The 241,522-nt window shown below is 42.1% G+C and overlaps 5 protein-coding genes and 4 long non-coding RNA genes across 23 annotated transcripts; 4 read left to right on the top strand and 5 right to left on the bottom strand.

The window, feature by feature from the left end:
- Positions 1-444: 444 nt before the first annotated feature.
- LOC309630144 lies at positions 445-18,890 on the bottom strand. 2 transcript variants are annotated; one of them, XR_014245446.1, is made up of 5 exons: positions 18,788-18,890; positions 5,519-5,652; positions 3,050-3,137; positions 1,579-1,744; positions 445-905 (listed from the first exon to the last, which is right to left on the bottom strand). It is a non-coding gene; the product is annotated as an uncharacterized lncRNA (long non-coding RNA). The 2 variants fall into 2 exon arrangements; XR_014245445.1 differs by having other exon boundaries at positions 445-1,744.
- CD80 (CD80 molecule) lies at positions 3,151-30,147 on the top strand. 6 transcript variants are annotated; one of them, XM_082394986.1, is made up of 6 exons: positions 3,151-4,201; positions 5,466-5,570; positions 14,154-14,471; positions 18,807-19,088; positions 23,236-23,349; positions 24,583-30,147. In XM_082394986.1, exons 2-6 carry the CDS (start codon positions 5,471-5,473, stop codon positions 24,657-24,659), a joined length of 891 nt encoding a protein of 296 aa, XP_082251112.1. In that variant the 5' UTR covers positions 3,151-4,201; positions 5,466-5,470; the 3' UTR covers positions 24,660-30,147. The 6 variants fall into 6 exon arrangements, with proteins under 6 accessions (XP_082251112.1, XP_082251111.1, XP_082251110.1 ...); XM_082394985.1 differs by having other exon boundaries at positions 5,463-5,570; XM_082394984.1 differs by having other exon boundaries at positions 3,151-5,570; positions 24,583-24,697; positions 26,525-30,147.
- On the bottom strand, positions 28,670-53,834 carry TIMMDC1 (translocase of inner mitochondrial membrane domain containing 1). Of its 2 annotated transcripts, none has more exons than XM_082394990.1 (7): positions 53,375-53,834; positions 50,797-50,962; positions 48,100-48,188; positions 47,599-47,666; positions 36,056-36,134; positions 32,677-32,787; positions 28,670-30,424 (listed from the first exon to the last, which is right to left on the bottom strand). In XM_082394990.1, the coding sequence occupies exons 1-7, from the start codon at positions 53,566-53,568 to the stop codon at positions 30,274-30,276; spliced, it is 858 nt and encodes a 285-aa protein (XP_082251116.1). In that variant the 5' UTR covers positions 53,569-53,834; the 3' UTR covers positions 28,670-30,273. The 2 variants fall into 2 exon arrangements, with proteins under 2 accessions (XP_082251116.1, XP_082251117.1); XM_082394991.1 differs by having other exon boundaries at positions 53,334-53,553.
- Positions 36,940-47,592, bottom strand: LOC309630150. The gene is made up of 2 exons (XR_014245456.1): positions 37,551-47,592; positions 36,940-37,177 (listed from the first exon to the last, which is right to left on the bottom strand). It is a non-coding gene; the product is annotated as an uncharacterized lncRNA (long non-coding RNA).
- A 2,954-nt stretch (positions 53,835-56,788) lies between the features above and the next one.
- POGLUT1 (protein O-glucosyltransferase 1) lies at positions 56,789-81,625 on the bottom strand. Of its 5 annotated transcripts, XR_014245361.1 has the most exons (13): positions 79,919-81,625; positions 79,073-79,163; positions 77,820-77,963; positions 72,444-72,579; positions 71,406-71,479; positions 70,098-70,214; positions 65,538-65,597; positions 64,006-64,105; positions 62,243-62,301; positions 61,015-61,182; positions 60,218-60,274; positions 59,541-59,766; positions 56,994-57,136 (listed from the first exon to the last, which is right to left on the bottom strand). XR_014245361.1 is itself a non-coding variant. In XM_082394745.1 (12 exons), exons 1-12 carry the CDS (start codon positions 79,995-79,997, stop codon positions 59,610-59,612), a joined length of 1,242 nt encoding a protein of 413 aa, XP_082250871.1. In that variant the 5' UTR covers positions 79,998-81,625; the 3' UTR covers positions 58,410-59,609. The 5 variants fall into 5 exon arrangements, 4 of the variants coding, with proteins under 4 accessions (XP_082250873.1, XP_082250871.1, XP_082250872.1 ...); XM_082394745.1 differs by lacking the exon at positions 56,994-57,136 and having other exon boundaries at positions 58,410-59,766; XM_082394746.1 differs by lacking the exons at positions 56,994-57,136; positions 71,406-71,479 and having other exon boundaries at positions 58,410-59,766; positions 70,093-70,214; positions 79,919-80,092.
- A 72-nt stretch (positions 81,626-81,697) lies between these two features.
- On the top strand, positions 81,698-109,410 carry TMEM39A (transmembrane protein 39A). 3 transcript variants are annotated; one of them, XM_082394723.1, is made up of 10 exons: positions 81,766-82,051; positions 83,188-83,374; positions 89,913-90,135; positions 94,595-94,678; positions 96,708-96,862; positions 102,916-103,264; positions 103,369-103,413; positions 104,042-104,229; positions 106,223-106,343; positions 108,932-109,410. In XM_082394723.1, exons 2-10 carry the CDS (start codon positions 83,262-83,264, stop codon positions 109,163-109,165), a joined length of 1,512 nt encoding a protein of 503 aa, XP_082250849.1. In that variant the 5' UTR covers positions 81,766-82,051; positions 83,188-83,261; the 3' UTR covers positions 109,166-109,410. The 3 variants fall into 3 exon arrangements, with proteins under 3 accessions (XP_082250850.1, XP_082250851.1, XP_082250849.1); XM_082394724.1 differs by lacking the exon at positions 103,369-103,413 and having other exon boundaries at positions 81,698-82,051; XM_082394725.1 differs by lacking the exons at positions 106,223-106,343; positions 108,932-109,410 and adding an exon at positions 105,173-105,352 and having other exon boundaries at positions 81,763-82,051.
- A 5,927-nt stretch (positions 109,411-115,337) lies between these two features.
- Positions 115,338-230,421, bottom strand: ARHGAP31 (Rho GTPase activating protein 31). 2 transcript variants are annotated; one of them, XM_082394613.1, is made up of 12 exons: positions 229,067-230,421; positions 164,830-164,932; positions 162,401-162,545; positions 151,454-151,536; positions 150,382-150,489; positions 149,229-149,371; positions 143,770-143,968; positions 141,592-141,716; positions 135,048-135,110; positions 132,609-133,184; positions 125,544-125,821; positions 115,338-122,352 (listed from the first exon to the last, which is right to left on the bottom strand). In XM_082394613.1, the coding sequence occupies exons 1-12, from the start codon at positions 229,170-229,172 to the stop codon at positions 119,911-119,913; spliced, it is 4,371 nt and encodes a 1,456-aa protein (XP_082250739.1). In that variant the 5' UTR covers positions 229,173-230,421; the 3' UTR covers positions 115,338-119,910. The 2 variants fall into 2 exon arrangements, with proteins under 2 accessions (XP_082250739.1, XP_082250740.1); XM_082394614.1 differs by lacking the exon at positions 229,067-230,421 and adding an exon at positions 226,973-227,687.
- Positions 165,761-177,456, top strand: LOC309630075. The gene is made up of 2 exons (XR_014245410.1): positions 165,761-176,514; positions 177,197-177,456. It is a non-coding gene; the product is annotated as an uncharacterized lncRNA (long non-coding RNA).
- LOC309630066 lies at positions 227,989-239,834 on the top strand. Its single transcript, XR_014245401.1, has 3 exons — positions 227,989-228,180; positions 230,418-230,557; positions 231,554-239,834. It is a non-coding gene; the product is annotated as an uncharacterized lncRNA (long non-coding RNA).
- The last annotated feature ends 1,688 nt before the right edge of the window (positions 239,835-241,522 follow it).

Below are 241,522 nucleotides of genomic sequence, written 5' to 3'. Positions count from 1 at the left end.
CTGCAAATGGCCAGATTTCTTCTCCTATTCAAATAGCAGCTAAATGTGTCTGTGCAACGTATACTTTAAATGTTGCCCTTTCTGGGAAGAGTTGATGAGAGATAAATTCCCCCTTTCCACTAAAGCCATGCAATTTCTCTTTAATTTTATGCATGGAATTAGACTACTCCTCTACCCCCCTTTTTTTGAAATATGGAGACCATGACCTTTTGTTAAAGATTGTTTTTCCCCTAGATTACTTTGTCACTAAGAAACAAAGGGCAGCTATCTATTTCACTTTTCAGGAAAATATGCAAGAAAGAAGAAAGAGGAGGAGAGGGAGGAGAAGGGGAAGAGGAAGGGGAAGAAGAAAGAAGGAGGAGAGTAAAGGAAGGTGGTTACTTCATCTAAGGGGTGGTTAAATAGTTTAGTGTGTTTAAGCAGTAAACACCCTACTGTTCAATCTTTTTTTTTTTTTTTAAGGAACTCCTTTATTTATTTATTTATTTATTTTTGGCTGTGTTGGGTCTTCGTTTCTGTGCGAGGGCTTTCTCTAGCTGTGGCAAGTGGGGGCCACTCTTCATCGCGGTGCGCGGGCCTCTCACTATCCCGACCTCTCTTGTTGCGGAGCACAGGCTCCAGACACGCAGGCTCAGTAGTTGTGGCTCACGGGCTTAATTGCTCCGCGGCATGTGGGATCTTCCCAGACCAGGGCTCGAACCCATGTCCCCTGCATTGGCAGGCAGATTCTCAACCACTGCGCCACCAGGGAAGCCCCCTGTTCAATCTTTAATGGGCTGTTCACTTGTCTCTTCAGCTTTCATTTATTCAAGATTGATTTCATGACAGCTACACTGTCCCATTATGAAAGCACCAAAATCATCTCTGTATTCTTCTACTGCCAGATGGTTGGCTCCTTACTGTTCCTTGGGGAACAAGGAAAACGAAATACAAACTGAAAAAAGTATGACTTTTGTAACTTTGCCAGCAGCCCTAATGGACAGTGTGGGTAGGGGGATAGCAGGCAATGTCTGTGGTAACTCAATCCCCAGAATCCTAGAATCACAAACTGCCAGGATTCCAGGGCAGGCCCCTACCCTCAGGCAGAGAAGCCCAAATGCTGATGGATACAGGGTTTGTCTCTTCTCTTAAAGGATCAAGTAATAAAACACTGCAACTTCCTCTGAAATTTGCCCTTTCCAGTTTCATCACAAAAAAACAAAAACAAAAACAAATAAAACTTCCTTAAACACAACCAAAATATCACCGGCTTCAATTTAAGATTATTTTCTCTAGTTTGGTCATCCACAGAAGTAAAGGGCATTTACATCCATTAAAAGCTCAAGGCAGTGAAAGATCATTATCAAGAACCTCAAAACCCCTTGGCCAGTCTTAAAAATATCTCAGCTCTCCTTTGATTGCTCTTTTCTCTGAATTACCCAGTTTAACATCTGTTTTATTATTGCTTGTTACTTTTTTCTGGATCCATTTCTACATTTAGTTTGAAATCGAATGTTATATTTCAGTAAGGATCTGGGCTCATGTTGAAAGATAACAAAGATAATTCCCGGCCATGGTATGTCTTATTTCCACTCATACCTCCCAATATTTTGTTGCCATTTTCACCATCCTGCAGCCTCAGATTTGGCCGGTTGCCCTGATCTTTTCCTGCGATTGCTTGTTTCTTTTTCTTAGGGTCTGTCCATCTTGTTCTTCTCTCTCTCCCATTCTGTTCACCTTTGCATCCATAGTGCTTGATACAGTTCTAGGCACACAGTAGGCACTCAGTAAATTAGGGGGGATTGGCTAGATGTGACAAAGGAGTGGTACAGACATTAGGAGCTCAGAGAAGGGGAAGAGCAGATGGGGATTAGAAGAGTCAAAGAGAGCTTATTGAGGAAGTGACATTTGGTATGCTCCTTTATGGAAGGAAGATGTTTGGATGGGCAGAGAGGATGGGGAAAGGCGGTGTAGGAATTATGGTAGAGTCAAGGTTTTCAGGCAGAGTAGAGTGCCAAATGCAGGAGGGAGAGAGGCAGTGGGCAATAGGGAAAGAGCCCTCCGTTTAGATCAGGGTTAGCTCTGAATGTCCACTTCTCTTTTCGTTTTAAGAATTCTGGTGATTTCCATCTCAGAGAACCAGAAAGAATGTGAGAGCGTACAAAGAAGAGGTGACCGCTCTCACACTGGTGGCTTTTTCCACCAGCTTTAACAGACTGTGGCACCACACGGGAGCACCGTGGTCTTAAAGCCCAGGTCTGGCCACCCCATTCTGGGTGCAGGCTATATAGATGGGTTTGAATGAAGCTGAGAAAGGAGTCACAGGGGCTCCACTGAGAGGCTGAAAGTCACTGCAACAACACTCCAGCTCCATAGCAGAAATCAGGGTGTTTGTTGCCAGGTGGGTGCCCTGGGGGACTGACCTGAAACAGAGGTCAGAAAGCTTCTTGTGACTCTTCACTGCTGGGATTGCAGCCAGTCTTGTTAGAAAAAACAAAAACACAACTTCCTGAAAATTTTTGTTAATGCAAAAATGGGTTTGTTTCTTTGGCAACAGAGAGTCCACTGTGGGAAAGGGGTTTTCTCAGCACCTAAGCTGTCCTAGCACCTTGGACCCTGAGTATGCAATATGCAAAGACTTTGCAGTAGCCCTGGGGTCCAGCCTGACCCTGCCCCGTGGCACAGTTTTAGCTCAGCCTGGCTTTTATCAGCTTGAGGAGAGTGAAACAGCTCTAAGGTCGAGAGAGGAAAGATTGAATCACCATTTTACAAAGATCACCCTGTTCAGGGCCAAAACCAAGTGTATTGTATTTACCATATTCATATACCATGTCTCCTATCGTTTTCTTTTTTTCCTCTAAATTGACTCACCTTTTTACTTCTACACATTTATTTTAGATGGGAAACCATTGTATCTCTACCATATAAGTATCCCTCCTGCCTTAGCCTAGATTCTCCAGAAAGCAAAGTTAGTTACAAAGCCCTAGATTGTTGGGAATGTAAGTCCAGTGGTGCAGGACAGGGGAATTGAAACAGGGAAGGAAGAAAAGCCAGTCCAATGGTGTCTTACCACGTTGGCCTCTGCTGCAGGCAACTGGTACTCCATCCCACCGGGACCTTCTGGAAAGCCTCATGAAATGTGTCTCTCAACTCTCCATCTGGGTGACAAAAGTAATAAGCAGTCATCCATCATCTTCCAGCCCCTTTTGGTCAAGAGTAGCCCCATGGGTTTTAAGCCCCTCATATTTCCAAGTTGCACATGCTTTAGTACAGAATTTCCAAGGGGATCCCATGCCAAGGCAACAGAGAAGCCCCAGTGCCAGAAGCAGACTGAGAATGGTGCAGGCTCAGACAAGGTGCTATCAAGTTCCACGGGTGCAAAGGAGATCCACTGGACCAACATGGGTTGGCTGCTCACCCATGGAATGCTCCAGAATTCTACACAGAGGTAGCAGGCTGGTTGGAAATTGTCAGGGGAGGACTAAAGTCTTCCTCACCCCACCCCTTGGTTCTGTCGCTGTGTTCACCTGAGGGTTACTCTACTGGGGCTGGGGTGATACAATGTCCAACTTGGCTAGCAGGCGCCCACTCCGTGAAGATGGTGGGGGTGGAGGGGTGGGAGTGTAGGTAAGGGTGGCCTTGTAAGCTAAGCACTCTCCCAAAGTGTCCACTACACATGAGACGGGTGGTCCACTGCTGCAGTGGCATGACTGTGACTAGGGAGGGGGTACTTCTGGGTGCTAAAACAAAACTTGAGACCAGCACAGAAACAGCCAGCCCATGAGGCTCGTAGACGATCTACCACCAAAGTCGATGGGTCGGCCCCTCCCACGGTGGGGCACCTCTCTACCCCCTCCCCCAGGCGGCCCAGTGCAGCTTCCTCTCCCCTTGACACTGAGGCAGTGCTGACACTAGGTGAGGGAGGGTGGCTGTGTGGTTTGTGACACCATCTGGAGGGGACAGTAGGACAGCAGAGGGAGCTTCCTCAAACTGCACATAAATAACACTGCTCGTCCCCTGATTTGACTTAAGTGTTTCTGAACACCAGCGTTCTCTACCAAGTAAAAGGACGTTGGGAGGGGAAATGCCGCCTCTGTTAAATATCACGCAAAGGTAACTGAGTGACTTGCCAGTAGTTTGGAGACAGCAAGAAAAGAACAGAAGTGGGGCCTCATCCTTCGATTTTCAACACAAGAGAAAAAGAGGAATTGTTCTTCAGCAAGTAAGTACATTTACTATTATCTTAATATGGGATAGCTTGGTAGACCTAGTGACCAACAACCTGACTGCTTTTTAAACAAATGTACCATCACTCTTACCTCCAAGATGCATACTTTCCCCCCAAAGGGCCTTCAGGGGGTCTCTTATTCCAACATACTTGGAGAATCATCATCAGAGTTATGGCCCGTTATTTTAAGTTTCCTAGGTGGTAGAAAATATTAATTTTGGAGGCTGAATTTGAGTTTTCCAAAACCAGTAAAATTCTGATGAATAAGTGAATCCAAGCTAATCCTGACTAAAAATGGAGTGTGGCTGATAAAACAATCCAGTTTGGCTGAAAAACTGCCTCAAAGAGGGGTCCCAAACATTTCCCGGGTAGCACTAGACTATGTCTCTGGTGGCAATCTGAGAGGATCACATAGGAGCACAGCTTTCATTTTTATTCCTAAAGTTTAATATATTTACTAAAAAAAAAAAAATCAGCTTCCTCACATTATAGTATATAATATAAATAAGTAATGTTTTCAGCATGTCTTTTCTCTTCCCTTTTTACTGACACTTTCCCATTGATTGAGATCCTCTACCCGTTTAAGACATACACTTTGTGTAGAAGTATTTAAAAATGGAAACACTTGTTTTTCTCTGTTAATACATTAAGAAAGAAGTAGTTTCGTGACTTAAGTACTGCCTTGGACAAAATATGCCCTCCCTGGTGCTCTGTGTTTTCGGTATGTTCTGAAGAGGGTCCAAGCTTTCATGGGTGGGCTTGCTGATATCCAGGGCCCTTAGAGTTCTCTGTGTTTCTAACAGTCTTCATCATCCCTTCTGGCATTGGGAGAGCTGTGGTTGGTTCTTGGAACATGCATGCACAGGCAGGGTCACCTCCGCAGAGGTCCGCCAGTTTTTGCTTTTCCCTCGAGATTGTGCCATGATTTAGAGGTTGCTCAGATTACGATCCCTGACTCATTTCAGGCGGGCAACTAACAGGTTTTACAACCCATGGTGGGCCAGTCTTCCTTCCTGGGTGACTTTTAGTTTTTCCTTTTCAGGTTGTGAAAATAAATCCATAATATTTTATATTTAGGAGTTTGGACACCCAGGTACACCATCCAGCCTCTCCTCAGTGTGTTTTGCAAACATTGCGAGAGAACCCTCTGTGTGGGGGCAATTGAATTGTCTTCTGCCTTGCCTGGTGTAAGCTGTGAGGTGCCCGAGTCTCATTTGGCTTGAAATTGTTTGCTTTTGTTTTCCATCCTCATCAGCAGAAGCCATGGATCACACACTGAAGTGGGGGACACTCCCACCCAAGCGCCCATACCTCAAGCCCTTTCAGTTCTTGGTGCTGGCCGGTCTTTTTTACTTCTGTTCAGGTAAGCAACCTCCAGGAACTTGACTGAGTCCACTGCTTCAGGGTTTAGAGAGAGGAAATGGTGTTCTCTGTGCTGCCTCCTTCTGTGAGAGAGAAGGGACCTTCAGGGTATTTCAGTTCATTTTAGGGATGAGAAAACAGGTCCAGAGAGGTTAAAGGACCTGCCCTTGATCACACAGCAAGCCAGTGGCCAAGTTAGCTCAAGAACACAGACCTTAAAGGAAAGGTGGGGCAGTGTTATTTTAAGAAAGCCAAAAGCTGATTCAGAAGGACAGCTCAGAGTTGTGATCTCTTCCACTAGGTGCTTGTTTACATTTTGTGAAACGCTAAGGCACTGGCCTTGGGCTCTGGATCCCAAACTACATTTCTATGAGACAACACAGCTAAAGTCTTCTGCTTCTAAAACTAAACAATGATGATCTTCTTTCCAAGTTGAAGGGGGAAAAGAAAGTATTGATAGTTGTAACATACAATCTTCTTAATATTAAAATTTTCTCAATATTTATTTGTATGCTTTAGGTGCTGATGCCCTTTGTCAACACAGGCATCTGACGTTAAGTAGTATCAGATTTAGCACAAATCATATTTTGAGTTATTTTTAACTTACTATATAGGTATTTCAGGTGTGTCCTACAAAGGATATTTGGACTTCTGGAGGCTTTTGTTCCATCTCAGGTGCTGAACTTGGGGGGCTGTTGGGAAGGGTGGTGCTGATCCTGCTGACAGGGTGGCTCTGACTTTTTTTTTAAAAGCCAGAACAAATAAAAGATCTGCTTTGTGCTGAGCAGCATGCTACCTGGTTTCATCAAAATAAAGAGGAGGCTTTGCCTCCTGCAGCGTTTCCTAATCTGCAAAGAGCCGAATATCAAAGGGCCTTGTCTTAAGCGACGGTTACTTAAAACTGCAGCCATCACCCAGAATGACTAAGGTGTGAGGGAGGGCACTGGAGGGAAGGGATTACTGTGACTCTGGTATTTGTACATTGTCTGTCCTGAGCTGTAAAACTTGCTATTTTACACTGTTGCTGAACCAAGAGAACCATGAGTCAAGTTTCACATCAGATTTTGTATATCTGATGGACAGTAATATTTCCAACAGTTACAATTTTCTTTTGGGTAGTCCGGGGCAGCACTCCCAATCTAGAGTCTTCTGGGGAATCTTAATGAGTTTTAAAAGATTCAGAAGGAAATTTACAGGCTTGCTAGAAATGTGGTATGTGTGCATGCATGCGTGCAAGCGTGTCTGTGTGTGTGTGTGTGTGTGTGTGTGAGAGAGAGAGAGAGAGAGAGAGAGAGAGACAGATGGAAAGGGGATGAGGAGAGAGAAAGAAACAATAAAAAAGAGAGAAAGTATAAAAAGAATATTAAAACCAAGGCTATAGAAATTATACCAGAAAAATTAGTCAGGGGCAAATGGAAGGAAATGAACTTTGAGCTAAAGAAAGATATTTAGGAAAGTACCTTGTTCTACAGCTACATCCAGATTTTATTGTTGCTATACTGAGTCAACAAAGGAATCCATGAGTTTCTTTTGTCTGAACACCTACTGTGTATCAGATGGGCCTTAAAAACTGAGGCTGGGATTCCTGCCCTTGAAGAGATGTGAGTATGTTAGTTGGAGAAGGCAAAACAAACCCACAAGCAAGTGAAGAGCAGTGAAGTGACTGGCCCTGACTGTAAGCGCCCCAGACCTGGGAAAGCTGGGACCAGGGTGGGCTGCAGCAGCGGGGCAGGCTTTACGGTGGAGGACGCGGGTGGCAACAGCATTCTGGCCGAGCAGTAGCATGAACAAAGGCACAAAGGTGAGGATGAGCCAGGGGGAAAAGGTTTATTCTTTTGTTTAATCATTTATGAATTCAACAAACACCGAGCATCTCTCATGTACAAGACACTTTTCTTGGTCCTGGGGACAAGTTGTGAGCAAAATTGACTTGGCTTTTGCCTTCATGGAATTTACAGTCATTAGGAAGAAGATGAAGATTAATCAATCATTCAGATGAATGTATGACCGAGAAACTCTCTGTTTCTCTGCCAGAGGGGACAGTGGTGAGAGTGATCTGGGTGAAGGCGGAAGGAGCAGCATGTGAGGGACACGGAGCAAGGAAGTGAAGGTGGGCAGTGCTGGGGCGGCAGGGACCCAGGGACCAGACTCCACAGGGCTGGAAGGCCAGGGATCTGAATGTTATTTGGAGGCACTGGGAAGCCATAGAAGGATTTTAAGCAGGGGAGTGACACGGTCTATACCAGCGCTGCTCACACTTTAATACATGCCAATCACCTGGGGGTCTTGTTAAAAAGCAGTTTCTAGCACAGGGTTTTTTTTTTTTTTTTATATTGGAGTATAGTTGCTTAACAACGTTGTGTTAGTTTCAGATGTACATCAAAGTGATTCAGTTATACATATCTACTCTTTTTCAACTTCTTTTCCCATTTAGTTTATTACACAATGTTGAGCAGAGTTTCATGTAGCACAGGGGATTTTTAGAGCAAAGAAAATACTCAGTATGATACTGTAATGGTAGATGCCTGTCGTTACACATTTGTCAAAACCCATAAGACGTACAGCGCCAAGAGTGACCTCTAGTGTAAACTGGACTTTGGGTGATAGTGGTGTGTCAGTGTAGCTTCATCGACTGTCACAAACGTACCACTCTGGCGCCGGATATCGGTGGTGGGGAGGCTGTGCCCATGGAGGGGCGGCGGTATACGGGTACGCTCTGTACTTTACGTTTGTTTTGCCACGAACCTAAAACTGCTCTAAAAGATAAAGTCTGTATGTATTTTTTTAAATGCAGTTTCTGCTTAGGTGGGCCTGGGGAGGGGCCTGCATTTCTGTATTTCTTTTTTTTTTTAATGTAATTCTTAGGGAGGGCTAACTCTTTTTTTTTTTTTTTAATTTATTTTTTTATTTTTATTTATGGCTGTGTTGGGTCTTCGTTTCTGTGCGAGGGTTCTCTGCACTTGTGGCAAGCGGGGGCCACTCTTCATCGCGGTGCGCGGGCCTCTCACTGTCGTGGCCTCTCTTGTTGCGGAGCACAGGCTCCAGACGCGCAGGCTCAGTAGTTGTGGCTCACGGGCCTAGTTGCTCCGCGGCATGTGGGATCTTCCCAGACCAGGGCTCAAACCGTGTCCCCTGCATTGGCAGGCGGAGTCTCAACCACTGCACCACCAGGGAAGCCCCATTTCTGTATTTCTAACAAGCAGTCAGGGGATGCTGATGCCGCTGGTCCACAGACCTTTAGCTTTAGTAGTAAAGCTCTAAATGATATATTTTTTTAAAAAATGGTGTTGCTGAAGCATAAAGAACGGCTTGTAGGGCAGCCATAGTGCCTGCCAAAACCATTTAGTAGCTTATAGTACTTGATGAGAGCTTCGATGAAAAGAATGGGATTGGAGGGAGATGGAGGGATTGGAGAAGGTGTCTGATGTAGAACTGGTGAGGATTTGCCAGACTGAAGTGCAGGTGTGGATTGTGCATGGCCTGTGGGAGACAAGACTGGACAAAGAGAGTGGAGTACAATCACGGAGGACTTTGCTCAGGGCAGGGGATTTGCACACTACCCCCTCCTTTCCTCTCCTGTGTAGGAGAGCTGCACTTCCCCCGACACCCCATCCATTTCTGCCCGCGACAAGGGACCTCTCTTTCCTGCACAGGGTGGGACCAGCAGGGCTCCTCTCCACTTCTAGTGTGGTTTGTGGAGGCAGAAACACTGGACTCATGTGCTCCAGAAACTGGTGGTTGTCTAACATGGGCAGCTTTTCCTCAGAGCTGCGGTCCTCTCAGGGAGACACAGCTCTCAGGGGAGGGGAGAGCCCTCGGGTAGGAGTAGGCCAGGGATGCAGGAGAGGTGTTGGCCTGCAATTCTGTGGCATGAGGAACACCGAGCTAGAGGAAAAGAGTGCCCTCAGAGTGCCGCTGTAAACAAAGCCTCTCCCCTCCCACCATGTTCTGTCTGCATGCTGCTGGCCAAGGCGTCCTGAAAGCCACGCTTCTTGCTGTGACTACTGTGATATCAGCTGCTGAAGTCCCCGAGGATTTTAGACATATACTGTTTAGGGAGACACACAAAAGTAAGGATCAGATTTATAACGAGTATATGGGCTGGGTCTATAGAGGAGAGAAAGTTGGGAGCAATGTAAAAATCAGGTGACAAGTCTAAATCTGTCAGCTGCTGGAGAGCAGTTACCTTTTAGCCTCCTTGTGTGCCCAGCACCCAGCCTGGGGCCCACACAAGCCCCGAGGATGCTGGTTCACTTAATCAAAAGCACTTAGAAGGGTCCAAAAAGGTCACTTCCTTTGTGTTAAAGGTCACACAGACCATTAACAGTAAATCACCAGGTGGTGGGATTACAGGTGACTTTTATGCTTTTCTGTATTTTTCATTCTTTGCAAATTTAATGTGTGTTTCTTCTAGAGTCAGGGAAAACCTTTATTTAAAAAGCACACCAAAGTCCTCAGTGAGATACATTACGGTACACGGTGATATAAGCTGCTGTGCGCACCTGATTCTTTCTCCTTTAGGAGAAGTGGTGGTGCAGCCCTGCTGACCATTGCTGGGGTTCACCTCCGAGGAAAGGGCATTGTGGCCAGCCCAGTGTCCACACTGCCTCACTCTAGTTTGGAGGGACTAGGGGAGACTCATGGCTTCCTAGATTGGGTTCTTATTTTTTTAAAGCTATAAATTAAATTTTATTATTGTATCTCCCAATTGTCCTGTATGTTTTTTTTCCCCCTGCAGTGACATAAAATTCACTGTTTTAAAATGTACGATTCAGTGGTTTTTAGTATAATCACAATGTTGTGAAACCATCACCACTATCTAATTTCAGAACATTTCTATCACTCTAAAAAGAAACTCCATACCCATTAGCTGTCCCTCTCCATTCCCTCTGCCCTGTTTCCTGGTAGCCACTAATCTAATTTCTGTCTCCATGAATTTGCCTATTCTGGACATTTCTTCTAAATGGAGTTATATTATATGTGGCCTTTGTGTATGGTTTCTTTCACTTAGCATAATGTTTTCAAGGTTCATCTATGTTGTAGTAAGTATCAGTACTTCATGCCTTTTTTGGTTGAATAATATTCCATTGTAGATTGAGTTTTGAGAGGTACGTTATTTGTCTAAAACTAGTGACCTCTACACTTGTTGGCAAAAAGCTCCCTCTCTTGGGGGTTTATCGGTGGAGAGTTGAAGTGGTCAGGAAGGGCAGGGGTTGGGGACTTGACTCAGTGCAAGTGTCAGCCGGTTACCACAGTGATTCTGGCCACATCCTGGGTGTGATTCAACACATGAGGTGCTGTGTCTGAGAGAAATAGCCCCATGAAAAAAATCTGTATAGCTTTTACAGTTAATAAAACACTTTACATCTGGGTGTCATATGACCCCCATGGTAATTATGTGAAGTCGGGGAGATAGTATTATGCCCATTTTGCAGAAATTATACCTTGGCCCAAGGAGTTTAATCACCTTGTTAAAGGTTATGATTCTAATGCACAGCGGTGGAACCAGATTTCATCTCCTAATGCTTAGCCAGGCATTCAGCAAATATTTATGGAGCACCTACTATGGGCCAGGCCCCGTTCTAGGTTCTGCAGATATGGCAACAAGCAAAACAGATAAAGCCCCTGCTCTCATGGCCCCCAAAGTAACTCCAGCTGATATATAGCAGCTGGAGACAAGCTCGAAGAGAAATAAATCAGGGCAAGGGGCTAACAAGTGGCAGGATGGGTGGGGTCAGGGAGGAAGGTGCTGGTTAGGGAGAGTCAGAGAAGGCCTCACCACAAGGGGACACCTTCCCTGAAGGAAGCAAGGGACAGGGCTGTGTGGATGTCTGGGGAAGCCAATGGTCCGGGTCGTGTGCCTGGCACCATGTAAGGTTTTACTTGCATTCCCTCACAGAAACCTCAACCCATGTTGTTAGGTAGGTGTTGCTAGGCCAGTTTGTAAAATGGCAAAGCAAGCTCAAAATCCAACTATTTAGGCAGTGATGCTGAGACCTGACTTTCCCCTCCAGAACCACTGAAGCGGACAAAACCCTTCAGAAATCTTTCGACCGTTTTCTTGTAAACGCGTGTAGCAGTCCCTGAGTATGGAAGCCAGGTCCTGGTGGGAATTGCCCAGAAGATTTTTGGTTCCTCTTTTCAGTCTGGTTCTTCCTCACCACCAGCGTCTGGTGAGGGGATCTCACATAGGAACATCGAAGAGCCCATTGATGGTTTGCTGTTGACCTTTAGACAAACACCCACACTTCTCCTCAGATGGCTGGACAAAAACTCCTTAAGAACTATGATTGAAATTAGCTCACTTTCAGTTAGGATTTCTTTTTGCTAATGTCACCACATGTCAAAATCATTTAGAAATCCTGGATTCTTTTTGGGTGGGAATAAACAGGGCACAGGAAAGACACAGTTATTTAGGACCCCGGATGAGTGAGTTGCTTTCTATCATGGGGTCTGTCTGGTCCATAGCAAGACCAGGGTTCCATGTGTCTGACATAACCCCTGAGTGAGATGAAAGAGACCAGAAAGTACGAGTTGGGGGTGAGAGGAGGGAGAGAGAGGAAAGGAAACTCTTAACGGAAGACCTGCTATGTACTAGGGACTTTTCCATTTATATCATTTTATTTGAATTTAAGTTTACAGTGATCCTGAGAGGTAGGCATCATAACATTTTTACAGATGAGGAAACAGGTTAATCAGAAAATGGCTGAGCTGGGACGAGACCCCAAATCAACAGGAATCCATAGTCCATGCACCTTCTACATATCATTTTGCTTTCGTTGTATCTCTTTTTAAAGAGAGTTTGGGTTATTTAGCTATTCTTTGCTCCCCTCAAGTATACCTTTTCATTTATTTCCCCCTTTTCAGTTATATTCCCTAAATCGAGGGCTGGCAATGTTCAGCACGATTGCCAGAAGAAGTGCCTTCGATCATTCTGAGGTACTTCACACTGCTGTGAAAATACCTACCATCACAATGCTCTCTTCCTAAATGCTGCGGTAGGGCCACATCCAGTCTGATGGAGGCAGGTAGAATAGCTGGTGAGATGGAGAGGTGCTAGTGTCCCATGATCCTACTGCCCAAGGAGAGTGGGCCTGGAGATGAGATCCCTATCCTAGTGAGACATGGGCCTGCCCAGGGGTTCTGTGTGGCTCTGGAGGATACCGAAGGGAGGATGTAACATGGTAGCACTGGGGGGTTTGGGGGGGTGGTCAGTTGTGAAAGCGCCAGGGCTTTAGAGGAACTCTGCTTTTAGGTCAAGCACAGCATAGGAAAAGTTACTATGCCTTCTAAACCAAAAAACCAGAAAATATAGTCTGACAGGGATTTTGGTGCTACTGATGAGTGCTTAGGAAATAACAAAAAGATGGAGTTTGGATGCTGAAATATTGATATTTCTGAGATATGCTGATGGGAAATGGGCAAATGTTTTAAATGGGGACCCTCTAGCAAACCTAGGTTGTAGGGCACCTGTTGTGTGGATGGCAGATAGCCAAGGGAGATAAAGACAAGATATCCATCTGTTTAGGGTAGCTAGAGAGGGCAGAAACAGTCCAGAGGAGTAACCGAAGCCTTGTCAGGTGGGGATGAGGAGAGTCATTTCAGAATGACGTCATGGGTCAAGCCGGGCCTGGAAGGAAATGGACTGTTTCTCAAAGCAAAAGAGCCCAGTGATGGAGCCCAGCTGGGAGTGGGCAGTGCTGGCTTACTTATCCTAGAACTGGGCCTCAAATTGGGGAAACCAGTAAACAAGGAGAGTGGCCCAAAAAGTTCTCTGCAAAACTGGGGCAGTTTCCTTTCCTGGGCTTAGTTTCCTCACCTGTAAAATAAGACCACCAAAATGATCAGGGAAATTCCTTCAAAATCTCACATTCCTTAACTATGGCTTTGCTATCCCTGTGGGACTGATAACGTTAACTGGTAGTTGGCACTCATATGCTTGGTCTCCTAAAGTCCTTCTTCTTTTGGGACTAGTGTGCCTTCTCTCTCATTGTCCGTGGACAGACAAATGGGTAAAGAAAATGTGGTATATACATACAACGGAATATTAGTCATTATCATCATATCCTTAAAAAGGAAGGGAATTCTGACACATGTAAAACATGGAGGAACCTTGAGGGCATTATGCTGAGTGGAATAAACCAGTCATAAAAAGACAAATACTGTATAATTCCACTTATATTAGGTATCTAAAGTAGTAAAATTCATAGAAACATAAAGTTGAGTGGTGGTTACCAGGGGCTGGAGGGAGGGAGAAAGGGGAGTGGTTTAATGCATACAGAGTTCCAGATTTGCAAGATGGAAAAGTTCTGTTTCACAACAATGTGAATATACTTGATGCTACTGAGCTGTACATTTAAAAATGGTTAAGATGGTAAAATTTATGTTATTTTTTAATCACAATTTTTTAAATGGAGAAAAAAAGCACTGGAGACCAAAGAAACCAAAATCAAACTGAACACTCCAATCCTGCTTGGTCACTGGATACGACACTCAATTCTGTTACTGCCAACTCCAAATTCTTGCTTGTGCAGGCATCTATATTTAATAGATATAAGATCTTGTTCTGTTTGCCTCTCCATAGGCATCATCCAGGTGACCAAAACAGTGAAAGAAGCAGCAATGCTATCCTGTGATTACAACATATCCACTGAAGAACTGAAGAGAGTTCGCATCTACTGGCAAAAGGATAATGAAATGGTGCTGGCTGTCATGTCTGGAAAAGTGAAGGTGTGGCCCAAGTACGAGAACCGCACCATCACTGATGTCACCAATAACCTCTGCATTGTGATCCTGGCTCTGCGCCTGTCGGACGATGGCACCTACACCTGTGTTATTCAGAAGGCTGAGAAAGGGTCTTACAAACTGAAGCACCTGACTTCGGTGAAGTTAATGGTCAGAGGTCAGTGGAACTTTCTGATTTTCAATAAGCCAGCAGACTCTTGATGCCCTTAAAGACATACTCCTATTGATTTAAGTGGAAATTTTACCAAAGAGGGGTGTATCTCACTTCATTTCTTAGGGTTGAGTCTCTAGTTTTACAGTGAACCCTAACTGTTTTCTCAGGATGTCCTGGAAATATCTATTAGTTGCATTTCTTGCACTTCGACAATCCAAGTTCATGACAATCACCCTGGAGAACTCTAATGACCTGCAGTATCTTCTGAATCATAAAGGGACACATTTGATTTGATGTAGCTATACTATTAACTGGATTTGATCCAGTAATATATTCTTGTAAAGTATGTTGAAAGGTATAAGAGCAATGCAGGCATAAATACTATGGCTATTGTACTATTATATTTATTGTATATTTGAAGCTCTCCTCTAACGGTCATTCCTACAAAGTTAGATGTTAGAGAACTGTGAAGGGCAGGGTAGGAAGAAGCCGTGACTTAACCACAGGTGATACTGCTAGAGGATACTAATATATCCTGAGCCCTCATTGAGAAATGGTAGTCCTGGGCCATTCCCTCATACTTGAAATTCAAACACATTTCTTTTTCTTCCTGGGCACTTGAGGCTTTAGGGGAAAGACTCAAACCCTTTAATAAAGGATAATAATTAACCTTGATATCAGTTAACTTAAGTGGATCCTTAGTGAGTCTTCACTGTTCTTCCCTGCTTTTGGTCTTCAGTTATGTTGAATCTTTAGCTGTAACAACCAGATCATACCTAAAGCTTAGGAGGTAAGCCAAATTTACATTATCTTGAACTTCACTCTGTGTATTCCCTACCCATGGAGAAAGCAAATGATCATATGGTGGTGAGATGTGAGGGGTTCTGAGAAGCCCACCTCCTCCAAAATTCAGACCTGTGTCGATTCCTGGAGTTCCCACTATTATAGCTTCTCCTGCTAATTTCAGCATTTTTTCCCCACAAGATCCCTGTTAAAGATAAAAATGTGTTCCCTGGGGGAGATGCCACCACAGACATATTAGCCTGTATTAATTAATTACATTAGAGACATAGTTAGTTTTCTAACAGAATATCCAGACAGAAGTAGACTCAGAACATGTACATTTTGATAGAAAGATAAAGAAGAAAATCCAAGGAGAAGAGGCAGAGTTTCAGGGAGGGCAGGCCCTAGTAGCAGGTTATCGTAGGAGACCAAGGACAGCTAAAGGGGTAGCATGGGAGTGCTGAGGGCCTCAAAAAGGAAGGTGGGGCACCAAAATCAGGTAAGGGAAGACGAAAATGGAAACTCTGCTTGCTTAATTAGACACAGAACCAATTCTGGTACTTCCAATTGAGTCAGTTAGAACAGTGCTTCCCAAATGATAAGGTGCCTATAACCTGGGGATGTTGTTAAAATGCAGATTCAAATGCAGCAGGTCTGGCGCTTCTAACAAGCTCCCTGGTGAGGCCTGTGCTGCTGCTGAGGATGGCAGTTTGAGAAGCAAGGCCAAGGTGACCAACTGTCCCGTTCTGCCCAGGACTGAGGGATTTCCTTGGACATGAGATTTTCAGTGCTAATACTGAGAAAGTCTCAGGCTAACTGGGACAAGTTGCTTTCTCTATATTTGCTAAATGATGTAATAGCAGCATAGTATCAATGGATGAAAGCCTTCATTAAGCAGCACATTTGAGGAGCTAGCTATACTAGTTAACATATTAATATGTTAATTAACTAGTTAACATATTAACTTTCTAAAACATATGCACCTTTTCCTTTCCTAATAAGATATTCTTACCCTACCTATTAAGAGTGGTGAAAACTTGGGTTAATTGATTAAAATGAGAGACAAAAGAATAATTCTTTGATGGTTCAGTCTTGCAAAGCCTTAGGAGCTGTTACTCTAAACAGATCACCTTATAGAAGGGATAGGAGACAGAGCTTAGGCTGTTCTAAGCCCAGCCAGACCTTGAAAAGATGGTTTTTAATATGATCCTTGGTATTAGTGGCATTCTTGTGGTTAAATGTTTCTTAGAAAAGCGAAGTGCAGAAATGAACATGAATCGAAATTAGGATATGAGTTACTTGGATTTGTTATTCAAAGTTAAAACATGACATACTGATGTTATGAGAAACAAACAGAATATTCTTGTTGTTAGCTACCACTGTAATCATTTGATCTTATAGGATAAATTAAAGGAGTAAAAAATAATAATGTCAACTAAAAATGGTTCGAGAAAATGTCAAACTTAATTTAGGAACAGGATTAATTCAAAAAAGAAAGGTGACTCTATCCCTAACCAGATCCAAGTTTTTCTTTTTCTTGGCATTTATAGTCACTTGTCATAACTTTGTGCCACCAGGCAGTCCTGGAAGCTTTCACCTGGCAACTTGATTTAAATGAGGGAACTCATCTAAAAGAGGACAAATTTAAGACTCACATTAGTCTATTAACTAACTTCCTGTGTGTCAGGCTCTGTTCTATGTGATTTATATTAACGATGTCATTTAATTCTTACAACGCTGGGGGCAGGTATTATCATCCCCATCTTACAAATGAGCAAACTAAGACTAAAAGTGGTTAAGTAATTGGCCCAGTCTTAAAAGGCAAAACTGGTTTTAAAACCTGGTCTTGGGACTTCCCTGGTGGTGCAGTGGTTAAGAATCTGCCTGCCAATGTAGGGGACACCGGTTTGAGCCCTGGTCCGGGAAGATCCCACATGCTGCGGAGCAGCTAAGCCCGTGCGCCACAACTACTGAGCCTGCGCTCTAGAGCCCGCATGCCACAGCTACTGAAGCCTGTGTGCCTAGAGCCCGTGCTCTGCAACAAGAGAAACCACCGCAATGAGAAGCCTGTGCCCGGCAACGAAGAGTAGCCCCTGCTTACCGCAACTAGAGAAAGCCCACGCGCAGCAACGAAGACCCAATGCAACCAAAAATAAATAAATAAATAAAAACAAAACAAAACAAAAAACCTGGTCTTGATGACCACTGTGCTATACTACATCTCTCTGTGAGACTCTGAATTCTGAAAAGAAAACTAATATATGAGATGAAGTATGGGGGGATTGGTTCCCCACATTTATGCTAAGAAGTATAAATTCTTGAAGCCTAACAATAAGTGAGGAAGAGGTGAGGGGAGTTTTTTCCTGTGTTCTCTGCAGTCATATCACTATGCTTTGCTTTACTTTAGTATCTTATTAGGGGGCAAATACACAAATGAAAGAGTGCCTCAAGTATCTTGGAGGAATATTAGGAAGGTCTCTCTGTCCTCATAAGGCATATCAGAAGAGCAAGGGAATCAGTAAAGTACAGTGGTTGAGATTACAGGCTCAATAGTGTAAAACTTACACAGAGGTTTATCTGATTAAAGACTACTTTTGGAAAAGTAAGGTAATGCTAAACAAACTTTAGAGTAGTGTTACCTCAGGTGTGGGAAGTAGGGAGACAGCAAAGTTAAGACCATACAAGTAGATTTACACAAGTTACTGTCAATATTCTGGTTCTCAATTTGGATGGTGGGTTCCCAGGTGTTTAGTATAGTATGAATTAATAAATAGATACATAAAAGAGAGCTACTTTGTATACCTCAAAAATTAGGAAGAAAGAGAAGAAAAAGAAGTAAAAGAAAGGAAGGAAAGGAAAGGAAAAGAAAAGAAGCCAGACATATTTTAATCTGCTTGTTTATATCTCTAATACCATGGCATTAGTATTTTTCTGAGAATATATTTTTCAATATAATCTTATTTTTAATGTTTTAATAAAACAGCAATGTTTGAAGCTCTAAAAAAAAAAAAGAAAGAAAAGAAAAGAAGTCAGGGGAAGGGAAAGGTCTGGTATCTGAAAAACTTGAATTCAAATCCCAGTTCTGCCACTTATTGGTTGTGACTTCTCTAGACCTCAATTTGATTATTTATAAAGTGAAACATTGTATTAGGTTAAATCGTATGAAATTACTGATATTTGACCTTTTTTGATCTACAACCTACCTCCTAGGGTTGTCGTAAAGACGAAATGAGATAATGTCCAGACCTAAGAAACATTAACGTGTTGTCTATTATTTTTTTCTTCACCTCTTGCAAATGCAAGTGTTGATACTATGTCAATATTTATTCACATGAACCTACTTCTTTAATAAGTGCCCTCTTACCTCCTTATGAAGAATTGATATAACCAATTCAAACCAAAGTTAGTCTTTGAATTATACATAAATATTAATGACTTAATGGGAAGTTGCAAATTATATTTTATTATTCTTATTAAAGCTAGGTATTTATTAAAAATATAAACACACACACAAATATGTAATGATATGTACTTACATCCTTGTTCTTTCTTCAGCTGACTTCCCTGTCCCTAGTATAACTGATCTTGGAAATCCATCTCCTAACATCAGAAGGATAATTTGCTCAACCTCTGGAGGTTTTCCAAAGCCTCACCTTTCCTGGTTGGAAAATGGAGAAGAATTAAATGCTACCAATACAACACTTTCCCAGGATCCTGAAACTGAGCTCTACACGATTAGCAGTGAACTGGATTTCAATATGACAAGCAACCACAGCTTCGCGTGTCTTGTCAAGTATGGAGGCTTAACAGTGTCACAGACCTTCAACTGGCAAAAATGTAAGTGATATTGTTCTGGGAAGTTTCTGCTGTGTAGAGTCTAAAAAGAAAATAACTCAGCCAGATGCATTACAGAATTATGTATATTGACTCTGATAGTATTTTTTTTGCAGTATTTTTAGACATGCAAATAAAATGATAATGAAAGTATCGCTATGACTTATTAAGGTCACTGTACAAGGTTTGACTATAATGCTACTAGACTAATTTTATTTTCTTTAATAAGCATTCTAAAATTTAGACATCCAAGTAAGTTCTATCCATCAAGTCAACATCTTAGGAAGTTACTATAACAATATTGTTGTTATTGAAAGCACTAAGAATTGTCCTTCTTTGGAATTGCTCTCTGGGCTTTGGCACTTTCATTTTGGGGGCCCCCTCCCCATGGTCCCATGATGTCAAATCATTGTCTTTTGAGGGTGAATGTACCTTTTAAGAACTACTGGTTCATTCAGAACCAAATCTGGTAAAGAAGGTGAATGACAAACTACTTGAGGACAATGCCTGAAAAAAGTGGTCACTTTTAACCAAAACCATGACCAAATAGTTAACCCTACATGTAGTAAACTTAAAGAATTTTCTTTCCCCAAGAGGTGAAATCATCTGAAAATATAAAATGGAAAAAGTTGGGCTTTTATAAATTCATGCATATTAAACCCATAATGGGTTATTACAGAAGAACTCAGATACTTGAAATACATTTCTAACTTGTTTGGCTGATTATATGGAGCACCACCAGGCCTCTCCCTACCCCCAGCCCCACTTATAACAATATGTTTTGTGGCTGCATAGTAAAAAATTATACATCGAGTATAATATATTATGTGTAGTATGTCTTACATCTTCCTCTTATTTTTGCTTGTAGTAGAGGAGATATTTTAGATGGTCTAGTAGATCATCTTAGTGAATGATTTACTCTAGATCTTTCTATCTTGAGTGGATTCTTTATTTTCCTCAATAGGTAATGAGATAAAATTTGGGGGGAAAATTAATCCAAGTTTTGACATGATTTTATTAATAGTCCAAACTCATCTCTATCATCTTTTATGTATTCTAAAGAATTTATAAAAATGAATTTTGAATCCTATAGTAAAACTAGTTTATTAATTCAGCATTCTTGTCACTTTATTGATATATAATTATTTAACCAATTTTAGATTATCATGACTAAGGTAGACAGTAGTACACAAATTAGTAACAGCAGCTTCAATTATATTTTATTTTGGACATCATTTATATTTGGAATATGAGTACATATGATATTCTAGGGCAAGGGTTGACAAAAATTTTCAGAAAAGGGCCAGATAGTAAATATTTATTCTTTACAGGTCATATGGTCTCTGGCAACAACTCAGTTCTGCTGTTATAGCATGAAAGCAGCCATAGAAAAGACATAAATGAATGACATAGCTGTGTTCCAACAAAATTTTATTTAAAAAAATAGGTGGTAGGCCAGGTTTGGCCTGTGCATGGTAGTTTGTTAACTTATAGGAAATAGAATGTATTCCTTTATATAAAAGGATGGAGCTATTATTTAAAGATGATTTAGACTGCCCAGCTTTATCATCTTTTCCCTAGTTTGCCTTCTCTCAATTCTTCCTTCATGCTAAGGATGAGCAGTATCCCTTTTCACGATAATTCAAAATACTAGTTCTTTGTCCTATTTGGTCCACATTCACAATGACTAATGGAGAGATGATTAACAGTATGTGTTTAATCATTCCTTCTTGCATTCAGTTTTTATTAAGTAGTTATCACATACCAAGCATCCTGCTAGGCACCAGTGTTGTCTCTGTGGTCAGAGAGCTTTAAATACATCAGATCTCATGAACTGGACGGCAAGTATCACTTAGAGTCAAAAGCAAATAATGCATTTGTGGGAGAGGTCAAGGGGTGACTGCATAAACAAACGTAAATTAGGTGTATAGTTGATAGGAATAGTTATAAGTCAATGTGAATAAAGCTTTACTATTTAAATACCTACCCTTTATCCCAAATTTATTAATTAAACAGATTGGGTCTATGGATCTTTTAGCCTGGGCCTGCCCAGTTTGTTAACCCTTGATGTACTGGAAGATATGTGTGTGTGTGGAAGGGGTGAATCAGGGAGTCCCACTCAGGCTGTCTAATGAGCTATATGTACAGATGTCCTCATGCAACTATGCACTTGGGATTTTGGGTCTGCCCTGTGGTGCCTTACCAGGTTCCTAATAGGCATCACAACAGAGCAGGTTTGCTGCTACTGGTTCCCCCTTCTTTCTCTTAAACACATACCTTCTTTCCAGGCTGGGTGAGGCTTGAGGATGGATGAGGAGTGACCTCTGAGAGGAAGTCAGGAGTGAGTTGGAACTTGTGAAACATCTGGACTCCCAGGATAATAGCAAGAGCTTCTTTGTTATTTTGGGTGTCATTCTGGTCTGCAGAGGCCAACCCTGCTAATCACTCGATGTCTCCACCCAATCTGGTGTTTTAGAGAAAAATAAAAAAACGACTTTCCCTAGTCTCTAAGTAGTAGGTGCTCTATGGTCAAATGTGCATTTTATAATGATCACTGTGGCAGAATGTGTAGGAATTATTAGAGCCCAGAAAACCAGAGGCAAAGAGACCAATATAAAGGCGACTAAGTTGGAGTTCAGAAAAACCTGAACGAAGGCGGTTGCTGCAGGAGATTTGGAGAAAAGGAATCAGTTGCAGAGATTTTCTCAATACAGCACAGAAAGTCAGTGGGAGCTACTGGGCAGTGAGCACAAAGGCAAGCCTCCTCTTTTATTTGGGTCACTGATGGTGTTGCCATTCGCTGAAATGGGAGAATGCAGGTGGTAGATATGCTTTGGAAAGAATACATGGATACTGAGTTCAATTTTAGTCAGGTGGAGATGCTGGCATCCAACCATATAGTCAACGGCTGAAAATACAAATTTGGGGCTCAGAAATGAGATCAGAAATATGGTATACAGATTTAGAAATCAGCTGGTGTTTCCAACCTTGGGTGTGGATGAGATCACCCCATGATTACCGGGGCCAGTGAGAGGAGGATGGGACCACAGATGGAACCATGGGGAACAACAGTAGTTAAAGGACAAGAAGAGGAAGAAGAGCCTACAAAGAAAACTGAGTCACAACAAACAGCAACTGAAGAATGTGGTGTCATAGACGTCCCAGGAGGAAGAGTGTCAACTGGGCCGAATGCTGATGAGAAGTCCAATAAGCTAAAGACCGAAATTTATCCCCAAGGCTTGTAATCAGAAAAATGAGAAACGGTACTTTAGTAAATGCTCAATATTTATTTGTAAGCCATTCCAGAGAAATCAGAAGAGGGTGAGCTGCTAATATTCCTTTTGTGTCCCTGCCCTTCTCCAGATGTTGCTAACTCTTCCTCAAAGGGGTTGAAAATAAATGGTGTAGCTGCTGCTCCTGAGCAGGAGGGACTGACAGCAGTACCGCATACACCTTTCTACTCCCACCCGCAGCCTTCCTCGTGTGCCCTGTCTTTTCTCTGTTCCCTGTGTTCTACAGCTGATAGCCAGTTTGTAGAGCTCTCCTTCAGGATGATCCTACCTACTACCAAGCCACATCCACGCTTGGTTCTTTGCTGGGTCTCTTCTATTCTTCCAGAAGCTCTAGGCTGTATGATGAAAAATGTGTATCTGATAATGAATGCAAAGTGGCTTCTGTAGCTTTAGGCAGCTACTGTAAGGGGTGTGTTTGTGTGTGTGTGTGTTAAAGAGGACACCCTAAAAGGGAGAAGTCATGACAGAGCTGGAGAAGGGAAAAAAAAGGTATATCTAGAACACAATATCAACTATTAGTAGCAATACATAGTAATATCAGCTATAGAAATGAGATACGAAGACAAGATAGCTTTTAAAGGCTTTCCTGAGAATCTTTTTTTATGCCAACTTAACTCAGTAAATGCAAAAGTTCAAATTTTCTTTTTCACATTTAATATCTGACATCTGGTATTAGTTGCTCACAAGTATGTGTCTGATTAAAGAGTTATGCAAGAAAAATGCTAGAAGCTGCATTTTGGAGAGCTGACCAGGCAAAAAAGTGAAAAATGCTTTACAGTTGTGTCAATATAAGGGGCACAGAATGGGTATCAGGCAGTTGGAAACACATTAGAGCTGACACTATTCTTTTCCTTCAGCAGCCAAACCAGCCCCTTCTGCTAATCAGCTCCTGCTCTGGGCCATTATTATCCCAGTCTCAGCATGTGGGATTTCTGTGATCATTGCAGTAACACTAACATGCCTGTCCTGCAGTAAGTAATATTGTACTATCACAACGATCTCAATTCCTGGACACCCAAACTCTACCAGTATGGGTCAGCACCTCTCCGAGGTTGTAGCCTATTTTATTCTCATTTTTGGAGCAAATCTATGGAAACTTTAGTGTCTCCTTTACTTGTCTCAGCAAGTTCTGTTCATTCACTGGACAGATATTTCTTGGACACCTACTATGTGCCTGGCACTCTACTAGGCACTGGAGTTACAAAGATGAGAGATCACTGCCCTCAAGACACATTCTAGTTTAGTCCTTTTATTTTTCCCCTAAATGTATAATATTTTCTTGGAGACACTGAGGCTTGCTAACTAAATTGAAAACATATCTGATACAAAGTGATAGTCTAATCTTTGATTTGGAATTGGAGGAAACGCAGAATGACAAGGTTTAGGGGCAAGAATCATTTTCTTGGAGGAGGGTAAGATGCACTAATGAGATGTAGTTGAGCAACTATATGGCTACAGGTGATTTTACCAATTCTCAATTGTTCAGAATTTATTTTTGGATGAAAGATCAGGAGTGAGGAAAGAAGAGATATCTAGGATATTTTTTTCCTATGAATCTAAATTTTTGGCTTTACACATATGCTACCCTCAATCTGTAATTAAATGAAGAGGAACTGCTAGGCCAGCGCTAAGGCTATAGTCATCATGAAGGAACACCAACCTTTCTTGGAGTAGAAATCTTGTACACTGAGCAAAGAAAATTGGAAGACCAACATCTGCTGATTTTCCCAACTTTCAGCACAAAAAAATGTCAAGGCTCGAGGAAGTGACTAGAGACTCTTTGCTATGAACAACCTACCCCATGGGTAGGATAAAGAGGTCTGGTGGGCTCAAGGGTGTTTCTAATACAGACTGTGAACCTCTCTAGTTCAGAGTTTTTCATCCTTAGTACTACTGACTTTGGGAGCTGTATACGTCTTTGTTTCAGGGGGCTGATCTGTGCATTGTAGGATGTTTAGCAGCATCCCTAGCCCCCACTCACTATATGCCAATAGCACCTCTTGCCCCCGTTGTGACAGCCAAAGATGTCTCTAGACATTGCACATGCCCCCAGGGGGTGATGGTGGTGGTGGCTGTGGAAATCACCCCTGGTTGAGAACCACTCCTCTAGTTCTAAGCCAGTTGAAGGTTTGCTGAAATACATGGGCGTGATTTAAGGGAAACTTACCTCCCTAGATTTTTATTGCTTGTGCTTTGTCTTCAAGGACATGCTGCAAGGTGGAGAGAGAGAAGGAGGAATAAGGAGAGCATGGAAATGGAAAGGATGTCCTCATCTACATAGGATCTGTGGAAGGATTGGGCTGACCAGAACACCTCGAGGTATCTTCTCTACCAGTGTGGGATATGTGAGGTCTTGTGCTCGTGAACACAGGGTTTTCTTCCTCTCAGTACCAAATTTAAGATCTTTTACTACTACCACCTTTTCAAAATCCACATTCAACGTACTCTAAACAGATGGTTGGCACCTCTCTCCTTTCTCCCCACATAAAATTTGCTTATTGTAACCTCGTCCTTTGCCGTGCCATTCTGCCATCTTGAAATGTTCCCCTCTTGCCAGTCAACTCAGTGTCTTTCAGTATCCGTCAAACACGTGTACTATTCCTGGGCTATCTCCTTATTTTGATCACTCCTTTTCCCCTGTATCCCTCAGTACTGTTGGACACAGACTGGGGTCACTCTGTACTAATTCAGTAACATCTCATTGATCTGTCTGCCTCTTACTAACAGAGTCATCTCCCACTGACCCAATTACAGAGCCGAATTTCATAAAGAATTACCTCTCCGTGTCATTTTCTCACTTAAAAACACAGAAGAGACCCCAGGGTCTACAGGAAAAGTTTCAGAACTTTTTACTTTCCACATTCCAGTTGATCTCTTCAGTCTAAACATCCTCAGTTGTTTCTATTGTTCTTCACACGGCAGTTTCCAGAAGCTCCAGGTGAACACACTAAATGTCAATAAATGGTGTCCAAAATTTTAGATTTGATCTGATTCTACATAGGATGGGGTAGTTACTATTCATCCAAGGATGTTAAGGAAGCCTAAACACAGCATCAGCTTTTGTGAGTCACACTATTAATTTACATCAATTCTGTGCTATCCTAAAATCCCCAGGTCTTTTCAGGTAAGAGAAACATTGAGACATTAGAATCTAAAAGACCGACATCAGGACCAGGGTAAACCACTATAAATCAGTCTCCATAAACAGTTCAGTTTTGACTTGTGAAGTTTAGGGTAACAGCGGCGTTAAACAATGAGATTCTGCAGAGTTACCTTTAAAAAGAAAGTGAACTATAATACCTGAGACTTACATAACAGGTTATGTTTTACAAAAGCATTATTTCATTTCGCCTTATAAAAATCTCTATGAGCAAGATCTTTCTATCTCCGTTTTATGGGAGAGAAACCCAAAGCTCCCGGAGGTTGAGTGATCTGCCTAAGGTCAGACAAATAAGGAGCAAAACCAGGACCCAAACTCGACATCAAGCTCAGGTTCCTTTCACAGCAGCATAGCAGCCTATGCATATTTTCCCCACAGCAGTTTCTCAGCTTCCTGTCCTGCTTTCTTTTCATTTCAACTTCTTGCTCATTCTCCAGGATGCCCTTCCCAGGATGTTCCCCTCAGTTCTGCAGTTACCTAGCATTTCCCTGACTTTCCTTCCATCGCAAAAGTTTTCTGCTCAGTCAGCTGATCCTTCATAATGAAGCCAGGAACCCAGTCTCCTTCACAAGCATTCTGTGGCCATCTTGCCCAGTTCAAGCAGTTCTGCCTCTGACCACTAGAGCAGTGCTCTCTCTAGCACGTCACTCTCCACCCTGGGTTTATTTTCATGTGCCACGTCTTATATCCTTTACCAAATTGTAGGCTTACTGAGAAGAGCAAGCGTGCCTGATACACCTTTGTTTGCCCCACACATAGGTGAATGAGTGCCTTGATCTATAATGTTTGGTTGGTTGGTGATAGCTGGTGCTTAATATTTGCCTGATATTTCATGTAGTAAAAATTGTCAGACTTGTCCTAAATTCTCCCATAATTTAGACTTGCCTTTATGTTCTTTAGCCATCAAGACTAATATCTACAATGTTACCTCAAGCTGGGAATACCCTTGTGATAAAAAATATAAAAATTTTTAATGTTTTCTTCAGGTCCCACCTCCATCTGAGATCGACCTCTTCTTGGAGCTTCCTCAAATGGCCAGGATTATCCCACCTCGACCTTCATGTATCTGTTCTCTAGGAGCCTCTTCATTCCAGTGGCTTTGCTGAAAGTGACTAGAGGAGTATGATGGGGACAGAAGTAGCTCTGGTGACCCTGACCAAGGATTTGGAAACACAGAATTCTTTAGGCCTGGAAGAGACATTAGTGAATACTAACTACTCTTACTAATGACAAGGACATCGAAGTCCTGGGAGGTGACTTGAATTGTAAAGGCCAGGGCCAGAACCCAGATTTCCTGGCTCTGGTGCTCTTTTCCTTCATCAATCCAGCTTTGTGCTATTAACTGCTATGTGTGTGTACACACACACACACACACACACACACACGCACGCACACACACACACATCAGTCAAAGTGCTTCTGGAAACAGAATTTATCCAGTATCAATCAATCAGGTCAATTTCAGAGACTTGATCTGATGAAGGAATGGAGAAGGATGTTATGTTGTTAAAAGCAATTTAATGTTAATGTGTGGGAAGTATGGTGTATGTACACCTAGATGAGGATAATGGAAATATTGGTGTTTAGCCAGTACTTCATTTTCATTGTGCTCTCCTTTGTTGTTCTCCCACTTCTCTACTAGGTTCAGGAGGAAGTAGATCCATCTAAAAATAATTTCCTCTGACAGGTAGAATGAATGACTTATACAGTAAGTCCCCTACATACGAATGAGTTCCATTCTGAGAGCGTGTTCGTAAGTCCAATTTGTTTGTAAGTCCAACAAAGTTAGCCTAGGTACCCGACTAACACAGCGGCTATATACCGCTGATTTTACGCTTGCTTCCGGACATGCTGGGCTTGAAATAAAGATACTGTTACTACTGTACTCTATACAGTACTGTAAAGTACACAAAAGCATAACGATGCACGCACGTGACAACGTATGCCAGACACTTGAACTAACTTATGTGATTGGACATGCGAACACATGTTCGCATCTTCAAAAGTTCGCAACTTGTTAGTAAGCGCAAACAGAATGACTTTATTTTTTGTTTTGTAAAGTAAATCAAACTTACCAGATCATAGGTCAAACAAGAATAGATTTTATTGAACTGGTTTTTTTCTTTTAATAGGAGCAACTAAAAAATAAATCAATACTATGAAAAGCCCAGATGAATGCTTCTTGATAATTCCTTGGAAAAAATTGGTGAGCCAAAGTAAATACTGTATTAGAGAACAAGGGCATAGCAAAATACTTAATACACACTGCTAACCTCTGTGGTTAAGACTGACGCAACCAATAAACTGTTAAGGAGGAAAATGCAAACTTCTCTAAGAAAAGATTTAGCAAAAGTTGTGCATGTGTACAAAACACACACAAACTTTTTTTCTATTTAAAATTTATGAACTAACCAATAACTTGTTCTAGAAAGTAACCGCAAATGAAAACAGCTTCATAAGTTCATTTTTGTAATAAAAATTGGCATATCTATTTGGTTACTTCAAAGACATATAAAGGAATTAAAATTTATTTTTAGTTAAATTAAAAAAAAAACAGTTCACAACTTGAATGTTGGTATGTAGGGGACTTACTTACACCTCAAAGCAATAGTAAGGTTGGAGAGTGATAATTTGTTTAGTTCACATTGGACTGATACTCTCCTTAAATGGCTTTATGCTAGTTTAATCTCATTTGTAAAATCTTTATGAGAAGGTTCTCATTTAAAATGAGATAGGTTTTATTGTGTATGTACTAAAGAGTAAGCTGTCTTTAGCAGAAATTGATTGAAGTAATGAAAATAGCACTCCATAGGGCTTCCTTAGATCCCTAACGTGGCTTTTCCTCCATGGTATTTCTGGATCCCTCTGACATCAGCAGAGAATTGAAAAGAAAGAAGTGGCCAACTACTGTTCCTACATTACTTAACTCATGACTCCTCTTTCTCTGAAATTGCCTTCCATGCTCATTGGACCAGGAGTGGATGTGACTTAACCTGGGGCAATCAGACATTCTCATTTGAAAATCTGGAGTTGCACAGCAAGTTGACCAAGTTTCTCAAATGGGGCTGGATTTAAAACGTTTAATTTTGGTAGCTGTAAAGGGGCTAGATTACTCTATATAGTCTAAGGAACAGAGGTACACTTTTAAATGGTTGCTCATAGAACAAAATTACAAGAATTTAAACAAACAAACAGCAACCAAAAAAAAAAAACCACACCAGGAATTGCCACATTTAGTTAAGATTCATAATCCTTGGACATGATCAAAAGGAGACCTCTAGAAGTAACCACAAAACAGTACAAACCTAAGAGACAGCTTACTTGTACTTTAAATAAATTATAGTAAATTATTGCTTATTACATTTAATAAATGTGTTACTACTATTTTTTCAAGGAGTAGTATTTTTTACTTTTATTATTCTGATATTTTTGTGATATGAATAAAATTATTTTAAAACCAACCATATAATTTTATAAGTTGAAGGATTTAATCTCAATGTGGTTGTGAATAAAACAATAAACAGATTGACTAAGTGCCAATTTGTCAGCAATTTATGAATTGGATAATTAAGAAAAACATGCTTTTGGGAGTGTGGCAATAGTATGTAAATCATGGTGAAAATGTGCTGGTGCGTATCGTTTTAACTGCTAATACCGGTTGTTAGATAATGCCCTGTGTGCCGCAGCATTGTGCTATGTTTTACAAACATCGTTTCATTTAATACTCATTCTGAAGTGGATACTGTTTCATTTGACAGATGAGAAAACTTGAGACTTAAAGTAAAATGGCTTGGCTGCAGGTCACATGGCTGCGAAGCTCCAGGGCTGAGATTCCAAGCCAGTTGTTCTGCCTCCAGAGCCCACGGCTTTAGCCCCTACTCTAGGCTGCTTCACAAACCCTGCTCACGTGAACAACAGTATTTTCAGAGTAGGAACCAAGAGGTCTAACCCCAAAACAAAGCACTAGCAGTTTTTTCCTCTCAGTACACTCAATTCAGTCATTCTCACCTCTCATTTAGTAAAAGTTATAATCTGCAGGGCGGCTTCCTTCTCAGGCAGCAAGCTCCTGGAGTGTAGAGACAGTGTATCTGTTCTGAGTAACTCTTGTATACTACAGCAGAGATACTTTGTCAGCATTACTGAGAGAGGAAACAAGGTCGGGTTGTTTCTTTAATAATGCTTATCTACTTCCTTTTTGTTAAGTTTTATATTATTTTAAATGGCACAGGAACCATCTTTGATTTTTATTAAGACAGAACCAAACACGACTACACATTTAGGTCCTTACTGTTTCTAGGACTCAAGGGCACAAGGGTTTCACAGACCATCTGCCTTACCTGGTTCCTTCCTCTCCTTCTCCTAGTGATCCCTGCAGTACTCTTTTAAAGGGCTACAAGAATAAATTTACAACCTGTACAATTCAACTTTAATCTTTTGGGAAATCTTAATTTACTATTGTATAATCCAGGGAAAAGAAATCTATATTGATCAATCAATATAGATATAATGTCAAATATATAGATCAATGTAGATACAAGTATGTACTTAAATTTAAGGATGAGTAAAGTAAGAGTACAATAGCCCAATTCTTGGTTAAAAAAAAAAGTAAGAGCAAGTCACTGCCACTACAGATGCCAGTGCTTACATCTGTCAGCAGTCCGATCAACTGGCATTCAATGGACATGGCGACACAGCTCCTTTCAACTCTCCAATGAGTTTTAAGTCCAGAGCATGTTCAGTCTTTGTTTTGTTTACCTGCTGACGAAGGGTTTCTAGGAAGATTTAGCAGTGCTTCAATTTTCTTAGCATCGTCCTTGGATCGATTTTTCTGTAAATTACTTTCAATTTCTTCAGGGAGGAGCTCAGTAAAGTGTAGTCTGGTTTTCCTGTAATCAAAGAACAAGAAGCATATATCAAGTACTGCTCTATTTCTTTGGTTTTTAGAGAGAATTTTTTTTAGAAAGATAGTGTTTGTCTTATACTCCCTTACAACTTGTGAGCAAACATTGCTCCTTGCACTTCAAATACAATGACTTTCTTCTCTCTCCTAACCTGTTCCACTTACAAGCCAGCCAGGAGTCTCACATTACCAACGTGGACATTGCCAGGGCAGTAGCTCTGATCCTTAAGATATTCGAGTTCTCGAAGGGGTGACATGCAGTTGCTGAAGCACCCTGAGCTAAGGTGTGAGCCTCGAAACCAATCTGTCCTCTTGCCCTCAGGGCCCAGGGGGGATGTGAAACCCCCTGCCACTCTGTTAAACTCTCTGTTGACAGACCTTGTGGGACATGCACAAAGGTTATAACATTGGTAATCTCAGTACGGAAAAGTCACATAGGGCAACACTACAGACGTATATTTACTAGGAGTTAAAAAATCTAATTTCCAAATAACAGATCAGTTCTTTCTCCAAGTCAACTATTAGTGTCTTCCTTTCTTTAAGTGATTATCAGGGTCACCTATGACTTTCTTCTCAACTCTTCATAACCAGATTTGACCATATCTTCTTTCATAGCTCTATGGAAAATACAGCCAATGTTCTGTATTTTCTGCTCACTATGTCAATTTTCTAGATTCTCACTTTGTTGATTTCTCTATACTGTAGTTATTTTCAAGCAAAGAAGCAGACATATAAAAGGTTCTTAACTATTTATTAACTGTCCTCAGAAATACCACATATATATTATATATATATATATAAATAACCTATACACTTCTGACACTATTTCCTTTCCAGTTGTTGTTTTTACCCATTCTTGAGGTTTTCCATCTCTAAATAACTGACCAACTTCTCTAGTTTTTTTTTTCTGGTTTCCTTTTTTTCTGATTGGAATACAATTATTATTTGTTCATATTTTTCCAAATGTTAATTCTTCTATAACTTCCTATATCAGATTCAAATAACCAGATATTTTCCTTACTTTTCCAACTCCTTTCTCAAAGATTCCTTTTTAAAAAAGAAGTCTCTTAGGACACCTAAAGGGCTAGAAATAAGCTAATACTTTCATGCTTTTAACTCTCCATAATATCAAATTTTATGTTGGCATTCAGAATTTTAAGTACTTTATCCTAGAACCTAGAGAGCTGCATATCTCACTCACCTTCTTACTATGGAGAAGAAGACCGAACAAAACAAACGTATGTTGAACACTGTGGTGTGATTCTGCCCTTAGAACAGCTGAGAAAACTGAGTGCTTGAAGTTAAGGAAAACATCTACGGTCACAGAATTAATCAATAGTCTAGCTGGGATTTAAGGTTTGTTTTCAAGGTTTCATTGGCTCTAAAATCAATGCTTTTTCTCCTATAGCACCTGTCCTTGGACAACATATCTACAGATATTAAGAATTTACGTGTGTGTGTCTGTGTGTGTGTGTGTGTGTGTGTGTGTGTGTGTGTGTGTGTGTGTGTGTGTGTAGCACAAATGGAAGTTTCAAATAAAACCACGGGTAAAAGAAGACTGCTTATCTACCAAACTACCAAAGTAGCAGCAGCAGATGTCATCTTAGTGGCCAGGAAGCAGAACCATGAGAATCATTTGTACCAAAGTGCTAGATGGCAGCCTATTATGATGATCTTAAAAAGAATTAGCATTTAGTCTGTTATTGCTGGACCCCAAGGAGTGACTAGATAAACAGGTGACAGTCTGTATCGTTCTCAGTGGCATCTAGTCCATGAACAGCCACTATATCTACCTAATGCCTATTGCGTCCACAGCAAGAAGTAGAATCTTTGAATGTGGAGGCCTAACCTGCTCAGTATTGTTCATAGACGTATGTGTAAACAAGGATATCATCTTTTAAATAAAACCAAGTAAAGCTCACTCATTGCTGTTTATTTCCTTTAGGTAATTTCCTATGCAGTGAAAAAGATAGGAAAAGAAAAAATATGCAACCAAATGAGATTTACAACATTTTAACTTAAAAAAAAAAATGTATCTAAGGAAAGATTCTCAATTAGTGTCTTTCAGTTTTCCATTCTCCTTAATTAAAAAGGATTAAAAGACCAGGTAAGGTGCCAGGTGAAGGACTCAGTAAACAGACTCTTTGAACTGAGCGGCAATTTAGAGTACTGATTTCAGAGGGCACCACTGTCCACGGATAGGAAAGCCAGACACCCCAGTCTTAACATGCTCCTTACCGCTCTTCCAGTTTCAGCTCCTGGAGTGCTTTTCGATCCTTCTGTTTTCTCTCCTGAACTGTCTCACCACAGTACTTCTGAAGTGCCATCAACAGGCTTCCTATAGGAGTGCTGAGGGGGAGGCAGAGGGAATGCTTAGGAGAAAGAGCTGTTAACCACGCGAAATATGAGTGTCTCTGCTAAGGTGTGAGCAGCACCAAACGAGCCACTTGGTCACTGACAGGTACAGGAACATTTGATAATTAAAGTGTCCTTGTCAAATAAAAAAATATTAAGATAATTTCCTTCCTGGTCTGAACAATAGGAAAAACAATCATTGCAACTTCCTAAATTTAACTGGTATAAAAACAACAGGTCTATAAATTGGCTCTGATTTTTATCATGAATGATAAATAAACCGGGAAAAAATATATTTATGACAAGTTCTAGTAAATAGCTTTATACTGAAGGTTTCTCAGAAATGAAATTAATACCAGGAATGGTGCCAGAGCCCCTTAAGGGACAAGAAATGTGGAGGGTATTGAGGGAAGGATGCTACTGGCTTTTGGGGCTGAAGCCGCCAAAACATCCTAAAATTCAAGAGTCTGGCACAACTGTCTCGCCCAGAATGCCAACAGTTATCCATTGAGAAACTGATTTAGATAATAATTATTACAGTAATGAAGAGGGTTTGGTTCATGTTTTCAAAGAGAAGTTTTTGACTCTGACACAACTTAAATTCCTTCTGGTTACAACTTAAGTTGTAACCACATTTTAGAAATTATTTTTGCTAGGTGGAAATGTTCATTGATGATGAATGGATAAAGAAAATGTGGTACTGTATATACAATGGAATATTATGCAGTCCTAAAAAGGAAGATCCTGTCACATGCTGCAACATGGATAAACCTTGAGGACATTATGCTAAGCGAAACAGGCCAGTTACAAAAGGACAAATATTATATGATTCCACTAATAAGAAGCACCTAGAGTAGTCAAAATCACAGAAACAGAAAGTACAAAGGTGGTTGCCAGAGGCTGTGGGGTGGGAGAAGGGAGAATTAGTGTTTAATGGGTACAGAGTTTCAGTTTTGCAAGGCGAAAAAGTTCTAGAGATCTGTTGCACAACAATGTGGATACAGTTAACATTACTGAACTGTACACTTAAAAGTGGTTAAGATGGTAATTTTTATGTTATGTGTTTTTTTTTACCTCAATAAAAAAATATTTTTGCGGCTAATTTCAGCAATTTTTCCCTTCAAACCAAGCTGGTATATTAACAATACAACAAAAACATCAGCAATAGATTATAATATGTTGAATTTTAAAACAATTTTTTAATTAAAAAAAAAAGAATCCATAAAGTTACAGTGTTTCCTCCCCAAAGTGGGGTAGAAAAAGGGAGGGTAAGGGAGAAAGAACTCTTCCATTCAGATAAATGCCAACTAATAAAAACAGAAGAAATGACAGAACTAGCAAATCAACACTTTGCAACTTTTACAATAACTGATTACATTAGGGATCATCAATGGATCATTGAAACCACTAGAAGAAAGACATCTGGAGAACGGGCTATTTACACAGTCTCACCCCACAGATTCCTTATTAAGCACAATGGGAAAAAGATACCTTTGCAGTGGAGAAATTTAGTAGATACCAAATGTGGTAGGCAGAATTCTAAAATAGCCCCCCAAAATTTCCTGCCCTAATTTCTCAACTATGAATATATGATGAAATATTATGCCCATGATTAAATTGTTACATGGCAAAATGGATTTTACAGATGTACTTAAGGTTACTGATCAGTTGAATTTGAGTTAATCAAAAAAGAGATTATCTGGGTGAACCCTTTGCAAGGAGAGAGTTTTTTCCAGTTGGTGGCAGAATGGAAGTCAGAGAGATTAAAAGTATGAGAAGGATTCCACATGCTGGTTGCTGGTTTGAACATGGAGGGGGCACGTGAGAAGGAATGTGGATGTCTCTAGGAACAAGGTGGTGCCAGCCAGCCAGCCAGCCAGGAAACGGGGACTTCAGGCCTACAGCCACAGGGTTCTGTCAACAACCTGAATTTTATAGAAACAAATTCTTCCCACAGAGCCTCCAGGTAAGAACCTGCCTGGCCAACACTTTGATTTTGGCCTTCTGAATACTAAGCAGAGAACCCATCTGAGCCTACCCAGACTTCTGACCTACAGAAAAGTGATATTGGGTTGGCCAAAAAGTTCATTTGCATTTTTCTGTAAGATGTTATGGAAAAACCCAAACAAACTTTTTGACCAACCCCATATAATAAATGCGTGGTGTCTGAAGCTTCTGAGTTTGTAGTGATTTGTTACACAGCAACAGAAAACTAATACACCAAGTTAACATCACTTACAATGGGTGACATAATATGTCTCTTGATGTGATACACTGAGAAGGACACAACCTCACCTATGTTGTATTCTTGGTGAAAATATTAAACCTAAATCTAATCATGAGGGGATAATCAAACAAAATTGAGACATATTCTGGGCGAAAAAAAGGCAGTGGAACTGTTTTAGCTTAAAGGAATCTAAAGAGACATAACAACGAAATGTAACAATTAGATCCTGGATTTTAAAAAATTATATATATTTTAAAAATCAAAAAAAAAAGTATATATATATGGCATTATTGTAATAACTGAGGAATTCTGAATATGGACCCTATCTTAAACAGTATTCAATCAATCAATGCTAAATTATTTATTGTGATAATTGTATTGTGATATCATTGGAGAATGTTCTTCATCCTGGGAAATACATGCTGATGTACTTAGGGCTGAAGAATTATGAGGTCTAAAATACTTCAAATGGTTTAACCAAAAGAAAAAAAAATAGAAAAGGAAATATACACATGTCCCACATATACACAGAGAGGTAGAAAACAAATATGGAAAAATGTTAACAACTGGTGAATCTAAGTAAAGGATTATATGGGTTATATGGGTGTTCAGTGTTCAATTCACTCAAGTTTTCTACAGGTTTGAAATGTTTCAAAGTAAAAAGTTGGAGAAGAAAATTCTTAAAGTTTATTAAACTAAACAAACAAAACCTAACCCCAAATTTTTTTATAGAATGTGCTTGTTAACTGTTTCTTATTCCTTTTTCCTGCTGCTTATAAGTACCTTTGCTCAAACCTCAAATAGTTTCAGGTGTTAGAGATATTTAAACAGTTTTTATCCGGTGAAAACTAGAAGTAAAATTAACAACTGGGGTACAATCAGAATTGGACAGTCCAAGCTACTGCTAATACAAGACTAGAGACCTTTTATAGGCTCTAAGTATTAAATTTGTTCTTTAGAAATGATTGCAATTTTTAACAGAGAAGGCATTAATGAAATTATACTAATTTAGAATCAAACCATGTTAACACTTACCCCAGCAAGGCTCCAATTATGCCACCAGCTACCAAGCCATGCAGGCCTAAGTTTATTCTAAAAAGACTTCCAGTGATAGCTATTTTAAAAGAAACAAACAAAGGGCAATATTAAATCATCTTTAAACACCAGAGTTCCATTTAAAAATGTTCCTCCATAAGAAGGACATAAATCTCCAAGTAAGCTTTTTGAACCCAACATAAATATACCACCACAACCTAGATTTCCTGAATCTAAAATGCCAATACAGCCAGCTTCTCATCCACTCTGCAGGTTCAAATGAAGAAACGTTCCTTTTACAAACAGAATTGCTCAGTCGGTTCTATGGACCCAGCCTCTTCTCATTCTGCTTCATTTTTGCCAACCTCGCCTTAAAAATCTGTTATTTCTTCACTTCCACCTCTTTCATTTCTTCCTTCTTTAAGGAAAGTTTTCCCCAAATAAATAACAAAACCTTCACTAGCCCCTGCAGTTCATGTCCTCCCCCAGCCTCTCCTTTCTGTACTGCTACGCTACACCTCTCAAGCAGGCCTGCAAGTGGGCAGTTGGCCTACAACGCCACCTGGTGGCCGGGGCATAGGTCCTCTTTCCTTCCCACTAAGACTGTACACCCAAGATGTCCATTCATTTTCCTCTTTCACTACGTACAACACGATGAATGACACTTCAGGTGGTAACAATTTTAAAATTAACATTTGAGGTTTATAATTCTTATTTAAGTACTACATATTCATTGTTTTAACTTTTCTAAATTAAAAAAAAAATTTCAAATGATGATATGAAGTTGTTTGTAATACCCTATTATTATTTTATAGACTATGCATTTAGAGCATCCAGCATACCCAGTTATCCAATTCTTTAACTTTTTTTTTTTTTTTTTAATATTTTGGCTGTGCTGAGCAGCATGTGGGATCATAGTTCCCCAACCAGGGATCAAAACCCACGCCCCCTACATTGGAAGTGCGGAGTCTTAACTGCTGGACCGCCAGGGAAGTCCCCGTCTTTTCTAAAATTTTAAATTAACAAGAACAAAAATCACCTTTAATTCCATTATCCAGAGACAGCAAAAAATCTGGTCTTTTTTTCTAGGCTTCTTATCCAAACAAAATATTTTTTAAAAACCTATTAGGGGGCTTCCCTGGTGGCGCAGTGGTTGAGAGTCTACCTGCCGATGCAGGGGACACGGGTTCGAGCCCTGGTCTGGGAGGATCCCGCATGCCGCGGAGCGGCTGGGCCCGTGAGCCACAATTGCTGAGCCTGCGCATCTGGAGCCTGTGCTCCGCAGCAGGAGAGGCCGCGATAGTGAGAGGCCCGTGCACCGCGATGAGGAGTGGCCCCCACTTGCCGCAACTGGAGAAAGCCCTCGCACAGAAGCGAAGACCCAACACAGCCATAAAATAAATAAATAAATAAATAAATAAATAAATAAATAAATAAACCCAAAAGTTAAAAAAAAAAAAGTGAGGCAATAAGTTAAAAAAAAAAAAAAAAAAACCTATTAGAATAGCCAAACTCTGGAACACTGACAACATCAAATGCTGGTGAGGATATGAAGCAATAGACACTTGCATTCATTCCTGGTGGGAATGCAGAATGGTAATGTTACTTTGGAAGACTGGTAGTTTCTTATGAAACTAACATACTCTTACTATACCATCCAGCAATGACATAAGAGTTGAAAACTTTTGTCTACAAATACCTGCACACAGGTGTTTATAGCAACTGTGTTCATAATCATCAAAACATGGAAGCAACCAAGATGTCCTCAACAGGTGATGGAAAAATAAACTGTGGTACATCCAGAAAAAGAACCTTATTCAGCGCTAAATAGAAATGAGCTATCAACTCATGAAAAGACATGGAGGAATCTTAAATGCATATTATTAAGTAAAAGAAGCCAATCCGAAAAAGCTACATATTGTATGATTCCAACTATACAACATTTTGGAAAAGGCAAAACTATGGAGATAGTTAAAAAGATCAATGGTTGCCAGGGGTTGAGGGTGGAGCATGGGGATCAACAGGCAGAGCACAGATTTTTAGGGGGGAAAATACTTTTTATGATACCATAATGGTGGACATATGTCATTATACATTTCCCCAAACCCATAGAATGTAAAACACCAAGTGTGAACCCTAAGGTAAAGAGGACTTTGGGTGATAATGTATCAATTTAGGTTCTTCAATTGTAACAAATGTACTGGGATGTTAATAGCCGGAGAGACTATGTGTATGCAGCAGGGAGGAGGTATATGGCAAATCTTTTATCTTCTGCCCAATTTTGCTGTGAACCTAAACTGCTCTAAAAAACTGTTTATTAAAAAGGGGGTCAGGGGCTTCCCTCGTGGCGCAGTGGCTGAGAATCTGCCTGCCAATGCAGGGGACACAGTTTCGAGCTCTGGTCTGGGAAGATCCTACATGCCTCGGAGCAACTAAACCCGTGCGCCACAACTACTGAGCCTGCACTCTGGAGCCCGTGAGCCACAACTACTGACCCCAGACGCCTAGAGCCCGTGCTCCACAAAAGAGAAGCCACAATGAGAAGTCCACGCACTGCAATGAAGAGTAGCCCCTGCTTGCCACAACTAGAGAAGGCCCGCGTGCAGCAATGAAGACTCAACGCAGCCAAAAATAAATAAATAAATAAATAAATAAATAAATTTATTAAAAAAGGGGGGTGGTGGAGGACGAGTGGTGGGGTTTAGAAACTGCCAGAAGCCAAACATAAAAAATGGAGTCACACTCTTTGTTACACAAGACCATATTTCTGTGAACAGTCTTTTTCAATCTGGATTTTTTTCTTTCTTTTTCTTGCCTGAATGCACTGGCTAAAGTCTCCAGTATAATGCTAAATACAAGTGTATTCATCTACTTGTCTTGTTCTCAATCTTAAGGAAATCATTCAGTCTTTCACCATTAAATATGATGTTAGCTGTTGTTCATAGATAATCTTTATCAAGTTAAAGAAGGTCCCTTTTAATCCTAGTTTGTTTTTATCATGAATGTTGGACTTTTGTCAAATGCGTTTTCAAACTAAACTTTAATTCCTTAAATAAGTTCCACTTGGTCATGGTTATAATCTTTATTCGTTGCTGGATTTGGTTACTAATATTTTGTTAAGGATTTTTGTGTATATACTCTTGAGGGATAGTGATCTGTAGTTTAGTTGTCTATCTTCATCTGGCTTTGGTATTAGGAAAATATTAATAGCCAGGGAAGCCATCTGGTCCTGGACTTTGTGAAAAGATTTTAATTAAATATTTAGTTTATCAATTTGTTATAGGGCTATAGGGATTTTCTATTTCTTCTTGAGCAAATTTTGGTAATTTGTATCTTTTTTTTTCCCCTTGGTCAGTCTTGCTAAAGGATTGTCTATTTTGTTGCTCTTTTCAAAGAACCAACTTCTGGTTTCATTGATTTTTCTCTTGATTTCATTGAGTGTCATTCTAATTCTATTATTTCCTTCTGCCTGCTTACTTTAGGTTTATTTTGCTCTTCATTTTCCAGTTTTTAAAGGTGGAAGCTTAGATTATTCATATGAGATCTTTCTTATTTTAATTTGACTACACTTCATAATTTTTTCTTTTTTTTTTTTCCGCACTGTGGCATGCGAGATCTTAGTTCCCTGACCAGGGATCGAACCTGCACCCCCTGCATTGGATGTGCGGAGTCTTAACCACTGGACCACCAGGGAAGTCCCTGCACCTCATAAATTTTAATATAATGTGCTTTCATTTTCATCCAGCTCAAAATATTTTAAATTTACCTTGTGATTACTCCTTGGTTTACTTATGAATGTGTTGTTTAATTTCCAAATATTTGTGATTTTCCCCCAATTTCTTTTTAGTTTAATTCCATTGAGGACAGAGAACATACTTTGTGAGATTTCAATCCTTTTAAATTTATTGAGACTTGTTTTATAGCCTTGCATATGGTCTAGCTTAGAGAATGTCCCCTGTGCACTTGAAAAGAATGAAAATCCTGCTATTGCTGGGTAGAGTGTTCTAGAGATGTTACTGTGTCATGTAGATTGATAAGTGTTCAAGTCTTCTATATCCTTGTTGATTTTCCCTCTAGTTGTTCTATCCATTATTAAAAGTGGAGTATTAAAGTCTCCAGCTACTGTAAAAGTCTCCGGCAACTGACTGAGTTGTCTATTTCTCCTCTCAATTCAAAGTGTTTGCTTCATGTATTTTGGAGCTCTGTTGTTAGATGCGTATGTTTCTAAATGTTGTATCTTCTTGGTGGATTGTCCTTTTTTTTTTTTTTCCTTTTAACATTATAAAATGTCCTTCTTTGTCTTCTAGCACTTTTGTCTTAAAGTCTATTTTGCCTGATACTAGTATAGTCACTAAAGCTCTTTTTCTTACTGTTTGCACAGTATATCTTTGTCCATCTTTTTATGTTCAACTAATTTGTTTCTTTAAACCTAAAATATGTCTCTTGTAGACAGCATATAGTTGGATCCTTTTTAAAATACAGTTGGACAATCCCTACTGATTGGAATGTTTAATCCATTCATGTTTTAATGTTTTTATTGATATGGTTAGATTTAGATCTGCCATTTTGCTATTTGTTTTCTATATTATCTAATTCCTTTTTGACCTTGTTACTATTTTTTAAAGTTACTATCTTATTATTTGCTTTAGGGATTATACTATGCATCTTATCACAGTCTACTTCAGATCAGTACTAATTCCAGTAAAATGTAGAAACATTGTTCTAATACAGTTCCACTCCTCTCCCTTCTTTGTGCTATTATTGTCATTTATGTTATGCATATATGTTTAAAAACAACAATACAATGTTATTATTTTACACAACCATATGTATTTTAATAGGGTTAAATGGTTGTGTAAAATAATAATAAAAACAGTTAAGAAAAGAAAGTGGAAACAACAGATTCACAAACTCTTTCAGATTAACCTATGTATTTACCATTTCTAGTAATTTTCATTTCTTCCTGTGGAGCCAAGTAACTATTTGGTGTCATTTCATTGCTTCAATATAAGTCCATTCCTTCCTCCTCTTTTGTGCTATTAACATAACACATAGCTTTAAATGTTATATGTCCAACACTTCAATTTTATTATTATGTAACTTTTTTAGATCAGTTAAGAGAAGAAAATATGTATTTATACTGCCTTCAAGAATTACTTATATAATTATCTTTATCAATGCTCTTCATGTAGAATCAAGTTACCATATGATATCACTTCCTTTCAGCCTGAAGAACTTCCTTTAATGTTTTTGTAAGGCGGGTCTGCTAGCAATGAATTCTCTTCGTTCATCTGCCAACGTCTTTTGCCTTTAATTTTGTAGGATGGTTTGCTAGATATAGAATTACTGATTGACAGTTTATTCCTTTCAGCACTTAGTCATTCTACTGCCTTCTGGCTTCCACTGTTCTGATGAGAAGTCAGCTGTTAATTTTATTGGGTATTCCAGTATGAGTTGTTTTTTTCTTGTTGCTTTCATGATTTTTCTCTATCTTTCAACAGTGTAACTACTATATGTCTAAGTGTGAATCTGTTCATGTTTATTCTTCTTGGAGTTTGTTGAGATTCTTGCATGTGTAGATTAATGTTTTTCATCAAACTTGGGAAGTCTGTGGCCATAATTTCCTAAAATACTTTTTCTTCCCTTTTCTTTCTTTCCTCTTCATTATCCATGGGTTAGTATTCTTGATTGTGTCCCATAGATCTCTGAGGCTCTGTTCATTTGTCTTCATTTTAAAAAATTCTGTCCTTGATAAAAGATAATCTATATTGATCTTCAAGATTACTGATTCTCTTATGCTCTCTCAAATCAGCTGTTGAGCGCCTCCTCTCCAGTGAATTTTTAATTTCCATTATTGTATTTATCAACTCCAGAATATTCATTTGATTCTTTTTTAAATAATTTCTATCTTTATTGATATTTTCTAGGTGAGTAATTGTCATCACACTTTTAATTCTTCTAAAATGGCTTGAAGTCTTTTGTCTGCTATGTCCAACATATGGCCTCTGTCAGAGACATACCCAATGACTGCTTCTTCTTAAGTCTCCTGTTTTTGTATATCGTGTGACATTTTGTGTGTGTGTGTGTGTGTGTGTGTGTGTGTGTGTGTGTGTGTGACATTTTTGTTGTTTTTGAAAACCAGGCATTTTAGGTAATAAATTATAGCAACACTGGAGTTGGAACATCTCCCTACCCAGGGGCACGGCTGTGGTTCTTTGCTTATGTAGTGATTTGCCTGTACCAATTCTGTGGAGTCTTTGTTTTTTGTTGTTGTTGTTTTTGTAGAGTGCAGCCACAGAAGTCTCTACTCAGTTTTTATTTTTATGTTTGGCTTCCTAGGAATCATACCAGCTTGGTAGTCAGTCAATGATTTGTCAGAGGTTGTGATTACACATCTTAAGCCAGTAAGCCTGCTACCTTTTGCCAGTGGATCTGTCTGTGGCTTGAAGAATGCACTCAAGGTTTAGGCAGTTTATAAATCCTTTCTGGCTTTTACTTTCTGTGTTCATGAGGCCTCACAATTAACCAAAGATAAGTAGTTTGCTAGGGCCCTTACCAGTCTCTCCTGAGTGTGCTTACACATACAGGTAACTTTCTGGAGTTCTGGGGATTAGTAAGATCTTACTAAAGTCCTCTTTGGCTTTCTTGTTCCCTGGACATCCCTGGTAAGATTCTGCCTCATCTGCCAGTCTATTGCTTGCCCCAAACAACATCAAAGCCTCAGGTTAGCTGTGTGATGCTGTCCTTCCTTAACTGTTTGCTATTGTTTTCAGCAACACCCTTAGGCATGGAATTTTCTGTGCTCTGCTCCATATCAAGTCAGTCACCTCAAACAGCAGAAGTGTTGTTCCTCCCAGCCTGCCCTGCCCTGCCCTGGTGGAACTTCTACACCATGGAGCTGGGTGTTAGGAGGTGGAACCAGCCCCAAGCTGAAACACTACAGACTACTCCCACTGTCCTTACTGAGATTCAGTAGAAATTCTTGAATAAATGCTTCTCAATTTGTTGTGTGCCTCTGGTCAATTCTCAGAATCTTTAAATGGTTGCTTTTGATAATTTTGTCCAGTTTTATTATTACTTTTGAGGGAGAGGATTTGCCAAGCTCCTTACTGAGGCATTCTGGATGTTGAATATACTTTTATGAATGTCCAGACCAATGCCAAATAATACTGGTGAGGGAAGACATCCTTACCTGAGTCTGACTTCAGGATAAATTAGTGTTATACCATTAATTTTTTTTAAATTAATTAATTTATTTATTTATTTTTGGCTGTGTTGGGTCTTCGTTTCTGTGTGAGGGCTTTCTCTAGTTGTGGCAAGTGGGGGCCACTCTTCATCGCGGTGCGAGGGCCTCTCACTATCGCGGCCTCTCCTGTTGCGGAGCACAAGCTCCAGACGTGCAGGCTCAGTAGTTGTGGCTCACGGGCTTAGTTGCTCCGCGGCACGTGGGATCTTCCCAGACCAGGGCTCGAACCCGTGTCCCCTGCATTGGCAGGCAGATTCTCAACCACTGCGCCACCAGGGAAGCCCTATACCATTAATTTTAATGTTGGTTGCTGGTTTGAGATAAAAATATATATTGTATCAGATATATTTTTCTATTTTTATTTTACTAATATTTACATTCAATCAAGAAACCTTTATTCTACCCTGCTATATGTTAAACAATTGTGAAATAAAAGGCAAACACTTTCTCTGAATTCAAGTAAGTCGTCTAGTAGGGAAGCAAAACAAGTAAACAGCTACAACATAGTGTTATAAATGTTTTGATAGAACTGTTTACAGTGAACTGTGAGAACACAGGGGAAAGGTACCTAAGATAGGAAAATGTGAGCTAGGAGAACCCTCTAGGGAAGCTGAAGCTGACAGATGAAGTGAAACTTGAAAGACAGGTTAAGTATAGAGCTGAATGAAATTAGTTGTGGGAGTTGGAAGGTGGATTCAAGCAAGAATTCTTGTAAAGCAAGAATATGCTGGGTTTGAGAAATCCAAGTAGATTATAAGTTTTGGGCAAGAGTGGTGCATGGAGGTCAGGTCAAGAATTGACACTAGAGTGATGGGAAACAATGGAAGAATCTGAAGCAGAAAAGTGTTAAAATCTTATTCATATTTCAAAAAAGTCAGATAACAGTAGAGGTGAAGCAAACCAAGATTAGAAACAGGGAAGACCTGTAGTAGCAGTGGGAACAAAGAGCAGGTGAGAGTCCATATATATTTAAGGAATAAGACCGATAGAACTAGGGCTTCCCTGGTGGCACAGTGGTTAAGAATCAGCCTGCCAATGCAGGGGACACAGGTTCAATCCCTGGTCTGGGAAGATCCCACATGACGGGGAGAAACTAAGCCCGTGTGCCACAACTACTGAGCCTGTGCTCTAGAGCCTGCGAGCCACAACTATTGAGCTCACGTGCCACAACTACAGACGCCCACACACCTAGAACCCACGCTCAACAAGAGAAGCCACTGCAATGAAGCCCGCTCACTGCAACTAGAGAAAGCCCGCGCACAGCAACGTAGACCCAACACAGCCAAAAATAAATAAATAAAATAAATAAATTTTTTATAAAAAAAAAAGACTGATAGAACTAGAAGTCTGGAAAGGGGAAATAAAGGGCAGAACCACATCATTAACTGATTTCCAGTTTTGGAATTTAACAGATGACAGAGAACATGTAACAGGAGTAAATTTGCAAGTAGGGGCAGAAAGACAAGAGTTTGGTTCGGATATAGGCACTTGAGCCTACAGAATATCCATGTAAAAATGTTCACAAGTTAAAACAGGGCAAGTTCTAGCTGCTACAATGCTATTAATGCCTATTTCTAGTTTTATATTTTTAAATGTTTTCATTAAAATGTTAAGCTCAAATTACGTATATGTGCGTTTGCCTGTGTGTGTATACATAGAGAAAGAAAGAGTGCACCCAAAATAAAAGAGAGCACAAGTGATAAAGCAAATGGGCTAAAATGTTAACAATAACTGGGAATTCCCTGGTGGTCCAGTGGTTAGGACTCTGTGCTTTCACTGCCGAGGATCCAGGTTCATTCCCTGATCGGGGAACTAAGATCCTGCAAGCCATGCAGCTGGGTGGGGGGGTGGGGGGGTGGGGGGGTGGGGGTGGAGTTAAAAAAAATGTTAATAACTAATATCAGTACTAAAGGGTATTGCTCATGGTGTCCCTTGTATTTTACTTTTGCAACTTTCCATAAGCTTGAAGTTATTTCCAAATAAAAAGTAAAAAACTGTTATGTGCAGTATATGTATGTTTTTGTATGTGAGAGAATGTACATGAATTAGTGAGTGTTTGCATGTATATGCAGTAAACTTCATTTACATTTCTGGAAATGTACTGGATTTGTACTGGAAATGTAACGAAAATGTTCAACACTTCTTTTTTTTTTGAAACATTCATTTTAAAGAGGGCATTATCTACCAGAGGCAGAGAGCTTTAAAATAAAATCCAATCTCTTACCATGAAAAATCTGGCTCCTTTATACTTCACCTTACCAATCTCATCTCAAGCCATTCTTTCCCTTATTCACTATGTTCCAGTCATATCATACTGCATTTGAGAAACCTTAGAGCCTTCACCCTTGACGTTCTCCCTGCCTAGGCTACTCTTCGTTGCAAGCCTTGCTCCTTCCCATTCTTCAGGTATCAGCTTAAATGTCACCTCCTTAGAAAGGTCTTCTCCAGTGTGGTACTGGCACAAAAACAGAAATATAGATAAATGGAACAGGATAGAAAGCCCAGAGATAAACTCACACACATAGAGTCACCTTATCTTTGATAAAGGAGGCAAGAATATACAGTGGAGATAAGACAGCCTCTTCAATAAGTGGTGCTGGGGAAACTGGACAGCTACATGTAAAAGAATGAAATTAGAACACTCCCTAACACCATACACAAAAATAAACTCAAAATGGATTAAAGACCTAAATGTAAGGCCAGACACTATCAAACTCTTTGGGGAAAACATAGGCAGAACACTCCATGACATAAATCACAGCAAGATCCTTTTTGACCTACCTCCTAGAGAAATGGAAATAAAAACAAAAATAAACAAATAGGACCTAATGAAACTTAAAAGCTTTTGCACAGCAAAGGAAACCAAAAACAAGACGAAAAGACAACCCTCAGAATGGGAGAAAATATTTGCAAATGAATCATTGGACAAAGGATTAATCTCCAAAATATACAAGCAGCTCATGCAGCTCAATATCAAAAAAACAAACAACCCAATCCAAAAATGGGCAGAGACCTAAATAGACATCTCTCCAAAGAAGATATACAGATTGCCAACAAACACATGAAAGGATGCTCAACATCACTAATCATTAGAGAAATGCAAATCAAAACTACAATGAGGTATCACCTCACACTGGTCAGAACGGCCATCATCAAAAAATCTACAAACAATAAATGCTGGAGAGGGTGTGGAGAAAAAGGGACCCCTCTTGCACTGTTGGTGGGAATGTAAATTGATACAGCTACTATTGAGAATAGTATGGAGGTTCCTTAAAAAACTGAAAATAGAACAACCATACGACCCAGCAATCCCACTACTGGGCATATACCCTGAGAAAACCATAATTCAAAAAGAGTCATATACCACAATGTTCATTGCAGCTCTATTTACAATAGCCAGGACATGAAAGCAACCTAAGTGTCCATCGACAGATGAATGGATAAAGAAGATGTGGCACATATATACAATGGAATATTACTCAGCCATAAAAAGAAACTAAATTGAGTTATTTGTAGTGAGGTGGATGGACCCAGAGACTATCATACAGAGTGAAGTAAATCAGAAAGAGAAAAACAAATACCATATGCTAACACATATGTATGGAATCTAAAAAAAAAAAAAAGGTTCTGAAGAACCTAGGGGCAGGACAGGAATAAAGACACAGACATAGAGAATGGACTTGAGGACACTGGGAGGGGAAGGGTAAGCTGGGATGAAGTGAGACAGTGGCATGGACATATATACACTATCAAATGTAAAATAGCTAGCTAGTGGGAAGCAGCTGCATAGCACAGGGAGATCAGCTCGGTGCTTTGTGGCCACCTAGAGGGGTGGGATAGGGAGGGTGGGAGGGAGACGCAAGAGGGAGGAGATATGGGGATGTATGTATATGTATAGCTGATTCATTTTGTTATACAGCAGAACTAACACACCATTGTAAAGCAATTATACTCCAATAAAGATGTTTAAAAAAAAAAAAGAAGAAAGGTCTTCTCGATCACCCTGTCCACATTAGATCCCCCTGCCCCACCTATTTGTTACTTTCTATCTTAGCAACGTGTTTTTTCCCATCCACATTAGATGATAAAACTCACTGAAGGCAAAGACCTTATCTGTTTTGTTCAACAAGTACACCAAGGACCAAGCACAACGTTTTCCATACATTTTGCATGAATGTTGAATGAGATGTGATGAGAAGCCAACCAAAGAATTCAGTAGCCATGACTTATAAGTCCTTACATATTTCCTAAACCATATTTGAGATTGAAAAATGTAAACAAAACAAAAATGTCTTACCTCCTGCAATGACAAAATGGCTTAGGGCATTTTTATTTCGGTACACATTTAGACCAGTGTTCACTGTACTGAGAAGAAGGGAGGAGGAGGAAAACATAATTTAAAGCATATCTCATTTACCTTCTTGACTGTAACTTTCACTAAAGTGATACGTATTAGTTTAGAAGAGCCTACTATGTCAATCCCTGGTGCTAGTCTAGGCTCCTTCAGTGTGTTTCAGATTGCTAATATGCCAATAAGCAACAGAACGTAAAGAAGAGTTCTGCAGAATTCCTCTGACTTAGCAACCCTGCATCTATTTTGATATTAGCTGGCAGACCTTCATCCATGCATACAAAAGTACAACTGAACCAATCTTTTAGGTAAATAGATAACAGTTCTTAAGAAAAAGGTATCATGAATCACTTTTATATGGGCGTTCAAATTTTATAATTCCACTGCTCAAAATATGTGCTCCTAAAAGAATACCCAAGACCGTTCATCACAATTCAGAGAACTTACTTGAATATAGTTACAAACATGGCCGTTCTCCAACTCCAGCGCCAGCCGTACCGGATGAAGCCTCGTGTGGCAGCACGATGTGCAGATTGCTAAAGTTAATAAAGAGGCTGTGAGGTTCTGAGACACCTTGACACTTTCCCTACTTTAAAAATGTGGTGGAGGAATGTCAGCTAGGCATTAAGTAGGGAGACCTAAACACATAGAAACAATAGGAAAATGTCTAGAAATATCATTCTTTAAGTACTGAAACTTAAGTGAAAATGCCATGTACATCGTATTCTATCAGGAGGTGTAAAAGGAACTAAGAGATGCAGTGTCAAACAAGTAATCCATCAATTAAGTAGCAACTAAGAATCTATATAACAAACACTATGACAGACCTAAAATCAGTATTAGACATACTTTTTTTCAAGAAATTGTGGGGAAAAGAAAAACACAAAATAAAGAAGCAGCACAGAGTAAACTGTAAAGGGTAAGGATTAAAGTAATACAGATGTGCAGGAAAGGAGGAAAGGAAGAAAAAAAAAACTTAATCTTTACTGACCACCTTCTATGTAAAAATTGTTAACATATTACCTCATTTAATCTTTACATTTTCTTCAAGCAGATGTTTTAGTTTTAACTAAAACATAGAGAGGAAGTTTTTCTCAGCCAATAAGGAATAAAGTCAGAACTGGAAGTTAGGTTGTCTGTTTCCACAACTCATTTTCACTAGACCACAATGAAGCAAGTCTGGCATAATATCATGAGGGTGAAGCCAAGATTTTTAAAGAATGTGACAGAATCCCTAAGTGTACTCTTAACTACTATATGATATTGGGCAAGTCAAAACCTCTCTGAAAGGTATATCAGTGCAAACTCATGGGTTTTAATAAATGGGTAGATAAATATAGAAATAGATATAGAAATGTGCATGAATGTGTATATAAGTCACACACACATACATACACATACACATTTCCTAACTCTGCCTAGAGCCTAGAAGCCATGATACCTCAGTAGCAGTGAGCATACCTAGCACTAGAACTTGGTTTTTAAATACCATTTTCAAAGAAACTATAGCTCCTTGGTGAAATGGGCTTATGCCAGGGCTGGTGCTTAAAAAGTAAAAGATGGACCAGAAACACCCTGCTGTGCCTTTTAGAAAGTAAAGGCGTGCTCAAAGAGTAATGGGGACATATCAAAAGGACACAGGAGCTAGCGTTAAGGTGCTCCAATGGTCCAAATCCAGGCCAATTTGAGTATCAAAATAAATGATGATAATGGATTATAAAACTACAGAATAAAATAAGAATCCATGAGCCCACACTGAATAAATAAATTATAAATAGACAAATAAATAAATAGAGGGAAAGTGAAAGCTCTTCCTTACAGTAGAATACTAACCAATAAATATAAATGGAATGATGGAATTAGAAAATGGCCATTTGGCAACCACCACAGTAATAACTGCTTTAGGCAAAAATCAGCATTGAATACTAAAACTAGAGGCTAGAAATTTGATGAAAAATAGGATGCTGGCATAGTCTCAAAGTAGCTAATAAGTATTCATAAGACACTTATTAATTACAAAGAGAAAAAAACAGTAATTTTACAGCGGATAAACCTGGCAGGGACCATCTTAACCAAGTGACTAAAGTAAGCATAACCAGTTGAGGGACAAATAGATATCTTGTGCTTCTTATCCTTACTTACTGAGGAATACAACATCAGTTCTAGGGTATTCCTGCGAAAACACATAAGTGAAATCTAATCACAAGAAAACATCAAACATCCAAGCTGAGGGACATTCTATAAAATAAATGGACCATGGTCTTAAAAAATACCGAAGTCATGAAAGTCAAAGAACAACAGAAAAATTGTTCCAGATTAAAGGAGACTGACTATAGAGAGGCATGACAGGCAAATGCAACACCTGATCCAGTACTAGATCCCGGACCAGAAAAAAAATTTTTTAATGAATTGTTTACTTTTAAAATAAATTATATTAGTGGGACAACTAGCAAAATTTACATAAAGTTCATAGGTAAGATAACAGTACTCTGTAAGTGTTAATGTCTTGCTCTGCATAATAATATTGTGGTTATGTAAGAAAATGTCTTTGTTTTTAGGAAATGCATGCTGAAGCACTCATTGTGTCTATAATTTACTCCCAAGCAGTTCACAACAATATAATAGTATGCCTTATACAGAGAGAGAATAAGAAAGCAAATGTCGTAAAATTTTAACATTTGGAGAATCTGATTGAAAGGTATACAGGAATTCTTTGTATAGTCAGCCCTCTGTATCCTCAGATTTGGAACCTGAGGATGTGGAATCATGAATATGGGGGGTCTATGGTACTGTGCCTTTTTATACAAAAGACTTGAGCATTTTCAGGTTTTGGTATCCGCAGGAGTCCTTGGATCCCAATCCCCCTTGGATACTGTGGGACACTGGTACTACTTTTGCAACTTCTAAGTCTGACACAATTTCAAAAAAAACCCCTCAAAAAACAAGTGGTGATCAGTTCTGAAGATAAGAAAAGTGGTCTGAGGAGGCTTGTGTATGCACTTTAGCATTAGTACTTCCATTGTTGTCAAGTACAGACTTTGTTTCCTGAACCTTCTCAACCCTACCACCTAACTAGATGACTAAGTGTAAAAGGAACAGCTAAACTGGCGTGCCCTCAAATACTATTAGAACACCAGTACATACCACTGCATCAAGCTGGTTGTGGTAAATTTCTGCTTGGCTCTGCTCAATATAGTGCTGTTTAGCATGAATAAAAGCTGGTATACCCCCATATGCCCAGCCAATGATGCCTGCTGAAATTGCCGCCTTGTAAATATCCTGAAGTTCTTTTGACGTTCTCTGCTGTTCACTAAAACATCAAAAAGACAGTGTTGTTTGGGATTAGTTTATGCACACTGCTCTCTTCAAAAGACAGTATGATCAGAATTATCCTAAATGCTAAAAGGGCTACTTTTCATGATGGGCAGAACCAGTTAAATCTTCTGATGAATTAAATAATTATATTACAAGTAGCTCAAATCTCAGCCAAAACTAATCTCTGTTTTCAGAAATTAAGCTAGTGGTTATTCTTGGGAAGGCAGTGACAGGGAAGGGGCACCAGGGGGAGATTCTGGGATGCTGTTAACAGTCTTGGGGCTGCATACACAGCTACGTTTGGTTTGTGAAAAGTCACTGACTGGTATACTTATGTACATTTTTCTAGGTGCATACTATACTCCAATAAAAAGGTTTTTTTTTAAGGTTATTTTATTTGATGACTATTACAGCTCTACTATATCCCTGTAAACAGAAAGAATTTGTGAACTGGATGTACAGATCAATATTTCCCTTTTTGAATTTTTAGATAACTTTTGGAAATTACACAAGCTTATGAGATTTTAGGACAACATAGGCCAGAATGAATTCCTAGATGTAAAAAAAAAAAACCAAAACTTTATCTTTCTGAGTATTTAATTTTTATGGCTCAGATGGGCCTGTACTATTAAAGACCATTGAATAAGAAAGCTCACTATGCAGTGGGCAACACAGACAAATCTAAAATAACAGGGAAAAACTACCATTTCATCCAATCTATTACTCTCAAAAGCATAAGAAACCAGAACCCATACTGGAGCTTCCAAGATGTCCTCTGGAAATTGCTCTAAGAAATAGCTAAGTTTGTAAGTGTAAGTTTGTAAGTGTTCAGTTACTATAAATAATGGCCCTCGTACATAAGTAAACTACTAAATGTTAATTTTTTACATTACTAACTTGCTTTCTTCAGAGGCTGTACAAGTGTTTAATTCTAATTGCCAATAACAACCACTACATTGTTGAAATCAGAATCAGTAAGTTTTTATAGTTCCTGCATATACAAGAGAGAAACCTAAATAAAATCTCTTAGGAAACTAATTCCTCTTTCAAGAGGAAAAACTGCTATAAGCTGAACTTTATATTTTATCTTTTATAATGAATAAGGACCAAAAACATTTACATAAAAACTGGTAGAACTCAGAAAAGAGTAAATGTAAAAGAGCTTAAGATTTAACAAGCCAGGAAATGCATATGCTTTCCTCTTTCTCATCCTCTGAAAAATTCCATGACATAGGTGATATTTTTCTTCATTTTATCGATAGACGCTCTAAGAAGTTACATGATTGGCCCTAAGAGCTAATGAACGGTGAACAAACAAGGCACAGGACCTGGCCTATAAGTAACAGCAATGGGGTTGTGGTTCTGGTTCTGTCATCCACTGCTAAGTGACCTGCAGCCAGAACACAACCGCTCTGAACCTAGGTTTCCTCACCCATGACATGGAAGGGAGAATGAAAGTCACACTAAATTATCTTCCAAATCTCTTTCAGCTCATCATTCTGTTGTTTATAAAGCTGATCAAAACAACACTTTCCTGTTGTGTACTACACAGGATCGTTCACAGGTATCTCAAATTTTGGAACGACCAATGAGAAGGGCGGCCTCGGTATCTTTAAAATGAGATGATGAAACTAAATAAAGTAATTAAATACAATTCCACCAGCTCCCCTGCCCTACCTCAGCAACATAATAAAACTTAAATGTTAATTTATCCACTTGATAACACAGTGTAGTATATGGTAAAGTACTTCATGAGAGGACTAACTTTTCACCAGTAAGTGATGAATTTTTTAAAAAATGATGAAATTAACTAATTATCCTGAGGTTTCCATTAAAGTTAGTTCAAAGGCTTATTTATTCTTTATTGTGAAACATCCTTATTTGTGAATCCAGCTAATATCTTTTCTTTTATAAACTGATAACAGTTGTTACTATTTTTTATATATTCCTTATTGGCAGAATAAAAATTTTACAACTCTCTGTTATCTCTCCAACCTCCACTTTTATGGCGAGGAGGAGGGCTGCTGTTCATGAAAATTTGGGATCAAGTGAAACATGAAAAAGAATACTGGAGTGGAGTCCTGCAGATGTTGGTTCTAGGATCACTAAGTAGCTTGGTTCAATTCTTCTAATCTGTAAAATCGGGGGATTACGCTAAAACTATAGTCCCTAAAACTCCTAAAAGCTCTGACTTTCAGTTAGTCTCACCCTTACCACCTGAAAACCGGTCTGTCAATCAACAGAACTACCAAACGGCAATGTTAGGATACAAACTTGGAATACAAATATTAGAACCCTAAGTCCCGTAAAAATAAATCCCACCACCCTGGGGTCCTTCGCCCTAGATGACCCAGGCAGCAGGTCACCTCCTTCGCAGCCCCTCCCCACAGACAGTAGGCACTTTTACTCTTTGACAAACAGCTCTCGGAGGCGGTCCCATCCGGATTCCGGGTATTGGGGTTCTGGGACGTGGGAAGGCAGCTTCTGGTCTTCCACAAGAGCCTTGGGATCGGCGGCCACAGCTTCGGCAGCAAAGACCCGAGGGAAAGGACTCAGCGCCCTGCAGAGGAAGCTCCGGGGCGCCGGCGGCCGCACCTCCATGGCCCTCTGCGAACCTGCCGACAGACACTCGCTTGGGCGCTCAGGGAGCCAAGGCCTCCCGGAGGCGCCGTGGGAGAAGAAAGAGGATAACTGCAAGAAGGAGTGGACGAGTACCCGTACACTAGGCCTGAGCTAATTCGCGGCCGTACCCGCCGCCACACCGCTTGACAGACTTCCCTTCAGTGCCGGACCTCACTTTGGAGGACCTTCGACACACGAGACAGGAAGTCCCGCCCCAACGAGGGCAAAAGCCAAAAGAGGAGCAAGGGCGGAGCCGGAGCCGAACACACTTCCGGTTGGAGGCGGGACGGACCTCTGCGGTGCCGGGCCGGTCCGCCGGAAGTGAGGTGGCGGCGAGTAGACACGCTCAGCGCCCTGTGGCCCCGCCTCCGGCGTCCTCTGCCTGGCCTTCCTGCGCCAAGAAAACGGGGGTGTTGGGCAGTTTGCAGGCGGTGAGACGTGTTTGGAAGGTAAAGTAGGTTAGCGTATTTAAAACGGCAGAAACCCCATGTAGGTGAAGAAAGTGCAGTGTTCACTACAAGTGGAGTACGGAAAGGGGAAGGCAAATTTGCGCAAATACAAGCCCAGCTAACCCTGTCACGGACTCCCGGGCTGGGTGGGGTCCATTCTGGTTTTCGGAAAGGACCGAGGCATTGAAGAGGGGTCTTGGTGCCAGTTTCCCCGAGATTTCCAGAACACTTTTTAAAGAAATAGGCCCTGGGCTTCACAAGATGGGTTTTACTCCCCTTAGTTCGTATGCCTACTGTTTCTCGAAAGGCAGGACAATTTCTGGAATTTCTACCAGGCGTTTGCTTGATAGTCCAGCAATAATTTCCCGTCACTCAGTCTCCACTAACATGTGCTTCAAAGTATAGGTTTTATTAAAATGCACGCATTTAAAATATTCTCAAACTGGTTTGTGTAATTCACTTAATCTTTGCTAGCAACCAAATATAGTCACATGTTCTCTTTGCCAATCCCTACCCATCCTTGATTCCTTTCTAGGTGTAATTAGAAATCGTTACACTCTTTAGTAGGATACAGTAAATAGAGTTCTGGAATTTGATAGCTGGAATTCTATAGATAAGGCCCAGGAAGTGACTGATAAGAGTGACTAGCTGAGTCAGTCACGGCGCCAGGAAGATCTCTCTGGTGTCTGGGAGACAGGATTAGATTCAGTTCGCAACGTAACATTTACTATATTGCATCATGATTTCTTATTTGCTATGTGTCTCAGTAGACTAACTTTGAGGTCAGAGACCGTTTATATTCATCTATTTCCAGTACCTATCATGGCTGGCACATAGGTTGTCCAATAAAGAATTCAGATCCCCTGACTCCTGGCTCTGGCTCCAGGTTGCTGCCTACCCCATACAGGCGGAGGTGGGCACCAGGATAAAGTCCCAAGGCCTGAAAGCCCAAGGAAATGGCTGTCCAGTCTGTCTAGTCTACATGTGGAAAATCTAAATGCTTAAGATGACCCCAGAATCATTCTGCGATGAGGAGAACTTTGAATTGGAGGGTGGGAGTGTTGGGCAGTTATTACTGAAATCATTTATATACAACTCAAATGTCCCCCCACTACCTTACAGATACAGATGAGGTTATGTTAACGGGCACATTTTGCTAACTCCGTAGCTGGCTTCTCATTTGGGTAACTAAGCCTCATTTGTAAGGTTCCCTTGCCATCTGGTCGCTCAAGAAGTCCGCAGACCCTAGGCTCCGCTCACACTTTGGCTGCTATTCCATCTCAGCTCCTCAGACGACTGCTCTGTCAACCTCCCACTCTCCTGCTGCTCCAAGCCCCCTGGGGCTTACCTTCCTTTACCACTATGAAAATACTCTCCCTGCTCTGTGGTCTGCCTTTTTGAAGGGTCTCAGAGCAACACTAAGCCAAAAGGTGTCACGTGGTGCACTCAGACCACCCTTTCACATTTAGCTCACTCCTCCTCAGGATGTGCGTTTGCCACCACAGTAGAGGCATCAAGGGAAAATTTCAGTGCAGTCAGCACAGTGTGCCTGGAACCACCACTATTCTACCCTCAGACCTTTTGCTGATTTCTGCTCATAGAACCCAGTAGCTTCTCCCCCCATCATGAATTTTCTCCCAGGCGGCAGAAGGTTCCCTTTCCCTGCTAGGTTCACCAGGTACTGCCCTTGCTACATATATTACATTTTATTATATTATATATGACATAAACTGTTACCACAGGTAAAGAGAATGAATTCTGAGAACTCCAAGGACCACTTCATTTAACCATCCCTCAGTGTAACTCAGTTTTACCTCCAGTAAGTTTCCATCTGCACCAGATAGAAATTTCTTCTCCCTCTAAACTTCAAATCCACATTGTCTTTATGAATAATTGGCCTTATGATTAAGGCCTCATATCACCTTAATCACCTTCTGCCTATGAAGCCTCTCATATTATTTTTACTTTATCATCTCACCTAGAGAGCTCCTTCATGCTAGGGAGCCTGTTGTAAACATTTTCTTACCTCCCACTGCTTGTGCACAGTAAATGCTCAAGAAGTATCTGATAAATATTAAATGAGTGATTTGTAATTGTACCCCTCTGCTTCACCCACAACATCTTACCTTGGGATGCAGTAGGATTACGTTAAGTGAAGGCATCTTTAGATGCATGAGAAGATGGTTTTTTTTTTTTTTTTAGAAGATGGTTTTTTAATGTATCTGTGTGTGCTCTTGTTCATAGTCAGTGCAGGGGTAAAGGGTAGGGAACTATCCTCTTCAGAACGGACCCAAAGGAGCCCATTAAATTTTTTTCTCTTGGGAATTTTGGGCTGAGAGACAGAGCCTGGCAGTCTCTGGAACTGCACACAGCGGCACTCCAGAAACTATCCAAACCCTTGTTGATACTCCTGAAACTGCTCTGCTTTCTACCCTTCCAACTACTCGGAGATGCCCTCATATCCTTCTAAAAAGTTCTTTTGCTTAAACCAGCTAGAGGTGGTTTCTTTTCTTTTCTGTTAGCAAAACCTGATGTAACAGCAGAATAAGGTGGCACATTGACAACATCACACAGATGATACTCCCCAAATAAAGGAAAATCATTACTTGTGTTATCCAAGTATCCTACTTCACTCAAATAAATTCAATTATTTTCTTTCCTTGAAGAAAAGTGTGGCTTCTAGCTCTCTGAGGAAGAAAGGGTAAGTTTGAGACCCAGATAGTATTAACAACAAACAACAACTTCAAAAGTTATGGAGATAAAAATTATTTTCAAAACCATACATTTTACATATCATTACACACCATCTTCATACCATCTACACAGAGGTAAACAAATAACTGTAAAATCTGAGTAACATTTGCTGTACTTAAATACAAAGATGTTCTTATTAACTCTTCAAAGGGCAGGTGAGAATTTGCATTGATCCAATTCTTACAGTCTTGTCCAGTCCCCCTTGAAGTCAACAGCTGGGCAGTCTGTAAATAGGATTTAGTTAAGCCTGCTGTCCCCATCCATCCATCCATCCATCCATCCATCCATCCATCCATCCATCCTTCCAACATTCTTCTGTGCATCGTGCTGTGTGAGACACTGTGCTGGATAATGGAGAAATCAGGTAAGTAAAAAATGATTCCCACCCATGAAGAAGCTCACAGAACAGTAGAAGAAACAGTCAAATAACTACAGTGCAATGTGATACCATATAATACAGGCATGAGCAAAGTATTATGATAGCCTCTAACTGCCTAGAGGAATGAAAACAAGGATTCTGAAAGAAGATGATGCTTGAGCTGAATCTTGAAGCAAAGTAGGAAACACTCCCAGGGAAATGCACCTTCAGCTCCTAATCCAAAGGACGGAAAATTTTGCTCCTAGTTTAGTGAGAAGAAAATTAAAACAGAATAATGTCTACCAGGGCCTCCTATTGATAAGGCAAAACCACAGTACAACTCAGAAATCTGGACTGCTTATCGCCAGACTTATAGCACCTAAGGACACAGTCCTCATGAGTTTTTAATACTCAAAAAAAATACAACTTTAAACACCTGCCTTATTCTATGCAATGATCTTACCAGAAGGTCCTCTAAGAAGGTCCGTAGGCTTATGATTTTGTGAAAGGAGTTTAAAAGGCCAAACACGTTTCACAAGTAGAATAAAGTTCCTGATTTTATATAACTGAATCTCACATTTACTAATTTTGAAACCAGTTAATACCAAACAGTTCTTAAAAGGCAAAGGAAAAGAGTTGATTTCTCTGTGGAAAGTTTGGGCCTAAGGGACAAGGATGGTTCTGTGTCATCGGACTATATGGGTTTTTTTGTTTGTTTCTTTTTGTTTTATAAATTTATTGATTTTTTTTGGCTGCATTGGGTCTTCATTGCTGCTCACGGGCTTCCTCTATTGTGGCGAGCAGGGGCTACTCTTCATTGCGGTGCACAGGCTTCTTATTGTGGTGGCTTCTCTTGTTGCGGAGCACAGGCTCTAGGTGCGCGGGCTTCAGTAGCTGTGGCACACGGGCTCAGTAGCTGTGGCTCACGGGCTCTAGAGCGTGGGCTCAGCAGTTGTGGCGCACGGGCTTAGTTACTCCGCAGCATGTGGGATCTTCCTGGACCAGGGCTTGAACCCGTGTCCCCTGCATTGGCAGGCGGATTCTTTTTTTAATTTAATTTAATTTATTTATTTATTTTATTTATGGCTGTGTTGGGTCTTCGTTTCTGTGCGAGGGCTTTCTCTAGTTGTGGCAAGCGGGGGCCACTCTTCATCGTGGTGCGTGGGCCTCTCACTATCGTGGCCTCTCTTGTTGCGGAGCACAGGCTCCAAACGCGCAGGCTCAGTAATTGTGGCTCACGGGCCCAGCTGCTCCGCGGCATGTGGGATCTTCCCAGACCAGGGCTCAAACCCGTGTCCCCCGCATTAGCAGGCAGATTCTTAATCACTGTGCCACCAGGGAAGCCCCAGCAGGCGGATTCTTAACCACTGTGCCACCAGGGATGGACTATATGGGTTTTAATCTAAAATTTTTTATTCATTTTCAACTATGTTAGGGAGAACAGCCTGAGAGATTAAACTACTATCCAAGTGTCTTTTTCAAAAAGGGAAAAGGAAGCACTCCAACATGGATGTGCACTATAACAAACATCTCCTATATAAGTAAGTGCTAAAGTTGAATGCTCTAAACTCCCAACTTAACACCATTTCACACATGAAGACTCCTTGAGATCCCTGCAAGCATGGACTACTGCCAACTCAAGGAGGAAAAACATTAAGGGCGTGTGAAGAATGAGGAAGAGATGCTGGTTTATGCACAATTCCTCTAAAAAGTAAGGACCATTTCCTAAATTTATTAAGAGGTTTTTATCTCTTTTTTTGGAAAGAGAGCATAAAGAAGGGTGTGAAATTACAAAAAGGGAACTTGAAATCCAATTGCAAAAATTGCTCATGCAATTGGCCCCCTTCTACGTGGCTTTTTAGAAATCTCCTGAGTACCAAAGAGTTTAGGCTTTTACAGAAGAGAGCTCCTACATCACGGCATGGCACACTACTGCTTCCTTAGACCTTTTAGGAAATAATCCCCAAGTATTTTTCACAAACCCTAAAGGGCTTTCTACATTAAAACATAGCGACAGAAATCAAGTGTAGAATAACTGCAGAGCTGTGGTGATGGGTTGTACTAGTTCCAAATGATTGACTTTCTACTCCAAACAGTGAGACAAAGGGCATTACCCCGTGGGCACAGTCGGTTCCAAAGTGAGGGACATACACATGTGGATGATCTGAGGCACAAGCTGTGATTGGTCCTAAGAAAATGAAAGGCGGAATCGGGTTCAAAACCCACATCTCATGATTTCTGGTCCTTATTCAGCCAAAGCGTTGAGCTGCTTCATATCTATATTAAACACATTTTGGATCTTTCTCGAAAGTTGCTCTTGGTGCAGCATGATAAGGAAAACCAGATATTTGGCTTGGTAACAGTATCCAAGGTATAGGTGTCACACTCACAGTGAGCTTCTCACCACAGGATGTCTGAGATCTGCTGCCATAGAGAGGACTATGGCTCGATGATGACTACTAGAGTTCAGTTTTCAAAATTTTGGGAATAATCTGATCATAGCCTTTCCTTCTTGTTACATTATAGGACAGGAATTTAGAGTATTCAGTCAACAGGTTCTCCCAGTAACAGGTGATGTCATCCATCTGCAAGTGGTTCAGAATAAACTGGCTTCCCCTAGAGACAAGATTAACAAGAATATTTAAAGCACACCATTGAATAATACTAGTAGCTTACATTTGAGTGTTTACCTGTGCCAAGCACTGTTCAGAGTACTTTATATAAATTAACTCTGATCTTCAGAACCAACTCTATAGCCATCATATCCACACCCACGCAATTGGAATTAGACATGATTTTTTTTTTTCTTAAAAACAAATATGTAAACAGCCTATCCTCAGAAACAGTACTTGAATGACTTCAAAGATTTCAGTCTAACTCTACAAAGGATGGGCTTGGGACATATGTGAATGTGTGTTTTCCCCCAAGACAGCTTTGATTCTGATCATCTCTGTATAATGAGGTTGAAATTCAGGTATCACCATGGTAACAGCATTCTTATGACATTAGCTCAGGCAAAATGGGGATGATAAAGTAAAGTGGAAAAAGAAAAATGAACAGAACTTACCTTTCAGCAATTTCTTGAGCTACATCATCATTTGCTTTTACAAACTGCAACAGCTCCCTAAAATGGAAAGAATTATTAGGCTCTGAAATACAGACCAAGCTCATTAGTACTAAGTCAGAGAGATCATAGATTGAGGTCTATCGTTAATCTCTAGATATGTGGATGGTGAATTATGTCTTTTTTAAAGCAAAGATATCAGGTCCTCACAGGAACAAAATAACAACAACAACAGCAGCGACAAATATCTCACACATAGGCGAAGGACAATCTCTTGTAGTTCTGGAACATATTTGGAAAAATAGAGAAATGTTCAATGATACACATCAAAAATCAATAGTAAAGAAAAAAATTCCCCTCCTGTTTCTTGCTCTGGCCCCCAGAAGAGGGCACTGAGCTTACATTTCTGGCCCTTCTCCATTCCTCATCCTAGCCCCTCCCATCATGAGAGGAAATTTGCCTCAGTTTCACTGAGGGCAATTTTCATGCTGTATCTGAAAGTCCTTTTGACAATATAACACAACTGAATACCCATATCTCTAGTCTTTGAGAGATTAGAGCTTTTTCACTGCATACTGTCTGAATGTTACATTTTGAATCAGCATTAGAGAACTTTAAAAAATTAAATCCCACTCAGCCTAGTTGGATAATAATGCAATACTATCTTTGAGAACCAAGTAAGAAAAAAAAAAAAGCTTTCAATGGAAAAAGTCATCAGGAGTAAATGTCTTAAATGGCTGGGGACTTAGAGGCAGATTGCGGGAGTCATCGGAAACTCTGCTTGGGGGAGAGCTGCTTACTGAACGTCGGAGAGATCTGTTTTGACTGGGATATAGTGAACCCATGGCTTCAGCTGTGGATAGAAGAATTCCAGCCACTCGTCACCGACATGGAAAACAAGTGAACCACAAAGAAAGAGGTGTTTTAACCGGAAACTTGCAGCTACACCCCGAAAATTAAACAGATACCTGGAAAAGAAAGAGCAAAATATACTTGAAACTATATGCCTACTTGCACAAATATGACCTTTTTTTCTTACTCCTTCTTCCCCTTCTTTCGTTTTATTACCCCCTCTCCTTTCTTTTTCCATTTTCAGTCTTCAAGGACACATCAGCATGTCCCTGTGAAGTTTCTATAAACTCCTTGTTGTTCCAGGGGTTAGAGGTTGTTCCTGGGAATATCAGGGTGAGGGGGAAAAGAGGGATACTTTCTCCAGGGAGAGACAGATAGGGCCAGCAGCTGGGTGCTGGGTACAGCGGATACAAGGCTCAGATGGAAACAGTACCTCACCCTTTGCTACAAGTTTTTCTAGGCCTAAAGTCTGGAACTCATCATGGCCTCCCAAAGCCTTGTTTTTCCCATAGGGTACCCTACCTGGTCAAAGGCATGCCCTGTTCCCTATTCCCTCTTATGAAATCTGGAGAAGACACCAGGCATACCTAATCAGTCTTCAACGAAATGCCCCCTGGAAAAAAGCTAACTTAGAAAAGAACTTTCTTTTCAGCATTTCTCATGCATGTACCCCTGTCTCCAACCAGAGCTGCTTCTACCCTACAGTTCCCACTGTGCAGTATAATCAGCATTCATCTCTCTGAATCCCCCCACTGCCCTCCTCCTGACCTGGTTTTACCGGTGCATATAATCCTTAGTCCTGGCATTTAAATATAATACGTTAGTTACATATGCTTTATTCATGTTGGACCGTAAATTGTTTTTAATAACCTAATAAATACTTGATCTAACTTCAGCTCTTGGCTGGGCGGGGTGTGGAGAGAAGGAATCCCATCCCTTTGATTATAAGCACGCAAGCTCTTTGGAAGCAGGGACCACATTTCATGTCTCCACAGTTCCCACAGAACCTAGTTCAGAGCCTTGTGCACAGCAGACTCTGAGAAAATAATAGCTAAGTGAATTAATGTGACTTTCACAAACCCCGGCTGGACCCTAGTATTAAAACTCTCACCCAAAGTGAAGCTATTCCAAAAGCAATAGGGAAACTAGGAGAGTCAGGAGTTCTGGAAGTCTTACTTGTATTTGCAGTGATCCACAAGATGGACATCCTTAGCAGCTGGCTTTCCCAAGGTATCCTTTCAGTGAAAAGGAAGTTATTAATACTAGGAGTAGGAGCATTTATTGAAGACCACTGTGCAGTAAGCATTGCTAAACATTTCATCAACATGACCTCATTTAAGTCTTATAATAAACAGACTCAGGAGGCATGATTATCCCACTTTATAGATGAAGCAGCCAAGGCTTTGAGAAGTTGGGAGGCTTGCTCAGGGTCGCATGGCCCTAAGTAGAAGAGCTCGGGTTTCAACCTGGTTCTGTCTGATTTTAGAGTTTAAGCTCCCGTGGAACCATGTGAATCCCCTGAACTCAGAGGTCATGGCCTGCAGTACATTTCACTCTGTGTAAATCATACTGCACAGGAGGTTACAAATGGTGGCTGATGGGCTTAGCGGTGTAGCCCACACACAAATTTTGTTGAGCTCACAAAGTACTTAAAAATAAATATTCTAACCACTGCCAACATTTATAGGTGGTAGGATATTTCTTAACAAAAACCCAGATTTCCAACTTTTCTTGGGGAAAAAAAAGGAAGATTTGGTAAAGCGAGCTCCTATTCCCCTGGGCAGCAATGACCGGAACTTCAGCACTCTCTTCTGCTCACCACTGCAGCCCCTGGGGGTATCGGAGTTTGAGACCCCCATCTGTATTCCAGCCACCTTAGCAGAGGGTAAACTTGATGAGGGGAACAAGTCTTGTTTGCTTTTGCAGCCTCCCATAGTAGATGCTGGGCTGAATGGCTACATTTTTCATATTTTTATTTTTTAACAAAGTTTCTTATACTGCATTTGCTCCTGTTTGAATTAAGCAGTCACATAATAAATACATGCAGCTTTACTTAGTATTTCTTAGTTTTTACTTAGTTTTTCTGACAAGAATTTTAAACATTTTTCTCATATCATCCTCATATGGTATATGGAAATTTCAGATGAGGACATTTAGGGCTTTAAGTTCTTTGAATAAGGCAAGAAAGAGTTAAGAGGATAGAGATAGACTTCAAACCAAAGAAGCCAGTCATTGCTTTCACCTTAGAATCACTTGGGGAGTTTTAAACAAATGAAGATGCCTATATGCCATTTCCAGAGATTCTGATTCATTCTATTCATTTTTAAGTTCTCTGGTTGGATTGTATAGTCAGGGTTGGGAACCACTGGTTTAAACCAGGGGTTGGCAAACATACAGCCCACAGGCCAGATCCAGCCCACTGCTTATTTTTGTACACAACCCATAAACTAAGATTATTTTTACCTTGCAAATGGTTAGAAAAAAATCCAAAAGAGAATATTTTATGACACAGGAAAATTACATGAAATTCAAATTTCAGTGCCATAAATAAAGTTTCGTTGGAACACAGCCATGCTCATTCGTTTACATATTGTCTACGGCTGTTTTCACACTGCAATGGCAGAGCTGAGTAACTACAACCCAGACTCTAGAATCTGCAAAGCCTAAAACATTTACCATCTGGTCCTTTACGTAAAAAGTTTGTGACCTCTGTTTAAACCTTCAAAATTGTATAAAATACAAGTCATAATATGGGCCAGAAAAGCAATGTGAGTTTGAAAAAGAATAATTTCCATATATGCTAATTTTAGTCCATGGAACTTTCTCTATATTCATTCCACCACTGAGAGGAAACCTAATCTGAAATTCTACCCAGGTGGCAATGTCCTTTGAGTGAGAATGTTCACTGCTGTAGTTCTAGTCAGATGATGGGTGATTACTTTCATAGATTTCCAGGCCTGGTTTTTGGTGTATTCTGCATCAACAAGTTTTGGACTTTTCCGAGATAGAAGAATGAGAGGATCTCGTTCTGGACTTGTCCTATAAAAGAAACACATGACATAAAACTATGTGTCCTACACCATAATACTGTTCCCAATCTCTGAAAGGTAAGCAGTAATCGGACCCAATGAAAACACTATATACACAGATGGACAATTCATTGGTTACTTTAATAGAAGAGGAGGGGGATACTAGATCCTACAGCAACTAGGAGGTCCTGGGCTGTTCTCCACTTTACCCTTCAGGGAAGGGGAGTATTTGGCCCTTCTTTGCTTGCATTCTAGTCTTTAGGATTATGTTGTTCTGGGCACTATAGCCACATCCCAGGGAATTATTTCCCCTTTAGAAGATTCATGTAACCTCTAATCACTGGTACTCATAGCTGTGTGACTAGGTAATCACCACTCACCAAAATAGCTACGTGACCTTTGTGGGGTGTGCTCTGTAAAATCCAGTATAATATTTAAATTAAAAAGAAAACTGAAGGGCTCAAACACCTGAAAACTGCATGTAGAAAAAGTCCTAGTTATGGTCCTAGTAGCAGATGGTCTTGACATTTGAGGGGTCATGGACCCCCTGAGAATCTGATGAGAACTGTGGACCCCCTCTCTAGAAAAATGCACATATCCCCATATAATTTCAAGGAATCCCTAAAACCCCTGAAGTCCACACATAGGTCCCAAGTTAAGAATCTGTGATCTGAAGATCTGAGAACCAGAGAGGTTGATAAGGAAGCGTAAGCAGTTGTTGTTGGGCCGAAGTCCACTGCGAGTGAAGAGAGGCTGTGACCTCGGACAAGGATGCTCTGAGAAAACTGCAAAACTCTCTCCCTTCACATTCTCTTTTGTATTCATCTGTCCAACAGATACTCATTCTGCATCTGTGTGGTGGGTACTGTTCTTAGCACCGGGGATATGGAGCTGAACAACATGGACAGGGTCCTTCCCCAACCTTTTCTCTTTCCCTCTTCCTCCCTTCCTTCCCTGCTTCCCTCTCCATTTTCACCAGTCTCAGTCTGCGCTTCCACCACTATTTGGCAACCACATGGTCTGATGAAAAAGGCAGTCAGAAGAGCTGGTGATGGTTCCCGCTCTGCCATTAAGTGGCAGAGTGACTGTGGGCATGATCATAAGCTATTCCTAGGAAACTGTAATCTCTCAGGCAAGAGGACAACTCACTGTTCTGTTCAGCATTATATATAGTCAAAGCCCATCACACTCGTGGCACTTTGTAAATGTCTGTTGGATGACTGGACAGATGAACTTTACTTCTTTGGATTTCAGTTCAACTTAGAGTGATTTGGGCAAATAATTTGAGTTCTTCTCTAGTCTAAAATTCTGTGATTCTATGTTTATTTCTTAGTTATCTTAGCTTTCTCTTTAAACTAGGGTTCCTCACACCCTCAAAATTACTTATATTTTGCACATTAACTGGAAGGATATTTTTGTAAAACGTCAGAAAGTATAATCACCTTGATCCTCGGAAATATGCTGTGGAATTTTTCTTTTTCCATGGCCACTGTGCTGCTGACCTAAAAATAGATTTCATTAGTGTCTATGTTTCTTCCTTAACTATATAAGGATGTCTTTGAACCACTTCTGAAGATTAGTTGAGATCTTTACATTTTTAAATCAGTCTGGTCCAGGCTACTCAAAAGGAAAAGCTCGAAATAACATTATGTTCCCTTTTGTTATTACTTCATTCCTATGGAGATGCTAGCAAGCAATATCTGCAAATCTACGGTTTGGTAAATAAGTTAACAACATTGAAAGAAAAGTTCCCCAAACTAAGTGACATGTTTAGGGCTATTTAATTCAGTACAATGAGGGTTTCTTCCCCACTTCAATCAGAGTCTATTGATAAAATTAACAGGCAAAGACAACTGCAGAAAATATCAGAAATTGAATTAAGGGCAAGGAAACAAATCACTTCCTGACTTCATGTTTTAGATGCATAGGAGTTATCATCAGATTTAGTCTGATTTTGCAAAGCACCTGGTATCCCCAAAACTGTACTTAGTGCTCCATAAAGACAAAGTCCCTGAAACTCAGGTCTCAGTGCCCATTACCACAGCCAGCCTTCCTTGCGGAAACTGCTAATCCACAGATGCGTCATTCTTAACTTACTTTGTAGGAACCCTTCACAGAAGTTTGTGTAGCGGCTTCCTCTGAAAAAGGAGGGGCTTGGACTGAACTGGAGTTAATGAGGGATTGGTGAGCTACTTGCTGTAATGGGGAGACTTAGGACATAAACTTTTCAGGCAGAGATACTTTTCAGATTCAAATAGTGTCCAATTACCCATTTTCTCTCAGGTGAGACGACGGCTCCCTATTTTCCTGGCTTATCTTCTATCCTTTCTTGCTGGATCATCTTTACCTGATTCTCCAGTCCAACTATTTCTCTGTCTCATATTCCCTCCCACCAAAATATAAACACTATAGCAATGGGGTTTTTTGTTTTACGATTTTTTCTGTTTTTTTTTTATTTTTAATGAAAAAAATAGTATATACTCATTATATAAAATTCTAATAGTAAAAAAAATCCATCTGGAATCTCCCCACCCACAGATAGCTACTTTTAACAATTTAACGTTTCAGTGAAGAACTTCCTTCCAATCATCTCTCCACATCAGTGGTTCTCAGTTGGGGGTGATTTTGCCCCTCTACCCAAGGGGATATTTGGCCATATATAAAGATATTTTTTGATTGTCACTACTAGGGGATTGCTACTGGCGTCAGTGAGCAAAGGCCAGGGATACTGCTCAACAACCTACAATGCACAGGACAGCCCCCTACAACAAAGAATGATCTAGCCCCAAACATCAAGAGTACCAAGACTGAAAAACCTTGCTCTATATAACAGAGATCATACCATGCATGCTGCTAGCTAACAGTCTTATTAGGACATATTATAGATAATAATAAGAGCCAACACCTATATAGCACTTACCATGTTCCAGGCAGTGTTCTAAGTGCTATATAAATATATAAACTCATTCTCATGAGCTTACAAGGTGGGTTTCATTAACCCTACTTTATAGTTGAGGCCCTTGAGAGGTTAAGCAATTTGTCCAGAGTCACACAGCTAATAAGAGCCAGGGTTTGAACCCAGAGTCCCTGTTTTTAAGTCCTATGCTACCTTTACTTTCCATTCATGCACAGTATTCCATTTTATAACCATGTCGTAATTCACTTCATTCCTTATTAGTGGGCTTTCAGGTAGTTTTAAACTTTTTTCTTTAAGAAACAACACTGAAGTGAATATCCTTGTACCCACATCTTTGCATGCTTGTCTAATTATCTTCTTAGGATAAATTCTTGAAGTAAAATTGCTGGGTCAAAGGATACACACATTTTACATTTTCATATATACTGCCAAACTACCCAACAAAAAATGTATCAATTTATACTGAAATTTTGAGTATAAATTTCCTTGGTCCCTGGGGAAAGCCGCATACACAGACTTGAACCGAGTATCATCTCTGTTTTTTCTCTCCCTCATTCTTCCTGCCCACCTACCCACCCCTCAAATGACCCATGTTAGGACCTTTGTCTCCCGGCAGGCACTAACAGTGGCCACCACAGCTTGGTGCTGCCCCAGCCCTCTTTTATAACCCCACCCCTCCGCTGACCATAGAGTGAATTCTTTAAATCCACAGGGACACTGAATTCTTCCACACAGTGAAAAGTAAGTCAATGGGGATAAACTCCCAAAAGTTTATAAAAATAGGAAAATGCCAGGCAGACATCAGTGCAGATAAGCAAGCAGATTACTAAAGTTTCAAGGTGAGAAACGAAATCATGGGGCTAGAGATTCTGAATGGAGGGCTCTAAAAAATAAAATTGCAATTCTATAATCATGAATAGATTCAATTGAAGAATAAAAGGGGAAGGTATCAAAAGGAAAACAAATTCACTTAAGATTAGATTTTAAAACATATGCTATCTCCCTAAAAATTCCTTATTAGTTTACAAGGGCGGTAACTACACAGTAGAGGAACCTGATAGAACACCTTGACCAGGTGATCAAAATTAACATCTCTAATGAGAGGTGGATGCACACAAAATCACTTATGTAAGTATCTGAGCCAGCAATGCATAAACTGAATCTAATCAGGAGGAAATAGACAAAACCAACCTGAAGAACATTCTATTAAAAATGTTCAGGGTCACTGTATCAAAAATGTTCAGTGGCCTGTATTCTTCAAAATGTCAGAATCACGAAAGACAAAGACAGACTGAAGAGCTACTGCAGATTAAGGATTAAAGAGACGTGAGGACTAAATACAACACATGATGCTGGATTGGTTCCTGTACTGGAGGGGGAATGTGCCTTATGGGACATTATTGGGACAACTAAGTATTAAATTAATATTGTTTTCTGTAATTGACAATTGCAATGTGGTTATAAAAGAGAACACTCTTGCTCTTAGGAAATATGCACAAAAGTATTAAGGGGTACAGGGTCATAAGGTATGCAGCATATTCTCAAATAGTCCAGAAAACAAGAAATTATGTATATATTACACATGCAGCCTACATATCCATCAAAGGACACAATAAATTAAATTACTATCCGATGGAATACCATGCAACTGTTTAAAATAATGAGGTCATTTTATATGTACTGACATGGAAAGATTTCTAAGACACCAATAAGCGGGGAAAAAGTTGCCTAGGTTGGACACATTTATAAATTTTTATGAGCGTGTAAAGGTTTCATATTCAGAAAAAAATTGTTTTTACAATGATTTTAAAAACAAAGTAGATGTACAGCAGGTGGGAAAAGAGCTACAAAAAGACAGAAGAGTGTGAAAAGGGTATTTGCAAGAACCTGAAAAAACAAAAAAAGGATTAGAAAACTAAAGTCAGGAATAACTTGGAGAAAAAAATGTTAAAGACATTTTTACTTTTCCCTCTCTCAAAATTATGTTCAAAATGAAATGCTAAGTAAGAAATGATGGTCTCAATGTCTGGAGAACATAGGAAATATTAACTAGTCAAGTGGAGAGAATAACGCACTTGGAAACCTAGACTTCAGGCCTAAATTGGTTCCTTGACCAAGTCACTTAACCTCTCTGAGCCTGAATTCCCTCCTCCCTGAAATCAGGAGTTGGACAAGAACAATTTCCAGGTCCCGTTCTATGAAGTATGAGACCAAGTTATCTTAAAAAATAACTTCCTAATTATACCTACTGAATAATAAACTTGTTTCTTTACCCAGTGGCTCTAGCTGCCACTGAGGACTGTGGCCTTATATGCTTCTCCAGAGAAGGGACTTTCTCTTCATCTCATTTAAATCTCCAGCCACACTTAGTATAGGTGATAGATATTTGTGAAAATGAAGTTGAATTAAACTATTGCTTTCCCTACATCTGAGAGAATACCTAGAAAGGCTGTGTTTCTAGAATTTTGCTCATTAGGTACCAATGTTGTTAGAATCATTCATGTAAAATGTAGCTAGGTAAGAAACACCTACAGCTTGATGACCTGGACAATCTAAATTCTGAAATAATGGCAGGATACAGTCAACAGGCCAAGGCAGGTTTCAATTGTGAATCAGAGAGTATTTGGAATAAGCTTGTACTTGAGATACCTATGGGACATTTATGCCCACACCATCCCTGCCTGAAGGACTTAGCTCTTAATTATAAAGTACATTTATGTGTTTCCAAGTAATTTTCTATCCTTCCCCACAGTATGGTCATTCATTTTTTCCTACTTATCAAAGTAACTCACTCTTATTTAGAGAACCTTAACAGTACAGAAAACTTTAAAGAAGAAGAGGCTTCTAGAATCCCTCCCACAGAAGCATTGCTGACACTTTAGGGTAGGTTCTTTTGCTCTTTTTCTATGGATACATAAATATTTTTATACTCATACAAAATTGCTTATGCTATAGTTTTTTGTCTTTTATTTTTCGCTTAAAAGTTAGTCCTTTTAAACAAAATTAATTTTTTATACTTTACTGTTTACTTCAAGACGACCCACAAAGAGGGATAAATAAAACCTCTCTAAAGGACCTACTTTACCAGGTCTTCTCTGAAGAGGTCCCACCGTCCAAGACCAGTAGGATATATTGGCCAAACAGCGGGTCCTCCTTCCCAAAATGTCCAAGCAGGATACATGATATCATGGTACTCTGATGTCTTCAACAGAAACAGAGAGGTGATTCTAAGTCAGTCTCAGAGCAATAGAAGAAGCAGCAAACTGCATTCATGCCACGGGATCTGGAAAAGGCCTTGCCCCAGTGTTATATTGTCAAAGATATATTTTCCCTAGTCTGCGAAGTCTAGACTCTAGATGCTAAAAGGCAAAAGTGACCATGGGTTAAAATTCATGGGCTGACTGAATCCCAGAATACGAAATCACACTAAAGGTCAACTTTTCCAGTTCCCCAAAGTTCTGTTTTTCTAGAGGACATACACTGTTGGACATTTAGTTTAAGGAAATAATATACCCAATTCTGAATGATCACATAGCTGTCTCATCTTTTAACTGATACTACACTTGGAGTGTATACTGTCTTACCAGTTCTTAGTTATTTCCTAGATAGGTCTTTTAGGAGCAAGAATTAGGAAATATAGTGCAATGGTTGAGAGTGTGGGCTCTTGAGAAAGATCATCTGACTCCACCTCTTTCCAACTCTAGGCAAGTTACTTAATCTTTCTATGCTTCAGTTTCCTTACCTTTATAACTGGATAAATAATAATATCAATAATATTATCTATCTAATAGGCTTGTTTTGAATATTAAATGAGTTAGTACATGTAAAAAACTTAGAACAGTGTCTGACACAAAGTGAATACTCAATAAGTGTTAGTATTACCTATTACTGTGGCACTGCTGAGCTCACATTGGTTGGTCAATAAATTCTGAGTTATTTTTTGGTTATTTTTCTTTTTTGATCCGGGTCAAAAGTAGTGATGAGCAGAATGGGGGGGAGGGGTGTTATCCCACATCTTTTGAAAAAGTTTGAAACCATTTGTTCCCTTTACATGGTTACTTCTCTTAAAATTCTGGTCACTGATAAGCCTCTAATTCTACTGTTTCTTCCATTGGCACTACATACGCAATATGCTATTTGCCTTCTTTCAAATATTTAAAAAATGGTATGTGATTTATCAAGCACCTCAGGCATAACAGCTGCTCAAAAGAAACTGCACATTTATTATAAAGCTGACAGACTAAAATCCCTCCCTTGCAAACTAAGAGTCACTGGTTCAAAAAAAAAAAGGGAGGGAATTAAAGATGAAAGGAAAGTTAGTATACTGATGGTCATACTTATTATCCACAGAAAAAACAGATAAGTAATAAACACAAAGTCCTTACTGACTTACATGGGAGCCTCTATCTGTTCTTCTGAGAGGGCTTCATGAGAAATAACGGGACCAAGCACTTTTGAGAAATGAGGCTAAACCATGGGAAATGCAACACAAATGTGGCCTCAGCCCACTTGCAACACAGGAAATAAACAAGTCTAGAGAGAAAGTAAACTGTGATAAAGAAAAAGTGGGGATAAAAAGTTCCTCTGCTTTGGAGACACCAAATCAGAAATGGAGTTATTTTCTCAAAGTTCAGAGGGTTTTCCTAAACCCACTCTTCTCCCATAGAATCTCCCATCCACTCTTTTCTAGCCTGCCCCCATCCCTGCCCCCAAATGCTTTCATATTTAGTCTCTAGGGAATGAAGGCCCATTCCTGCTAATACACCATGTACAAGAACCTGAGCACTAAGATATTCACTGTCCCAAGTTCTCCAAGCCCACAAGTGTGTCCTAGTACTCCTATCTCTCCATAACTAGACCCAAAGATCACCCCCTCACATATCCCTCTCGGGTATTGCAGGCATACCCCCTCACTGCATTGGTTGGGTGCAAACTGTGTGAAGTTATCTAGCCCCTTCAGTCTCACTGTTAGCCAGGCTGGGACCCTGGGATACAGTGGCCGGACAGACGATACCTAATACTGTGGTTGATACATACATTGTAGAAGCTCAACAAATATTTTTTTTGAATGCAGGTTTTCCCTAACTCCAAGCCCATGAGTTTTCTTGGGCCACTCTCTCCCACGCTCTGTAGGATCTCTGAATCCCACCTCCAATGTCCTAGAGGTTCCTCAGGCCTCTCTCATTCCCTACCCTCCATCCCTAGCCCTATAGACACAAGCAACCTTACTCACATCACTTGTGGGTCCTCAACCCCATCTGCTCAGTCTTATCGTTCAATGACTGTGAAGCTAACAGGGACACAGACCCACTTTTGGACCTCAGGCCTCATCCTCACCATCACCCATCAGACTCTGCCACAGACAGCCATCTCCTGCTTATATGCTAGAGGACCACCCTCCATCCCCTCATATGGCTCTTCCTATACTTACCTTACTGAAGGAGAAGACTGGAATGGCAGGCTCCATCCATTTAGGAACCTGAGGATAATCTCGTACATTGATCACCATCTCCATGTCAGGGAGGCGCCCAATAACTTCCAAAATAAAGTGTTCAACACCACTGCACCTGTCAACCAGAAATACAACTTCACCAGAGCAGTGCCTGCTCTCGGACAAGGCAGGGTCCTGCTTACACTTTCAAAGCAAGACAAGCCAGTGTTCAGATCATCAGCCTCCTGCAAAGTGTCCTGAGAGCAATGCTCCTGAAGGGACTACTCCACTCTTCCATATGGTGCCAGTTATCTTTCCCGGCTAAGCTGCTCCAGCTTACAATACTTAATAAAATTTTCTAACTAGATCATCCTAAGTTTCAAGGGAGTGTTATTGCTACTCCTACCATTTCCTCTCCTCTTTTCATTCCCAGCATTTCTTTATTTCTCCTACATGGAATCGTTTAATTAGTAAGCAAGATACAAATTTTGATAGGAACTGGAAAAGCTGATTTTCTAATTGTGTCCCTTGGGCTTTGCATCTCACGAAGACATTATTTTTACTTCCACTGTAACTAAGCCTCATAGTTTATGAGGAAGGATAGGAAACCTTTCACTACCTTCAACCTGAATACAGAACACTATCAAAATCAGTTTTGCAAGCCAGAAAGGGTGCCATGTATATAATCACAAAGACTGTAATATTGCTTTCAGAATAGACTTCCTGGGAATTCTCAGAGGATTTCTGGAAAAAAAGTGAGTATACACTGACAGCTAACTTTTCTGCCCCATTCTTTGAGGTCCTGACCAGCACTATACTGGGGGGCAACATTCCAAGGCCTGACCAAAATTTTATGGCAGCATGAAAATGAGTGATTTAAAATATTGATTTATACACAGGGTGATAACTACAAAAAATATCAATAGTTCATAAACATAAGAAAAGATGGTCAACTGTACTACTATAAGGAAATGCCCCTAAAGCCAAACTTATAAAAACAGAGAAAGTGCTTAACAGAGGCTGAGGAATGGGGGGAAAGGACAGATGTTGTTTAAGGGTACAAACTTGCAATGAGCAGTAAATAAGCCCTAGAGATCTAACACACAGTGTACTGACTGTAGACAACAAAATGGTATTATAATGACCAAACTTGCTAAGAGACTAGAACCTAATCATTCCCACTACTATAAAAGAGAATAATTATGTAACATGATAGAGGTGCTAATTATCACTACAATAGCAATCATATGAAAATAAATGTATCAGATTAACATGTTATACATCTTAAATTTATACAATGTTATATGTCAAGTATATTTCAATAAAAAAATTAAGTATCACCATGACAAAAGAAAAAATCTAGTGAAGCTAGATGCCAGTTTTCATCAATCAGATTGTCAAAGATCAAAGAGTCTGATAATACATAGTGAGAGTGTGAGGTCTATTCTGAGCACATGATACAAGGCTGGTGAAAGTGTAAACAGGCACAACCTCTTTGGAGGACAATTTGCTTCTATTTATCAAGATTTTAAAAACACATTAATTGGCCAATTAATTTCACTTTTAGGAGTTTAGCCTGAAGATATATTCACATGAGTGTTCAAAGGTCTAAGTTCAAGGATGTTTACAGCATCATTGTTTACATTAGTCAAAAATTAAAGGGGAGGACCTCCCTGGTGGTGCAGCAGTTAAGAATCCACCTGCCAATGCACGGGACACTGGTTCGAGCCCTGGTCCGGGAAGATCCCACATGCCGTGGAGTAACTAAGCTCATGCACCATGACTACTGAGCCTGAGCTCTAGAGCCTGCGAGCCACAACTACTGAGCCTGCGCACCCCAACTACTGAGGCCAAGCACCACAACTACTGAAGCCCACGTGCTCTAGGGCCCGCGTGTCGCAATCACTGAGCCTGTGTGCTGCAACTACTGAAGCCCGCACACCTAGAGCCTGTGCTCCGCAACAAGAGAAGCCACCGCAGTGAGAAGCCCACGCACCGCAATGAAGAGTAGCCCCCGCTCACTGCAACTAGTGAAAGCCCGTGCACAGCAACGAAGAAGACCCAACACAGTCAAAAAAAAAAAAAAAAAAAAAAATTAAAGGGGAGTGGTGGGGAAAAATTTAAGTGTCCATTGACAGACGACTCAATAAAGAAATCCATACAATGGGTTTTTATGCAGCTAAGAAGAGTTCTCCATGTACTCCTATGGAACAATTTCAAAATCTACTGTTACATGGAAAGGAAAAGAAAGTTGCAGAACAGAAGATATAGCATGTTCTAGTTTGTTGATGAATCTAGATAACTGTATATGCAGAGATTATTTCTGGCAGGATGTAAAAGAAACTGGTAATTGTAGTTGTCTCTTGAGAGGAGGACTCAGGGACTAGTGGTCTGGTGGAGGGGGGTGTAAGGTGGTAGAGAAACTTCCTTTTCATTGTACATACTTTTGAGTTATCCAAATATTTTACCATGTGCATGTAACACTCCTTTTTTTTCTTTTCTTTTGAACACTTTACTGGAAATATGAGCAAATGCAATAAAGCAAGAATATTAAAGATATATAATGGGAAGAGAAAATTTTAAACTGACTTTATTTGTAGATCCATGATCATCTATGTAGAAAATTTTAAGTAATCTAGCCAAAACCTATTACAACTAGTACATGAATTTAGAAATGTAGCATATTTTATATACTAACAATGGTCACATAGAAAATGAAATTAATAAAGTACTATTTACAATAACATCAAAAATATGTAATACCCTGTGATTATTTTGACAAGAGACATTCAAGACCTACATACTAAAATCTATGAAACAATGGAGAGAGTAATTAAAGATGTAAGTAAATGGAAAGATACACCCTATTCATATATCCAAAGACCCAATATTAATTTTTTTTACTGAAGTATAGTTGATTTACAATGCTGTGCCAATCTCTACTGTGCAGCAGCAAAGTGACTCAGTTACACACATATATAAACTGTTTTAATATTCTTTTCCATTATGGTTTATCACAGGATATTGAATATAGTTCCCTGTGCTATACAGTAGGACCTTGTTGTTTATCCATGTAACACTCCTTTGATACTGAAAAAAATTACTCGTTAAAAAGTTTTTAAAAAAATGTATTACTGCAGTACATTTACATGTAACAGCTGAAACATTTATTTTCTTTCCCATTCAGCTTTTAAAATAGCATTCTCTCACATACTGTACAATTCTATTTATATAAAACTCTAGGAAATAATCTATAATGAGAGAAAGTAGATCAGTGGATGCTTGAGGACAGGGGTGGGAGGAAGGCATGGCGGGGAAAGGGGGAGAGAGGGATTGCAAAGAGGCACAAGGCAACTTTTGGTAGTGAGAGATATGTTATTTTGGTTATATATATATACTTATCAAATTGTACACTTTAAATATGTGCAGTTTATGTCAACCATACTTCACTAAAGCTATTATTTAAATAATACCATTATTCTCTACCTTTGAAATGATGTGACTCCAGTGGGTTTTTTTTTGTTTGTTTATTTCCGGTTTTTTTTTTTTTTGCCACGCCACATGGCTTGAGGGATCTCAGTTCTCCGACCAGGAATTGAACCCAGGCCTTGGCAGTGAAAGCCCAGAATCCTAACCACTAGGCCACCAGGGAACTCCCTCCAGTGTTAATTAGATGGTGCTCCAGTTCCTCAGCAAAATCTCTCAGCTCATCCTTGAAATGCTGAGTTTACATTTTCTTTTGTTCAGAACTGAATACTTTAACTGTCATAGATATTTCTCAAACTGGGTGAAGTAAAAGTATCTAGACCTAGAAAGATACTACTTTTGGCCAGATGAGAGTCTGAGATATTACACAACTGTGTCCATTTCATTAAGGACACTGGTTCTGAATATTTCATTTTATTTCTCTTTTGTTTAACTCTATTTTCCTTAGTTGTATATGTATTAATAGTTGGAATAGGGAACTTTCAACACATTAGGACCTTTCATTGTCAGTGAAAGGCCCTGTGCTCTCTTAATATTTCTAAGAGCTCATGATTCTGACCGAAAAGCTCTGGGGTCTGGAATAAGAGCCATGTGCCTTTCAGAAACTTTGAGAGTACTACTTAATTTGATCTGGAGATTGTTCAGCTAACTATTAAACATTGGAAAAGCTTTCAAAGCCCAACAATGTCTATATTCATATTTTCTTTCTCATTTGTAGAAATTACAAATTCCTCTATGCTCATAATTTGTAGTTAAAGTCTCTATTATTGTTCCAAGTAATGAAACAAATCTCTATTTAAAATACCTCAGTGATTTTCCCCACTACCACCTTATTTGCCCCTGACACTTGATAACCAAAATTGTGATTACCTCAGACTGTGGGATATTAAATGATCTTAATTTTTTTGTTGTTGTTATTGTTTTTACATATTTTACATTACAGTGAAAATATACTAATTTATAATAAAGTTGTTATTATGAACAAATAATATAAATCCTTATGACCAAATGGATGCATGTTTTTTACAATACTGCTCATTTATTTTACTTGTAATGACATAACATCATTTAGAAAAAAGATCTTAGTAAGGGAATATCCTGCCTTCTGGGTTTTGTACTTTGTAATTTTATAAAGAGTAGAGGTTTTGCGTGGTTTTTTTTTTTTTAAAGACTCCTGGGAATTCCCTGGTGGACCAGTGGTTAGGACTCTGTGCTCTCACTGCCGAGGCCCCGGGTTTGATCCCTGGTCAGCCGAGCGGCATGGCCGGAAAAAAAAAAAGACTCCTAAGAGGAAGGTTTATCACTTGTTGTACATAATGCTGCCTAAAGCCAACTTGCAGGCTTAGTCTGTGACCCTCCCTCCTCCCCGCCAGCCCTCAGCCCACTGATATGTAACTTCAGCTCTCACATCTAAAGTCCTGGCCAGTGGAGCCTGCGTAATCTGCAGCACCAGTTATTTCTCTTGCTTTTCCACCACCTTCCTTTGAATACTTGGTATCTAGAATAGTAGTTGGCCCCTGACAGACAATCAGTCAACGCTTCTCCTCCTCCTTCAGCCCAGCTCACTCATGCTGGGTCTCATCAGCCTGTGTCCTGAAGCTACTATAACTGGGGAAGGAGAAAGGGCAGAGTCACAGCCAGCACAATCAGTGATGTGCCCCAGCCTTACAAAGAGAGAGGAGACAGGCTTTGATATAGGAGATAGGAGAAGAGAGGTTGGCAAGAAAAATTCCCAGGCAAGCAGAAGAGTTTGTCACTATTTTGTAGTCCTTCTGAAATGTGAGGAAGGGTTTACCTGTAAGTCCCTTTCATTGGACTCTCTGTAAGAGTAGTATCAAGTAAGCCCTTATGCAATAAGATCAGAAGATATATGTACCTCACAGCTCTTACCTTGAGGGGAACATGCAGTCATTTTCTCGGTATAATCTGTTGTTAATGACCTGATAGTGGGTCCCTAGCTTCCGTCTGACTACCTCCGCCATCATCTTCCTGGAGATACCTCCTCGGAAAGGGGTCAGATCCTCTTCTATGACACTGGGAAAGAATGGGAATCATCAAGGAAGGCAGAACAAGAGAATCATACCATTCCACCTACTTCCTATCTGTGGGTCTAGGCTTAGTATTAGAGAACACAGTAAGCTATGGGAAAGAATAGAGGGCAGGAATGAGCAACCTCTTTCCTGGAAGCACCTTAGGTGATCTAAAATATCAACAACGACAAAGCCACAAAAAGGAAAAAGCAAGTCAATATCTCTTCTACCTCCCTCCATCTGGATTGCCCCTCCTTGGCCTGATGCATATTCCTCCTTCACTACTCATGCCACACCCACGTTCTCCCAGTCACCGCAGTCCCACTGACCTCCCCTTCTCTGAATCCCACAGAAGATATGGTTTACGCCTTACAGCCTGACACTGTTTGAGTCCCATGTTCTAGTCTGTTTGGCCCCTACTACCCTGCATACTCTAGCAGTATGTATGACTGACAGGAGTAACCAGAAATTACACTATTTTGAATTCCCTTTCAAGTTCAGTACATAGCAAGTTTTCAGTTAAGTATCACACACATCAGGTGAATTTTTTGAGGAATCACAGCATAACATAATGAGGAGTCTTAAAGGACCCTGTTATTTAGCTGATGAGGAATCTGAAACCTAGAGAAGTGAAGTGTCTTGGATCTGGGACTAGAACCCAAGGCTGATTTCAAAGTAATCTTTCTACCATAACACACTCCAGCCCTAATTTGCATACATTAAAGATAACCAACAAGAAACTTATGATTCGATTCATTTAAATGTATGTTCATTCCTTCAACAGTATTTATTGAGTACTTACGGAGAGCCAGCACCAGGAATATGACAGTGAATATAAGACATAGGTCTTGACCTCAAGAAGCTTTCAGTCCAGGGGAGAAAGCAGACAAGTACATGTACTAATTCCCACAAGGAGCTAACAGGCACCTGGGCCTCTCCTCTCCCAGGGTATTTTTATCCCCCAGAAATAAGAAAACCACCTCAAGGACCCTGTCTGCTCTCAAAACATGCTTGGCTCTCTGACCACTGCAACCAAGGTCTCTTGGGGATTTTAGGGAATTTCCTCCTGACAAGATCTAAATTCTTAAAGACACGTCAAAGAAAAGAACTCACCCATGGTAGCAGCTGCAGTTTTGACTTGAACATGGTTCATAAATCTCCAAAGCCCTGTTAATTTGGTCAATAAATACTTTCCATTTTGAACCTTCAAAAAGTGAAGTAAATGAAGGTTAACAAAATATCCCTGAGCACTCTTATTCACTAGCAGCAGGCAGGCAGAACCAACAGAAGGTCAAAACTTTTAGACACCCTCTTCTCCTCCCACTGGTGGAAATGAACCTCCAGGAAGGATTCATTCTACAGTTCTCCTGCACTCAGATCAAGTCTGCCCCTTTACTCGGGCTGCCAGGTATCCAAGAAATGGGAAAAATTCCACGCTTGACACTCAGAAGGTTATGGATAAACTGGTGACACGGATTCCCAACTTTTACTAATCAAACTGAGCCCCACAAAGAGGATCGATTAAAAGCCCCAGGCATTATTAACCTTCCCTTCATCTCTTCTGGCAATGGACTAAGAACACTACACACACACACACACACACACACACACACACACACACACGAATTATCCCCCAGTGTGTTAGGGAGGCGCAGGGTAGCCGAGCGTGGGCCATACCCTCTGTGGGTAAACAGGGGCATGGCCCTCCCCTCCCCTCTATCACTCAATTCCGGAGGATGGGTTACTCTCCAGGGTCCTGGGCAGGAGAAGCACCGCCAGACACCTAAACGCACTCTCCGCTCCGAGACGCCCCCGTGCCCCCTTCCCAGCTCTGCCCCGCAGCGACCACAGCACAAGCGTGGCGCCGGCCGCAACAGGGAGCGAGGGGCGCGGGAGAGCGCCTCGGGACCGGGCCAGACCCGAGCCCCAGCGGTGGGCTCGGCCCTGTCCGGAGCCCACCTGACTCCTTCTGGCGGCCCGGGGGCAGGAGTAGCAACAGCAGCCACAACCGAAGCTGATCGCGAAACCACCGCTCCATCGCCAGCCCACCCACTGCCGAGTCCCGGCCGCAGCGCGAGCGGGCGGAAGCGCAGCCCCGCACAAAGATGGCCGTGGAGCCGCACCACGTGGGCGGAGGGCCGCCCCGCGCTGAGACTGCCCCGCGCAGCTCTGCCTACGGATCCTGGTCCCGAGCCCGGCCAGCAGCACAGTGTCCCTGGGAAGACGGCGCGGGGAAGCTGGGCACCCACCGCGCAGCTAACCACAATGCGGTGCGGGCAGGCTGCAGCTGATCTGCTCGTTTGTTTAGAGCCGAGCTATCCACATACCCACATATATAGCCACCTCTCTCCCTCTGTCTCGCGCGCGCTCTCAGGTGAAATCGGATCCCAGGAGAGAATGAATAAATGGCGTCCCCAGGGAAAAATATGTGTAATATTTGTCTCTTACATTCTATAACATCTTGAAAACATCTTATTCTCTGCAGCCAGAAAACTGAAGGCCAGAGAGGGTATGTTTTTCGCCCACAGATTGATAGTTACTGGCACAACCTAGGCTAGTAGTTCTTGCCACAACCTCGAACTGCTTCTTACTAAATAGCATAGATTTGTTGAGCACCTGAATGTGTACAGTACTCTTAGACCCCAAAGGGTTGCATATAGTATATAGCGCACATCTCTTTGTAATAGCAGTTTATAACAGTTGGGGTGACTCAGGAAAATAAACAGTGGGCAACACTTTGCTGTTCAGTATAGGTATACAGCTATATATGTTATATAAAGGGAAGTGTAAATGAAACGGCTTATTCGTTCTTGCAGTCTTGTCTTTAAACCCCAAGCTCTCTGTGAAGATTTTCTTGGGATTGACACCACCACCCACGGAGCTTAGTACCGTGTCTTGCATGCTGTCTCTGGACTTTGGGCATACTTTTTTTTTTTTTTTAATAAATTTATTTATTTATTTTTGGCTGCGTTGCGTCTTCGTTGCTGCGCGCGGACTTCCTCTAGTTGCCACGAGCTGGGGCTACTCTTCTTGGGGTGCGCAGGCTTCTCACTGGGGTGGCTTCTCTTGTTTCAGAGCATGGGCTCTAGGTGCACAGACTTCATTAGTTGTGGCACACGGGCTCAGTAGTTGTGGCACACAGGCTTAGCTGCTCCGCGGCATGTGGGATCTTCCCGGACCAGAGATCAAACCCTTGTCTCGTGCATTGGCAGGTGGATTCTTAACCACTGTGCCACCAGGGAAGTCCCCTTGGGCATACTTTTAGTGTTATATTTATTGTAATAAATTGTAATTACTGTGTTTTCCTGGTGTCTTGTTTCTTCCACTAGACTGTGAGCTCTTTGGGGTATTCACTTTTGTAACTCCACCATCTACCTAGTCCTTTTCTTAACATAAAATAAGCGCAACATTTGTTGCTGAAGCACGACTTGGCGGCTCGGTCTCCTTTACCTAGCAGTGACTTCAGCCCAGGTGATGTCTCCCAACCTCCCCCATCTGTAAAAAGGGGGTTGATAACTTGAACACGGTTGTTACTTGGAGTCCATGAGATAACAGGAATGAGCCCTAACATGATTGTCCGCACGTCGTTGGAGCTTGGTGACTGAAGCCCAGGGAGGAAATACGTTGGTTAGTGCTAGCGAGGAAGGCGGGACCGCGAGCCCAGCGGCGAAGGCGAGTTCCACTGCGCAGGTGCACGCAGGAGGGGGTGCGGTGCTCACTCCCTGGCTCTCGTGTAGTTCCGGGGCCCTGTTCGCGGCTGGGGCGGTAGGCCGTCGCGGCGCTGACGTCACCACTGTGCGCTGCCACGTCTGCTCAGCTCCGCGGTAATGGAGGCTGAGGATGAGCGCTGACGGGCCCGGGCTCTGCCTCTAGCTTTAGCTCTGGCTCTGACTCTGGCACTGACTCGGTGTCTGGGTCTGACAGCGCGAAGCCTGGACACCTTTTCTCGACTCTCCGGGAGGGGACGGCCCGCGGGCAAGCAGCTGGTTTGGAGCGTCTCAACCTGGGCAGGGAGTTCTCTTGCCTGGGGTCCAGCCTTTAAAGCCGCCTCCTCCCAGGGATCCCTCCCCACTGGCCTGGCCTCCTCCATGCGTGAGTATTACCGAGCCGCCGCGCTGTCCGATTGTCCCTGGCCTGCTTCGACCCTCCAGGTTGCGCGGCGGGGGCCGCTTTGTCATCCCCTCTTAGGGGCCAGTCTATTGAAGTTTGTGGTCCTCTCGCCGCCCACCTTCCTCCACCCCATCCTCTCGCCCTCTTCCGTCCCAATTTTTTTTGCTCCACACTTTTCTTTCCCTTTGCTCATTAATTGAGCAAGGACCAGCTGCCCCTACATCCAGCGGTTTGAATGCTTTGTCTCACCTGGCGTTTGTTAATCTGCAGCCGAAAGCTGTTAGGAATAGGGAACAGAGGATATCTGCTGTAACGTTTTGAAAACCAGGGTTTTTCCACGGTGTCATTACTCAGTTTTTAAGTTGTATTGTTTCGGAAACAGATTTTTGGTATCCATATTGGCGGATCCGTGATTTTGCCATAGATTGATAAAAACAGTTTCTTTTCAGTGATGGTCTTTATGTATTACTTGTCTTTTAATCCTGCAGTTTCAGTAATTTCTAAATGATTTTACATCAGTTTTCCTGGAGTGGCCATCCACTTGAGCTCTTTCCAGTATTTTCACTCTAACATATGGAGATACCACTTGAACAGTTTTACTTTTAAAGCGTTAAAAGACCTTCTGATGTACTTTCACGCATCTTTGTCAGTCCTGACAACCACCTCTGTAGGACAAGGAACGCTTTTTTTTCTGATGAGGAAACAAACTCAGAGGTTAAATGCCTCAAAGTCAGATCATAAGTGACCCAACTGATCTCAGAATCTAGATTCCCTTGATAACAAAACCTAACATTTTGGACAGTGCTGATTCTTCTGCATTTCAAGTGGCTTACTGTGAAATACTACTTTTGAACTGGAAATGTATATATTCAGTGTTTCTTGTAAATTTCTACCTGATTGTAATATCTTTCAAACAGAGCTTAGATTAGAACTTAGGCTTCTGACCCATTGGAGACTGAGTAGTCCTTTCATTAGAATAAACTAGGTAATAGACATTGGGAGCATTTGTTTGACAATCTGGTTTTACAAGGTCTGCTCACTCAGTTCTTCTGGTTGTTTTGTTAAACTGCCTACTTTAAAAATAGTAAACTGATATTTAAATGTCTCTTTTTGTTCAGTGTTGAAACAGGCTGACAGCCGTTAACCTGGGTTGCAGCTACAGGTGGCACTGGAAGCAGACTGGTTCCTGGACATGCCCGGTGGAAGGAGGGGCCCTAGTCGGCAGCAGCTAAGCCGTTCAGCTTTACCTTCTTTGCAGACTTTGGTTGGTGGGGGCTGTGGCAATGGAACAGGCCTGAGAAACAGGTAAAGAAGAAATAAGACTTTGCGTAATTTGTAATATCCTATGATCAGTAAGACTAATACAGAAGTCATCATGTTATTCAGATATTTGCTTATCAAGATTGTTTTCTGACACTGAAGTAGAAATCCTGACCCTAAAGATTGAAAACCTAGTATTTCAGAATACTTTGGAGATAGAAAGTTGTGATGCCCACAAAGTGAAAACAGGCTGATTCATACTTATGGCTGATAATCCAAATTCTAGTCATCACCTTTTCTTTCAGCTATTAAAAGAAGGGAGAAATTAATTACAGTTCAAGATGAGTGTGATGGTTTAACTACTTACTAGCATTCTTTTTTGCGGAGGGCAAATTAAAATTGACAGTTAACATGAGATTCTAAAATTGTCATATTCTGTCAAGGGTCTTAAAAATTATTTTGTTCAAAATGAAATGAATAAACTATCAGCTGTAGCCTAAACATCTTAAGATTTGTGTCATGTTGTACGAGAATAAAGAATTTGATTTTCTTAATGGAAATTTATCTCTATTCCTAATTTTCAAAAGTTAGAGTGAATTATTTCTAAAATTATCCAGGATAACTCATTTCATCAGGAGTTTCGATCATGTAGCAGTAGAAAGAGATGGCTTTTACTGGATTGTTTGGTCAAGATAATTTTTTTTTTCTGCTTCCTCCCTGAATAGAGTTTTCTCTGGCCTGGATTCTAATTTTCACAGCTAGCAATCAGTACTACTCTTGTCTTTTCAGGCCCTCCTGATGTTATTTGTGCACTTTCTCTTTCTGGCCTGCCCTTCTTTCTTTCTGACCTTCCACTCCAAGCTCTACTCAGTCTTCAGAATCAGTTCTGATGTTGTCATTTCGGTGGGTCTCTCCCTGAAATTCCAGTTTGAAGGGACTTTCCAGGCTCTGATTCTCATTATACTAATTTTCAATCCAAATTTTATATTTACATATGTATACAGAGTACTTATAATTTATCCTAGAGTAATATTTTTACTCTCCTGTTCTTTGGATTTCCTCATTTTAAAAACGGTAATACTTTCTGCTTCATAAATACTTTATGCTTGGAAATAAATGAAGTAGTAAATTGCAGTAACTTTTAAAAACTTTACTCTGAATTTTCCAAAATTTCTACAAATAACATGTGTTGTTTTATTTTTTTAAATAAAGAAAAATGAAAAAATGAGACTATATGAAAATGCTCTTGAGGAAAAGTACTATCCAGCATAGATACTGAGATGAAGGATGTTTCCTATTTGAAGTTCATGCTTTAATTTTACTAATATATACTGACCATCAGTTTAGTGATTCAGTACTTTCAAATTGCAGTAGAAAATCATAGCTGTGCCTAGCTAGGATTCTAGCTAGCTAAAATATTCTAACTCTGCCTCTGTATTAACTCCAGTAGTTCTTTGTTCATTACTTTGACTTTGAGGATTTCCCTAGATTCTTAGATTAGATTCTCATACCGTCCCATGGAAACCCTCCTCAGTGTTTTGGGCTGCTTCTAGGAGCACATAGAAGGGAGAAAAAGTCATTCAGACCTAGTAGTCTAGGCTTCAGTTTTCCCAGTCCTCTCTTAATGAGACTAACTTTTTCTCCTGTGTATTTTAAATATTAGGATACCATGTAAAATATCTTTTGGGGGAGGGAATATGAACTGTTCTGCTATTTAAAAAGAGCTGAAAACCACATTCTCAGATGGTTCTGCATGTACTTGAAGTCTGCAGATAGAATACTGGGAAGAACTAGGAACGTTTAGAAAATACCTCTGCTCTTAAATGAGTTTAGCTCTGAGCATGTGATCTGTCTTCCTTGTAGCTGTTCTATCCTGGCTTTCCAGGATAGAAACTGAGGCTCAGGGATATAAAGTTACTTTCTCAAAAACCACAACTGGTTAGTGGGAAATCTGGGACTGGAACTCTCCCACATTGTATCTCAAACATTTGTGTCACTTTGCTCTTCTTGAATCTATTTTATATTCTTTCAGAGGAACAGTACTTTTTTTTTTTTAATTTATTTTATTTTTGTTTGTGTTGGGTCTTTGTTGCTGCACGTGGGCTTTCTCTAGTTGCAACGAATGGGGGCTACTGTTCGTTGCGGTGCGCAGGCTTCTCATTGCGGTGGCTTCTCTTGTTGTGGAGCATGGGCTCTAGATGCGTGGGCTTCAGTAGTTGTGGCACGTAGGCTCAGTAGTTGTGGCTTGCAGGCTCTAGAGCGCAGGCTCAGTAGTTGCGGCACACGGGCTCAGTTGCTCCGCGGCATGTGGGATCTTCCCGGACCAGGGATCGAACCCATGTCTCCTGCATTGGCAAGCGGATTCTTAACCACTGCGCCACCAGGGAAGCCCTAGGAACAATACTTTTAATTTTTCTTAAATGATACCTCCGTAATTAATTTTCTGAGATGTATTGACCGAGTCTATGTATTTTAGCTCTTTTTTTTTTTTCTTTTTTTGGTTTTAAGATCTTTGATCATATCTCCTCTCAAACGTTTAACATATAGGAATACTTTCCTCTTTCCAACTGATTCTCTGGATCACTATATTTGATGTTTGTCTCTTTGTCTTTTGGCTTGAAGTATAATAGCCAAGGCTGTATAGGCTATCACAAATAACAGATTTTTTTTTTTTAACTGACGAAACAAAAGACTTTATTTGGAAGGGGCACCCGGACAGAGAGCAGCAGGGTAAGGGAACCCAGGAGAACTGCTCTGCCACTTGGCTCGCAGTCTCAGGTTTTGTGGTAATGGGATTAGCTTTCTGGGTTGTCTCTGGCCAGTTATCTTGCTTGTGCCATATTTGGTCTGACTCGGTACTTCCTGGTGACGCACGCATCTCTCAGCCAAGATGGATTCTAGCATGAGGGTTTCTGGGAGGTTGGCGGGACATATTATGGGCTGGCATCTCCTCCCTCCTTTTGGCCCCTCCCGAATTCTCCCAGTTAGTTTTCAGCAGCAGCCCCATGTTCCTTATTGGGATCTCCTGTTACGAGATAACTCATGCAAGCAGTTATTATTGTGTCTGGCCAAGGTGAGTTGTTTTGGTCAGTAGTTCTCTAACATCTTGATTTCTGATTACACGTGGCTTACTGTCTACCAGGGGAGAGAATATTTCAATACTGTATGAAATGATAAGTGTGATAAGGGAACTAGGGACAGAATTTAATGGGCGTACAGAAGAGTGGCGCTTTTACAAATATGGGGGAGGAGGATTGAGGGCATCCTTTTTTTTTTTTTTTTTTAATTTTTATTGGAGGACAGTTGATTTACAATGTTGTGTTAGTTTCTGCTGCACAGCAAAGTGAGTCAGTTATACATACACATATATCCACTCTTTTCCCATATAGGTCATTACAGAGTACTGAGTAGAGTTCCCTGTGTTGCACAGTAGGTCCTTATTAGTTATCTATTTTATATATAGTGTGTATATGTCAATCCCAATCTCCCAATTTATCCCTCCACCTCCTTTCCCCCCGGTAACCATAAGTTTGTTTTCTACATTTGTGACTCTATTTCTGTTTTGTAAATAAGTTCAATTGTACCTTTTTTTAGATTCCACATATAAGCTGTATCATATGATATTTGTCTTTCTGAGTCTGACTTACTTCACTTAGTATGAGAATCTCTAGGTCCATCCATGTTGCTGCAAATGGCATTATTTCATTCTTTTTTATGGCTGAGTAATATTCCATTGTCTATATGTACCACATCTTTTCTATCCATTCATCTGTCAGTGGACGTTTAGGTTGCTTCCATGTCTTGGCTATTGTAAACAGTGCAGCAGTGAACATTGGGATGCAGGTATCCTTTCGGATTATGGTTTTCTCTGGATATATGCCCAGAAGTGGGATTGCTGGATCATATGGTAGTTCCACAAATATAGATCTTTTGTACTTTGTTTTGAATATTTTTCTTGAAGCCCAGAGTGTTATTAACTTTGTTAACAGCAGAATTAGTCTGCTTTACTTAGGAAAATTCTATAAAAACCTTTAAATCATAACAGATATTTTAAGGGATTTTTTTTTTTTTTTAACTTTTGGGGTTTTTAAAATTTATTTATTTATTTATTTATTTATGGCTGTGTTGGGTCTTCGTTTCTGTGCGAGGGCTTTCTCTAGTTGCGGCAAGTGGGGGCCACTCTTCATCGCGGTGCGTGGGCCTCTCATTATCGCGGCCTCTCTTGTTGGCGGAGCACAGGCTCCAGACGCACAGGCTCAGTAATTGTGGCTCACGGACCTAGTTGCTCCGCGGCATGTGGGATCTTCCCAGACCAGGGCTCGAACCCGTGTCCCCTGCATTGGTAGGCAGATTCTCAACCACTGCGCCACCAGGGAAGCCCCATAACAGATATTTTAGCATGTACTTTTGACTGAAGAGGAATAAGAAATTTTATTTGTTCTAGAGAATGTTTAGTTTGTTCTAGAGTAGAGGTTCCTCATCAGAATTTTTTGTTTCCATATTTTATGATTAAATGGAGTGAGGGAATAGAATGGCTGCTGGCATTAATTCTCTCCAAGTCCACCAGCTCAAACAACTCCAGAGGGCACCTTTCATGTTGTATTCTGTGTGAAAAATACCTCCTGGAGTTGTGCAGTGCTGTGGCCCATCTCCCAGAACCGATCAGAGGATAGTGGTGTATTAATGATTGGTTTATGATTGAGCAAGTAAGGTTTTGAGACCTACTGGTAGATCACAACCTACTCCTTGGTAAGCTTGTTCTATTGGAGTGTACTCTTGAGAATGAGGGGAAGAAATTTTTATAATTTTTTCCAACCCTCCCCCCATCCCTGTTCTTCCCTTCTAGCTCTTCTGAGTTTCTGCCTTGGTATTCTTAACTGTTTAGAATGAGCAGAGTTCATATTCCCATGAGTCACTTAAAGTACTGTAAATGTCACATACTACTGGTAGAATTCTATATTTGAAAATTTTAGAGTAGAATGGTAACACTAATATTGTTCCTTCTCTAGAATCTTCTTTGGAAATAACCAAACCAAGCCTGTTTTCCTTGTTCTATTAGCAATAGTAGACCCTTAGATCTCTATTCACAGGCATATAAACAATGGGAAATTTTATTCCTTACCCTCATCTTATCATTTTATTTATTTATTTATTTGGCTGCGCTGGGTCTTAGTTGTGGCACACAGTATCTTCGTTGCGTGTGCGGGATCTTTAGTTGCAGCATGCAGGATCTTTTGGGCGCGTCATGCGGGTTCCAGTTCCCTGACTAGGTATTGAACCCGGGCCCCCTGCATTGGGAGTGTGTAGTCTTTACCACTGGACCACCAGGGAAGTCCCTCATCTTATCATTTTAGATAGCCCAGCTATTTGTGACTTACAAAAGAGCTCAGAAGAAAGAACAAGAAGAAGATAGGGATTAAAATCTCTATATTTTAATTTGTGTTTTAAGAGATCTCCCTCTTTTTCATGACTGTATTGGTCTGCTGTCTCCTCAACCTAAAGATATGTATTTGCAGTGAACTAGGAAAAGTACTGTCTCTGTCCTTAAGATTATGATCTGATAGACAAAAAGATGTATATAAAAAAATTATACAACAGTATGAAAAAAAACTGTAACAGTATGAAAAGTGCAATAAAGGCAGAGTTTAGGTATAATGGTGGCACAGAGGAGAGATGAATCAGTTTTGATTGAGTGAGTCAGAGTAAGCTTTTAGAGGATATGTTTGATCATTTTAGAAGTCTTGAAAGATTTTGTCTGTAAATGTGTATGTGAAGCTTTAAGGAAGGTGATTTTGGAGGGCATTGCTGGTAAAAAGAATGGTGTATACAAAGGAATAGCATGTTTATTCACAGATAGCAAATAGCATGGGTAGTATATAGGGTGCATGTGGAGGAGTGATAAGAGATGAGAGTAGTCTGTTAAGCAGAGGGCCTCATAGGACAGACTGAAGATTTTTGGATATTATGCTATTAGTGGAGAGCCACTAAAGAGTTTTAGGCAAGAGAGTACACTATCAGAGTTTCACTTTAGAAAGATCTTTGAAGGCAGGTTGGAGGATTTGCTCAAAGTAGAGTTGAATTTAGAGGGATTACCTCAGTAGTTCAGGTGAAAAATGGTAACTCCTTGAACTTAGGCAGTGGGTTTAGAGAGGAGAGTGCAGTTTGGAAAAAGATTTATAAAGTGGAGTATATATGATTTAGAGAAGAAAATTCCTAATATGACTCCCAGGTTTCTGATTTGGGCAGCTAGCTGGGTGGGCCGTGGACTAGGGTCAGGATTTTAGGAGGAGAACCACAGAGATGTCCAGTAGACAACTTGATATCATGGATCTAAAATGCAGCAGTGAACTTTTTGGAGAGATTTTAGTTTTCAGCATGTAGGAGATAATGGAAGCCATGACCATGTATTACATTATGGAGAGAGAGTGTACAGAGGGAAAAGAGACAAGCAGAAGGTCCCAGAATAGAGTCTTGAGGAAGCCCAACAGTTAAAATGTAGGTGAAGAAGGAAGCAGAACCCCTTTGTGCTCTTTGACACTGAAAGGTATCACCATTTGAATTAACCATAATTTTCTCTTTTCAGGAATGGTAGTGCTATTGGCCTTCCGGTCCCACCTATCACAGCCTTAATCACCCCAGGTCCTGTTCGTCATTGCCAGATTCCTGATTTGCCTGTGGATGGGAGCCTGCTCTTTGAATTTCTCTTTTTCATCTACTTGCTGGTTGCTTTGTTCATTCAGTACATCAACATCTATAAAACAGTGTGGTGGTATCCTTATAATCATCCTGCCTCTTGTACTTCATTGGTAAGTCTTAACAGGCCTTTAAGTTCTTCATGTTACTTAGCCAAGAAACTAGTAGGAAAACTTATGTGTAGAAATTATTTTTCTTAATTTTTCTTGGAATAAAATGTTTTTATATTAAAGCACAGATTACCTTCAGAATATAATGTCATAAGATTGTTAAATATCTGGCTTTGGTCCATAACCAGAAGTAGTAAAAATATAAATGAAAATGCAGAAAAGATTTAAGTAGTTTTATTATAACCATATCACAGAAGGGTTTTGATATTTAGCTTTCTCTACTCCATGTTAAATTTGTTGAAAGTTTAAGGTGCAAGTATGATTATATTCCAGGAACTTTACCCTTTTGATGGCTATATGAGGATAATGATAGCTTCTGTAACAAATAAACCGCAAATTGTATAATGCCTCAAACATGTAACAGTCTGAGGCAGTTGTCCTGGTTGGCAAGAGTAGCACATTTCCATTGGCAGGGGACCCAGGCTGATGGAGACTCTGCCATCTTCTAGCATGTGGCCTCCAAGGTGGCTGTGGTCTGTCCCTGTTCTCCAGAAAGGGGAAAGAACAGAGGGAAGCATAAAGGAGAATTTCTTATACGCCAGGCTCACGTCATTTTCACATGTACCCACTCCTAACTGTAGGGGAGGTTGGACAATATAGTACCTTAGCTGGGTTCATTGTTACCCTGAGTAAAATTGGGTTCTGTTACAAAAATAAAATGAGATAAGAACTAGCCATCTCTGCTGAAGTACATCAGCAGTTATAACTCTTTCCAGTTATTTAGTGTGCTGTGGTAATCTTGATGCCCAGAGGGTTCTCCACAGATGGGCATATAAAATAACAGTTCAGGATAGTCAGGTGACCTAGTAGGTAAGTGGTCAGCAATGGCAGATTTGGATGGATAATGGAGATATGCTCTAGGAGAAAGAAGATTATTGTCCTGGGTAGATTGTATGTGTCTGACACTTATAAATGATTAGAAAACCTCCCTGGCCTAGTGAACATAGAAAGGAAGTGTGGACCAAAATGTTCAAGATAGTATGAGAAGGGAATAAACATTTTTATTTTAAATCCTTCTTTGGCCATGGTATTGTAAAATGAGGTTGGATTAGATGATCTTTAAGGCTTCTTCCAGCTGTATCGTTTTATAAGTAAATACCTCAGTATCTTAACAGTGACATTGGCAAATACTTGCTAAGATGTTTACTATGTTATTTGCAAGTATTATCTCATTTATTCTTTCTAAAAACAGGTAGGTACCACTCTAAGACTCGCATTTTATAAGTGAGCAATATAAGACCTAGAAGTTATGAAACTGGCTTAAAATCACATGTGACAAAGTGAACACTCAAACTCAGACCTATCTGCTATGCTTTACTCCCTGTATTTATTCTGTGTTTACTCCATGAGTACTGTTGGTTAGTTCTGTTATACTGTTTTCACTTTGACATCCCATGGAAACTTCTCACTTACTGAATTTTAAGGTAATCAAAGAGCTCTTTTCCCAGCCCACCATTTCTGACGGGAGTTCTTGTGAAAGCCCCTTATAAATGTTGCCTTGAAATGGGGGGAGCCAGTGCTGCTATGGCTGCTGACTCCAGAATTAGGCTTCCTTTGCCTGACTCACGCCACCAAATGGGTGCCTTTTACCCTGCCCCTCTCCCCACTTTACTCAGTTTATGTGATTGGCAGACATTAAATCAAATCTAGTAACTTCAGTTACAGGAAAGTTCGGAAATGTAGTCTTTAGCTTTCCAGTCTCTACAGTAGAAGAAGGCACACTTAAAGGAGGTTATCATGTGGACTGGCTAACTTATCTGCCACACATAATCCTTGATCACACAAAGCTTAAAATTTAATTGTGGAGCTTAAGAGTAACATATGTGGAATAGCAAATAAGATTTTAGCCCATGAATCTGAGGGCCTGCATCAGTGAGCTGTTAAAGATGAATGGGCTGCTGCAGACCTAATTGCTTCCCACCACTGAAGGTATTCAAGCATGGCAGGTGGCAGCTTGACTGGGATGGTCGCCAAGGGACTTACGTCTTAACTAGTGGTTTGTCTCTTTTAAGTTTTCTTCTGTTAGGCATGCCTGACTCGGAAATTTGTCAGATTTATATATATGGTTTTTCTTTTTCATTTTCAAGATCTTAATAATTATCAAAAAGAAAATGTGGGCACCTGAATATGTAAAGTTTCATTCTAGCTATCAAATAATTAGCTGAGTGAGTCTTAACCCTAAGAAACATAAAAGCTAAAAGTGGTGTAGTAAGTTATTCAGAATATTCAGGAGTGGAGCGCTTTGATTAATCAAATATTCTGGTTTACAAAGAGTTAATCATAAGTAGATTACTAGTTTTCAGTGATTTAGAATATAACAAAATTTGCTTAACAATGAGGTACATTAGGCACTTAAATTTTTCGATATAAAAAATGTCTTAGATGGATTGGTGATACATAAGACCCCCCCAGACATTAGCTAGGGGGTGTAGTGTATTTGCTTCCATTATTTTGGAGGAGTAGGATGAGCAGGGAGGAGTGTCAAAACTAAGAGGGGATAAATAATTGTTAGAATCCAAACACTTAAAGAGAGACAGGGAAAAGGAAATGGTCTGACGAACGGTAAGCCACTCTCCTGATATTCTGACTGCTTTACCTTTAAAATGTATCCCAAATCTGGCCACTCCATCGCTACTGACCCTGTTCAATCGATCATGTTTTCTCATCTGAATTGAAAGCAATAACTTCTTAACTGATCTTTCCCCAATACAATGTATTTTCCACACAGCAATCAGCGTGATAATTTTAAAATACAAATAGAATCATGGCACCCTTTGCCTAAAACACTCTTATGACTTCCCCATAGGAAAAAATATATAAACTCAATCTTTTATTGCTCATTACCTCATTCCAGCCTTCTTGCTGATTTTCAGACATACCAGGCCTATATTTCCCTGCCTTAGAGCCTGTGTGATTACTTTTTCCTCTGCCTGGAGCTCTCTGCCCCCAGATCTTGTCACGGCTTGTGCTTTTTTGTCATTCAGCTGTCAGCCCAAGTGCCACTTTCTCAGAGATATCCTCCCTAAGCACCAATTTAAATTGGTTCTGCACTTCCCTTCCCAGTCATTATTGTTTTATTTCTTACCAGCAGCATAACTATTTGAAATGCTTTTGCTTGTTAGTTTGTTTATTGTCATTGCCCTCCCCCCTTAAGCAACTTTATTGAAGATGTGGGTTTAACTGCTGTAACAGGGTGTCTAAAATGGAACAGATGCTTATTTCCCTAGTGTATAAAAAGTAGGTAGGTGATATAAGGCCAGTGTGGCAACTCTTCGTATCTGTTGCTCTGCTACCCCCAGTTTGCTTCTTTCAGACACCGTGGTCCAAAGGCTCCAACTCCTGTCATCACATGCAGCTGGCAGGAAGGAGGAAAGGAGAAAGAGACAGCTCTTTCCTTTAAGGGCATGGCTTGGAAGTCACACACATGACTTTCCCTCATATCCCTTAGCCGCAAGTAGTTATTGCAAGGGAGGCTGAGAAATGTACCTTTAGTCAGCTAGGAGTCAGTGTCCAGTTAAATTTTGTGATGGCAGAAGAAACAACTAGTAATCTCTGCCATCCCCTTTCTCTCTCACACTGCAGTAAAAAGTAAGATCCAGGAGAGCAGGAATCTTGTCTATCATTCTTCAGCATTGTATCCTCAGTATCCAGAGGACTACGTGGCACGCTGTGGGTGTCTAGTTCATATTTATTGAATAAGTTGAGAAATTCTGGAAGGAGGACTGTGGAAACTTACAGACCTTTTGACCATCAAAATGAAAATACATCCCAACTTTTTTTGTTGCTAATGACTTTTCATTTTGTTTATTATCACAGTTATATATATACAGACTTAGAACTAGAAGGAACCATACACAGCATCTAGGTAATGCTATCATTTTATAGGAAGAAGAGATCAAATATAAGACATGTTTTTAAATCAAGTTAAGGGGAAAGACTGAATGTATTGATGTATCAGTGAGTAGGGAGTTTAGATTAGTAGATGCCCAATTAGATTAATATAAGCTTTCATAAAGAGAGACCAACAACAGTAACTCTTGAAGCCTGGGAATTTAAATTTGACACTCATTATAAATATGGCATTTTAGATAATTATTCTTGCCATAATTCTGCAGGTTATCACTTGTTAACCCAAAACCGTAATCTTTTCCTTCTAATACAGTAAACTTGCAAAAAAAGAGAAGGTTACATTCCAGATAGTTTAAAATAGTGTTTGAAAAGTTAAAGCAATTTGTCATGAAAGAAATAGAAGGTAGGTAGTCTCTTCAAGGTCCCTCAAATTCCTGTGGTCTGTAAGTGTAAGATGATATAGGACAATCTTTTGAGGGGGCAAACCTCTTCATGTAGTAGTTCCAACTGGATACACATTTCTTTCTGATACAGTTATTTGTTTCTCTTGTAGAATTTTCATCTCATTGATTACCACCTGGCAGCATTCATCACAGTGATGCTTGCGAGGAGGCTTGTATGGGCCCTCATCTCAGAGGTAACAGCTCATTCACTGTATTCTGTCACTTGTAGCTAGAGCTAGTTAGAGGTTGAAAATGTGAAATGTCCAAGTATAATTTGAATGCAATTATAAATTAATTTCTTTACTCTTACATGAATTGTGCTAGTTCTTTTTAAAAGGTTTTCTTACAGTATATTTAAAATTCAAGTGTGATATACTAATTCAACCGTTAGAAATCTCATTTGTCCAATAGGAGCTTAGTTCTAGTTTCTGAGTTCTCCAATACAATCTTTCTAATTTTGATAGTTGCAGTAAAAACAGGATGGATTTTAGGTAACTATTGTTAAGAAGAGTTGTATGTATGTAAATAAAGAGTTGCATCTAAAACATTGTTTCAAGTAACATTCACTTGAAATTATTTATTTACCATTTGTGGAGTTGCTAGCAAGAGACATTTGTTTGAGTTTACTAAAACTTAGAATTTTAAAATGACAGCATCCACACTTGCATAGGACTAATCTTGACCCTCCCTAGGTTAGGATCTCCTGTTATTTACTCTCCAATAGCAACATACTCTTTTCCTCATCACACTCATCCCAGTGTCACCAGGGCAGCAGAGCTTGAATGTATTCATCATTTTTGCCTTATTCCAAACCCCAAGCTCTTAACCACTGTGCTACCTATATGTGACAGATACTACACAAGGTCCTGGGGATACAGTGGCGACCAAGACAAGTAAGACCTCTTTTTGAGGTCCTTATGATGTCTTTATGAGGCTGCCCAACCAAGAAAGACAAATATTAAACTTAAATTTATTACTAATCCTAAACATTTGAGAATGGAGGCAATGGAGTAATTCCAGTGGCTTAAATGCCTTCCCTTGACTTTGGCACATGAGGTACATTGGCATGAGGTATGTATCAGGGGAGTGATATGCAACTGTTTGTCCTGCTGGGCTGAGAACAGCTTGAGCCTGCTCTACAGTTTAAGGCCCAGGCCGTAGTATTAATTCAACTGCTTCTTTGCATTTATAAGTGACTACACAAATAGTATATATTGTGTATATATTATATATGCTATGTAGTATGTTGGGTGAACTAAGAAATGGATATATAGGAGGGACCTGTAAAACTCCTTCTCCTTGCCCATGTGCTGTTGACTCCAGAAAATTGTTTTTCTGAGTTCTGACACTGCTGTTTTAGAGGTTATAAGAATCTGTCATTTTCCCCTGCATTTCACTCATTCCTTCCTAGTTCAGTTTGAAAGAAAATGACATTGCAGAGCTTCATGTTTAGACAAATATGTTTTCTTACTATATTTAATCAGTTTTAAAGATCTGGGATTAAAGAAGAATATTTGAACAGCTGTGATGTAAAGAACTAGAAGTAATGATCATGCATTATTTTCATATTTGCAAAAGTCAAAAAAGAAACATTTATTTATATAGGGATTTGTCAAAGAAGATCTGATTATTTTTTGAAGTTTCAGTAATTTATTAAACATTAATTCAGCAAACAGATTGGGAGGAGGATTCAAGGAAAAATAGAAACACTGTTGCTGCTGTTGAGGCCATTGCAGTCTAGTCCGTAGTCAGATAAATTAGTGGCTCACTATCTTTATGTATATAAAAATCACTTGTTGGTTTGTTAAAGTACAGGTTCCTTGACTTGTGATTTTTGTTCCCTATATCTGGTGATGAAAGTCAGTAGGAATTTGCATGTTCAGTAAGCAGCCCCAGTAATTCTGATGAGTGTGGTTCATGGAACATACTTTGAGAAGCCCCAGTGTAAATAAATTAGACGATATCATAAGAACTTAAAGGAGGTCTTGTGAGGGACTATGGGAATTCAAGGAGGAAACAGCTAACTGTCCCTGGAGAGATCGAATCTTCAGGAATGAGGAAGATAAGGTGGGATGGGCAGTTTTTCTTCCTTCCTTCCTTCCTTTTTTTTTTTTTTTCCCACAGCTTACCTTCCACTAAATCTACTAAGTCCTTACTTGAGTCACATTGCTTTTGAGTAAAGTCACTTATAAGCTTTTCTTTTTGGTGCTTCCAAACTTACAGGCCACTAAGGCAGGTGCAGCATCAATGATTCACTACATGGTTCTCATATCAGCTCGCTTGGTGCTACTTACTTTGTGTGGATGGGTACTTTGTTGGACCCTGGTCAATCTCTTCCGAAGCCATTCAGTCCTCAATCTCCTTTTCCTTGGCTACCCGTGAGTACTCCAGTTTTACTATTTTATTAGTAAGTCTTAAGAAATTATTTGGGTCATGCAAGTGATGGTATTAAAGGGCGGGAAATGAAATTCTTCAATATAAAGCAGGAGTTCAGAAAATTGGAAAAATCAGTGGTTAGAGTGACCATATAATTTATTTTCTAAACTGGGATACAGCTGGGACAGTAGACATAAACTAAGATTATCCCCAAGAGGTATGGCTCTCCTACCAATGAAGAATATTTTCATTAGCTCTGTCCACCAAATAAAATTCATATACAATAAAATTCACAAATCTTGTGTACATATGCTGAGTTTCGATAAATGCATATATCTGTGTAACTCAAAACCTCATCCCAGTATGGAACATCACCATCACTCCAGAAGTTCTTTCATGTCCCTTTCCAGTCAAACCCAACCCCCCTGTCTCCCAGAGGCAACAGTGTTTTGATTTTTTTCCCACCATAGATTAGTTTGCGAATTCTAGAATTTCATATAAATGGAATTGTACAGTATGTATACACTTTCAAGCTGTCTTTGACTCAGCATGTTGTCTTTGAGATTTGTCTGTGTGGTTGCATGTATCAGTAATATTTCATGGTATGAATATACCACAATTTGTTTATTCTCCTATTGTTGGGCACCTGGGTTGTTTCCAGTTTTTGACTACTATTAAAAAGAAACTGTTATGTACATTCTTATACAAGTCTTTTTTTGCAAAGATACCTTTTCATTCTCTTGGAAGAAATATGTAGGAGTGGCACTGCTAGGCCACAAGGTAGGAGTATGTTTAGTTTTATAAGAATCTACCAGACTTTTTCCCAAAGAAGTGATACCATTTTATTCTGTCAGCAATTCTATAAGAGTCTGGTTGCTACACATTTTTGCCAGCATTTGATGTTTTCCATTTTTAAAATTTTAGCCGTTCTGATGGTTGTATAGTGGTATATTATTGTACATATTAGCTTATTAAACTATTTTGCATAGTTTTAACTTGTTTACATTTGGCTAAAACCTTCTTTGTTAGATGTTAACAGATAGCTATCATTTATTAAGCTCTTGTTAAGTGTTAAGTGTCGGGCTAGGTGGTGCTTATAAACATCACCTCATGAAATCATCACAGTGACCCAAGAGGTAGTATATTTAGTCTGCTATAACAGATCCAAAATGCTTGTGGCTTTAAAAAGTTAGAAGCTCATTCCTCTCTCCTGCACAGTGTGTGTTTAAGCTATCTCGGATAGTTGTGATAGCTCCGTGGTGTCAGAACTCAAGCTTCTGCTATCTTTTTGCTCCACCCTCCCTAGCAGGATAGATTGTAAGGGAGGCTGGAAAATTAAGTCTTTAGCAGGGCAGCTGTATCTCAACTAAAAATTCTGTTGCTATGATCCCCATACTGGGCATTAGTCACCTCACTGTGGTCAGGGTAGGTAGACCTTTGTGCTCTCCTATCCCCTGGAGTGAAGCATTAATAGGCTGAGCACTTAGGTGTTGTCATTCTCTTCCATCAGCCGGCTAAGACAGGACCTAACCACCTTTGACCATGGAGATCCAGGCTGGGTTCTGCTGGTGGCTCACAGAGGTTTACATCTTCTTTGGTGGCATTGTCTCATGTCATGCTCGGGATGGATTTTTCTAGCTCCAGGTCACCCTTTTTGGAAACTATCTGCCTCAGTTTGCTCTGCTCTATGCCATAATAAAGACTATTATTTAAGCCCGCTTTCATCTTGGTGTTTGCTCACTGTTGGACTGATGTTGAGAGCCATATTGGACTGTCCGGATGAAGAGGAACAGGTTTTGTGAGTGTTGCAAACTTTGTATACCTCAGTGGGGATAGTATCATGGCAGAGAATAGTGTTCACTCCAGTTGTGGTCTAATTTGCATTGTTGTCCAAGGCCTCCCAGGGTAGACTGCAGGGCTCTGTGGGACTAATGTTGAGTCCTGGATGTCAGAATTTTTGGTGGGTTCAGAGGTCACCCTGAGATGAGGACAGTTGTGAGAACCACCAGTGACTTTGGAGCTGCATGAGAGTGGAAGTCGTGTAGTCCAGGCATGTGATTTTTAGGACCCAGGCAGAGTTCCTGGATAACTCAAGTGGAAACACCTTTCATTGCTCACCAGTCTTCATTGCTACTGCAACAGAATCCCTCCCATGTACAAGGAGAGGTGATGGAGTTAACCTATGGTTGGCAGAGTTCTACTGAAAAGGAGATTCAGAAAAGAGATTCAGATTTTTATGTGAAGCCAATTTCTATTAAAACTTAATTGAGCTGTATAGTTGGTATGCATTGAAATGAACGTACCTAAAATGTACAGCTTGGTAGGTTTTAATACTTGTAAAGCCACGGATCCATCATCATAATAACAAACATACAACACCAATGTCTACCTTCTGACGTGTCTCCCAGGACTCCCAGGCAACTACAGTTGATTTACTTTTTTTCCCACTCAATTAGTGTTTTCTAGACTGTTAATATCATTGGCATCTTAATATTTACTTTTGTATTTGTCTTTTTCTTTCATGATGCATAATTATTTTGAGAATCATCTGAGTTGCAGGTGTGAGTAGTTCATTTTCTTCCTGAAAAATAACAGAAGGGGTTTTGTGGTTTGTTTCCAGTTTGGCCACCACAGATAAACTAACTATGAACACGTGCATAAAAGTCTTCATATGAATATATGGATTCATATTCTAAAATGAATAACGGTTACCTTATGCATTCCCGTCAACAGTATGGAAGCATTCCAGTTCCCCTGTAGTCCTCACCAGTATTTGATTGGTATGGTCAGTAGTAAAAATATTGCCTGTTTTAAAGTGTGTAGAGGTATCTCACTATAGTCCGATTGCATTTCCCTAATGATTCATATTGTTGAACATTTTTATTGTGTTCATTTGCCAGGTGTATGTCTTCTTTGATAAAATGCCTGTTCTTTTAAAATTTATTTATTTATTTATTTATTTTATTTTTGGCTGTGTTGGGTCTTCGTTTCTGTGCGAGGGCTTTCTCCAGTAGCGGCAAGCGGGGACCACTCTTCATCGCGGTGCGCGGGCCTCTCGCTATCGCGGCCTCTCTTGTTGCGGAGCACAGGCTCCAGACGCGCAGGCTCAGTAGTTGTGGCTCACGGGCCTAGCTGCTCCGCGGCATGTGGGATCTTCCCAGACCAGGGCTCGAACCCGTGTCCCCTGCATTGGCAGGCAGATTCTCAACCACTCACCACCAGGGAAGCCCATGTTCTTTTATTTATAACTGAGAAGACAAAAGAAATGTGTTGGAACTTCACTTTTCTTCAGTGACTTTGCTGGGTGGAATAAATGTTTCTGCTATTCACACACACAAAAAATTCTGTTGCTATGGAAGAAACAGGAGAACAGTAGCTATTGGCAGACAATTAGCAATCTTTGCCATAGGTAAAGACTGTGATTAAGTGGTTAAAAAATTTTCCCATGGTTAGACAATTAATGAGAAAGACTCAGGTCTTTTTGATTCAGAGCCCTTGTCTTAACCACTACTCTAAATTCAGTAGTTCTGAAAATGTGGTTCCCAGAACAGCAGCATCAGCACCTCCTGGAAATTTGTTAGAAATAGAAATTCTCAGAATCTACCCCAAACTGAAGCAGAAACTCTAGGAAGTATGGCTCAGGATTTGTCTTTTAACAAGCCTGCTAGATGATTCTGATGCTAGCTCAAGTTTGAGAACCATTGCTCTATACTGTTTATGGTGCTGCAGTGTAAGCATGAATTTATATGGGTAGCGACAGTATAAAATAAAGGCATACTCAGAGATTGTGTGGCCAAGGATGGCAGGAAGAGTCTTTCTATTGGTTGTACTCTGTTTCTAATTAAATTCCTTAAACAATTACTTAAGACACCCATCAACTGAATTCATACAGAGTGAATTTTCTTTGTTATAAACATTATTTTTCATGATTCAGATTTCTTATAAGGTGTATATTTTACATCAGTTGTTTCTGTATTTCTAGATTAATATTTCAGCTGTTTGAGTTGGAAACAAATGATTTAGTTATTCTATTTATCAACAATAGCTGGTTGAATCATTTAGAAGGTTAACCCTATCTAACTTGAAAGGCTTATTATGGATATATTGAGGAATATTTTGGCCAGACTGAAGAGGATTACCATCATCAAATGGCTAGCAAACATTTTCATTTTTTTAGATATGTCAATAAGCTTTCTTATTCTTGGAGGCTCTCCACACCCCTATAAAACAATGAAATAAGCATGTAATTTAAACAAATTTTATGTCTAAATATTTACTAACCCTCTAAAATTCATGAATCATTTTCTTTACCTTACAAAGCTCTCCATGCTCTAAGCCTTTGATGTTACCCTGTATCAGTTATCTGTTGACATATGATGCTGTAACGAACATCCACAGAGCCATGGTAGCATACCACACTATGTATTTACTGTGTATGTGTTGGGATCAGCTGGAAGTCAGGAGACTCTCCTGATCTTAGCTGGGTTCAGTCACATATGTGAGATTGACCGGCTGTCAGTTTAGGCAACTAGGACAGCTAAACTCTGCTCCATGAGTCTCTCATGCTCTGGCAGGCTAGCCTGGACATGGTCACATGAAATTGACAGAGTGGCAAGCTCATTTCAAGCTTATGATCCTAGCATGATACTTCTGCATTTACCCCCTCCCATCCTACTACTCCAGGGCACATTCACAGTGGATCCCAGAGCTACTGCTAACCATCCTCTTAACTTAGCAAGAAGCTCATCCTTTCTCCCTCTATAGAGAACTATGAACAAGTGACGTTTGTTAATTTTTTTAAAATAAAATTTATAACTAAATAAGATGTCTTTTTATTTGCTATTTTTAATATCTAAATTTATGTCAATGAAATGACCATTTTATTTATTGGGTTGGCCCAAAAGTTCATTCTGGTTTTTCACAAGATGGCACAGAAAAATGCGAACGAACTTTCTGCCTAACCCAATACAATACATACCTATACATACCTACGTTACAATGTGGAAGTTACTTAATGAGGACTTGGGGAAGTGTTTAAAATTTTTTTAAGGAACCAAAGTTGGAGCAACTATAAGAAGTTATGAAAAGTCTCACAAATTTTCAGTCCTTTAGCCAAGTAATTTTACCTGTAAAAATTTATTTATTGTACTTTTAGAATTGTTTTCATTAATCCTTCAAGTGTTTATTTAGTGCCTAGTATGTTTCAGCCACTATTCTAAGCATCAAGGATATAGCAGTGAACTAATAAGCAGACTAAAATCTCTGGTTCTTGGAGCTTACATTGTAGTGAGGGGAGGATAGACCAAAGGGAAAAAACCCAAAATAAAAAACATGTAAAATATATGGAGTGGTAAGATCAGTGGAGAAAAATAACCAGGCAAGAGGAACTAGGAGTGCCTGTGGGAGTATGGTGGGTGATGTGGTGGTGGGGGTGCACAGGGGAACCCCCTCACTAAGAAGAGGAAACTTGAAGGGCAAGCCATTCAGAAAATACCAGATGTACACAAAAATCTGTGTGGGAAGTTACTTATCCCAATGGTATTTATGGTAGTGGAAAGTAAGAAACAGGCTGAGTTTCTAACAAGAGAGAAATAAGTAAGTTATGGTATAGCTACATGAGAATACTATAGTACCTTTTAGAATTGTTGCAGAAAAATATTTAACGACATGAGAAAAAGCTCAATATATCCATGCTACATAATCACACACCCAAAGTTAAAACAGCAGTATACAAACCAGTTTATACTGTATGAGGCTAAACATATAAAAGAAAAAGTATAAAGTCTGTGCACCCAACTGTAAAAATTATAAAAATGATTATTTCCGGGTAATTTCTATTGTCATGATTTTTTGTAGTTTCCTGTTCTACAGTGAATATATATTGCCTTTGTGGGAAGAAATTAAAGCGCTTCCCAGATAATGAATTTACCGTCAGCAAAGTCCCCATTATACTACGTTCACTCTGATGAATCATGACTATTTTACTAACACAGTTATATGATCTGATCTTAGGTGGCTTCTGTGGTCTCATTTTCATACTCCCTTTTTTCTACAGGTTTGGTGTTTATGTTCCTCTCTGCTGTTTCCACCAAGATAGTAGAGCTCATCTTCTTCTTGCAGACTATAACTACATGGTTCAGCACCAGGCGGTAGAGGAAGGTGCCTCGACTGTGGGTGGCTTGGCCAAGTCCAAAGACTTCCTCTCCTTATTGCTGGAGTCTCTAAAAGAACAGTTTAATAATGCCACACCCATCCCCAGCCACAGCTGCCCCCTGTCTCCAGACCTCATTCGCAATGAAGTAGAATGTCTGAAAGCAGATTTCAACCACAGAATCAAGGAAGTTCTCTTCAACTCTCTCTTCAGTGCCTACTATGTTGCATTTCTCCCCCTGTGTTTTGTGAAGGTAGGTGGTTACTTGCTTTTATGTGCTTCCTGGATTTGTGTGTGAATGACATAAACTGGGTATTTCTTATTTAATCCCCCTTTTCTCTGTCTCCCCTTTGGCAGCCTGGATGGTGGAGTTCGGCTGCATCTGGAGTGCACCAATACCTGGTTGGTGGATAGATATTTCCATATCTGTGATGCACCCGTGGTGGTCCCCTCTTTTTTTCTTTGCTTTTCTTTCTTATTTTTTTTTTTAAGATTTTTTTTTTCCCCCCAGTTTCTGGGGAGAATAAACTTGTACTTAGAATCCGTATGTGGTAGCTTAAGAGGACTGAGGTTTCAGTAAAATTCAGCCTACCGTGGTTGATCTTAACATGGTTATCAGGAGTTTCCTTGAATTTAATCTAACCTTTAAACTTTACTTTAGTAGAAAAGAAAAATGGTCTGGATGTCACTTGGGCCCAAAATCTTTTGGGTCATTTTAGTGCCCTTCCTTCACCCATTGAGAAGCATATCTGCAGCTGGAGTGGTCATTCACAGAGATCATTCACTTCTAGAAAGGAAGCACTTAAAGTATAATTGCCTCTCCCTCCCAACCCTAACTCATACAGCCAGAAAGTCAGGTTGAAGGATTTTGGAGGACTCTGCTCTTGAACTTTCTGCACAGACAGGAGGACAACAAATGCATGTGCGACTCAGAGTGGCATTTGTCTGCAGGGCGTGTGTACACGCACCCATCCCTGCCTTCTTGCTCACCAGTACGTGGATCATTTCTCTCTCTTCTGATCTCTTCCAGAGTACCCAGTACTATGACATGCGCTGGTCATGTGAGCACCTCATTATGGTGTGGATCAATGCTTTTGTCATGCTCACCACACAACTGCTGCCATCCAAATACTGTGATTTGCTACATAAATCAGCTGCTCACCTGGGCAAGTGGCAGAAGCTTGAACATGGGTCCTACAGCAATGCTCCACAGCACATGTAAGTAGGTTAGAGGATAGAACCATTTAACACCTTTTTACATGCTGCTGATCATGTTTATTTGCTTTGTATGTCATTCTTGTTCTTGGCTTTGAACACTTAATTTTTAGTTTTTGTCTACGTGGGTGCTTATCATCCCTCTAAACTGAACGCAGGGGACATTAACTCATCTCCACCACCATCCCCAGTCCCTCCTTAAATGCCTCCTACCTTTCAACTCCCCAGTCACTCTAGAATGTGTAATTTATTTCCCAAGCTATAATCTTGGAGTTTTCTTTCAGTCCTAACCCTTTGCCCAAATTCAAAGAGTCATGACATATTTTTAATTTTCTTTAGATGACTGTGAGATTCATCTTCTCATCTTCATTGCCACAGCTGAGTAGCTGCAAGCTAATTGTCTTATACTTAGGCAGCTGGAATTTGCTTCTCTCATCTTTTCTTTCTAATAAATGTAAATTTGTTCTAGTGATTTTCCTAGCCCGCATTTTAATTAATTTATTTATTTTTGCTTTTTGGGTTTTTTGTTTGTTTTGTTGTTGTTGTTTTAGCCTGCATCTTTGTGTTTTTCTTTTCTTCCTAAACTCACTAATGAATGTTGCCCTGCTTTTCCTAAATTTAAGTGAAAACTGTCCCTAAGTGAGTTCTTTCTGAGTATTCCTCTCATTGTCTCATTGTGTCCCCCTATTAGTCATTTCTCTGCATGGTCCCTGTGGTCCAGAATGACTGACTTTAGAACCCTTTTATTCACTTGCTTCTGAGCCTTTCATCATGCCTCTCTCTCAGACCTGGACCATCTTCATCTTCCTTTTATAATTTGAACATTTCACAAATTTCGTCACCTAGAAATTCTTTCCTAATTAAGTGGGACAGATTGAGGTGACATTCCCTTCCCCCTCCCCCTCAGAGTGCTCCCTTCAATTATTTGCCTTGATGTCTGATACAGATTAGCACAGGCCTTCAAGCCCAGGAACTGAAAGAGATTGGGCCAGGCTGAAAAGAAACCCGACTGTGGGCAAAGGACAAATTTCAATAAAAATTGAAAATACAATCCACAGTACTAGTACTGTACATCTTCAGGCTCCTGATGGCACATGGCCATGAGGTGTATCATCACTTTAATGCTGGTAAGTGTGAGCAAGGCCGACGGAACATTTTCTGAACTGGGAAAGCTTCAGGGTGCTAGAATTTTTTTTTTCTTTAACATATTTAAAATGCTGTCCCAGTTCTTACCCTAGGAAACTAACCTTTCCAAAATCAGGAAGAGATGAATTAACTTAGATTTTTTTAAAAAAAGCTTAACCTGAAGATCCCCATCCCCACCCCAACTCCATTACGTTGGTGCTGGAAAGAATGAAGCTTCTTCCATAACTTCTTTTTCCTAGAGAAACCTCTATAAAAAAAACCCAAGAAAGTGGTAAAAAGAAAAGTCTGTGTGTCGGTACCTTGTGTGTCTCTGTGTTCTTCTGTATAGCTTCTCACATATATGAAGCATTTGAAGTGTGTGATAAATGAATAGATTTTCTGTAGCTTTTTGGGATGTAATTCTGCAGTAAATGTCGTGCTAGTTTGATAATGTGTGAATTTCTCCACTACTCTTATTACCATCCACTCTCTCTTCTTGTTTGTTCCCTTTAGCATTTCCACCAATAGACTCTGCTCACTTGGGATTGAGGTGACAGTCCACCTGCTTACACCGGATTTTCTGGCTCATAGATGCCTTCCTTACACATTTATTTCTGCTTGTTCTCCTAAGCCTCTTAAGTCCTTCGACACTGAGTTAACTTTGCAGTTTCTCTCTACTGTATAGCAATGAAGTTATAATAAATCCTTTTTGACTGCTTCCAGTTTGACCATGGAATTACTGTATTTTCAGAATTCAGGCAGATGAAGCCTTGAATACTTAATCCTTTCCATAGAAATATAGCTGGCCTGGCCAGGCACTGTCTTATCTGTAATTGCCAATAGGCTAACATTGCATTTCTTTCTCCCTTAGTTGGTCAGAAAATACAATATGGCCTCAAGGGGTGCTGGTGCGACACAGCAGGTGCTTATATAGAGCCATGGGGCCTTACAACGTGGCGGTGCCTTCAGACGTATCCCATGCCCGCTTTTATGCAAGTACCGCTTATATCTTTTCAAACATAAGCTTAGGATAAGTGTTAGGAGGTTACTCTGTGTGTAAGCATCTAGCACAGTGTGTAGCACATACTAGGAAATTAAGACAGGGTAATTATTTTACTACTATAATGGCCTCTGTCCTTTGGAAATATCTTCTGAAAGGCAGATTGAAGGTGAAATACCTATATCTCAACTTTAATAGCTTGACTGGTTTCTCTAGTTACATTGGAATTTGTTGAGTCTAGTATTACTTGAAACAAGTACACAATTATTTAAGACTTCCATTTTTTCATCTTACAACTTTTATTTGTAATAGTTTGGTTTAGTGGTGTCCTTATTATAATATATCTGTGTATCCTTAAGCAATATTTAATATAGTAATAATGTGATGGTTTTATTTTTTGGTATTTGTCATATATATCATCTCCTTAAAATACTTTGACTTCCCCTTTGAAACTCAGGCAAATGCCATGATCTGTGGCCTTTTACCTTCTCTTGGATTAAAAGGAAAAAAGGCTTAAAAGTTTAAAAGGAAAAAGCAGTAGACACCCATTAAATCCAGCTTCTGTTCTATTTGAATTTACACCTTGGATTATGTTCTATTTGATCTTTCACTTTTCCAGAAATTCTGGCTCTAGGAGGCAAATGTATTTACTTATAAGAGAAAGGCCAGCTGATTAATGGGAGTGGGGAAAAGAAGGTATATGCAGGGAACTGTTTTTAGTAAAAATGTACATAGTGCAGTGCATTGCCTTTGAATGGAGATCATATTCTGAAAAAGAATTGGAGATTTTATTTATTTATTTATTTTTTAGATACTTGAATCCCTTTCTCCCTCCCTCCATCCCTCCCATTTCCTTATGAGGGTACTTGGATTTTCTGGTTCTGCGGGTGTTTGCAACTAAGAGCCTTTTAATTAAATACTGGAAACTTGCATCAAGGCAGGATGCTTATAAATAACATGGTAGGGGAGGGTGGGGCAAGGTGAAAGGCCTTTGAATGAGGGAAATACCATAATCTCCTAGACTCCTGTGGGATTGCCTTAAGATGAAGGAGTGGACTTAGGTTACAACTACATAAGCATTTGGTTTCTACACAGAATATTTAATTCAGCCAGCTGAGTTCCACAGGCCATTAAGGACATCTGTTGGCTCTTGCAGTCCCCTGGAAACCTACAGTAACTAGATAGTTTATTAAAATTTTCTGCTTGAAATATAAGTATTTTCCTTGCTAGTGTTGGACAGCTGAAGAATCAGGTGGAATCCATAGAAGAAGATTAAGGAAATTAACTTATTACTGATTTTGCGTGACCAAAGTAAATCAGTGCTTCTCAAAGTGGTGGTTGGGTCACTTAGAGTCAGAATCTCTGAAGGATCCTAGGAATTTGCAGCATTTGCATATTTGGAAATGATTCTTAGCCACACTGTTTAAGAACACTCACTTAAAATGTGCCTATTACCTGCAGCTCTGGCTGTCCTCACATTTTTACTCAGTTTATAGCTTACCTGCACATTTAATTGTAATTGTTATAATTGCCATAGAATCTGAAATTGCCTAATTTTTTTTTTTAGAATGTTAACTCTGAGCCAATTTTATACATGATATTACTGGAGATCATGTAATAAAACCCAGGTTAAACATGTTCTTCCTTCCGCAGAAGGATCCTGAGAACCCAGTTACCTTTCAGAGCTGTCATGATGATTTGGTTTTATTCTCAGATTCGAGTCCTGAGGTCTAAATTATTCTTTTAGATCTGATATACTACCATTACCACAGTTTGCAATCTTTGACCTCTATCTTCCTATTCATAATACATTTTTATTAGTCAACCAGGATTTAGCCTCTTAGACTGAAGAATTTGGTGGGAATGAAAACAGTGAGGTCTGTTTTTAGCCAAACTCTAATTCTGACTAATTTTTCCTTCCTTCCTCATTGTTCTGTCTTTGTTCACCCTACTTTTCAATATCCAGAAAAACTGAACAAAATAAAAGAGACAGCATGGTGGGTAACAGTTTAAGAAAAAAATTAAGAAATTATTGATATTTCAACTTATATTACCACTGCCCCCTGCAGACTTGTCTAGTGTAGGTGTTTATATCTTAGACCAGCCCACAAACTAACAATGATTTTTGTATTTTTAAGCAGTTACATTTTAAGTGGTTATGAGTTACCTACATATAATATCCTCAATTTTTGTCTCTTGACTTGAGAGTCTAAAATATTTCCCATTTGGTCCTTTATCCAGCCCCTGTCTTAGATAAATAAATATACTTTTGGTTATCTCAAATAAAATATATACCTAAGATAAAATCTAGGAAAAATTTTTGAGGCAGAGTTCTTTTGGATATAATCCCTTTTCATGTCTCAGGGGCGTTGAAATAAAATGTATTTCATTATTCCTTGAGCAAAAAAGAAAGGGTTTGGGTCTCTATAGCAAGAAATAGCCTGATTGATATTCAATAAGCAGATCTGCTTGTTGGTGCACATAGGAGCCTGTAAATATGAAATGATTTTAGAAGAAAAATGTGAGAATAACTGCAGTCTTTTCTATGAAATAACATTTTGCTTTTTAACTTCCTTACAGTTCCTGTTTCATCGTCCATTAAGGCTGTTAAATCTGCTTATCCTTATTGAGGGCAGTGTTGTCTTCTACCAGCTCTATTCCTTGCTGCGGTCGGAGAAGTGGAACCATACACTTTCCATGGCTCTCATCCTCTTCTGCAACTACTATGTTTTATTTAAGCTCCTCCGGGACAGAATCGTATTAGGCAGGGCATACTCCTATCCACTCAATAATTATGAACTCAAGGCAAACTAAGCTGCCTCTCAACAATGAGGGAGAACTCAGATAAAAATATTTTCATACGTTCTATTTTTTTCTTGCGATTTTTATAAATATTTAAGATATTTTATATTTTGTATACTATTATGTTTTGAAAGGTGGGAAGGGCAAGGGACATTAAATGTATCCATAAACAAGATGATGTGATCTTTCATGTGTTAGTATATTTGAATAATATACAGAGGAGAGGTGTGCCTCTCCAGTAAAGAGATTGATTTGTTTGTATGACTCTGGAATAACTCATTCCCTTATGAACACATCTCATATATCACTTGACACAGTACCTTTTGTGTGTCTGCTTTCCTTCCAGTCTTTCTCATTATCTTTAGTCCTTAGCTGGCCTTATTGCTACAGAAAGAGAGAGATCAGTGGAGTTGCCTGACAGCACTCATTGTCTTTTTTTTTTTTTTGACTGGCAGATAGTATTGGAATGCATGGGGCAAAAGTGGGTTTTCGTCCTGGTGGGGTTCTCTTTGCTGCTGCCTACTGGGAGGAAGCATTTCTAAGGTAGGAACTGAGCGTTCTATCTGCCGTATGACATTTAAATATACTTTTGTGTAAGCTCTTACCCTGAAACAGGATATTGTTCTCATTTTCCCTGTTCTTTCACTTCTTTTGCTTGTAAAGATTTTCCTTTTATTGTTAGCTGTTTTGAAAGAATACTTTTTAGGACAGAATAGAGTGCCCAAACTTATGAAGGAGCTGGTGTGTGATTAGATGAGTGGGAGAAGATGAGCACAGATCCCCTGGGCTGGGGTCTGGGCAGGTTGAAGACACCAAGTAACTGGAGGAATGGATGCAGTCTAGCAGCAACCCTCCTACAGTGGCATGTTTAGAGTTACGAGCAGAAGTGAAATATGAGAATTTACTTTTTTGTCCTCAGGTAGTTTGATCTGTGTGTGTTTTTAATTTCGTACTCCAGAACCTTCATGTCTGTTTCAGTCCATTTTCTTGAGAGGTGATATACTTAGTCAGTTCATGTCACTAGTCATCTAAATTTCTGAGGCCTTGTCTTGAGAGCCTGAAATACATTCTCATGTGTTTTCTGTGCTCACTTTGGCTTTTTTACACTGAAACACAATATGGCTTATGAAGTAAAAAAAAAAAAAAATCACGTAATTCATAAACTGGCTCTGAAAACAGTTCTTGCAGAAGGGTTCCCAACAGGTTTTCAGCAAAGACAGCATTGTGAGGAGTAGGTGTGTGTACAGCTACCCAAGGTGACTGCTATGTGTAACCATTGTTTCCTTAAATATTTTGATGGATACACTTTTTTTGTTTTTAAGTTACATTATTTGGCAGTCAATCTGAGTGTATTCGGTCATTCAACAAATACGTGTTGACCACCAGGCACTATTTTATGCACTGGGGATATAGCAGTGAGTGAGAAAAGCAAAGGCCCTACCTCACAGAGCTTACCATGCAGGGGTCGGGGGGGGTGCAAAATATGCTGTAAACAAACATATATAATTTAATGTCTCCTGATAGTAGCAATAGGTGTGGTAAAGCAAAAATTAAAAACAGAGCAAGGAAATAGAAAGTGCTAGGAATGGTATTGCTAGAAGACATCTTTTTTTTAAAAATAAATTTATTTATTTATTTATTTATTTTTGGCTGCACTGGGTCTTCGTTGCTGCGCCCGGGTTTTCTCTAGTTGCGGCTAGTGGGGGCTACTCTTCGCTGCGGTGCGTGAGCTTCTCACTGCGGTGGCTTCTCTTGTTGCGGAGCACGGGCTCTAGGCGCACGGGCTTCAGTAGTTGTGGCTCACGGGCTTCAGTAGTTGTGGCGCACGGGCTTAGTTGCTCCGTGGCATGTGGGATCTTCCCAGACCAGGGCTCGAACCCATGTCCCCTGCATTGGCAGGAGGATTCTTAACCACTGTGCCACCAGGGAAGTCCCTAGAAGGCATCTTCGAGGAGATGATTTTTGAGCAAAGATCAGATGAAGCAAGACTGAGGAGAATTCCATGTTACAGTAACAGCAAAGTGAGTGCCCTCAGGTGGGAATAATTTTGGTACATTGGAAAAATAACAAGATAACCAGTGTGTTGGTTGTTTTCGTAAAGTGGTTCAGCCTAAATATGGTGGTTCTTGAGTGGGGGAAGGTGGGAAAGCTGCCATCTCAATATTCTTTCCTTAGGGTCTTGAAGATATGCTTCTTTTGACCAATATTTTAGTGAGATTACTTGACAGCTAGGAGCAAAATGGGTGGCCTGGGCATAAAGATGTCTCATCACGATGGCCCCAGATTGGTTCTGTCATTGAAAAGTAGCCCAGATAACTGGGCTAATAATAGACTAGTCTGTTATTAGAGATAATAGACTAGTCTTGAAAGCTGACATGATTCCCCCTTCTGGTTTGACCTGTCTTGGCCATATTCTAAAGAAGTAGCACAAGAGGACCAGATGCCAACCTGGCCAAACAAATGAGTGAATATAATAAATAAAAATTAATTTTGACTAAAGGAATTGCAAAATGCCCCCCTTCTCCTTCCAGATATGACAGCATCAAGGAGATAAAACCCTTCATTTCATCATGCTTCTACCCATTTTAGCTGACATTTGTAGGTGCCACATTCAGATGGGGGAGAGAAGAATTACTAGTTACCTGTGTATCCTATTACTTAGGGATCATGTGATATAAAGGACACCATCTTTGTTTAGTGATGGGGGGAGACGCATGCCTGTTAAAGAATGGCCTTTTTTTGTAATTGTTAAATATTGGGAAATGATGTGTGGAAAAAATGGCATAGCAAAAGATCAGTTAGGTGAACTTGGGATACTGGAAAAGGAAAGAAGATGCTTGACCAGTTGTCTGGGTGGCTTAAGGTGAGTAAATGTTTCAGAGTAGAGGAGGGTAGTTCACAGGCATTATTAGCATGATGGAAACGTTCCTCAATATCCTGTTTACTCTGATTCCATGTTTTATTCCCTAAGCTGCTGTCCCTCCCCTCCCTGTCAATTACCTCCACACCACCCCTCTCATTTCTATTTACTGAGCAATTACTATGTGCTAGACACTGCTGAGTGCCAGAGATACTCATGTTCAGAGCACATTTACTAGAAGGCAAAAAAGTAAATCGATAATTGTAACACGAATGTGCTCAGTCAAGGAAGTATATGCAAGAGACAGAATTAATGAAGAAAAATGATCAACTTTGCTGGGAAGCTGCAGTGTCAGGGAATGCCTCACTGCGTCAGTAACACACATGATGCATTTTGAAGCAGCACCAGTTTACCACAGAGATGAGAGAGGGAGGGAGGGCTCATGCAGTGTGAACAGAATAGGCAAAAACTCTCATAGATGTGCACTAAGTTTTTGACTAATAGTTCAATAATGCTAAAGAGCTAGGCAAGGAATAGATTACAGAGGGACTCGAGTTCCACATTAAGTAGTTTGGATTTTTATTATCTTGTAGGTCACAGATTGTCAAAGGAGTGATCCATGGGCACTGCATCAGATCTACTAAGTGAGAATCTTGAGGGTGAAGCCCAGTAAAATATACTTTTCACAAGCACTTCAGGTAATTCTTAAGTGGACAGAAGGCTGGGGCCTTTTGTAGACAGAAGCTATCTAATGAGAGATTTTAAGCCGAGGACTTACGATGACCCAAAGAGTTCTCAGGTCAAGGGTTCTGGAAGTGTAATTTTTGGACCGGCAGCATCGGCATCACCTAACTGGGAACTTGTTAGAAATGGGAATTTTCAAGCCCTAACCCAAACCTAAGAGTCAGAAACTCTGGATGAATACAGAGGTCTGTTTGAACACACTCTCCAGGGGATTTTGATGAGAACCACTATCCTGTATTAGATAACTTTGGCAGCAATATGTAGGATAGGTTTGGAGAATGGGGCGATGTGAGACTTAAAGCAGCGAGACCAGTTAGCCAACTACTTAAAAAGTCCATGTAAGAGAAAATGGGAAAAGTGGGGGTGGGGTGTCACCACTGTGTGATAGAAAAAGCCACGGACATGAATAAGATAATGTAGGGGAAGTATGTACAGTGAAAAAGGAAGGACAGAATTCTGATGAATAACAACATTTAAGGGCAGAGGAAGAGGAAGCTTTCAAGTGAACAAGACTAAGGAAATGGAAGTCCAAGAGATGAGGTGAATTAGAGTTTCAAGAAAGGAATGATTACAGTATCAAATATAAAAGGTAAGTCAAGAGACTAAGAATCGACTGTTGGATTTGATTGTGAGACCACTGGTAACTTTAGCAAGAGAAGTTTAATGAAGCAGTGAGGGTGGAGCTCAGGTTGCAGTTGGTTCAGAGTAGTGAATTGGGAAGAAGGAGCCGTTTGGAAGAGGAATAGCACTTCTCCTGAGTTAGAAAGGAGTTTAGGGACATACATATGAATAAGGGAAGTGGCAATGTATCTGATAGCATAAACTTGTGAAGTAAGAAGCAATTATGTTTTCGAAGGAGTGGTCCATCTGGGAGGGGGAATAGCCTTTGTGAATTTTGGGAATGAGGCCACTGCTGAGGTGGTAAGCCATAAATTTACAAAGGCTTTCATCATGGTTTTATGATTTTCTGTAGTCTATCTCAATAGACACAGTAAAAGGGTAGTAAGATGGGTGGTAAGAGTCCTGGTCCTGGTTTGTAGGTTTGCCAAGCAGGTATAGCTGAAGGACTAGTGGCCAAGGGAGTTATGAGAACAGCTGAGCTGATGCACCTTGGGGTCTGGAAAGGCTAGGGAAGAAGAATGAAGTCTGGTGGGGGTGCTGGCCATCAGAAAGAGCAGGGCTGGGTCAGGCATTAGTGATCTTGAGCAAGTGGAAGGAATAAAGGAGCAAAGATAGGAGTTCTGAGAAGAATATTGGGAGTTCAGGATCATAGAGTTCTGGGTTATGAAACAGCCTGATGCGTAACCCTGGAAGCAAATGGTCAAAATTCAGTAGAGGCAAAAGCTGTAAGCAATTGTGGCAAGGGTGCAGGATGAGTTTTCCTCAGGAATGTTGAAGTCATCCAGGATGACGATGGGACAGGAGGTAGAGAGGAAACAGGGAGCCTGGTGCCAGAGACTGGGAAATCTGGCACATGGACTACATCATGGCCACAAAGAACAGAAAAGGTAAAATAGCTGGATGCCATAAATTTCAGTCATGAGATTTTTGCATGAGATGGGAAGAAATGGTGCATAAGCAGGAGTGGGAAACTGGATAAAATTTCTGGGCTTTTTGTAGTCTGTGTAATGTGGGAGAAATGGGCAGGGAAAGAAGTGTCCTCAGGTGAGTGTCAAGTTTTACTGAAGTCTAAGGAGTGGAGGCAACGTTCAGTGAAGAGATTCAAGGAGAGAAGGGCTCTAGAGGAACTGGAGGAAAGATTAGGAGTGAGGGGAACTGTGTGTTTTCAGTTTGGCAGGGGGGAAGGGTGGTAGGCTCACTCAGAGAAACAGAGGAGTGGGGATCTGGGAGTATATAGGATAAAGGGCATTTATGGCAGCAGTGAAGGAACAAGAGCAGGCCTGAGTGGTGTAAAGTTCTAAATAGAATATTGCCGAAATGCTAGAATTTTAATACCCTTGGCAACAATATTTTTCACTGCAAATATCACCAAGTTGTGAGCCTAGGCTGTATGATTGTTTTTTTAAGGGCCTGTCATTTCAACTCACTGAGTGCCTCTCCCCTCCCCCAACCCCCTTCTGTGATAATATATGCCAGGATAGCAAACTTTTGCTTTTTTTCCCTCAGAGCACCATTAATAAAAATCACTGAAAAAAATAGTCCTCCCTGACTAATTCAAGAAATAGAAAAATTGAGTTCACATCTTTGCAGGTAGACCCACATAACTCCTTAAGCTGTGGAGTTTTGAGAAGTAATAGCTTTTTTTCCTTCTCATTTTTCATGACAACATCCATTGATTTATACTGGGTATCTTGGGTGACATGTATGATTGCAACAGTAAGAGAGTGAAGTTGCAAATATTTGACAATTATTAAGATGTAAAATAACAAAGCAAGAAAATTTTACTGAAGCAAACGATCAGGACTTTTGCTGTGAGGAGACCAAACCTTGAAGTAATAAAAAATGACATCAAACAGAACAAAGTAGAACAATGAGCCTGAATGCATAAAGTCCACTTTTCCTATTATTGATTTTGCTGATCCCATGTCCTCTAGTTCATAGTGCCGTCATGAGCATTATGTTTTATATCATTTATTAGAGTACATTTTTAAAGCATAACAATCTGTTTTAATTACACTTAAATGTCTCTAAGGATAGGTTTAATATTTACGCTTTTTTAATCAATAGAAAAACATTTTGATTATATCTTTGGAAACATATTTGTCAAGCTCAACAAACTGCTGAAATCATGTGGCTTTCTAATAGACTCCTTTGAGAAAGTGCTTTACCTTACAGAATTATAAGCCAGGAAGTACTATGGCATTAAGTTAATGCAAAGCATTGTGATTCATCCAGTAAAACACATGGCTCTGTATTTTATAGGTTTCTTATATGTAACTACATCCTCCTTCATCCTCATAGAAGTGATCCCTGCATTGCTTATGAACTTCAACGCTACTAAATGATCTACTGTGTGCCAGTTGATCAGTGGTGGCCCCAATTTTATACTATCTGGACTTACCCTGATCTTAGGCAATCACCCTTCTACCATCTCCCATTCCTCTCCATGCTTGGAAAGGTGCTTGCTCCCTCTTCTGGTCTAACTTTGCTAGGAAAGGTGTTGACGAAGGAGGACACATGCTTTGTCATTCCACATTTTGAACTGACCTTCCTGCTGGAAATGCCTGAAATCATACTCCTGGCAACATTTAACCCCAAGATTCATGTTGTCATCAGATAGGACAGGCCATGGTAGAATGTGGTCCTAATCAATCCTGGTGGGAATTGGACCTACCCTGAACCTCTCCCATTCCAATCCCAGACAAATGAATCTTAGGTTTCCCAGTAGCTCTTCAGGCAGAACACAAGGCCTGTGTAGACAATCGACTGACCCACCCAACTTTAGGCAAATGTGATTATCATGTGCTAAACATTAGACATGAAACTAACAATTTATCTTGGACCTATGACTTCATCATCAACAGGAGTTAACCCATTTTGTGATGATGGAAGTGTCTAAAACCCCCTCTCAAGGAGTATGGAACCCTGATGTTACCTGGCTCATTTGCCAAGATCCAACAAGACTTCACAGCCAAACTAATTAAGACCATGCAAAACCTCAGAACTATTTATTCTTAGTTACCACTCTCTTAAGTTTTTAAGTGATCAAAGCAAAATTCTCAACACCTGAATGTCTTCCTAGTACCTTCTACTGGATTTGTAATTGTGTTTAATTTGATTAAAGTCAGTAGGTAACTTGAACACTATTAGCAATCGTATTAGAAGATGCTAAGTTGCTACCTGTTTTCCCCTGCTGCTTTCATTTGGTAACTTAATGGTTCTAGATCTTGCTCCTGGTTGCTTATAGGCTGTTTCATTTGCTACCATCCCTCTCCTCTTTTTCATTAGACTCTTCAAGAATTTCAGAGTTCTGAGGTACCCAGTGCAATATTACTAAGCTCTTCATAAATATTGTCTGTTGAGGATGATGATGTTTACATTTTAAATCTCCCCAGAATTCAGAATTTTGCCTTGGCCAATATTTTGAATTTTAGGGCTTAGATTAGGCTAACAGTGTCTTAATGGGGTTTTTGATCAGGCCCCTTCGTATTCCATTTGAAGCAGAGAATAAAAACTAAATTCCCTTTACCTGCTACATTTTGGCAAAAAAGAAAAAAAAAAAAAAGGTTGGCCTGGGAGGACCATTTTGCCAATAAATATAGGTTATTATCTTCTTAGGCAACCATTAACACTGAAAGAAACATTAGAATATGCATGCATTTCACTTTAAATTCAGCCACCCCCATTTTGATGACTCATAGTTGATTTGAAGGTGCCTTTTGAGAATTTGTTTCTGTAGCCCTTTCTAGGGCACCATGTAGATCCTCCTATAAATAGCAGCACCTCTTCTCTCCTTCCCCTAGATGGAAGCAGGCAGTCTGATTTCCATCCAGCCATTCTCAGGGGGTTCATTTTTCAGTCCCAAGTGGATGACCAAATAGGTAATCTCAGGAGATTTTGGGGGAACGATTTCAAGGGGAAAATGTAATGAGTTTTCCTTGTCATGGAATGGAATTTCATCAGTGCCAGGCTGGCCCCAGCCCACAGGAAGTTTATGATTAAGGAGAGGTCCATACTTTAGCAGCAGGACACTGACCAAGAAGGTGAGTCAGCTTCCAGGGCCTTCTGGCTGGGAAAGCTCAGAGTAGGGAATATCTCCAGACAGTTGTCACACACACTGTGTGTGTGTGATGACATGTGGATGACATCCACACACTCACACTTCTGAAGATGATGCTACAAATGAAAGATGTCAGAGTCTAAGGAACATGGCAGCCATTTAATCTACATAGGTGCCTCAAGTTGAACTCACTTGTTAATATGTAAATGGTGGCTTCTCAGTCTATCCTCAAATAAAAATATATCCTCTAAGTGTTACAAAAATTTTAAATAATCATAAAATAGTTTAAATATTTCATTACTTGGCTCAGAGTTCTGATGGTGAAGCAAAGTGCAGTTCCCTCCCTCTCTCACATCCTAACTGGAACATGGTCTTTGTCAAAATGTAGACACCACAGTGTACTGATATTGACATAAAGCCTGTCTGCCACATTTTCTGATAAGGCAGAAATGTACTTTTCAAATCTCCTGAACACGGCTTTCCTCATCTGGCACCACTATATTCCTTTACCTTTCTTGCCTAGGGGAAAAATGCTATACCTTAGGACTTTTCTTATGGGTTTACATCTCCTTGGCCGTTGGTCCAATGTCATGCTCACCCAATGCAAAAACCACTGACCAAAGGCCTATTAACTGCTCCCCTTGCTCACTCAGTGCCCTCTGAGAGCAGAACTCGTCAGCTGGCTTGCCATTTATCTCTGTCACAGACACTGGCTTAAAAGGTATAGGACAAGATTTCAAAACTCTCTGTAAGGCGTATCAGGGAAGAAGGGAGAGAGGGGTATGTATCTGTTGCAGGACATCAGCTTCCAATTTCTCACTGCAGGAGGTAACTTCAGTTCAGCCCCTACCCAGCCCATTGCCAGCCTTGGTTGTGAGGCCTGCCCAGAGGTACTGCTAGCTCTTAGAGAAATGTCTGCAGCGCTTGAGCTTCTGGACAGAGTTCAGCCAGCCTTGAACCTGAGAAGAGGTGCATAAAGCTAAAAATAGGTCCGATCTTTCTTTGTTTCTCAAACAAGGTAGTTGTCTTAGAAGGTTTGAAAGTGTGGATACCCTGATGGGTTTTGCATTGAGAAGGGCTCCTGTGAAGCCCTTTTTGGAAGAGCACCAAAAATCTGCCAGCAGGTTATGTTAATTCTCCTTCCTCTCTCCAGCAGAAAAGGAAAGAACCATTTGAAGTTCTAAATAACTGAAGTAAAATCAGATTGGTTTATTGCTTCTGCTTGCATATAGACAGGAGAAGAGCAAATTTGAGTGCCTGGGGTGGGTGCTGGATGAGGGGGATTATGGAAGGGGGAGGGGTGCCTCAAATCTGCTCTTGACCAATGGAGGGGGAGGGAGGAAGGAAGGCACCCACTGGCTAAAATGAAATACATTTTCAAGAAGGGCAGCTCTCACCAAGCGGGAGTGATGGCCACCCTGCAAGCGTTCTTCCCGCTCCTTCTAGGGCTCCCCGCTTATCCTCTCCGGTACTCTGGTCCCAGCCTAGCGTGGAAGGAGAGTGAAACTGAGCTAGAGGTGTTTTCTGCGAAAGTCCCACCGATTTAAACACTTAACGTTTGGAGTGTAGTTCTGCCTACGTGTGAGGCTTTTCTCTATGATGACAATCTGTTCGTGAACTCTGATATTGGAAGGAGAGCAGATCACTATCTCATACTAAATGAAGATTTAGCACATTTCATTGAGGTAACCCTCAGCTCAGCCCCCACCCTGCCCGACTACTGGATTTATAAATCACAGGGCAGGATCGTGGCAGCTGGAGTCCCAAATTAATAAAAAGCCAGAGCCAGAAAGTTTTCTTGGATTGTGCCAGTCTCAGAGTTTGCTCTTGAGTATAGATTCTGATTTTCTATGCTGGTATATGGAGCCATCTGGGATAGATCTGCAGGGATTCCAGGGAAAGCATGGCTATATTCATCCACTTGGATGTCTAAGTGTACATTAGTTTGCATTTCCAAACCTGCTTCTACTCTGGATAGTACACTTTTACAAAGCTTATCAGAAAACTGGTCTAAAAGAACACATGCTTTAAAGAGCATTAAAAAGCATGAAGTAAATAGGAGGCCTTCAAACCTCAATAGCAACATTTTCCAACACAGGCAAAGGATTTCTCTTTCTTTCAAAAGACATTATCACATCCAGCTCTCAACAGTACTAGATAATAGCAATGGGGGAGTGATGCAACTTATAAGCCCCAAATATCACTGGAGGCCAGCATTTCATCCTTTTCCCTAACCTGACTTTTCCCTGCCTGCTCAAATAGGCTTATTTAAATGTCATCTCTTGGTCCTTCCCTTGACCTCTCTTCTGGCAAATGGCCTAATTAATAAATGGTCAAAAGGCTGAAGAAAGAGAAGAGGCCAAAATGAGCCCAAACTTGGATAACCTCTGCCTGGAATAAAGGCAAGTTGCCTCTGTAATAACTTCCAGATGAATCATGACATTTTCTCAGACACCATCAGGTGAACTTATGTCATTCTATTTGCCTCCCACTTCTGCCATCCAGAATCACTGATCTCCGCTGGGGCTGGTAAAAACAGCTTGTTGAGGTCTCCAGTCTCTGGCCATTCTTAGGGATGGTCATTTTATTCCTAAGTGTAACCCCTTCTGGTGTGACCCATGTGTTTTCTGCCAACTCCCCACAAAGAAGGCCAGGGGAAATTGTCTGGGTGGGACTTCTGATAGGGGACAGCAGGACCTTGGAATCTGTCACTGTAGATGAGGGGGGTGGGTGGTCCATAATGGGGAAAGGAGGACTGAATAAGATTAGGCTCTGAGGTCTTCCTGGTCTTGACCTGTGGAAAGGCTTAGAACCCCCTGATGGTCGCTCTATTTTTGAAGAAAGAAGGTTGTCCCCAGATGGCTCTGTCTCTGATGTGCGCTTTCTACATTGCACTACTGCATCCTGAGTGGAGAGCAGGTTAACTAAACCTGGTTCTGGAGAAAGGGTGGATCCCTCGCACATGCGAGATGCAGTGGCATCCATTGGTAAGGACTCAGTGGCTCCTGTATCTTGCTTTGGTTTCTCTTCCTTCGGGCTTTCCAAGGAGGAGAGAGAATCATCTTTGGCAAGTTTCTGAGAGGTCCCACCAGTTGAGCCGGGTTCCTCTTGGCTCCTCTCCAGGGGCTGAGCCCCACTCTCCTCTGAGCTCTGAGAGGGCAGGGGCTGTGGGATCTGGGTATACTGAATCTTGGGTGGGATGACTGGGACTGCCCTGGCCTGGCACATTTTGACCATGAAGGAGGTTCTCACAGCTGACACACTCACAGGAGCTGAGTTACGGCGGCCCGTCAGGGCATGAGCAACAATGTCCAGGTCCTGAGAGTCCTGGGAGTAAACCCTCCAGGGGTCTACTTTACAGTGAGATGAGGTCATCCATGTGATCTTTGGGTCTCCTGGCTCAGAGAGCTGCATTCCAGGTGAACCAAATGAGGCCACATTCTCAAACCGGAAGAGGTCAGTGATGGGAATGGCAGAGTCCAAGTTGAGAGAAGAAGGCCTATTTTTCCCCTTTGGGGGCCCACATTCAGTGCTCTTCAGCTGTAACTTTGGGGGATGCTCTCCAGGTGAGGTGCTGTCCTGCACACCCGGTGAATTCTCCTTGCTGTTTTCTGGCCCAGGATCACTACCTTGCTCAATTTGAGGGTTGTGTGGCCCCAGGTGTGTCCCCAGTTCCTTTCCCTCTGCTAGACTGACAGGGCTGGATTCTGCTGATTTGGGCTGCAAACCACCTGGTCCCTTCTGGTTGTGAGGAACCTCTGTCCTTTTCAGGCCAGAGAACTCTTGAAAGGACCTCATGGCTTTCTCATCCCATCCAGTAATCTCGCTCCTGGGTGCCAAGGGCTGCAGAGGGTTGGAATTCCTCTCTGCTTCAAGATTAGCACAGCTGCTGGAGGAGGAACCCTCAAGAGTCCACTGGCTCTTAACCATGGTTTTGCCATCTAGAGAATGGCTCTGGCGAAGGCTAGGCCTGTGGGAAAGCCTCTTCTCCAATCGGTGGCCCTGGGGGCCCTGCATCTGGGCCTCTTGTACATCTTTAAGGGTGGGTGAGTGCAGGGGACTTGTCACCCACTGGGGCTCCTCCCAGGGCTCCACCATCTCCAGGCCATGCTGGGCAATGTCTGTCACAGTGTCATCTTCATCACAGTCTGAGGGCTCCTGTACTAAGTGGGCTACATCCTCCTCTCCTTGTGGGGAAATCTCAACCTCCCTGGTTGGGCTTGGAAAGCTAGAGCCTTTGCCCTCAGAAGCAGCATTCTTTGAATTTTGCTTTTCACTTTGTTCTGAAGAGGCCTCCTCTCCCTGACGAAGACTGGGGATCCCAGGGCTGCCTTTGGACTTCAGCTGATCTACATATGGATTTGTTCTCAAATTCCCAGATGAGTCTTCTCTCTCAGGGCCACCCTTCAATAGCTGGACTGGAGGCGCCCCCTCCAAAGGAGCTGGAGGAGGAGGAGGAGGAGCAGGCAGGAGCAGAGGAGACAGATTCCCTGGGCCCCCCACCTCCACTGTTGCTTGTGGAGAAGACTTCTCAAATGGAACCATTTCCAGAGGAGTCAGGCTGGCGGGGTCTGGGCGCTGGCCCTTTTCAGGCTCGGATCTATGGAGGATGCTGGTTGTCTCTGACTTTTCTCTATTGGCTGCTGCGGAAGTGCCCTGTGTGCTCTGATTGGTTGGATCCTTAGTCCACTCCTCCAGAGGGGCGGAAACTGGAGCTGGGGCGGAGCCACAAGGCAGGCTCCCAGGAGGCTCCGGCGAAGCAAAAGGCCCTGGACTAGACTCAGGAATAGGCTGAGTCGCGCCGATCTGTAGAGCAGGTGGTGGCAAGGAGGAGAGTTCCTCCTCAGATTCAATAATTTTCAGCTCTTGTTGAATCTCAGGCCAGATCAGGGCGTTGGCCAGATCATCTTCATCCTGAAAAACATCAAGAAACTGATTACTTAGAACCAAAGACCCTCTCGGCGCGCACATCCGCGCTGTTTCCCAGGGAGAGTGTAGGGACTGGAGCAGTGCCTGGCGGCGCTAACCTCAGTACACAAAGGATACAGCGTTAGTGATAACTGTGGATGTTTATTCATGCTTACTGTGTGCCATGACATCATTAACTGTATTTTCTTAATTTCCCCAAGAACCGTAAAAGATAAATACTACTGTAATTACTCCCATTTTAGAGATGAGGAGACCTGTGTTCAAACAGATTAAACATTTTACCGAAGCCACACAGCAGCAGACCAAGATTGAATTCCAGCTCAGTCTGCCCCAGAACATAAGCACTTAATCCCTGTGCACTGTTGCCTAATAAAACAAACCAACCCCTGATCTCATATAACCTCAGGTTGACCCGATGGCTCACAAGAATGAGAGTCTCCCAGTGGAATGAAATGTTAACTCTTGTCCTGACACCTGCTTTCCAAATAAATAAAGATAGCTTTCCCCTCTTATTACCAAAGAAATACATATTCCACATGGAAAAAAAGATTGGATACATATTAAAAGAAAGAAGGATGAAAAAGAGCAAAATGATATCTTCCTACTGCCCACAGATAACCGCTGTTAACTGTGATGGGTGCCTCCTGCTCCGTCTTATTTGTTGTCCTTGTCTCCCCTCAAGCCCAGCTTCTCTTTGCCCTCCTCGGCCCCTCCCTTTCCCTACACAAAGCCCACAGCTGCAGAAAAGAAAGGGATGAAGGGAGGCCTGGTCAGGGCCGGGGAAGCAAACTTCAGTTCCTTTTGTTTCTTATCTCAAAGCCTAATTCTGTCCCGAGGAGAAGCAGTTTGGGGAGGCACTTCTATCCCGAGGGGCAGACGGCCCTTCTGGGAAGTCTGACTTGCTACCCACCTGACATCGCTTCTCCCCTGGCTCTGATCACATGTCATTTCACATTACAGTTAATTGGATGCTTGTCTTGTCTTTCCCAATGGACTGTGAGTTCCTCGATCGGGAGTTGTGTTCATCCATCTTTGATTCCTCAAGGCCAAATGATGCCTGGTATACTGTGAGTAATTGCTCAATAAGGGGTCTGTGAATTTAAATGGATTCATTGTTTTCTTTTATTTCCTTCTGATAACTTTCCAGGAGTAGGATTACTTGGTCGGAAGGCAGGGGTATTTTTGAGATCTAATTCTACTATACTGCATTTATCTGTGTACGTGTCTATTTTGCCTACTAGACTGTGCCCTCCTTCAGGGCAGAGGCATCTCTTTACTCTCTGCAGCTCCTACATTATTGATCTCTTACTAAGAAACAATACATTTAAATGAATAAATGAACATCTAAACTCCCCTCCACCCCCAGTCTGCCATTTCAGTTAAGTGGACCATAGTGCATGTTTTGCTCAGATCAGAAACTCATGGGTTGTCCTTGATTCTTCCTTCTCCCTCACTCCTTATCCAGTCCTTCACCAAGTCCTATTCACTCGACCTTCCAAATAGCTCTGAAAGCCTTCCATTTCTATCCCCAGTTCCCCCACTCTAGTCTAAGCCACCATTTTTTCTCGCCTGGTCTGCCACAGACTAGCCTTCTAATTGCCATCCCTGCCTCCTGTCTTGCCCTTCTCCAAGCCATTCTCCTCACAGAATAGAGTGACCTTTAAAAGATAAAATTCTAAGCAAATCAGAAGAGTTTCCTTTGCCCTTAGGTTAAGCTCCAAATCCCTTCCAAGCAACCCTGCCTGACGTGGCTCCTGCTTTGCTCTGAGCCTCACTTTCTCTAGTCCACGTTCCCGTTCTCCAGCCTTGTTCTTGTTCCTTGAATGCTTCGTGCTCTTTCCCATTTCAAATTCATGGCACATCTTACGCTTTCTGCCTGAGAGTCTCTCCCTTCCTACTCTGCTCCCTACCCCTTTCTCCTAGCTAAGTTCTCAATCTAAATATCTATTCTTCAGAGAAGCCTTCCCTGACCCTTGTGACCCCCCCCCTCCTCCCTCTGACTAGGTTGCATCCCCCTGTTATATGCTCCCACAGAACTCATACTTCCATATCACCCTAGAAAAGACTTGGTTAATGACCTTTCACCTACTAAGCTGTCAGCACCGAGAAGACAGTGATGGTGACCGTCTTGTACACTGCAGTGATCCCAGTGCTCAGCAGAGTGTCTGACACAAAACAGTGTTTAATACATGTTTTTAAATGAATGAATGAATTGTCGCTTTTACTTGTTTCCATGAATCCAGCCTGGTTCTCCTTCTAGCATTAACTTCATCTGCTTCTCAAAGCAATGTCATTCATACTTGATCCCTCCCCAAATTCAATCCCCATGATGCTCTTTGCAACCTTCTCCTTCTGTAAATACGAACACACCTTACAGGAACCCTTATTCAGCCCTCCGGAGGCCACTGTGGTGTGCCTGCACTGCCCTAACTCCCAGCCCACAAGCCTTTTGTGCGTGTCCCAGAAACCAAGTTCCTGGAAGCAAGTTAAAAGGCAAAGTGTTTTCTTTTCCCCTTTGGCACACTCCTCCAGGTCACAGAGCTATTTCCCAAATGCAAGACTCCTCCCTGGATGTCCCTGGTAAACCTCCTCACGACTTCATCTTGAGCAAGAATATCCCCCCCGCAAAAGACCTTGGAAAATCCCACCTCTAAAAAGTGGAAAAGGTTTAGTACGCACTGGCATCATGTTTTAAGTTCTCCAGAGCCATCGGAGGAAGGAATAGATCCTGAAAATCTTACAGAAGATTTTTACAGATAAACATAGACAACTGTCCATCCAGGATGTCTGGAAGAAGAGAGCTGGCCCCCATGAATGGTCATCACGTTTGGGACCAGGACACGAGAAGCAGGTTTTGTGCTGCTTCCGGGATTGAATGTCATTACATTCCCAGGACATGTTACTGGTTTATGGTGACTTCAGGTCAGAAATATTTAAGAGTTGAGTCGGTCCTAGGGAATCTGAGCTGGATGGTTACTTCGTATCATCATAGGATCCCTGACAAGTTCACTGCAAAAAAAATCCCAGACCTGATTAGAAGGCTGTGCCCTAAAGTCCCTTTGGCAGAAACTGGTTCTTCAAAACAAACAACAGCAACAAAAAACTTTAAACTGTACCAAGAGCCCCTGGGAAAAAGAGGACCCTACTGGCTGGACCGGGCAGTGAGTCCACCTTACCATCTCATGGAGAAACACTGCTTCGGCCCTGGCCCCAGGGCTCTCCTGCAGAGCGCTGGATTCCACCTGGCCAGTCTCTCCACCCTCCTCCACCGCCTTCTCTGCATCCAACTTCTTCTCTAATTCACTTGAATGTCGAGAGCCTAGGGAGTGTTCTGAGGTTTTCTTCTGCAGTTGGCCGCCTGGCCCCTGGGGAAGGCCTTTGCTGCATTCCAGTGCTCTCACTGCATCTGGTCCTGGCTTAATATTCTCAAGAGCTGCCTTCTTAGGTACAGATGCTGCAATGAGGATGAGAGTTATCAGTGGAAGGAGACTCCATTCAAGAGAGGCCATTCCCCCCACAGTTTTTGTCCCGGGCTAGTTCTGTGTCACATGGCTGGAGGGAATTCTCCCAGCTCACTGCTCCCTCACATCCTTTACCCTTTCCTCCTACCAATGATCTGTCCTCTGATCCCAGAGTCTCAGACTGTTGGAGATGGGAGGGACCTTGAAGATCATCTAGTCCAGTGGTTTTCTATTGGCAACCATTTGCTCCTCCCCTCTCCAGGGGACATCTGGTGATGTCTGGAGACACTTTTGGTTCTCACAACTGGGTGGTGGGGAGTGGCTACCAGCATCTAGCGGGTAGAAGCCAGGAATGCTTCTAAATATGCTACAAAGCACAAGACCGCCCCCCACAAGGATTACCAAGTCCAAAATGTCAATAGTGCTGAGGTTGAGAAAGCTGGCGCTAATCCAGTCTTTTGCCTGTTGCCTAAGGTCACAGAAACCTGTGATTTACACCAGGCTACAAAGATGTATTATGATTATGATTGCAGCTTCCCGTGTGACTCTTCCCAGGGGTGATCTGCACATCAATTTGGATATATCTTTATATCTAAAGTGATTAAGCTCTGATCTTAAACATCTACCAAGACACTAGAGAGGGAGGCAGACTTCATGTTTGGCCCCTACTGCCTTGCCTGAAGAAGGTCCTATTTCACTGTATAAGGCTGTTTCCACAATGTAGGATTACAGGCTCAGTACTTAGCAGTGCTTGTTACATAGCAGATCCTCAGTGATATTATTATTGTTTACATTGGAATTAAAGAAACTTGAGTTTCTTTAAATGCTAGTTTCTCAATGAATCTTGTAACCTTGATACAATGACATAATAATATATAATAATATATTACAGGGCTGTTGTGAGGATAAAGTAGATTAGAGAGGCAAAGCACTTAGTACAGTGTCAGACAGACAGTAGAAGCTCAGAAAAGTTTACTGATTGAGAATGAACTCTTCTCATTGTCACTAGTTATGCTGGTGACTTAAGGCCTCTGACCACAGTGCTGGCTTTGAAATCAGACCCAGTAGTAGCATTCTGATGTCAGAACTAATAATGCTTCAGAACTGACAAAGTGCTATTTTCCTCTGCCCATCACTTAGCAGGCTTGTTTTTTGAAATTTAACTTAATTTTTGAATATGTAAAACAACTACAGAGTTGAAAAGTTAAAATTATATAAAAAAGTGGTCTCAGAAAAGTTTTGCTTTCATCCCTGTTGCTTCCATTCTGTTCCACACCCCCACTGTCTCCTATGGACAACCATTTTTACTAGTTTCTGGTTTATTCTGCCAGAGTTCATTTTTGCATATATAAGCAGATACTTGTACCATATATATATATATATATATATATATATATATATATATATATATATAATTTTTTTTTTTTTACATATTGCCAGTTTATTTCTTTGTTCCAGTTGGACTTATTCCCCACCTTTATTACACAAATTATAGCCTGTGATTTATACTGTTCCATGATTTGCATTTTTTTCACTTAAGAACATATGTTGAAATCTATGCCATATTAGTAGTATAAGTAGGTTAACTGTTCTTTAGGATGTGGGCTAGTTTGAGTTCCCCTCAAAGTAGAGCCTGAGCCAAGGTCCTGGCAGCAGGTAGCTTATTTGAAAGGTGGTCCCAGGAAGCAGGAGTGAGGAGGTGAGACAGTGATGGAGGAAAAATCAATAAGTGGTTACCACAGTGAGCAACCAGAACTCAGTCCCTGGTGACCCTCTGAAGAACCACGAGGAATGTGCCCCATAGTTATTCCACCAAAGGGTGTACGGCTGGGGCATTAATCCCCTGACTCCCATCTCCTATTGGGTGAGAGCTGCCTCAGTTAACTCTCCATATACTTCTGGGCTTTCCTGAGCAAGGGCTGGGTGAGTTCCTCCCTTCAGAAAAAGCCCCGAGGCAGAAAACCAGAAACACAAGGCAGACACTTCAGATACAACGCCTTCTGTGTGCAAAGAAACTGTCCCCCGCAGATGAACAAGAGTTTGAGGAAATGGTGCCGGGCCCACAAAACTATGGACTCCATGGGACTCAACTGTGAGTGATGCACCTTAGTTATTCAATCCATCTCCTAAAGGTGGACATTTGGATTGTTTCCTGTTTTTTGCTGTTACAAATAATGCCGTGATATGCATACACATTTTGTACTTGTGCAGCTATTTATTTAGAATAAATTTTTGGAAGTGAAACTTCTGGGTAAAAGGGTAATGCGTCAGTGATTTTTTTTTTAATATTTTTTTCTCATTTTCCTAAGAACTCTTAGTTGGATGTTTGCCAGTGTCTCTTTTTGTAAAGCTCAGGGTCTTCCATTCATTGACTGTGGACTCTTGAAGTGAGGAGTGGAGGAAGGGTCTGCATGACATGTGAGCTTGTTCAGATCACTCACTGTCCTGCTCAAAGCCCTCCTCACTCTGGCTCAGCCACACATCCACTCTTCCCCCACTCCCCTGCGTGACACTGAGCAGACCTGCCACCCCTGACAGGCCTTATACTCCCCCACTCTGGTCCTCCCTGAGACTTGACTCTAACCCAGTCTTCAAGACGCTAACCTAATAACACCTCTTTTGGAGCCTCCCCAGACCATGCTCTCCTTCCCTCCACTTCCTGCAGCACTCACTGTAATAACCCGTGCGGTGCCAAGCCATCAGGTTACCATTTTCTTTTCACTTGTATGTGGTGCCCATCCCTGGGTTAAGTTCCTCAGGACAGAGGCAGCATCTATGTCTAGAAACTATCTTCTAAGGGCCTGGGAGTCCAGTACGTGTGGTTGCTGGATACTTGTAAGCTAAAGAGTCTCTGTAGCTCAGAACGGAAGGGCATTGTCAGGTTCCCAGCATGGGATGCTTTATGCATGAAGTGGGTGACCATGGAGACAGAGACTCCTAACGTCCCCTAGTATCCAGTCTCTTCCTCATTTTGAAATAGAACCTTCCCTGCCGCTCAGGTTTCGCTAGGTACCTGGCCATGCAGCCAGCGATGCTTCTCAGCCTCCCTTGAAGGTCAGCATGGCCATGTGAGTTTTGGCAGATGGGATGGAGGTGGAAGTGATGGGTGCAACCTCTGGGTCCACCCTTCAGTGGAAGCTGCTTGGGCACCTCCCCTGACCCCCTTCCCACAGGCAGGAATGTGGTGGTGGGGGGTTGTTGCGCTCACTTGGACCACACAGGCAGGAACAACACCCCTGGGGACGGCTGAAGGAACCTGGGACCCCAGAGCATCTCCCTGAGCGCTTCCACCTACCTCTGATATGCAAGATAGAAATCGACTCCCATCTTGTCTGAGCCACTGTGTTTTGTTCTCTGTGTTACAGCAGCTTGGCCTGTACCTTAACTAACAGAACCTTGGGTTTATGAGATAGGCAAAACATATTTCTGTAGGTAGACTCCTGTTTCAGATGCACTAAAATATAACTATTTAAAAGAATTCTTTTGTACATTCTTCAGTAGAAGAATGAGGCAACTCCTAATATCTCTTAGGGTAATCCTGGAGTTTGATTGATCAGGCCTCCTTAAGTTTATATGGTTACTCTGACCTCCCTCCAATAAGCATTTCTAGAAGGGGACCCAGAGAGTGTTAGTTATAGCTTGTATGTCAGCCCTTTCAGAAGGATCCAGTGTGTGGTCCTTTCCTCCCCCGCCCCACAACCCAAGGATGGAGGTTACCAAGACGTAGCCTTGAATCAGGTAGAAGTCAGACAATTAATTATTATGACTAATTGAATAATCCTTTTTTTTTTTCATTCAAAGTGATCAATAATCTAACTGTCAACACTTTAGTTATAATGCAATACTTACTTGGTATCTCTTACTTTTTGGGTTGCACTGGAGTTTTTCCTAGTTTGGCCAAAAGTAGAAGAACGGGTTTGAGCAGAGTGACTAAAAATTTGAATCAGGTAACCTGGAAAATTGTCTTTAATTCTATTTCTTTTATCTATTGCTACCGTACAAAAGAAAGAAAAAATAATTTATTAAGGAAGGTGAAGTTCTTCATTTGGAATAATTATGGAAGAAAATAAGTAACCTACGTTAACCTAACTCCATCAGAGAGAAAGGTGAGGGGCCCTCCGCTGTCGCTGAAACTTTTGGCATCTCCCTCTGGCCATTGGTCCTAGATCCACGAGGCTGCCTCCTCCAGGGTCCCTTGTTCTGCCCTGGCTGCCACTAATCACAGTCAGGGAAGCAGACTGGAGTCTCCATCAGTGTCTTTCCCAGACCAATTTGATACAGACTGGGTATTCTGAATTACAGAGAGAAGGAAGGAGAGAGAGAAACAAAGTAACAGACTGTCTGCCAAAGACCCCTTGGGGCCTGGGGACCTTCTCTTTTGGAAAGGACAGCCAATCACATAAAAGCCTTTGGAAACACTTTTTTCCTCAAAGGCTGCGCCTCCTCTTCTAACCCTCACTCTGTTCCACCCACAGCAGCCCATGGAGCATTCTCCAGACAGGGCATCACTTAATTCCCCTACATTTTTGCTCCTCTTGTGCCCCATCCTGAAGGGAAGGGGGAGGGGAAAGGGACTGATGTTTACTGAGCATCTTCTGAGGGCCACACCCTGAGCAGGCATTTCATGAATATTTTCCCATGCAGACCTCATCCCAGCCCTTGAGATAGGAGCCATCCCTGCTTTGCAGAAGAGAAACAGGCTCAGAGATACCAACCAGCTGTCACACTGCCCCAAAGTGGTGAAGCTCGGATCTGAATCTGCCCAGCTGGGGTCCAAAATCTATACACTTCTCACAACAGTCAGCACCTCTCAGCCCATTATGCCCTTTTCCATCTTTTCTGCATTTGGAAGTCCTACCCATTTATGAAGGCCCAAATGTCACCACTTCTGAGAAGTGTTCCTGGAATCCTCCTGAGAGGGCTGCTTCTTTTAGATGCCACTGAAGTCCTTTCTGAACACCCCTTTCATGATACTTTGGGTACTTACGCTCTCCCTCATTCAAAAAGCCCAAAGGAGCACATATCCAGACAAAACTCTAATTCAAAAAGATACACGCACCCCTACGTTCATAGCAGCACTATTTACAATAGCCAAGACATGGAAACAACCTAAATGTCCATCGACAGATGAATGGATAAAGATGTGGTACATATATACAATGGAATACTACTCGGCCATAAAAAAACACACAAAATAATGCCATTTGCAGCAACATGGAAGGAACTAGAGATTATCATACTAAGTGAAGTAAGTCAGAAAGAGAAAGACAAACACCATATGATATCACTTATATGTGGAATCTAAAATATGACACAAATGAACTTATCTACAAAACAGAAACAGACTCACAGACACAGAGAACAGACTTGGGGTTGCCAAGGGGGAGGGGTTGGGGCAGGGATGGAGCGGGAGCTTAGGTTTAGTAGATGTAAGCTATGATATATAGGATGAATAACAACAAGGTCCTACTGTATAGCACAGAGAACTATATTCAATTTCCTGTGATAAACCAAATGGAAAAGAATATAAAAAAAGAATGTGTGTGTATATATATGTGTATAACTGAATCACTTTGCTGTACAGCAGAAATGAACACAACATTGTAAATCAACTATACTTCAATTAAAAAAAACAAAAGCCCAAGGAGGGTGTTAGGCTACTTCCACAAGCTGACCCTGTGCTGCAGGTGGGTGCAGAGTTTCAGTTTCCCTTCCTAGTTTGTGAGCTTGCTGGGGGAAGGGATTGCAACTTAACAATTGTTTTAACTCTACAGCCCATAGCAAACACGTGAGGGATCATGGCAGAATGCTTAAAAGCATGGATTTTTAAAAATCTGGATTAAAATCCTGGCTTTTACACTTCCTTGCTATGAGTCCTCGGGCAAGTTAATAGATTCCTCTCTAAGCAAAGGGGGATAATAGTAACTACCTATACCTCATGGAGTTGTGGTGAGAAGAAATGCAATAATACATGTAGAACACTTAGGACAGTGCCTGACACCACGATAGGTGATCAGAAAAAGGTAGCATATATTAATTTTTATTTTTGTGTATGGTGTTAGGGAGTGTTCTAATTTCATTCTATTTTACATGTCAGCTGTCCAGTTTTCCCAGCACCACTTATTGAAGAGACTGTCTTTCTCCATTGTATATTCTTGCCTCCTTTGTCATAGATTAGGTGACTATAGGTGCGTGGGTTTAGCTAATATTAATTGAAATAGAAATATTCTTAAACCACAATGAGCATTTATTGGTTTATCTCTCAGCCATCTTTTCCTCTGAGGCCCTCATTACTTCCCTTTTGTGTGGCTCACAGTTGGTTGTTGGTTCTCACTCCAGAGATGGCCCAGGGACTCTCGCTTGGCCAATCTTAGAATCCTATTAGTCTGGCAACAGTGACTGGTCCAAGGCTGGGCATGTGACCCAAGCATGTGGCCCAAACACAGAGATCTCCCTGTGTTTTTTTTAAAAGGAAATTGGGAGGAGGATACTCTTTCTCACCGCTAGGGCTGCTAGCCAGGTTCTCTGCAGATGTGAGGTAGAAATGTGGGATGGGTGGATTGTGTCTGGAAGAGTTGAATCCCCAGTTCCAGCTCTGCATTCCATTCCGTGAGCTTTCCCTCCTGCCTTACATTGACTGAGTACTTACTGTGTATGAGACCCTGTTCTGATAGCTTTACATCTATTAACTAATTTAATATTCACAACTTAATATTAACATTATCCCTAGTCTGGTTTTTCCTCTCTTGCAATGGAAAGAGACCCTCTCCCTTGCTTTACCTGTAGAAGTCTCAACTCCCAGTGGCTTCTCGTCTTCAGGCCAATCTCCACTCTCTGAGCCCTGGAAAGAAAACTCTTCCAGGCTGGAAAGAGACTGTAGCTCCTTTGGGGGGGTTCTGCATGGGGTGCTGTTGGTGCTGATGACGGCTGACACGCGGAGTGGCACGGACACAGCGAAGGGCTTGGAGATGTTCAGGGCCTTGCGCTGGTGACGGGGAGAGGGCTCCATCTGGAAGAGGCTGCTGGTAAAGACAGATTTGCTGGGGCCATCGTTTGAGGTGTAGAACATGCCCAGCATCTTCGGGGCTGTTTGCTCGCTCTCGGGATCCTCGACGGGTCGGAACACCTTCAGCTGCTCAGGTGGGGCCCGGGCCTGAGCGCCCTGCAGCTGGCTTCGGTCACTGCTCACGTCAAAGCCCCCCTCGGCCCCCGCCGGCATCCCCTCCTGGCCCCATTCGCCCTCTTGCTTGCTGAGGTCACATGAGCTGCCAGTGTTAGTCGAGTGCATTTTCGCTGCTGGGATGAAAAATCCACCAGTGGTGACTGTTCGATTGAAATTTCCTTTGGTTTCTTTCCCTAGTGAAAAAGCAAACGAACGTGGTCAGTAGCCTGAGCACACGTATCACTGAGCAGCCTTCCAGGAAGGGCAGGCACGCAATACTTGCATATTGGAAAGGCATAGCACGGTAATAAGGGCATAGCTATCCTAATAAAGACAGATACATAACACTTGGTTGACAAGAGGAAACATCTCCTTATGTGCACAGAATTTTGTCATAATGCCCTGATAGAACCATTTTGTTGTATCATATGTATCTGTTTTAAACTTCGCAGGTAGAGCAGTTTCCAAAAGAAAGACACGGCTGAAATTGCTATATAGAGCAGTCATCCACCAAGCATTAAATGTGGATCATGAAAAAATAAAAAGAAGATGGGAGATGACAGAATGATGTTTGCTCAGAATGAAGATAAAAAGGCCAAAATAACAGAATCTTGTTTCATTTTAAAACTTTAAAACTTATTGTTTTAAGTCTTCTCTGGCAGATGGACCCAAACAGGGGTTTGATTTCCCAGCAAGGAAACAAATGCTGTTCTCAGCTAGACCTTTCCGCCTTTTCCCAGGCTTCCTCCTGCTGATTCAGAGGATGAGAAACTAGAAATGTAAATTAACTAAATGTTAGAAAGCACAGTTGTGAGGAGTGAGTTCCTGACTGACTTAGAAGTGAAGGCAAAGAAGAGGAAAAAATCTGTGTGGGAAATAAATAAGCTGGGAGACAACAACTGAATTGCCAGGGATCTGGAAAATAATTCCCCACTAGGCACTAAGTGCTACATCTTAGGTAACGTTAGGTTTAAAATTCTTAGGAACCACTCTGTAGGAGAAGTGTAATTGTCTCCCTTAACACATGAGGAAACCGAGACTTGAGAGGTTAGATAACCTGCCCAATGCCCACGGAAGTGGTGACCTAGCTTTTGGTGTTTTTTTTGTTCTGTTTTTTAGCTTTTGAAATATTAAATCCTGCCAAACTGGGCAAGAACTGCCCCCAAGAGGTTTCAAAACCAAGCAAATTGATGAATATAAAGGTGAGAAAATGCTAAAAGGATTGAGCCAGCTTAAAAAGATCTCATTGAATATTTTACAAGTTTAGTATTATTTTTTGAAAGTTGTTCTAAAGATTTTCTGTTTTGTTTCAGGCTTCCTCATTTATCAAAGAGCAACATATCTTGTATTAGAGGGATTCGAAAGTCATGGTACAATCATGGGGGAGTTTAAACAGTCTGCTGCTAGGGAAGCCCTGTGTCTTGCTAGTTGTAGAAGTGCTTGTTGGCTGCTTAACAAAAACAGAGAAGCAAGGGCTACAGGCAAGTCAGTCCTTAAGGCTGGAGCTGTAAGAACTAACATGGTGAGGTGCCGCTTTGGTGATGGGTGTCACCTGGCATGCAACTGTACGTACATCTGCTCCAACCAGCAATGACCAGCTACGTGCCAGGCTGGTGCCTGTCAGTGTTTATTGATGAATGAAGGAATGAATGAATCTACCAACTCAAAATCATGACTTGACAAACACAATGAAGCTAATGCCTATGGAAACACCTAAATTCAAAACTCTTCTTTATGCCCCAGGGGGAGCCTCTTCTGCCTTAGTTTTCAGGTGTTGACCTTTTACCTGGCTCAGGATTGAATGCAAGGAGGCTGCTGTCTCCAGCTGTGGGGAGACAGGCTGGAGAAAGAGGCCTCGTGGAGTAGGGGAGGTTACTGCAAGGGCTGTGTGCGCCCCTTGAGTTCCAGAAGGTCAGGGAGGGATCTGGGCCTGGGGGATTGTGTGTGACCATGACTGGAGATGAGCAGGGTCTGCGGTTTAGGAAGGCAAGTCTGGTGTGGGAGCGCCAGTCTCCCAGTTGTAATCCCCAGTTCCAAATCCAACTGAAAAATCTCACCTTCCACGGGCACTGAGCACAGCGAGTCCATGCTTTTAGCTGGTCGGATAGTAGCCTTTTCCACTAAGGACAAAAGAAAAAATATCCCTGATGAATGCTTGTTCGGAGAAAGTGTTTAGAACAATAGGTCAGGCTGTAAGTACAAAAAAGAAATTTCTTTAGGAAAGTTTTTCAAGTATTTATAATTTTCCCCTTTGGAAAACATTCCCCACTCCACCTTAGATGTTCCTACTTTCTTGGTGGGACTGACCTTATAAAAATAGGGCATTTGTAGATCAAAGGTTTATTAACATTTTACAGATAAAGGTAAATTACAATTTTGTCACATAGCTATAAGCAAATGAGGAGTCCTGAACCCGATTTTATTGTACAGAAAAGACTCAAAGATTCATCCATGGAGTAGAATCCATGGGGCTCCAGGCAACCCCTCCTATTTGACAGGCCAGAGAGCAGAATTCTTGGCTGCAGCCACATCGCTCAACACCCAGGGATTTGGTACAACAGGTGAGAGAGAGCCCAGGGGTACTTTTCTCCCTTTCTCCCGTGTGTCACCTTTCTCCACGTGCAGCTCTGCTCCTTGACGTCTGCAGCCTCGTTGTTCCCCCAATGCTCTCACCCACCAGCCTCACCCTGGAGCAGATCCCAACCACACGAACCTTTTCTGAGCCCCTGCTGTGTGCCTGGTGGACTCTATGCATCTTTGTAAGCCACCTAGGTAGGTTTTCAGAAGAGTATGGTTTAAATAAATCAAAACTTATTATCTCAGGCATAGGCTTAGGCACTTTCACAAACACCATCATGTCTTTTCAGGAAGGCTTCCAGGGCAAACTTGCTAGGAGGGGAGAGAGGGCAATTTAGAAGCTGACCGGGAGCCCCAGGACTTGTGGCTTTAAGGTAACTCTGGATCCAGGCAGATCTGGCTTTGAATCCCAATTCTCCCACTTTTGGGCTGTGTGACCTCAGAGAAGCAACTTACCTTTTGGAAACTTCAGTTTTTTGGCATGAAGAGGAGGAACCGTAGAGCTGTTGTGAGGATGAAATGAGTAGTGCATATAAAATAGGTTGCATTAATCTAGAATAGAGTAAATGCTCAAGAAGGAGTAACTATTGTTTATTGTTGTTGTTGATGTTACTCAAGATAAACTAGGGCTCAGCAACAAGGGTAAACCCAGGACATGGTTCTAAAGGAAGCACTCAGTGTTGGCCCTGACCCAAATCGGGCCCTAACTCACACTTGCTTTGTCCCTCTTTTAAAGTTCTTTTTTTCCTTCTTGCTCCAAACCCTGCTCCTTCTGAGAGGCTCTGAATTAGCCCCTTGGCCTCCCAGGCTCAGGGCTTCTCTCTGCCTGGGTCCCACTGGGCTCTGGAAGGACACAGCAACGTTCACGCAAAGCCTTGGTGACGCCAAGATTGCCTTCCACCTCCTTACTTCCAGAGGTAAGCCAGAATTCTCATTCTTAGAAGATTGACTATTCCCACAAGTTTACAAAATGGCTTCTAAAACTGCCTGGCCAGCCTCCCTTCATTCGTGTATTCTTTTTTTTTTTGGCCACACCACGCGGCTTGTGGGATCTCAGTTCCCTGACCAGGGACTGAACCCAGGCCATGGCAGTGAAAGTGCCGAATCCTAACCACTAGACCACCAGGGAACTCCCCATTCGTGTATTCTGAGACAAGATTTTGCCTTTGTTTTCCAAAAGCTGCATTTCTTGGCCTCCCTCTGGGTTTCATATATCACCCTTCAGGGGTAGTGACCAGGTGTCACTGAGTGTCACGGAGGATGGGTAAGAGTTCTGGTTGCAGGGCCATCAGTGTTCACCTTTCCTGCTGGACCCTCTATCTGACAACACAGCTCCTTCTGGTCCTGGTGGCCACAGTAGCTGCTTTTGGGAACAGTCTCCAAGAATTCCCTGGCTCCTTGTCTAGATAGAAACTAAGCACTCAGGACTCCTTGGCCTATGACTACACAATCGTCCTTGGTATTTTTGGGGGACTGGTTCCAAGACTGCCACGGATACCAAAATCCATGGATGCTCAAGATCCTTATGTAAATGGTGTACTGCAGCTGGCCTTCCCTATCTATAGGTCCTGCATTTGCGGATATGGAGGGCTAACTGTATTTAGATTATATTTTTCTGTCTGGGACCTTGGCCTCATGGAAATGCATCCACCAGTTTTCTTTGGGTCCTTGGGTTCCCCTCTCTTGGTTTATCTCTATGGCTTTATTTCCCTACTCAAAGGAGTTCACTTTGGAGGGTTCCCTGGAATCTTCCTGTTTGATAATATACAAATTCCAGTACACCAGTGTCTGGGAGACTCCAAAGTTTATGCATCTCCATTCAGTCAATACCCAAGTTTTTCTTATCCTTTAGTATTTCCTATTTCTGTTCCATTTTCTAAACATGGTTAAACATCCCTTCATCTGCCCCCGCACCAAAAAAAACCCCCAATACTATATACATGGCTTCCCTGGTGGCGCAGTGGTTGAGAATCTGCCTGCCAATGCAGGGGACAAGGGTTCGAGCCCTGGTCTGGGAAGATCTCACATGCCGCGGAGCAACTAGGCCCGTGAGCCACAACTACTGAGCCTGCGCGTCTGGAGCCTGTGCTCCGCAACAAGAGAGGCCACGATAGTGAGAGGCCCGCGCACCGCGATGAAGAGTGGCCCCCGCTTGCCGCAACTAGAGGAAGCCCTCGCACAGAAACGAAGACCCAACACAGCCAAATAAATAAATAAATAAATAAATAAATAAATAAATAAATAAATAAATAAATAATTTAAAAGGTGCTAATAATTAAAAAAAAAAAAACCCTTCACCTGCCCCCGCACCAAAAAAACCCCCCAATACTATATACATGGTGAATCAATTTTTAAAATGCTCTTAAATATGGAGTTTTAAAAAAAGATTTTAAAAATTATTTATCAATAAATATGTTAATCCACTGATTTCCTTTTTTCACACGCATATTTCAACATAGCAAGCCCACGTGCCATTTACAGTGACCATGCTGGTGGGTTATGACCAGAAGGCTCCCCACTCCCTACCCCCAAGTCTTTAGTTTCTAGGGATCCAGCAACACTCTTCTGGTGAAAAGCAGCCACTCGGGCAGTAGTCAAGGTCACAGAGAGCCACTTATATTGACGCTGATGGTTCTTTAATTTCACCCCCGCATCCCATCAAAATGCAGCCAGTTTGATGAACTATCTCTGATTAGCTTATTCATGAGATAGCAGTGGTATTCAACACCGGCTGCATATCAGAATCACCTGGGGAGCTTTTTAGAAATTACCAATACTCTGACTTCACTGCAGAACCCCTGAGGCAGAGCTGCTGTGGGTATGGACCACACTCTATGGGTGATTCTGAGGTGCGGCCGAGCTGAGAAGCTGGCCAGGGACATCCTGTGCATTCTGTGAGTTTACCGCTGTTTGATCCAGCACCTGGGGCTTCTTCCTTTTGAAAACCACGTGGGGGTGGAAATCTTCATAAGTCAAGATCAAAGAAAATCATTTAATCTATTTTTACTCGATTGTTTTGTTCTACTTTTTTTAACTTTTTGTTACTTGGGGAAACTCTTTCATTGTGTCACTGATTCTGTAACTGAAGGGCTCTCTGATGTGCTTCAGCAAATCTATTATTAGATCAGGGGTTTCCTGCCAGGTACTCCCCCTTAAATTCTCCATTGAGAATCCTAATTTCTGATTTGTATGTGCTCTACCATACCTATAGCAACCTGCCCTCTTCACCTGGCCATCTTGCCATTTTGTGAAAGACATTTTTCCCTATATAATGAATATTGTAGATGCCTACCCAGAATCCATTTCCCTTTCCCCTTCTCACAGAGCCCTGTACATCTTGGGTGCATCTCATTCCTCACACAGGGGTGTAATGCCATTCCTCATGCCAGTGATTGGTTCGGGAACCCAGGCCTAAGCCAATCAGCACAGGGCACTCCCATAGCCATAGGGATTGACCCATGTGACTCAGTGAAGGCTACTATTGTGGGGCGGAGGGAGGGGGGCAGACAGACACTTAACTGGGGCTTTTGGGAAAGAAGGGTCCCTGCCCTTAGGAGCAACCTACTAGAAATGATGTTCTTTCTCCTTCTGGATATAGTGAGAGTCAAAGGTAAAGCCTAGAACTATTGTAGCCACTTTGTGGAGGCAAAGGAAGCCAGTCTGGGGATAAAGCTGACCTACAGAGGAGGGCATAGCTGAGGAAAACACGGAGAAATGGAGACAGAGCCACTGTACTAAACCACCCCTGAAGCCTTCCCTACATCTGGGTGTCCCAATAAATTCCCTCCTTGCAGAAGCCAATTGAGTTGGATTTGTCATTACTTACAGCCTAAACCACTGTACTTACTATACCCTGTGACATCCCTCATTACTCCAATAGGCCAATGTGACAATTTCTAACATCTGTGCTTTATGATCCTTGGAGTACAATTATCACTGGGCTTGAGGAAGGTCCTTAAAAATATTACCTCATTTTTTCCTATTGGCATTAGTTTTTCCTCCTAAATCTTTATTATTAAGAATTTCATACATTCAGAAAAGTTGAAAACCTCTAGACCTATCACCTAGGTTGACATTTTGCCACATGTCTGCTTTATCTATCTCTTTCTATCTATCTATCTACCTACATACATATGTTTTGCTGAATCATTTGAAAGTGAGTTTCAATATTTTGACAATTCATCCTTAAATACTTAAACTTTAGCATATGTCTCCTAAGAACCATCAGCACCCTATGAGAATGTACTATTCTTCAGTATCATCTAAAATCTAATCTATTTGTCCCCCAAATTATCTTTTGTAGTCCTTTTTTTTTTCAAACTAGTATTCAATCAAGTTTGCTCATTACATTTGTACATTTACCTTTTACTACTTGCTTTCATAACAATTGCCCTCATTTTTAAAATATCATGCTTTCAATTTATAACACTAAATGTCTTTGTGGCAAATTTCTTTGGCCTCCGCTTTCTGACACAATATTCAGCCGGACTGGTTATATTCCCCATTATATAGTGGTCCCCTCAGTTCCCTCCTGCATCAATTCCTATTCACTACTCAGATATAATTCCCACAGGGCAGCATTCCTATTTAAAAATCATGACCCTGGGGCTTCCCTGGTGGCACAGTGGTTAAGAACCCGCCTGCCAATGCAGGGGACATGGGTTCGAGCCCTGGTCCAGGAAGATTCCCACATGCCGTGGAGCAACTAAGCCCGTGCGCCACAACTACTGAGCCTGCGCTCTAGAGCCCATGAGCCACAACTACTGAGCCCACGTGCCACAACTACTGAAGCCCACGAGCCACAACTACTGAGCCTGCGCTCTAGAGCCTGCAAGCCACAACTACTGAGCCCGTGTGCCACAGCTACTGAGCCTGCACTCTAGAGCCCATGAGCCACAACTACTGAGCCCACGTGCCACAACTACTGAAGGCCACATGCCACAACTACTGAAGCCCGTGCACCTAGAGCCAGTGCTCTGCAACAAGAGAAGCCACCTCAATGAGAAGCCTGCACACTGCAACAAAGAGTAGCCCCCGCTCGCCGCAACTAGAGAAAGCCTGCGCACAGCAACAAAGACCCAATGCAGCCAAAAATAAATAAAATAAATAAATAATTTAAAAAATAAAAAAATAAAAATCATGACCCTCACCCTGGGGGAAAAGGGACAGATCTTCCTTACAGTAGAGTTAAATTAATAAATGTAGAAGGAATGATGGAAATGGAGAATGACCATTTGGCAAACACCACAGTAATAACTGCTGCAGGCAAGAACCACTGATGGATGTTAAAATGCATGGATGAAAGTATGATGAAAAAAGGCTATTTGCATAGTCTGAAAATATCTCCCACAAGATACTTATTAATTGCAAAGGAAAAAAATAGTAACTTTACAGGGACAAACCTTGTAGATAGCACTTTAACCAAGTGCTCAAAATTGACATCACCAACAATAAAATATTGACTTCATGTGCCCCCTGATATGACACATTGAGACATAACCTCAATCTAACCATGAGAAAACATCAGACAATCCCAATCTGAGGTATATTCTACAAAATAAATGGCCAAAACTCTTCCAGAGTGTCAAGGTCAGGAAGACTGAGGGACTGTCCTAGGTTGGAGGATTAAAGAGGCATGACATCTAAATGCAATGCAGGTTCCTGGACTGGATCCTGGACCAGAAAAAGGACATCAGAGGGACAACTGGCCAAATATGAATAACGTCTGTGAATTATTTAATAGTATTATATTGATATTAATTTTCTGGTTTTGACCATTGTATTACAGTTATCTAATATGTTAACATTTGGGGGAGCTGTGTGAAGGGTCTACAGGTTCTCTGTGTACCATTTTTGCAAATTTTTTGTAAATCTAAAGTTATTTTAAAATACCAAAAAGACTCTTCAGTTAATTTATAAGTTTCTCTTTCAGGGTTAGTGAGTTTGACATAATCAAACCAAAGACTTAAGAAACAGAACTGAAAAAAAAAAAATCTTATAAATGTAACTGCCATTGATTCTTACCTGAGAGCCTCTGTCCTCTCACAAATACACTCCCATTTCTACTCAGCTTTGATTTAGAGTCTGATCCAGAACGTCCCAGGTTAAATATTGATTTCCACTTCTTTGATTTACTGGAGAGCTTTCTTCTAAAGGAGCCAAGCCACAGGGGGTTAGTTTGGTAACTAGCTATTTCAGTGGGACTTTTAAACTAAGAAGGAATACCCCAAACATGTTCTTAGTTATGAACAGCTCTGACATATCAGGAAATTCCTCTCTAAAATCCAAGTTGAGCCTGACTCTCACCCTGTCTGGGGATGCCCATCATGACCAAGTTAGGTTTTCATGAGTCAGAGTGAAGGACCACATTCCCCAGGGGAAGGGACAAAGATGTGTATTACAGGCAGGGGAGGGGGGCAAACAGAGACAGGGGTTGGTGGCAGACTCAGAGGTCTCAAGCAACCACAGCCCTGGGAATTCTGGTAGGAATTCTGGTAAGCACTTCAGTCCTGGGTTATCAAAGATACTTATTTTTTTTTACAGGAGTAAACACTAAAGACCAGAGACCTCAGTCCTGTTATGCTCCTTGCACTGCACCCACACTGCTGGGACATCCACAGGCGAGGAGGGGGCTGGGGTAGACTTTGGTGGACCGGAAAGGGGGTGGATGAGAAAGCAACTTAGAAGAGAGCCTGGTCTGGGAGAGTTGCAGGCTGCTGGGTGTGGTCAGCGGTCACTGCAGAGAAAGGCAGAGGGTAGTCACTGTGTTTCTGGCTTTGTCTCTCATTTCTCTGATGAAGCAGGGAAAGTTGAGTGCTAGACTGGGCCAGAGGGCCTGGTGCCACCAGGGTTCATCACAGAGGCCTTGCCCGGCTCTAGCCGGCCTTGCTATCAGACTTCGTAAAGTTCCAGGATGAAACCCTGCAACCTGTGGGCTCCACAGAGGACCTTTTCTCTGCAGGGTTCTCATAGAACATCGAGGTCTCAAGCGCAGCATGACTTTACAATCCATCAGAGATAGATCTGCAGTGCTTAGTGGTTTCTATTGGATCTGGCCTGATGTTTTCAAGCACTAGGTCTTGGGGTGGATTTGATATAATCACATACCTTGAGGTATGGTATGAAGGCACAGAGAAAGTGAACTTGATTGTCCTTCAGAGGTACTCTTCCTGATCCCTGAGTGGAAGTCTTATTCTCCAGGGATTTAGGGGGAGGGGCAGTGGGGATCAGTCTTTCGAGACAGAGAGAGAGAGAGAACCATCCATGCACTTCAGGAAACAGAGGGGTTTCTCACCAGGTGAGTTCCAGGTGCCCTTCCCAGAGCACACAGTGTGACAGGCGCCCCCTACCCCTGTGCAACGTGGCAGCACTCTTTCTCCCTCCCCAGGGGGAAACAGCCTTGCCATCGTGAAGAAGACGCTGATAAGAGGTCTGAGAGGTCTGTTTTCATACCTCCTTTCACTGACCAAACAGCGAGGCGGACACTCTCCAGTGAAAAGATTGCCTTTCGGCCCCTCCACCTGCTGTCTGCCTAGAATTTTGGACCCCTGCTTCAGTCACTGCCTCCTTTTTACCGTGGGGCATGGGGGTGGGAGAGGGATGTGTGGAGACCAGGGTTACCACAGAATACGTGAGAAGGAGAAGGGAGGGAAGATGTGAATGAGAATGGTGTTTGGTTTTGGAGGGGAGGGAGGGCTCCAACAGGTAAGAGAGGAGGGACAGAAGCCAGGATGCACGTCCCCAGGCGCCATGTTCCCAGAGCTCCCAGTCCAGAGTGGTGCTCTCTGTCAACTTGCCCTCCGCTCATCCCTACGCCTTCCATAGGTCCCGTGGGAGGTGCAGGGTGGGAGGAGGGGGTCAAGTTTTTGTGTTTTGCAACCTTCCTTTTGAAAATGTCAAGCTTATTTTGTCTCAACTAAGGAGTAAAGGGTTTTAGTTCTGATTATTGACACCTATGAGCCCCACCCACACCATGGTACTAGGGATCTCCGGTGGGAGCTCAAGGTCTTGATGACTTTGGGGCAGTGAGTGAAGGCATCAGCCGCTGGTGAATGTTGTGGAGGCAGCTCCCTTCTCTTCCGGAATGCTTCCTTACCCCCCAACCCAGGCCACACCCCCAGCCCATGCTGCCATCACAGCCCTGAGACTCTGTCGCTTCCTCCTCCGTCCCCCTCCACCAGAACTTGGAAGAAGGACACTTACTTGTTGTCTGGTAACTCAAGGACAGTGTGGAAGAGGGTGCCCATGGGAGGGACGATCTCAGGCAGGCTATTCTCTCTCCTTTCCTTCCGGGCAGGGTGATTAGTAGCTAGGCTCCGGGCCTGAGCTTCCTCCAGACTCACCAACTTCATGGGCAGAGAGAGGGCTGGCAACGTCAGGCTCTTCATGATCGGCCGGTTTTCTGTAAAGAGGAGAGAAGAGCTCATAGACCTCCTGGGAGGAGGCCTGGGCGCTGGCTCCAGCCAGAGCCCCCATCCACAGCCCCTCCATTCCTGACCTCCTGACAGGGGCTTCTCCTGGGCGTGGTGGGGTCTATAGGGCAGAGACTACACTCTGGGGGATCTGACAGCTCTCCTGGCTGGACCAACCAGAGGGCACACAGGGGCTTCAGAAGGTAGCCTGCATTCCTGTACTTTTCAGACTATTCATTCATTCATGCACACAACAGATATACTGAGCACTTACTGTGGGCCAGAGTGACAGTGGTGGGTATTTGCCCCTGGGAGCTGCCTAATGCTTTGGTCAGGCAGGAATGTGCGTTCAGCCACAGAGGCAGCCTCGCTCAGCTAGGGTAGGGCAGGATACTGCCGCTCCTCTCCGCAGCTGGAGAACACAGGCTCCAGGGGCACTGAAGGTTGGAGCCTCGACTTTCCTGAAATTACCTAGCCTTGTATCTCTGCAGTAGAAAGACATTTTATGGCTATGCTATTCCCTAAGAGATAAGTGGCTTTTTATTCACTACCTAATCATCTTCAAGTGTATGCAAGCCAGTTCTTTCCTTGTAAGTTTTTTTAAAGAATGGAAGTGATGATGACAGATCAATGGTGTCCACGATTATCTCTTTTCTCCAAGTCAATTTTTTTTTTTTTCAAATTGGGGCAATCTTGTACTGCCTGTCTCCAGCCAGGGACGTTTGGCAATGTCTGGAGACATTTTCAGTTGTCACAGGTGTGTGGGGGAATGCTACTGGCGCCTAATAGGTAGAGCCTAGCGATGCTGCTAAACATCCTACAATACACAGGACAGCCCCTCGACAAGAATTATCCAGCGCTAAATGCCAGCAGGGCCAAGGCTGAGAAACTCTGATCTAAGTAAAAATATATCCTAGATATATAAAAATGTATCTACCTCCAAAATATATCCTGAATCCAGCCACTTTCCTCCTTTCCACTGCTAACATGCACAGAGAGTCCCCAACTTCAACAGTGGTTCAACTTACAATTTTTCGACTTTAGGATGGTGTGAAAGCAATATGCATTCAGTAGAAACCGTACGTAGAATTTTGATCTTTTATCAGGCTAGTGATACTCTGTACAATACTCTCTTGTGATGCTGGGCAGCGGCAGGGAGCCTCAGCTCCCAGTCAATCACGCGATCACAAGGGTAAACAAGCAGTAAACTTACAACCATTCTATTTTTCACTTTCAGTACAGTATTCAAAAATGACATGAGCTCGTCAACACTTTATTATAAAATAGGCTTTGTGTTAGATGATTTTGCCCAACTGTAGGCAAGCGCAAGTGTTCTGAGCACGTTTAAGGTAGGCTAGGCTAAGCTATGATGTTCAGTAGGGTAGGTGTATTCAATGCATTTTTGACTTAACGATATCTTCAACTTATTGAAGATACGTTTATTGGGACGTACGTGGAGGAAGATGTAGTCCAGGCCACCATGATTTCCCTCCTGACTTCTGCCATAGCTCCTTAACTGGTCTCCCTGCTTCTAGCCTTTCTGTCTCTGCTCCACACAGCAACCCAGATGCTCAGATCCTGCACGCCCTGCTCAAACACCTCCAGTGCTTTCCCCAGCACAGAGGACAAACCAAACTCTTAGCATGACCGACCAGGACCTTCCATCTGCTTTCCCTCTGTCCTCTTTGCCCACTGACACAGTGGTCTATAAAAATATACAGTAAAATTTTTTCAATGTATACTCCCATTGTATACACATATATATAGTTGTAAATTATACATATATACCACTGTATTTGTTTTATGTGTAATAGAAAACATACAACATCATAGAAATTACAAAGTATACAATAAAACCAATGGAAAAGAATTCTAATAGTTTCTTCCAACACCCATACTTTGGTACTTTGGTCTTTGGCATCCCCTGGGTGGGGCACCCCACTTTGGAGACTGCATTTCTGTAGCTACACTGGCTGACTTTCTGCCACGCGATGAGCTCCTTTCCACCTCAGAGCTTTTACACTCCCTGTTCTCTGTGTTTGGAACGTTCATCCCCCAGATCCTCACATGACTGGTTTCTTTTGTCATTCAAATCTCAGTTCAAAGATCACTTCCTCAGAGGCCATGTCCACTCTGTACCAAAATTACACCCCCAAGTCATTGACCATCGCATTATCCTGCTGTACTTTCTTCCTGGCATTTATCGTCTTTGAAGTGATAATGTATTTATCTGTAAACTTATTTATTGTTTGTCTTTGCAACCAGACTATAGCTCTATGCAGGGCAGCGGCTTTGCCATTTTGGACACTGTCCCCAGTGTCTGGAACAGTGTCTGGCACATAGGAGGTGCCCAATACTACATATTTATGTTTTAATAAACCTTGGCATATCACAATCTCTCTGGCCTCATTGCTCTCATCTATCAATTAAAGGTGTTGGATTCTATGACTTCTAAAATCTTTCCGATTTGAAGTAGAACCCTATTTCTAAATCTCAAATTCCAGAGTGTATGACTTATTCCATTGTGTAAACATTAAGTATGGTACTGCAGTCAATAAGAATTCATAACAAGAACATTTAAATGAAATGCACTGAATAATAATTATTGGAGGCAATCAAGAGTTAAAGGCTCAAGAGGAAATTGGATTTCAATATGCAGGACAAAAGCTGATTAAGGCAATGGTCATAAAAAGAACAGGCATTTCCAGGTTGGAATTAGGAACATCCTTAACATTAACAGTCATGAATGGAATCTGCTGTCAAGAAGGACATTTCCCAAGAGTCATTAATTCTCCACAATGGTTTATTTATCTGTTTAACTATTTATTCCTCTAAAAGTCAGCACAAGGTAAGGAAAGAGCACAGGCTGGAAGCTTTAGGTTCAGTGTTCAGTCCTACCAGACACTAAGCTTTTCTGGTTCTCTGGTTCTTCATGTATAAAAGAGGGTTGATAACTTTATGATGGTTGTTGTGATAAGACCATGAGATGATATATGTGGAGTGCCCGCCATGGTTCCCGGCACAGAATAAGTCCCCAGTAAATTATTGGTTGACTCAAAAGGATGAATGAATGAAAGCATATTATTTCTCATTTACTTTCAAAAAGGATTTATATGCTTACAATAAAAAATACATCCGTAATGTGTGAGTTAAAATAAAGATAAAAGAAACGTCAGCCACTCCTAAGTATATAGCCAAGAGAATTGAAAACATATGTTCACACGAAAGCTTGTACATGACTTCACAGCAGCATCGTAATAACCAAAAAGTAGAAACAACCCATATGTCCGTCAACTGATGAATGTATAAATAAAACGTGGTATATCCATACAATAGAATATCATTCGGCCATAAAAAACAGAAATACCGATACATGAGAACATATGCTAAGTGAAAGAAATCAGTCACAAAAGACCACATATTGTGTGATTCCACTTATATGAAATGTGCAGAAGAGGCAAAATCCACAGAAACAGAAAGTAGATTAATGGTTGCCAGAGTCTGGTGGGAAGACAAAATGTGGAGTGACTGCTTAATGGGTATGGGGTTTCTTTTTGGAGTGATGAAAATGTTCTGGAATTAGATAGTGGTTATGGTTGCACAATTCTGTGAATACACTAAAAACCACTGAATTGTACACTTTAAAATGATTAAAGTGGTGCATTTTATGGTATGTGAATTTTAAAAGAAAGATCATAAACCACATGGAGGACAGGATGGGGATGGGAACAATTACACCAGAAATCAAAATTTGATATTAATTGCAATTGATTACTTTGATGGTTATACTTGATTTTCCCAAGTATATTAGCCAAAGTAGAAAAGAATGTTTTGATCAGCTAATACAAATATTTTGCAGATACAGCTCTCATACACCACTGGTTTCCAAGTGTGGGCCCTGACCAGCAGCAGCTCCATCACCTGGAAACGTGTTAGAAACACAGATTTTCGGCAGCACTCCAGACATGCTGAATCAGAAATTCTGGGGATGAGATCCAGTAATCTGTGTTTCAATAAGCCCTCCCAGTTATGTGATGTATGCTAATACTGGAAAATCACCTTCACACAAATGGTAGCTACCAGGCTTATTGATCAGCTGGATTTTTGATTTTTACAAATTAGGCTCATATGAGTTCAATCAGCATAAACCAATACCAGTGCATTCCTAGGGTTAATTATGTTAGTATGAGACTACAGGACTGAAACATCATATCTTGCATCTCATCACATCCAGCGTGAAATAGCTATATTTCTCTTGTATATAGTGGGTTTCAATGCTAGCTAGTCTGCATACACGCACCCACACACTCATTGCTGTATGCCTAGTGCCCTATGCAGGGCAGAACAAAGTAAGCACTCAAGAAATGCTTGAGAAAAAGACAAATATTATATGATACCACTTATATGTGGAATCTAAAAAATAGTACAAATGAACTTATTTACAAAACAGAAACAGACTCACAGACATAGAAAACAAACTTATGGTCACCAAAGGGGAAGGAGAGGAGGGATAAATTGGGAATATGGGATTAACAGATACACACTACCGTATGTAAAATAAACAACAAGGATTTACTGTATGGCACACGGAACTATATTCAATATCTTGTAATAAACTATAATGGAAAAGAACCAAAAAAAGAATATAGGTTCATATATGTATATATATATATATATATATATATATATATATATATATACACACACATACACATACACACACTTCGCTGTACACCTGAAACTAACACAATATTGTAAATCAATTATAGTTCAATTATTTTTTATAAAAAGAAATGCTTGCGAAGAGAAGGCATTCTGAATATATATGTGAGTATGAATAGGACGCCTCTTAATTCATTTACTTAAGACTTCTGAAATATCATACTGAAAGTAAAGATGAAATCTAATAGTCGGAGGAATATTGCCAGTGTCTCTAGCTAATAACTAGAAGAGTTTAAGTACTCACTAAAAGCAACAGAAGGTATTCCAGTTCACCACACCACATTCGTGGGATAGGCCATGTATGCAACTGATCAGAAACATGCTAGAGCCACACGCACACATACCACACTTTTGTTGCACAGGCACACATGTATGTACGCACGATCCCCAAACACACACAGTGTAGTCAGCACACACACACAGTTGACACTGAGAGCTAGATCCCAGCCCACCCTAACTTATTCTTGAGCCCCATGCCTAAGGCAAAGAATGGTGATTGGTAGGGTGTATGCCAGAAGGAGCCATTACCATCGTTCTCCAGAGACCCGGGTGCACCGTTGTTAAAGATTTGATCCACATGATTCAGTATAAATTCAATCACCACCTGCTGGACCCGGACTGCAAGGAAGGCTGCATCTCCATTGCAACCAGTGGCTTCAATTTCTTTGGACCTGAACCGTGGAAGAAACACATTCAGTGAATGAGCCTGCCCTACCACTACATTCAGTGAATGAGCCTGCCCTAAGCATAAGGGGGGGCCAGTGGGCCTTTTGTACAAGCCCCCAGTTCCTAAATGTATAGTTTGTTAATTTGTATTACTTTAACTATTTAAGATCAATTAAAGGGACTCTCCAAACAAACTGAACAAATTCGAAACAGTTACCAGGTATTATACATTGCAAAACTGTAAACACTATATTAGTGAATATATAGGAATTGATTTTTTTCTTCATAGGATCTTCTTCCACCTCCACACAATTGTTCTAAGGGCAGGTCATCATTTATGAAGTCATATGAAGCAGTTGATTCAGGTTATAGCCAGCTAGGACCCCATCAAAACCAACAAAAGCAAAGGAAGCCCCAAAGACTCAGAAAGCCCTTTTCAGGAAATTATAACATACAGACCCATAACATTGGCCACATCCTGGTAATAGCCAGAAGATACCTCTGGGTTCCAGAGTTTCCATGGTTAGCAGGCAAAGGCTATTAAAAATCACATTTGGGCTTCCCTGGTGGCACAGTGGTTAAGAATCCTCCTGCCAACGCAGGGGACACAGGTTCGAGCCCTGGTCCGGGAAGATCCCACATGCCGCGGAGCAACTAAGCCCATGCGCCACAACTACTGAGCCCGCGTGCCACAACTACTGAAATCCGTGCAGCTAGGGCCCGTGCTCCGCAACAAAAGAAAACACCGCAACGAGAATCCCGCGCACTGCAACGAAGAGTAGCACCCGCTCGCTGCGACTAGAGAAAGCCCGCGCGCAGCAACGAAGACCCAGTGTGGCCAAAAATAAAATAAATTGAAAATTTAAAAAAAAAATCACCTTTAATTCCCATGTGTGACAACCACTTAGCCAAAGGTTTGTCTACAAGGGGCTTCGGTTTTGAAGAGTCCAGTCTTCGTTTGGATGGGGGGCTGCTTTGAGCTCACTGAGGTAGTGAGGTGAGGGGTGGTGGTTACCTGAGGAGGTTTGGTGCCCACACCAGGGCCAGGTTCCTGGCATGCATGTTTGTCTTGCTGCTGAAGGAGGCGATGTGGGCCAGGTGTCGAATCAGGTATTCCAAGGTCCTGTAACGGTTCATTTTTTAAAAAGCAAAGTAAGAAACTTCGGAGCCTGTGTGAAGCCTGAATCTGGAGATAATTTCTAAAGTTTGAGTTTAAGAGACTCTAAAGTATTTCTATCTCATGAATTTTGGAGGACTATCAGGAAGATATCAAGATAGATGGAAGCAATTTTCTTAGCCTCAGGAATACTGGCTGTGGGTGGGGAAGAGGTGGGTTTGACAGAAGTCAGCTGAGGCCCTTGGCGCACCAGCCAGAGACAGAATAGGGGACTCACATCCCTTGGAGCCTGTGCCTCCTTTCACCCGGGGCAGCACTGCCTCATACTGTCTTGAAATCGGGCCTCATCTCAGCTTTTATTGTAATTCTCGCACCTACGGGTACCCTGGCACTTGTTAGGGAGCTCATTTGATGGATGAATAACATCTGTTACTGCTAGGAAGCCCTTATACCACATCAAAACCTGCCCCCCCTGGTAAAAGCTGGGCAGGCTTAGGGAGCAATGGGAAAGGTGGTAGGATTAGGGGCTACATTGTGAGAATGAAACGAAAGGATGAAATGATGGAAGGGATGGTACTGATGAGCAGACAGAGAGATCAGTCAGCCAAACGCTTAAGAGCAACAGTCAAACCCTGTTTAAAAACCATCTTGGTTTCCATAGATTTGGTTATGCTATGAACCTCAGCGAGAACCTAGACTATCTCTGTGAGGCTGGCTTGTGTGATCAGAATGATTCTTGCGGGACTCTGAGGGGTGCTCTGCAAGTAACTTAGACGTGGGCTGTCCCTTCCCGCCAATGTCTCTGGTCAGGCACCAACTCACTCTGATAAAAGTGACCTGTTCTCTCCCCTCAACTTGCCCCGGGAAAGCCACTGTCCACCGAATTTGTTCCCTTTTATGATGCTAGCCCGCATCTATGGTATTACATCACATTGAGAGGCTGTGAATTTCTTTTACCAAGGATTCTTACCTGTAATGGGATGGGGGGAGCTCCTGGATAACATTCTGGATTCGGGCCAGTTGGCCTTCTTCCGGGCAATGGGACACCGCCTCCTGCAGAGAGGAAATGAAGCAGTCCAGTGAGTGCTCGAGAAGGGGGATGCCCACCTGCGTCTGCGGGTTTTATTTAGGCTTCTGGTACTCCAGCCTCCCAACCATGCCTAGAGATTGTCCTTCCAGGAGGCATGCTTTTCTAGAAAAAACAAACCACCTAAAATCTCTGAGGGTTCATGATGGGAGGTGTCTAACAATGTGGGCACATGGGGTCTCTGTGCCTCCTCAGATGTTTGGTAGGTATCTGGTAAAAAAGGTGTGGAATCTTGGGTGTGTCCCGTGTGGCAGAGAGAGTCACGGGGACTCACCCTGGGAGAGAGAAACAGAGACAGGGAGACAGAGTGAGATGGAGATGAGAGGTTGGCTCCCTGTTTACTCAGCCAGCTATCTTCTGGGGTGCAAAGAGCCACTCCCCACCTAGCCTGAGACTATCCCTTGACCCGGCTGCCTGTCTTTGATGCTGGGAAGCAGGAACGACGTGAAGCCGTGCCTTCTCAGCAGGATAAGAGCTTTGCCCCTGAGACCTGGTGGCCTTGTCCGGACTTGCTCTCTGGTTGTTTCCTGTGTGGGTATTTGGTTCCCCCCTCAGCCCAGGCCCTCAAGGAGAGGCTGGGGCTTCAGTAAAGGCAGTGTGGTCACAGTCCTGCCCGGGGCTCCTGCACAACACAGGTGTCCCTGGGCAGATTCCCCTGTGTCCCGTCCTGAGACTCTGTCCTGCCTGTGCTCAGGCTCAAGGGCCCCTCCCAGTGCAGTGGCCGAGTGCTCAAGACTGCCAGCATGGGAGCCATACCTAAGTTCAAGGTCAATGGTAATTACATCGTTTTTTTTTTTTTTTTACTGAGGTATAGTTTACATATATTAAAAATGTACAAATCTTCTGCTACAGCTCCCTGAGTCCTTTCATATGCATAATAACTATGTAATCCCACTCAGGTCAAGAGATACTTGAAAAGGGGCTCCTAAGCTCTCTTCAGTCCTTGTGATCCTGAATTCATAGGCATATGTGACTTACACAGTTTTGTATTTCCTCACAGTGCTGGAAACTTGCTTTGCATTTATATATAATGAAAAGTATAATCAGAAAATATATTCTCTAATTTGAAGATCCTAACCGTGGTGTGGTTTTCTTATGTTGTTCAGTCATTACTGTCATTTCTTGCTTGAATGCAAAGGCTGAAGTTCAAACCCTCAGTAATGAGAATTTTGAGGCACAGAAAAGTGGAAGGAAATGAACTTTTTGGCGCACCTTTTGTTTGCTGGACCCTATCCTAGGCCACACTTGCTGTGTCTGTTCTGGTCTCACCTGGAGGAGAACTCCAACACGCTCCCCCAACCCAGACCTTCCAACTCCCCTCGCTTGTCTCCATTTTTTCCCACAGCACTTGCCATCATTACTTATACATGTAATGTACTCATTTATTAGGCTTATTGCTTGTTGTCTGTCTCCCTTGCTAGATGTAAGGTCTGTAAGCGCAGGGATGTGATGAGTCTCAGTGCCTAGAACGTGCCTGCCACACAGTAGGAGCTCCTTGTCGATCTGTTGGACTACCCGTGCTCCATTTCCCTAAGTGGGACATCATGCCGGAGCTTTGACCACCAAGTTGTTTTTGTTTGACTTTTCTACTTAATTGAAGTAAAGCATTCACAGAAGCTAACAATTTTCAAAGGCAATCAAAAATTTCTATGTGGGAAAACTAGATTTCATTTCCTAATCAGAAGTGGGGAGAAATTCGGGGCTGGGAGGGTCACAGTCACAGGTGTCTCAATCTTCTGGTGGGTTTGCAAGCCTGTGAACAGAGCCGGCATAAGCATGATCTCTGTGGCAATTCTTGCTTTTTGAGACGTGCAGGATGTAGAGGGTGAGGACAAGCATGGGGCCTGGAGTAAACACCTGATACCTCTGCCCTCTTCCTGGGAGCTGTCATTTAGAAAACAGATTTGTGGAGAAGACCCTGACTCCCAAGACAGGGAGAACCTCATAAAGCAAGTGAAGGGAGAGCTCAGGGGAAGGAGGGGCGGAGGAATGCGGGCGTGGATCCTCCCACATTCTATCCTGAGAACGGGGAGGAGAGGGAGGCCTCTCTTCCTCTCTCGGCAAAGCTGGGATGAGCTTTTCAAAGCTTTGCACACACCCCCTTCCCAAGCCTCCCCCTCTTCCCCCCACTTTCTAAAAATGTGTCTGGGGAAAAAAAGGTGTAGGTCAGTTCAACAGCCCTCATGGAAAGTTCCTTTAATATTTTAGGAAGATGTTAGTTACCTTTGTTCTGAGAGGCTGGGCGGGCTCACCCCTGATGCCTGCAGGTCCCATTTGGGACTGGTGTTCATTTCACTATTTACAGCCTCTCCCCATCGCACCCCAAACCTATTTGGAAGCTCTCTAGATCTTCGTTTTTCTCCCAGAGGGTCTGCTCACTGCAAAGCTATTTTTCGATCTCTTTGTGTTCCCCCATTAGGAGAGCAGAATCCATCAGTGGGGAATTGAGGGAAGGGAGTTGAAATTTTGCCCATCCCAATTTTTTGCCTGAAAGAGAATTTCACTCAACATTAGCCAAGCCAATCTTGCTAATAGCTAAACCTTAAAAGATCTAGGTTGACTCTGTGACTATTTGTTCTCTTCCAATCAGTATCCCTAAGACCAGCTTCCTGCCCTTTGAGGACTCTAGCGAAGGCCGGACTCCAGTCCCCTCTGGCGGGGCCCAGGCCCTACTTTCCTCTGCTTACCTGAATACCACCTCTACCCCTGCCGCCCGGGCAGGCCCATCACCAGGGGGGACAAACAACCCGTGGCTGTCCCTTCCAACTGCGCCCAGCCACAACTCAGTTTTTACCCTTTATTTTGTATTAATTATTTAAAAATTATTATAAAGCCACCTGTATTATTTTTAATTATTTTAAGCTGTTAGGTTAAAAAGTAATTCATGCACATGATTTTAAAAATGCAAAGCATTCAAAGGAGTACACAGAAGAAAGTTAGTCTGCCTTCCAACTGCAGACCCTGAGTCTCCAGAGACAACCACTGTTCTCTTCCAGACAGTCATTATACCTACCTGTCTTTGTCACACCCATGGCAGCAAGCACAACTACGTGACCTGGCCCATCTGCAAATTCCCTGTCTCCCGTCATTTCCTCCTTGCCTGCTCCCTATGGGCCACGCTGGCCTCCATAAATTCCCTCAAGCAAGCTCGGCATGTCCTCGACTAGGGCCTTTGCACCTGCGGTTTCTTCTCGGCACCCTCTTCCACCAGATATTTACACAATTTGTTCCCTCACTTCATCCTTGTCTCTGTTTAAATATCACCTCATAGAGAGACCTTTGATTATCCTACAAAATAGCAGTCCCCATCATTCTCTGCCCTGTACTCTGCATTAACTGGCTTCGTAGTGCTTATCAACAGTTCAGATTATAGAGCTTTGCTTTAAATTCGTTTATCATCTATCTCCTTCATTAAAATGTAAGTTTCATGAGAGCAAGGATTTTATCTGTCTTGCTTACCATTAAACCCCCAGCACCTGGAACTGTGCCTGCTTGGTATACATACCAGGTGTTCAACAGACATTTGTTACATGAAATGAGTCCGTATTTTGCTTTGCATTTGGAAATGCCAGAAAGCCCCATTTTGGCCACACTTCCAGGACACTACCATCGAGCACCAAACCTCCTGAGTGAGGAGCATCAGCTTTGCCAAGACAATTCCCCTCAACTTTTGGCTCCTGGCAGGGTGACCAATCAGCACAGTTTGCCTGAGATTGAGGAGTTTCCTGGGACACAGGACTTTTCAGAGTTAAAAGTAGGGCAGTCCCTGGCAAACCAGGACAGTTGGCTGCTGCCCCATTGGCAGACATCTTGAGCTCACAGCCAGTCAGCCTCTGCCTGATGCCACACACCAGTGGTCCACCCCCGGTGACACTTCAGATGACATGTGTGGGTCAACCAACCTGCCAGCAAATGTTTACTAGGTAATAGTCACAACATTCTCCAGTAGCTGGAGAGCAGGGAAAGGAAGCACAATAATGAATAGAATAAATACCGTTTCTGTCCTCAGGAAGCTTACAGTTTAATGAAGGAGACTGATACACAAAGACATAATTTCAATATAAAATTTAATACCCCTCTAAACTGCCTTCTCTAAAAATCCTAAATCAGCAACTTTTCTCTATCTTGGGTGTAATAATTTTAGCTGAATCAATCTGACCCAAATTGAATTTTTCCTAAAATGAGCTTTTCTTCTGATAAAAATAAAATGTAGTATAGTAGGTTGAATAGTTCTTTCCAAAGATATCAGATCCTAATCTCTAGAACCTGTAAATGTTACCTTATTTGGAAAAAGAGTCTTTGCAGGTGTGATTAAGTTAAGGCTTTCGAGATCAGGAGAGTCTCGTGGATTATCCAGGTGGACCCTAAATCCAATCACAGGTATCCTTAAAAGAGGGAAGCAGAAGGAGATTTGACACAGACAGGAGAAGGCAGTGTGACCATGGAGACGAAGATGGGAGTGATGCAGCCGCAAGCCCAGGCATGCCAGCAGCCAGCAGAAGCTGGAGGAGGCAAGGAACAGGTTTCCCCCTCGAGTCTCTGCAAGGACCATGGCCCCGCTGACACCTTGATTTCAGCCCAGTGAAACTGATTTCAGACTTCTGGACTCTGGAGCTGTGAGAGAATAACTTTCTGTTGTTTAAGCCACCAAGTCTGTGGTAATTTGTTACAGCAGCCTCATGAAACTAATACACGTACTCGAAGGAAATAAAAAGCACCCGCTATCTCACCACCCAGACATAACTACTATTAACCTCCTCACATGTGAAGCATTAAAAGAAGCAATCTGTCCGGGTTCCCCAGCACCAGATGTGAACACTGGCATCATTTCCTATTTAGTTCCTACACTGCTTCTTTCCATTTAACTTTACATCGTGGACAGCAAATAGTCTTCAGAAATATGACTTTTCACAGCTACACAGGATTGAAAACAAGAGATTTATTATCATTTATTTAACCCATCCCTTAGTGTTAGACGTGTAAATACTCCCCAGTTTTGTTATTGTAATATGGCAGTGAAATATTTGTAAATCAATTATTTGTGTGTGCATCTGATTATTATCTTAGAATGGAGTCCTAGAATAGAGTTACTGTCTTAAAAAATATGAGCATTTTAGGACTCTTGATAGTAATTTCAAATGACTTTCTGCCATGTCCAGCCAATTTACGCTTACTTGCAATAGAAAACTATGAAAGAGCCAGTGTCACCACAGGCTAGGCAGCATGAAATACTAACATTTAAAAAATGTTTCTGGGCTTCCCTGGTGGCGCAGTGGTTGAGGGTCTGCCTGCCAATGCAGGGGACACGGGTTCAAGCCCTGGTCTGGGAGGATCCCACAGGCCGCGGAGCAGCTAAGCCTGTGCGCCACAACTACTGAGCCTGAGCGTCTGGAGCCTGTGCTCCGCAACAAGAGAGGCCGCGACAGTGAGAGGCCCGCGCACCACGATGAAGAGTGGCCCCTGCTTGCCACAACTAGAGAAAGCCCTTGCACAGAAACGAAGACCCAACACAGCCAAAAATAAATAAATAAATAAATTAATTAAAAAAAAGTCACTCCATTAAAAAAAATGTTTCTTTAATATGCAAATAAATTTTTCTAATACATTTATATTTTTTAAGTTGGTTTTTATTCATTTTTTTAAGTTAATTAATTAATTAATTTACTGGCTGTGAGGCTTGTGGAATCTTAGTTCCCCGACCAGGGATTGAATCTGGGGCCTCGGCACTGAGAGAGCGGAGTCCTAACCATTGGACTGCCAGGGAATTCCCCATTTATACTTTTTAAATAATTATATTTCTTTTATGAATTGTCTGTCGAGGTTCTTTGCTCATTTGTTTTGCAGGGTGTTATATGCTTTTTATTTTTTATTGATAGGAGTTTTATATAATTAAAAATATTAATCTCCTGTCATCTTTATTGTAAATGTTTTCCATAGTCATTTGTCTTTTAATTTTGTTAATGTATTTTTAAATAGAGAAAACAATAATCTATATGTAGTTTAGTTTGTTAAATTTGTCTTTGGTGATTTTTTTTTTCCTTTGCTTTTATTCTTAGAAAGCCCTTCTCCACCCTGAAATTCGCTAAATGGTAAGAATGTAACTTGACTTCTCCCCTTTCCCAACACTTAGCCAATTTTCCTAACATTGTTTATAGAATTGTTCCTTCACCAGTTTGGGATGTTTTCCTTATTTCATATTAAATTATTTAATACCTGAGCCTATTTAAGAGCTGTTACATCTATTTTGAAAATAGTGTGGTAGTTCTGAGACAGAATGTTAAATCTTTACTTCCATTTACTAGCTGTACAAACCCAGGCAAAAGTCACTCGGAGCCTCAATTTACTCATCTGTAAAAGAGGCAATAAAACCTACTTCACAGAGTTATTTGAGGATTGAATGAAATAATATTTGTAATAAGCTTATCATATAGTAAGCACTCAATAAGTGGCAGATATCATAATTATTATTATTCTATTAATATTTTTCTAATTCTGTTATATTCCATTGAAATGTTATTCTACTTCAGCTGTGCAAGTGAGTTTAAATAAATCATTGTAAGAATGCGTGACAATGTAATAGAGCTGTTCCCATGTCCCTGGAGAAGGTTTGCTTATATTTTCATAATTCGTCACTGTGATCAAAGCAATCTACTCAATGATAAATTTTTCTACATAGTTAACATCACTAGGTCCTACGTATGTAGAGCTCAGTTGTCACAACAGAACATTTTTGTTTTATTTCTTAGTGTCACTAAACTATGTTTAAATACAATGTTAAGTTTTCTTGAGACTTGACGACCAGCGGACAATAACATTGCTTTGGTATTTTTTGTCGCTGTGGGAGATAGAATGATTAGCAATGTCAGGGAACACAAGTGGGGAGAGATCAGCATGGGTTTTCTTCTGAGCCTCTAAACAAGATCTAAGAAGAAACTTGTATTTCTCAACTTTCTAGACAAGAATTCCTATCTACCCCCATCTATCATAAAATGAAATTTAGTTAAATTAGACTCATTCAGTTAGTTAACGTGATGATATTGTAGTCTTATTCAAGGACGAAACTGTATACCGATAAGAAGACTAAAACTATGCAGAAAACAAACACGAAAGTCTTAACGCACAAATTAAAAGAACAGTAAGATATATTTTTGGTTGACTGAGATTGTCAAACAGTTTAACAAATTGAAAATACCCAGTGTTGGCAAGGCTGCAGGAAAAAGAACATTCTTGTCTCTCTACAGAACCATTTGGCAACATGTGACAAAATTTTAAATAAGCACTTTTTACTCAGTAAATCTTCTGTGATTTTTTTCATAAGGATATAAATAGACAAAAGTATAAAGATATATGTACAAAAATGTTCACTATAATGTTGTTTATAAAAAGCAAAGTGTTAAGAAACAAAAAGTCCTGGGACTTCCCTTGCGGTCCAGTGCTTAAGACTTCCACTGCATGGGGCATGGGGCATGGGTTTGATCCCTGGTCGGGGAACTAAAATCCCGCATGCTGCATGGTGCGGCCCAAAAAAAAAAAAGAAGAAAGAAAGAAACAAAAAGTCTAAATGTCCATCAGTAGGAAACTGGTTTAAGAAATCATTGTGTATATGAGAGAATACTCTGTAAAAATACTGCCTCCCTGTATTTGTTACTATGGAAAGATGGTCACATTGTTGAATTAGCACCATTCCAAAACAGCAATATGTAGTATTGAGGAACAAAAGTTGGGAGAGAGAACGGGAGAGACAGAGAGAGAGAGAAAGACAGAGAGAGAGATCTGTAAGGATGTCTCCTGAAATGTTAATAGAAAATATGCCTAGGACGTGAGATTTCAGGTGATTTATACTTTCTCCTTTATATTCTTCTGGATTGCTTTAATTTTTACAATAAAAATTTAGTTTGGTTTAGAAAAACAGAACACAACAAAAACACTATGCAAAGAGTAAAAGAATGAAGGAAATAACCCTGTGTTAATCGTAGTTGTCTTTGGTCTTTAAGAAGAGAGACCAAGGGTTCCTTTCTACTTTCCCCCATTTTCCAAATTGTCTTTTATTGAGGATGATTATTTTTATTGAGTATTGTATATCATGATGATGATGATAATCTGACAGACACATGAGACCCACAACCTTTCCTCCTGGTTCCCGGGAAAGACTCCTCTGTGGTTGGAGGGTCAAAGGCTGCCGTTATTAATGACTTAGCCATGCAGAGTGGAGGCTCATTTGCCTTCTGCCTTAGATCTCAAGGTCCTCTTAGATCTTTAAGAGTCCCCTCAGCTGGTTTACGCTGGCTTTTCAAGTGATCAACATTTATGCCCACTTTTGTTTGTTTGTATGTTTTGACCTAATTTTTTTTATTAAAAAATTAATGGGGGGCTTCCCTGGTGGCGCAGTGGTTAAGAATCTGCCTGCCAACGCAGGGCACACGGGTTCGAGCCCTGGTCCGGGAAGATCCCACATGCTGCGGAGCAACTAAGCCCGTGCACCTCAACTACTGAGCCTGCACTCTAGAGCCCGCGAGCCACAACTACTGAAGCCCGCATGCCTAGAGCCCATGCTCCGCAACAAGAGAAGCCACCGCAATGAGAAGCCCGCGCACCGCAACGAAGAGTAGCCCCTGCTCACCACAACTAAGGAAAGCCCGTGTGCAGCAACAAAGACCCAATGCAGCAATAAATAAATAAATAAATTTATTTATTTATTTATTTTTTAAAAATTAATGTATTTTTAGTGGATAAGATTTTGAAAGTTGGGCTTCCCTGGTGGCGCAGCGGTTGAGAGTCTGCCTGCCAATGCAGGGGACACGGGTTCGAGCCCTGGTCTGGGAAGATCCCACATGCCGCGGAGCAACTAGGCCCGTGAGCCACAACTACTGAGCCTGCGCGTCTGGAGCCTGTGCTCCGCAACAAGAGAGGCCGCAATAATGAGAGGCCCACGCACCGCGATGAAGAGTGGCCCCCGCTTGCCACAACTAGAGAAAGCCCTCGCACAGAAACGAAGACCCAACACAGCCAAAAAATAAATATAAATAATAAAAAATAAAAATAAAAAGATTTTGAAAGTTAAAGTATAAAGAAGCAGGGAAAACTATCTATAATCCCGTCATTGAAATAAATAGCTATTAATCTTGTGAACATCTTTCTTTTTTTTTTTTTTTAAATTTTCATTTATTTATTTTTGGCTGTGTTGGGTCTTCGTTTCTGTGCGAGGGCTTTCTCTAGTTGTGGCAAGTGGGGGCCACTCTTCATCGCGGTGCGCGGGCCTCTCACTGTCGCGACCTCTCTTGCTGCGGAGCACAGGCTCCAGACGCGCAGGCTCAGTAGCTGTGGCTCACGGGCCCAGCTGCTCCGCGGCATGTGGGATCTTCCCAGACCAGGGCTCGAACCCGTGTCACCTGCATGGGCAGGCAGATTCTCAAGCACTGCGCCACCAGGGAAGCCCGAACATCTTTCTTTTTAATCATGTCTTAATATACAACTGTGTACCTGCTTTTTCCAGTTATCATAGTGAGTGTTTCCCGGTATCACTGAAAACTCCTAAATCTATTTTAATGGTCCACACCCAATTTTTAAAAAGCATTCGTTTATCCCTATATAATTTCAAATTGAAGTACAGTTATATGCTCAAAATAAGTTCATTACAAGAGCCATAAGAAAGATTCCTTCCCATGGTTAGAGGCTAGATCTGGTCCTTACCAATAATTGCAACTCCTTCATAACCTTAATTTCAAACATCCCCTCTGACCACCCTACTCCAACAGTCTGCTGACCTCACTGGGATGAATGACCCATTGATCTACTTTTTCACTGTTACTCACCTGCCTTAGGCCTTCATTTCCCTTCTTATCTAGACAAAATTCTATGGTCAATTATTTCAATCACTCCCTTGCACACACTCTCATATCCCTCCTCCTCTTTTTCTAGCTGAGCCTCAACCTTGGTTAAACCCAACTCTTCACCTACTGTGCACCTCCCCACCTGCAGCCAAATGTCCAAGCCCTATTTTTAATGCTGTCTTTAAAGACATGCTCTAAGGGTGGGAGGGAGGGAGACGCAAGAGGGAAGAGACATGGGGACATATGTATATGTATAACTGATTCATTTTGTTATAAAGCAGAAACTAACACACCATTGTATAGCAATTATACTCCAATAAAGATGTTTAAAAAAAAAAAAAAAAGACATGCTCTAAGCATTTATTCTCCTTTCTCATTTTCCTTTGGGGACCCTATTTGGTGACCATACAGCTGCTATATAGGTGTTCTGCTCTTGCCCATCCATCCTCCACCAATCCAACTCACTGGCCTAACCTTCACTCCCTCTCGGCTGCTTTTCCCAGAATCTTTTCTCTTCCCAGCTTTCTGACCTCTCTGTTGACTTCTGTTTGTTCTCTCTCCCTTCTCTACCCACCTACCTCTTTGTGCAACCCCCAAAAGAAACACAGAAGGACTAGCCTGAAATGAATTAGCCATGGGGGTAGCATCTGGAGCCTCAGGTTCCTGTCCTGCTAGGGGGCAGAGTGACCTTGGGCCAGTCACTTCATTCTCTGGTTCTTAGTTTCCTCCCTATATAATGACACGCATTTGGTTACATAAATGTGGAGATGATTTAACCCAGTTCTTACACACAAACAAACATGATTCTGAAAATTTAAGAAAGGAAAAATTTAGCAAACAGTCCCACTACCCTACTTTCCTCACTATACCATCCTACTTCCATCACCAAGATAATGGCAACCATCTGGTGAGTATTATTACTGTAATTTTAGTGCTGAAACTTTCCTTGGCCCATCCATGCATCCCACCCAGTAACCATAACGGAAATCCAAACACTCACCGTGAATTTCTCATAGAGCTCATAAGTCAGGAGGGGGTTGGGCAGCTCCCTAAAGTAGAGCTTGCAGAGGGAGCCCACACAGTGGATGTCCTGGAGGTACACTTCCCTTGTCAGATCTGGACATTGATCTGAGCCAAACTCTTGCCTGAAACAACACAGACAGAGACATAACAATCCCAGGAACATGTGTTCCATGTCAGCAGCTACTTGGCTGCTTAGGGGGGTAAAAAGACCCTAAACTGCTGATTTGACCATATTTTTGACCTTGATTCAAAAAGACCTTCTATTTCAGGCACAAGGAAGCTATAGGAAAGATTTCCGCTTCAGGTCTGGATCTTCCCTGCAGAAGCTGCTGTAATTAGAAAGACATAATCCCATTCACAAATGGATTTCCCATGGCATTCTGTCTGTAGTCTCAATTATGGACAGTGGGGAAATATGAAAACAATTTTCCAAAAACCCTGTTGAGAGTTCAGTTTTTCCAAAATATTGTTTTAAATGAACTTCTCTTTCTTGGAGGAGAGACCAAAACCAGGGTGAGTCAGATTGTTATCGTTCACGTCCACATATTCATGTCAGCAAACTTGTTTTATCTGGAGACTCAAACTCAAGGTTTGAGAACTTCAATCAACTCCTCTCTCTTTGATGCTGAATGGAAACTTCTAGGCTGCTTGATAGTGACTCCCACAGGACAAATGAGCTCATAAATATCTTCTTAAACCATCTATGGTGGGGTGTTTGGGAGCATCATCAGATTCCAGGCCTCATTTCTAATTAAAAAAACATTTACTAACAAGGTTACATGAATATACTGCCTCAAATAGTATATATACTTACAAGTTAAGAACCTATTTAAAAGATGATAAATCTGAGCTTTAATGCAGAAGAGAAGTTAGCTTTCTTGAGAGTATTCATTTGGTCAAACATGTAGTGGTGACAAAGTCAACCGGACTCTCAGAACCAGCATCTTGAAACAGCTTGCTGCCCATTCTCCTGTAGTCGGGTTCTGCCCCTTTAATAAAGGGAAGGGAAATCCCTGATGCTGTCAGAACCTGACAGGAACTGAGTGAGGCCTTGAAAAGAGAACCATGCAATGGCCTCAAATTCATAGGCATGTGTTTTTCTTACGAGGGCAGAACACAAACAATCTAGAGCTTATTCATTTAGTTAGCCAGAAATTTCCCTTGTCAAGGCTAAGGTCAGTCCTTAAGTGAAAAAGAATTGGCCATTGTCCAAATGTCCTTCCACGATACCAGCTACTGTGTGGTATGTTTCAGAGCTAAGAGTAAACCGTTAAAAATACTTGCTGTTGAAACTCTGAAAAATGTCACATGAGTAAATTAGTGAAATGATGTAAGCACATAGATTTAAAAAAAATTTTTTTTTTACAAAATTTTTTTTTTTAACAAAAAACCTTTAGCTGCAATAAACCAGTTCTTTTTTTTAGCAGCTATCACTTCTCTGGGAGTAAAAAGAATGTTTTATTCCTTTGGTATAGTTTCATGACAATTGAGATTTGAGGAGGAGGGGCAGAAAACTAAATAGGAAGAAGGTAAAAAAATGAATTACCTGCACAATGTAAATTTTACATATTAATCTTGTAACAAGAATGTTTTACTTGAAAAGTCTACATTTGTAACTAAAGAATATATAATAAATATATTAAAGTATGTTCTTTTTGTATTAAAGAACAATATTCAAAATACATAAACCTATTCTTTTAGTCATAGAACAGTACATATGTTATATATAATGTATATACTCTATATATACACACTATATACACTCCCTTTATTTTACAGATATAATACATATAAAGAAGATTAGTGTCCTCTTAATTCAGTGTGATAGAAATTTCTTCCAAAAAATTCTAGGATGCATTTTAGAATTGTTTAGGATAAATCCATAGAATTGGAAATAGTTCCTCTATCAATAATTTTAAAAGTACAGGCATCAATTAGAGAAATGCACAATCATGCAGACTTCTGATTTCTCGACCAGATGAAATATCAAATGTTGAGTGTGTGCCAACAGAAAAACTCAGGATGACCTGCAAGTTCTGAATACCATGTAATGGGGATCTGAGCTGTGGGTAGGCAAGTGAGTAATAATAAATAATTTTTTCCAACTTGCAGTTTAAATCATTTGAGTTCAGTTGAATCCACCTAAGAGGGATAAATCTGTTGCAAAACATAGGAACAGATGAAAAGCCCTCAGGAGTTATTGTTGGAAAGAATTATATCAGACTGGAGAGCTTCCTGATTAGATTAAGAAGAGTTAGGCATCTGAAAACATCAGCACTTGATCTTCTGCCCTGCCATCCTTCCCTCAATCCCTTCAGTTTTTAATACCCCCAACACCTGCAGATAGAGGTATGAACAGAGGAAGGATCAAGGAAGAATCCTTTGGGGGGCTGTTCTTTGGCTTACCTTAGCCGTTGTATGTTTGAGGTGACTCCTGAAAGCCGATAAATTCCATCCACAATGCCATGAGTCTCTATAAATTCTGCACAGCTCTTCAATACATATGGAACTATGCAAAGGAAAAGAAAAAATAAAGTATTAGGGATAAGTCTGACTGTCTTTTAAAGATAGCCTTTTAAAAATCCAGGTAACTTCAAAGAGAAGTAAGTATGGAATGCATATGAGCTACAAGTGGAAACAATTAACTTGTAAATGGTAGATGATGTTCTTTGATATTTAAAAAAAATCATAGGGTTTTGTTAAAGTTTGGAAAACCCATGTGTTTTAAGAGTTAAGACTTTTTCTTTTTTTAAGAATTTGTAAAATATGCTAACACTTAGATTTTTGAAACCATCAGTGACCTTGGAAATCCCACAACACAATCTCCTCATGTCACTGGTTCTCCCAGTGTGGTCCCTTGACCAGCAGCACCAGCATCTCCTGGGAACCTGTTGGGAATGCAAATTCTCAGGCCCCACTCACACCCACTGAATCAGAAATTCTGGAGGTGGCGCCCAGCAATCTGTGTCTTAAAAAGCCTTCTAGGTGACTGTTATGTGATAAAATTAGACAACTCTTGCCTAGTCTACACATGAAGAAACCAAGGGGCAGGTAAATTTATTTACCTCACTCAAGAGTACTTGTTGCTTATGAAAAGTAATTAACACCTGGAAAAATGCTTATGATGTAGGTAGGTAAAAGAAGAACAAGGCACAAAATCAAATATACCCTGTGAATTCAGCTATGTTTAAAAAACTGCAAAGGGAAGAAAGATTGGAAGAATATCTGCCAAAATATTAAAGGTGATTTAAAGGTGTAAGTGTTTTTTTTTTAAAGGTGAGAACCTCCCCCCCCCCCCACCCGGCACCACCACCACATGGGTCAAACCAGTCATTGATAGAATGGACCTCATATAAGGGACCAACATGGCCTCTCAAATTCCTGACACTCCGGAAGTCCAGTGCCTGGGTAGAAGGGTCTGGCTATGCTGTTCTCTCCTCAGGGCTGAACCTGATCAGCCCAGCCAGCTCAGTGACCCAGAATGGCAGCCACAGGCCTTCTGGATGGCATGGAGAGAGTGGCAAGTCACTTGTCACTTTGGTCTTTGGACAGATCCACCGGAGGTCCCTCTGTGAGAGTGTTGTAGATGGTCTGGAACCACCAAAGCCTTGGGTGCTGAAGTCCTCAGGCACAGAGGTGGTATGGGAACTCCATGAACCAGGGCTTGGGCTGGCACTGTGCTCACTCCCCCAAAACATACTCAGTCCATTAATGCCTTGGATGAGACTAAAGCCAATCCATTAATGCTTAATGCACATGATCATACCCACACACAATACTAAGCTGGACTGGACCTTTACATGAGTCGATACTAGGTGTTCAGGCTCAACATTCTTCCTGGATTCTCTATTACCATACTTTCTAAACAACTCCCCCATCATTTCCTTCAACCACTAACTATCATTTTAGGTGCTGAGTAAAATTCATCATATTTAAAGTATTCCACCCACCTCGCAAAGGCTGTGCATCCCCAGAGCCTTTCTTCTCCAGGACACATCCATGTTTTGCCCCTGTCATTCATGACCAACTAGTGGGAAGCTTCTTAGTTACCCAAGGTGGAAAGAGGGCAGGAAGTGAACTTGGGATTGGAAATATTGAGGCCAGAGACCACAGAGGTGGAACTATTCCCTGTGAGTGAATACGGGGTAGGAGTGGGTGTGATGGAGGAGGGGCTGTGAGTGTGGGCAGGGGTCCAGAGCCCCTTCCTGGCTTCAGTTAGAAAAGCTATACTTTGATCTATTTTATGAAATAGGGTTCTTGGTGAGAACGCTATTTATGCCTCATGCCTCTAAATAAATTTTATAAATAAATAAATAAGCAAACAGAGTTCCCATGCTTAAAAAGGCTGTATTGTTTTAAAAAAAAAAAATCCCTATTGTGCACAGTAGGTCGACTCTTTCCCAACCCCAACAAGATGTTGTTCTGTAACCTGCCACGCAAGGTCATGGTCAAGAGCACAGGTTTGAATGCCAAACTGCCTTTGTAACCTTGGGCAAAATATGCAATAATTCCATTTCTTAGTTTCTACATCTGTAAAATGAGGATAACAGTGATATTAACCTCATAGCTAGGATTGAAGTAATACTTGTAAATACTTAGCACAGACCCTGGCATATAAGCAGCATTCTACAGTGACAGTTATTTCTATTTGAAGCTTCTATATGATGTAAATTTATCATTTGTGAGATTCAGTCTTGGTGAAAACAGTTTGCTGCCTCCCATCTGACAGGCAGTTGGGGTAGAGCTGACCAACCTCTTACAAGTCAACACTCACCTCCCTATTCAGAATGGCTTTTGCGTCCCTCTCTGGTTGAGGTCACTTTTCTATGCACTGAGGTGTACCTTCATAATACAAAGGCAGCAGTCCTGACCCAACAGTGTACAGATTTCGTTAGCAGTCTTGGAACTGTGCTTGACCTTGATGTGTTTCACAGTGTGAGTCTGTACCAAGGTATATGGCTGTTGCACGGCACAGGTGGCCTTGAGAGCTCGGAGCATTCCCGAAGAGGACTCAGAGACAAAAGCCTCAGCCTCAAAGGGCTTCTATAAGGAACACTCCACAGACGGGCAGTGCAGGGTCACAATCTGTCCTATCCCATCCTCAAAGACCCACCTCCCAGTACCATGGCTCTCAGTTGTATAAACTCAGGCTCCGTTTGTTTTAAAGGTGAGGAAAACACATTCCCGGATGGAGCCTCTGCCATAAATTTGGTACAGAGGCCCCAGAACCTCTAGTCCACAGCTCTGTTTAAACAGGAGGCAATATTAAAACAACCCAAGGGAAAAGGCCATGGTCCTGGTCCCTGAGGCGTGTTAGCTTTCTTGGATTCTTGTCTTGGGCTGAGTTGGAAGACGTAGGAATTCTCCATCGTACTCAGTAAATGAGAAAGGATCCACTTGATCTCTGTAATCATCCAGCTCTAGAGCCAGAGCAGTGGTTCTCAGACTGTGGTCCCTAGATGAGGTCCAGCAGCTGCTTCCCAGGTGATTCTGATGCATGCTGAAGTTGAAGAACGACTGTCTAGACCAGAGCTTCTCATATTTTAATGTGGATACAAACCCCCGGGATCTTGTTAACATGCACATTCCAATGGGAGGGTGGAGGGGGGGAGTCAAGAATTTGCATTTCTAGCAAATTACCAGGTAATTCAGATACAGCCAATCTGCAGCCCATACTTCGGGGAGCAAGGCTCTAAAGGTAATACTGGCTGGTGGTGTTGCAGGGGCTGCCAAGAGTATCGTCTCAAAGTCTCAGAATTCTTTAGACTGTTGTTCCTGGGGCCCAACCAAATTGGGGACACCCTAGGATTCTGGACAGGATAGAAGCTTGATACAAAATGGCTGAGTAGGTATAGATGGAAAGAAAGCCTCCATTGCCTGTTTAGGTTGCTATAGAAGGTTTGAGCCATAGAACTAGTTCTGTGGGATTTATCATGGACCCAAAGAACATTAAGTCTCCTCCTACAGAGGTACACACAGTTGCTGATTATGATATAACATTATGACTTCTTTGAATTTTCGCACTGATGGTTCTCTAAGTCCCTTTTTTGTTTGGTTTGGTTTGGTTTTTCCTGGAGCAGCGATCTTTAACTTTAACTTTTAGTCGGAGCACAAGATAAATCCTGAGGTGGTTTCTGACAGAAAAGAAGGCTTTGCCTTTGATTTATGCTTTACAATTTACAAAACGTTTTAAAGTCCTTTGTTTCATTTGGTCCAACTTGGTACAACTAAAAGTCATTTTATACCATAAATAACGTGGTGGTACTTCTTTCCTCAATTCCAAACTTTTTCAAGGGTTTAGGGCAGAAAAGGCCAGCAATCAAATCATTTCTCTGAATCCCCCCAGAGGCAATGCCTGCTAAGCTGCCCCACTTCCCTGTATGGCTGGAATCTGATCAGATCTGGAGATGGAGATTGGAACAAACACAGTTTTATTTGATCAGTTATGTGATCATGGCAGCCTCATTTTTTCACGGTGCAAATTGCATTTGTGTTTTAGGGAAAAATGGCACGCCTCCCACCCCATTCTGGATTTTTGTTAAGGTCCTGTACTGGTCATATTTCATTCCCTCTCTGGGTCCTGCATCCCTAACCATCAGGGTAAAGTCTAGTGGTACATATATACAATGGACTACTACTCAGCAATAACAAGGGATGATATAGCATATGGGCGATAGAAGCCATTCTATAGAAGAATACATGCTATATGATTCCATCCACATAGAACTCAAGAAAATGCAAACTAATTTATAGTGGGAGAAAGCAGGGAAGAGGCAGGAGGCAGGAGCTGCGGAGGGGCCGAGGAAACTTTTGGGCATGATGGATATATTCATCACCTTGACTGAGGTAATAGAAAGGACCAAGGATCACTGGTGGATGAAGAACTGATACTTGCAGGGGGAGAGTCAGAGAGAGACAAGCCGCTGAACAGGGAAGAAATCTTTGAGAATCTCCTGCTGTGCACAGGGGAGAGAGTGAGGGCTTCAGGCAGCTCTGCTGTGCTGTGAATAAGCCTGCTCTACTACAGCATTTTTTAAGAGATGAAGTAAAGATTTCAATCACTTTTCTATTATTTCTGGTTGTCAGCAGAGAACTTCCCAGCTTTCCATTCCTCAGGAATCTGTCATCACAGTGGCTCCTGTACCTTCTCCCTCTGCCAGCTCCTGCTCTGTATTTCTGTCCCCTCCTTCCTCGATCCTGCAACTCCATGTCTCCTGCACCTCCATGTGTCCTGCGCCTCCATGTCTCCTGCGCCTCCATCTCTCCTGCGCCTCCATGTGTCCTGCGCCTCCATGTCTCCTGCGCCTCCATCTCTCCTGCGCCTCCATCTCTCCTGTGCCTCCATGTCTCCTGCACCTCCATGTGTCCTGCGCCTCCATGTCTCCTGCGCCTCCATGTCTCCTGAGCCTCCATCTCTCCTGCACCTCCATGTCTCCTGCACCTCCATGTGTCCTGCGCCTCCATGTCTCCTGCGCCTCCATGTGTCCTGCGCCTCCATGTCTCCTGTGGCACGCTCCTCCCAGCCTCTGTGGGCCTTGGCTTGCCTGAGGGGTCGCTGTCCTCCTGCAACTCTCCCTCTTTGATTCTTCTTTCTCCTCCCTGTTTTAACCTCTTCTGTCTTCCTCCTGGCCTAACGTAGAATTATAGAAAAGTCTGAAAATTCGTGGTGTTTATTTTTTAAAGTATAATGTTCTCTGTTCTTTACCAAAAGCAAATTAACTGCTTTCCAATTTTCCAAGGAAAATTGTTTTTTAAATATGTCAGGATTTAGCCTGTCCTCCTTGGAGTAAAGTTTCTTTTTCTGTTTCTCTAAACTTTAAAAAAAATTGAGATATAAATCAAATGTCATAAAATTCACCCTTTTAAAGCACATAATTAAGTGGTTTACACTATATTGACAGTTAAGCAACAATCACGTTTCAGAACATTTTCATTATTCCAATTCTAGAACATTTCTATATCTACAAGGTTATTCATTGCAGCAATTTTTGTAATAGCATGAGATTGTTCATCAATAGGAAGCTATTTATATAAATAATGGAATATCCATATAATGGAATACTATATAGTCATCAAAAAGAATGAGGAAACTTTCATGTACTGATATACAGCAGTCTCCAAGATATATTGTTAAGCAGAAAGAATGAGGCACAGACCAGTGTAATGGTATACGAGCATTTGTTTTTTTTAAAAAGAGAGAATAACAGAACAGCTATACAATTCCTTTGTATATGCATTAAATATCTATGGAAGGATGCACAATAAAGTGATAACTTTAGTTGCCTATGGGAAAAGAAACTGGGAAGCTGAGGCCAGGGCTATGAGTAAGAGGGAGACTTCTCATTGTATACTCTTCTATACTTTTGAGTTTTGAACTATAAGAATATATTACGTTTCCCCAAAACTTTTCATTAAAAAATCCAATTCAGCAAATACTTATTGCAAACCTGCTCTTATCCAGCACTAAGTGCTAGGTGTTGCCTGAACCTACGTCATCTCCATCACTAAGTTGTGAGCTCTTTAGGGACAATGAGGATAGTTCTGTCTCATTCATCTAGAATAGCCTTGAAAACACAAGCACTTGAAATGTTTTGCTAAACAAGGGATTGGTCATTACTCTCCAGATGGGTTTTCAGTCCTCCATTGATATCTGGGTCCTTCAAAGAAGACAACACTTTTTATGTGCCAGGCACTACATGAGGTGCTTTTTTTTCTCTCTCTCTCTCTCTCTTAACAGCATTCTCCATTCTATAATCATAGCCAATCCACAAAAGACATAAAATTCTCCATTTTGAAAATGTGAAAGCTGATTCTCAGAGAGGTTAGGCAAGTTGCCCAACATCACACAGCTAGTAAGTGTCAGAGTTGGGATCCAAACCTAGGTTTGTCTGACTCCAAAGCTCATGCTTTTTTCATGGTACCACACTGAGGAGGAAGTTTAGAAAAAGCCCCAAGCTACACCTACCTGACTCAAACCCTCCCCATCAAGAGGGCAGATCCCATGAGTTAGTGGCCAGGTATGGAAGCACCATTTAAGGAGAGCTGTTTGGTTCCTTGCCCTTGACTACCCATATGCCTGAAACTCTACCACTGTGGTCCCTACCTTACTGTGGTGATGTCTTTTAGGTGTTCAACACCTACTGATTAACATCTATTTTTAAGTTCCTTTTGAAAAAGTTACAGAAGCAATATATACTGATAAAAAAATGAAAAACACTTCCTGACTTCAAGCCATACTATAAAGCCATAGTAAACAAAACAGTATGGTACTAGCATAAAAACAGAAAAGAAGATCAGTGGGAAAAAACCGAGAGCCCAGATATAAACCCAAGAATATATGGTCAATTGTATTTCACAAGGAAGCCAAGAATACTCAATGGAGAAAAGACAGTCTGGGAAAATTGGTGCTGGGAAAACTGGATATTCACATGTAAAAGAATGAAACTAGACCTGTATCTTATACCACTCACAAACATTAACTTGAAATGAATTAAAGACTTATATATGTAAGACATGAAACCATGGAATTCCTAGAAGAAGACATAGGAAAAAAGCTCCTTGACATGGGTCCTGGCAATGATTGTTTTGGCTATAACACCTAAAGCACAAGCAACAAAATCAAAAATAAACAGGCAGGACTACGTCAAACTAAAAAGCTTCTGCACAGCAAAAGAAACAATCAACAACATGAAAAGACAACCTATGGAATAGGAAAAATATTTGCAAATCATGTATCTGATAAGGGGTTAATATCCAAAAGATATAAAGAAGTCAAACAACTCGATAGCAAAAAACCAAATAATCCAAATAAAAAATGGGCAAAAGATAGACACTTCTCCAAAGAAGATATACAAAAAGCCAACAGATACATGAAAAGATGCTCAACATCACTAGTCATTAGGAAAATGCAAATCAAAACCACAATGAGATATCACCTCAAGTTAAAATGACCATCATTAAAAAGACAAGAGAGAAATCCTGGCAAGGATATGGAGAAAAGGGAACCCTTGTGCACCGTTAGTGAGATTATAACCTGGTACAGCCACTATGGAAAACAGTATGGATCCTCAAAAAAATTAAAAAGTAAAACTGCTATATGATCCAGCAATCACACTTCTGGGAACATATCCAAAGGAAACAAAACCACTAACTTGAAAAGATATCTGCACCTCCCAGTTCATAGCAGCATTATTTACAATAGTCAAGACATGGAAACATGTGTCCATCAAAAGATGAGTGGATAAAGAAGCTGTGGCAGGGACTTTCCTGGTGGCGCAGTGGTTGGGAGCCCGCCTGCCAATGCAGGGGACACGGGCTCGATCCCTGGTCTGGGAAGATCCCACAGGCCTTGGAGGGACCATAAGCCCGTGCACCACAACTGCTGAGCCTGCGCTCTAGAGCCCGCCAGCCACAACTACTGAGCCCGCGTGCCTGGAGCCCATGCTCCACAACAAGAGAAGTCACTGCAGTGAGAAGCCCGCGCACCGCAGCAAAGAGTAGCCCCTGCTCACCACAGCTAGAGAAAGCCCGCACACAGCAACAAAGACCCAGTGCAGCCAAATAAATAAATAAATCTTAAAAAAGAAAGAAGTTGTGGCATATATATACAACAGAATAATATTCAGCCATAAAAATAAGGAAATCCTGCCATTTGTGACAACATGGATGGACCTTAAGGGTATTATGCTAAGTGAAATAAGGCAGAGAAAGACAAATACTGTATGATCTCACTTATATGCGGAATCTAAAAAAAACATGAAGCTCATAGAAAAAGAGATCAGATTTGTGGTTACCAGAGGAGGGGGTGGGGGAGGTGGGGAGCAGGAATTGGATGAAGGTGGTCAAAAGGTACCAGCTTCCAGTTACAAGATAAATGAGTACTAGAGCTGCAATGTACAGCATGATGATTATAGTTAACATTGCCGTACATTATATACGAAAATTGGTAAGAGAGTAAATCCTAAGTGTTCTCATAACAAGGAAACATTTTTTTCTTTCTTTTCTTTCTCTTTTTTTTTTTTTTTTAAATAAATTTCTTTATTTATTTATTTTTGGCTGTGTTGGGTCTTCGTTTCTGTGTGAGGGCTTTCTCCAGTTGTGGCGAGCGGGGGCCACTCTTCATCGCGGTGCGCGGGCCTCTCACTATCGCGGCCTCTCTTGTTGCGGAGCACAGGCTCCAGACGCGCAGGCCCAGTAATTGTGGCTCACGGGTCTAGTTGCTCCGCGGCATGTGGGATCTTCCCAGAGCAGGGCTCGAACCCGTGTCCCCTGCATTGGCAGGCAGATTCTAAACCACTGCGCCACCAGGGAAGCCCTTCTTTCTCTTTTTATTGTATGTATATGAGATGATGGGTGCTAACTAAACTTACTGCGGTAATCATTTCACAATAGATTTATGTAAGTCAAACCATTATGCTGTACACCTTAAACTTATACAGTTGAGTATATCAATTATATCGCAATAACACTGGGGAAGAGAAGAATAAAAAATGAAAAAGATACACAAATATAAAGAGCAAAGAGTGACTGTCCCGTTTACACAACCCTTCACCATCTCTCAAATGATAAAAGACACACACACTGAAAGGCTAATAGTATGTTTTTGCTTTTCCATATTCTTCATTTTGCTTTTCTGAATTTTCTATAATGAGGGTGAGGTAGAAATAATTTTTTTTAAGAAAAAAATAGGTTTTTAAAAAAACAACTTTCGTTAAAGAAGCCCAAGGGCTTTCTAAAGTTAGGGAGGCAATTTCTATGTGTGTTGAAGTCCTTTCCAATGACCCTGTGAGGTAATTACTCCTTGTTAAATAGAAGTATTTGCCTAACCTGCTGGCCTGGTGTGACCAAGGACCAGCTCTGCTCCACTGCTGGGTGAGGTTCCTGATGGAAGACTGTATCCTGGAGTCCCCTCCCCTCCTCACTTCCAGGGTTTCAGATGCCAAATCAAGTCAGCTCTTTCCCACAGAAGTGCCCAGGCCCTCCCTCTGCTCCACACCCTGACTCATCCCAGCTGAGCTCTCAGGTCTCTGTCATCCGTACACCCACTCCTCCCAATGACAACGATTCTCCTTCTACCAAAGCAGATGTACCGCAGGGCTATCCAGCCCAAGGGACAAAAAGGTGAATAAGATCTTTGCCCTCTAGAAGCCAAGAGGGAACGGACGATTACTGTGTACCTACTACGTGCCGACCCCTGAGCGCTACACTTTCATGCATGATTTGTACCCAGTGCAGTCCTCACAACCACTTTCTGAGGAAGGTATTTATCTTTGCTTTGTAAATGAGGAAATTGAAGCCCACAGGTATTAAGTAACTTGGCCGGTATGAAACGATCAAGCAAAATATGTTAAGGGCCGTTGAGAGGCACAGAAACGTGACAGAAGTTCTTCTAAAAGATTACACAATGGTGGGGGAAGTCAGGCAGGGCTTTTAGGTGTTGAACAAGAACAGGAAATTGTGTACATTATAGAGAGCTGACAGTATGAGAGGGACCTTGTTAGAGAGGGCTGAGGCAGGACCCTCACTCCGGGGCCGCACGACGCTGTGAGATTGATCAGTGGATAAAGGAGGACGTACAAGGCTATGCAATAAGAACTCAGACACTGGTTCCTAGGGGGTGATTTGAGATGCTGTGATGTGATAAGATACAATGTGATGCAATTATATACTGTGATACATGTAGAAAGCTTAAATAAGCTTCCGGCATATAATAAGCACTTTGTAAACATCACTCACTTTCTGATGCAGCTAGAGCAGGGAATGGTATAAACAAGGTGGGAAAACAAGAAATAATGTGGTGAATTCCAGGAATGCTGACTAGACCAGTCTGGTGGAAGAGAAGGTAAATTCAGGTAAATTGGAGTTTTGACAGCCTAGGAAGACTGCATTCTATCTTGAGCTCCACTGCCAAACAAATCTTTCTAAAACACTATGGAAAAGCTCCCCTATTCCAAAACATTCACTGGCTTCCCATTGCCCTTAGAATAATGTCCAATCCATGCAGCTGCCTCAGTAGGGGTAACCCTGGAATTCTTCCCTTCAAGGGAACAGGCTTTTGAGAAAGGTGGGTGGAGGAGGGGATAATATTAAGGAAAAGACTTGCCGCAAACATATCGATCCAACAAGGGAAAATAAGGTGTCCCTTTAGGGTCAGTGCAGAGGACCTCGAATGCTTTGCCGAGGATGAAAGGGGAGGTGAGAAGCCTCACTCTTTTCTAGTTGCTTCCGAAAATTTCTTTAAGAAATGTAAGTGCCTTTGTGACTCAAAGATAAAAGGCTGGTTGAGGGCAGTGAAATATCTGGGACCACACATCATCAGTTAATGAGCGAGTGGAAACAGCCTAGGAGGGACTGTGAAAGGAGCCTCCGGGGTGTTTTGGGTTTGGGGGAGGGGAGGGTTGTGACCACGAGGGAGGGCAGAGCTGACTGGGGAAACCAGGTGGGGTGTGATGAGGTTACACAGAGAACAAACCTGGAGAAGCCCTCACATGGCCTTGGGCTTAGAGCTGGCCCTGTTCACCTGGTACACAGGAACGGTGCAGAAAATGTCCCTTTGCTGAGAATGTCCCTTTTGTCCCTTGCTGAACATGGAGGCTGCTAGGCTTTGTATAATTTATGAAAACTTTTTTTGGCTCGTGCTTCCTACTGTCTGACTTTGCTCTCAGGGGAGTTGTCGGGCAGACATCACTCACTCCATAAGGCTGCTTGCGGATGCCAGAAAGCTCTTTCAGGCATGCCCCAGCACACTCCCAGGCCCAGCTGTGAGCATCAATTCCCTTATCATTGCCAACAAGTCGTTTAACTCCTCAGTAGAACTGCGTTAAGACCACAGTCAGCTTGGATCACCCAATCAAGATTTTATTTCCCGGACTAACAGACCCTCTCTTTCTTGCCACCTACTCCTTGAGATGCCACGGATGGAGGCTCTTCTGCAGTGATGGATAAAGAGGATGGCCACGTCTGCCTCCAGAGAGAGTCCCAGAAGGAGAAGGGATGGAGCTGAGCAGGTTAAAGAGACAAAACAGGGAAAATAAACCAGCTTCTTGAACTGTATGGGTGACTAACACCAATCATCTGAAGAATGAGGACAATGTAAGTTTTTTTCTCGTCTGAGTGTGTCCAGGCCATTTTTTTTTTCTTTTTTTGCATGCCTTAGTAGGTGGTCATGGGATGCACTAACCAAATGCTATGTGGGGTCCCATGCTTAACAATCATTATTTCATTTAATTCTCACAACTCTGAGGTGTAGACATTACTATTCCTATTTTATAGATGGAAAGCTAAGGTTTGGTGTGCTTGGATGGCTTGCCCAAGGTCAAACAGCTAGTGGCAAAGCTGGGGTGCAATTATGAGTCTGTCTGAATTCCAAGTTCATGCACTTTCCAGTATGTTTTATAAGCCTAACCTCCACACCAGGAAAACCCAGGCACAGACCAGGCATGGGGAAGACCAGAAAACCACAGAAAGCTGAGCTGATTTCATGTCTAAGAGCAACTTGATGACAGAGAAGGACTTAACAACAAGGAGTTAAGGAACCTGGGTTCTAGTCCTGACCTCCAGGTACTAGATTTCAGACCTTTGAGGAGAGTAACTGTGTTCCTCTCTGAGTTGCCCGCAGGTGACTCACAGGTACCAGGTGCTGGGTACCTATCAGTGAAAGCAACATGAACCAGCTGTATATCCTTGACCAAAAAAATAGCTACTACCAGCCTCAGATTTTCATCTGCACTAGGTTCAAGTTCTGGATCTAGACGATTGCTAATGTTCCTTCCAGGTCTAACATCCCATGACCTGTGAACTTCCTGGATGAAGCTGGGGAGAAGCTGGGCTAGAAATGAAGAAGGCGGATCTGACTTCTACCTGCAATGTTCAGGTCTTCGCTCCTACTGGTTCTGGTTTTTATCTAGGTCTTCTAGGGCAAAGCATTGGCATTCTTTTTCGTTAGTTTTGGTTTTGTATTGTTAATTGACTCCCCAACTTGTCCCACCCATAAGAACAGAAATTTGTGTTAAATAAATATAAACTTCAATCTCAGGAGGTTTACACGTATCTCCTTTGGTATGGCTGGACTCCTATTAACCCCAGTGCTATTTTGATTATTATGGAGCCTGGAGTCCTCCAGGGACTTGGCTTTAAATGGTGCTGAGTTCATCTGAAGGTACCCACCCCCCCCCCCCCCCGACTGAAGGGACCGTGCCCTGAGAGCAAGAAATACCTTCCCTTGCTTATTGTACCTTCTGGTTTCCTGGGAGGCTTAGCTTCCTAATGGTTTCCAGACCTGTGGCACCATGGGTTCTTTTCATTTCTGTGTTTTCCTAAAATCATCTTTGCTAATGAAAGATGGGGAGCGTTTAGAAAAACAACTTCCTCATTGGCCTGCTAGGCCTAAGTGAAGAACAGACAGGGAGCGCTTATCAGCTCCTCTGGACACCCCCTCCCAGCGTCCTTTCATTTCCTGCCCAATATTCCCGAGCCACAGGCAGCCATTGTTTCGAGAACCGCTCTGCTTGGAAGCCTGGGTACTGCGGCCTCCCAGAGCTTCCTGTTGTTACAAGGCCCCGCTTTCCTGCTGAAAACAACGGCACTTCCCTGGCTGTGTAACCCTTTTGGGGCAACTCATTTCTTCCATGAGCTTGTTCCGTGCTTGCAAATACTGGATGCTCATTAAATTTATCTTATTTAGCGTTTTCTTTTTTCTTAGTATACAAGTACTGCAAGTAGAAAAAAATGTAAATACAGATGAGCAAAAGAAAAAAAAAAATCACCAAATCTCACCCTCTTCTATTAGAACTTGAAACCTCTTTAGTGTTCATGGTTTATGACTATTCATCAACATACACAGAATTTACCCTGGACCCAGGGCCAACCATTCCCAGTGGTTGAAACGGAGGCAGGGAATCCTGCCTAGAAACCAGCCTCCTGGAGGTTCTCATACATTGGTGTGCAAAAGAGGCTCTCAGCAGCTTAAGAAACGTGCAGCTTCCCAGAGATTCCCCTGCAAATTCTCGGGACTACTCTCGGAGAAACTCTGAAAGAGATCCTCTTAAAAAGTTTGTTAAGGGCTTCCCCTGGTGGCACAGTGGTTAAGAATCCGCCTGCCAATGCAGGGGACACGGGTTCGAGCCCTGGTCCGGGAAGATCCCTCATTCCGCGGACCAACTAAGCCCGTGCGCCGCAACTACTGAGCCTGCGCTCTAGAGCCCATGAGCCACAACTACGGAAGCCCGCACGCCTAGAGCCCGTGCTCCGCAACAAGAGAAGCCACCGCAATGAGAAGCCTGCGCACCTCAACGAAGAGTAGCCCCCGCTCGCTGCAACTAGAGAAAGCCTGCGCGCAGCAACGAAGACCCAACACAGCCAAAAATAAATTAATTAATTAATAAAAAAAAACACTGATCTGATTGCGTTTGTCCCTAGCGAAGACCAAGAGCCACATCGGGGCACGCTCGGTTCTTTGTGATCCCTTTGCCCACACTACCCTCTCTAGTCACAGCAAACCCCCCATGGGTCCCTGAAGCCCATGCTTCATGCCTTTGCGTTCTCCTTCTTCTGACTGAGATGCACCCCCCCATGCAGATGCTCCACGGTCCTTCAGAACACTACTCTAGAGCCTTTCCTGTAAACTCAAATAGAGTAAATCGCCAAAAAACAGGACACAAAGCTCTGCTGTATGGTCTAGAATTCTGGACACTAGTTTATGATGCAAATCAAGATAGTCTAATTTCTTTGAGTTTCTGTCTTTTGGCCTCAGGGAACATAGTTGAGGGATATGATGTAGAGTATTTTGGAGACTAACACTCCTCCCTTCCCCACCTTTCTCTCTGAAACTCTGACACATCACAACAAAAAGATATGCTCCTCCAGAGACTGCACCTTTTCCTTTGCAGGGAGTGCATTATTCTTTATGTAAAATCAGGCAAAATTAATGGCGATCTGCGGTTTGTTAAAACAGCGAGGGATGATGATATTCAAGCTTTTATCCTGAGGTTTTGCAGCTCATGAATTACTTAGTATTCTCTGAACGTCTCCTGTGCAGAACTAGCTTCATTCAGAAGCCAGATACTATAATTCCCTGAGCCTGATCACTCCTTCCCTTACCACTCTGCAACTCCTCCTTTCAGCTCTGTTTTTAGACAAGATCCTCACCAGATCTGTCTAGGACTAAGGCTAAATGATAAAGATGGCACGAAGGATTACTGTCAAAGTTCTGGGCACTTTCTCAGAAGAGGAGCAGTCATAAATAATACCTAAAGAACAGACAATTAATAAAGAAAATGCTACTTTACCATGCAGACACTTACTTCTAGAGTTAGGGAAGCTAGGTATCAACCAGCTTTCTATGCTTTTAATTCCTAACTTTTGGGGAATTCCCTGGCAGTGCAGTGGTTAAGACTCGGCACTTTCACTGCCGTGGGCCTGGGTTCGGTCCCTGGTGGAACTAAGATCCCATAAGCCGCGCAATGCGGCCAAAAAAAATTTTTTTTTTTTCCGAACGTTTGTTCTCCTCACCTTTTCCTTAACAGCTTCAAAACTGGAATTTTCTGCTGCTTGTTTTTTGCTATAGAAAATGTCAGTGGTCAGATCTGATCCAACGGTAGCCCAAGAATGGGCAGTTTTTAAATGGTAAGGCTCAGGTTCTGATCCCTTTTCTTGGGTACCCAGAAGGGGTCAGGGAAGGGGTCAGGGATTCCACCCTGGGTTCTCTGGCACTAGAGGGCAACAGCCTGTGCTGGGAGTAACAGCCTAAAGAGGCTCCAAATGGGGACTGAGTCTCTACCCAAGCTTGCACACAAGGAGGCCACTGTAAAGCTTCCATGAAGAAAACCATGGCAAGAAATTGGTGTTTTAAAAGATCTGTCAGTACTAATTACAGTGAGGAGAACCTAGAAGCAGAGAAACCTTCTGGGAGAGAATCTAGGCACAGGGTGACTCACCACCAGGTCACCTCTTCGGGGAAGCCATCCCTGATCCCCAAAAGGACTGAGTACTTGTTATATAGTCTTAGAGCAACCTGTACAAAATTCATACTTGATTGAGTAGGTTTTGTTTCTGTGTTTTTAAACATCTGCATTTTTTCTATTCCGTATACTCCATGAGGAGCTATGTCTATCTTACTCAATTTATAAGACACCGCCCATGATCTAAGCTCATAGTCTAGCCCTCAAGCAGCACGCAGAACAAAGCAAAGTGCACACACGGATGGATGATGAAAAGAAAGGCGGGGCCAGGTGCGTGAGCATCAGCTGGACCTTATGTAGGACGTGGCGAGATGACATTGTCCTAGCAAGCACCAGATTAGATGCAAAGTACACATTTGTTTCCAGGGCTTTTTTTCCTTCCCAGCTCCGTATTTATTTTCTCCCTCTCAGCCATCCCATCCCCACCTGCAAGCATCTGCTCCATACTCCATTCCTGATTTCCACTGGTTGGTCAACCAGAATCCTGGAATTTTGGACTGCCAGAGTTGGAAGGGACCTTAAAATCACCTGGTTGAACCTGCTTGATTCAGTGTCAGGAAACTGAGGCTCCAGGAAGTTTGGGGACTTATCCAAGGTCACTCAGCTGGACAGTGGTAAAACCCTAGCGTTAGAGGGAGACTGAGAAAAGGGTACAGGAGTGTTGAAAAGTCATTAGGATTTCCTTTCTTTCCAGTTTTGAGGATTAGGGTTTAAGTGCCTGGAAGGCCTCTCTCTGGTCCAGACTAACACTTTGGTGTCAGAAGTAATTTAGGGTATTTAAGCTGAGGCGCATCCTTAGCAGTCAAACCAAATTAAGTATGTTTATTGGATCTTCACGTGTAAAACACTGTGCCAGATTTTGGGGATTCAAAGAAGTATCTTATAAGATGCTGCCCGTGACCTCAGCTTATAGTCTAGTGAGTTCAATTACATGCAGTTAAATTGTGGGTAGAACAAAAACGTCAGGAAGAGTTCTTTCTTGTTGGTTCTCCATCTGTCAGGCAGGAGTCAGCTGGGTTTAATGATATCTTTCTGGAGAGAGAGGAAAAGGAGGCAGCTGCCAGAGGCTTGTCTCTCCCCTTCTGAAAATGTGCTTTCTCTTCTTAAAAAGTGAGTAGCTGACCCTGAACAAGGAGGAGGGGTTTGTTTAGTGTCTTAAAGACTCCATGATTCCTGTTTAAAGAGGGTGTGGCCTTGCAGTGGCTTAAATTCCCTGAAGAGAAAGAGACGGAATAGCAGCCTTTCAGGGCGCTCTCCCAGCAGTGTGGCAGGTGTGGCCTGGGGACACAGAGCAAAGCAGGCCTGAGCTGGTTGAGGAGGCTGGGGAACCTACAAGGAGGATCAGCTCTATACGGAGGATAGAGCAGCTCTGGTACCCTGTGGAGGACCCTGTGGAGGACCCAGTGGACGGCAGTCAACTGCTCAGGATCCAGGCCATGTGACGGATTCTCAATCCAGGGGATCTGAGAGGAATTGGAGAGGACAGGCAGTGAGTGCCCAGGTGTCCACATAAAGGAGGTGGGCAAGGGCTGACAGAGCCCTTCATGACTCAGTCTTGAGAGCAGACTTCACGGTGTTATGTCGCGACATCTTGGTTTGGGGTCACTTGCTTAGCTCACTTAGTAGTCCTCTCTCACTTACCTTCTCTCAAGCATCTGGGAAGAGGGACAGATCAAGGGAAGAGAAAAAGGTCCCTGCCCTAGTCTTCTACATTGTTCAAGCTGTGCTCATGTCCCACCCCCACCATGAAGGCTTCCCAGACTAATCTGTCCATCAGGTATGTTTTGGCAGCCACTCTATGTTTTGGGTGCTGCATGCTAGTCGTCAAAGATGCCACGGAAAGCAAAACAATAGGCCCCATCTTCAGGGACCTTAGAGTCTGTAAGAGGGAATTCATCTAAATGAATCTCCTCCTCTACTGTTCCTGGTTAAGGGGACGAGGTCTGGAGCCATCATGCCTGGATTCAACTCCTCCCACTGCCACTTTCTGCCAGTGAGATGTGGGCACATCTCCTAGAGGTCGATGCCATAGTCCTAGTGTGCCGGCTGGGTGCCAGGTTCTGCCTGTCGTCCTGTGTAATTACAGACTGTAACCCCTTTCACTTTACAATGTTTCCCAATTTGGGTAAAGAATCATATGCTTATAAGGTTCAGTTTCCTTATTTGTAAACTGGAGTTAATAATAAAGTCTACCTCATAGGGTGAGATTTAAATAAAATAATCCGAAAAGTGCTTGGAACAATATCTCAATAAACTTCCAATACATATTGAAAGTTGCCATTGCTGTTTGCATAGTGACTATCATCCCATTGGACTTGGTCGTCTAGAGTGAGTGGATCCTTATATCCAGGACTGTTTTACTCCTCTCTGGATCCCTAGCGTCCAGCACCATGCCCTGCACAATGGCGATTTTGACTCCATGGCTTCCCAAAGGAATTGTGTCACAGGCTCTAGCCACCCAAGGGTACACTTGCAGGATAGCTGATTGGTGGCCTGTCCAGAAATGCTGCTTCCTATCTGGTATCAGACAGAATCACAGGAGAATGGAGGATGTTCTCCTAATTCCCTTTCTGAGTAGGGTTGCCAGAGAAAATACAGAGCACCAGTTAAATCTGAATTTCAGATACACGATGAATAATTTTTAGTGTAAGTATTTTCCCAATATTGCATAGGATATATATTAGAACATGATTTGTAATTCACCTGAAACTCAAATTTAGTTGAGTGTCTTGTATTTTTATTTGCTAAATATGGTAACCTTGTTTCTGAGTCCATCTCCTACTGTTTGCTGTCCCTTCCCCAAAGCAGTGTTCCCTTTAAGCCTCACACTCACAAAGCCACATCCATAAGTCTTCCCTGACTCCTATTTACCCTATTGACCCACCTTAGGCCTATCCATGGGATACCTCTCATGATTTAGCTCCCCCCAACAAGATGACGAACTGAGAAAGGGGTGGGGCAGCCCCAGGTGTGCATGTGTCAGGGAGCCAGAATCCTCACTGGGTCAGAGGCATCAGGATGTCCAGAAGTGTGGGTGGGCTCCCCTCCCAGTAGAGATAAGCGGAGGCTATTTCCCCACCTGGTCTCTCGGAGAAAAGGGAGAGAGAACAAGGATGAAGCCAGTCTTGACAACCTGATCAGGTTTCTCTTCTCATAGGTTTCTTTGTCTTCTAAGCCTGCCTCCGCATGTTCCCACCTCCTGGTGGCCCTTCTGCTTGGCTACAAACTATATTTTTGACTGTATGAGTGGGTGGATGGGTGAGGATATTTTTGCAGCACTCTTTTAGAAAAGGTGGGAGCAAGATACCAGGGTATCTATGACTTGAGGGAATATAAATTTTTGGAGTACCACCTCCTTTTTCCTTAGAACATTTATTGTGTGCCAGGCACTGGGCTAAGTATCTCATATGTATTACTTCATCCAATCCATACAACCCTGCAAGGAAAGTATAACTATCCTCATTTTACAGGTGAGAAATCAGGGGCTGAGAGAGGTTTACTGTCTTGCTGATCATCATTTGGTTTGCAAATAGTGGAGCCAGTATTTAAGCTGAGTCTCTCTGACTCTGAATCCCTCTCTTAGTTAGCTTCCTATTATTGCTCCTTTTTCAGAATACACCCTGGCACCTACTAGGTGCTCAATCACTATTTCTTGAACGGATGCTTGACTGAATGTATGAATGAATGTATCTAGACTCAAGGAGCCACACTTAACCTCTGTAGACTCACCAGACAACAATCACCAAAAGAATGATTTATCATGATGTGTCTACATATTTTTGATTTTGAAAATTCATCAAAGTGTAATTTGTGATCAAATATTTCATGGCTACTAATTTCATTACAATATTTGGTGTATTTGTTTTTAAATGGAAATGTTTTTGTTGTGGGTCCTGAGTTCCACAGACCTTGATGCTCCTAGTTATAGTTTGCATTTATTACAGTGTTCTGGGGAAACATATTCCCTGTGTAATTCAGGAGTCAGCTGGATTTTTGAGGAATCATCCTTGTGGGATTCTCAAATCATAGCCTCTGGCTGGTCACAGCCTTTTTAAGAATTTTACTGACACATGCTCTGACCTTCAATTTTATGTGAACCAGCAGTAACCAACGGTCTCTACATAGCTCTGAGTATTCTATTGAGAAATTTATTTTTTCTTTTGATCTTGATGTACATTTGGTATTAATTTTTTTCTTGGTGTGTTTCCATTTACACATGAATGACCTCAGTTTGTTTTTAGCAGAGCATTGCTACAGCTGGATGAAGATGCAGGGCTTATTAAACAGAAAAAAATCCTTGAAGCTGCTGGCCTAGGACAGAACCGCTTTTTCAAAGCACATACGGTCATAGCACACATTCTGTTACATACAAATACACACACACACACACACTGAGTCAGAGGACATCAGGCTGTGAAACACAGAGGGACTTTACTTTGAGGAATGTGACAATGAATATAAAGAAGTAAAACAATCATCATCTTAAGAAAAAAGTGATGAGGACCAGGTTGGGTACAAGCTGTGCTATGCAGTCTGGTATGGTTTAGATCATCATTCCAGGAATGCCCAGAGCTTCTAAGTCTTGTGTTAGAAAGTGAGAGGACACCTGGGAGACCCCTGAGAGGTAGCAGGAATGTCTTGTGCACAGATTTCTGGTTCTTACATAACATCAGCAAGGGGCTTTTCAATTGAGATATGTGCTTGGACATGCATTAGCATACTTCAGAGAAGAGCAAGGCAGAATAATACGTATGGGATTGTCTCATATTCTTGGCCATATGGTCAACAGAATTAAACTGTTCCAGAAAGAGAGTCACTTAAATTCCTCCTGGAGACTGCAGCCTTAGCTTGTGTGTGAAAACAATACCCACACTCACACTGAGAACTAGGATGGATACCTCATATCTGTGGGTTTTGATCTGATCCTCACAACACCCTGCAAGGTAAGAATCATCATTCTCATTTCCAGAGGAGGAAACCGAGACTCAAAGAAAGAGGTCCCTTGTCACATCCCACAACTGGTAAGAGGCCCAGGCTCTGTCCACCCCACATAACTATTGCTATTCGACGGCTGATGGGGTCAAATGGCGCCAATTCTCATAGACACTAGAGCTACTCCTATATCTAATTAGTCACTAAATCGTACTGGAATTATATACTGCATTTGGAAGAGATACCTCTGGAGACTTTTGTGGAGCTCCAAATTTGGAGATACCACTAGAGCACTGAATTTATATGATAAAATGAAAAGACAACAAGTCACCTTAAGAGATGGCCACTGGGGTGAGCTAAGCTCTTTTGCTGGCTAAATTATTAACTTCTATACACCAGACCCTCAATGTCTGCCATAAATGTGTGGCTCAGCAAAATTAAAAATGACTACATGACAAGTATCTCACTGTGGTTTTAATCTGCATTTCCCTAGTGGCTAATGATGGTAAACATCTTTTCATGTGCTTATCCATCTGTACATCCTCTTCAATGAAATGTCTGCTCATATCTTTGGTCTATTTTCTAATTGGATTGTTCAGGGGTTTTTTTTATTGCCAAGGTTTGAAAATTCTTTATATATTCTATACACTAGTGCTTTGTCAGATATGTGGTTTGCAAATATTTTCTCCCGCTCTGTAGCTTGTCTTTTACCTCTTAACCAGGATCTTTTGCAGAGCAAAAGTTTTTAATTTTGATGAGCTCCAATTTATCAGTTTTTTCTTTTATGGATCATGCTTTTGGTGTGAAGTCTAAGAACTCTTTGCCTAGTCCCAGACCCCAAGGATTTTATTTTTTTTCTAAAAGTTTTATAGTTTTGTATTTTATATGTAAGTCCATGATCCATTTTGAGTTAAGTTTTGTGTAAGGTTTAGGTGGAGGTTCATTTTTCAGCCTGTGGATATCTAATTGCTCCAGCACCAGTTCTGGTAAAGGCTATCCCTCCTCCATTGCATTGCCTTTGTACCTTTGTCAAATCCGTTGGGTGTACTCATGTGGGGCTGTTACTGGGTTCCCTAGTCTGCTCCAGTGGTCTATGTGTCTATCCCTTTGCCACACTACCTTTATACTGTAGCTGTGTACTAGGCCTTAATATTGGGTAGAGTGATTCTTCCCATTTTCTTCTTCTTTTTCAAGATTGCTCTACTATTTTAGGGCCTTCGTTTTTCCATATTAATTTGAGAATAAGCTTGTCTTTGTCTACAAAAAAAACTTGCTGGGATTTTGATAGGAATTGCGTTAAACTTATAGGTCAATTTAGGGAGAAATTGACATCTTTCCTATACTGAGTTTGTAAGAACCTTTTGATTTGTTCCTTCTCCACTCCTGTAACTCCCACCCAAAGGAGAATGTCATTAGTTCATGTCTGAATTACCTGACTAACTTATAACTCGCCTTTGGATTGTGTTCTTCTGTTGTCCCCATTCATCTTGTATATTGCTGCCAAAACAATGGACCTCAAGCCCTCCTCCACAGAGTCCTTGTCTGGGAGTCTCAAATGGCTTTCTACTCCAGACCCAGGCTCAGGTTTACCCTCTCTGCAAACTCCCCAAACTTCCACTTCTCATTCATTCTTGATATACCCAGTAATTCATGACTTTGGACCTTTCCCTATTCCTAGAACTTAGCCAGGAATTCCTTCCACACTGTGAAGCTAATCTGTTTCCATTTTCTTCTAACAATTCAAGCTTACTCCACGCAAGAAATATTCCCTAAATAACCCGGTCACCTTGTACGTGCTCATACACAACAGCATGCCCAGCATACCCAACATCTAGAGCAGGTCCTTCTTAATGCCATCTTCCTTTATATAAAGGAATTATTTTCAGCAATAAGCATAGAATAGTAATACAGTAATAATTGTTCATTGTTATTTTCTTATTTTGTTTTAAATCAATTTATTTGAAAAGGAAAAATAGAATTCTATTTTAAAGATATTCATATTCGGGCTTCCCTGGTGGCTCAGTGGTTGAGAATCTGCCTGCCAATGCAGGGGACACGGGTTCGAGCCCTGGTCTGGAAAGATCCCACATGCCACGGAGCAACTGGGCCCGTGAGCCACAACTACTGAGCCTGCGCGTCTGGAGCCTGTTCTCAGCAACAGGAGAGGCCGCGATAGTGAGAGGCCCGCGCACCGCGATGAAGAGTGGCCCCCGCTTGCCGCAACTAGAGAAAGCCCTCGCACAGAAATGAAGACCCAACACAGCCATAAATGAATAAATAAATAAAGAACTGATTGAAAGACTTTATAAAAAAAAAAAAAGATATTCATATTCAGTAAAGTGTTTCATGCATGAACTAAAATTTGCTCTTATGAAACAAAAATATTATACCTTGTAGTTTACACTCTATTTCACTATTTTAAATTTTGGCCATAAATAAAAACCTCAAGTTCTCATATAATGACTTAAGTTTTGTTTCCCCCTATTTGTAATCACTCTGTTACTGTTGTTTACTTGACACCTACTGTTTAGATGCAGGAATGTGTAGAACCACGGGGTTGGAGACACAAGCTGCATCTGAAACAAGCTCAAACTATTCAAACCAATATGAACCGATTGTTAAAATGAACACCTGTAGTCGAATCCACATGTGTTAGGGGATGGCTGTACAAGTTGGAGGTCTCCAGGCTAACGTCCTTGTAGAATACAATGTTTATTAAAGGACAAGTATTAAAAATGTACCAACATACCAGATATGTTTGCACATATATTACTAAAACTCACAGTCCCTCAAAATATTAAACATAGATTTACCACGTGATCCAGCAATTCCACTCCGAGGTATATCTACCCAAGAGAAATACAACATATATCTGCTCAAAACCTCATACATGAATGTTCACAGCAGCATTATTCATGAAAGCCAAAAAAGTGGAAACAACCCAAATGTCCATTAACTAACAGATAGATAAATAAATGGTGCATGTCCACACAAAGGAATGTTAATCGACAATAAAAAGGAATGAAGTACTAATACAGGATACATGGGTGGGTCTTGAAAAGAGTCTGTTAAAAATAAAATAAGGGGCTTCCCTGCTGGCGCGGTGGTTGAGAATCTGCCTGCCAATGCAGGGGACACGGGTTCGAGCCCTGGTCTGGGAAGATCCCACGTGCCGCGGAGCGACTAGGCCCGTGAGCCACAATTGCGGAGCCTGTGCTCTGCAACAAGAGAGGCCGCGATAGTGAGAGGCCCGCGCACCGCGATGAAGAGTGGCCCAGAGTGGCCCCCGTTTGCCACAACTAGAGAAAGCCCTCGCACAGAAACAAAGACCCAACACAGCCATAAATAAATAAATAAATAAAATTAAAAAAAAAAAAGAGAAATAAAATTTTATATAGTTAAGTGAGTCTTCTATAGACCTTTTGTTCAGAAATCACTGTTTTTAAACTCAACCCCAGGATCTAGATTCCCTGTACAGTTGATCAACACAGAGCACCCTATACTGATGAACTGTGAACAATCCATAGATATGTCTGCTGCTCTTTCCAAATCCAAAAGCAGTAAGAGCCTGTTCCCATGGCTTTGGAGACACTAGCCCCGTGGTTATCCCACCTCCCAGCCACGGCCCAAGGCCGCTGCTCCTCTGAGTCCAGATTCCCACGGCAGCATGGCTACCACATATGGCCCTTCTCCTGACTGAACCTCCAAACCCTGCGGGAGCCTATGTGTTCTCCCCCTCCACACCCTTCTCCTCCTGTATCCCTCTTCCCCCCCACTCACAATGCCACCAGCTCCACCTCGGGAGGACACATTTTCCCAGCAGCTCCCAGACCTGCCCACTACCCTACCCAGCTCACAAGAGATTTTGTCTCCACTTTGAGGGTCGGAGTTAGGGTTCTTGGAAACCTCACTTGCCTCCTGGCAATGTCATAAGTGGTTGTCAGTTCTTATAGTACTACAAGTGCTATTTTTAAAGGACTTTCAGGTACATTGTCTCCTGTGATTCTTGCACTTTTTACAAGCTAGACATTATTTCTAGCTTCTAGAACATTTTCTAGACATTTTCGCAATTTTGATGATAAAACCGAGGCCCAGAGAGGTTAAGTAACTTGCCCCAAATCACACAGCCAATAAGTAAAGGAACTATGACAGAAACCTATGGCTTCTGCTTCCTATTCCAGTTCAGTATTACGCAGAGGAGTAAACCACAATGAAATTATAGTCTGCATAGACTTTTGTTGATTGGCCTTGGAGCCTAACCACCATTTTAGACCTTCTTTTTTCCATGGGAAAATGCATTTCAAATTCTAAGCATTCAATGTGCAAGTGTTCCCCTGCAGCATAACTCATTTTTAATTTGGGGGCTGACTCTATCATCTCTCCACCAAAGTTTCATTTTTATTGATTCCATTATTACACTGGTCAGGACCCAAAGGGAAGATTCAGAACAAAGATTTTGGAGTCAGGCTTGGGCCCGCCACTTATTAGATGTCACCTCAAGCAAATTACTTAACCTTTTTGAGCTTCAATTTCCTCCTCTGTAAGATGGGGGTAACATTATACATATAGGATTATCATATGTATATTACCTGAATAGGCAGGTGTGTAAAGTGCCCAGTGTGGTGCTTGGCACTGAGTCCATCTGCAGTAAATGTGTAACGTTGCTTTACAGAGTGACTACAACCCGGAATATATCCCCACTGGCCAGGAAGGGCCCCTGTTTATCCAGTTGTGCAGGTGAAATTAGTAATAGTGCCCCCTTCCATTCTTCAGGTGCTCCAGTATGGATGATAAATTACATGGTTACCTTACCTGCAGATGGCTGGCCGGTAGGGCCCAGGAATGGTGACTTTAGGGGAATCACACGGCCCCAAGGCCGGAGCTCCCTAATTACAGGAAAATCTGGCCTTTGTCAAGAGCATCTCACCAGGGAGCTGAGAGCTACTGTTGGGATGTTTCCAGAAGCAGAGTCGAGGGTCTGAAGCCAGGAAGAGAGCTTGCAGGGATTAGGGAGCTCAGCCAAAGGAACCAACAGTCACGCAAGTGTCTGGTCTGCCAGGACTCCTGCCAAGGAGCCAGGCCACAAGGGCAGGGTGGGAGTTGGAGAGGGGGCCAAGACGGCAAGCCAAACAGGAGGTGAGGGTGAGCCAGGAGACGAAGTGTCAGGGACACCAGTAAGGGAGGTCAGCAAGGTGCCGGAAGGGCGATGGGTCTCACTGCGCATGGAGCGGGTGCCTGGGCATCAGGCCCCCGTGGTATCTGGCTCCATCCTTCCTCATCTTTATAGGGGTTGAGGCACTGTCTAGGGCACATCCAGGTTGTACCCTCTGTGATACTGCATATATGCCAGGGTTGATCAGTGACTCTGAGACTGCCGGTGATAACAAGGACCAAACACAATGTAGGCAGTGCCATTTAAACCTCCAAAGGCAACGTTTCCTCCATCTGCTCGTGTCAATTTGCCATGTTCGATAAATAAAACTGGCAGCTTATTTCAGTTTTACCTGAGTACTGACTTCTCACAAAGTCCTGACTTCTCACGAAGTAGCTGTCTCATAAATGAGGTGTAATGATCAAAAGGCCTACTAATTAAGAGGCAAGCTTGATTAGAAAGAAAGGAATAATGGGGTGGGAGTCAGAACTTCTATCCTGGTTCTGCTTCCTTGTGATCTGATTCTTGAGATGAGTCATTGCACCTCCCTGGGCTCATTTTCCCCAGCTGTCTAGGAGGAAATAATTGTTGTGAAGGTAAACAGAGAGTATGGGTACACAAGCATTACAAAGATTGTGGAGTGCTATAAAAATACAAGCTAGACATAGCTCCAATATAATAATAATGTAGCAATCTCTCCTAAAGCAGCCATTTATCATCTGTATTAAGAAGCTCAGAAAAATAACATTATGTTTAAAAAAGAATATACCTGGGGTAGATGTAATGAACAGATTCCAGTATACTAGAATCAGGACAACTTCAAATACTAAAAAAATACTCCTTTACATGCTCCTTGAATATATTAGTGGGAGTTGCTAACCTCACCTCCCTCTAGAAACATACAACAGTTAGAAAACATAAATATCTTCCCCCAAAGTTGGGATAGATACAGGGATGATAGGCCCATACTAGAATATTCATACTAATGGGATTAGGGAGCTCAGCCAAAGGAACCAACAGTCACAAATTCACAGTCCCCTTTTGAAGAAGGAAGGACAACCTTTTCTTTCCAACAAACACTCCTGGTTCAAACCGGAATGCTGAGTTGATCGGTTCTGGTCCAATATTTCAGCAGATGGAACAAATAGCACCTTTGATCAAGGCAGCATAGTGTTACAGAAAACATGTGGGCCTGGAATCTGACGAGCCTGGGCTCCTTACCAAGCCAGCCCTGACTGCTTCTCTATGACTTTAGGCAATTCATTCAGCCTCACTGAGCCTCGGTGCATTCATCTGGAAAATGGAAGTGGCAGTAGCTACCTAATCGAGTTGCTATGAGGACTGAATTAAATAACATCTACCACATTTCAAGTATAGCACCTGGCACAGAGGAGGGGACTCATTGTCACTATGAGAGCACCTTGACGTCTGCCCTGTGCTGCCAGGAAGCCTGGGACAAAGACCATGGCAATTGCCTGCTACTAGTCAACGTGGGTGAGCAGTGAGACAAGGCTGCCAGAAAAGTTAACCCACCCCAGGCCTTGCGAATGGAAACATAGGGTCTCGAACTTGTGTGTGTGTGTGTGTGTGTGTGTGTGTGTGTGTGTAGTCTGCTCCAGTTAGAACACATCCCACATCTGGACCTCTGGCTGCAGCTTGCAGAAGCCCATCTTAAAATACAGGGCATCCAGAGGAAGGTGAAGAGGAGTCCAGAGGACCTGAACACTACCTCATTTGAAGAGTGGTTGAAAGAGCTGGCGGGGGGGTGGGGGGGCGCTGAACCCAGAAAAGAGAAGTCTTGGACAAAGTGAGAACTGTTTCCAAATAAGTGAAGGGTTTCATGCAGGAGTAGGTGAAGACATATTCTCCGTGACCCTGGAAAGCAAATCACGACCCAGAGGTAGAAATGACAGACTCACTGTGTGGCTCAAACGCAGGAGGGGCTCTGGATCACGGGGAGCTCTCCACCTAGGGGAACGTCACTTCCCGCAACTCCTGGGGTCCAGGATACCCGCGCTGGGCTGGGCGGAGATTAGCTGCCCTGTGAGGCCCCTTCTGAGTCAACAGGCCCTCAGCAGAGCCCTGGATCTTACAATCCTGTTATAATTTTTTGGTCCTTATTAAATCATATTTTATAAATCTCAAATTTTTAAAAATGGTTGATCGAGGTGATTATGCCTGAGACATGTTAAGAGCCAGAGGAGACAGTGAATATGTTAGAGTTGTTTGCCTTTGGTTATTAGGTTCAGAACACTTTTGATGATTTCCATTCCAGTCTGGAATTAGAGAATACTTCCTGAAGTGCAAGGAGCTTCATATACATAACTTCCCTGACTCCTCCTCCCCACTCAAAATCCATCCTGGAGTCAGAGTCTTATTTATTACTGCTTTACCCAAAAGTTAAATTATTTTCAAATTTAAAATCTAAAAATAGTTTATATCACGTTCCTTAAGCCCTTCCATTTTTATTCTTTTCTCTCATATTGTTCTAAAGTTCAGAACATATTTGTGCAGAAATACTATACACACACGTAGAAGGAAACTGATTAAAGAGCCAGTTTTGATCCTCTTTCTCCCCCAAATACAACTGTGTAAATGACATTTTTTATCTCGTCTCAAGCATGAAGTGCTACAGAAGTACGATTCACTGCTCACACAATGTTCAATTATTCAGCGTGGGACCCTGGGAACCCTAAGGTCCTAGCCAAGCACCCCTTGAACTCATCAGAGCAAGGGCAGACCATCAGAAGTGAACGTTTGAAATATGTCAGCAGTTTCAGAGGAGCATCCAATGACATTTTAATCTGAAAAATTATAAACAACCCCACTCCCACCACCAGCCCTGCCACCTCCTGAGGAATGTGCAGCGTGGTGGATCTGAAGGAGCCATTGATAAGCAGAGCAGCTTTAAAGTGCCCTGGTGAGGGGAAAGTTTGACAGCAGAGATTATTTCTGATGCTTTCAAAGGCGCACACTTTATAAATGTTTTGCACATATATGGCATAGGTCTGTTTCTAGGCACGGCATATATACATGACTGTCTATTTAAAAGCATTTCAAAGCTCATTTAGTAATGGCTTCTCCTAAGTGCTGCGGGGCAAAAGATGAAGAGATAAAGAAGGCCAGGTCTCTCCCCAAAGTACTACAGAATGCCCTATCTGCCAGCTACTTCCACGCCATCTCCATCTTCCTCATTTAACAGATGAGGAAACGGGGATTCCAAGAGGGGAGGTGTTAGGGTTGTCAGAAAGTTAAGCCTAGGTCCAGGTTTCTTGATTCTAAACCTAGAGTTTACTACGTGATGGTGGAAAGAAAATATCCACACTGTAAACCACAAAGCAATGCTAAAAACAGGCAAAGCCAGTGGGGGCCTGGAGCCCTGGTTTTCATCCCAGCAAAGGAAGGCACACCCTGCCCCATTTTTTGGCCACTGCGATACAGACCACAGGGTTCTCACCCTGGGTCACAGAACAGTCATGCCACTGACATGCAATGCAAGACGGTGGAGCATTCCTACGAAGCTAGCAGGCTGAGCTGCTGGCATCACCCTGCCTGCAACGAGCAGAACTAGCCAGGCCACGCCCCACCCCTGGTGCAGCCCTGGGTTCTCTGTGATTGCTGTTTCAATCCACTAAGGATTTGAAGAGGCAAATGGGAAAAGACACAAACCCCAGCTCCTAGATTTCGCCAACGTGAAGCTCTTGCCTTTCAGTCTGGTTTGCGCCTTTCCTGAAGGCTCAGACTACAATACTAACCAGAGAGATTAGATCAGTTCAGACATCAGTCAACTGAGTGGAAATATCTACCACACCAGTTGGGTTTATGAAGCAACTGGCGGAGTTGCTGATGAGAGTGGAAAAGCCGCTCGCCTTAGACACAGCCTCATTCTCCTCTCCATGGTGACCCCCTCAGTGTCTCTGTTTGTTTACCCAGATGAGGTCTTCGTTTACCGGTTTCTCGGCCCCAGTGAGGACCCACACAACGAGGCCTGGGGACACTGCGGTGGGGACGCTGCAGATGCGGCGCGGCCCCAGAACAGTCTGTCCTTTCATGGCTGCTGTGGAATGAGCGCGGCTCTGCTAGCGGGCACGCAGGGCATCTTCTGTCTCCCGGCCAAGTCCGGTTTCCAAGTTCCCTACCGTAACCTTGGATACGGCTGGATGGGGGTGGCAAGGCCCTGTGAGGGGTCTTTGTTTGTCACTGGAGGCTCTTTAGAAGGAGGGTGTGGATAGCTGGGTTCTGGGCCTGGCAAAGAAGGAGGGAAGTGAACGGGAAAGAGAGAACGGAACTGCTGCAGGCCAACAAAGAAAGGATCCCGGCCGGGACAGATCCACCACATTAAGCCCTCCGTGTCTCTAGCTCCCCCTCACCGCCCCTTGTTTCCTCTTAGCTGCTCCCGCGCACACAGGCTGCGAGGATTTTACGCAGGAGGGAGCATGTGGGGTTTGCAGGGCACATGGTTCTGGTCCTGCAGCGGCACCGTCAGGCAACCTTAGGGGACTCGACGCAGGCTGTGCTGACCTGTGGCTCCAGAGACTAAGCAGCAGAGAAAGAAGAGCTCGGTGACCGTCTGCCACCACGACGTAAAAGGCAAAAGTAAAAGTGGCAGGGACCCTCAAAGTTCCTAACTCAGGGTGTCCTTTGGGGACTCTATACCCTGGGCTCATATTCTCAGACAGACTTCCTTGCCATAGGCTTTTTAGGTGCCTTCCAAGGTATGTGATCATGTCATGAAGTCTCATCATGGGTGATTTAATTGTCCAATAGATATTTCTTGGAATAATAAGTATTATTATTTTTCCAGGAGCTATCATTTCAAGCATCTATTATATGCCAGACATCTACATACATGATTTCATTTCCTCTCCCCAACAATCCTGAAAAGTGGGTATGATAATCCCCTTTAATAAATGAGAGGGCTTCCCTGGTGGCGCAGTGGTTGAGAATCTGCCTGCTAATGCAGGGGACATGGGTTCGAGCCCTGGTCTGGGAAGATCCCACATGCCGCGGAGCAACTAGGCCCGTGAGCCACAATTACTGAGCCTGCGCGTCTGGAGCCTGTGTCCGCAACAAGAGAGGCCACGATAGTGAGAGGCCCGCGCACCGCGATGAAGAGTGGCCCTCACTTGCCGCAACTAGAGAAAGCCCTCGCACAGAAACGAAGACCCAACACAGCCATAAATAAATAAATAAATAAATAAATAAATAAATAAATAAATAAATAAAAAATAAATGAGAACACAGAGGTTCAGAGGTTAAGGCTGCATGACAAGGAAAGTGCAGAGGTGGCTTGTCTGTCTGACCCCAAAGCTTGTATCTTTTTTTTTTTTTTAATTTTTATTGGAGTATAGTCACTTTACAATGTTTTGCAAAGCTTGTATCTTTATAATAATAAATATAGATGAGAAAGTAGTAGGGAAATGCCGCATTCAATTTTAAAACTTTTTATAAATTTTTTTACTGCCATATAACGTGTATTCACTTTTGAGTATCACTTTTTCATCCCTGAGGGCACAACTCACTGCCCTGCTGTTTACACCAGCCAGAGAGCACATGACTTCCAAAGTGAGACGTGGCTGACAAGGACAATGAAATCTCTCAGGCTGCATCACCAGAAAGCACAGTGTCTAGAAAGAGAGAGAACACCACTCTGCGCTCCTCAGTTGACACCCGGTGCATCAGGTCTCTTTTTGGGGAACACAGTATAAGAGGGGCACAGGCAAACTGGGCCAGGTTCAAAAGAGTCTGACCTTGAAGTTCAAGTGGACCCTAAACAATGCCCTATGCAGAAAAACGGAGGAACTGAGGTTATTTGGCTCGGAACAGAGTTGGAGTTTCTGGCAACATGTAGGAAGTGGGGTGGTGGGGAGGAGAAGGGATTCAGTAGATATCTTCAAACTTTGAAATGCTGTCCAGAAGAAGAATTCTCCAGTGTGATGGTAATGAGCAGTTAGTCCTTTATACTTGCATAGTGTAAGAACGTTGCCAATGGCTCAACAGAAGGAAGGGTTTCCAATATGTGGAGCTGTTCACTGACAGAAGTGTCTGCTTTGTGAGGCAGTGAGCTTACCATCACTGGAGAAAACAATCATCCATGACCTTTAAAGTCACTTCTAACCCCTAAATCCCACAATTCACCGGTACATTTACCGTCGTAAACATCCCCTCAGATTCTATATTTCTTCCTCCTAACAGCTCATTTGCATTTAATCTGTTATACTTGGTGGACTTTACTTTTTCCCTTCACTTGAATTAATTCTATTTTTTAAATACTTCAATATGAAATTAATAATTGATGGTTGGGCTTCCCTGGTGGCGCAGCGGTTGAGAATCTGCCTGCCAATGCAGGGGACACGGGTTCGAGCCCTGGTCTGGGACGATCCCACATGCCGCGGAGCAACTAGGCCCGTGAGCCACACCTACTGAGCCTGCGCATCTGGAGCCTGTGCTCCACAACAAGAGAGGCCGCGATAGTGAGAGGACCGCGCACCGCGATGAAGAGTGGCCCCCACTCGCCGCAACTAGAGAAAGCCTTCGCACAGAGACGAAGACCCAACACAGCTAAAAATAATAAATAAATAAATAAATAAATTTTAAAAAATAATAATAATAATTGATGGTTTTATGAGGTATCCTTGAAAAAAATATTTTTTTCAGATACTTGACCTTTTTGATCAGCCAAACATTTAATCCTAGATTTATAATACAGGACATCTAAAGCAGATCTCTTGTCCATCAAGGAGGGCAACTTATCTTTATGGACACATTATTCCAAATTTTCCTACCTAGTGACCAAATACTGTCCTCATTTCCCCTTCTAAAACGGAACAGTAGCAAGATCAATTCTTTTGGTTTCTTCTGCCCCGAATGTTGAAGTTATTTGTGTTGGCAACAGCATTGTATATGCATTCAATTCGGTTCATTCCTTCATTCATTCATTCAGTCAATATTTGTGGAGTGTCTAATATTGTCCTAGGCACTGGGAAAAGGCAGTGAGTAACACAGACAAAATTCTCTGCTCCTGTGGAGCTGCCTTTTAACGGAATGAGACAGACAGTGAGCAAGGTTTTTTAAAAGTAAATATATACAAGATAAATGAAATACACATTAGATGGTTCTCTTTAGATGTACTAAAGAGAAGAATAAGGCAGGAAGAAGTGTATGGGAGGGGTGGGCAAAAGAAAGGATGTTTCCATTTAAATAGGGTGGCCAAGTCCCTTTACATATTGTTTAAATAGTGGGAGCCCCACTATGTAATGTGACAGTTGAGTTTAAAGTCTCAAAGGAAGTGAGTGAGTGAGCAGGGTAAGTATCAGAAGAACACTCCAGGCAGAGGGAATAGTAAGTGGAGATGCAAACCCTCAGTCATGTTCTGGACACCTGCTGTGGGCTTAGCATCGCATGTGACAAAAAGAAGTAAAATACAGGTCTCTAGGGGCTTCCCTGGTGGCGCAGTGGTTGAGAGTCTGCCTGCCAATGCAGGGGATGCGGGTTTGAGCCCTGGTCTGGGAAGATCCCACGTGCCGCGGAGCAACTAGGTCCGTGAGCCACAACTACTGAGCCTGCGCATCTGGAGCCTGTGCTCCGCAACAAGAGAGGCCACGATAGTGAGAGGCTCGCTCACCGCAACTGGAGAAAGCCCTCGCACAGAAACGAAGACCCAACACAGCCATAAATAAATAAATAAATACAAGTCTCTGCACAAGGATCTTGAAGAGGAAAGCACACATGTGCACCTGAGACAATAGGCAGTCAACTGCCAAGGGCTAAATAGTGTAGATCAGTTCACTGAAAAACTTCTCCTCTTTAGTTACAGTGGACCAGCCATCGTCCCCCAAAGCACACCTTGCATGCTTCTGACTGTCCACCACACAGGCCAGAATTCTTCTGCTCTAGATCTTACACAACCTTCCAAGCCCAGCCCGAACTTGTCCTCCTCCACGGAGCTCTTCCAGGCCTTTGGATTGTATGGCTAAACGATAGCAGGCCTCGCTCTCCACCTACTGAATGAGAACCCCCATCTTCACAAGACCCACGGGTGATTCCCGCACACACTGAAGTCTCAGGAGCTCGAAGTCACTCATCTTCAAATGTGGCTGCACACTGTAAAACCCTGGGGAGCTTTTAAAAATACCAAGGCCTACTTCCACCTTCAGAGATGCTGATTTAATCAGCATGGGGCGAGAGCTGGGCGCTGAGATTTTTTTGAAATTCCCAGGTGATTCAAATATGCAGCAAAGTTTGAGAACTACTGGTAGCTCTTCTCTCATTTCCCTCAAAGTCCTCTCCCCACTGTCTTTCCCTGGCTGTCAAACACCCCGCCCTCAGGCCTGGCCATTTTTTTTCCTTAGGTGGATTCTTAGGCATTGGCACCAGAAGTGGCTTCCCCTCTACCCTTTGTCCCCTGGCTCAACGGCCCTGTGCTCACCTCCCTCCCGGAGGTCTGCACAGAGTGAAGATGACAGTCGAAGGAGATGAGGGCAGTGGGAGGGGCAAACTCTGAGCAGACTTGACACCTGGCAGTGTGGCCTTGGGCAAGCCGCTTAAAGTCCTGTGTGAAGAGGGAGCAACAGTTCTCTCCAGTCTGCCTCATGCAGTCACAGGGTCTTGGGGAAGATCAACAGAGGTCGTGTGTGAAAGCGTTTCCAAAACTGTACGGTACTAATGTGCCTGAAAGCTGGCACGGCTTCCTGGCCAGGAGTCCTAGGATGTTCATTTCAAACTTAAAAATCTGTCTTTCCCCTACTTCTCAAACCTAAGCAAACAATTTAAAGCAAAATTTGATCTTTAACATCCCAAAGGAATGGCTATGACTGTACAGCGTCTGTACTGACGTGGGTAAGTGCCATTTAACAGTCAGACCTCGCTGCACCATCAGTTACCAGAAGGCAGTGATTCTGTGGCTTGAGGATATTTTGATTAGCACCAAACACCCTGTGAGTGTTCAATAAATATTAACCAATGAGGCCTAATTTAAGATGGGACGATGTTAAGACCACAGTACGCCACTATTGAAGTGAAGAGTACTTACTTATCACTTAACCACCTGACCGAATTTTCACCTTTTAAGGAAAAGCATAGCACCTTCATTAGCCTTTTTGCTGATGCGCAAACTGAAAGACCAAGAGACCCTGGCACATTCAAAATAGGTTCTCTGTTTTACTAAAAGGAGTGGTCCACCGAAAGTCATGCTAATTGCTAAATGCCAGAAGTTAAGAACAGATACAACTGTACTGCCTTTAACTAGACCAAGTGCTAGCTGTTGAGAGAGTCTAGAAAGGCCTCTTTACCATATATTTTCCTCACATCTCTCCTTAGAAATTCTTTGAGGTTCTCATTCTGGCAGTTTCTTTGAATAGATACAAATGCCCTCGGGAGGGGCAACAAGAAGGCCCTAGCATCTCGGTGTGAACCAGATGTTGAACAGAACAGTGGTGCCCAGGCTTTCTGGTTTTCATGAATCAATTTAAAAAGATTTCAGGGGACTCACATAGGTTTACTGATTTTTTAATTTTTCTGAGAGAGGACATCAACTAAAACCAATAAGAACCATTATTATTTAGTAGTAGAATGGACAGTTCAAAATAAATAAAGTTATAAAGAACATAATTTCAGAATAAAGGAATGTCCTTTACAAGAGAGGACAGTTGAAGTCTTACAATTGCGATGATACCACAGATAAACACATTACATGGTCCCTACTTTTCCTATGGCTCTGCATTTGTGCTAGGAGGATTTGAAGTGAATTCAAAATATTTAGTGTCCTGAAGATGGGTGGGGGGCTAAAGAAGGTGGCATATTCTAAAAAGGTGGAAAGAAAGAAGAGAGGAAAGCTCTACAGCAATCATTTTGTCTCGGATTACTTGCAGATACAGATAACAGATCCCTATCACGTTGTTCCTGCAGGGAACTTCATCCCTTGGTTAAAAAGCAAGGATGGCAGGAACCTCACATATTATACTTGAAGAAAGAATGCTCACAGTGGCAGAAGGTCCCTGGTGCCAACTTTTCTTTTTCATTCATGAGTGTACCTTCTCTGTCTCCTTGGGGGACCCACCTGGACAGAAGGGCAAGGATGAAGGAGAGGAAACATGGAAACAGCATCAATAGTGCAAACCTACGTTAGAATGTAACTAAACTGCAAGGCGGGGAGAGCAAAAGGAAATCTCTCACCATAGCTGAAGACTTTCACCATGAAGTTAATCCCTCCCTTTGAAAGGATATGAGCCGCAAAGGTGATATAAACATTTTGTGATAAAAGATTCGCTCGAGCCGCAAAGGTGATATAAACGTTTTGTGATAAAAGATTCGCTCCATTTCGCCCGAGACCCTGAAGCTCAGAGGACCTGCCCGAGACCCTGCAGCTGGTGAGATCCAGCCCCGGACCCCGCCCTGCCCCAGATGGCCTAACCAGGCCTTGAGCCAGCCCCCCCACCGGTGTTTCCACAGGTTTCCCTCTCTCAACTGATACTATGTCACATGAGGCAATTAAAACAATTTCCTAAAGTTCTGATGTATCCTCTCTCTTTCTTCCTCTCCTGTTATCTGACAGGTTTCCCTTCTTCCTGGATGTGGTTAAGAAAACAAACAAAACCCGTGTTTGATGTTCAGGGCACCCCTCCTCCCTCTGTTCTTGCTCTGGGTGCCGGTTTGCACCCTGACCCTGGGTGAGGACCCCACCCTCTGCCGGGGCCGCACCGACGCGAGTTGCCCGGGCGGAGTGGGGGCCTCCGGTGGCCGGGGACCCCGGCTGGCTCCCGGGAAGGCGGCGGGAGCGAGCGGCCGGGCTGCGCCCAGGAGTCCGCCGGGCGCCGAGTGACTCAGTGTGGTCCGAGGGGTTTCGGGAAGCGGCGGGAGGCGCGCGGGGGCGCAGGGCTTTCCCCGAAGCCGCAGGGGGTCGGGCTCCGGACGCCTAAAGGGGATCAGAAACCCGTGGGCGGAGCGGCGGGAGAGGAAGCCTAGGCGCAGGGAGAAGAAACCTGCCTCATTTGTTTCTTTTGAGAGGGATCCGAGGGAACCTGGCCTTGACATTAGGAAAGCTGAAGAGGCGGCCTGAAGGGACCGAGCGCGGCTGTGCGCCCCCGGGTCCCAAGGACCTTTAGGGAGGAGTTTCCGTCTCCCCAGCTGGCGGGGGGTGGGGGGGGCAGGGCTGGGGCTGCGGATTGGAGGAGGGGAAGGGAGTGGCAGGGGGAAGGGGAGGGGGGGTCTCAGGATCCCACCGCCTGGGCCGGGCTGGGCCGGTGCCCCTGTCCCCTGTCCCCTGTCCCATCCCTGACACGGAGCCCGGCACGGGTCTGACCTAAACCCAGGTCAGCAAGCAAACGACAGAGGAGCAGGCAAAGAGGGAAATGGAGTGAAGTGAGGGGCTCTGCCGGAAAAGAGCGCCCCGCGCACCTCCCCTGCTTGGCCTGTCCTTCCCGAACCAGCCGGTTCTCCATCAGAGATTCCTTTGTTTTCCACGTTGGCCTCCCAGCACTGGGGTGGGCGGCTGGGGTGGGAGATGGCTGGGCAGGGCGGTCCGAGTGGAAACAGAGATGGGGGTGTGAGGTGCAGGAGCTGGCGGGCACGGGGGAGACATCCAAGGAACACAGCCGGCCAAACGGAGAAAAGGTGCCAGCAGGAGTGATGGGTGAAAGCTAAACCACCACGCAAGGCAAGTTGATAAACAAAATCTTGGCTCAAAAAAAAAGATGTAAGATGGTGCAGGGTTGTCACTGTGGGTTAGGCACTTGAATTGCATTATATCTGTTTTCACTTATCTCTGTAAGATAAATGCTATTATGCCATTCCAGAGACAAGAAAAAATCAGAAAGCTACAATTCCAGCCTCAGGCTCCAGCTTCCTGAAGCCAGCACCCCCAGCCCCTACCCTTGCTTTTGCTCAGGTTTGCATATATGAATCAATAACCACCAGCCCCTTTTTGTCTTAGTAGTTTGAGTTCCTTCGCTCCCAACCAAAAAAGTCCTAATTATACACCTTTTAATCCAGTAATTATACTTCTAGGAATCTCTTCCAAAGAAATATTATAACGTAACCAAAGAGCCATATGCCTCGAAATAGTCACTGCCGCCTTCTTTGTGATATTAAAAAATATATAATCTAAATGTCCAATAATGGGGAGGAGTAAATAAACTGGCACATTTACATGATAAAATATTAAGAGCCTTAAAATAATGTTAAAAGTACAGTTTGATGACTAGAATAAAGACAGGTTATAATGCTAAGGGAGAAGGCAAGACACAACATTAGATATATGCGATGTAATCACAATTATGTGGAAAATATACATAGAAAAAATCCTGGAAATAAATTATATCTTTGTGTGGTAGGATTAACCCAAGTACTTTTTTCTTTCTAAAACACATATTTTCTAATTTCTGTACAATGGGGATAAGCATGTATCATTAATTAAAATATTGAGACATTTATTTAAAAAACTTTACATATATAATGTATGTTTTATGGATATATATATTCTTAAAGATATAAATATATATATTCAGTAGCAATTTCATTCGTATATGTGTGTGCATACATATATATAGGAAGTCACCAGGCCTGGGTGAAAGAAGATAAGAGGTACTTGAGCAATTTTCCCATTAACTGAAAGATTTTCCACAATTTAAAGGGTATGTGGGAGTTAAAGGGGATGCGTAATTAAAAAAAATTTTTTTTTGTTGAAACAGTTGATTTACAATGCTGTGCCAATCTCTACTGTGCAGCAGAGTGACACATATTGATGTTCTTTTTTTCATATTCTTTTCCATTGTGGTTTATCACAGGATATTGAATATAGTTCCCTGTGCTAGACAGTAGGACCTTGTTGTTTATCCATCCTATATAGAATAGTTTACATCTGCTAATCCCAAACTCCCAGTCCTTCCCTTCCCCACCCCCTCCCCCTTGGCAACCACAAGTCTGTTCTCTATGTTTGTGAGTCTGTTTCTGTTTTGTACTGGGTTGGCCAAAAGTTCGGGTTTTTCCATAACATCTTACAGAAACACCCGAATGAACTTTTTGGCCAACCCAATAGATAGGTTCATTTGTCCCATATTTTAGATTCCACATATAAATGATATCATATGGTATTTGTCTTTCTCTTTCTGGATGATGATCTCTAGTTGCATCCATGTTGCTGCAAATGGCATTATTTCGTTCTTTTTTTATGGCTGAGTATCCCATTGTCTATATATACCACATCTCATTTATCCATTCATCTGTTAATGGTCATTTCAGTTGTTTCCATGTTTTGGCTATTGTGAATAGTGCTGCTGTGAACATAAGGGTGCATGTATCTTTTTGAATTATGGTTTTGTCCAGGTATATGCCCAGGAGTGGGATTGCTGAATCATATGGTAATTCTATTTTTAGTTTTCTGAGGAACTCCACACTGTTTTCCATAGTGGCTGCACCAACTTACATTCCCACCAACAGTGTGGTAGGGTTTGGGGATGGGCAATTTTTATGCATCCAATACATTAATGAAAGGGAAGGACATGCCTCCGACAGCCAGAGGAGGGGCAAATATCTGAGTATTAGAATACACAAAAAGGAAATGATGTGATTGATCGTAGCTGATTCCTGATTGGCAAGAACATGCTGATTCATGGGCGGAAGGGAACAAGATTGGAATACAACTCTTAATGGCAAAGGAAAGAATACATTCATAAACATAATTACTTAGGAAAGGAGATAAGGGAGTAAATGGTAAGGTAATGGCACCGTGAAAATTTCTTTTATAATAAATATATTTATCGGGAGAATATTTTCTAATCATGGAGATTAGATGTGCAAAATGAACTTGACATGTTCCTGTTTAGTCCAAGGCTGTTGATAGCAGTATTTTGTATCTCAGCTCAAGCTGATGATTATGGATTGAGAAATGCTTAAAAAAAGGTTTAACAAAATGGGCTCCCTTATTTGGAGACCATTCCTTTTCCATAGGGAGGGGAATGGGAGAAAACCAAGAAAGCCTCATATCTACATGCTGTGTGTTCCTGAGATCCTTATGCAGAAGTGAAAATAAACACTAATTAATAAAAGCAGGTTTCCTTTGGTTTTGTGTGAGGATCTGGTAGAATGAAGAAAACAGAAGTATCCTGCAAATAATCTAACACTAGATACTGTATGAAAACAACTGATGGAGCTGAAATTATGTTGAAACTATGTTAGGTAGAAGGCAAAGCTCTTGTTCTAGGATTGAAATCTAGGTTTCCCTGGGTGGTGAACATGGAATTTACCAAACCATACACAGAAAGCTCTCTGTTTGGGCTTAATGATGTCTTGGGTGATTCCAATTCCCCTCCCTTGATTCTTCCCCTGCCAGGGGAGATCCCTTGTGGATCTCACCTCTCTTGCTGTTCTCATCATGTGCGGATTACTTCTCACTCCCCCTCCCCCCCCCCCCCCACCTAATGAGGTGGGAGGACCCACTCAGTTGAGGGCTAGAATCTGGACCTTCGTGGATTCACTGTCTTCCCCTAACAACACTCTAATCTCCCCTACATCATCACCCTCCAGCCTCCCCAACTTTATCACTCTATTTCCATCCACTGGAATAGCTTAGAGTGGGCAGGAAGAACCAATTATGGTTCTTTTCAAACTTTCACAGTTAAAGGCTAACTAGAGCCAGGAGATAGGATGTTTCAGCACTAGGACAATGGTACGATTTCTACAAACACTTGTTGGTTAAATGAAGAAATAGGGAGCACGATGTTTGGGTTGCATATGACTTTGTATGGGTACCTAGATGGAAGGTGGGAACTGTCTTGTTTGGTATCCTGCAACTCATGGAATGCAGTGAAATTTAGCGTCTTAAAAAGTCTTATGCTACAAGGTACAGTGATTTCTTAATATCTTCCATCAAAAAAAAAAAGCAGCAGAGAAATCATCTTATTTAAAAATTATAATAGTGGAACAGAAAGCACTTCTGTTTACTTTGCCTAAAATCCAAACACCAAACATAAGCATTTATATGACACTTGGGCTCACAAAATAGAAGAACTTTTTGACCCTGTCCTAAAACAAACACACAAACAAACAAAAACCCTCTAGACTGTTTTATAAAAACATGTGATGAAATCCAGAAGGTGCTTTTATCTCATAACACCCATACCAGAAGATTAATCTCTGTGGTTGGGGTCTTGTTCTGGTTGGGGATATGTCTGAGCCCAGCTTTGGAATCTTCTTCAGTTAGAACATCTGCTCCACAGTTGTTAATGTTTGTTTGGTACTGCCCAAAAGAAGGCAGCAGAAGTGAAGAATTTTTTAACAATGAATCCCAAGATAGACTAGATCAGCAGCATCGCTTATTTTGAAAGGCATTTTTTTGGGAGCAATGTGACCTGTACGTAAAAAAAAACAAAACAAAACAAAACAAAAAAACGGGCATGTCGTTGGACCAAGAGATGGATGTCCATCCAATACTGGAATGTAGTTTAGCTTGTTTTCATTACTTCTCAAATTTTCTTCCCAGAAATATTTGCTCATTGAATTATTACTACAGTCCACAAAACTAGCTGAGCTTAGTTTTTAAATTTTTAGACAGAGATTTGAATGTTTAACTCAAAATAAATCATAAATGAGAGACTGACTCCACAGCATTCAATTAAGAGTACGCAATTATAAAAAAGTCCTAGCTGTCTTAGGAAGTCTAAATAAGATATGTAAATAATCTATATCATTTGGAAATTTGCTACGTTAGGCAAGAAAAAAGGACAGTGTCATTTCTTTAGGCTCTGTGAAACTAAATTAAATTAGTTGATCAATAAGAAAAATATCTCATTTTTCTAAATAATGTGAGGTTCATGAAAAATCAAGCGTACTTGCATTTGCAGAGTGGAAAAGTTACATTCAAGGCAAAATTCAAATTATTAGATGATTTTTTAAAAAAGATTAGAGCATAACCCCTCTGTCAATAGTGTTATCTTTAAATTATTCTTATCTCAAGAGTTATTATTCAAGAGTTCCAATGGAGGTAGTTTATATCAATTTTAAATTCTACCTGGTGAAAAACCGTTGAGACCTAGCATTTGAAAAACTGTACACACAGCTGGGTTTAGTTTCAAAGCTCCAAAATTAAAATGAAAGAGGGAAAGACCCTAATCCTTGAAACCATCTGTTCAAAGAACAGTGAAAAAAAAAAAAAAAATGATGACAGTCTTCAGCTGGGGAACAACAATGGCCTCTTAACTGAAATCTGAAAGTCCCCTTCCTATTCACAGTTTCAGCCGATCCTCACAACATCCCTGTGAGGTCTATAAAACAAATATTTTATCCTCATAAAGCAGATACGTGTTACTCCATGTCACATGGAGTACTTAACCCCACATCACACAAAACATCATTAGCAAAGGCAGGACTTCAACCTAGGTTGGCTGCTTCAAAAATTCTAAAGTTACTTTTCTGTACCAACTTCCAATTCCATTCTTCCTTCCTATCCCCCTTCCTTTCTTTTTTCCTCTCTTTTCTTCTCTTTCATTAAACATTCATTGGGATGCATCTGTAGTGCCAGAAGTTATGCTTTGTTGCCAGTGTTCACATAAGAAACATTTCCATCCACAATGCCAAAAAGGCCAGAAACTATTCATAGATATTTAGAGAAGTGGCATTAAGGCCAGCTCTTCAGCTCTGCTTCATTTCTTTACTGTTTCCATTGAAAATGGAAACTTCTCACATCATGTAAAACACAAAACAGCACGTTACATATCAGGGCAGCCTCCCCGCTCCCTCACCCCCAGAACTGACTTTGCATGTCTATTCTGCAGGCTCTGTGAAATGTCTTATCTCCAAACAAAACAAGACACAACACAACACCTGGACTGCCCAGAGGAAAGGTTCCAGGGCAAACCTAAGGGCAGCAGATCTCAGAGAGGAGGTATTAGTGAGGTCAGAAGGGGGCATGGGAGATAAATAGTTGGCTGGGTGGGTGACCATGAGACAAAAAAAGTTTTGCTGATTTGCAGATTTAAGTAGTAGTGGTTTTCAGACTTTTCTTCTAAGCATGAAGTGCTTTGTTCAGATAAATTTCACCCTGAAGCATAAAACAAAGAGCGCTGAAGAAAGCAGAGTGTTCTGGCTTAAGCAAGGTGGGGGGACCCCAGAGCCCTCCTTTCAGGCCTCTCTAGTGGCCCCTGCTATAAGAAAAGCATAGCACAGATTTTTAAAAAATAATTAATTTTTACTGGAGTATAGTTGCTTACAATGTTGTGTTAGTTTCTACTGTACAGCAAGGTGAATCAGCTATACATATACATATATCCCCTCTTTTTTGGATTTACTTCCCATTTAGGTCACCACAGAGCACTGAGTAGAGTTCCCTGTGCTATACGGTAGGTTCTCATTAGTTATATATTTTATACATAGTATCAATAGTGTATATATGTCAATTCCAATCTCCCAATTCCATAGCACAGATTTAAAGTTATCTGTACTTAAATAGCCCTCAAAATAAGCAGGCAAGCTCAGTCTTTTAGGATTAAAATATGGTCCCCCAAGCAACTATTTCAGGAAGAGCCCCTAACTCAAGCCCACTCCAAGCCAGGGGATTTGGAGAGAAGAAGCAGCTGGTCAGGGATGCCTCTCTTTCCTGGAAACCTGATTACTTATCTTCAAAGCAGAGAATCTACCCGAAGAGGGACAGGGGGTGTGAAAATAGAAGGTTTGGGTTCCTAGGGAGCTGGCTGGGGGTTATTGGATTGTTGTGGACTGTATTAAGTTTATCCAGTCCTAAAATAACAGTTCTCTTTAGCAAAAGTTACTCTCAAACACATATCCCTCAGTACCACACTGGGAAATTAGTCATACTTTATAATCCTTTAGCAATTCACTATTTTCAAAGCACACTATTTTCACGTCCATTGTCTTGTCAGATCCCCACCCCATGAGGCAAGCTGGACAGGTGTTATTAACCCCATTTTACAGATAAGGAAGCTAAGGTTCAGAAAGATGAAGGGAATCCCACAAGGTCACATGACAAATACCTAGGTCTTCTGATTCCCAATCCAGAGCTTTAAACATGTACGCGATGTACATAAATCTTGTATCCTAGTGAGTAGTAAGCAAAGGCCACAGATTTGGCATGATTAGTTTTGTGTCTTTTGGGAACAGCAGTGTCCTTGTTATGCAGCAGGTGTAATGATGACCTGCTTCATCTAACTCACAGGACTGTGAAGCACAAAAGAGATGATTTGGTGCAAGCACTCTGTAAGGTGCCATCTAAGGGTTTGTTACTCCCCAACCCCCAGTCCCCTGCAGTCTTGGCAGGTTCTCTGTCCTTCTAGTAGCTTGGACCTCACTTTTACAAGCACCCCCAAAATGTATCTCACACTCTGTTGGTATCATGCAAGTCTCTTATGAGTGTCAGCCAGTGGCCAGAGCAGGCAGCCAGCCATGATTTTGTACAACCTCAAACCAAAGCTCTCTCCCTACGTTGGGGCTTCAGGGATGCGATGCCAAAGGTTTCCAAGACTGCTTTACCCTGAACCCCAAGCAGTGGCCATGAGGACTGTAGGTCCAGCTGATGTTTAGGGAGGGACTCGAGAGGTGTGTGCATGGGCCCCCGTGGAGTCATCACAGGTAGGAGGGTCTTTGTCTTCTTGGCAGAATCAGAGCCTGAATTTGGCAGGTTCATCTGAGAGTGATCTGTCCTCTGCAACCAAGTTCTGAGGGGACGACTTTGTAAAGTCAAATGGCAATGTCATCATTTTTTATAGGAATTCACAATTGGGTCTAGGCTCTATATAGATGAGGGCCTTGCATAAGAGAGCAAGCTACAGATGACAAAAGGTGTCTGATGAACACAAGATCAGAGTAAAGAAAGTTGAAATTTAGAGAATATGTATGCTTTTACAAAAATGAAAATACCTTATTGTTTTTTCAAAGTATAAACATACATGTTCATCATTTAAAAAAAAAATTCAGACAGTAGCAACACAGCAAAGTATACAGAAGAAAGAGAAAAGGATCCATCCAAAGAAAGCCATTGTTAACGTTTTGAGCATATTCCTCCAGAATTTTTCTTACATGTATTGTTACCAAAATGGAATTACGTATACTTTAGGTGTTGTTTTGTAAACTCGTTTACTTAAATATTGTTGGACATTTTTCTATGCCAGTAAATATATGTCATCCTTTTAATCAGCTATATAATAAAGGATATTTTCCTCAAGCTGTGAGGCAGTCTTATGAATCCTCCTTCTCTCCTAAAGGCATCATCATCTGAGCCTCTTCTCCTGTCTCAGGGATCCCTGATGCTGGTTGGGTCTGAGAAACACGCTGACCCATGACTTCTGGCCAACACCAATGAGCAGCCAGAAAACCTCACTGGACCAGCTGCATCTTTTCGGGCAAACAACTGTACTCTCCAGGGCCCCAGGTTCTCCATGTGTTAAATGAGAGGTTTGGATAGATAGACTTCCTAAGATTCTTTCAGCTCGAACATGACGAGTTAGCTTCCGGTTCACTTATCTCTGTGTTTGCCTTGGTATAGGATGATCCTGGTGCTGAGTGAACAGGGTGCCACTGGAGCCCCAGCTGTGCACCTGCATGACCTACTTCAAGACCCTGAAGATCCTCTGCTGGGAGCGGATGGTTGAAGCTGGAAGGGCTGGGGGAGGCACAAGGCTGTGTGGGAGGGTCACATAAGGGAAACAGCTCTCCTGATTTCCTTCCAGTATGGCAGTGAGTGATGTCTACAAGGAGGCATCAGATTCACAGCGTATCAGTAAGTACAGCCTTTGGGGCCATTCAGCCCTTTCTGAGCACTAGTGTCTAAAGTGTAGCATAATTACAGTATTTATTTTCCATTTTAAAAGCCCTCTTCCATATATTATCTCATCAAATTCTCATTCCTGTCTTTTAGATGAGGAAACTGAGATTCAGAGAGTGGGATGACTTGCCCAAAACCAGATGATGCTTATTTGCCGAATGAAGACTCCCTAAGCTCCACCAGTGCTTCACCAAGCTCAGCCAGCTCCTCCTGCACCTCCACAGTCTCCACATTGAAACACAGACACAGGACAGATGCACACACATGTGCAAAATACTCATGCAGAACACACCCTCCATCCCCACCCCACCACCACACACACCCAAGACAGCATTGCCCTTCCCTGGATCCATCCACTCATTCAACACATATTTGTGAGCGTTATGCTAGGCGCCAGTGGTAAACTGATAAATCAGGAGACATGGTTCCTGATCTCACAGAATTGATCCAGGGTCAGCTAGAGTCTAGAATGAGGCAAGAATAGGGTGGGGGTGAGAGTGGTACATTCAGTACAGGGTACAATGGGAGCACACAGGAAGGGCCCCTACCCCCTCCTCAGAGGGATCAGGGAAGGCATCCTGGAGGACGAGACATCCAAGCAGAGACCCAGAAGATGGGTTGGAGTTGGCAAGACTGAGGTGGTGGAGCTAAAAAGAGAGACAGGGAGAGACACGGAGGGTGGAGCATGTACAAACACGGGGAGGCAAGAGGAGCACGGCACTTTCGAGGAACCACGAGAAGTACAGCGTGGCCAGGGGACCTGCTCAGGTGGAGAGGTGGTGTCCATTGAGGCCGCAGAGGATGCAGGTGTCTGAGTGTGATGGGCTGGTAAACCTTGTTGGTATTTGTGGAGTCGATGTTTGTCTCGAGGACATTGGGAAGCCATTGAAGGGTTTAGTGAGTGACGTTGGTGAAAAGCTCTCATCAAGACATTCTCCTTTTGGCCACTGTAAGAATCTATGATCATAACCAATTTCAATCCTACTTTAAGATACACTCTGGCTTTAGTTTCTGCAAAATATATGTATGATCAACTTTAGGATACTTTTCCTGTTTAGGCTGCCACCTCCATTTCACCTGCTTTTGCTGCTCTTCCTGGGTCTCTGTGGTCTGGGCCAGGTTGGCTCAGATGACCAGAGCACTGTGATCAAGATGCCATGGATATGCCAGCAAATAGCTTCTTACTGTTCCCTGCTCCCAGCCTCAGCCTTAACCTGGGGCCCGGACTCCACGCTGACAGAATATGGGCTGACCAACCAACATCCCTCAGGAAGACTGGAAAACAAGTTTAAAGTATAATAAGAAGTAAGTGAGCTAGGAAATTCTACCCTCATCATAAGCAAAGGGAAGCAGTATTACTATTCAATAAGTTACAGATAATAGAAATTGTCAACGAAAATGATGCATGGCCCATACAACACAGTCAATAAATGCTAAATCAATTGAACAGTATTTAGACAATAAGAGAAGCTTTATAGGGACTTGTAAAAAAGAGGAAGATTTCTATATAAAGAAATGGTTAAATAAACTATGGTATTTTAATGATATCACATATATGTGTAATCCAAAATATGACACAAATGAACCTATCTATGAAACAGAAACAGACTCACAGACACAGAGAACAGACTGGCGGTTGCCAACGGGAAGGGGACTGGGGGAGGGATGGAGTGGGAGGTTGGGGTGAGCAGATGTAACCTTTTATATACAGAATGGATAAGCAACAAGGTCCTATTGTATAGCACAGAGAACTATATTCAATATCCTATGATAAACCGTAATGGAAAAGAATATTAAAAAAAGAATGTATAGGGACTTCCCTGGTGGTGCAGTGGTTAAGAATCCACCTGCCAATGCAGGGGACATGAGTTCGAGCCCTGGTCCGGGAAGATCCCACATGCCGTGGAGCAACAAAGCCCATGCACCACAACTACTGAGCCTGCGCTCTAGAGCCCGCGAGCTACAACTGCTGAGCCTGCACACCTAAAGCCCATGCTCTGCAACAAGAGAAGCCACTGCAATGAGAAGCCTGCGCACCATAATGAGGAGTAGCCCTCGCTTGCCACAACTAGAGAAAGCCTGCATGCAGCAATGAAGACCCAACGCAGCCATAAATAAATAAATAAATAAATAAATTTATTAAAAAAAAGAATATATATACACACACACATACACATAAAAAAAGAATGTATATATATATATGTATAACTGAATCACTTTGCTGTACAGCAGTAATCAACACAATACTGTAAATCAACTATAATAAAAAATAAATTAAAAAAATAAATTATGGTATTTTATAAAAAGTATATATATATTTGCTTGTACATGCACAGAATATCTATGAAAGATTTCCAAGAAAATTAACACTAGTTTCTTCCCAGGTGAGGAACAGGTAGGATGAGGACAGGAATAGAAGGGAGATTTTTTGCTATAGCTTTTAAATTCTTTTACAATTTGAACCACAGGAATGTAATACCTGATTTTTTTTTAAAAATTAACTTTAAAAACCATCCATTCAGCAGAATCTCAGGCAGTAATTAAAGAGAGTGAGATCGAACTATACTTACAAAAATGGATCATTCTCCAAGATCTATTGTTATTTAAAACAGCATATTTTAGAACATATGTATGTTGTAACTTTAACTTTGTGGGGAAAAAAAACAAAGAGAATCATTCAATAAGTGTATTTTTTAGTACATACACAGAGAAGGGTCTCTGTGTTGTTTGATGCAGTAGTCATGAGCCACATGTGGCTACATAAATTTAAATTAATTAAAAGTTGGAGGATTACTGGACTGAATGTCAATATTATGACATAGTATGAGTGTGTTTCATGTTTGGTAATTGCAATCATTGTTGCTTTTGTTGTGGTCATCCATGTACAATGCTTGGTGTCAGTCTATTTATCTCTTGTAAAAATAAAATACAGTGTGTGTGTGTGAAAAAAAAAAAATCAATTAAGTTCAAGAGCTCACATGCAAGTCCATTTTCTTAAGTATTTTGTTGCTTCTCTGAGGGGGTCAATAAATAGTTACTGAATAAAAAAAAAAAAAGTTAAAGTTCAGTTCCTCGGTAGCACTAGCCACATTCAAGCCCTAACAGCCAGATGCGGCAGTGGCTGCCATATTGGATAGTGTAGATAGAGCCTATTTCCCTCAGTGGGAAAGTTCTCCTGACAGAACTGGTCTCAATGAATCCAGCCCAGACCGTGACCTGTCAAATGGGACTGCAAGGATGTGAGAAGGGACTTTGTACTTTATAAATCTCTGCATCGTTTGGATTTCTTTTTAACAATTACTTTTATAATTTTACAAGAGTAGAGGATGGCTCACACCTGTAGCAGGTATTTACTGCTCATTAAAATCGCATCCTGCATTTTTTCATGACCCCTGCCATTCCTACTCAGGAGCCAAGGGATGGCAGAGCACTGCTAGAGGAGTTACCCCAGTGAAGGGGGGAGAGAGATGCCCGTTGTCCGCAGTGAACACAAGCCCCTGTTGCCCCCTCAGGCAGCGGCTGACCATGCTGCCAGCCTCACTCTCTTCTGGGCCTCTGCGATTCAGTCACAAGGGACAAAATCAGTTTGAGTGCCTGCCAGCAGGAGAAGCAAAAACTGAAGTATTTTTAGTTCTTGGAGTTCTGGAATTTGGCAAGGGCAAGGCGGGCACAAGACAGGGAGGCCCACCTCCAAGGGACCCTGAGGTCTCCTCTGAGATGGGACCTAGGCGGGTGGGGTGGCGGGGAGAGCACTCTGAGGTGGGGACAGCCAGCCCAGAGTGGAACGGGAGCACACGGGGCCAAGCTCAAGAGGGCACCCGGGAGCAGAACCGGCAAGAACAATAGGTCTGATATCTGCTCTGTGGTTTCTTAAATTGGGGGATGACAGAATGAAGAGGAAGCTGGAGGGAAAAAGAGATGGGACGGAGTAGAAATGTGAGCGGGAGGCAGGTGGGAACGACTGTCACAAAAATGTTCATCTCAAATAAAACGCGGATTTGAAACGTTAAACATCACTCTGGTTACCATCCATAAGACAGAGAGAAATGAAATTTCCTAAGATGGAAAATAAATAGATGAAATAAACTCTGAAAGCCTGAGTTACAGCTGCGTGGGGCACCTCACTTTTCCTCCACCTGAAGGAAGTTTATTCCTAGACTGGGGTCCAAGTTTTTCTCAACAGCAACAATAGAAACAGCAAAAAGGACACACACTTTAAATGTGGCTCGAGATTCTTCTTCCTTTCTCAATCTGGGACTTACTATAAACCTCATCCAGGCAGGTAGGTGGCTCAGGCTTCAACCTTGTTCCCTTTGTTCTTCTTTCCAGAATGTTGATCCTGCCATACTGTTTTACACCTCGACACCTTTACTTATATTGTTCCCTCTGTCTGGAATATCGCCCCTTCAGGCAGAGACTACTTAGATTCCACTCATCGTAGAAGATCTAGCTCCTCTGAGTCAGAACTGATGATATCCACTTCCTCCTGTGGTTTGTGTGAGACTCAGCAGAGGATGTGTCCATCCCCTGCATGGGATTGTGAGCCCCTACAGGGACAGACAATGCCTGTCTATCCCTGTGTCCCAGCTGACCCCGTGCCTGGTGCATGGAAACTGCTTAGTAAATGCTGATGTCCATCTATTCCTCCACTCTCACAGTCACCACCCTATTCCCTTCATTCACATTATTAATATCTATAGAGCCAACCATGTGCTGTGGGGGAAACAGACTGTGGTAGGTTGAGTAATGGTGCCTCAAAAATGTCCAGGTCCTTATTCCTGGCATCTGTAAATGTTGCCTCATATAGCTAAAGGGGATTTTGCAGATGTGATCAAACTAAGGATCTTGAGATGAGGAGATTATTTTGGATTATCCCATGTAGTCACAAGGTCTTTATAAGAGAGAGGCAGGAGATCAGACAGAAGGCCATGTGAGGACGGACCAGAGGGAGCAAAGATTCTTCCTGAGAGCCTCCAGAAGGGAACCAGCCCCGTAGACACCTAACACACAGGTGAACAGAGAAAGGTCAGTCTTCAAGGAGTTTATTTTCTTTCTACTCAAGGAAGGAGACAATTTAGGAAACCATGACAGTCGTTGGAGATGAGACGTAATAAAGGTCTAAACTTCACCACCCTGATCACCTTCTCAATATACTCCCGTGTATAAGCTTCCAGCTTCAAATGGAGCACTGAGAAATGAACACAGACTCCCTATCTGATTCAACCTGTGAAGAGTGCAGTGTGGATCCCTTGATCCACACCCTCTACAGCCTAAGATGCTGTTCATACAGCCTAAAATTGAGTCAGATACACCTCATTCAGTCAACTGTCAAAATGCAATTGTGGAGCAAAGAAATAGGCACATGTGAAACGTCATACAGGCCAGCTAAAACCCCGGCTTTACACTGTTCCATCAACGACAGAAACAGACTCATTTTCCAGATTTATAACTCTCCTGAAATACAGATGGAAAGTAGAAGGTTGGATGGCGGTCACCATGATTATAGCCTTTCGCCAGAACCCATAACCCTCATTTTATTTCTTTCCAGTTTTGTTTTTAAATTGTTTTCTTTTTCTGATTACTAAAGAAATGTAAAATTTAGAATGTTTACCACATTCCCACCCCAGAAATATTTATCAACAGATATGAATCTTAAAACCAGCATTTTTATGCATTCAACCAAAGAAAATAAATAATTATGTGTATATGAGAGAATTAAAGAAAAAAAAAAAAAGAAAGAAAGAAACCCCTAGGGATATATGGGAGACTTGGAATATTTGTTCTCATCTCCTTCTCAACTTCCTTGTCTGTAGCATTACTCAGGAACCACATTCTGAGTAATGAGGCTGAAACAGGATAAGATTTCTAATCACCAAGGAAATAAGAACCACAGTTAACACTTATGGAAGGTTAACTAAATTCCAGGCAGTGCACTAGTTTATTTAGTCCTCATAATGACCCTGTGTGATAGGCACTATTATTCTCACAATCCTCACTTTATAGGTGAGGAAACTGAGGCACAGACAGGTTTGGTAGCTTGTCCATGGTCACACAGCTAGCATGGGGTAGAGCTGAGACTTGAACCAAGGCAGACTATCAGCATAAAAGCCACATACTAGCCTCTTTGCCACAGGCACTGCTTCTCAGAGAGGTTAATTGATTTCACTAAACTGCATCTATTAAGGCAGGATACCAAACTAACAGGCTTTATGAAGATTATGTTTTTAAATAAGGAGTGGAACAAAAGGGCTTTATGAAAAATTCAATGAATCAAGATACCACGATCCCATAATAATTTTAAAAGATTTTTTCCCCTCAATTTAAGTAGTAAAAATCCATGTTCACTGTTGAAATTTTGGGCAATATAAAAAGTATAACGAAAAAAAAATCATGTGGTTTCACTTAGCTGCTTCTTTTTACAAGCTAGTCAAAGTGAGATCAGTAGGCCAAAGATATCACAATCGCCTGGAGCTCATCTTCAAAATGTAGATTCCTAGGCCCCATCTCAGAGCAGAATCTCTGAGGGACTGACCTCAGAATACTGACCTGCAATGGCACTTTACAGCTTTCAGCCTTATAAACTGTAGAACTCATTCCGTGGGATCGTGTGTTCTCCACAGACCCAGATACTACTGGACCTATGCAAATGCCCATTTGAAACTTTTATTAGATGTCCATTTTGTTTCAAGGAGTCCAAAAGGGAATTTAAGGAGTATTTCTAATACTCCTTAGAGTGTACTAAAATTTAACCAATATTTCTCCAATTCTGAAATTAAATTTTAAATGAAATTAAATTTTAAAAGTAAACACTCCAGTTTTAGTCATCCTGATGCCCAGTAAAGTTTGAGTATCATTGCTAGAGCCTTAAAAAGAGAGGTCCAGAACTCTTGGACCCATAAGTCAGAACTCATACTCTCCCCTCCCACCTGCCCCCAGAACAGCCTCCCTCCTTTCCTTTCTGAAACCAAGTTGACTTTAGGAGCAGTAAAAAAAAGGGGAACTGAGGAAACCAAGTCTCATTTGAGAGTCAGGCTTGGGTGAGGGAAAACAGGTTACTGGATGGATATATTTTCCTGACCTTCAGCTGCAGGCTCTGTGTCCAGGGTCCAACAGCTATAATGCAGCCCCTGAGAGCCCTCGAGTGGGGTTTGTGCCCTCAGCTCTGAGCCGGATTCAGAGCCCTGCATCCAGCTTTGCTTTTCCAGAAAGCAAAATGGCTTCTCTCCACTAACACCAGGCCCATACTCTAGCTATTAGCCAAACAAAGGATTTTCCAAATATGGACCCAAGAAGCATGTGCACTTTGAAGGCCACAATGAAGCTGAAATAGCTAAAACATATTAAAAAGAAAGCCAACAATTGACGCCAAAAAGCGTGAGTCCTTAAAGAACAGAACAGCAAGACAAAAGCCAGAAAGAAGAACAAAAATATGCATTGTAGGGGAGGGGCAATAGGGAGGTGTAGATTTATATGGAAGAGCTGACATCATTGTTTCCCAATAATACTCAGCATGCAGGAAACAGATGGGGAAGCAGTGGTGGAAGGGGCTACTTATGGTAACAGGGCATGCTCTCTGTTTAGAATCCTGCCATTTGGAACCTAAATGTTTGACTTTGAAAAACTGGGGATGGGAACTCCATTGCCAGCAGTTTTGTTAAAGTTGAACTAAATCCTGCTGAACTTATCACCTTGGCAATGCATGGTTAAATGGAGCTCTGCGTATCAGACCCTGATTTACTGCCAGCATAGCTGCAGCTGTTTGGGTCCAGAGGAGACACAGCTATGAAAGCGGAATTTAATGTCGGACAGACATGGTTTGACTTCTGGTTCTCCCAGTTCCTAGCTGGGTGATGTTAGGCAAGTTGCTTAATCTCTCTGAGTTGGTTTGCATATATAAAATGGGGGAGGGGGAGGATCCCTGGTGGCCTAGTGGTTAGGATTCCGAGCTTTCACTGCCATGGCCCAGGTTCAATCCCTGGTTGGGGAACTGAGATCCCGCTAGCTGTGTGGTGCAGCCAAAAGTAAATAAAATTAAAAATAACAATAAAATAAAATAAAATAAAATGGGGGGCAAAAGAGAACTTTCCACACGCAGTGGGGAGAGATCGAGGCTGCACATTTATGCACATTTAGATTTAATCAAGAAACATACTTAGGGTGGTCAGTTGACATCATTTTAAAAGTTTTACCTTCTAACAGAATGTCCCATTTTCCTGCTCTTGGGCCGGGCACAGACACAGCCAGACCAACTGCCACACTTGTGATCAGCTACAGTGCCTTCTCCCGACAGTAGGATCACTCCCCTGCCACTGAAGACAGCTTCTGTCACCCCAGCCAGGGTCCCCCCTCCAAGCCTGGCCATTCCAAGTCACTCTCAACTACCTTTCCCACAGTTTAAGCATCTTCTCCCCCAGGGCTCAGGAGGGTGTGACCAATTACAAGCATCAGGCAAAACCATGTGGTTTCCTGTCTGTAGAAACCAGCCACGCTATCTCCCCATATCTCCATCATTCCTCACGGGTCAGATGATGTTTATTGTTTTATTGATTTATTCCCCCCTTACAAACAACCCACTCATAGTTCTCTTTCACTCGGTTGCCTTGAATGTTAACATCTCCCGCTTGCACTTTCTCTAGAGCCCTCATTTCATTCTTGGTACTCTTTTGGTTATTTTCCTGTCTTACACAACCCACTAGGCTGAGAGCAACTTGAGAGCATCTTGTAAACCCCAGAGTGTCCGGCATATTAGAGTCCCACTAAATATTTGTTGCACTGAATTGAAAGCCCCATACAAGACGGTTTCTGAATAAAAACATGAAAAGAGCCAGGGAAAGAAATATGCATAATTACACAAATTAGCTCAATTCACGAAGGCTATAGATTTATTTAGTTTACCAGACTCCTACTTTTTATGTCAGGCTGTTTTCTGCTGTCTGTAACAGCAAGAGCTGGTATAAGTTCCTTTTGGGGAGGGTGACATTCACCCCTCTCCCTCTGGGGGTGGTGGCGAGGGGGCCCCCAGAGGCATACTGGGCCAGCATCAGGCCATGGGCATGGCACCAGGGCATGGTATGCATCAGCCAAGCTTGAACTAGAACAAAGAGTGCCTGAGACTCGATCCCAGAAACTCAGTTGGTTCTGGGGCCCCGCCAAGAATGTGGTTCATACCAAGGAGTGACTGGTGAGGCACTAGGGAAAGGCAGTGTTTCTGGGGCACCCTGTGCAAAGCCTGAGTCCATTTCTAACTGGGAGTAGCTATGTGCCCTTGTGGGGAACCTTGAACAATCTTGGATTCCTGCTGTTCCAGCACATCAGCAATGTCCCAGGTCCTGAGCTTCCTAGAAGGGCTCTAACTCTGGCTTCCTGAGGAGGAAACAGGGTCGATCAATCATCTGCTGTGTGTTAGCCTCAGGGAGGCCAGCGAGCTACCCAATCTGCATGAGCTGCCCAAGGCCACCCGCCTTTAGCCGAGCTCAGCGTCCACTTGCAAACACAAAGCCAGGGAGAAAACAGAGTATCAGGTACAATGAGGATCAAATTGGGTGCCCCTGACTCTAAGGCAAGGGCTGTTCCAGGAGGGAAGGAGGATTGTGGCTGCAGTAGGCAGGGAGGGGCCTGGGACGAAAAGGTAGGGGACTTGAAAGTTAGTAGGTGGGGTTAGAGTAGGTGTGTGTGAAAAGCTCCTGGCAGAGGGTGAAGCGCTATGCAAACGTTAGCTGTTATTATTACTATTCTCCATCTAGGCTGGGGGAAGAACAACGCAAGGCTACAAGAAAAGGCTACTTTTTGCAGGTTAGTTCTTTTTTTCTTTTGACAAAACTGTAACATCAATGTCAAATTATGAAATGTGCTATTTTGGGAGATTGTGTTTGTGCCTAAGACAGGCATGGCTTTGGGAGTCACACTGGACTGGATTTAAATCTTGCCTCTCTTATCTCTACAATCTTGGCAAGTGATTTAACCTCTTGGATCTCAGTTTCCTCCTCTGTAAAAAGGGTAAAAATGCCCAATTCTTACAGATTTCGAAAATATTACTTTGTATGTATAAAGTGACCGGCACCTAGTAAGCAACGAATGCAGACTGTAACTCTACAAATAAAAATAACAAGCAGGTGTGGTTTGGGGCTCAGCTTTCATTTCTGGGTCCCTTCTCTCCTTCCAAGACACCCCCCCCTCCTCCCCCTTCCTTTAGCAGCCTAATGTTCTCAGCTTTCTCTATCAAAAGCTGCTCTTAAAAAAATCTAGCACCAGTATCTGTCTCTTCGGAGTTGAAGTCAGCATGCTTTCTCAGGGGTTCCTTATTTTAAGGCTTACCTAAAATTGCATACTGGGGGGAAGATTAGCGGGACGGTGGGGGGCTGCTATCTAGACGCCTAAAGTTCCATCAGGCTGTGGCTCCACCTCAATCAGGACTCGAGGACAGTCCTTTGAGGGAGGAACATCAAAACCTATGAAACTGAAGGGTGACATTTGTGTTGGGGCATAGAGAGAAACAGAAAATCAGGTGGGAATGCACCTGTAAGCAAAAAGAAAATTAATCTGAAGTGTGACAAGTGGGAAAATGCCACCTTGGCTTCAATACAGGGCAAGCAATGAGTGAAAAAGAAAACAAAATAGAAAGCCAAAAGAGCTAGTAGCGCCATGTTCCTGGGCCTCAAGACTGGGGTGAAGGAACCAGACCGAGGAAAGTGGAGTCCTGAGACCCAGAAAGTGTGGGTTGTGGGGGGGGGGGAGGGGGGAGGGGGGAAGGTGCCCGACAGCTCACACTGACTAGCCTGTTCTGGAGGAAATAAGCACTGGATAGTCCCAACCAGAGGGTCTATCACTACTTTGGTCCAGAAAATTTTAGCTACAATATCTAATGGAAGAGGAGTTGGGGGGCACTTCTTATCCCCAGACTGAGTCCTGGACCTCTCAGCCCTGTCCTCCTCTTCTACCCTCAGCCACAAAATCCCAGGAAACTTTCTGCAGGCAGGTGAGTCCCAGGAGCAATCGGTCCCTAGCAGGTGCTTCAGAACTGCCTTGGTCAGTCAGCTTCTGGAATTTAGAATGTGTTCTCCCCTCATCCCCACTCCCACAGGAAAAGGTTTCCAGGCTAGCCCACAGATGCCTAATGGATTAAGGGGGGAAATAAAAAGAATGTATCCAAAACTACAGCTCTAAAGGCATTGGGGAGCTTATCCACCACTTACAGCATCATCTACGGGAAAATGTGCTCCCAGTTCCAACTTGTTTCTCTCTGCCCCAGCAGATGGTCCACTGGGCTCTAGGGCAGGTCTAGGGCAAGAGGGCCGAGGGCTACCTTAGCAGTCCCAAGGCCTGGGCCTCCAGCGGCTGGAAGGCATCTGGGCAGCTGCCAGTGGGGGTGGTAGGGGTGGAAGAAGGGCGAGGCTATGCCTGTGGTCAAGGGGCTCTTGGCAGAGGTCTGGAGACTGGGCAGGAGGGAGGGATGTGGGTAGGTGGAATGGCCGTTTCCATCCTCTGGGTGGGTTGCTTGCCATATCCAGACCATAGAGAGTCAGTTACAGTTTGGCTTCATGCTATCAGTCAGTTTGCTCCAGGTTTAAAAGCCTTAATTCTCCTCTTTTAGTTCTTCCTGTTTCACTGTGGGAGCCCAGATTCGGGGATGCCCCTCTGAACTCAAGCCCATGAGGTGGCCGCTCTGTCTGCACAAACTCCACCTCCAGGACCTGACTTCTCTTTCAGTTCCCTGCAGGTCCGGGAGTGGCTGGGTACCTTTCTCAGACCTTTCTGAGGGCCCTTTAGTTTCAGGTTGACATTTTGCTCTCCCACCTCTGTATACTGATGGTCCACTCCCCAGCGGCTCTGGGAAATCCCTCCGTGAACTCTCCATTCAATGGGACAACTAATCTGCTTCCTGTCTCTCTTGGTGCTTAATTAACCCATCTGACCATATCATTTACTCGCTTCATCGGAGCCCTCGTGCATTCAGTCATGGATAGTATGTGGTTATGCTAGGGCAAGTCCAGGGTGTTATGATGATAACAGCTACATTTAGAGCTTACATTACACATGCCCTCTGCTAAGTGCTTTGCCCATAGTAACTCATTTCTCTTCACACCAGTCCTCTTATCCTCAATTCACAAATGAGGAAAGTGAGACCCAGAGGGGGTAAGTAACTTGCTCCAGGGTCACTCAGCTGGGAACAGGCAAAGTTAGGATTCCACCCCAGGCTGTAGGCTTCCAGAACTTCTAATGGGAGCCCCCAGCAGGGGGCACCTGACTTGGGAGGATTCAGGGAAGGTTTCCAGAAGCAGCTGAGACCCAAAGGATGAAGAATTAGCTAGGAAAGGTGTGATAACGATGTGCCAGGCAAGACGCTGGGAAGGAGACCACTAACCCAAAGAGAATACCCCTGCCCTGGGTCTCCATTCAATGTTAAATCTTCTCTTGAACAGAAAAATATTCACCTTCCTTGCTAACACTTTGCTTCTGTTTATGTTTGGATTTTTTGTCTATTTAATTGAAGATAAAAGCTTTTGCATTTTCTCCTTCAGTCATGACAGCTAACTTCAAAGCTTAATTGAGCCATTGGTTTCTGAAAGTTTGTTCACATCCCTTAGACTGTAAATTTCTTGAGTCTGGAGTGCCTGTTTCTTTCTCTCCCACCGTACCTCCACAGCGCCTTATACCGGTTCGTTAAATAAGTGAATAAACAAAGTGAGAGAATGACTTAGCTTCAGAAATGTAGAATAGCTACGCCTCAAAGTTCCCATTGCCTTATCCTTGCTCTTTGAAATGCTGGGGCCATCTTACTCTCATCAAGCTTAAAATTATATTTTGTAATGGGTGTTTATTCGTTATGAACCTTTTGTAATCCCTCAATTCAAATACATATATATTTTTTCTTTTCAACCTGATGAGAACTAGAAAAAAACCTTCAGGAATAAGGTTCTTATCAAACGTTCAGAGGGTACATTCTGAATAGTCAAGGCTGCTTATCCAGGGAGAAAATGATCTGTAAGCCCCTATGCTATAAGCAGTGGTTCTCAACTCTTCTTGCATACCAGAATCATCTAGGAAGCTTTTAAAACATACCCATGCCTGGGCACCAAGAGATTCTGATTTAATTGTTCTGAGAGTGGGCCTGGACATCAACATTTTTTCATGCTCCCCAAGTGATTCTATTGCGCTACCATCATGGCAAACCACTGCATCGACAATTATCCCTTTTTACCAGGGAGTGAGTCAAATGGCAGAGATTGTTGGGAAGGGTGAGGAAGTCCTCAGCCCTTAGAGTGGGACCAGCACGGAGGCAGAAGATAGCTTTCCTGTAATGTCCTCTTACTGGTCCCTTGAGTCCTGGCCCCAGCATTTCCAAGCACTGTGGGAAGACCCAGAGCACTTGATTCAGAGGGGAGAGGTAGGAAATGCTCATGGATGCACTCTGGCCTCACAGGGCTTCATCCACAGCCTCCCAACTGCAGGTGACACAATGAGGTGGTTTTCATCACATAGCTGCAAGCAGGGGTCTTCGTATTCAGTGGTCAAAAGGAAGAAAAAGAAAGCTATACTATTTTCAGCATCAGGAGTGAGGAAGGGATGATCTTCTCCCTCTATTCCAGACAGGAAGAGAAAGTTCTCCGGTTCCCAGGGGAGAGCTAGGGGTTGGGGCAGAAGCCACCGTGCTGGAGGGGAAGGGAAAGAAACGCTGGCCAAGTTGGCCAGGAGCAACTTCATGCCATTCTTGGGTGATCTCACCAGCCTGGAGAAAAGTGGCCAAAGAAGAAAAAGGGGGAAATTGGCCATTCGTATCAACCCTATGTGCAGCTTGGGATGACCAACAGCAGGGCCTGAACATGGCATCTGTGTGGATGCCTGAAGAAACTGTATACACGATTTGTGTGTGTGTGTGTGTGTGTGTGTGTGTGTTTCTAAGGAAAGGTTTCTGTTTTTCATCAGCTTCCTAAAGATTAAGGACAACACTGGCCCCGAGCAACGTCTGCTCTAAGCTAAACACCTATTTGTCACCCTGCCTCATTAGATTTGTCCAGTTGAAGGTAGCAGGACTGGGTTACAGCAGTTGGCAGCAGTGGATGACATTTTTCCTCTGTGCTCAATCCAGGGGTATAAATTCCTCATGTTCAGGTGGTCTGAGCACAGCTAATTGTCACCAGCTTTGCCTTGCACCCCAGCTCAGGGATTTCCCTCCCTCCCCAAACACATGGGTTCTCTTGGATTCCCCACATCTCTGTTCTTTCCTTCTGCCCTTGGGTTCCCAGACCTGAATCCATTTTTCTGTCTCATTCTATCCTTGACCTCCAAAGTTGAGTAACTGTGATGTCAGTCTTGTGAGGCCCTCCCCAGCCTTCTAGATCCTAGCTACCATGCTGACTTGTCACCCTTAGGATTCTGGGCTGAACTTCCAAGGTGGTGGGCAAAGGGGCACTGCCCAGGTCAGCTTTTCCTCCCTGGGGGCAGAGTCCAGGCCTTGTCTATTAACCAATATGTGTTTCAGAAAGTCCATGAGGAGGACACATTGTTTTAGAGAAAACATTAGCACTGACTCTATTTATTGATGCTACACTAAAAGAAAAATAAGAGACAGCTGCTTAACTAGTTTTAGATGTGGGAAAAAAGAAATCCTAATTATTCTCATTTATATAAGCTGCTTATTATGCCTGCCTAATTCCTATGTGGCACAATAATGGTGTATGGATCATTAAGTGGGTCAATTTCCTCCTGTTTCAAAGGAACTTTATTCAGGTATGTCAGTCTTGAAAGTTTGCTGATCCTGGGGCAGGGCTGTCTGCTTTCAATTAACAGGAAAAAAAATCATTAGAGGAGAATGTTGGCCTAGATAAAGGATGCCAGGGAGGGGAGGGGAGAGGAGCCTAGTGGGCCAGAGCCCTCTGCGTCCTTCATGATTGACTGTATGACCTTAGGCCGGTCACTTTACCTCTCCGGGCTTCCCTCCCTTCTCCCCAGGGCAGGAAGCACGGGGTACTGGTTTCCATTTTTTTTTCTTTAAGAGTAGCCCCTTTTCTTTTTTTTTTTCCTGAACGAAACATATATAAAAACCCAAAATATAAATCAGGTGAAAGAGGAACTGTTTAAAGCTGCCTTTGAGGAGTCTTCACAGAACCCTGGGATTCCTTGCTCATCCTAGGATCTGTGACATTGTAAGAATGAGTCAGGACTGATGAGCACCTCCATGCAACCCTCAGCTTTGGAGCGAAGGCCCAGAAGAGCACCCACTTGGTGGGAGGTGGTATCCACAAGCATTCGTAAGTGAACATAGACATGAACCTGAAGGCCCCCTGCAAAAACAGGTGGAGGAAAACATTTCACTCTGAACTTCTGAGGGTAGTGATTAAGATGCATAGTTGGAGTTCTCTCACACTCAAAAAAACTCAACCCAAGGATGTTATTTCAAATCTACCTCTCCGGATTGTTGGAGAGGATTACATGAATTGACTCCGTTGTGTCCCAGTTTCAAAAGAGGCAGTTTTGAAACCTGTGGTCCCCCAAGCTGTAAAATACTAAGCCATCTGTCCTAATGACATGGCAGCCCCTGAACCCAAGGACACCACAGGAATAGCACACCACTGCAAATTACTAGGTGGTGCTAAGTCCTTAAAAAAATGAAATAGAAACAAAGGCACTGCTCTGTTTTTGAGATGCACATTTGATATGACCTAATCAAATAGTTTTTGAGATTATTTTCCTGGAGGCAGAGTTATTCTGCAGTTAGCCCTTCAGTTTCCCCCCTTTGTTGTATCTATCTATGTATAAACACAAGGCCCATATAGTGGACTTCTTTCTCCCTCACTGAAATTTCTGAAGACAAGGCCTTTTTGTCACGGGTAAGTGCAGGGCCAGTCAACCTTAACAAAAGCCGTCATTTAACGCTCAATTTCCTCAACTTTCCTTTGATTAAAAACTTCTCACTTCAAATGCTGTTACTGTATTCTAGATTGTTTTCTTTCGCCCTTCCCCCCCAACAAATGTTTAATAAGTTGTCTCTACGCTGGAGGATTCCCCTTTTTTTTCCAATCCGACCTTGAAAACAGAGTCTCTCCTTTTCATGTACATACCCTAAACTATTTTAAAATCAAGGCCCTCTGACCTTTTTACAACACTCTTCTTGTCAGACACACCAAACGCTAATCTGAAAACCAAGAGGAGGTAGAGGGTCTGAGGGGTTGGGAAGGGGAGGGAGGGAGCTACTATATATTTGGCATCAGTTCAGAAATTCAGAAAATGTTTGTGCAACCACTCCCCCGGCCAGGATCCACCGCACCCCCGCCTTCCAGCACATTAATAAAAAAAGATGTGAGCGGATGAAATCGGAGAGCCCGGGAGGGACACCTAAGGCAGTCATAATTACGTACCCAGAGAATCCCACTGAACACCACACCACAGATCCAGCCCTCCTCCCTCCCCTCCGACATCCAAAGTTTGGGAACAGGACCTCTCAAGCCCCCCACCCCCAAGCCCCAGAGGTGGCCGGCTAAACGTGTAGCAGCACCGCCCATTAATGGCTTGGGTGACACAAACGGAAGGGCTGATACAACCTCTGCACGTCGGGGTGGCAGCGTAACGCACCTTAAGAATCATGTATGTTTAACAAAAAAAAAAAGCACCGTGAGCGCTCAGGCCTGGAATACATTAACTTGGGAATTGAAGGCAACACGCCCTACGAGAGTCCCTCTCTCTCTCTCAAACAAAAAGAAGCGGGGTGGGGCGTGGGGGGGGAGGGGGGCGAAGGCACTTTACCATCCTGTCCTGAGCTTTCCAGATACTCCGTCAGGTCACAGCCAAAGGCGCTGGCGGCTCCCTTTCGTTTCAGCTTCTGCTTGGCACCCTTGTTCTTCATGAGTTAGTCCCAAAGAGGTTGTCCCTCCGTCTCCTCCTCCCCGCTGCTTGGCACCGCGCCTGCGATGGTCTCCGGGGGAGGTTAGATCAGTGGTTGCGGCGCGGCGCTGGGGGGCCGCATGGGCGTGGGGAAGAGCCTGGGCCCGGGGCAGCGCGCATGGAGCCCGCGGGGCGCGGAGCCCGGCGCGGGCGCGGAGCCTGAAATCCACGGCGCTCTCCTCCAGGGCCGCGGTGCCGCAGGCCGTGCGGAGCTGGCAGCGGCGGGCCGGCGCGCTGGGAGTGTCACTTCCTCACTTGGAGTCCCAGGGACTTTCACGGGCTCCCGCGGTGTCTTCGGGTGTTCTCCTCCGCTTCGGAGGGACGGCGAGCTCTCCGGTCCGTCTTCTAGAAGCCCGGGAGTGGCCGAGAGCGCGGGGAAGCCGGCGGCGGCCAGGGGCGCGGAGACAGCCTGGGGGCTGCCGTAGGTCCTCTGCCCGGCGCGCGCTGTCCTGCCTTCAGACGGCTTTGGTAGAACGAAAAACAAGCATCCTGTCTCTCTCGCCCGCCCTCACGCCTTCCTTTTTTTCCTGTCTTACAAATCCTAGGATCATCCAGCTCAGGAAATGCTGGAAGGAAGTTAGCTAGGGAGGGGGGTGGAGGGTGGAAATTTTTGGCAGCTCCGTGCTGGTGTGTGTATGGAGCCGGAGGAAGTAGGTGGGTGGGTTGAGGAGGACGGGGTGGGGGAGAGAACGCGCTCTTCGGAGAGCTGCTCTGCGACTCTGGAGATAACTGGGCAGCTCGGGAGGAAATCGCCGCTCTCCTAGGAGCACCCGCAGCCCTAGCCGCCCGCTTCCTGCCCCACCGACGGCTCTTTGAAGACAGCAGGAGGAGGCGCGCTGGCAGAAAGCGTGGAGGGGGTTAGGTGGGACTGAAAAAAAGTGGCCTGCCTTGTTTTTATCGTCATTGTCATCATCTCTTTGACACTTTCTATTTCGGTGCCTGTCTGCTCCTACACAGACACTTAAACAGTAATGACAGAAACAAAGACAGGGATTCCAGCGGAGAAACCTGACGGGGAGCGGTTTTCAGCCGGCCACTCCCAACCTTCCATCCTCCTTTCCGGCGCCCAGGTACCCCCAACCCAGCCAAGTCCCCTCCCAAGCTGAGGGAGGGATGGAGGCTGCCGCTTTGTAACCACTGCTCAGGAAATCAGAGTTCTGGTTAGAGATTCAAGCGCGCGCGCGCGCACACACACACACACACACACACACACACACACACAAACGCACACACAGGCGTTATTGCAGTTTGCTAAATGGAAGTGATTTGGGGGGGAAGTCTCAGATTTAAGGTGACTCTGATATTCTGACCAGATGTGGAGAAAGCAGTTTCCCAGGTTATTTCATAATTTGTCTCAAGTTTTCAGGAGGGCATGTTTTTTCTTCTCCAGTTAATTTGAAATTCTTTGACTTCTGTGTACTCAGAACACAATAAGCACTCAAATTCTTGTTATTTAACCATTTTAGGATTAGATTAAACTTCCTGGGTAAATTCAAATCCATATAATGCCTGAAGGGTAGGGACAGTCATATAGCTCAGAAGGCTGGAAAAAGCTTTAGGTATAGTATTTTAGTCACTGAATCCCTTTACAGTCTCTCATCTCCCTATGTATCACCAAGACAGTTTATGAACTTTGACCCTTGACCTTCTCTCTTTGTCAGAGCTTACAATTGATAGCGTGCCTGCCAAATCTGGCTCACAGATGTGTTTGGTTTAGTACATGCGATGCTTTAAAATTTTTAAAAATTAATTGCCAACATTAAAGAGTTAACATTTTTCCGCATAGGAGATCTGGATTTCTGGCTTCTCTTGAAAAAATGGAAGATCTGGTCACAGCGAAAGGGCATTTCCTCATGGCAAGGACCGCTGATGCCAAGTTGTAGCAGCCCACATGGCGGCACCACCTTCTTTAGAGAGTGAGCCCTCCAGTTTTGAAGCCCCCAGTGCCCATCTTACCCACTGGAGTTTGCGGCCCAAGCTCTGTGTATGGTATCTCCTTCCTTCTATTTTCCATCGGTCTCTCGGTGACACCAGCATTGCCCCAGTCATCTTGGCAAGACATCTTCAAGTAACCACTGACTCATTTCTCTCCACCGCCACCTCCAGTCTAGTCCCGCCCAAACGGATGAGTCCTTCAAAATGCCTCTCCTCTGGGCTTCTTCCGTCCAGTCCCATTCAGTGAGGACCATTCACTCCTAAATTATTAGAATAACTCCTAGTGGGGTTTGCTGAGTCCGGTCTCTTCCCACTTCATCCTGTGCACTAAAGGCCTGTTGAGTCTTCCTGAAGTATTGCTGTTGTTGTTTGCCTGCTTTGCTCAGAACCTGTCAATGACTCCCTGTTTCCTACTCCCACGACAGCAATTTCTAAGCTACTTGGAGAATATTTGGTAGGGTATTTAGTATAATGACTTGTTCCTTTATTTACAGAGAAGCATCTCCACGTGAGACTATAATTATTACTATTAATATTTATTTAGGAGTTTACTGTACCAAAGACTTTCATATTTGTCCTACAGTGCATTTCATCATTTTGGCAGCAAAGGAGAGAGGCTAAAGGGTTGCTCTTTTCCTGGGTCCAGGCCCCTAAGCACAAATTATGGATAAGTTGTCAAGCCCTGTGAATTACCTTCTAAAGCTTTAAAAACATTCTTTTAACTTTTTATGTTGAAGTAATTTCAGCTTATAAAAATTTTTACAAGAAAATAGTCAAAGAATTCCCATATACCCTTCATCCAGCTTTCCCAAATATTAATGTCTTATATAACCAGGACACAATTATCAAAGTTAGGAAATTTATATCAATACAATAATATTAACTAATCAGCAGACCTTATTCAAGTATTAATTAATTTTTAATTATATAAATTTTTTATTAAATATGGTCTTTCTGACAATAAAGTTCACCAGTTAAATAAACAGTAATTTACAAGTAATTCTCAAAACACTTCACTTTATAACATTAGCTATGTACCAGATCCCCTTAAGCACCATCAAACCCAGCAGGTGTAGGTTGTCACGAAACAGGGCTGCCTAGATGAACCATAAAGCTAATGACTGACTCAGCCCAAAGATTCTTCTATGCCTTACTAGGGATTCCCCAAAGTGACACCGCAATCACAGAATTTTCATTCTGGAACAGCCTGAGACCTTTCAGCCCCTGCTGCATGATAAGCTGGTTTCAGGTTGTTTAGGGCTCAGAGTTGAGGTAATACTGAACAATGGACAAGGTGTCCATTACGTCTGGACCGACTGAACAAACTTTATTTGAAATGTGTACATGGTGGTTCTTTGTCTCTACCTGATAGCTCTCAACTATCTACACCTTATGGTGGGAAGAACTCACAATTTATCAAGCTGGATAATGAAGCTACACGGTGACAGCCTGACCCAGGGAGCTGGAAGGTCGCCCTCTCCCGGTTTGCTCCCTGCCCCCTCTCATTGCTGAGTAAGCCCTGTGATAATTGCCGAATTTAAATCTAGCCCTTGTTCTGGCCACTCTCCTTCTATTTTTCTTTCTCTTTCCATTTTTCTTTTTCTCTTTGCTTACTCTAAGATGTGTACCTTCCTCTGGGTCTGTGGAAGGAAGTCAGATTTGGGTTCCAAGGGGTTTTTTCGCAGGGCTGAGGATTTCCCAGGAAGCAGTTTACATGGAAATAGTGTAGGAATGTTAAACAGGAGGACTAATTAAGCTATCTGGTGATAATATAAATTATGCCTGTAGCAGAGTATCATGGTGCAAAAAGCACTTAGCTCACATGGAACTCCCACAGAAGAGTTCTGTCCTTGCCTATGATTTATCTTATCTGCAATTGGTTAAGACTGATGCTTATCAAAATGTGCCATCTGCTTCTTTCACTCACCAATGTTGGTAGCAATCTTCTCTGCTGTAAATAAACAGATGCAGAAGACCAAGAGTGAATATTGGGAGATTTTTTTTTTAATTGAAGCATAGTTGATTTATGATGTTGTGTTAATTTCTGCTGTACAGCAAAATGATTCAGTTTGTATATATATATACATTCTTTTTTTTTTCATTCTTTTTTATATTCTTCTCTATTATGGATAAGAATAGCCTTCTCATAGGATATTGAATATAGTTCCCTGTGCTATACAGTTGTTATACATGACCTTGTTATTTATCCATGCTTTATGTAACAGTTTGCATCTGCTAACTCCAACTCCCAATCCATCCCTCCCTCACCCCCCACTCAGTATTGGGAGATTTTAATGTCACCTGTGATTTAGTCTTTTCTTTTACCCAGTGGGCCCACAAAGCAGAGTTAGAAATCAGCAGTTTTAGAGTTCTCCCTCCTCTCCTCGTGCCCAGCCAATTAAATATTCATATAACTCCTTGTTCATGGACTGTGCTGAATTCTTTGTTCTGGGGTACATCCTTCTGCTACGTACATTTTCTCTCCCCCTTTCTTCTCCCCCTTTCCAGTTTAAAGATGCTCGTGTTGGGACTTCCCTGGTGGCGCAGTGGTTAAGAATCCGCCTGCCAATGCAGGGGACATGGCTTCGAGCCCTGATCTGGGAAGATCCCTCATGCCGCGGAGCAACTAAGTCTGTGTGCCACAACTACTGAGCCTACGTGCCACAACTACTGAAGCCCACGCACCTAGAGCCGGTGCTCTGCAACAAGAGAAGTCACCGCAATGAGAAGCCACGCACCACAACGAAGAGTAGCCCCCACTCGCCACAACTAGAGAAAGCCCGCGTGCAGCAACGAAGACCCAATGCAGCCAAAATTAAAAATAAAAATAAAAACAAACAAACAAAACAATAGTTCTCTGTTTAAAAAAAAATAAAGATGCTAATGTTGTCACTGATTGCTGGGTGTGATGGGCTGAATTGTGCCCCCCTCCATGTTCATATGTTGAAGCTCCAATCCCCAATCCCTCAGAATCTGACTGTATTTGGAGATAGGGCCTTTAAAGATGTGATTAAGTTAAAACGAGGCTATTAGATTTGGCCGTAATTCAATCTGACTGGTGTCCTTGTAAGAAGAGATTAGGACACAGAGAGACACCAGGGATGTGTACCACAGAGAAAAGGCCATGTGAAGACACAGTGAGAAGGTGGCCATCTGCAAGGCAAGGAGAGAGGCCTCAGGAGAAATCAAACCTGCTGACACCTTGATCTTGGACTTCCAGCCTCCAGAACTGTGATTCTGTTATTTAAGCCACCTTCTCTATGGTATTTTGTTATGGCAGCCCTAGCAGACTGATATATTGGATGAGGTTCTTCCATGATAGAGGTCTTGTGCCCCTTCTGAGCCCAGCCACCACTATTCTGAGGGTTTGAAGCCAGTAGAGGATGAGGATGGCCAGAGCAAAAGGGCTTCTAGAAAGTGATGTATCCCAAACTCATTATTGCATTACCCTGTGCTATGGGTTCCCAGTGTAGGTTATAATGCAAATTGTTGCTTCTAAGTGTCCAAATGAGATTGGATAAGCATCCTTAGTGGGGTTGAGGGAGGTCCACATTACCAATCTCTAATCAAACAAAACAAAGTGGAGGAGAGGTCAACTCGATGGGAGAGAAGGAACGAGAACCAGAATCAGTCTCCCCATCCTAGAAGCAGGAATAACCTTTAGTCTGCAGGCTGTACATCCTGAAACATGGCAGCTGACCTCCCATTGCTCCACCACCTCTGCAACCATGAAAGCCAGTTTTGCTTCTAAATGGGCTTCTAAGAACAAGCAGGTGTGGTGATAACGAAGAAGGAAGAAGGCTTTAAATGGTCCCACTCCCAGCTTAAAAGGTGAAAGACAGACATAGTTATTATTATAAATGATATTCTCACTCTGTCTCTCTCTTTGTTTCTGAAGCATTGTGTATTTTAGTTCCCTTTCAGTTCCTAGAGTTGCAAAACTGTATTGCTCAGGGCAAAAAATAAATAAATAAATGAAAATCATTGGGAAACACAGCTTTACAGCCTCAGTTCCTTAGCTGAGAATGTGATTCAGTTGCTTCCCCATCAACTAGGCATTTTGGAGTAGAAAGGGCAGAAGGTGAGGGAATAATGAGAAAGAAAAAGACTTGGTTTCAAAAAAGAAAGTCTTACTAACTTTTTATAATAAAATTGCATTGATCAGTGCCCCTACCCGCTAATTCAGAACCTCAGACTTTTATTTAAAAGACGAGATGTAGGAGGGGGTAGAGTCCAAGATGACTCCAAGTTTATCGGATTGGGGGCTGGTAAGGGTAAACACTATTTTTTGGAGAAAGATAAAACATACCTGTCAAGGGCCATGTCAGAGCTTTCAGGAGGAAAAGTCCTGTGATAGTGTAAAATGCAGGACTGGGTAGAAGTTGAGAGGTTAGGACTAGAGATTAGATGAGACACCTGCACAGTATTTGAAATTATTTGAGAAATAAGTTTTCCCCTTCCAATATTTTAGTTACATTCTAATTTCTTTGCATTGAATGTTGCTCAAAAACAAGAGGTTTGGAGATCTTTTGCGTCCTGCAGAGTGTTTTAAAAACCGTAGCCACGTTTGACCCATAATGCACAGTGTAGCACTAAATGAATCTTCAGTGTTTCAGAAACGATGAACAAACCAGGCAGCACAAGACCCTCTTGTCCCACTCCACGTGGGCGCTGGACTCAGCCAAACAGCAGTGGGAAACTTCCTTCCTAGAGTCACATGCAGAGCAGAGACTTCACAAGGCCAGGGGGAGAGCCAAGTGCCCTGGGTAGAGTCACTATTATACCGACATGGGAATCTGGGCAGGGTCTTTTTTTTTTTTTTTTTTTTTTTAGTTCTTTTTAAAATTTTATTTTATATTGGAGAATAGAGAGTTGATTTACAATGTTGTGTTAGTTTCAGGTGTATAGCAAAGTGATTCATTTATACATATATCTGTTCTTTTTCAACTTCTTTTCCCATTTAGGTTACTACAGGGTATTGAGTAGAGTTCCCTGTGCTACACAGTAGGTCCTTGTTGATTATCTATTTTATATATAGTAGTGGCCTTTGTTTCTAAGTCTGAATTTGGATCCCTTTGGGTGGAGGTGTCTGTTCGGTGGCCCAGAGGGAAAGATGTCTGGGTTGGGGGGTGTGGGGCGTTGCTGGAACCGGCAGCCCCTGGAGGCCTGGCTGGGTCTGTCCTGAGGACCTAGCAATAGGTTATGGGGTCCCTCTCAGCAGCTGGGCTTGGGATCACTTCTCTCACTCCCTGCTCTGTATCTTGGGAGTTCCTAATCTGAACAGAGACTCTGGGAAGAAAAAACTAGATTCCTCATAGAATTCAGGAGTCCTTGGGATAGGGGATAACTTAGCTATCTGGCTGATTTCATTTATCTTAGTGTCTTGTTTGTTTTGTTTTGTTCTGTTGCCTCTTATTTTGCCTCTGCTTCCCACTTTACTCTGTTCTGCACCCCTTTGGGAACGTTGCCTACTTTCTGGCCCGCAGATAAAAGGAGCAGAGATGGTGGTTCCAGCTCCATCTGTCTCCCCCAGGGTCTCTGAATACCGAAACGAGTGATTTTCTTAGGCGGGTGGGGATCTGTCTCCACCCCGCTCATTGTGTTCCAGAGTTTCCTGTGCATTGCCTGTAACCCTTTACCAATCTGCCAGGAGCCTTTTAACACAAAAGGGAGGAGATGGGGGAAGGGAGTACTGAGGAAAAACATCCCTATAAATAGCCCTCTTGAACAAAATTGTTTTCCCAGTACACAGTTGTTTTTAGGCCTCCATGCCCTGTGATCTACCTCTGCACTCTCCTCCTCATACATTCCAGCCTTCCTCAACATGCCCGGTGTTCCTACTCCGTCCTCTCTGGATGAGGATGCCCTAGAGGCGCAGGGTAGAAGCTTCAGATGCCCCATAGGCCCCTCACCAGCTCCGGGTGCATGGCCTGTGGTCTGGGGCTGAGCTGGGTTGCACAAATTTCTTAACCTCTTTGAGCCTTAGTTCCTCCACCCGATAAATCAAGGTCATAATAACTACCTTGTAGGGTTGTTGTGAGGATTAAATAAGATAAGGAAATAGCCTAGCACTTGGCCTGTATTTAGGCCAGTGCTCAATACACAAAGGAGAGTGATTTTTTTTTAAATTGAAATATAGTTGATTTACAATGTTGTGTTAGTTTCAGGTGTACAGCAAAGTGATTCAGATACTTTTCCCATATAGGTTATTACAAAATAACGAGTATAGCTCCCTGTGTCATATAGTAGGTCCTTGTTGGTTATCTATTTTATATATAGTAGTCTGTGTAGGTTAATCCCAACGTCCTAATTTATCCCTCCCCTGCTTGCCTCTTTGTTAACCATAAGTTTGTTTTTTTATGCTTGTGAATCTCCTTTCTGTTTTGTAAATAAGTTCATTTTACCTTTTTTTTTTTTTAGATTCCACATAGAAGCGATATCATATGATATTTGTCTTTCTCTGTCTGGCTTACTTCACTTAGTATGGTAATCTCTAGGTCCATCTATGTTGCTACAGATGGCATTATTTCATTCTTTTTTATGACTGAGTAATATTCCATTGTAGAGAGTGATTTTTACTATCTTCTCACTGAGCAATATTTCTGTTTCCTCCATCATGGTCCAGTTCCTTGGGATTATTTTTCCCATTTCCCCATCCTGGTCCCATTTCCCATATAAAACACATTTATAAGACTTTATTTTATTTTCATTTATTTATTTATATCTTACCCAGTTCCAACACGGTTTGAGATGATTTACTTTACATTTAAGTGTTTAGAACCAGGAAACATTTTCAGAAAAGGTAAGATTGCCTCTTGTTAAACAGTTTTCTAACAAACACTGAAGATATATTGCCTTTTATGGGCAATTTGGGAAGCAGTTCTGATTGTGGCTCCGACTTTTCTTACATCTCTGGTGTCCCCAGACCTGTTTTTACTCCTATCTTGAAAGCACAATATGCAGAAATTAGTTTGAGGACAGGAATTATGAGAGCTTACAGATATAAGTTACCTCAGTATAGAATTGTATCCCCCAAATTGTAAACATTTGGAAGTTGGACAATATATTCGTATTGTTTTTCATTATACCTTTTGGATATGTTTTCAAGGTCATGGGGGTTGGCAGTGGTGGGAAAATGGTACCAGTTTGTAAAAAGGATTATACTTGAAAAATCTTACATCTATTTCAGGGAACATTCTGCTTTTTTCAATCCTCAGTACACAAGTATTTAATTCTGCATGCGGATCCTGAAAGAACCTAGTCAGATGTACACAAATATCATTTACTGGTGTGCTTTAAGACTGTGTGTCTGTATATCTATCTATCATCTGCTTATCACACATTAATTTAATTTCATGGGAAGTCCTCACAGATTTCGTGGGAACTGATTATTTAAAGCAGCTGCAGGTTTCTGCTCTAATTCTATCTATTTAGAAGAACTTCTTCAGTTGGATATCTACCTTGTGGTGTGTTAAAACCTTTCAGATTAACATGCACGTGCCTGGATTTACTCTTAAAATATCCTCCCTAAACCCCTACATTTCCCAGACAGTCCTGATTTCAAATATTCTGCCCCATTGTCAAACAACATGCCAAAGGATGTGTACTGATTTTTGCTTTAGAAAATACGGCCAAGGTTATAAGATGAATTGTGTCCCCCACCAAATTCACATGTTGAAGTTTTAACTCCAGTACCTCAGAATGTGAACTTCCTTTGGAAAGAGGGTGGTTGTGATGTAATGAATTAAGATGTGATCAAACTGGAGTAGAATGGGTTCCTCACCCAATACAAAAGGTGTTCTTAGAAAAGGGGGAAATTTGAACACATTCATGCACACAGGACAAATGCCATGTGAAGATAAAGGCAGAGATTGGAGTGATGATTCTACATGCCAAGGAATGCCAAGGAATGCCAAGTATTGGCAGGAAACCACCAGAAGCTAGGGGAGAGGCATGGAACAGGTTCTTCTTCACAGCCCATAGAAGAAACCAACCCTGCCAACACCTTTATCTTGACTTCTAGCCTCCAGGACTGTGAGATAATAAATTTCTGTTGTGGAAGCCACCCAATTTGTGGTACTTTGTTACAGCAGCCCTAGTAAACTAATGTAGCCAGCATAGTAAACAAGCAGAGCTAGCCCCCAGTCCTGCGTTGGAAATTGTTACTCTAATGATCAGATTGGTAAGAGTCTAAGTAAACTCAGAAGTCTCTTGGTGGAAATATCTGTATCTTTAGCTTGCACTAATGTTAAGCACTTTTATACAGAGAATGCTCACTTCAGCAAGGAGCTCCAATGGAGGTCAAGGAGAAGAGTTACAGAAGTATACAGGGTTTCACCTGATTGTAGAGGATGGGTGGGATATGGGAGACTGGCGGAGGTGGGGGGCAGGCTCCTTCCCACATACCTTAATGTTTTGAAGCATGTTTGGGGTACCAGAGAAAGGAAGCTCTGTGGGGCCTCTGTGATGGCGCTGTGGCCTCTTGAGTGGGCCACTCTGGCTCCTGCTCCTTGCTCTTCCATCCCTTCTCACACCTCTGCAAGGGATCCAGGAAGGAATTACCTTCCTGAAGGCTGGAATTTTCAAGAGTCTGCAAAGTCTATTTACACTCAGCATTTACTCATTTATTCAGCCAGTCAAATTTCCTGAGCGTTCTCTACATGCCAGATACTGGGTTTGGTGCTGAGGACACAAAGCAGAAAAGACTCCATCCATGCCCTCGGGAGCCCTCACCCTAGTGGCAAGAGAGCCAAGCACACTGGCAACTGCAATATCAGGAGATAGATGTCACAATGGGAGCCCTGAAGTCGGAGTGACTGATTGCCTGGCTGAGTCGAGGGGATATCCTAGAGGAGGTGACTCTGGTGGAGGCTTGAAGAGTGACAATTTCTCCTGCAGATAAGAGGGGAGAGGATTTTCAGAAAAACAAGGACAGCATTTCTAGGGACACAGACGTGTGTGAGACCAGGACTTGTGCAGGGAGTGGAAAGCATCAGCATGGTTGGGTGTGGGAGAGATTGGTGGCGTGGCTGGCTTGTGCCAGTCCGGAGTTGATCCTGCAGTGGGAAGTTCTTTAAAGAACTTGGAGCAAGGCGGTGTCAGCCAAGCCTGGCAGAGATATGGGGGTCAGGACAGGGACAGAGGGAGGCGGCAAACTAGGGGGAAGGGCACCAGCATCCCTCCTTGCCTACTCTCTCACCTTACTGAGAGGTGGAGATGCATCCTGGTTGATGCCTAGTTTCTGAAGTTGAACTACTTGGGGTCAAATCCTGGCCTTGTCACTTGCTTTAGTCCCGCAACTAGTTCATTCTGAAGCCGAAATATGAAATCAGATGGTCTATTAAGGGAATTTATCTGCACTAATACTATATTTTGCACGAAAAATAAGTCACAATAGATTCTAGAAACTGTGGAGCTGTAAGTTTAGCCTCTCTCCCTGGGAATTATTTGTAAGAACATTATCACAAAGTTAATTTGCATATGCCTTAAACTGTATATCATACCTTAGCCTTAGAGGAATTTGGCTTGAATTATTAAAATGCCCACAAAGGGCATCCCAGTTACCGTTAACGTCTGAGATGTGGGTTTGCCCTCTAGTGGGCATTTGTGAGTGTGTATGCATTATAGATACACATACAGCACACATACACACAGAGTTTCCATCAATGGTTCATAATCTTCCTCCCCTACCCTCGACACTTAAAGGTCAAATGGTATTTTGGACACATCAGTATTTGTAAAAGTGTCTTCGTTTATATGAGTCAGAGTTACGAGAATGTTTTATTATGTGTGTGCTTGCACACACAGTGGGGAATAATAGTCTCACATGGAGGTTCATTTCAAATTACATGTACTTATATAGGTATATACATATATACACATGTATAACCAAATCACTTTGCTGTATACCTGAAACTAACACAATATTGTAAACCAAGTATACTTCAATTAAAAAAAAAAAAAACCAACAAAAAAACCTTCAAAAAAAAAAAAGCAACAACCCACATGTTCTCCTCCACATCTGCTTTTCTTGCTTCTGTTTGAGAATTACTGATCCAGAAGAGAAAGTAGAAATATATATCACCACCATGAAGGTATAGTGCCTGTCCCATAGTAGATACTCAGTAAACATTAGCTTTCTTCCTCTTCTTTTCCCTATACTTTCCCATAAAAGCTATTCCAAATTATAATTCAACAGTAAAATGTGCATTTGGTGTGAAGCATTACTCTGTGTGAAGCATGCTGTTGGCTCCTCAAATACAAAGATGAATAAAACTCCACTTCTATCTTTAAGATGCTTACAGTAGAGAAACTTATAGCTTGTAACTAAATTCCAGCAGGATATGTCTCAAATATTTGTTTGGGGTAGATTTTGGGGAAATTAGAATTTGGTTTTCTTTTAGAAATAGCATCATAATAATGCCAGTTTCTCCCGACTAAGAAGAAAGACCCTTGTGGTAAAAGATGAAATGAACATCAGGGGAAGGTTGATTTCTATTTGAACGAGTAGAGACTTAGAATAGGCCCAGAAAGAAAGGGGAGTAAAGAAGACTAGAGTCAGTGTGGGAGGTGTTTTCTTGAAGTTTGAAGAGGAGAGAGATTTGGGAGCAGTTACCATATGATGTGAGACATTGAGAGAGGGGCAGGGAAAGAAGATTTGAAAAGGTTTTATAATGTATTGTGAGTGGAGACCCCTTTGATGTTTTCATGACACTGCAGTAAAGATTTAACTTGCTTTTCTGTTATTTTTGGATGTGGGTTAGAGTTTTTCTGTTTTTGTTTTTGTTTTTTGTTTTTTTTTTAAATCAGACCGTGTGGAGACAGGCTGTGAAGTGTCTTAGGTTTATCTGGAAAACATAAGTGATCAGACCATAAAACTTTAAAAATAGGTACATTATAATTTCCTCATGTGCCTTAAACCTAAAATTAAACAAAACTAAAATGATAAAATTGTATAAGAACTGTCTATGATAAAAGTAATATAGGCACTTGGTTAAAAAATTCAAAAGGTATGGAATGGTATTCAATGGAAAAAGAAAAAAGTTTCTTGCTTCATTCCTTAAACCTCTCCCCCACCCCCATGTCTCACCACCGAAAGGTAACCACCTTTAAGAATTTGTTTTTAATTCTTTTGATGGTTAGCGCTATAATTATAAACTCTATGCTTATATCACTATTTCTTAATTTATATACTTTATCCAAGGTCTGTTAACCCCCAAGCTATGAATGATAATAAATCTAGTTCATTGAAACTATCTCTCCATTTCTTTTCCCCTTCATGTGCTCTGTTAATGATATTATTTCCCATGTATCTTTTGGTTATCGTTATAAATTTAAATACCATGATTAACCTTTGAATTCTTGCTCCATTAAGAATAGGTAGTGACTCTTGATTCCCTATTAGGTAGCAAGAGAGAAATAGCACCCTCATATTACTCTTCACCTCTCCCCTTCCCCTCACTTCCACCCAATCTCTCTCTGTACCTCTCAATTTCTATCTTCTCTACCTTTACATTTACAATGTTAGGGTTTATAGCATTTTCATTTTGTTCTATAAGTATTATTAATTTTTCTGTATTTTATCTGTTGATTTAGTTTAAAAATTGAAATCAGTAAGTTACTCTGTGCTTATGCAAATATAATTTACTATAGAATTTTGAGTCGTTGGCTCAGAAGATTAACATTCAATAGCACCAAATCTGAGCAATTCAAAGGAGAATGAAACAAGCATCAAGGCCAAGTAGATTCTTCTTTCTTATACTACATAACTTGCTCAATTCATATCATATTTAATGCTCCATTTTTTAATTTTATTTTAAAAAAATATTCATTTATTTATTCATTTACTTGGCTGCATCGGCTCTTAGTTGCGGCCCGCGGGATCTTCGTTGCGGCTTGCCGGATCCTTTGTTGCGGTGCGTGGGCTCCTCATTGCGGTGCACCGGGGTTTTCTCTAGTTGTGGTGGGCGGGCTCTAGAGCGTGCGGGCTTAGCTGCCTCTAGCCATGTGGGATCTTAGTTCCCCCACCAGGGATCAAACTCGCGTCCCCTGCACTAGAAGGCAGATTCTTAACCACTGGACCACGAGGGAAGTCCCCCATGCTCTCTTTTTAAAAACTTTCTTTTTTTGGTTTTACTTAGAGTTTGTAATTGTTCTTTTTCAAAATTGTTTTTCAGAGTCCTAGGTCCTTTGCATTTTCATGTGATTTCTAGAATTAGCTGTTCAACTTCTGAAGGAAAACAATCTGCTGGGATTTTGATTGGAAAGGCATTGACTGTACAGATCAATTTGGGGAGAAATGACATCTTGACAATATTGAGTCTTCTGACCCATAAGCAAAGTATATATCTCTATTCATTTAGGTCTCTTGAATTTCTCTCAACAATGCTTTGTTATTTTCAGTATAAGACCTTTTACATCTTTTGTCACATTTAGCCCCTAAGTTTTTCATATTTTTTATGCTATTATAAGTGGTAT

This window comes from Balaenoptera borealis (genome assembly GCF_965194805.1).
Source record: "Balaenoptera borealis genome assembly, chromosome: 5".
In the NCBI taxonomy this organism is placed as follows: Eukaryota; Metazoa; Chordata; class Mammalia; order Artiodactyla; family Balaenopteridae; genus Balaenoptera; species Balaenoptera borealis.
Note: the sequence above shows the minus strand (reverse complement) of the source record. Positions and strands in the feature narration are given on the sequence as shown.

Coding starts and splice junctions, on each gene's coding strand:
- TMEM39A (XM_082394723.1), top strand. CDS start 83,262: ATGCCCGGTGGAAGGAGGGGCCCTAGTCGGCAGCAGCTAAGCCGTTCA. Junction 103,265..103,368: donor TCCCCCTGTGTTTTGTGAAG/GTAGGTGGTTAC, acceptor CCCCTTTGGCAG/CCTGGATGGTGGAGTTCGGC. Junction 103,414..104,041: donor CTGGAGTGCACCAATACCTG/GTTGGTGGATAG, acceptor GATCTCTTCCAG/AGTACCCAGTACTATGACAT.
- CD80 (XM_082394986.1), top strand. CDS start 5,471: ATGGATCACACACTGAAGTGGGGGACACTCCCACCCAAGCGCCCATAC. Junction 5,571..14,153: donor TCTTTTTTACTTCTGTTCAG/GTAAGCAACCTC, acceptor GCCTCTCCATAG/GCATCATCCAGGTGACCAAA. Junction 19,089..23,235: donor GACCTTCAACTGGCAAAAAT/GTAAGTGATATT, acceptor CTTTTCCTTCAG/CAGCCAAACCAGCCCCTTCT.
- POGLUT1 (XM_082394745.1), bottom strand. CDS start 79,997: ATGGAGCGGTGGTTTCGCGATCAGCTTCGGTTGTGGCTGCTGTTGCTA. Junction 70,215..71,405: donor GAACAGATAGAGGCTCCCAT/GTAAGTCAGTAA, acceptor TTTCTGTTGAAG/ACATCAGAGTACCATGATAT. Junction 60,275..61,014: donor ACAGATCTCTCCGACGTTCA/GTAAGCAGCTCT, acceptor TTTCCATTTTAG/GGAGCTGTTGCAGTTTGTAA.
- TIMMDC1 (XM_082394990.1), bottom strand. CDS start 53,568: ATGGAGGTGCGGCCGCCGGCGCCCCGGAGCTTCCTCTGCAGGGCGCTG. Junction 48,189..50,796: donor ACAACCAGCTTGATGCAGTG/GTATGTACTGGT, acceptor TATTAACTTTAG/CAATCTGCACATCGTGCTGC. Junction 32,788..36,055: donor ATAATTGGAGCCTTGCTGGG/GTAAGTGTTAAC, acceptor CCTCCCCCTCAG/CACTCCTATAGGAAGCCTGT.
- ARHGAP31 (XM_082394613.1), bottom strand. CDS start 229,172: ATGTCTTGCCAAGATGACTGGGGCAATGCTGGTGTCACCGAGAGACCG. Junction 151,537..162,400: donor AGCTCTATGAGAAATTCACG/GTGAGTGTTTGG, acceptor TCCTCTCTGCAG/GAGGCGGTGTCCCATTGCCC. Junction 135,111..141,591: donor GAGAGGACAGAGGCTCTCAG/GTAAGAATCAAT, acceptor TTTTGTCCTTAG/TGGAAAAGGCTACTATCCGA.